Consider the following 288358-nt stretch of genomic DNA (forward strand, 5'->3'; position numbering starts at 1 on the left):
TTGGGTATTGATTGCGCTATTGTACCTGATTAATGGTGTCCCCTTCCCGTTCAATTATCTTTCACCCCTGCGCCTTGGCCTCCCAGCACCACCTCTATGATTAAAACACAAAAGATTTGCAGTGCCGCTTTTATTAACTGAGCCAAAGTGCTGAGAATGGAAAAAAAAACAAAACAAACAAAAAAAAAACAGAGTCCTAATAACGCAAGCAAGTCCATGCACTGGAGTATTCTTTTTTTAATGGATGTTTAGTAGAAAAACCATACAGGATATTGTTATTTGAGAGAAACAAGGTTATTAATCACTGTTTCTACACTCAGGTTACTACTTGACCAGGTTTTGTTTTCTTAGTAAACGGATTCACAAAAATGGAAAAACTAGCAAGGCAATTTATAATAATGATATGCAAGCGGTGCTTTTTTGCAGGAGGTAAAGCTGGTGTGTGGATAATATTCCTGCACTCACACTCTCTCTCTCTCTCAGGACTTCTGCGCTCGCTTCATCCTTGTGACTGCATCAGCCTGGGAAATTACCAACCCTGCTTTACAATCAGAGCAGAGTTTTCTAGCTTGGAGCCTCACCGGGACAGTCCTGCAGGCTCTAGCAAACCCCCAGTGACACCAGCAAGCTTAATGCAGCCCTTCTTGTTGACACAGCAATGCTTCTCAATGCGAATCAATCAGATGTGCAATTATAGCCCCCTCAGTGCAGCCCACAAGCTAATTATTCGGTGGAAGCTTGTTTAATATAAAATGCTGCTTCTCCCTCAGCCCCCCAACTCGCAGAGACACTCTTTCTAATGTGTACTATAGATGGTGATTATCTTGGATTACTTCGCACAGCAAGATTTTAATTTAATTGATCTGACTTCATGGACAGCTCTCTCCCTATCATTTTTCATGCAACAAGGTCTCTTGACATGTTATCAGTGAATTTAAAAGAGAAAGAGCTGCATGATGAGGATTCAGTTGCTAAGCCCTAGACATAGACACGCTCACGCACAGAGACAAACATACACACACACTGGAAACAGTGTATTTCAGTGAGATGGAGAAAAAAATTATTAGTATTCACAGTACTACAGTAAGACACACAGAACCCACCCCCAAGAGGCAGATGTGGGGTACAGCCAGGTTACTAGATGCCAGGGATGTTCGATTCAGTTTACATTTTAAGTGAACGTTGAAAAGACTTAAATATGAAAAATTACACAGCACACATCCTACAGTATAAAACACTCCGACTGGACTACAGATGGCATGCATGTCTTTGCCAATAGTTAATTTTCTGAAGCCTTGTTTACAACTACTTCAATCCCTGCTGGAAATCCCTTCTGTGGAGATGGACGCAGGTATAGATTGCATTAAGTGATGAGCTCCTCAAATCTATCCTCCCAGGACCCCGAGGCGCACAGTTTTTTTGTTCCTACCAGCATCCAACAGTTTTTCATTTTAACCCTTCATATAAAAAGCAAAACGCATCACTCCCAGCCTCGCAGAGCTGCAGCCGGCTGTAGCGACACTGACAGTTTTATGCACATCAAAACAAAACAAGAGAGACAGACAGGCCTATTGGACCTGAGAAAATCTGAGGTTGACCAGAGGGCTCCTGTACAGTACAGCAACATATACAATATTTCAACAAAGAGCACATCATGGCTGGCAGCTGGGTTTCCATGCAATGTTTGAGTCACTTCTTTCATCTCTCAGTGGCGTGAGTGAGGTCTCGATGCAGTGGTGGGGGAGGTGGTAGGGGAGGTGGTGGGGGAGGGGGGCTGCAGGCTCTGTGCTCTGGAGAGCTGCGAGGGCCGGGACTGTGGCGAGCAGACAGACAGGTCCTGGCCAGGCTCTCCGGGACTGCCCTCCTTCACCTCGCAGTCCAGCTGGGCTGGGCACTCGAAGTGAACGCAGTGGAACACCTGCAGGGACGACACACAACAAAGTCATGTTACAACCTGCAACAGAGAGCTGGAACGAGAATCTTTACCACAGAGCTGGAATGAAAGTCTTTATAAGAGCAGATTGGTATTACTGTTCCCTTTTATAATGCTGTTTTCAACAGCCATAGGTAAGAGACAATTTGTGATCCACCTTATAACGCTATTATGGGGCAAATGAGTCAAGACCATACAGCAGTATAAAGAGCCACCTTATAATCAGGAAGCAATGTTTCTGGCTGGGATAAGAAACTAATAAGAGAGCTGTAATCACAAAAAAAAAAAAAAAAAAAAAAGAATAAATCACCCTGGCCTTTATGAGCCACTTCAGGTTTCAATAACTGGGACAGTTTAACAGGTAAATCTGTTATTTTGGGAGAATGTTCTGAAGTTGAAATCAGACAGGGAGATGAAATCCCCTAGAAATCCTTGCATGCATGCAGGAAGTGTGCATTAACATGGTTCTAGTAAGTATTTATATTTCCAAAGCCCTATTTTTTTTTTTTTTAAGGCAGCTCAAGGCACTGTTAAAATAATAACGCGCAAGAACCAGGTCCTATATTTATAACATGTTCATGAATAAATTACTAGATTTATTCATACGCATAAAGTTTAGAATTGTGGCACGCATAATTAAGTTGGTTTATCAATCTTGCTTACAAAAAATGGAGCTGTGCATTTAAAACGCCCCTATATAGCCATATATGGTAAACGTAGCCATTTGTCATTGCTCTTCTTTTTAGGCGAGTGCCCACACTGCTGTTTTGAAGCATAAATTAAATTGTGGGGTCTGCCTTGACGCATTACAGTATGTGAATTTATAGGAAAAATAATTCTTAATAGCCTACACACCTGCTACAGTCTATCATATTAATGTCTTCTGTAATTACCAGGGCTCAACCGAAACAGTCACAAAAACATTACCTTCTGCTTAAGTAATAATATGGTAACATTCAGATCATATTACTGCCTAAATATTATCAATATTAATAGCAGCATATTTTATATATAACAGCAATAATTTCTGAAAGAGTTATTTGTGACAAACATTGCAATTTCAGCAATTCTTGCATCAATAACATAAACCTAATGGGAGTTATTTCACTGATTGCGATTGCTGATGCGGAAATGATCGTATGCATGTTCGATCGTGTGCGACTCTACGAACACTCTCATGCAAGCTTTTGGTGATGAATCACATGCTTTCTGCTTGAACGGTATTCTCCTGTTGTAGATAAACAGTGGCTTAACAATAAACACATCAGCTGTGCATTTGTTGGTCCTTTTTCCAAATCTATTGTCTTTGCTTTTACTATTGGAAATGTGTATAAACAGACCACAAGAGGTGGCTGAGCTGGAATGTGTGTAAAAGGACCAGCAGCTCTGAACCAGGCTCACAAGATCCTGGTCACAAAAGAAAAACGCACATTGTGAAAAAGCTGTACAAAAAAAAAAAAAAAAAAAAAAAACCACATTAAAACTGCCATTCCCGTGCTCACGTCTGGTAGATTAACCTGACAGTTTTGTGATCAAGCATGGAGAGATGAGTTTACTGCAGCTTTTTAATGGCACCTAATGCCTCAGGTTTCCCAGCAGTAAAACTCAGTGTCATCAATCTGCAGGAATCACTAAAACATGTGGAGAGTTTATGAATGAAGGGTCCTGGGAGAGACAAAGCAATATAAATGCAACAAGAGCTGAATAACAAATTAACAGGTCCAGTTAGTGGCAGCTATTTTATTATTGAAAAGCTCGTTTGACTATATTGTAGGGGTAGGTATCTAAGCATGAAACTTGGCTGCAAAATTAAAAAAGTAAACTTCCACATTGCTTAGTGGACCTTGATGCTGAAATGACATCATTTAGCTCTACCAATATTGTTTTTATTTTCCTACTTTGACTATTAGCTTGTGTCAAATTATACCTAGAAATCTAATATTTAAAACTCTCATTGGAGAAGCGATGGGCATTTTTATATATTTTAATAATCAAATGCACGTAATTTACTAAAATTATTGCACTACTATACTTTACATCAATCTGTTACTGACTAAAAATAGTGCATAATACCAACATTGAATTAATAAATAAATTAGTCTTCATTGGACAGCTATAAAATATAAATACATGTTTACATTAACCATTCAAGGATCAGGATCGTGTTAACATGATCATACTGAAGTGGGCTTCTAGAAACCGCGATAAAAAAAAAGCACTTAGTATTTTACTTACAGGGCCACCGTACTTTGCAGTACAGGCTTGAAACATACATCAGTGAATAGGGGAGGGACGGATGTTCACTTCCTGATAGATTTTTTTTTTTTTTTTGTGTGATGTCACTGAGAGGGGCATTTAGTGTTTAAAGGGTAGAGACAGTTTACAGCAGCCATGCAGAAACAAAACATCACAGAAACTGGTTTAGAGCTAATAAAAAGAGGAACACTAAATCAGATGTATTTGTCTTATAATTATACAGTATTAGAACATTTACTCTGTCTCATTTGTTTTAATGTATGTTTTTACAACATTTATAAAATATCAAGAAACAAGTGGATATATGCATATACTACTTCATGAACTAAATGTATCATGTACGTTTTTTTTGTCCTTATTATTGACATTAATGCGTAACTAGCATTTTATTTATAAATATTTATTTTGAGAAAATAAATCAAGAGCAGTGTCCACTATTGCTTATAAAAAACTATATTATGTAAATAATATTAAAAACGTATACTATGTCATTGCAATCACCCAGGTGAAACAATATCTTGTAATCTGCTCAAATAACTGTAAAACCAACGGGGGCCAAAAGATGTCTAGCTCAGATTGTGTTTTTCATGCGTTTGATCTGCTTTTATTGTGCCTGAAAAACACAAGCCAAGTCGTTTTACAGTTGTGCCTATTTGCTTTGTGCCCCAATGGTTTCTTGAAACTTGCCTTGTGTTTTTGATATCACTACTTTAAATCGCAAGGCACTTTTGATAATGTTTTTTCACATTTCCAATGTGTCGTTTCAGATATCACTTCTTTTTTCACTTTATAACACACATATTACGGAAAAAGCAAAAAAATAAAAATAAAAAAAAAGTTAAGTTCAAATCCTGCCTTATTTATATATCTATCTAACAATATACTGATGCACAATGAAAACACATTGGAATAGCTCATTGGGCACATACATAATGTTATTTACATTTTAAATACTGAGCAGATAGGTTTGTTGATTGTTTGAGTAGTATTGTTCCTTGGGATAACAAAATACTGAGCTCAAGTCATGCTCAAGTGATTTCATAAAAATGCCAGGTGCTCAGTGTTTGTTATTCGAGTTGTTAAAATTCCCCAAATTAGTTGATTAAGAATCTGTATAAATAGCCATTCGAAAAGTTATTATTTGAATTAATGCAAGAACAGCGAAAGATACAACCATGCCCCACTTGAGTAATGAAGATTGCCTGGTTGCTATGGACATGATTGAAGGCGGCCTGTCTGTGAGAGAAGTTGCCTGGAGAATGAGATGTTCTGCTTCAACAATCAGCAGACTAGTCCAGAGAAACCAGTAAACCGGTGCTGTGAGGGACAGACCACATCCTGGAAGGCAGAGGGTCACCACACCGGCCCAGGACCGTTACGCTGACTGTTGCGTTGTTCAAGCCAACCAGTGGGGAAAACACGACCAGCCAACTTTAGCCAGCTGGCTGCAGCTGCACAGGAAGAGCGGCAGAACATCCCACAGCAGTCTATCCAGAGGCTGCCAGGATTGTGTTAATGCTCAAGGAGGTCATACCCGATACTAACTTGGTAATGTTTTCATTTTGGCAGTGTGTCACGTTTCATACTGAAAACTTATGATTCTGTGATCTTTATTTTTGTTCACATTATCTTTGATTTTGTTTCATAATTCCGTTTAAAATATTTGATTAAATCTATTAGACCTGAGTGTTGCGTTTTTTATAAAGATGTTTAAGTCCATTTAATCAGACACAAGGTGCTTTGTCCCAGGAAATGTTAAATAGGAAACACTTCTTAGGTATATCGCTGCCAGTGAAAAGACAGCAACTCCAGCTAAATAAGTCATCAATTATTCATACTTTATTCATTAAAACAGGTACGCTGATGTGTTTTGACACGATGTCTTCATCAGAGCGTACTGAAAGCAGGACTCATTACATCTATTAAAATGCACCCCGTACTCATTGTCATTCAACACCTTATCCAATTACTAGAAATAGTAATCTAGCAATCAATGCATTCAAGTCACATTCCAGATATGTAATCTGCTATATACTGTAGCAGCAGCATATCTGTTCTGCAGCAGGAAGAAATGGTGACGGCACAGGATGCAGTTTAAAGCAGTGAAAACTGCTATTTTTATTGAAGCGTTTGAACAGCAGGGAAATGGACGCTCTCTTATTAAATGGTACATTCAGCCACATGAAAACCACAACACAACCCCGAGCAGCATGCCCCAGAGCCCTATTGGCTCACACACTTTGTCCAATGGCTCAGACCCTCAGTCCCGTGCAAACAGTTGGTTGGTGGAACCGACCACAAATCACAGTGCAGCAAACATAGACCTCATCTACATACAGCTGCACTGTGCACGTGACACCCCAGGCAGCGCAACAGCACTGCAGAGACACAAAACGCACTTCTACTCACAGCAATACACTAACACTAACACTCCTGCACCCTCCCCCAGCATCCAGTCACAGGCAGTCCCAAACTGACCCGCCGTTACACTGCCAAAAACTCAAATGCTCCGGGAAGCACTGAACTGGTCCTGGTGTGGCAGCCTGTGTAGCTATCAGGGTGGAGGACAGCAATGAACAGGTCCTAGCGGCATGACCACTTCAGGGGCTAGGCCGCATCACGGTGCTCCAGGGCAGCCACCAGTCCCAGATCCCCACGCCAGTCCTGGATGGCAATTTCTCCTGGGTCCGGGCTTCCTGGGACCGCTGCCCCCCTCACCTCCACACAGCGGGGCAGAGGCTAGCTTGCATAGCCCCAACAGCAACCTCAGAATCCGGCTTGGCGAGGACTGGGTGCTGCAGCCACGGCGCGGGGCACTCTCTCTGGGGCTCTGGCGGCGCTGGGCTTCCTCTCTGGGGCTCTGATGGCACAAAGTACTCTCTCTCTGGTAGCGCAGGACAGTCACTTCCGGGCGGTGGGAGGTACTCTTTTGTTGACGTCACTGTGCAGTCTTCATTGGTGGCAGCGCGGCGTGCTCTCGCTGACATTGTGGGGCACTTTCACTCTCTCCAGCAGCAACTTGACGACCATTTGGATGACCTCATCCCACTCCCTCTCTGAGCGCCACGGCTTCTCCTGGCACCAAACCCCCAGCTGTGCTCTGAGCTGCCGAATTTAAACATGTATCCCAGTGCGTGGGCCCCAACTCTGTGTAGGTATTGAGCCGCACAGCCCTTTAGTTTGAAATTGTAATTCTGTGTTTAGTTTTTGTTTTAATTAACAGGCAGTGCAAACCGCTTGCCGTGATTGTGTATTCTAGATCTGCCCTGTTTGTTAAGTACAGTTTACCACTTGTATTTAATAAAACAACGTTCATTGCCCGACATAGTAGTGTGGTCTAGTTTATATTTTCTTTCTGGTATTCTGTCTGGCTGATCCCACCCTGATCTGAAAGAACGAGTGCCCCTCCCAGGCGCTACATATGTTCAATGTCAATCTGCCACATAAAGTGATTTTTTAAAATAAATATAACAATTGATTCAGCATAATGCAATTGACACATCCAAATTCAATCATGATTTCATATTATTTCATCACAGTATAAAACATGAATAGAAACTATCAACAATGTATATGCATGTTAAAGTTCTGTGCAAAAGTATGTATGTTCAATGAAACTCATTCATATGACATATATATATATATATATATATTTTAAGTTTGCAACATAACCCAGTGTGGGACTCGAACCCAAGACATGCGTCTGATGCAGATTGCAGTGCAGACACCTTAGCTTTCACGCCACAAAGTTTACATTTTCATTTCACAACATGTGCAAGTAGTATAGCAGTAAAGTTTTAATAAGTAATGAGAGGAACACGATTTTGTAAATAATGATTAGCTTTGTATTGTATTGAAAGTTTTCATCTAATTTTGCATACCATCATAAGCAGCTTGATCTGTTCATTGAGTATACTGTAACATGTTCATGTTTAGGAAGTAGTACTCTGTAGGTCTGCAGCCTTTTCCACAGACCAAACCCGGACATATTTCTCAGTCAGCCTTGATCTATCAAAACTGCAGTGTACTGTTATACAGTTTAACACAATTAAGCAGGTTGACAATTCCCAGTCCTTGCATAAATATGCCTTTACAGTTAACAGAATGCATTATGCTACATTTATTATTTTATTTCTTATACTAATATGAAATCATGGAAACATCACCATTTATAACATATTTAAAAGTACAATAATTGCAAACAGCATCCATCTACCTGTAATTTTAGGCAACTTGAAAACTGAACAGAAGTCTCCTTAAACGTTTATATACGAACAACATAGAAATACTGAATATAATTCATATTAGTGCTGTTTTGTAACAAACTATTGAAAATGTACTTTTTTCTTAATAACATGTACCAGTAAGTATGTTTTCCTAAAAGGAAAAAAGAGTCTTGGTTTAATCACATCAAAGTGTGCTCGCTCACCGGAGGTGCACAACATGGGTCAAAAAATGTCAAGTACCTGGCACATCATAAATGGTATCTTTCTAATTCCTGTGACTGAGGGTATAAGAAGTATGCTCTGTGGTTGCAAAATACCACCAGTATGCAGCCTGCTGGGATCCTGTGACTGCAACCTCTTACTTGGATTGTTTACATCACGTGGATAAGTTTGTTGTCTTTAGCATTATTCAAATGCTGGGGACAAAGTAGAATGTACAGATCAGCACTAAACAGTAAATTTGTTTAATAAGGTAGTGGAAATCGTTTAAGCAACTAATGGATGTCAAAGAAAATATTCTAGCAAGGTTGGTGTTTCTTATGCATTTCACTTAAAAAACCAGACATCAGGGCATCCGGGCTTGTTAATTCCTGCCACCAGGACACAGGTGCCAATTCCCAGACTGTCTGGTCAAACCCAGACAGGTGGCAACCCTAACTCAGGGAGATGGTACTGAATTCTCAAATGCTCTGCAACACCTGTATAAACAACACACATTCACATGTAACACATATAAAATACAGACGAGACAAACTGAACAGACAAGTCTTGCAACAAAGCAACTGATCGCAGACGTTACAATATATTTTTTTTATTTGAGAGTAAACCAGAACTGTTGAATATTTATTTTCGTTTCATACAGTATTAAATGACATTGTTTATATGATAGTGAAAAATAAATATCAAGATAGATAAATAAATAAATACATAAATGTCTATGCATTCATTTATGTATTAATTTATTTCAATATTTATCTTAAATGTATTTATTTATGTTTAACTTTTAACAAATATATAGGCTATCCTTCAGCATAGCTATTTCTCACAAATTTTGTAGTCTCTTGTAATAATTACATTTAATACTTAAATATAGTTTTAATTATGTGCAATGGTGCATTCCCAATACCTCCGTTACCCATAGCTACAGTATTGGTTTCACCTTGAACCTTTAAGAACGCCTGTTTTTTTTTTTTTATTTATCTATCAGGAGCTTGAGTAATTTAGTGCCAAAGAAAGAAATAATGATTAATTTAATATTTATTTATAGTAATACGTTATGTTGCAGCGGCAGGCATAGGGCAGTTAATGGGTCTGTTCAGACGATTTATATTTGTTGCAATACATAAATAATATAAAAAGTCTTGTATAGTGCTAAATAGCAAAAACGAGAAAGAAAATAAGCTCCAGCTGGAACTATGCAGCCTGGGGGGAGAGCACAAAGTCAGCCGACTTATGACGCTGGGTCCCTGGGAAGGAGCGACTCGAGCCGCTGGCTTCACATGGGGCACAAGGTCGCCGCAGGACATAATTAGCAACAGGCTGCAGTCCACACAAATATGTATACATAAAAAAACTATTACAGCGATTCGCTTAATATCACATACATGATGTATAAAACAACATACAAAATGCAAAAAAATATACAGATATAAGCAACAATGTACTTATTCAGATCAGTCTTGAAAAAAAAATGGCGCTGAGATCTGTGAGCACAGTCCTTTTGATACCTCGGAGGCAGGGTCACAACTGTGTCACAAACTCAAAGAGCAGCTTTGGTATAAAGTATTCAGGATTCAGGTCTTTAGGAGGTAAATACCCATTTGGTAAAGGTTACATTTCCTACTTGAAAAGGGGCCCACTAAACACTTGATAGTGCTTAATTTAGAAATAATAAAAGAAACTTAATAAATTCACTGACTAGCATTCCAACCAGGAGTCTTTCTCAATGTCGTAAAGTTGAAAACACAGAGACAGAAATGCTTCTTTTAGTATTTGTAAAGGTGTCCAGACAGCGATATAGAAACAAATCCTGTCTTTTTAATTAGGTGCTGAATGAAAGCATTCAGCAACCCAACCCACAGGGCTTGCTGCTAATTGCAATCACTAATAATGTATCCCCTCCACCACCCCACCCACTATGCATGTAAAATTCATAAATTCATGACATAATTTCAGGATAAATGTATCTGATAATTAGACGCTGATTTACAATTATATATTTAAAAAAAAAATTCAAAAGGGGGTGGCTTTGATTAGCAGAATCAGTGGGTGTGACGTGCATTACACTGAACACAGCTGCCTTTGCTGAACAATATTCAAATTAATCCATTCAAATTCATGGGCTCTATATTTTTCACTTCTACATGGTGTTTTGCATGATGTAATTATTGTAGGAATGCATTAGAACATGATTGATTTTTTAGATTTTTTTTTGGTACTACTGTACTGTATGTTGTTTTTGCTGCAGTGCCTTCTTGGACAGGACTTCTTGTAAATGAGAACGTGTTCTCAACTGGTTTTCACCTGGCTAAACAAGTATGTCAGTAACACACATCCTCCTTTACCACGACTGTAAACTCAAAATTAGAGCTATTAGTATGTTCAAAAAGTGCAGCATACAAGTGCACAAACAGACAGACCCTTACAGCTACAGCTGATATTCTCATAACTTATGCTAAACAATGTTAATATTAAGTTTCATAATAATTAGGTAAGTGGTTCTCCAGATATATGGAAAAAATGTTAAGTGAGACGCATGTGTGTATGCCTGCCTCTACTATATACCCTTCACTGGGGTTTTCCTCACCAGCGGGGGGCAATAAAGCCTCCAATGCTGAGCGCTGGCATTGCCCTTGCCTTAGCAATCTCACCTCGTTGGCGGTATTGTGTGTCCCCACGATCCTGATGAAGGAAGCAGGATGCCTCTCGAAGGTAAGTGTCTGCCATGACCTGCAACACAAACATGACCACACCATGAGTCCCTGTTAAGAAAGCAGCAGCATGTTGAGTCCACATGCGCAGTGCCCTTGACTTCACCATGCGCAGTACCCTGACTTCACCAGTAGAGGGCTGTAGGTAGTAGACTGTGCAATGGGGTAGCAGCGAGGTTGAAAGCAGCATGTCTATTGCCTCTTGCTTTATTATTCTAAAAGTGCCAAAATCATTTCCCAGCTCCTGGATGTTTTCAGGGCTAAAGGAATAAAGTAGTTGGCTAGTGAAAAAAATAGGTCTTATTTCATTTTAAACAAGACTCGACTAGGTTATTAATCTCTGGGAAACGTGTGACAAACAGGCTCAGGTTAACACTGGCTCTAAATAACAGATCTAAATGATGATTGACACAGAAACATCAATAGAAAATTATACACAACACCCCCCTTTAAAAGTTTACCATGGTATTTATGCGATTTTTCTATGGTTGCACTAAACATGTACCATAGTTTACCCTGGTTTTCCATATTTATTAATATGCTTTACTATACAGTAAATTTATTTATACATGTGCCATTGGGAAGAACAATTTATTAATGACACTCTCCAATCCACATTCACAGGATATTCTATTTTGGAAAAGATATATAGACAATATACAACTTCTATGGACTGGGTCTGAGACAAATGTGATGTTATTTAAATATTACATTAACAATACATATCCAAATTTTACAATGGAATATAGCTTAACGGAATTACATTTTTTGGATTTGTCTATTATAAAATGCAGAAAGTGACCATCCTAGACATACAGTATAAGTAACAATATAGCTTATGGTCAATACCTGCGATTAAAGAGAAATTGTAGTAATACAACTAACTACGAAATGAAAGCGAAAGACATGCAAGATCGCTTTCTAACTCGAGGGTATAATACAAGCTGCGTATACTAAAACTACAACAATTGAACGGAAAGATTTGATAGGCAAAACCAAAAATGTAGAACCAACAGAAGATAGAATAACGTTTATCACAGACCACAGTAGCACACCCAATACCATCAAAAAATATCATTAAAATGGCAAGTATTGACATGTGATCCTCAACTTCATTTTATCTCATCCACTTTACCAAGGTATTGCTTCAGACAGCATAGGAACATTAAAGACTCTTTAGTCTCGTCAATGTATAAAGCACCATCGCCAACTGATAACTGGCTGTCTGATCCGATATATGGTAATTACCGGTGAGGTAGATGCACACATTGCTCTAACACATAATACAAAATGTTTTAAATCACCAATATACAGGATAGAAATATGCCATTAAGGGATTCATTCATTGTAACAGCACACATGTAATTTAAATGCTTAAATGTCCCTGTGGTCTAATTTATGTCGGTAACACAAAACGCCACCTTAAAATACTTCTCGCTGAACCCAAAGCTGCGATAAGAAACTAAAATATGGATCATGCAATAGCCAGACATTATAAAACTACGAACCATGGATCAGCCTCTAGTTTAAAATTTTTTGGATTAGAAAAAAATTGTAGTTCCTGAAAGAGGGGGTAACATTACAAATCTATTGTTAAAGGGAATCCTACTGGATATTCACATTGAAAAGCATGGAACCACATGGTCTAAATAAAACCCTTGACCTCTGTCCATATTTTTCAGAAAGTTTAAAATGTGGACAAATAGTTGCCATGGTCCACTTAGTGAAAAAAAAAATATATAATAGTGCTTTTTTTAGTCAAACTGACAATTGCTGTTAGAGAGGAAATCATGTTTTGAGATGTTGCGGCGATCGAAGTTTCTTTATTGTAGTGACCTGGTTGATTGTAAAAAAAAATTATAAAAAATTATAAAGTATTAGGACTGTGAATTTAATATTTACATGATTAGATAAGCATACTTTGCTGTATAATAAATGTTTTTAATTCAATTTGCATGAGTGATTATTTGTAATACTGGAAGTTTACTGGGTTTTGTGCTGTTAATGTATACAACTTTAAGATTGTGTAATTAAATCTACTAGTTGAATAATCATTTAATTAAGAAAGATGATGCATATAAGTGGGGGTTGTTTCTAAACAGCAAACCCTATCCACCCAACGAAGACACGAGGGTGTCGAAACACGTTGTGGTGTATAGATACCTGTTTGTGTACTGCTTTTGTTTTTAACAATAAAATAAAGTTTTAAGTAATTTGCAGTGGTCATGTTCTTATAAAAAATAATCTACAAGCCTTTGAGCCTCTTGCCACGGAAAAGCACTTGTTATTTTTCGTATTGATGCTTTTCATTTTACGAAAATAAAAATATATATAAAGCGCATCATAATATATATATATATATATATGATATATATATTATATATATCACTAAGAGCAACAATTACAACATTTAAAAGACACTGAAAAAGGAAAACGGGGAAACGATCTGTCTCTGTCAATTTTAATTTTTTTTAAGTATTTCTTTACCACAGGTGCACAGAAAATTGACATGCCTTATACTAATTAGCGCAACATCTTTAAAACATAATGTATTATTTACTGACAGAGGGACAATGCTGAAAGAAAGAGTCAGGGTAAAAATGTCCTTCTACTTTTTTTTTTGCAGAGCCACAGGTACTTTTAGCCACGCAAACGAATATTACACGCTATCCAAGTTTAATGACAATTAACTTGTTTTGTTAACATGGAAATATACTAGGGAACGCACTTATTGTGATATATATATATATATATATATATATATATATATATATATATATATATATAATATATATATATATATATATATTTCTGAATATTTGCATGCAGAAAAAATATCTTGCATGCTTGGAATTTAAAACAAAAATTTGCAAACGTGCTGTTACTGTCAGTGTTACACGATTAGTTAGTTGAGAAAACAAGCAGCATTTTGAAATATGAAGTCAGCCAGTTGAGAATTCTCGGGACTTTGTTATATTTTGGAGTCAGTTTCTTGTCAGTGTGACGCTCATTGTGGTCCCTATTGGCGCAAGGAAGTATGGTTCCTCTAGATATACTGTTTCTCTAGTAACTCTATTTGTGGTCCCCACTGGACAAAAAGAAACGTTCATTTCTGAGAATTAGCTATGCTGAAGGATAGCCTATACATCTGGTAAAAGTCAAACATAAATAAATAAATACATTAATAAATATTTTAATAAATACATAAATCAATACATAGATATTTATTTTTCTATCCTAATATTTATTTATTTTTCACTATCAAACACTGCCATTTAATACTGTATGAAATGAAAATAAACAGTTATTGATCAATTGTATATTAGTGAAGATTTCTGTACATAAAGGTCATCATGCTTTCATGTATTTTTTCTTTCAAATTAAAAAATATTGTAATGACAATTGCTTTGTTGCAGGACTTGTTGTCTGTTCAGTTTGTCTCGTCTGTCTTTTATGTTACATGTATTGTAAGGGGTATGGGTCACACCTTTACTTAGCATGGGAAAGGGAGTGAGTGACTGAGTGGGGAGAATGTGTGTTGTTGTTTTCGGGGGTTGCAGAGCATGGATGTGACTGGTTGATGAGCTGGACAGTGGCAAGAAACGACGGGAGGTTATATAATAAGGGGGTGCATGAGCCTGGGGACTGGAGACAGTCCAGCGTTGAACTTGAATGAGTGCATGATTTGCTATATTACTTGCAAATGTTATAAAACGGAAGGACACAATCTGTGACATAAGAAGCTACGGCATCTGCATTGGATGCATGTCTTGGGCTCGATTTCCACACTTTTAAAGAAATGAAATGTATTTTATTTGTGTGTAACAAACACATTTATGTGAAAAAATGTAGTGGATATGAATGGCACGTTCATTGAACTTACATACTTTTGCGCACATAACTAACATGCATATATAATGTGAATCTGTGCAGTGTAGTGGTTATGTAGTTGAAGTGAAGTATGACTAGTTAGGGTTCAAATCCTGCCTTACGTGCATGCATGCATGCATTATATATACACACACACACACACCAATAAGTCTTAAAACAATATTTCAGAAAATTACTGCATAATCTTGCATCTTAGCAGGTGTTAAAAGATCAAGGTAAACATGCTTTATTTGAGGAGGTGGAAAATCAGCTGAAAGGTTTGACCTGAGCAGGCCAGTGTGTTTTCAAAGCACTGGAAACCTTTGACTGAGCGCGTGGGGGTTTGTCATTATAAATCAGGATGCAGTTTGGCGATGAGTGGCTGATTTGAAAGACTCCCTAACCCAGAAGCAGCTGTGTAAGTGCCGTTAGAGAGGCTGTGCATGACAATGATTCAGGGAATGTTTCATCCCAGTAAGAAAGAGGAAGAGAACACAATGTATGTTTTACAGCACTTACTGTTGTGGCTTCTGGTGCCCCACATATAGCTGCATATACAATTATTTTTTAAAACACAATCATTACTCAACCAGGACACTCCTTCCGACTGCATTTCCCTTTCTATTATCCAAAGCTTTCACTGTCTCCTGGATAGGCAATTCTCTGTCCTATTACTCTGAATCATCTGTTCTATTAGGACTACAGTCATTGTATTTTGTAGCTTGCTCTTAATTGTACAGTAATTATTGATATGTATTTTTTTGTATACAACTAAGTTGCCCTGGGTAAGGGCGTCTGCTAAGAAATAAATAGTAAGAATAAAACTCTGAATCCTCTATTCTATTACACTGAATCTTCTCACAAATAGAAAAGGCATCACCTTGATTCCAGGGGCTGTAAACAGCTCTCAGTTATTCAGCATTTGCCAAATAGGTATGTAACACCTGTGTTTTTGTGAGAGACAACTAAATGATTCAGTCAGTGGGACTTCGTTAAGTTATTATACAGACAGGAGATCTGGAAATTTGATGTTCAGAATATATTAGGCTCCCATCCTTGCAATGCAATCAGTAGTTTATGGACAAACGGACACGAATACCAATGGTGAGCTGTAAAAGGTGTCCCATAAGGGTGTGGGAACTACTTGCCAAATCAGACTACTTAAAAAATACTTTTTTTAAGTAGCAGCTCCCTTATAAAAGTTTACCACAGTAAATCTTTTCTCATGGTTATACTATACATTTACTATAGTTTACCATGAATGGCTTTTTTAACATGCTTTACCGTACCTCCCTGGACATAACATACAACATAACATGCAAGTGTCTCAAGATGTACCTGCTCTGTCCGTAACATACAACATGCAATAAACCCAACCCTTTTCCTTAGAGGAATTGGTAACGGTAGACATTTGTACAGATGGATGTTTGTTTAGCAGAGTAGAGTCCTGCATCGGGTCAGGTATGTGTTGTTAACATTGCTCCATGGGTTTGGGTCTGGGTCAGAAGCAAGTCATAAAAATTGGACCCACACAGGACTCTGGTCCAGTGTGCAGAGTATTGGAAACGGAAGATTCCTGATGTGGAGACACACTTCACAGATGGTTCCACATATCCTCATAAAGCACTAATGTTGGACAATCTCAGGTTATCTTAGTTAAATTAAGGTAATCCAACACATGTCCACCTGGTGGCGAGGAGGTCATTTCAGGGGTGTCTACCTCGGTTTAAATCCTTAACCATCAAGGGACAGAAGTGCCTAGGGTTAGACATCCCACACATGAGGATACGGTACACCGATTACTGAGGTGAAGCAAGTTTGACTGCAGCTAAATTCACAAGGATGTTGTGCCAGACCTGGTTCACTCAGGGCACTGGTAGCTGTATAGCCCACTACCACCAGTCCAGTAGCCAGTGTAGTGTGGATGTAACTCACTGCTCAATGGCTACCTGCCAGCCTACGCTACTCTCTCTGTGATCTTCTCTTCCTTGCTCTGTGCTGCCAGCCCCCCAGGCACTACTATAATTAATGATTAGTATCCAACAGTCATGCCTGAATCCTTTGAGCCTGTCATATGTAACTAATTACATAACATTTACAGCACCAAACTAATTTAGATAATTACTGCTCACTCTCGTGGCTTCTACTCCACCAAAATGTGAATCCCAAATTCCCAGCCAGGCAAAAACAGTCAGAACTACATAAGATCACTAATCAACAGACTGTCCTGTAGTGCTGTCTCTCTGCAAGTTAACAGAAGGTGGGTTCCTTTGTTAAAGGCGAAAGTCTATCTGCCAACAGTATATACAGTAATAGGTACAGCATAGAGACAAACTCCTTTGCTTATCCTGGCCGGTAAAGCACAGAGGGACAGGAAGAGCTACAGCACAGCTGTGTGCAACGGGAGATCAACCAATATTTATTTTACATAGCGCCTTTCATAGTGGACCACCATCACAAAGTGCTTTACAAGACAGCGAGGAACAATGCATAACACATTAAATACAGTGACATACAGGTCATAGTACATTAAATACAAAACAGTAAAAACTATGCAAATACATTAAATACATGCATAACACATTAAATACAAGACTAGGATGTGAAATCTAAACATTGTGGATGTGTGTGTAATACAGAATCATGCGAATAAGATCGAGTGAAAAACCTGAATTAGCAACAGACATCAGAAGAAACAGCATTGAACTCAAGAGAGAGCAAGTGGGTCTTGAGAGTTGATTTGAAGCAAGCGACTGTGGGAGCTACACGAACTGAAGCTGGGAGAGAGTTCCAGAGAGTCAGGGCCATGAAGCTCAAAGAGCACTCTCCAAGTGTGGTGCACTTTTGCTTGGGTATAACAAGCAAGCCAGAGTCTGAGGACCTCAGCTTGCTTGCAGGTACATAGCGGGTCAGCAGGTTGGGGAGATACTCTGGACCTGTGTGATAAAGGGCCTTGTAGGCAAGCAGGAGAATTTTGAAAGTAATCCTGAAGTTTACAGGTAGCCACTGCAGCTGTGCAAGACAGGGGGTGAGGTGATCATGTTTTTGACATCTGGTAAGGAACCCTAGCAGCTGCATATTGAACCATCTGCAATCGGTTTATGTTGTGTGACCGAAGACCACAATACAAAGAGTTGCAGTAATCGTGTTGAGAGGAGATAAATGCATGACAAAGTATTATCTGCATCTGCGAGGGAAAGGTAGGAACAGACCTTTGAGGTGTTTCGGAGGTGGTAGAAAGAAGATTTGACTACAGAGATTTTGGCATCAAAGGAGAGGTTACTATCTAGAAGTACACCAAGGCTTCACACAGGGGGGGAAGGCAGCAGCAGACAGTTTCCGAGGTTCAGTGCCGCAGTATTGAGATTCTTGAGTTTTTGATCCAATAAGAAGCAGCTAAGATTTGTTAGTGTTGAGCTGATGAAAACTGGCAGACATCCAGGCCTCGATGTCTTGGATGAAAGCTGTGAGCCGGACCATGGGAGTGGGACATCCAGGGTCGAGTTTCAGTTAGAGCTGGGTGTCATCTGCATAGGAGTGAAACATGAGGCTATGTTGGCAAATGAGGTGACCAAAGGTAAACATGTAGATGTTGAAGACAAGCAGCCCAAGAACAGACCCTTGAGGGGACACAGCAGGTGAAAACAGACTGCATGTGTTCAGATAAGTAAGAGGACAGCCAGGAGAGACAGGTTGCAGAGATCCCAGCATACTTCTGAAGGAGGTCAAGAAGAATGCTATGATCAATGGTGTCAAAAGCAGAAGTTAGGTCCAGGAGGACAAAGACAGACAGAGGAGCAGCTGCAGCATTAACCAGAAGATAATTTACAATCTGAAGTAGAGCAGTTTCGGTACTGAATGCGGAGACTGCAGAGATTCAAGCAGACTGTTTTTTGTGAGCGCAGAGCTCAGAGTGAGTGACGGGTTCTCACGTTTTCTTTCCTTTTCTATGTAATTATTTATTTTCTTACGTTATAATTTTATATAAAAAATCTGATTAAAAGAGTAGGGTATTTTTATAAGATGATGGCCGCCATGGCCAAAATCAGAAGGGGGGGGGGGGGGCTATGTGGTATGTCCCTAGGGGATCAAGTCCAGAAATGGCAAAGATTGCAGTGGAGGTAGTGGGTCCCTGTATGATCGAACTTAAAAGTAATTGGGTGTGAGACTATCAAGTCAGCCTCATTCATGAATAAGTCTGTTGTAGTGTTTCTGTGTGGCGAGAAAATAGTTCTGTTTTTCTAAATGTACTATTCACCCCACAGGTCTATCTGACCATAGTTTGGTCAGTTTGAATATGGTTATTCTTACCTCATGTGTATATTCTTACTATTGCCATTTTATTACTAAACTTTTTAAAGACAGTCATTTTTTAAAATGTTTTCAATTCTTTTGGGAGTAATGGAGGAAGCAGAAAGGGGCATTTTTATCAGTAAGGCAACGGTGGGATGCGAGTAAAGTTTGCTTTGGGAAAAAAATGCAACTCAGAGTAAAGTAATACATTGCCTTCAAACAGCAGCCGGTCAGTTGTGTGAGCCTGAGGCCTTCAGGGGGTATGTAGAGGGGTTCTATGCAGAGTGGTACACAACAGAGGCTGTGCACAGGTCTGAGGGGGCCCTATAGTTTCTCTAGGGGCTGACACGAACAAGGCACCTGGAATTCATGAACTACCTGCTGAGTTTTACACAACTTTCTGCTCTGAGTTGGGGAGTGACCTGCTGGGCGTGATGGAGGAATGCATTGTGGAAAATAAACTGCCTCTGAGCTGCCAGTGAGCAGTACTGACTTTGCTGCCCAAGAAAGGGGACTTGTGTAATATCAAGAACTGAAGACCTGCTAGTCTCTGTTCCAACTACAAGATCCTGTCAAAGGCGTTGGCGAACAACGGAGCAAAATATAAGTATTGTGCATTCATATTAAAATGTACTGTGTACCAAGCAGATCAATATTTGATAAAACATTTAATACAGGATTTAAGATCAGCCGCCAAGCTCTTCAGTTTTAAAGCTGGTCTGCTCTCTCTTGATCAAGAGAAAGCGTTTGACTGAGTAGACCATGGGTATTTATTTGATGTAGTTAGGGCATTTGGCTTTGGTCCTAATTCTTTGGGAAAAATTATATTGCTCTATAGTACCGTTTTCAGTGTACTTAAAATCAATGGTGGGCTGTGCTTTCTGAGGGGAATTCGGCAGGGATGTGCTCTATTGGGAATGCTCCACTTCTTTCATTTGACCCCTTAAATGTTAACATTGAGAACGATATTGACTGGGCTGTCCATCCCGAATGTGACTATGGAGTCTGTTACGGTGTTGGTCTATGCCGATTATTATCATTATTTATTTGGCAGAAGCCTTTCTCCAAGGTGACTTAGAGACTAGGGTGTGTTTACAACAACGTCACCTGAAAGACAGAGTACAAGGAGGTCAAGTGACTTGCTCTGGGTCACACAGCGAGTCAGTGAGTGAGCTAGGATTTGAACCAGGGACCTCCTGGATACAAGCCCTTTTCTTTAACCACTGGACCCACACAGCCTAGTCTCAGAATTGTGGCGAAATGTACAAAAATGCCTACACACAAAAACCCCAGAAGAATGTCCCCCTGACCATAGGGATTTAGTTGTGGAAGTCAGCAAAGATAAGAAGGAACAACTTAAGTATGCAAGTACTGTCGAGTTACTACTACACATATTTTGAAAGAAAAAAACACTCAAGCATTTTGGAAAGTAATCAAATACACCCATTTCATACAGTAAAACAAAAGCCCCGAAAAAAAACAATTTGCATAAAACTCAAACAGTTAAAAATAAGCACTGAAAAATACAATTAATAAAACCCGAAAAACAGAAGCCCTAATTACATGTTATGGTGGCGTTAATACAGCAGCTCTGGACTTCAAGTTGTTTGTATTCAATCAGACTGTTACCATTCCTTCTTGCACTTCAATGTGAAACACGCGATATGCTGACTTCATATATATCAATTTTTGTATTCTTTTTTTTTTTTTTTTTTATTTACAGACCGACATCATGGAGCACTGATAAACAGACACGTTTACAAAGGGAGAGGCAAAACATTTTTTTGTCGCAGTCTGTAGCCCTGCCCTGCCCTGCCCCTCCCTCCCTCCTTCCCTCTTGTCATCTTTTCCCCCAGCTGAGGAGGCAGTGTATGCTGCAGACCTGACTATAAACTCACTGAGCAGTGACAGGGCTACACATCTGCAGAGCTGCACAGCCTGACAATTACACACAGTGAAGTGGAGAGGTGCACTCGCCATGTAATCTGCCACCTGCACCACAGAAAACACACTCAACCACCAGAGCGAGAGAACGCATGACAAGCTCCAGCACCACAGGGGCATCAGCAGAGACCAGAGAGAAGCTAAATCTCCCTGAATTCAATCACACTTGGGTATCTACAGGCAAAAACGGACAGTGAAGGAGGGCTCTACATTATACTATCAGAGACCTATATAGCTGCGAACTGCATTGTAATACATGTGTATTTAACTGCATTCAGCCAGCCTCCTTCCTAGTCTCTCTGCTCCCTCCTAATCCTTCAGTCACAGTGCAACACACTGCCTCTAACACTCCAGTCACGCAGAGCTTAACCCGAGGTTGCCTTGTCCCATTTCTCAGTTTCTCTTTCGAGGTGAACCAGAAAGATAGGTTTGTCTGATCAACAGGTAGTACTAATGCCAGAGCCATGCTCTCTGGTTAATCAATTAAGGAAATTCGCCTCAATCTGTGCCCTTGACTGCAGCCATTTCAATTCCCTTATCAAGTGCTCACCAGAATGAGCACGAATTAGCTGCAGACGAGAAATGTCAGCTAGAAAAACACATCTGTCCAGATGGCTCTGTAAGACAATTAGCACAACCCAATCTGCCCAGTGTAGCGCCAGCCAGTCAGTGCATCCGCCACTGTGGGTGAAAGACACTGCAGCATTCTCGACACTGAACTTGTTAGCTCAAAATGCAAATAAACCTGCTCAGTTGACACAGAAGTGATACTGCTGTTGTTTGCATTTTAAGTTGAATTAGTATTTTACGCTTCGACATTGCTTAACCTTTACCCATGCTGGGGCTTGTGTTTCGGTATCTCCAGGGCGCCACACAGGTTAGCAATGGGAGGGACTACTAAAGCTCTAACTGTTCTCTACAGTGATATCTGGATTTTTGAAGACAGGAAGTTAATGTCACGACAGGAACTCCTCATCTTCTTGTTTTCTGTTTCACCCTCCTGAGGTTGCCGGTCAGGAACTTTATATAAAATGACACATGACCTCAGCATGGCAGCCATACTGGTCAAGGTCAAGCTCACCAGGATCTTGCAGACCATCAAGCAAAATAAAAAATAAAATCCAGCTGTGAGTTATCAATGATGCTGTGGAGAGGAGATCAGGAAAGGAGCTAGACTGAAGCCTCTTACACAAACACTGGCAGAGCATATGACCCACAGGCAGGTGATAGACAGAAACAACAAGCTGGCTACAAGGAGCAATCACCTGGCTGTAACAGCCCCTGTGGAGGGTCTTATTGATGCAGATAACAAAACCGAGGGCACTGACCTGCAGCCACCCTTTGTGCGGTCGATAACCTTTGTCCACTGCTGCTGGTTGGTGGAGACCTCTATGTAGTAGCTGTAGCTCCGGTCATCACAGTCCCACAGCAACAACCTGCACATCAGACACAGCCCAGCAACGGAAAAGATCATTGTCATTATAAAATCACACAAACACAGTCTAGCAATGCAACACATCACTTTCATTACAATCACATCTCTAATCCAAACATGCCTTCCTTTTCTCCACTCAACTTGTCTGGCTAATTTTCTACTGGGTCAGGAAAAAATGCCACCACCCACGCATCCTTCCTGTAGCCAATTTGATACTGTTACGTTTTGCTTTTTTATTTTTTTTATTTCTGTAGTTCACGTCTGTTTTTACTCAATAACTGGCTGTAAAGGGATGCATTTTCTAACACTTTAGTAGCATGCTGCTTGCTGTCAGTAGCGTATCGCATGTGTCTTTGCTAAGCTGATTGCTCATTTCATACACCTGCATAAGGATGACAGTGTTTTTATTTAGTACATTATATAGGGGGCATTACAGCTATGGTCAAATGTCTTGCATCAAGCACTATACAATCAATAATGTTACTTTGACATATTGAAATTACATACCACTATGTCACATTTTTCAATCTTTGGAAAACTAACATGAAATACTGTACTACTATTGTAGTTTACGGTAAACTTTTGAGATACCATTTTGTAGTTTCTAGATTGCATGCTGTCAATAAAATATAAAAATGACGTTAATATAGTTTTTTTTTTTTCTGTTTGTTTTTTTTAATTATGGCTGAATCCTAATATTCTACTAGGTGATGTGAAACTTTTGGCCATATATGTAAATTATATTCCAGTGCATAGCCTACAAGTTGTTATTAACAACTACTGTACTGTACCATTCAATGTTTCTATATTGTAAGAAGTCAGTCACAGTGCATCCCGCTCCTGTGTGTCCAGGTGCAGACTAGAGTTATCGCACTGTGAACAGCTGTGCCTGTCTGTCCTGAGCTTAACAGGAGGGAATTGCCAAGGCCAGAGCTCTCATCCAAATGAAAAGCTGAGGTTGGCTCATCTTGTTTGTTTAAAATAAATTATAGCTGTCCCTGTTGCAAAAATCCTTCCACACTGTAGCCCAGCACTATACACTGAGTTACTCAAACCCACCACCTTCCTCACTGCAACCTAGCTCTTTCTCTATTCACCGAGCTACTCACACCCACTGCCTTCCATGCAGGAGAACCATACAGTACTACCATATACACACTGTCAGACACAGACAGATACAACAGGAGGTATATGGACATGCAGTATTGCAAGGGCAAAGACATACAATAAAACTGTAAACAAACTAAAATAGGGCTGTGGCCTCTCTGCTCCTACTTTCACCTCACTCATCCAATCACATACAGCTATGCCTACTCTGTCCATCTCCTTACCTAACTGATCCAATTACGTACGTCTGCCCCCTCTCTGCCCATACCCTCACCTTAATGATCCAATCATGTAGGGTTGTGCGAGCTGCACCACGATTGCCCCACTGCCCAGCTGGTGGCAGGTGTACCCCGAGTCCCAGTCGTAGTTCTTGGTGTCTCCGTTCAGCAGTGCGTTTCGGCTCCGGCTCACCCCCTCAATCACGCTGGCACAGGCCGCAATCGTCGCCACATTCTCAGAGGTCACTGCGAGGGAGTGGGAGAGGGGAGAGTTAGCAATACCATAGATGGGCAAAATTAAACAACAAAACAGTGCAGGCACCTACAGAGGGTCCTCATAATCCCAGAGCAAGAGCAAAGTTAAAGGAAATGTATTCTGAAATTTATGCTAGGATTATAAAATAAAATAAAGGTTTGTTGTTGATTGGTGCAAAATTAGTACAATTATTTTCACAATATACAGTGTGACCGATAGACATGTGGGTCAGTGAAATAGGTAAAGGAAATGTATAATTTAAATTGTACTCAAATTTACAGTAACGTATTAAATACTCTACTTTATGGAACACATTCTACCCGTGTAACATTTCAAATGTAGATTCATTTTATTGGTAGGATTGGACTACATGGGTATTTCAGTATAAATTAAGTGGAACAATAATCTTTTCGACTAAAGACGTTGGCAATAATGAAAAGAAATGGTTTAAATATGTATGCAGAGCAAAGAAATAAATATCCCACTGCATTGTCACTCAGCAGTGTTGCATACTTGCTATGACACCATTTGTTCTCAATGTGACAAACATATTGCAAAAAAATGAATTCAATATAAATAAAGTCAACCACAGTTAAATCACATTCCACTTACCACTACAAGGCTTGAATTTAATTTCATTTGTGTGTGCTGGGAGGATTTCCCCCTTATGCTGCAGCCAATGGGAGGGGGGATTCCAAAATTATTGCAGATAAAAAACTATCTATCTATCTATCTATCTATCTATCTATCTATCTATCTATCTATATATATATATATATATATATATATATATATATATATATAATTTATTTATTTTATTTTTTAATTTTTTTTACTGCATCATCTGGTTTTGCTTTAAAATAAGCTGCGTTCAGGAGACCAGCTGTTCATCTCTGTGAGACGGAGCTTTCTCCATTGCCTTTGCCATTGCCCGACGTGAAGTTTTTGAATGCAGAAGAAAAAGGTCCTTTTCTTTATAATAAGCACGCCATTTTTTTTTTTTTTTTTTTTTTAACTCTTTACACCCAGCCCTATTTCCGCCTGTTTTTCAGTTCTCATTTATGTATGTTTAACTATTGGATAGTTTGTACTGCGTGCATATAACATATCAAATGAAAGACCACAACATTTCCTTTCATACTATGTAAGTTGCAACAGGATCAGGAATACTATATGTGGTAGAGATGAGAAGATATGTATATTTAAAAAAAAATATATATATATATATATATATTTTTTCCAAAATAATCACGTTTGGCCACTGCTATATGTATTATTGTAACCATACATGGCTATAAAAAAAAAGTTACCATTGAACCTCTGAGCTTCTAAGCTTTCCAACGATACTGTCCCTTTTAGTCTAGCTGCTTCAATGACTACAATAGACTCATGGAGTCAAGAAATATAAGAATATATATACATTCAACATATGGGTCAAAAGTATTACTATCACAAATATATACAGTACTGTGCAAAAGTTTTAGGCAGGTGTGAAAAAATGCTGTAAAGTAAGAATGCTTTCAAAAAAACACACGTTAATTGTTTATATTTATCAATTAACAAAATGCAAAGTGAGTGAACAGAAGAAAAATATACATCAAATCCATACTGGTGTGACCACCCTTTGCCTTCAACACAGCATCAATTCTTCAAGGTACAATTGCACACAGTTTTTGAAGGAACTCGGCAGGTACAGTGGCATGCGAAAGTATTGACCCCCCTTGGCATTTTTCCTATTTTGTTGCCTTACAACCTGGAATTAAAATGGATTTTTATTTGGATTTCATGTAATGGACATACACAAAATAGTCCAAATTGGTGAAGTGAAATGAAAAAAATAACTTGTTTAAAAAAATTCTAAAAAAGAAATAACGGAAAAGTGGTGCGTGCATATGTATTCACCCCTTTTGCTATTAAGCCTCTAAATAAGATCTGGTGCAACCAATTACCTTCAGAAGTCACATAATTAGTTAATTAAAGTCCACCTGTGTGCAATCTAAGTGTCATATGAACTGTCACATGATCTCAGTATATATACACCTGTTCTGAAAGGCCTGCAACACCACTAAGCAAGGGGCACCACCAAGCAAGAGGCACCATGAAGACCAAGGAGCTCTCCAAACAGGTCAGGGACAAAGTTGTGGAGAAGTACAGATCAGGGTTGGGTAATAAAAAAAAAATCTGAAACTTTGAACATCCCACGGAGCACCATTAAAGCCGTTATTAAAAAATAGAAAGAATATGGCACCACAACAAACCTGGCAAGAGAGGGCCGCCCACCAAAACTCATGGACCAGGCAAGGAGGGCATTAATCAGAGAGGCAACAAAGAGACCAAAGATAACCCTGAAGGAGATGCAAAGCTCCACAGCGGAGATTGGAGTATCTGTCCATAGGACCACTTTAAGCCGTACACTCCACAGAGCTGGGCTTTACGGAAGAGTGGCCAGAAAAAAGCCATTGCTTAAAGAAAAAAAAATAAGCAAACACGTTTGGTGTTCACCAAAAGGCATGTGGGAGACTGCCCAAACATATGGAAGAAGGTACTCTGGTCAGATGAGACTAAAATTGAGCTTTTTGGCCATCAAGAAAAACGCTATGTTTGGCGCAAACCCAACACCTCTCATCACCCCGAGAACACCATCCCCACAGTGAAGCATGGTGGTGGCAGCATCATGCTGTGGGGATGTTTTTCATCGGCAGGGACTGGGAAACTGGTCAGAATTGAAGGAATGATGGATGGCGCTAAATACAGGGAAATTCTTGAGGGAAACCTGTTTCAGTCTTCCAGAGATTTGAGACTGGGACGGAGGTTCACCTTCCAGCAGGACAATGACCCTAAGCATACTGCTAAAGCAACACTCGAGTGGTTAAGGTGAAACATTTAAATGTCTTGGAATGGCCTAGTCAAAGCCCAGACCTCAATCCAATTGAGAATCTGTGGTATGACTTAAAGATTGCTGTACACCAGCGGAACCCATCCAACTTGAAGTAGCTGGAGCAGTTTTGCCTTGAAGAATGGGCAAAAATCACAGTGGCTAGATGTGCCAAGCTTATAGATACATACCCCAAGAGACTTGCAGCTGTAATTGCTGCAAAAGGTGGCTCTACAAAGTATTGACTTTGGGGGGGGTGAATACTTATGCACGCTCAAGTTTTCTGTTTTTTTGTATTATTTCTTGTTTGTTTCACAATAAAAAATATTTTGCATCTTCAAAGCGGTAGGCATGTCGTGTAAATCAAATGATACAAACCCCCAAAAAATCAATTTTAATTCCAGGTTGTAAGGCAACAAAATAGGAAAAATGCCAAGGGGGGTCAATACTTTCGCAAGCCACTGTAGGTTGGCCCAAACATCTTGGAGAACTAACCACAGTTCTTCTGTGGATTTAGGCAGCCTCAGTTGCTTCTCTCTTCATGTAATCCCAGACAGACTCAATGATGTTGAGATCAGGGCTCTGTGGGGGCCATACCATCACTTCCAGGACTCCTTGTTCTTCTTTACGCTAAGATAGTTCTTAATGACTTTTGCTGTATGTTTGGGGTCATTGTCATGCTGCAGAATAAATTTGGGGCCAATCAGATGCCTCCCTGATGGTACTGCATGATGGATAAGCATCTGCCTGTACTTCTCAGCATTGAGGAGACCATTAATTCTGACCAAATCCTCAACTCCATTTGCAGAAATGCAGCCCCAAACTTGCAAGGAACCTCCACCATGCTTCACTGTTGCCTGCAGACACTCATTCGTGTACCACTCTCCAGCCCTTCGGCGAACAAACTGCCTTCTGCTACAGCCAAATATTTCAAATTTTGACTCATCAGTCCAGAGCACCTGCTGTCATTTTTCTGCACCCCAGTTCCTGTGTTTTCGTGCATAGTTGAGTCGCTTGGCCTTGTTTCTGCGTCGGAGGTATGGCTTTTTGGCCGCAAGTCTTCCATGAAGGCCACTTCTGACCAGACTTCTCTGGACAGTAGATGGGTGTACCAGGGTCCCACTGTTTTCTGCCAATTTTGATGCTGATGGCATTGCTGGACATCTTCCGATTGTGAAGGGAAGTAAGCATGATGTGTCTTTCATCTGCTGCAGTAAGTTTCCTTGGCCGACCACTGCGTCTACGGTCCTCAACGTTGCTCGTTTCTTTGCGCTTCTTCAAAAGCTTGGACAGCACATCTAGAAACCCCTGTCTGCCTTGAAATTTCTGCCTGGGAGAGACCTTGCTGATGCAGTATAACTACCTTGTGTCTTGTTGCTGTGCTCAGTCTAGCCATGGTGTATGACTTTGGACAGTAAACTGTCTTCAGCAACCTCACCTTGTTAGCCGAGTTTGGCTGTTCCTCACCCAGTTTTATTCCTCCTACACAGCTGTTTCTGTTTCAGTTAATGATTGTGTTTCAACCTACATATTGAATTGATGATCATTAGCACCTGTTTGGTATAACTGTTTAATCATACACCTGACTATATGCCTACAAAATCCCTGACTTTGTGCAAGTGTACCTAGAAGAATTGATGCTGTTTTGAAGGCAAAGGGTGGTCACATCAAATATGGATTTGATTTAGATTTTTCTTCTGTTCACTCACTTTGCATTTTGCTAATTGATAAATATAATCTATTAACATGTCTATTTTTGAAAGCATTCTCACTTTACAGCATTTTTTCACACCTGCCTAAAACTTTTGCACACAGTACTGTATGTGTCGATGGTGTTGGCCTGGTAATCACTGCTCAAAACCAACTTGAGACCCATTTTATTGTGTAGTGTACTAGTCTCTTTGTAAACCAACCCCACCCCAAAAGGTGGTCTCTTACCTAATAGGCCTCTCTCCAGCGTGAAGGTCCGGTTTGTGAACATGCACTCAAACGCCACCAGGTGGAACACCTTGTTCACAGTGTTATGAGTGCCTACGATGCGGATATACCTGAAAACACACAGCAACAACAAGTTAGACCTCTCAGACACACACTCACTTTGCAGAATCTATTCATTTATTTAACAAGAATATTTCCCCACTGAGGCCAAGGCCTCATTTACTGTATGGTTCAAACTTCAGACAGCAACTTAATAAACAGATCAAAAGGTCAGAATATAACAGGCTGGCACATCTATTTATTAATGGGATTTGAATACGACGCACTGGCAGGAGGTTTTTAAAAACCACAGAAAGAAAGAATGTTAAATTCCATCTAGACTGATGGAAATAGTACCACTATGCACTTGCCAAAAATCACCTTCGCACTAATAATGATAAAACTCATCATTGATTTTTCAAAACAAAAATATGAGATCATTAAAAATGTCCATGGTAACCTACACTCAAATAGTGTAAAATCCACAGAAAACATAATAAAATTACTGCCATTAACAACAGGTAAATGTGTAAGGTTTTAATGCATTGTTTTCAGTAAACCAAGTTGTACGGTGATAAACAATGCACTGGTGTAAAGGAAATGTCCAGTACCTTCCCTGCAATGGCCTGCAGCAGAAGACTCATTACAAAGCTATTTAGTACGGCTCATTTCATGAGCGCAATCTGTCCGAGTTTCTGCACAGCTCGTTAAGCAGTGTGTAACCACAGCAGCATGCAGCTGAATGCCTCGGCACTCATTAATCTTCTCACGGCACTGCTTCAATGGAAGAAGACCTTGCTACACCTCTCCATACTCAGACTATTATCAATAATCATCATCATGAGAGTTCATTGTTTGTTTTTCGAGGGCACAGAGAAGGTGGCACCAATGGTTAGTTTTCTCTCAATTGCAGAGATCATTTTCATGTGTGGTAAAGACAGTCAACAGGATGGAGCAGCTTGATTTAATATGATATCATATTGCCTGTGATGGCTGACTTACAGTACACTGTGTACATTACTTTCTGATCTTCTGCTCATAAGAGCACATCAGGTCAATGCCCCTGCAAGCTCTATGCAAGTTATTTTTAGGGTTAAGGATTGAAGCTTGTTTGAACAGCAAGACATTGTTGACAAACACAATCACCAACAGACAACATTCACGTCAGGACACTTTTGTTAAAACAGATGGTCAGTTGTTTAAAGCGCATTCATTTTCTCACATCCCGAGAGGTAAGTGACTGCAAGTTATCAATCATCACAATGCCATTACTATCGTCTTTTGTCTTTACCATCACATCATCAGCAATACTGATGGAAAGCCATTCTATACCCCCACTTCCTGTGAGCATTACAAGCAGTGATAAAAGAGGCACGACACTGGGTGTTTAACAGTACAACCCCCTCAGCTGATCAGTGATGGTGCATTTCATTACTATTCTTTGAACACAATGCTTTATGCTTTGTTTTTTCACAATCTGGTACTAGTGTCTAACCCAGCAAAATAGCAGGTGTTGCCTTGTCTGGCCTCTGACCAGTATGGGTCACTGTGCCACAGTGAGGCAAAGCAAAACCACTTGAATTTTCCTGCCACAGCCTGTGAGAGTGCCAAGACTAATGTCTTTCTCATTCTGTTTTTCTACCACTCTGTTTCTTTCTCCTTTTCCCTGTCTATCTCATTGTCTCTCATTCTTCTCTAAACACCAAATCGAGCAGGGCACCAGGGAAGAGGTCAGCACGATAACAAGTCCATGAATAATTGAGTCTGATTTGTCTTTTGTCTGACTTGTTATGGAGATAAAGCTGTGTTTACAACAGATCTTTTTCCCTCTCTCTGTCAAAGAAAGGAGTCGTTAGCTTTCAGCTGTGACAGGCTGCAGCATGGGGACCGATCAGACATGCTCAGCTTCACACCACGAAGACTTACTGCCAATTCAACCGCCCTGATGCTACTACAGGGACCAAACAGCCACATATGACTGACCAGGAGCTGCATTTATGTGGAGAAATAAACACGCAACAGTGAAGCAAATCCATTGGGAGTGCATGCCTCGAACACACAAACCAGGAGTCCATAAACAAGCATTGGGAAGAATGCACAAAACTGCACTGCAGTGGACAGTGCTGTAGATCAAAATCATCTCATGCCACCCCTAAACCCCCTGCAGATACATACCAGAAGGAAAACGCTGTAAACTTCCTGTTGCGGGTTGCTCTGCCTGATCTGTGGCTTGTGTAACCAAATGCAAGGAGGGGGTGACGGAATGTGTGATGTAAACAAACCAAAAACCCTAACCTCGATGCAACATTACTCTGATATCACACTTATTATTACAAAGTAATCCCTGTAACATCACTCTGTGAGCATCATAGTCAATACTTCCAGCAGGGAGGTGTTAAACCAAAGTATCAACCTTAGAGATGTAGGACATTAAAAATGACAACCGGTTCCCAAACCAGATCTCTAGCCTTGTCTTCTACTCTGTGGAGATCATTGTCAGAGTAGATTAATCACCAACTACAGACCTGCCCGGTCCCTTCTTACAATACTGCACAGTATAAATACCAACTGACAATTACACCACCTGCCCACAGCTCAGGTACACACACCAGCAGTGTATAAAAATACACATCAATAAATAAATGCAATAATCACATCTGTGCTGATAACACGACTGGCTTGCAGCCAAATCTCAGTCAGGTACAAAGATAAAGGTCTGCTGGTAAAAAGAAAGAAACACGATGCACAGTAAATGTCCTTCTCTATGTCAGTGGGTAGTCTACTGTGCACGAGCCATCATTTAAGGTAAAATAGGATATGCGGGAATGCTCCTAAATCTGGGGACTGGCTGAGAGTGGATTCGTGATTTATAACACCAGAATCACCAAATGAAACTGGTCTTACCTTGCATCAAGTCGTACTGAATTTTAGAGGGTAGTATAATGACCAGAATGAACACGTTCTACAGTAATGTGCAGTTTGGAAAGTCTTACCAGTATCAATACTGCACATTAATCTGTAATCCGTGCACATACTGTAAAGCCATAAATACCTGCAACCACAATATTTGATGAATCACAGCCATAAAACCTATTTTGTTCCAGAAATGTTGATGACCTATTGCAATATACAAAGTATGTATTGTTAGTGGAAATTGATATTCGTGCCAAAAATGTTTGTGTATTTTTTTCATAAGCAAAAAACACACAACAAAAGGCTCACAAATATTTATGGCTTTACAGTACTTAAAGCATCCTATGAAACAGACTGATGCATCTCAACGTAGTTGTTTCTTCTGACTGAAAATACAGTAAAGTTTTGATTAATCTCTTTTAGCGCATATTGTCATTTTCTATCAATTAAATCAGCAAATTGAAGGATTTAATAAACTTTCCTGTGGCTATTTCTGCCAATTGACCACTAAATTAAAATATAGCTTTGGGGTGAAACCTACAAATAAATGGTGAGCGGAGCCTGGCAATGATAATATACTGTGCAGAATACAATATTATTGGCTGCTGAGGGGATTTCAGCAAATCAGAGCACCAGACACATCAGAAGCACAGCCCCACTGTAGCGTACGGAGTTTCTACTGAAAAATTATATCCAAGGCAGCTCTCAGAATTCACGTCCAAACTGTGACATCACAATCAGTCATGTACCTCAGCCACTTAGCAGAATTCTCATTAAATTATAAACCAAACTAAAAATGGTGGACCAATTTACACATTGATGGACTACATTAGTCTGCTATGATCAGAAACACTTGAGGATTTTGTAAGGCAGTAAATCAGTATTCAATCGTTCTAGGACAGCAGCATCTATCTGCGAGATTACATCATAAACACACCAAGACAGTAGTCCTGCAATCCTATAACTCATGAAGACAAAAGTCATAAAAGCTTTTATAATGGAAGTTATGCACTTCCACCTGGAAAAGGATAAGTGGAAATGAGATGCAGTTTAGGCAATTTTGTTGTTGAAAGTTTTATCTACTAGCTGGTAGTTCACAAAAAAAGGTGCCTGTCTAAATGCTGCTAATGATCAGAATTCTGCAATAGGACCTATGTAATGTCCTGCTGAACAAACTTTCACACTGAAGCCAGTACAATCCTTTCTTCAATAGTGGTCTCTCGTCTAAACTTGGTGCTTACAGAAATGTCAGTTATCAAACAGCCCAATATCTTGGGAGCCCCCTGGTCTTTGTTGAGTTCTAGCCCCAGGTGTAAACTGACTGCTGTGCTGCAATGCTCCGTTGTGAATTTATTCTGTCCTTGAGGGAAACAGGGCCTATTGGAGATGAACAGTCACCATGCAAGGAACAGCAATTACCAGGCCTGAGATAAACAATGCACAGAGACAGGTCCTGCACCATCTGGGAGATGGCTGCTAAGAGACAGCCTCGATTCACAGCCAACCAATTAGACAGCTGAACAGGACCAGGAGCACCAGCACTGGGGCGAGGCTTCCTTGCAGCATGTCAAGTAAAAAAGACAAGAACAAGCTCAGCTGCCTGTATCCCACCAATATTCCCTGTGATGGATACCCCAATACACAAAAGCGACAAATACCCTCCTCTATCAAAAACAGTATCAAGTTGAGTATGTGGGGTACAACTTGTGAGACATATTGATAAATAAAATAATAAATCTGCATGTATTTGAACAGCAAGAAGATTTATTGTCAGTGATACCAGGTTATTTAGCAAGCAAGGGATCAGAGTAGTGGGGTCAAACAGGACCCAAATTATAAAGTGTGTTCATGACAACGCAACCTGGGACTGTTAGAGTAGGATTGGGAACTAGTAATACAGGATCTCCAGTCTCTCTCCAAGCTCTAACCAAAGCCCCACACTGCTTCCAGTGGCTTTCTCTACAGCATCAGAGACAGAATCACTGTCTTCATCTCGACTCAAATTCCTGAGTGGATTAGCAGATCCGGTCAGACTCCCCCTCCTTGAAGGCATCCATGCTTACTAATTGGCTGGAGTGAAGGCAGGCCTGTCTGTTAAAAGCCACGCTTGTTAAAAGTTGGAGCTCGTCAACATGCAGATCAGAGCAACGGATTACCAGCACAGGAATCCAGGAACACTCGTCCTGCCAGGTACAACTCCAGAAAAAACTACATTAAAGTGAGCCTGAGGCAATGGGGGTGTGGGAGGAGAGCCCAGACCCAGATACATCACACACAATAACACAACATCAGAACAACAAAATGAGTCACACACATCAAAATAACACTGTGAAAGGCAAACCCACAATACCAGAGACATTCACAATAACAGAGAGAGGGGCACACATATACAATAACAACACAAAGACACTACACTACAATACAGACACACACACACCTTTGCTTTCAGAGGACAGGATCATTCCATGGTAAAGCAATAGACTAAAGCAATAGCACTTTGGCAGGCTGGGTCATTTTTTTGGAAATGTTATGAATTACAGGTGATGTATTACCAATGTATTTTAAATCACTTGTAGTCAGGTCTCCTCTTTTATATTACCATGTGGTGGATGTTTGCATATTTCTTGTTTTGTAAAACCTATTATTTTGTGCACAGAAAAAGCAAGCAGGATTTTTGTTCCTATATGAAAAACTAAGCACAGCTAAAGTTAATGAAAACAGGGCACAGCATCAAGAGAGGCTTGTGTGCTTAAAATATCTGAAATGATCCAGGCTTCATTCCAAATGCACTGTACCAATATGGAGATCATCAGAGAGCCAAAGATACTGTGGTCTCTGCTCAGTTCACCTTCAAAGCAGCAGCTTCTCAAACAGACTGCAGCAGCGGCACAGCGCCACCACACAGCACGCCAGGGTCCTGATCAGGGATCTCAATTGTTCACAGTTTAAATGTTTAAGTGTTTCCAAAAACTACAATATTTGCTAAAAGTTTAGCAAAAATAACAGCACTCTAATGGACGGCTTCTTGTGATGGCTTTTTGGATTGGTTACAAACTTTACCAACTTAACAAAGTTCAGACATATTTTATCCTATAGCTTAAATGTTTAGGAACTGAAAAAATCATGCTGATGTATGGGGCAGGTATAGCTATGAGTAAAGGCAAGGAGGTCAGGGTGTTAACATAGTAACCTCCAAGCCCAGCTGTGCCACACATCACTTACGCGGTGGTGCTGTCATGGGTGTCCTGAGATTTGTTTAGTGCTTTCTGCTCTGCATGTTAAGAGATCAGGACCTGCAGCTCTGCTCATCTGCTCAGAACATGCAGCTCTGTCATGGCTGCTAGCTCCTCAAGCTCCTCGCAGAAAGGACTGCAGCAGAATAATGCTTGTATAAATTCAGTCTTTACAAATAGTGTTAAAGGCCACTTCACTTTACACCACACCATCATTTAAGTAAATTTACACAAGACATAAATTTACTCAGGTCAGTGCTGCTGTTGACCTGCATTAGGAATTATCCACTCCCACTGGAGCCATGTCGGTGTGCAGGTCCAGTTAGAAGACTGACTAGGGACAGGTTTTTTTTCTGATGCACAAGTCAGATAGTGAACTAGAGGCAGCACTTTATACCACAGGTGTTGATGTGTGGGTGATGGTAATGGTATGGGTTTAGAGGTCAATCCTGAGCCCCTCACAGACCACATGCTGTACAGTTTTTATGCAGCTCTGAGTCAATGCAGCTTGAACAGTCCTCGGATATACTCTTCCTTCGTTAGAAACACTGGCTTAACAAAGTCGTACCTCACTCCTGCATACTTCACAAATCTGTTCAGCGCCTTGGGTGTGTTTTTTTTTTTGGTTTTTGTAAACTAATTAGCGTGTATTCCATATGAAAACGGTTCACATCAAGTATCAATCAAACTTGACAAGATCCAAACAAATGAGGGCTCTTCGAGAGAAACAGAAAATGCAAAAAAATAACTTTAAAATGTAAGCATTTGGCCAAAAAGCCTTTCTGTGTAAACAGCTGGCTGTTGCTTGTACACGTCGGATTTCTACACCCCAGGGTATTCTCCGGAAGAAAACACAGTTCCAGTTCATTATTAATGATAGACTAATGAGACATGAAGAGTATGTATCCATACCAACAATAAAACACACATATTCTTCAATCAAAAACCACTTGGTTACAATGAGCGATATTGTGGTTTTGGATCTGTAGCATGTTACATACCTCTACTACGATACATCATGTAGAGAAAGATTCACAGTAAACCATTACACCCCTAATCTACAAGCAGGTTTTTCTGCTTCAGCCTTTATTAACATTTTTAAAGTATTAAAAACATCTTCTACCAATAAAGCTTAAAAACACTTACTTTATATGAAAAAAAAAACTAAAACTGGTTTCTAAATACGTCCTTTTAAGCACCAATCCTCTCCCTCCTGGAATTTCTATCCAAATAGCAGAATAGCTTGTTCTTTGGCACCAAAAACTCCTTCTTACACCACCATTCACCAGCAACATTTACTTTCCATCTGTCTAATTAAAATAAAATTGTAGTTCATATGTTTATTTAAAAAGGACACAATGGTTATCCCATATCAGCCCCTAGGTACTCTCACTTTGCTTACAGTTACCTGTAGCACCTGGTCAGCAAAACTGGCAAAATCTTCATTTAGATTGAGTTCAAGTCTGTTTCCTTTCAAACACAGTATTTACAAAAGGGGCCAATTTATGTAAAAGAAAGGGCCAGGCCTGTATAGATATAATCATGCAGAGGTGGCTAAATTAAACAAGACACAACCTGGGCAAACTAGCATGCGTGCGTGCGCACCCCCTGCCCCCGCCCAAGTTCTTATTACAGTAGGAACTAGTAGCAACATGAATTGAAAAAAGTGAGGTTCTTGTTTATAAGATCTATGTGCATACTGATAAAACACCCCTCTTTGTACCGAAGCAATCCGCTTCATTTCTTCTAAATCTGCAATTCTGGGTCCTTTGTGTCCCGTCTGCACCGCTTCCCATAATAAACATCTCCGGCAGTGGGAGCTCTTACTCAGTAAGGTTCTTCACAGGCGTTCACAGCATCTACTGGCACTTCTCCTACACACGGTAATAGATGTATGTGTTTAATCACAGCGATGTTTAATGTTGTGTTTGATTTATTATATACATTAATATCAAACCTTAACTAAAGCTTTGGTCCTGGGAGTGTGAGTATCTTTTTACCTGCTGGTACAAAGCCAAAGTGTTTTTTTCTGGCTGACTCCTTAAAATCCAGCTCAACTGAGAAACTAATCAAATAAATAAATGGACAGCAATTTATGGAATATAGGGTGAGTAATCTAACTATCCATCTGCAGTATCACAGAACCATTAGAATAGTTATGATTTTAAAATCAACAAATATATCTACATTATTTCCCTAAATTATACAACGTGAACATTTCCATTAATTATTATTATGAAGAAGAAGAAGAAGAACTGAAACAAACACTGCTTGAAATGTATTTTGTAAAACTATTACAGAATTTCTAAAAGCAACTGTACCAAAAAGTGATCATGGAAACCAATGCATCAGCGATATCTGACACAGAGATATCACATTGTATTGTAGAGAACAGTGTTTAACTTTGAAAGGTAACCTGATTGGGTGCCAGGTTTACTTTTATCCTGTGAGAGAGAAGGCAAGTGGGAGAGGTGCTACAAGGAGGTAGTAAAAGTGAGGGACAGTAATCCTGTTACCAACAACCACGCTCCACTCTTCAGTAAGATCAAAGCAGGGGTTAATCCCACAAAATCTTACCGCTCTGTGATCTAAATCGATCACCTTTATCAGGGCCGAGCTGGTACACAGAAGGAGGTGACAAATCACTACAACACACGGTTTCTACCCTCACACTCCACAGCGCTGTGCTAGCACATATAAAAACAAACAAGGGAAGAGGATTCATTCAAAGAGTCAAATAAGTCACGAAACAAGACTTAATTACTTAAGTATTATTCCTGCAACATGCCATCCAGTCTACTAACGCAGGACATGGTTTTAAATGTCAATTAAGGGTGTGTTACTACACATGAACTCAGCCTGCCTGCACTGTTTAGAAAACAACCAGAAAGATGGGTATCTGCTGCCATCTAGTGTCTGTTTAAAACAGAAGTCATTCACAGGACATTCATAAAGCATTTGCCACCTGGCAAAACTAAAAACAAACCGCTGATGCTGAAGAACTAGCGAGAAAGAACTGAGGTGCGTGAACTGTAGGCACTCCACAATAAAGATATTTATTGAAGCTTTTTAACATCACTGCTTTTCATTAAAGACAAACCCTGGTGTTAATTTAGCACACTGCATATGCTTAGTGAAAATGCTTTGAGAAAATCGCCCATGAGATGTACTAAAGTGAACAAGGGGGGATTTTGCACTGGAACTAAATAACATTTTCTCAGTTGTTTTGTGCAATGTGCTTTGTGAATTAGAACTAAGATGCAGGTGTTTTCCTGCTGCCCCTGGCAGACAAGGCATTTTGTATTAGTCAATGGCATAGTACATTAGGGCTGTTAAAACATGACTGACAATATAATGAAAAACCATTTCAGTGTTATTTTACTTGGGTCCATTCAAACTTCTATTATGCGGTTACGAGGACATGTATGTGCATGATGTGGTTTTTATGTGTGGTAAGAAAAAGTCCTAAACACATTATCTTCTACTAGACAACAAGATTCCGATCTTAAGAATTGTATAACTTTGTGTTCTTATTTCCTTGAGCTAAATAAGGCAAATCTAGAAAACCTAAAGGCACAAGGGTCTAGCAATGAAGTTGCTAAACATAAGCCTTTTATATTAACACTGATTTACACAGCTAAATCTGGCTTCACTTATATTAAAATAAAAAATAAAACACTGATAGATGGAACAGAGTGCATAAGGAAGTAAATCATTGGTTGCTTTGGTTTAGAGAAACTAATACAAAGGCAATATTTGTACAGCCTGTATCAGGAATAGGGGAGGCGCAGTGTTAAGTGCGGGTGTATTCAGTGTGAATTCCTCAACTCCTGCAGCAGAGTGTGGCGGAGGGCTGAGTGAGTCTGCCAGCCATGACAGAGACCTCTGGTGGCAGAGCCGCTGCACTGCAGGCAGAATCATCCTTATTTTGTTTGATAATTAATTGATGGTGAAAATAGAATGTCTTTAAAAAGGTGCACATAAAATTAATTCTACAATTTAGTACTTACTGTTTTTCAGGTAAGCATTTAAACATTTAGGCACATTTGTTGTATAATAACAAAAAAATATCCATTTTGAATGTGGCAAAGATATTTTTTCCTGCTTTAATAAATAATATATTTTACAATTTAAATATAATGAAAATACCCATTTTTAGACCGTGAAATCCTGTGAAATAAGCAATTGTTTACTGTGAAAAAAATAGCCCCAGCAATGCGGTTCTACTTCCTCAGTTAAAATACACATTTAAAAAACGTACAAACTTGAATTCACGATTTAAAAATTATTGGAGAATGCACTGAATGTGCCAAACAAGTGCAACAATTCAATGTTTAGCAATACGTTCTTTACATGACACATTAGGGTAGATGCTAAGTATAGACGCAGTGCAAATAACTGCTTATGGAAAATTCAAACTGCATTCCGGCCAGGTAATTATTTTGCACTGTGCCCATACAAATAATGATCTGCAATTATGATAATGAGGGTCTTAATGATTGCATCGGTAAATTTGCCGGCCGCACTTGCAGCACAGAGGTGAGGTGAGTTAGGACTACAGAGAGCAGTAGGCGCTGCATCAAAAATAAAAACACACAAGAAATGTCAGAGGAAGGGCAGCAAAGTCTTTATGGCACACGGAAATGAAGTTTTCCGAGAAGGAGTTGAGAGTCCTTACAGCTGAGGTCACTCGGCATGAAACAGAGTTGTTTGGAAAAGCCTCAGCCAACATCAGTAAAAGTAAATACATACTGTCCTTGCCTCATTAAATTTTTTGTCTTTTATCAAAACAGTCCATGATAAAATGATCAAAAGAAAACTCACAAATGACGAGGCGGCAATTTAGCCCATTTATGTCACGATCAAATCAGCTACTAAGAACTGGACAATCTTATCAATGATCACACAAGTAGCCCATTAGGACCATCGTATATATCAGGATACATATCATATTGTGACATCAGTGTACATAAATATAACCTTTTGCAGATAGGGAGATGTTAATTTCTAGAACACTTTGTTCTCAGCTCCTAAAAGGCAGGGTGTTTTAGAGCCGAACCTTGGCTCTGAAGATCCATTCCAGTCCAGATATCTGCTTCCAACCAGGCCCTTACATTAGTTAATGGATGGCAGCTGTAATTGAAAATATGTCCTAATGGTGAGTCAGCTGGCTGAAAAGAGGGAGTCTGGTGCACGTTAACCTCCTAGAAAGCCCCTTGCACTGAGTCTAGTCCACTGCCTCTAAACTGTCTGCCTGCTCTGGTTATGTGGGGTGGGGGGCACAAGCGTTATAAATAGTGCTGCTCTTCAGTGAGAGGATCAGACCTGACAGAGCCAGCAACCAACTGATAGCGCGCACGAGAGAGGTAGCAAGATTCTTTAATGAGGTCTTAGGAGCCAAAGGCAAACCAATAATAAAATTGCACTTCTGCAAAAGGCTTAAGTTTAAAACACAAAACATACACATGCACACACAGAAAGAGCTAAGGAAGTTCAAATTAATTGAACTTTTCTTGCAGAAAAAGGGGGGAAAAAAACTGGGAATAAACTATCTAAATTATGGCAGTACTTTCAGAAGCGTGTATTTTTCCTTGATCTGTGAGCCGTGTTGGCAGAGTAGCGTCCCGATGGAGACAGGAAGAGAAAATTACACAGCTGAGTTAACCAGCACACAGCTAGAGAGAAATTACACAAAGTCCTCAACCCAGCAGAGTTAACCAGTGCCCTTCCAGTCAGACTAAAGCGCATTGTAACTACCACTTTGCTACACAATTCATTAGGACTTGCTCAAGCAGCTGTTTATTTATAGAAATCTCTCAGTAACATGCCTCCCCACAATGGCTAGTGGTATAAAAGAGCAATCAATACCTACATCTGACGTACCACGAATGGACAGACATTCAGGTTCCGTAATTTTTCCCTGGGTCTTGATACACTCAATAATGAAATATCATAATCACAATTGGATAAGATGCTCTCAGATACAAGTGAAAATAGAAGAGTGACATCTGAATCTCATTACACGGCCAGATTCACAATCCATTGCACCAAAAGAGAGGCTGCACAATGGTTCCAAGTGGGTACTGCAAAACTAATCAATGAGTTAGGGAAGACACGAACACTGAGGAGGTACAGTTAGCTTCTCGTGATTTAATTGTTTGACAAACTACAGGAACACTCTCCTTACATAACCAGATACACTGTCAACTGGATCAATCTGTACAGTACTAATATGAAGCCCCACAACAAAGATGACACTCTACACAAAACCAACACTAGACAAGGCCCTGAGGCGCCCTTTTATTTTCAGGTCCTGCAAATTCAAGTCCCAGTCTGGCTCAAACACCAGGACTTCTGACCTGGGCTAAACTTTTATTGACCGGCTGGACTTGAAACTTGTCATAGCTTTAAAGCACATACAAATTAGGATCAAACACTTTTGCACTTTGAAAGAAAACTCCATATACACAAAACAACTTGTACATCCATTGTAGAAGTTTGCAGCTTCAATTTTACTGCATGCTTTTCACATGGTTATACTATGCATTTACCAGAGTTTACAATTTGTATTATGGCTTACACTATGTCTCTGTGCTTTACAATGTTGATCCATGCTTTCACTATGCCTTACTTCACTTTGCTATGCTTTTACTAAGGGAAACATGTATGCAGTACAAGAACACAAGCTTTCTACTCTGTCCAAGAATACAATGACAGCTTTCTACTCTGTCCAAGAATACAATGATGATTTAAGAATGCAATATTCCAGAGGTGCAACCCTAGAGGTACCCAGATACGTTTGATTATCTCAGTAAATCAGACCACTCTGAAGGGTAGTTATTTCTGTTATCTAAGGATACTGCAAAACTGAATAAAGTATTCGCAGTGCTGAAGTACACCTATTAATCAAAACACTCACAGCTTCCAGACAGTACACAAAGAGACGTAGACATACATAATGCAGAACTGGCGCTTTTCATAGGCAGAAATTAAATAAAAAGGTCCTACAGGCCCATGTGCTTATCTCATGTAATTCAGGGATGGAAATAAGGCTCCTTGTGCACAGCAGTTTCACCCATTCCAGATTTTACTAGGACTTGTCAGTGTGTATAGGTAACACGCTCAGGTGTGTTTTATCAGCACAGTAAAACCAGGAATGGATCAAACTGCTAAGCAATGGGAGTCTAATTTCCATTCCTGTATTTAACGTTAGTTATTCTTGCACCTGAATCCACTACAAGACTGCCTTGCTCCCCTGAGATTCATGGCTCCCTGCAGCATCTCTTCATCACATGCAGCTATTAACTCAGGTGCCTTTGAGTGGAACTTCTCTCAACAGCTGAGCAAATATCCAGCAAGTCACACTAAAAACACAATGCTGATGGCATGTAAGCTTTCTCTCTGACTACTTACCCATCTATACTTATCACTCAATAAATCTTGATCTGTGCATCCCTGCATTTACCATAGTAATCTGCAAGAGTGTGTGTGTGTGTGTCAGTGTCCATGGATGGAAATAAGACTGCCATTGCATAGCAGTTTGATCGATTCCGGATTTCAGCGATTAATAAGACACATCTGAGCTTGTTACCTATACACTGGGACTAACCAAGCACATAGTAAAACATGGAATGGGTGAAACTGCTATGCAGGAGGAGTCTTATTTCCTTACCTGATGTGTGTCAGTCTATATGTATGCTTGTCTGTGTGTGCATTTGTGTGTGTCTCTGTGTTCCAGAGTGTGTGTTTATGACTATTGCTATGCAGATTATTTGGCCTTAAAAAATCTGGTAACTAATGCGCATACAAAAACAACTTTGTTAGTTTACAATTAAGTATCAGTGGACCTTTAAAAAGAAATCTCTAATATTCAGCCAGGATATCAGCAGGAGGCCTTCATTCCTCCCCTTTAATTTAACTGGAGTACTCATTACTGCCAGCTGTGCTGGAGGTGTTTTGGGATTGTGCACACCCCTGGGAAACTCCAATATAAGAAAACTGATGGAAAGTGAGGGCCTGAGCTTCCCAAAGCATCTCCGCACTGAAAATCACTTATTAGGAGAGAGCAGGCAGAGGAAAAAACAGAGTCAGCCTGTGTGAGCATTATTGTGGGTTGTGAAGAGGACATTAGCACTGCTATAAAAACAAAAAAATATGTTCTTTTTGTTTATTGGCAAAATGTGAAATATGCTTCTCGTTTTGAGTGATGCAATTTTTTGTTTGTTTCATTAAATAGTTTAACTAACTTAAAGTAAAAAAAGGACATGTAGAATACACACGGTCGAATTAGGGACTGTAGCACACGCAAGTGTGTGCTGGGAGCGAGTCACTTAACCCTTTAAGGGGTGTAAACCCAATTATACTGAAGTGTCATTCTGGTCCCGTGATCGGGTAAAAACATCACAGGAACTTGTTTACAGCTAAAGAAGGAAAAAAATATATCTAAAAAACAGGAAAACACTGTAAATCCGGTGTATTGGACTTAGTTATATTAGAACATGTATTCCGTCTCATGTGTTTTAATCTATATGTTTTTACAACATTCATAATTATCAAGAAATGAGTGGATAGAAGCAGATAATGTTTCATGAACTAAATTCATCTAGGCTTTTTATTTTTTTATTACTGATAATAAAAATGAACTTTTATTTAGAAATATTTATTTTTGAGAAAATGAATCTAGTCTCAGTCCATCTAGTGGCACTGCAGCTGCACTGTAACTAAAAACAGCTGTCAGTTCAACTTCCCCCACACCCCCACCCACAAATTATGTAATAAACATTATTCCCCAAAGTTATTAATGAATATTTTAAAATACATTAACAATAGTACTAAACCACACAATGACAGAGTGCAGGAATGTAGAGGTACAATGCACTGCCTTTGAATCTGGGGGGATCCAAACAAATTTTACTGTGTCAGCCAGATTACTGATGCAGAAACAAAGTTAAACAGTATTTCACACAACAGAGTAAACAAGAAAAACAAACCAAAAGAAATGGTACTTATATGAGTGTGCCCAGTTTTGTGTGTGTGTGTGTGTGTGTGTGTGTGAGTGTGCATGCAGGTGGACAGGTGTGTATAGAAGATTGTTACCTGCATACGCGGGGAGGGAAGTAGAGGTTCTGCCAGGAGCGGCACAGGTACTTGGAGTGATTAACTACGCTCACCCAGTCCATCTCATCCATCGACACTTCAATGTAGTACGAATACGACCTGCGGGGGGAGGGAGAAATCAGGGCAGCCTGCATTAGCAACAGAGGCTGCAAAAACATGGGTAACATTACCAAGGATCAGAATCACTGACCGATATTTATTTAAGAGAGTCCTCATGTCTCTTCTATACTGACCGCAAGTCCCCATGGGTCAATTGCAACGTACTTTTGAATTTAGTACGGATCAGCGTACTAGCTAGTATGGTACCATCTGAGGATCATCTCCAGGTAATCCCAAACTATAACTTAATACCAATTGCAATGCAAAAAGGCACAGTGCTGACTTCGGAATCAACTGATCCCAAACTTTAGGACAGACCTCGGGGATCATTCCCTTCCTGTTTTGGAAATTGTCAGTGAGTGGGGGAGGTGGGCAGAATTAATAAATCCGTATTTCATCGATGTTCCCTACTGCTTGTAAATAACCATCCTCAGCATTGTCCTTAAACTATTTGCTTTATTTTAATAAACTTCATTTTAATAAACTTTGCCTTGGATAAAGGCATCTGCCAAATAAATACAAATAAAAAAAATCTAAATTGTGTACTAGTGCTGAAATTCATCTAAAATTGAAGAAATCAACATTTAAATTAACTAAATTGAACAAAATGACCGGCGGTTCATTTTTTCCAGACCTCACCAGATCATATTCGATACGTTTGTCTTGCGGTGTTATTATCCACACACCCAATGCAATTATAAAATTAACCCCTGAATTACACGATATACATAAAAGGTTTTCTTTAAAAAGTTATACAAAATATATACTGTAAATACCTCGCAAGAAATTCAATGTAACCATGTGTATGTGAAAGTGACCCTTTACACTTTGGCAACTGTGAGATAGATAACAAGGTGCCAATAACTCCAGAAAGCCAGTTAATCCAGCAATATTTAAACACCCACAAGGATTACATCTCCATACAATTATTTCAGGTGTGGCGATTATAGTATTGTCACACATTTTATCCATCGGTGAGCCACTGTGTTCAATAGAACTAACTAATAAACACAGACATCTCAAGTTCTGAAGACTGCCATACATGAGATTATCAGCGCAGGCTATTAAATAAGTGACGTCATATTTAATATAAACCACCCAACTAAACAATGACCGCTAGCAAATTTGATTGTTAGTAAATGAATCACAAATACTCAAAAATAGCAGCAAGAACAAGGCACTGTAACTTTTCATCACCACCTTCCTATTAATTTACCAAAGAAGTAACAGTAGCTATTACCTATCGTATCGATCAAGAGAAATGCAGTAAGCACACACCAATGCAGATAACCAAAAAGTCTATATTGCTAAGATGCTACAGACATTTGTATTATTTGTTTTATTTTAAACAGTACTGTAAAGATGTTGTTGTCTCCTGGAGTTGATAGTGTAGTAGGGATTTTGGTTTTATGTATTCAAAAAGGATTTCAATTGTATTCCATTAAAAAAAGTCCCCTAGTTGCTGCTTAACTTTGCAACAGTGCCAAAACGACCTGAACCTTTCTTCTTTCCTTTGTTGCTGTTAAAATGCAGTCCAAAAAAGCCTTCTTCTCATCATTAAGTTTTGCACTCTGCTGAGAGATCAGTGGGTGGGCACTGCATGTCTTAAAACGCACTCGATTGGCTATTGCTAGGCAACACTTTGCTTCTCTTAACTCGGGGGTCTTCAACCTTTTTTGAAACTGTAACCCCTTCTGTCGGGAGGTTTCAACTAAAGTACCCTTTACAATTTTCAATGAAATGGTACCACAGTTGCAATAAAAAGGCAGAATAATCTGGTTAACACGTTTCTTTTTTCTCCCTTTTATTTAACATATAATTTTACACAACAGTTTGGGACTGAAAAATTGTAGAGACAGAAAACCAAACAGTAGGCTTCATTCTGAAAACTTGGATGCAAAGAATTAAAAGGTAGTATTTAGAAATCTTTCGCTTTCTATTGGTAAAAGTCATTATAAATACAAAATAGTTTGCACTGTAAATATTTATCACTATACTGTTTACTTCCCCACCTGTGCATAATTGTGTGTGCCTGTGGCAGGAAATTGCATTGTGGTGACGTCAGACCAGAAGATGGAACTGAACGCACAATGCACTAGCCGACAACCACACATTAACACAAGGTTTTTAAATAAAACATACACCAAAACAATACCGCACGGCTACAGCGTCATTTATAGAAATACAAAACAAAACACACGGCGCTCGCCATCATCTATATATATACAAAATAAACACAATAAACAAATACAAAATAACACAGGGGCGGATGGAGAGACCCCGTTCTAAAAATAAATACAATGCATTCAACAGCAGGGCTTTCCTATCGCCCTGCTACAGTGCTATTTAAAATGTTTACAATATCAAAAACATTAATCAAGAACAAAATAGCATTAATTATTAACTAAAAATAATCCAAAGCGGCTCTGTATAGCTTTGTTGCTTTGCACTTTCTGACTTGTGTCCTTTGTTTTTCTATTGCAAGTAAGAAATGTATCAAACACCGAACACACATTCAACCAGCTGCTATTGCTGTTAATAAAATGCAGCCGCGGTAATAAACAAAAAACATCAAAGTATGATGACTATTTATGTTTACCAGAGCATTTATACTTCTAAAAAATGCAGAAACACTGTGCTTCACTGATAGGACAACTTGAAAACAGCAAAGATCATGAGCAGCACAGACCTCTCTCTAGGCACAATCGCCAGACACCTGGTTCACCTACAGTGGCGCTCAAAAGTATTCACCCCCCTTGGACTTTTCCACATTTTATAGTGTTACAACATGGAATCAAAATTAATTTAATTAGGAGTTTTTGCCACTGATCAACATAAAAAAAAGTTCGTAATGTCAAAGTGAAAAATAAAATCTACAAATTGTTCTAAATTAATTACAAATACAAAACAGAAAATAATTGATTGCATAAGTATTCACCCCCTTGAGTCAATATTTGGTACAGGCACCTTTGGCAGCAATTACAGCCATGAGTCTATTTGGATAAGTCTTTACTAGCTTTGCACATCTGGACCCTGCAATTTTTGCCCATTCTTCTTTGCAAAATTGCTCAAACTCAGTCAAGTTGGATGGGGACCTTTGGTGAACAGCAATTTTCAACTCTTTCCACATATTCTCAATTGGATTGAGGTCTAGGCTGTGACTGGGCCACTCCAGGACATTGACCTTTTTGTTTTCAAGCCACTCCAGTGTGGCTTTGGCTGTATGTTTGGGGTCATTCTCCTGCTGGAAGATCAATCTTCACCCAAGTCCCAGGTCTCTTGCAGACTTCAGCAGGTTTTCCTTAAGGATTTCTCTGTACTTTGCTGCATCCATTTTGCCCTCTATCTTCACAAGCTTTCCAGGCCCTGACCATTTCTTAATAATGGACTTTACTGTGCTCCAGGGGAAACTCAATGCCTTGGAAATGTTCTTATATCCTACCTGATTGGTGCTTTGCTATTCCGGATCTGCTTTGAATGTTCCTTCGTCTTCATGATGTAGTTTTTGTTAGGAAATGTACTATACTTATGCAATCAATCATTTTCTGTTTTATATTTATAATTAATTTAGAACAATTTGTAGATTTTATTTATCACTTTGACATTATGGACTTTTTTGTTGATCAATGGCAAAAACTCCTTATTAAATCCATTTTGATTCCATGTTGTAACACAATAAAATGTGGAAAAGTCCAAGGGGATACATAATTACATAATACCGATAACCATGGTATATTTTCTGACAGTTATCATACCGTCAAAATTTGATACCGTGACATCCCTAATCTAAAGAATTGGTGGACTAACTTTATACCTGTTTTACACATCAGTATGAGGCATAAGGCTGTTACACTGTGTTCACTGCAATTGAGATCATCTTTAACACCCACCTGCAGACTATCTGGAGAGGTTTAGTTAATTGCCATTGGTACTACCTTGCAGACTATTCTTAGCTCTGTCCACAGTACTAACTACGATATGATCTTTAATTAGCACACTAATGTAAGTGCACAGACCACATGTCTCTTCTATGGTGACCTAGAGTCCTGGTGTGCCTATAGTGACCACAAATCCCTACGTGGTGTCAATACTGACCGTGAGTCCCTGTCCCACAGCAGGAGGCGGATGTGGTTGATGATGGAGGGCTGGCCAAGCTTCACCTCAATGCCAGAGCGGCAGTCGTCCTCGATGGGGTGGCGCGAGAACCCGTGGTCCAGGTCATAGTTCTGTGTGTCTCCATCCAGCAGGGCTGACTTCAGCTCCCCCTTCACCACCTGAGCACCATGCTTCATAGTGGCAATGTTCTCCTCCGGGACTGAGTTTCGGAGTGGGGGAGAGAGAGAGAGAGAGAATCACAATACACTGAACACTAGCACAACACAGCTCCACTACCTGGGCACCGTGCTTCATTGTGGCAATGTTTTCCACCGGGACTGAGGTGGGGAGAATGGAGAGAGGGAGAGAGAACTCTTAACACCTTCCTCAGAACTGACTCCCCCTTTCAAAATCGGAGCACTGCGTTTCATGTGTATCGGATTGTACTGTACTGTTCTGTGTGACGGGCCAACACTCACTCAGCATGCCTCTGTAGTTGAGGTCCATGTCCCTACTCTCAGACCGAGTCTTGATGGCGTCGAGCAGGGCGTCGGGGGACAGCAGCCCAGACGGTCTCACCACATTCAGCATTTCTGCCAGGCTCATCAATGGCAGCCGCACTGTGCCCATCACCTCCTCTGGCTTCTCTGCAGAGTTGTGGCGGCACCAGCGACACAGCGCCTGGAAGATCTCCTTTTCCGGGGCTGCAAATGAGTCCCGTTGCACCACCGTGAGCAGGGCCAGCTAGAGAGAGAAGAAGGGGGAGAGACGGTAAGCTTACTGCACAGCCAAAAGGCTGCACTTGTGCAAGGATTAGAGGTAAATACACAGAGACACCACACAGAGACACCACACACAGAGAGACAGACACACATGCACATAGTGAGGACAGAAAGCTTCACCTTGGACAAGGACAGGAAGCCCTCGCTGGCCAGCACGTCAGGAGCGTTGCGGTCTATGTAGGTGCAGCAGGTGGTGCTGAGCTTGCGCAGGGAGTAGAGGCTGGCCACGTCGAAGATGAGGCACACATTATGCGTGTTGAGGATGGTGCGCAGGTACTCCGAGGTGGAGTCCTCCAGCTGCTCGAACCCGTAGCGGTGTGCCAGGCTCAGGAAGTCGAGCAGCACTTCCTCTCGCTCGCTGCTCAGAGACACACGCCCCGTGTAGATGTACTGAAGCAGCATGCTGAACGCTTCCGCTGTGGTGTCCTCTAGAGGGATCTCTGCCTGGGGCTGTGACTCCTTCATCCCTCCATATAGCAGAGCTCTGAGAGAGTGAGAGAGAGGAGTGAGAGGGATAGAGAGGGTGTCCCCTTGAGGGATCTCTGTTCGGGGCTGCAACTCCATCCCGCCACACAGCTACGCTCAGAGAGGGAGTGGCAAAGAGAGAGGCTGGGTCTTCCTTCAAACCACTGTATAGCATAAACAGAGCATGAGAGACAATATCACTGTTACCGTCTCCTTGCAAATATCACCATTTTTAATATTAGAAATGTGAAGTAATGAAAAGCTTCCCACACTTAAGAGTTTCCACTGATATGTCGCTGTACCTGAAGTAGTGGCAGCGTGCAGCCAGGATGACCCTGTGGGCGGGGAAGCGCTTCTTCTCCACAATGAAGGTGACGTCGCTGTACTCCTCTCCCTGGATCAGCGCGCCAACATGCTCCGACAGGATGTGCACATGGTCGATCTCTGCCACCGAGGTGAAGGGGCGCAGAGGGTGGCTGTTACTCATGGCAACGAGGGCGGTCGGACAGTGCTCAGTGCATCTGTAGTGGGAGAAAGAGAGAACACATGATTTACGATAATCGTGATTATTGTGACAATTTTAAACCAATAACAGATATCCACACTTATCCATTCGTAGTTTCACTATGTTTACTAAAACACACCTGAACTTGTTACCCACACATTGTGGTTAATCAAGCACATTTCAAAACCTGTAGTAATACTGGTAAGCTTAAGGTTCTACTGGTTGAGTGTTAATTCTTGGCAGAATTATGATGTTGGGTACCGGTGCAGGGCCAGAAAGCTTTGTTCGGCTGGGGTGTCCTCGGCTCACCGCGCACCAGCGACCCCTGTGGACTGGCCAGGCACCTGTGGGCTTGCCTGTAAGCTGCCCACAGCTGCGTTGTCCTCCTACGCTGTAGCTCTGGGTTGGCTGCATGGCGGGCCACAGTGAAAAGAAGTGGTCGGCCAATGGCACACGTTTCGATGACAGCGTGTATTCATCTTCGCCAATCCCGAGTTAGCCCGGGGTTGTAACAGTTGTAGCTAAAATACAATTGGCTATTTTAAATTGGGAGAAAAACAGCGTAAAATCAATTGACGACTACTAATTTTTTATTTTTTTTTAAAAAAGAAAAAAGAGGTATATTGTCAGATTGCAAATTTTGTCATATTCGCATAGCCTACTATTTTCTTAATGGTGGAAAAGTGTGATAAATTACATTTAAAATGTTGAAAAGACTGGAAAATATAAAACTAGTCCAAAAACAACATAATGTACCGGCTGCGGCTCTGAATGGGCGTTTTCTTAGCACAGTGCATTGAGTACCACGTTTTAACACGCACCTCAAAAAAACACTACAACGTCAGTTTATTTTTCAAATTACCATAGCTAGCTATATATATATAAAAACGCAGCGATTTAAATCTCCCTACTACTAACTGACTGTATTAAATATGTTTAAAAAAGAGCTACCCCCGATTTAAGTTTGATATTAATATGCTGATGCAGTTTTATGAAATGCAGCGACAGCAGGACTTACCTTCCTACTTTTCAAGTTTAGTGTCTTCTGGAACCGAGAAGATTAAGACCTTGTACTTTATTGGGACCCCCAAAATTTCCTCTGGGACCTTCAGTTTTTTTTTTTAGTTGAGAGTCCTGGACCCTCAATGGAAAATGGTTTCGGAGAGCCCTGGACATCAGACATGTCTGCAGTGTTTTTGCAGTAGTTGGGTTCTCACAGTTGCAGATAAAAATTGTACAACCTCACAATACTTTGTATTTGTATTGAGATAACTGCAGTTTTAAAAATAGAACAAACACATTTGTTTCAAAGTGTCTTTTACTTAACCATTGAAATGCTTCACAGATATACTTCTTTTGGTGAAGAGTTGCCAATAACTCAAAATATAATGACTTGCATATTAAATCCATGATGAAGCTTTTCTAAACATGAACTAAACATACAGATTTTAAAAATACTGTATATCAAAACTGGACAAAATCTATGCCAGCCCGCATTCTCTCTCTCCTTATAAATGTAGAGTAGGTGGGGCCAACAGAGGTGCTTAGATTTAGCCAATCGCAGTAGTTGTTCAAAGGCAGATTTGGAGAAAAAGAGTAACTCAATATTCGGAGCAACAGACCACCCAGAATGATAGCAAACGTCACACAATAGTAAGGGAAATGATCTATACAGCAGCATACACAAGGGAAACAAGACCATGGACAACAAGAAAAAACTGTGCAAAACTTTGCAAAATCCAAAAAGTCAAGGTAATCCCTGTACAAACTCCTGAAGCATATCCTTCAAAACAGACCAACTCATCCATTAGAGGTGCTACAAGTTCAGAGCCTGGAGTTAAATGTTGTTAAATGTTTCAAATTTTGTCTATGTTTCACAGACCCTGATTAGCACTAATCCTGCACTGCTCTCTGCCAATGGATTTCTGAACTTTTCAATCGTTTCCAACAGACAGAGGAAGGAATGCTATGATTTGTTTTGACAAACCGCTTGTTCAATTGCCTACTAGCAGGTAGAGTACAAATACACCGTATGTATGTGAGTGCGTTTCCTTCCATATGCGTCTATTGTATGAGTGTGTGTATGTGTGCGCTTGTGTGCTGTTTGTATTCTGTGTGTGTCTGTCTGTGGTCAGCCCTCTTCTAGTTAATGAAAAGTCAGCTGACCTCCACTCTTTACTCACATGCTAACTGCCTGCTGACTCATCGCACACAAAGTGTCTCCAAGTCCCTTCCTACTTTTAGGATTATACCACCGGAATGTCATTGGGGTCCCAGCTGAAAATCTGTTCGCTGCGATTGGCTTATCTCCGTCAGTAACAAAGCTCTCTGGGATTTTTTTTTCTTGTTTCTATACTTCTCAGTCATTATAACTCAAGGGTGCTCAGTGGGTAACTTAAGCTGTATGCTGCCTGAGGGACCTGACAAGTCTATCACAAATGTTATGGTGACATCACTATAGCATGTCATAGCAGTTAATTACTTCAAAAGGAAATCAAACCTCCACAGTGAATCCAGTCCACTCAAAGCCAGTCATTTTCTGTGTTTAACAAACGAAATTGAGGCACAGTCAGACGATAGTGAAAGTTGGTCATCAAACCTTGTAAAGTGCTCCCTTGATATTTTAGCATTTGATAATTAACTAATTTGTCTAGTTTACTGTTAGACCACATTGACAGTAAATTGTAAAACTATTATAATTTCCTAATAAGGGTCCCGTCACTGTTACTGCCGTTTTTTGATGTGTGTGTCAGAGAACGCAATAAGGTTAGCGCTGTATATAGCAGCAGTATCAAAACCAGACAGCTATTCTGTGCAAATCCAAACTTAAATCCACACTCCTCCTCATCCTCTTCCATTAGCAGCTAGCTAATGGAAGAGGATGAGGAGGAGTGTGGATTTAAGTTTGGATTTGCACAGAATAGCTGTCTGGTTTTGATACTGCTGCTATATACAGCGCTAACCTTATATATATAAATTAAACATTTAAAAAAAAATCCTACTTATAGTCCAGAAAATTATAAAAACAGCACAGTAATTCAATGTAAATTGTAAATAAATAAATAAATAAAAATAAAAAAATATTGAAAAAATAGAGATTGCTTAAGATAATTAGACCAAAATATTATTTAACAAATTCAGACAGGAACGATTTATATTTTAAAAAGGCACCTTTCACAAAATTCATACCATGATTTACTGTGATTTGTAAATACAACAGGCAACTTAACTTTCAATCAGATTTGAGACAACTATATTTATATTTGAGATAAATATTTCAAATATTTTGTCCGCACTCAATTATGAATTTGAAATTATTTAAATATTGGGCAAACTTTTCAAATAATTTTCTAATGGTATACTGCCAACACTTTAAAAGGTTAAGTAAATCTCTTTGGAACCCTATAATCGAACAAGTAATGTATCTTTGATCAATCACCTGGTTTAACGCCTCACTTTACAGCTCTTGTCTCTTCACCTGGGTAACTGGTTTACATTGAAGTTGTAAAAACTAACAGTCTCTTCATTTGAAAACCTTCTCAAATATCTCTACTAGAAGTCAATCAAGGTGACTTGGTATTTATAAGCTGCCTGTCTTCAGTTCAAGTTCAGGTCACTCACACAGTACTTGCTTATGTTACCAACATGTTTTTTTCCTAGATCTAAGGCTGCTTTGCATTTGATTATTCCAGACAATGCCTCGGATAAATTCCAAGGCACTTTTATTGTAAATATTGTAAATAACAAGATGGCACCTCAATGAAATCTACCTCAAACCTTGTGCATCTCTGGGTGTGTGTTACGCAATCACATAAACATTCTTGAGGGTCTCTAAAACACAGTGGAAAACAATAGGCCGAGGTGAACACAGCAGATATAGTGTAGTTATATCTTGTTACGATCGAAGTTATTCATGTTTTCAAAATGTAAATATGCATGCTGCACAACTTGACAATATTTAGTATTAGTATGACTGTGATAAAACCATATACTTTTTCATATAAAAACTTAAATGCGTTATGTTTCACATTACTATAAAACATGTATAAATATATTTAAAACAGAAATCGAAATATTTGAATATTTATACATTTTAAACATTATTTGAAATATTTATATTTAGAATCGCATCAAATTATTTGAATTAAATATTCCAAATTAAACTGTATCCCAGTCTTTTGGGTTTTTTTTTTTTTTTTTTTGGTGGGTTTGTTTTTGTAATACTCAACATTATTCATTGTTGTAATATGAATCTGGTAAGACCGGACCGCTAACTCACAGCATTTACAAAATTACGCTTTTAAAAAAAAGTATTAACACATGCTGCCTCAATTATGCTTTCATACAAAATCATTAATGACGATGAAAACAAATGTCTCCAAGATGTTCTTGCTGATATACAGAGCCTGCGGTACAGCGAAGTGCACAGTTGTTCGTGTAATTTTACGTTCACACAGTGCAATTCAGGAACATAAACTATGTAAAATACACTCCACACAAATAACATGTCTCCATATGTATTATTACAGCTATTATTAAGATTATATTGGGAACCCATTTGCAGTGTTTGCAATTGAAAAACGCATTCACTGTTGATTTTTACTGCTTACTACCAGTTACCCTGTAATGATGGTGATAATGATAAATGATTCACAAAATGCACAATTAATAGCCCCCTATGATATCGCCTAAATATTATTTATTATTATTATTATTTATTATTATTATATTATTATTATTATAATAATAATAATAATATAATAATAATAATAATAAATAATAATAATAATAACTGCACCACTGGTTATACTAACCATTAGCTAAAGCTTTATTAATGCCATGATGCTATCTACTGCCGACACAGTTCTGCCTGTCCATTTCGTGTCTTAATACCACCACCCCCCCGAAATAGACGCCTCAGCACTCACCTGACAGCGGAGATACGATATAGTCTTAATTTATGAATTTGATTTTCTAATCAAGTCTTATCAGATGTTTAAATTTATCTACAGCGACAACAACCAAGACCTGAACGAGGTCTCAATTGGGCTCCGCCTATACGCAAATAAACCGTCATCGCTCAACCCCGGACATGGCTTTGTGAACAAGACAGAAACACCACCAGGAACTGGAGCGCCACATGTGCTCAGGAGGGCAAATGCCGCATTAGGTACAGCTGCTCACTTTTTTTTCAGCAGATGAATTTGGTATACCTGTCAATACGGGAGGCTGGGGAGGGGGACTTTTGAAAAATATAGCCAGGTTTGATCCATGTGTGTATCCATACATTTCAAATCTGTTATCTGTTCACCATTAAAACCAAAATACCATATGCTGCCAAAATGCAAAAAATCTCTCTCTCTCTCTCTCTCTCTCTCTCTCTCTCTCTCTCTCTCTCTCTCTCTCTCTCTCTCTCTCTCTCTCTCTCAATTTAGTACAGCTATATATACTTTGACAGTTTGTTATTATTAGTGCAAGTGGAAAATGCAGAGGTACCACGGTCAGAACATCCAAATGATTGAAATTTGGGGATCCTCCACTAAAATAAATGAGTGTTGTTTCCTTTCTTTTTGGAGTGGGACAGTTAAAAAGTTCTGAACATAATCTGATTTTGAGTTCTGGAATCACTAATAATAGGGTGTGTATCTGACTCCAAAGCATCACAATCAGTGTTATTGTACTCTGACAACTTAACTGTGTCAAGGTGCCTTCTGCTGCAGCATTTACCCATAGCCCCCCAGCCCAACCAAACCAGACACAGTCCAACTAATCACAGACAGTCACGCACGAGGCATATTCACACAGATACATTCACGCACACAGACACAGAGACACAAACACTAAGCTTTAACAAAAAGATATATATTGCAAGAAGCATTCTGAACAAACTACCATGAGAACACAAAGCAGACATGTTTGTTCTCCAGCAGCCACTGGCTGAAGGTGCAGTCTCCTCCATCACTGTAGCGTGCAGATTTTCGAGAGGCACAATTCTGCTGTTTCTTTCTTTGTTTAAAATAAAATAAAGCTTTAAGACTTAGTAAACTAAACGGGTGAGTTCAGAGACACAAGATCAAGCATGGCTACAGTAAAACCTCAATTATTTGGTAAACTGATTTGTTGCGTTCTGTTCTCTTCTGCCTTGTCATACAAAATGCACTAACCAGCCTTCAACCTGTGGTAATTACAGAACAGTGCAGTAAAATGATATGTATATAAAATGAAAAAGGGGTTCTATTATATATTTTTAGGAGGTTTCTTGTTTGAGAAAGCCATGTCAAACAAGTTTAGTATGAATATCCAAACAGTTCAATTATACAAACACCCCCCCAATGTCAATTAGTTTGGATAATAGAGGTTCCACTGTATATCTATGGCAACACTGTAGTTTTGGGTTCAATCCTGACCACAGATGTGTGGGGTCAGGGGTCAATGCTGTCAGTGTCACAGGTGTAGCTGTGTTCAAGTTTCAAAGTTGTGTGTTTCCTGCCATCGCTACTTCTGATCCAACCAGTTTATCAGTTTTGGTGCTGAAGATGATGCTCAAAGACACAGTCAAAATGTAAACTGTCGTCTAGTGAGTCCATGGCATTCATCCATCCTTAGCGGTTCTATTCTGATCCTTTCACTCCTTGAACCACGGAAAGGAAAGTACAGTCATTAGTCCACTTTAGTTAACAGTTGACACTGATGCAATGATTTACAGACGCGTGCAAGTGCCCTTTGTATTGCGGTGGCAAATGGCTAGGGCTACAGTGTCCATTCCTCTGAGATTGTGCCCTTTGTTCCTCTTTCTCCGTCCTGCCCTTTCCTCCTCCCTTCTGTGATTGAGACCATGTTGTTGGGACTCAGAATATCAATCCAGTAGCCGTCCAGGTACTGGATGAAAGCCAGCCCCTTCATATTACCTGCGAGACACAAAACAAGAGACACTTGAACCCTTTAGGAACAATTGCCTTGAATTAATAACTATTTTTGATAGAATGGTATTTCTGAACTAATCTCTTGGATTAATTTGTTGAGCAACCAGCTCACGAGGAAGAGTGCTGAACCAGTGACTGAAGTAGTTTCTGTACACGCAGCACAAAGGAGAGAGCATTGAACATACTTGAACTGAGCCTGGCACAAAGGGGCCCCCCCACAGTACTGCAAATAGATCGAAGCAGTCCGACAGTATTGATGAAGAAAAAGGAAACTGGAAAGCACAGAAAGAAGGATCATTTAGTCATCCCAGGCAGGATAAGGAAATCCATTGTCCAACACAATGGAAGACAGTTGTAGGGGAATGTATAAGTCCTATAAAAACTAGAAGCTTGCAACCAGGATTCTGATTAACGTGAATGCATATTCAGATTATTTACTGAGGGCGAAACCCGGTGGTCTAGTTTTGCCAAGGGCTTCTCAGTGAATCCCAAAGTTACCACTTTTTTTCGGCACTTATCCACGTCCAATTGGGCGAATCTAGATTTTTTCCAACAGTTTTCACTGAATTTCAGGACTAGCCCAAGTGAGTCTAGTTTTGTCCAACGCTTCAAGATCGATGCTGGGCAAATCTGGTTTGCCCGTGCCATTAAGGCCTCTTGGTAGCCTCTCTAATCAGTCTCCTTCTTGCTCGATCATCCAGTTTGGAGGTGACGGCCTGATCTAGGCAGGGTCTTGGTGGTTCCATACACCTTCTACTTCTTAATAATCGTCTTGACCGTGCTCCAAGGGATATTCAAGGCCTCTGATCTGTGCCTTTCAACAACTTTGTCCCGGAGTTCTTTTGAAAGTGCCTTGGTGCTCATGGTCGAGTCTTTGCTTTGAAATGCACTAGCCAGCAGAGGGAACCTACAGGAAAATTTATCCTGAAATCATGTGAATCACTACAATTTAACACAGGTGGAGGCCACTTAACTTGGTGTGTGATTTTGAAGGCGATTGGTTACATCTGAGCTAATTTAGGATTGCTATTACAAGGGGGGTGGACACTTATCCAACCAAGTTATTTCAGTTTTTATTTTTAATTAATTTTCTGCAGATTTCTAGAATATTTTTTTCACTTGGAAGTTGTGAGGTAGGATGTGTAGATAAATAATTAAAAAATAACTATTTTAATGCATTTTAATTCCAGGCTATAAGGCAACAAAAGGTGAAAAATTTGAAAGAGGGCGTAGACTTTCTATAGGCACTGTATGTGGAGATTGAAGTGATTCTCCTAGAAATCTATTGGAAATTGTCAGTCTCCTGGGAGGACTACCTTGGTGATGGTAGTGCTCCTGAATTTCCCCCAAACAGATGCATTAGAGGATGGGGTGTTCTATTCCGACGACATGCTGAGACAAGACTGCTCCCAGACCAACATCCGAAGCGACAGTTTGGAGGATGAATTCCTTATCAAAATCTGGTGTGATAAGGGTGGGGCTTGGCAGAGACTGCAGGATGACCGTGACCCTAGACAAATGATCTCACCAGGTGGAGCTGTAAATAATCACATCATCAATGTATGCTGCTACATATTCATGATGTGGGCGTAAGACCTGGTCCATCGGTCTCTGAAAGGCAGCCGGGCACCATGTAGCCCAAAAAAATGGCTTGTATGGCCCAGTAACCTCGCCCTCTCGGTCACACTGCATACCAACTCCTTTTGAGTGGCGTTTGATACCATCCACGTTCTTTCCAACCAGCCCCCAGCCTCGTTTCAGTGATGTACCTTCCCATTTTTCAATCTGTCTCTCTTTGTTTTTCTACGATGAAAAAGGGAAGAAAACAAGGCAGCTTACAGGGGGAAATTCTCACCAATCGTTTCCCCTGCTGTGTCTGCCACATTTATGTGTGGCAGCCTTTCCACCACCCCCACTATGAGGTGGTGCTGTACCAGTCCTACCAATATGTATGTTTTTAGTGTGGGGTATGTTGCCGTGACTCGATAGATACTGAAGATCGCCTCCTTGCCTTGTGGCTGCCACAACACTCCACCTAAGCTGTCCGAATTAAGGTCCGTTCACATCCTGAGTTCACTAATGCATGGGTACTCACTTTACCGACAACCACATCAATAATACAAGGCTCCTCCCGACCATTTCCCCATCTCTTAACTGCTGCCGATGCCAAATAAAATGCAGCTACGTTGCACTTTATTTCTGGGGAACACAGCCGGGCAGTATGTCCTGTGACATGGCACCTGGAATAGATAGGAGGGGCAGAAGGCACTGGGGTTACTGGTTCTGTAATTCCCACCACCTTTCTAAAAGCAAGCTGACATATTATACTTTCAGTTCAAGCAGTCAAACAGAGTTGAAGACTTAATACTGGAAAGACATTTGTTGGGATATCTGCCATTATGAATTAAAACTGATCATATCAGTTCCAGTGAATCCATATATTCTACCCATATTACTGGTTAAAATATATACTTAAAATCACCTAAATGTGTAAACCTCCTAAATGTGATCATGTTTGTATTCATTGTATATTGGGTTGAATAACAATCGGAATGCATTTCTTGATTGCAATACACAGTTATTTCAATTAACGAGAGATGGTAATGGCTTAATGGTAAGGTCTGATTTATGTTGTGCTATAAATAGTTCCTGACTTTATGTATCTAATGTTTTAATGATTAATGTGTGAGAGATTGCTGAGGTACTGGACATGGGTGGCCTGAGTAACTCAAGGAGAACCATAATTCCTCCTTTACGTCATTCCAAAAACAACTAATGTTGAAATATGTGATTTGTGACTGTTGCTGTATGATCGTGTCTACTGTACCTGGGAGCATACAGAAGTCCCACCTAGTTTCCTCACTCAGGTTGTCAGGTTTGTTGTCCCTATTTATGGTCTTTGTTTGGCAGGGTGCCCCTGCCGATGGTTTTTGGGTTCTGGCTGTGGTGGGAGATGCTCCAGGTCTAGTTTTCTGCTGAACAAATTCAGTTATTTATTTATTTATTTATTTATTTATTGCAATGTGTTTCCACACATCTCCCCAGGATCTTTATAGTTTTGAGCAATCATTTAAATAATACATTTTATAACAAAAAGTGTGTAGATTGACTATCGCACGTTAGCACTCTTGAAGGCATAAGTCCAAACTGCCTACATTTCTTACAATGTGTTACAGTTTTAATAAGAAAGGTCTCCAAAGATTGATCTCCTGTCCACACTGTTAATTCTGAGCATTTTCAGTAAAACAAGGTCTCTGTTTTTATGTTCCACACAGCTGCTCATCTAAACACCATTGTCCTGAAACTCTGTATTAGTTTCTCTCTGTATTTTTTTTGTTTTTTCTGAATTACCGACTCTCAGTAATATCAAGAAGTAATAGAGATGCCTTAGGTAGATCGAGTTTACAAGTTTGGAGCAAGGTAGCAGAATGTCCAAAGTCTTCAGGGCACAGACTAGAAACCTTTCAGACATTATTGTGGGTTGTATGGACTAGACTAGGATATTTTAGGCACAACGCTATTTTAAAACAAACATTTATTTCTTTATTTATTGGGGAAATGTTAAATATGGTTTTTGTTTTCAGTGATGTGTTTATTTGTATTTATTTATTTTCTAAGTCTTTAGCATTAGTAATGTGACTTACCAAAACAAATGAGGCGTAGAACACATACACAGACACACACACACACACACACACACACACGGTGGAGCTGGGTGCTGTAGCACACGCGAGTGTGTCCTCGGAGGGAGTTCACGTAAATGTAACCGTAAACGAAATTCATTTTCCTATTATCGCGTTTCTCAGTTGTGAATGAGATACACAAATAGCTTACCATGTATCAACTGAATTATTAACCCTATAAAAGTTATCCACTTGTATAAATAAGCCGGAGATATGCTATATCTATATTAAATTTGACTTGTTACCCAGCTAACACACAACGTTCTGGCGACGTTGTTTAGGTAGTATTTTGGTTGTGCCAATGTGACCTGCATCGTTCTATAGACGTTGCTGGAAAGTCATATATTGGTCGTATTATATAAAGGTTTCATATAAGTTACCTAAAAGTCATCCCTGAACGTTGCTGAATAACGCTGTGTGCACGTTTAATTTATCCGTTTCTGGAACTTTCATTTAAAAAAGATGAATCAGTTTATAATGCATAGTAAGAATTAGGAGGTTTTCTTTCACATTTTATTTGTATTTAGTTTAGTTAATTTTGAAATACATCCAGTTATTTATATATGTTACCTTTCAAATATTTTTTAAAACTTAAGTAAAAAGTTATATACTGTATGTTTTATATATTTTTTTCAATAATGGCATACACAAAAAGGACAAATCAGAAATAAAAAGGAGACCAGGTGTAAAGATTGATGATTGATATTAGCTACAAAAGAAAGAACAAACTCAGTTTAACGGTTTTATTTGGGGCACATATACATTTCACCATTTGGACCCTGTCGTTTCATTATTGTTACTATGGTTTTTAATAGAACCATAGTAACGACAATGGTTTAAAATCTAATAAATGCACACGCTCTCACAGGTCTCCATCCCAACTCTGCGCACGCAAGCCCCAGGACCGTGTCACGTGGCGGCAGTTACATTTCAATCTCTCGCTTGGTCAAATCACATTAGGGGAATTTACACTGTCGAGACAGTTGGAAATTGTCTATTTGTTATTAAAAAAAAAAAAAAAAAAACACCACACACACATCCAATAACACTTTATTTATCATATCTTACTTTACTAATTGATTTACACTGTCCCAAAACGCAGAGGAGAAACCTGGTTTTGTCGAGAGGGGACGTAAAGAGAATCAGTACACCAGTAAGTAAACCAGATTTGATAAAATTGAATATAAATTATGAAGATCGAAAATATAAGTAATGATTTGTTTCTGGGCGTATTTGAACATTGTTTGAAACAGTAAACGCACTTCTGTCTGTCTGTCTGTCTATATATATATATATATATATATATATATATATATATATATATATATATATATATATATATATTAATAATGGGTTGTAGGGAAATATGCAAATAAATCATTACAAAAGCCAATCAAAAACGTGAAAGTTGCCTAAAGGCTTCTAGTCACAGCGTTGATTGGCTCTTGTAATGCTTTCTTTGCATACTTCCCTTCAACCCATTGTTTTTAAATCTATTGCTTTCATTCACTTTAATTAGAAATATACTCGTTTTTACTTAAGCCGGGTTTACATTGCACGACTTTTGCAATCGGGAGACTCTTCGCCACTTACAGTTACCGACTGAGCTACGATTTCTTACTGTAGATCGGCGATTGCAAACTTCACACACTACACGAGATAGCTTGTCGCGGACTGCGCCTATTTTCATTGCAGAATCGTAGACATAATTCGGGAGAATCGTGGATTCAAGCGAGGAAGCGATCGCTGTTTGTGCATTGTTTTGCACAGAAAAAAAAGAAAACGCAGAGAAGATCCATTTGGACGCGCAATTAATAGGACCGTGGATATTGCTAATTTCATACTCTGCAAATTCCAGCACGAAAGCTTATACTTCAGGGCCATAGACTGCAGAAATATTCAATATTGCGATAAAAAAAAAAAAAAAAAAAAAAAAAAGAAAAAAGTGTATAACAGTTATAACTATGGATCTACTCAATTCGTGATTTGGCGGAAATCGTGAAATACAAGACTGTCCGCGAAACTAATCTTCAAAATATTATTCAAAATAAAATGTGAATTACTGATAAAATAGTTTGTTTTAAAACTTCTCCGCGGTCACTGCGGTGCAAAAGTAGCTCAGTGTGATGCAAAAACACTTTACTTCCTTCTTTATATGGCCATGTGATAATTAAATCCAATTACTGGCTTGCTGAATAAGTCCGTCTACTTTGTGTATGACGTATCGTTACAGTACATTTGACATCATTTAGGTTGAACTAAAACATCGAAGGTGGCATTACTTAAAATAACCGGAATATGACGGACAGATCCAAAAAATCTAAATACATTTCAGCTCAGGAGCGTGTGAAGCACTTCCTGACAGGAACCTTACATGCAGACGGTGGTAAATTGTTTCGTTCACCTTGCAATGCGACTAGATTTTTCAAGAAAAACACGATCGATCGCCATATTGCTTCAGAATCGCATATCAAATGTAAATCTACTACAAAAGCTACTGCCCAAAATAAAAAGCAAGGGACTGTTACATCGATGTTTTAAAGAGCAACTGAAAGCAGTTCAGCAAGAAGAGAAGCCACGTTCGAGCTAGCAGAGGCCTTCACTGCTGCCAACATACCTTTGGAAAAAATTGATAATCGAAAACTAAGGGAGTACTTCAACAAACACGTAGAAACCACTGGAAGCTCTCCGTGTGCATACAAACTTCGCTAGGATTATTTACCAGAATTAATTGCTTCGCACGTTGAGTCTGTTAAATCTGCACTGTCGGAATGCGATTCAGTTTTAATTGTAGCCGACGAAGCAACAGACGCACAGGATAACTATGTACGCCACAATTTATTTGTACCTGGCAGCTGGAACGACAACGACCTGATCGTGTTTTTAACAGAGCTGTTAAGCTTGAGTCTGTACATTTCTCAACTGTAGCGCAAGCCACAGTAAAGGCTGTTGTAAACTATGGCTTAGAATTCAACAAGGTCTCTACATTTATCTCTGACAATGCGATGTACATGAATAAAGCTTTTTCTGATGTGTTGCATGGAATGATGCCGAATGCAATTCACCGTACCAGCAATGCACATATTCTTTCCTTGGCTAGTGGTGTCTGGCGTACAAGTTTCCCTGATGTGGATATCCTGATTTCTTCTTAATAAAATGAGAGAGAAAAAAAAAAAAAACACATTTAAGCATTACGCTACCGGGAGCAAATTGCCAGGCAAAGTTACAAAGGTCCTGCAGCAGTGTCTTCCACCAGAACCTGTGATTACGAGGTGGAATTCGTGGTTTAATGCAGTGAGTTACCATGCAAAGAATATACAGGACTACCAGCAATTTGTTGTGACAAGCTTGAAATGACACGAGGCACACAGGTTTTGCTTAAAATCTGTGATCTTTTAAAACAGAGTGATATTGCTGACCAAGTGAAATTTGTGGGGATGTCGTAAGAGCGTCGAGAGAACGCAGAAGCTATTAACGGGACATCGTAGACCCTCTCACACTTATCGAACATGATTTTAAGAAATTAGTCGCTGACTCCTCAGCTCGTCGGCAATCAGCAAAAATCGTGCAGTGTAAGCCCGGCATTACTCTCCTGAGCTTTTCTGAAGTCAAAATACAGTTGTGCTGTACTGATGAACCCCAAAAAGCGCGAAATATGTATGCAGCTACTGTATTTTGACTTTTAAAACGCTATGACTAGAAGCCTTTAGGCAACTTTCACGTGATTTGATTGGCTGTTGTAATGCTTTATTTGCATATTTCTCTACAACCCGTTGTTTTGAAATGTATTGCTTTCATTCACCTTAACTCGAAAGCTACTTGTTTCAATTGTATATGTATATACTGGACTGTCAGCAAATCAGGTGTTCTGATGAAGTGTATGCAGGAAAAAGCCTTTAAGAAAAAAACAATAAACAACTATTATATTTTATAGTAACACACATGGATTGGGTGTAACTGTGTACTTTAAGATTTAATTATGTGCGTAGTTTGTTTTAAAATAGTTTTGAACATAACATAGTTAATTAACAGATTATTGCAGTGTGAACCTCCTGCTGAATAGAAAGTTATCCACTGTACTGCAGACTATAAAAGCTCTTACAGTATGTCAAGGTACCAGTACTTTGACACAGTGCCAACCTGCTCCAATCCAAGCTTTGTTTCTTGTCTTGGACTTTATAATACCACTTGATCATACCCTGCAGAGTGAAGGATGCAGCAGCAGAGCGGACAGAATGATGGCCCAAGCCTGAGCGAGGCTGCCAGTGCTGCTGACAAGGGCAGAAGGGCTAGCAAGTTCCGTCGGAGCTTAAGCTGCATGCAGACTGTTCAGGAAACCCTTAAAGAAAAACAGGTATGTCACCTGCTTCTCTTCTAGTAGTCTACAAAGTGATGCTTATAAACAGGTGTAAGATCTACAACTGCTCACATGTGTGTTCTACTTAGGCTCATAATCTGTGTTCCTCAGTGGTAAGAAGAATATGTTTCCCTTACACCACAGAACAGAAAGCCTGCTAACTATCAAGCTCTGCAGTTTACTATTGTTATGAGTGCACTCAATAAGCAGTGCATTACGTTTCTTTTCTTGAACTATGAGCAAGCCGCGAGTGCATCCTGACAGTAGCGAGTCAAGATCTGAGCTGCTGCGCTAGAGGTGCAAAACGGTCGACTTGTATTATCAGTGCGGTGGTAATTTCCAAATATGAACTTTTTTGACCAACACATGTGTTGAAGTAATGTAGTTGTTGTCATTTTGGCTTTTTAAAATTGATGTGCTATTTTTTAAGTGAAGCATTAGAAAAGAAAAATTGACTATTTATAACTTGACAAATCTGACTCACGTCCCAAGATGCTAAATAAAAAAAAAGTGTCAATAACTTTACAAAATTACAAAAATACAGTAGTAGTAATAAAGTAAGAAAAAAAATAATGAAAAAAATGTTGATATCTTGCTTGCCATTTTGAAACCGCTCATTTCTAACAGACTGTTCTCTAAAGGGATAGCAGTAGCAGTTGTCCTAAACGCCAACATTCCAGTGCATAGCAGATTGGCCAATTCAAGATTGCTGATTATAAATAGATGGGCATGTAATAAATATAAATACCGGTACATAATACTTGTGTGTCACTGTCCCTAGTGGTTAACATCTAATAAGAATAGCTGATGTGTCATTTTGCAGGCCAGATATAAGGAAGCCCGAGAGAATCGGAAGGCAAAGATCAGTCCTACATATAAATACATTTTTGAAATTCTAGCTGATAGACTTGGGATGGAACAAGCTATGGTTGAAGAATTTGTACTGGATGCTCCATCTGTGAGTTTTTATTATTTTGCATGGGAAGCACTGCTGTATATGTATTTAATTTGTAAACTTCATTAGTTTACTTAATATTGCTGCAATATGAAGTCAGTTATATAAACATGACTAACAAGTTCAGGGGGGGAGGGCAATATCAAAGTGTTAAACTATCAGATTACAGATTTACTGTTTATTTACAGCTTCAACCATTTGAAAATTTCTTTGCAAAGGGAGGATGTAAAACGCTATCATTTTTTTACCAGGAAGCAGAGCCACCAGGAATAGGTACAACAACAAATTTTTCTCATTAACAGTCATGATCCTGCTTTTAAATTAGTTAAATTATTTCTTATAGAGTATTCACGCCAGCACAAATAAATACATTTTCCCATAACATAACCATTTCATTAAAAAAACACTGGGTAAAAACTAAAGTTTATGTAAAGATTAACTCGATTAAATCCAGGAACAGTATCCATATAAAGTACAAAGAATGTATATGTACAATAGACACAGCAGTACACTATAAGCAAGCTTCTTGTTAAAGGATCCGTGTAATTAACATTAATAGTTTGATTGCTATCTGAAATAATTAGAAGAGTTGCATTTTATATAGCAATATTTATTTTTGCAAAGTTAAAAAAAGGTATCAACAGAACAATGCAGAGTTGCAATTTTTACCTTGACACAGGTAGCTTTTCTATTTTCTAATGTTAATGAATAACTTGTCATCTGTCTTGCACCAATATTCTAATTTTCAGGACTCATGAAGTGTGTAGAAAGCTGTTACTTATAATGTTTTTCTTTTAGTTCAGAAAATAAAATGTGACCAATACTACCAGAGACATTAACTAAAAAAGTTGATATAAATACAAATATGACATGTGCAGAACAGGTAGACTGATGAAAAACTATTTATCATTTTTGATAGATCAGTGTTTTAAATTATAGTATAAATATAATTTCAGAGAGTGGCCGCACTATCATAGGATCTGTAAAAGGGACGAAAATAACAAGACTGTTTCTGGCCATTTTATCGGAGTCCAATCTGAAGGGACAGTGCCTATTCTTTGTGCGTTGCAAAAATGATATTGCCATCACACTGAAAAATATTCATGAGGTATGCTTTCTTTTAAAATAGTAGAAAATTATAACTTCTCTTTTTGTGAGTAGAAATGTGTAGTCTAACTGCCTACACACATATCTTGAGATATCAGAGAAATAATGCTCCCATTCCTCTTGCACACAAAAGGGTTACATTTATTATTTACAATAATTAATTTAGGCTAACTTTCATCCTAGATTAATTGAAAAATTTATTCAATATTTTTGTTTGCAGGAAACCTATTTTTCTATGCTGGATGCCTCTGAGGGGTTGCTGACAGGAACAAGAAACATTTTGGCAAACATTTTCTTTCCAGCTGTCTGTGCAACTGAGAACTGGGGCGCACTAAACCTGTCCAAGCATGGAGAGAAGGAGAAACAGAATTTCAAAGATGGAATCAGACGATACATTGCTTTCTTAGATGGTAAGTAGGATTTGTAGTGAACAGAATATTGTACATCAGGATTCCCATTGAGGCCAATAAACTTTGAGTCAGGTATGGAGAGAGACACACTTTTTACTGGACACCTGTTTAAAGAGTGACACTCACTAATTACAATGTGTAATAGGTTTTTAAAGTATATGCAAAATCCTGCCTTGGTGGCAGTGCGTACCATAATAAAGTACTGTATTTACCCTGTCTATCTCCTGTAGGCACTAGAGTAAGCATTGAGGGGGCTGTGAAGCTGAAGAAGGCTACTCTCATTGATCTCTCCAAACTGCAGTCCTTCGAGGATCTGATGACAGCAGCCTCAGATGTGGATATGATTGGTCAGCTAGAGGAAGTGCTTATGATGTGGTACAAACAGATAGAACAGGTGAGTGCACAGCCCTCACTGTAATACAACAATATCTACAAAAAGGGACAACTTAAACAAGACACAGTTGGGACTAGCTTGGTCCCTTGTTTTTCATGTCAGTGAAGAAGTTTACAGCCGCATATTTCCAAATGAGTCCCAGTTGTGTTTAACCATTTTTATGTCACTTCTTTATTGAGCTAATACATCCGTCCCTCTAGATGTCACATCACATTTTACGTATATATTATTCCACATACTGTACAGTCATCAGTCATTATAATGTGCTTTATCATGATAATAATACCTCATTTGCTTATCTAATGACACAGGTATTAAATACCATGTGTCCAATTTTAATTACACTATTGTTCATTAATTCAATACTATTCTATACATACGGTTGATATGCTTCATGGTAATCAACTGGTCATATTTCTAATTTTGAATTTACAGCCATGGCGGGGGATTAATACTTTTTTGAGGAGGTGGCCAGTAGAGATTTTGGTGGCCCTAATTTTTTCTTAGTGAACTTAAAAATAATCGCAATAAATGTGTTACTGACATACTTTAAGAATGGGGTCTATAAATAATCTCTTGTGGAGAACCACAGCTGGATTCATATATTGTATTTGTTAATTTTTTTTAAAAAAAATTGAAATTTAGTAGTTGACAATTGTTTTTATCATTTTTTCTCCCAATTTGGAATAGCCAATTATTTTTAGGCTCAGCTCACCGCTACCATCCCCACGCTGACTCGGGAGCGGCGAAGACGGACACACACTGTCCTCCGAAGTGTGTGTCGTCAGCCGACCACTTCTTTTTCACACTGCAGGCCTACCATGCAGCCACCTCAGAGTTACATTACCAGTTATAGGCATTTTTAACTTCTGAAGCTGTTTGTTGATTGTATAATACTGAATACAGTATATAGTCTGTATAACATAATATCTCAGTGATTGTGGACTGGCTTACAATTGAAGTTACCTGCCAGATACAGCAAGGCTAAGCTGAGAGGTCAAAGGTCTCATTTTTGACACCCCTGTTCTGAAGCTATCCCATTCAGAAAACAAATGGAATTGAAATAATTCCACTAAAGACAGACACACACATGCACACACAACAAAGAGACATACTGAACCTGGCAACTCTGCTGTTACGTGTGTAGTATTTTCTATTTATTCAAGTGGACATACGCTAATGGTTCTTATTCTTTATAGGTTCTTACAGAAAGTGACCAGATGAGAAAAGAGGCTGATGCTTCAGGCCCCTTAACTGAGCTGGATCACTGGAAACGAATGTCTGCTAAATTCAGTTCCATCATTGAGCACATCAAAGGGCATGACTGCAAGACTGTCATCCATGCTTTAAATATCAGTCGCTCCAAAACACTTAAAGTAAGTAAAAATTGAATTAGGGCTAAATAATTCAAAATAAGTTGGAAGTGTTTGTGGAAAAAAATCAGAGCTGATCACATTTTAGTAATGTTTACCCCTTTAGCGTCTCATTTTGTTTGTCCCACAGTCCACTTTTCTCCACCTGAATTTAGGGGACAATTCATTCATTCATAGAAAGATCCCTGTCTGTCATGTTTTGACTGGAGGGAGCTGCATTGTAAGCTCAGAAAGGCAACCATGATATTATGGTGTTTACATCTTACCTCATGTCAACCAGCATAAATCTTAAATCCTATTCTTGTTTTCTTATTTAAAATATAGTATGTATATTGAAAAAAAAAGCTGCTACTAAATAAAATGTTGTGACTGCAGCATTGTTATCTAAGCAGCATTACTTGTACATTTTGAATTAAAGTTAATTAAAGGCGTCACATGTTTTTGTCTTTGTTTAGGCATGGAGAGAGCTGGATGCAAGAATTACTGATTCTGCCAATGAAGCAAAGGATAATGTAAAATTTTTATATACACTGGAGAAGGTCTGTCAGCCTCTGTATAACTGTGACCCGGTGAGTCCAATCAATTTAGACATGAATGTTTGTAGCTATCACCTAGCAACTTCGCTGGTGTTTTCCACAAGCAGTGATTTAGTGACCCTTTGTGGGTTTTATGATTTAAAAAATTAAAATAAACTCAAAGTTCTTCAGATTATTTTAGTCAAAGATGCATGTGCTGTCCAAGATTCAGTGAAAGTATTTTTTTCCAGGTAACAATGATCAAAGGCATCCCAAATTTGATTAATGCCATAAGAATGATTCACAGTGTTTCAAGGTACTATAACACTTCAGAACGAATGACATCTCTCTTTATAAAGGTAGGCTTCTTGATTGCAATTGCCACAATAATATGCTATTTATTAGAAATGTTTGGTTTTATAAAAAGACTTGAAGACTTCTTGTTCAAGTATTATGTGTACGCTGACTGTAAGCATGTATTTGTAATAGAGGTGTGCAGAAATGCGTTACTCATACTCAAAATTGCCTTTAAGAAGGACCGGTATTTATTAGCAGGTATTCAATAAATCCATGCATTAATGTGTGATTTCAAAAGAAGAAAAACTGCCCTCCCTCTCATTTACATTTGAGTACCAATCAATGGCCATTAACTTCATAACTGAGTATTTTAAAAGCTGATTGGAAGAATAATTTCCTCTCATCTGGTGCATTGACATTTTTACTGCCTTCTGTATGCCAGTATGGCAGTGTGAAAGTGATGTGAGTGTTGTTCAGTTTTATAAAGCACCCGGACACAGAAATTGCACTTAAAATGCTGGACAGGAGCGCAGATTTTATTGAGACAAAGCAGGGAACCACGTGACGGTACCGGCAACAGTAAGGTCACAGGCACATACACACAAACGAGAGTATAAACAAGGTACAAAAGCAGTGCAAAAATAAAACAAAAATAAGGTTTGCACACAGGCGGCTGAGCGCTACCTCAATGAAAAAGAGGGTCCCGCTGTCAGAGTACACTAAGCTACACACCCTCGCTATACTGGTTGGGGATCCCCCCCCCCCCCCCCCCCCCCCCCCCCCCCCCCCCCCCCCCCCCCCCGAACCCTGGCTAAGCCTCACTGTTCAATTAGTTGACTGACAGCACTGACGCATGCTCTGAGAAGCCAGTGACAGAGCTTGCCTCTGTTTGTTGTCCCTGGAAAATATTCTTTGCAATTGATTGGTACTCAGTTGTAAATGTGAGGGAGGACAGCTTTCCGTTGTTTTGAAATCAACATGTTAATGAATGTATATATTGAATACCTGCAATTCTGAGTACAAGTAACACGTTTTTGTACACCACTTATTTAAGAAACTACTGATTTCACTGTAAGTCTGGGTGATAAGTTGCAATGTGTTTAGTGATGACTGGTACTTGAAATCTTTTTTTATTAAGAACCCAACACTTGTTTAATCAGAAAGACTGGTTCATACTTCAGTCGTGTCTGGCAATAAAAGGTTAACTGGTCACCAGAGTTACTTTTTCTCAAATGTAGTTGATCACTTCTCACAACCGTCTACCAGTGGCCGCAAGACTGAAGTATGAACCAGCTTTAAGGGGTCCTGGAAGACAAGAACAGCAGGGAATCACACTAACAACAATTTAAAAAATAAAGTGGCAGATCAATCAAAGACTGGCAATTGTGTAAAGTTGAGTGGTTGTTTTTGTGGTGTGGACTAATGTCCACTGGGTGTAAAGTCATTTCACTTGTTACTTGAGCTAGATTTAAACCTTATTCTCCAGAGTGGGAAAGCATGAAAGGCTAGGGAGTCTCAGTAAAGTGTAACAGAAAGATACATTATAATATATAACAAACGGCATGTTTCATGTCAAACATCACCAGATGTCCTACTAATATCAACACCTAATATTTGCTTTCTTTTCTATTGCCAGGTCACAAACCAAATGGTCACAGCATCCAAAGCATATATTACTGACAATGGTGCATCTCGTGTGTGGGACCAGGAAACTCCGGTTGTTATTAAAAAGATAGAGGTTGGTAATTAGGATAAGAAAAATTGTGCCTATGTATTAAATTATATTTCTGTGTGGGGTGAACCTGATGTCTACAAGCAAATTTTAAATTCAGTTTCCATTCATCTTTTTCCTCTATTATGTGTATGATTTATGTGTTTAAATACCGACAGAGAAGACACTCATAATTTCCATGTCATGTTAACGAATATGTACCAGTCTTGATCATAGTTTTGTCAAAAGCAATTTTGAACAGTTGTATAGATCTGGCAGTTTTCAAACCTGTCACATCACTACTGTGTTGCTTCTGGTGGGTATGGTCATGTCGCTGCGAAAATGTCTCGTCACATTGAGTCTTCAGCCACTCTCTTCAGCCACTCGAGAGCTGTATTAACATAAGAATTATTTGTTGACAGGATTGCATTTTCCTGTTTCGAGAGTATCAGGCATGTTTTCATAAAACAAAGAAGCACACCCTGGAGACCCCAGGAGAGAAACCTTTTGAGGTATCCGAGATGTACATATTTGGGAAGTTTGAAGCATTCTGCCGTAGACTGGAACAGGTGAGTAGCTCTACTGACTGTTGAGTCACCCAAGAAACCCCTTTTCACCAATAAAATGAAAACAAATCATAGAGTCCTTCTTTGAAAGCTGTTAATCTGCATTGATGGTTATACCAGATGTTTTAGGATTGCTGCCTGGTTGTATCAAGGGATGCAACAAAAATACTATATGTTGATAACTGTGATATCAGTGAAATATCAGAATATTTTTTTCTACTGTACATTTTAATATTTCAGTTCTTACCCCATTAAGTGTGTTCTCTAATATTTAACATCCTGGTGAGCTGCCAGAGGCTCACTATGGGACATTGTTATTTTGGCTTGACTTCTTAGCTCTCTAGTGGGTTGTTTTTTCATTTTTCCTAAATTCCTTCATGCCTTCACTGGTAGAAAGTCCATTATTTTATAAAAAACTTAAAGCAAGTATTGATTGTGCATGATAACAATGATTGCATATATTTTATTATAAAAATATTATTAAATGGTCAAGCATGATGAGCAATATGTAAATATGCATTTTGGTGGTATGTGGTTGTGTCAGGAAATGGCGTTGCGGTGACGACAGACCAGAAGAAAGCACACACAGGTCAGGTAGCTGCAGTTTATAAAATACGCGGCGTGCACCGTTTTTATTTAATAACAGAAATAAATAAAAAATGTTTAAACAAAAATAAACACTTGCTCCCAGAGCAAAATAAAAGGTTTGAAATAAAACAAATCCCGAACACAAAATACAAACAGACCTAAGGTCAGGCTGGGCAACTGCCTTCACTGATCCTTATTTATTTTAAATATCTCTCCTCTCGCTGTTCCGTTTTCCGTACACCCACCCGGAGTGTCAAGAGCTGCAGGTATTTATTTAGGTGACCATCTCCCAAATTAAGTGATTAATTTGTTACTAATCGGGAGATGGTTTTCTAATGTGGATGGGGCTTCCCATCCACGCTGCAAAACAATAACAAAACTAAACACAGCTACGCCGTCATACAATAAATAATAAACAAACAAAACACACAACGGTTCGCTGTCATCTATAAACAAATTAAAACACAATAAACAAATACAATAAATAAGTCGTAATACATAAATAACACAGGGACGGAGGGGGAGACCCCGTTCTAAAAATAAACAAACAAACAAAATATATTTAAGCAGGGATTTCCTAGCACCCTGCTACATATCCCTCTCCTTGTGCGAAGCACACATGGCCCCAACGGCCACCTCCCCCCTTAGTCTCAAAGTCCTGGAAGAGGGGGAGCAAGGTGTCGATGGTGGCAGCCACAGTGGGAGGTCCTTCTCCCACCACTCCTTCGTAGCTGGCAGCTCCCTCTTCCGGGGCTTCAGCCACTGTTCCTTCTGCGGCAAAAGTGCGGCTGGGGGAGCTGGTTTCCTGACCTCACCCCCATTCTTCATGGCCAGCAGCTCCCCTCTGTGGGGCTCCGGCCACCGTACTTTCTACCGCGAAAGTGCGGCTGGGGGAGCTGGTCTCCTGACCTCCCCCCACTTCTTTGTAACCGGCAGCCCCCTTTTCCAAGGCGCCGGCCCTGGTGCGTCCTGTGGTCCTGCAGGACTAGTACCGACTCCAGGCGGTGCGGAGCGACAGGAAGCCCCAGGCGATGCGGACATAGCATCCTTGGTCAGTGCGAGGCAGTCATCCTTGGGCAGTGCGAGGCAGTCATCCTTGGGCAGTGCGAGGCAGGCATCCTTGGACGGTGAGAGGCAGGGCAGCAGCGGACCCTCTGGAGGCGACGGCGGGAGGAGAGCCAGGCCTAGCTGTGGTGCGGGATTTGGCCCTCTTCGCAGCCACTATGGCCGGGCGTTTTTCCTTCGTGCTGCCCTCAGCAACCTATGCGGAGGTCCGACAGCATCCTGCCCTGGTCTCTTCAATGCTGAAGGGAGAAGCAGCTCCTGTTTCTCTCCCTTTAGCGGGGTTGGAGACAGAGGCAGCTCCTGCTGCTCTTCTCCTGGCGAAGGCAGCAGGGGCTCCTCCCCTTCTGGCAGCGAAGGCGGCCGGGGCTCCTCCCCTTCTGGCAGCGAAGGCGGCCGGGGCTCCTCCCCTTCTGACAGCGAAGGCGGCAGGGGCTCAACCCCTTCTGGCTGCAGTGGGGAAACCAGCAGGCACACTCCCTCCGCTGGTGGAGGTGGGAGCAGCGTGTATCCCCCCACGGTGGTGGAGGTGCCACCAGCAAGTACTCTCCCTCTGCTGGTGGAGGTGGAAGTGACAAGCAGTCCTCCCACTGAGGTGGAGGCGGAACCAGCAGGAATTCTCCCTCTGCTGGTGGGTTCTTGGGCTGTGGATGCTCGGGGTCCTCCCACTCAGCCGCAGGACGCTCGGGCTCCTCCCCTCTTGGTAGAGGTGGCAGAACCAGCAGGTATTCTTCTAGTGGGAGGAGGCAGTTGAGTGGAAAGTGCCCCCTCTCCCCACAGAGGTAGCACTCCTGTGTCACTACAGGAGTGCCCCTCTCCTCCAGTGGCTGTTGTGGGACCAGCAGGCACTCCTCTTCCGCTGGGGCAAGCTTGGGCTGTGGCTGTTCGGGATCCTCCCTCTTGGGCGTTGGCGGAGTCTGTTCTCTCGCCCAGAACCACTTTGCCTGATCCCCAACAAGGTCCTGGTTCCAGGCCTCCTCATATTGGGGGTCGCCATAGGAGCAGTCCTCCCGAACGTGTCCAAACTTACCACAGGCTTCGCACATGGGGGCCCCTTCAGCCTTCCATTCTTCCTGCTCGGCTGCCCAGTCCAGAGGTCCAAACCAAGTTGGAGCCCGGGTCCACCAACTCTTCGGCTGCTGCGGTTAAAAAAAACCATACTACAGTACCCTTCTGCAATACCTCTTCTGGCCTGAGTCCAGGAGGCGCTGGTGATCCCACATTGCAAACCACGTGTGGCAGGGAATGGCGTTGCGGTGACGTCAGACCAGAAGAAAGCACACACAGGTCAGGTAGCAGCAGTTTACAAAATGCACTATTTTTATTTAATAACAAAAAGAAATAAAAATGTTTAAACAAAAATAAACACTTGCTCACTGAGCAAAATAAAAGTTTGAAATAAAACAAATCACGAACACAAAATACAAACAAACCTAAGGTCAGGCTGGGCAACTGCCTTCATTGATCCTTATTTATTTTAAATATTTCTCTCCTCTAGCTCTCCCGTTCTCCTCAGTGTACCCACCCGGAGTACCGAGAGCTGCAGGTATTTATGCAGGTGACCATCTCCCGATTAGCAACAAATGAATCACTTAATTAATTCGGGAGATGGCCACCTTCTGCACAAGTTTTATAATGTGGATGGGGCTTCCCATCCACGCTGCAAAACAATAACAAAACTAAACACAGCTACGCCGTCATACAATAAATAATAAACAAACAAAACACACAGCGGTTTGCCATCATCTATAAAAAAAATAAAACACAATTAACAAATACAATAAATAAATCATAATACATAAATAACACAGGGACGGAGGGGGGGACTCCGTTCTAAAAATAAACAAACAAAATATATTTAAGCAGGGCTTTCCTACCGCCCTGCTACAGTGGTACAGTATCTACTTTAGTTTTTATCGTACTTAAAAGGAGGGATTTCCCACTCCAGTTCTTTTTATTTTACAGATCACAGAGATGATTACAGCAGTGAAAGTATTGTCTGCTCTTAATAAGTCCACAATTGAAGGGATAGATCCCTTGGCTGGAAAATTTCAAAATATCTACCTGAATATGAAGAAGAAGCAGTATGATATTTTGGATCCAAGAAAAACAGAATTTGAAACAGACTTTTCAGAGTTTATGGTCCAGGTCCAAAATGTAGAGGTAAGTGTTATTCCAGGGAACCTGTATTAGATTATAAGTTAGATATACATTTGTAACATACAAAATAATAAAGAAAATATAGCTGAAAATGGCACCTATACTGTTTGGAAGGTAAATAATGACATACAGTACATTCCCAGATGGAACTGAGTGGAGAATCAAGTTTGAGTCAAAATGGTTGAGCCCAGCTTGAAATGTTCATTCTAATTCTTCAACCCTTGGGTCTATTAAATAGCTGAATTATACTGTACATCACTAACAATAAACAACATTGTACTTGAGTCACTAATTATTCCTCCAGCAACTACTGTCACCATTCCTTATGTCCTATAGACTTCTACTAGTGGATCCTAGTGTTTGCCATCATGTGATTTTTAATGGCATTGGCCAAAGAACATGTCTTTTTAAGAGTGCTGGACCTTTGGTATGTAACAAAAGAAGAAAAGATGACTGAATGAACAATCTAATTCGGTTTAATAAATGTATTTGTTATTTGTACAATTTAGACTCAGCTGCAGGTGTTCATGAATTCCTGTTTTATTAAGATTCTGTCTTGCCAGCATGCTGTGCTTTTGTTGCAAAGGTAGGTGATGTTGAATTACAAATTCTAAATATTGTTAAGCTGGTATTGGTTTTGATATACCAATATATAGAGGATATGTCATGAAAAACCATGACGTATACGGTGTTTGTGTAATGGGCAGACACTGCGATAATAAACAAGCCTTTGATCCCTGGTTATGCAGGTGAGAAAATAGTGGGGATGCGTAAGGGGCATTGTCCAGGTAAAATAATTATACGTGCATGGGTACAAGCTGAAGAAACTACCGTAAAAACGTTGTGTAAGTCGATTTTCTAGGCATTTTTGTGGGGTCCTTAAAAGGGGATAGTGACTAATACACCGGTGAGACATATGCACCAGTGTGTCCAATATTAAACTATTGTACCAGTGCCACAATGGGATTACTACAGCCATGGTTATAATGGCTCACACAAACTTAACTGTCAACAACCCGATTATTTTTTCAGGATCTACGACTTTCAGGTCATGTTACATGTAGAAACACAAAACCACTGTTGTTCTAATTACAAGTTCCCTTTCAAGTATGAAATGTATGAAATTTCTGTTTCAGGGATCCAGGGTTATGATAAAAACTTAATGTTTTAATTAGTTACTCTTAGTCATTTTGAATGATAAATGCAAGTGTGACAGGGTGCAGCCTGTCTTTGTGTGTTTTTTGTGGTGTTTAGAGTGGATGTGAGTCTGCTGCATGGATCTTAGTGAGTGAGTTTGTGTGAGGAATGTGGGAGAGGTGCTGCAGCTGATGAGGTACGAATTGCCCAATTATTGCAACACCTGTATAAAAGGGAGTGTTTGTGAGAGTAAGAAGACCTGTCTGAGAAAGTGAGTGGTTTATTGGTGTATATTTTGTGTTTAGAACTTGTTTTTAATAGTGTTTTGTGTCTGTTCTTTTTATTTGGCCATTGTGCCTTTTTGTTTTCTGTATTTTGTTTAATTAAAGTCTTTTATTTTCACTGCAGTTCATGACTATGAGTCTCCTTACCCCGACCAGCCTGTCATAGTTGGTGTCAGTGGGACAGCGTAGGAGTGCAGAATTTTTTTTGTTTGTTTTGTTTAAAAAACACACTGGCTACACCCTGTCACAGCAAGCTTTCAGACTCTTGACTGACCTCATCTCGACCCAGACGCGTGTACGTGGAGAAAATGAAAATAGTGGTTAAAGTTATCTATCTTTGGAATATGAAAACAAGGAAATTCATAGAGATGGACAGCTATACTGCTTCACTGTTTACAGACTAGCTGTCCATCTCTATGAATTTCCTTGTTCCCACGTTTCCGAGCCATTGGTTTTTCAACATTCAGACTGAATCCACCCATGGAATTCATAACAAACAGCTACTGGTTAGAAAGCCTAGTAAACTAGCAAGTCTTCTGAAAACATTTTGTTTGAATTGAGTACTTTTAATGACTTTAATACACACTGTAACATGTTCTACATGACAGTATAACGTAGTGGTACGTTGAAGCAGTGGTCCCAATGTGTTTAACAGATCGTCAAACCTTTCACCTGTCATTCTGAAAATAATTATGTCTCATACTGGCTGCATCTCTCTAATTAATGCATGCAATTCTACCTTTTGAATTCTCTGTTGGTTGAGAGGACAGATGTACCAACAACATTGCTAATGTTTTTTTTAAACTCTTGTATAAGAGCTACAAACTCAGTACATCTCCTTAAATGTCAATTCTTCCAATTACAGGAATGCATTCTATTTAAAGTATGAAACACAGCTACATAGTCAAAAGGGCTGCAACACAATGCATCCTTCATACAGAGAATAGTGAAGCTCCACAGCTTTTATAGCTGTCTGCACCTGACGTATCGCATTCATCTGTGATAGAAAACAAACCAGCAGCCCAAATACTGTATATAATGGTTTTTCATGACATATCTTGTTTATGCAACAAATGCCTACATTTTCTATAAATAATCAGTAAGAGTAATGTGGCTACACTTACTAATTTGAAGCTACTGTACAGTTTTCTATAACTTTTTACAAGTTAGTACAGTCAGCACAGCGTTCATCCCTTCAGACAGGTGAGCTGTATATAGAGATTTGCATTATTCATACCCATTCTTTTCTCAAATGTTTTTGAAATTCCTTTATTAAAATATCCTTGTCAAAATAAAAAATGTGTATCAAAATTTACTTCCATCTTAAAATGTTTCCTATTTTGTAAAATGTTATTGTTTTATAAATGGAGTTTGTTTTTAATGATATGCATTATTCTTAACTACCTTTTCATGACATAACATAAAAATAACTGATGGACATTTAGCCACCTGAGCGGTATAAATTGTAATTACACTGTGCAGTGTTTAGCACATTACTTGCACTACTGCTGCTGCCTTGAATTGTGCATTACTGCAACTCAAAGTGGGCCGGTTGTACGAACGAGTTAAAAAAATGGGATCACTGGAGCCGGCTCATGAGAAGGTGTTTTGCTAAGTGGCTCCACTAATCCGTTATCTTGATCCTATCCTGGAGCTGCGTGCACCGTAACTGGGGAACTAACCAATGAGAAGCGAACATATGAGGGGCATAGTTTAAAGACCTCAGCTGTCAAATTTGTATACAGCCTGAGAGCATAGTAATGTTACAAAAAAATGGCAAATGGATGGACAGAGATAAGCAGCCTTGCATTCATTAAACAAACTCAATCCAGGTTACTCTATATAAAACTCGTTGGGGTAGATGTACTAAAGTGTTGCATCTATCGCAATCGTTGCTGCACATGCAAGCCAGTTAGAAGTGTAGCGTGAAATGTACTAAACAAACACAACGCTGTTAGCATCATTTTAACAGATGTTTTGCAGCCGCAGTTGTTATTTGCGCTTTAGCCTTAAATGAATATGTAATTCAGGGCATTCCTGCAGAAATTTGCAAAAACAGGGTGGAGACGGTGCAAATGAGGGATCAAAAATATTGTAATGAGATGTACTAACACTGCAGGCACTTACAATCGCATCAATTTGTTAAGAACGTTGAAAAGCATGTTTTATACAGTCGCAATTGCAGTTGGCATTTCCCAGTCCACTTCTGTGTACTTAGAAGCCTTGAAAACAAATTTCTATGACATTTCTGGTTTTCCCAACGTGTTGGGAGTAATAGAGTGCTGCTAACCCCTCCAGCTCATTCTGAGCATCTCTGTAGGACCATAATCTATTGTGTGTTAATTGCCCAGACTACTAAGTGGACCAAGTTAAAAATAATAATAATAATAAAAAAAGTTTGGTTTCAATTTAAAATAATTATTTATTTGCATTGTACACCAATGTGTGCAATGCAGCAGCATGATTTATTTAGTGTTACCAGTAAGCTAAAGTACAAAAAAAAGTCTGCTAGATATTCATTTTACTTCTCTACTGTACACTGTATAGGCCTACTGTACAGACTTATATTTTTACATAATGTAATGTGTAGCCTACACATTAGTGTTATTCCAGCGCAATGATTTATACTTAAAATTCATCAAGAACTGTAAATGCATGTGTGTGCGATTTTATTGCATTGTTTTTAAACCCAACACCTCCTTATGTCGGACAAACATGTCTGGTTTAGCGAGGGGATACTGTGTGATTATGAAAAGCTTTTTGGGGGTGAAGGTTGGGGCCCCAGTATAAAATCTGATGGGATTAAACTGCCTTTCATTTTTTTATATGTATAACACTATTAAAATAGGTAAAATGAAGACGGAACAAAATGCATTGTGCAGATGACGTTTACATTTAACAAAAACAATCTTATTTTGATTCTTGCACCCTTGCATGTATAGACGTTATCCTTCGGTCACCCTCTGCTGCAGCAAATCACAACTCAACTGCCGCTGTTTTATTTGAAAAAATGTCACACTACTCTCGCTAGAAATCTTGCTAAGATGACGCGAATAATATTTAAATGACTATATTGCGTCTCTCTTCATTAACATCTTTTTCTTAGCACATAACGACAAAATGTGCACTTTGCGAATTGTTGTAACAAAAATGCAAACTGCAGTATGTTTGCACTGCGACTGGCCCATTATAGTACATCTACCCCTTTATTTTATGTAAATAGCAGTAAAATGTTTTTGGAACTCATCGTAGCTCATTGTTATTTACTAATGTCATTACACTGACATTAGTAAATAACTACGTGCAGTTTAACTTTTCATATTAAACTGAAATAGTACTTTAAACAGTACAGCAAAATTACTTACGTGCTTTTTGTGTGTGTATGTATGCGTGTACATAAACATACACACACACACAAAAGCAATGGTACTATGTACAAATATAGACATCAGTAAAAACTAAATGCATGCTTTACACAAGCAAGCATTACACAATTATCATACCAAATTATTTATTTAATTATTTTGAGTGTTTAAATACATCGCACAGACTTTCTGTTTGTATTTCATTACTGAAAGTTTATCAATCAGTGTGTTTACGTGAGCATAAACTAATTCCTATATCAAAAGTCGGAAAATGTATCGGAATATTCCGAAAGTCAATTTTCGGGAAACAGCACCTAGAAATTTCAGAATAAATTCCGCAAACAAAATGTAAATTATGTAAACACACTTTTTGGAAAACTCATTGAAATAGCGTACTGTGCATGTGCACACTTTGACCCTTTTCTCTTGCACATGGTTTTAGAAAACTGAGAAAATAATAATAACGTGCAGTCAGTCTGCATGCATCTATTTGTCTAGTGAGGGATAAAATAATACATTTGTTGAAGTTCGTATGTATTTGTTAATAGCACATAGTGAAGCAGCAAATGTTTTCCAGCTTTAAAATGACGTGAGAATTTAAAATAATGTCTGCAAAAGAAACTGGTAATATAGAATAGGATGAGCTGTTGGAAAGGCTGATTGCACATTGTGGGGAACCTGAATAGAGGTACAGGATAGTAATTTATGAATTTAAGACACTTCAAAAAAGCACTTGAGTTATTGGATTGGACTCCGTTCTATCGCTTAAATGTCCAGTCTTCAAATCGTACGTAGGCCGCTACAGTACTTTGCATGCAAAAATATCCTGCGTTTTCCGAAAACTTCAATCCATGTATACAGTTGAATTCTAATTAGATTTGCTATCATTAGTTTTCGGAAAACGCTTTGTCATGTAAAAGTGCTGAATGTTCCAAAAACTTAAGGCCATGTTTTACTTAACATTTTTTAACTTAACAAATAAACAATTACCATAAAAAACATTGTTGAGATATGATACCTAAAACACAATAACACAATATATTCCTAATAAAGTTGATTTCTTAACTTGTTTACATTATTGTCCATATACTGCAGTTTGAGGTAGAAGCTACATCTGCTGAAAGTACTTTTTAGAAACACCCTTTTCTTATATCAACATAGTACTAGTATAATTTTAATAGCAAACTATTTATCTTACATATTTAAATTGTTGGAAAACATAAACGTTTCTAGAAATATACATTTAAGGGCAATTCTCATACCTCATTAAATTTGCATTATGCCACACTCACTCAAGATCACATTTTAACATGAAAATTGGAAGGTCTCAAACCTCCGTTGGTAAAAGTAGAGTTTGTGATAAAGTTGTTGTAGCTCTTCTTCATATGCACACCAATTGAATGATACTTTTAGAATGACTTTTAGATTTATGTAAGCAATTAGCCATTCCTTAAAATCAGTAAAAGGATAACACATGCTGTAATAAGTTCTGGTTAGTAATTGTTATGTACATCTCTGTCTGTGATTTATTTGTGTATTATGGACAACTGAATGACATAATTCCAGTATATATTTTTGCTGACAAAAAAAAATTATAATAATTAAAACCAAGCTTTAAAAAATATGGAGTCAATTGTTTCTTTAGAATTGGTTACATATTTTGACACATAGATATTTGCCTCATTTAGCAATGTATGTTCAAATTGTACCAAACTGGTGTTTTTTCATTTTTATTACATATAACAATAGTCCTAATCTGCTGCAGGACTTGATGCAAACATAATGCAGTAAACCTGATTTTATCAATCACGAAACACACACTCGTATTACAATCTAAAAATAATTACTCAATTTTAAAACATTAGCTCAAGCTCTGATCTGTCTATCTGATCCGACTCTGATCCTGCTCGGATCAAGATCAAAGTAGGATCAGATTAAGCTCGGGACAAGCACTGATCCTTTTAGTACAATCCAATTTGTCACAGGAGCAAGAACAGAGCCTGGATCCAGGATTGGATCCCTTTAGTACAACCGGTCCCAGGGTAAAAACATCTGATCTTTTTTGTAAGATGCCAAAGGGATCTTTAATGTCCACAAGACACAGGATCTCACAAACATCACAACACACATGGCGCCAATGCAGTTTCCAGTTCCTAACAGTAAATGTACAATTTAGAACAACTATTTGTTGAAAACTACTAACATAATGTTACCTTTATTAGGTTTGAGAAATTGAACATACCCTGTCTTCAATCAGAAATATCAAGCACTGTTGGTCTCATTCTTCAGCACTATGTTTCGGAATTGGAACATGCTAAGAAGGTAGTAATTTATTTCTGTTATTTTTCTTATATTTTGCTAAATAGATTTCTAAACAGTACCTGGGAATTATTAGCATGCAAAATGTATGTTTTAATAGCATATTGAACTGATACAAGTTCTAATGATAGTGGGCCAGATTTTGAAAGGTTTTTATTTGTTTACTCCTTTTTGAAAAGAGAAAAACTGTTGTTCAAACCCCAATTCTAATCAAATAAACTGAAGATGACAGCTACAAGAGGGATATAAATGTATCAAGAGTTGTTGTGTGTTTTGACAAGGGTCAAATAGCCCTGAGAGAGGGACACTGCACCTTTAGAAAATCCTTGTTTATTTCATACACATTTCCCCAAACAGCTCTATCAAGCTAACAGAGAAGACCCACCTCTAGCCCGAAATATGCCTCCCGTTGCTGGGAAGATACTATGGGTGCGGCAGCTCTTTCGAAGAATACAAGAACCCATTGACTACATACATGTAAGTCTTTATCAACTTTTGTTTAGTTTCTAAGTCTCTGGACACATGCATCTTTGAAAGTGCTTGGCTTTTTGTTGCAAATGCAAAGCTTAAACAATGTACTTTTTGTACTGTGGTGAACTGATTAGGTGGTTTTACTCTTGAATGGATGCTTTTAATGAATATACTAAAATGATTTAAAATGTGCCCTCCACCAAATCAGTTTTTTGAAGTGACGTTTGTTTTTCCTTTATTGCGTTTTTTTCTTCTCTAGATTACTTGTTTTCTACTTATTTTTATCCATGCTGTAGCTGTATTAATACAGAATCAAATTGGAGACATTTTACATTTACAAAAATAAAGTTTTGACATAAGGACTTGGTAATTATAAACATGTGCAAGCATGCTATTTTCAATCCTTATAACTGAAAAAAAAAAGTATTTATAGGCTTCTGTTGGTGTCTTAAACAACTGTCTAGAAAGGCTTTTATGCATATAAAACATGATCTGTCAAAAGATACTTAAAAACATAACTGGTGTTAAAACTTTGTGAATAATTTATGTTTCCATATATTCATTTTAACAGCTGAAATGTGTAAAAGGGGTCTGGATTAATATTACTTGTACCTAAACAGAACCTTTTATGATTTACAGAAACATTCTGACATCTTGTCAAGTGCAGAGGGCAAGGATGTAGTAAAAATGTACAACAAGGTTGCCTACGTGTTTGTGGAGTTTGAGGTTCTGTACTACAGAGCATGGATGAAAGAGATCTCACAGATACAGTATGGCAAGTAACAAATAAAACTGCATTTTTTCAAGTCAGGAAACATTTGCCTTTCTTTTGCTCTCATTGACATAAAAAAGTAAAAACTTTAGTATTTCAATCACTGTAAATGTAATGCTAGTCCAATGATGCAGAGTAAAATGTGTAAAATATTGATCTTTTGCGATTTGTATTTAAGCTAAATCCCTTATTTTGAGCTTTTTTGACAAAAGATGTTTACCATTTACTATTCATGCAGCTTTACAAGCTACACTGTTGGTCCGTCACCCAGAAACAGGGAAAATGTTGGTTAATTTTGACCCTAAAATCATTGAACTTGTGAGAGAGACAAAATGCATGATGACGATGGGCCTAGAAGTACCTGAGCAAGCAAAGCGTCTGGTGAAAACGGAGAGCACTGTGAAAGCCAACCGATTCCGTCTGGAGGTAAATTAACTTGAAACTGAAGATGAAACATCACAATTGATGTTTGCCATTTGATTAGTAAGCTTCACAAGCATATAAAATGCTTGTGTCAGAGTTTTTGAAATATTTAAATGTTTCCCTACCTTGTTCAGCGACTGACAAAATTAGCATTAGTTTCCATATTTTACTTCTATGCATGTTTACTTAAATTTAGCTAAATATATTTTTCACAAACAGGGCACAGTTTATCAAGTTATAAGGTTCATATTGTCTGCTTGAGCTTACGTATATTGTTGATGATTATATTAAAATTTTAATTTTTTTGCATTTCAGTCTCTTCTCTACAATTATGACATGACCTGTCAAGGAATTCCCACAATGTTTGTTAACCTGATGGCTTCAAAGATTAAGAAAGTGGGTTATATCAATTCAGTTTCACCAGTAGTAGATTTTTTGAGTGAACTTCTTTCCCCCATACCTTAATAACTGTATTGATTATAAATTCTTGAAAATTCAAATTTTTAACTGATTAATTAAATGAAAATGGTCTCTTCATAAATAGTGGATTTTTTCACTTTCCTTTTTCACACAACCTAAATAATGTAAACTTAACATGTACTGGAACCATGTGATAGTCATTTACATAATTCAGAATGACACTTTAACAAGTGATCATCGTTCATAGGTAATTCGAGTAAGCTAAAAGAAACCACAGTCAATGAATACACATTAGTCAATTGCTATTTTTCTATCTGAGAGTCAATAAAATAATATCCCATGCTTTATAAGCTAAGATATGTTGGATAATCAATGGCATTTAGCATGTCAAATCTCTTATATGTAAAGAAATATACTTTGTCCAGGGTTGTTGTGGTGGTTCTTCACAGTTGGTTTCATATTGAACTTAAACCATAACTAAAACAAACAAAAAAAAAAAAGCTTAAAATATAACATTGCATACACTCAGATGCTTTTTTTCTGTAGGTTGAGTCAGTGCTGCGACATGGACTAACTATATTGAACTGGTCATCACTCATCCTGGACAGCTTCTTCCACAAAGTGGATATGGCCATGTCTGATTTGAACCAGCTTTTAAAGAAGGTATACAAGTTTTTTTCTCGGGAACCTCAGATCTTTTGAATAAAATATAAATGGCAGTTGTTATTTCACATAATAGAGATTATGTGTGTGTGAAGAAGTAAACTAAGATGACAGCCCCCTAAAGATTATGGGCCCTTGTGGCAAAGTGGTTTGCAGTGAGTAGGTGTAGTAGTGATGTGATTATGAAACAGAAGACAGACAACAGAGTTCACAATCCAAACAGATTTTCATTTTATAATCCTGGTCTGGTGACCACAAAATATAATCCTAGGCAATACACAGCAATGTGTATAGCAGTGTTCCAAAACAACGGGTTGCAGTCCCGAAAATAATAAGACACAGTTAGTAAATAATAAACACAGTAGAACACACACAAAGACCCACACGTTCACAAGTCCAGAGTGAGTGCTGCAGTACTTATAGTGTAATACAATTTATCCGTGTACAATGGTGCATTGTTGTCCGGGTTTAGTGCTGGCCTAAAGCGACAGCTCCGGATCGTATTAGCCATCTAACAATAACAAACAAGTAGATTTTTATACTTGACAAAACAAACAAAACACTCACGCTAATTCACAGTATTCCTTCCGGTTCAGTTTAACCATAAAAAAAGGAACAGATCACCTTGCTACATCGTCAGTCACTTGGTTAATGAGTGTAACCGTTTCTCCTCCAATCCAAGGTTGCCACATCACTTCCCTTCTGGGGCGATGACTTGGTGTACCGTAGCTCTGCCCCCTTTCTAGATGGCCAACTTCCACCTAACCCTGGGAATGAAATGTTAGGCCATCCAGTCCAGGGGACTCTGTTCCCTTTACACAGTGCCCTCACAGGTACGAAGGGAGATTTATAACCAAGATTAGTTCTTTCTCTGTCACAGCTAGTTAGTTAGCGGCTGATTATGGTACACTACGTGGGCAAAAACTGTTGCAATCCAACTTTGACCTGTGAAGTGATTTTGGTACCATGCTTGCGCTGAGATTAAAGTGCTGGGACGAACATGGAATTTGGAATTCTAGTGTTCGGATGTCATTCTAAATTCAGTATTCAAATATCTTATAATTTCCAAAACTGTATGTAACTGTCACGTTCATGCACTTCTTTTATTCTCTAGTAGAATCAGGAGAGGCTAAATAGGAGGACATAAGATTAAATAAACTCCTACAGTGATTTGTTTGTGCCCTGGCTACAGATTTTCACATACCCAGACAACAGTTAATCAGGAATAATCACACAAACTCAGGTATTCAAATTTTAGCAAATCAGAGTATATATTTACTTGTGTGGTTTAATAACACTTAAATGGATTGTGTGATCAGAGATCTACTTTGAATCCTAGCTCATAGACAGTCCAGGCGGTCTGGTGTCTGCAAACTATCAGCATTAATACGTAAAGAAATATGGTTACATCGCACACCTCAGGCAGTCGAAGGCACTCATTTACATTAATGCATACAATATAACATAATCTCTAAAAATAATAATAATAATAATAATAATAATAATAATAATAATAATAATAATAGGCTTTAACCTAATAACATCATACTTCAGTATAGGTGAGATATAATATTCAAGATTATGCTTACCCCCTTAGAGAAGTATGGGCTCTATGTGTCATTTATTTTTTTTCGTATCTTGACTTTTGTAGGTTTTTGTGACTTCGTAGACCTACCCGCGATGTACTAAAGTCATTTTCACTCCCGTAAATTAGTTTCATCCCTGCTGTGGTAGTTTAGTTATGACAGTTCGTTTCAAACCACTTTTGTATGCAAATGTACGAATCTCATTATAAACATGAAGTTTCGCGCTTACCCTTGATGTGTGATTATTTTTTCTTGATTTACGACTTCGGTTTGTGCCTGTTATTTTACGCATGCCTGTCACTGGCGTAGATTCAACTAGTTGTTCGTATGTGAAACTTTCTGTTTAAACATTTCTGGGTTTATAGTTACTTTAAAATAAAACACCTTCAAATATAAACGAAAACACAATATATATTACACACACACACACACACACACACACACACACACACACACACACACACACACACACACACACACACACACACACACACACTGCTGTGCAAAAGTATTAGACGTTGCATTTTTCCACTCTGGTGCATTATTACCATCAACAATTTACTCAAAGCCTCCAGTAGTGTTTTCTACTTTATAACAACCATGACAAGCATAAAGAAGGAAAAACATTGAGTGAAATAGCTTGCATCACTTGATTTTCAAGGTGTGGTATCCAAAGCATAATCAGCAAGTACAGAGAAACATCATCTGTAATTGACAAACTGAGCAATGCTTGAAGATAATATCCTTAAGTAATAGAAAAAAAACAAGAGTTGAATTGACTACAGAACTGGCAGAAGGCACAGGTGTTGTTGTCCATCCATCAGCAGTCCAAAGCACTTTTGACCATTGTTCCTTAGTCCAGTTTCTGTTTTTGTGCATATTTTAGCCTTTTAGCCTTTCTTAACAGAGGTACCGCAACACATCCTTTAAATCCTGATTTTAAGAGTGACCTTCATACTGTTGATTTGACCACGTTTTTTTCTTTAATTTTTTGTTGGGGGGTGGGGGGGGGTGGGTTTACTTCACAGTAAATATTAGCGCCAGTGTCACAGTTGGAAAATAAGTTAGCTTTTGCCTTCTGAGCCTTTCTACGCATGAGCGAATCTTAGACCTTAAAGGCAAGTTTCTCTGGCGATTCATCCAAAGTGACAGGATGCCATTTGTAATTTTTTGAGAAACGAAAACAGGTATTGCAGTGCAGACAGTATTTTCTGTTTAAATATGTTGTCATCTTATTTGTCGAAGTGTATTGCAGACAGTATTTTTTGTTTAAAAAGGTGACATTTATCATAATGTATATTTACGTTTAATTTGTAATATAAATACATTTTTTTATCTTTAGGAAATTGCTCGCTGTATTTGTGACAGGTCATATACTGCTGTCCAGCAAATGAGTGTTTATGTAGGCTCACTTTAACAAATTTAACAAAGATTATTTGAATCTTTTCAATAAATTGAGTGGGAAAGTGGGTACAAACACTTTTCTTCATGTAGAGAATAATGTTTTTGATGTTGTAATCAAGTCTACGTCTCTAAACCTGTTAATATAGAAAATGTACGCGTTTTTAGTGGAAGATGGTGTTTTTAAGGTCTATTTTTAAGGTGATTGGCTTCCAATATATACCGTCCTAAAGTGCAGTTACATTATTTATATGAACATCTGTAATCCTAGTTGACATGGTGGATGTACTCCCACAGCACCGAATACTGTAATAATTCAGATAGCTCTCCAATTTAATGTAGTAGCTACCCTGTGCAAGTCTCACATCCTCACTTCTACAGTGAAAGTCCCCATTCACCAGACGTTATATTTCAGGAAAGATAAAATGGCACATCACAGGTTATACTTTTTACTTGTAGATTATTATATAAAACTCCGAATGAGAATATATATACTGGTACGCTGATACAGACATGTTTGGTCATATACTGTACATTTTAATAGTAAGCAGCAAAAACGTCTGTTCTCAATAATTTAAACAACATGGAATCGTCCTTTGACTGTATTACAATAAGCTATTAGTGAGATTTCTTTCATACTTATTAAATATTACATTTTTCATTATTTTTGAAAATGTATGAAAGTGTATTTCATTGCTCGTTTTATTCCAGTGCAGTTCTAAATTTCTCGGAGTGAAGAATTTTACTGCTTGCAACAAGCTTAAGTGTGCGATAGCTTGACCGGCATTTCAAAACTGCCTGATAGCTTGACCGCAGTATATAATTGCACATCAAAGTAAATCGTAAGACAAATGCATAATGGTTTCTGATACAGTATGTCAACACATACAAATTATACACATATATTTCTCTTTTGCTGTATTATTTGTACAACAAAAACCTAATATAAATATCCACGGCGATTACAAGTGTTAAATGACAACTGATGAGAGGTTGTCGCATCTTTGTAAATTGGGAATTACACTTAACACCTATTATTAAATAGTAGATAATATGTCGTATTAGAAATTGTTATTACATTTTAAACACAAACATAATTGCACATAAAAATAAATCGCACGACAAATGGTAAATTACTACTGCTTATGTCATAACCAATATACCAAATAATACATGTATTGTATTTATTTGTCTTTCGCTAATACTTCAAAATATACTGCAAGTACGAAGAAAACCTATAATGTAAAGTAGCCAGCGATTAAATGTCATTTTTGTAAACTATGTAGCCTAATGTTAACCTATTATTAAATAATAATATGAAAAACATTTATTAATATTACAACGATGTGTTTTCAGTTTTTTACCACATATAATATAGCTTTTAATAAAGAGCCTGACCATTTTTTAAAGAGTAAAACAATTAACTAGACACATTGGAAAGATCGCAATAACAGTCTTCTTAATTAAAGTTCACAGACAGAAAAACTCGACAACTTAACCATGCCTTTAAGTTCTAAGATTTGCGCATGCATAGAAATGCTCAAAAAGGCAAATGCTAACTTTCCCAGCTAACTTATTTCTTGTGACACCAGCACTGGTCTCAGTGAATTTATTTTGTTAGTTATTTCTTTCCATGTTTCGTTTCTGGTATTGTTTTTGGCACTGCAAAGTGCTGAAAAATATTTCCTGATTTTTTTTCCATTTCACTAACTAACAGGTAAATGTCTTTGTGGAAATTTGTTTTCTTTTTCTTTTTGGCCAGTGCCATAGTTGCATCAAGGTCGAAATCTGCAGAAGCCATAGCTCGATCTTATTATATTTGCCTACTACTTATTTCTGTTCACTATACTACTCATTTATCTTTGCCAGAGGGAAGTTCTACATCTTGACTTTTCGCCATTGCAAATCTATTTATAATGAGATTCAAATTCCGATCTGTCCTATACTATAATGAGTAGTATTTTATGCTGTTCAACTTGCGGTGATATTACGGTAGTTGTTCACTAAAAAGAGCTGTTTAGTACATTGCACACAAAAATTGCATGAAGAAAGGAGGTTAAGAATTCGAAGCATTTACGAACACGTAATACTGACAATCTTGTTCACACTGTTCAACAGTTGTCATAACTAATGTTGTTTGAAATATTAGATTATTTCACTTTACAATCACAATTACAATCCTTTTTGTTGGTCCTGTAGATTATTTTATCTAGGTTTATACCACTGGCTTTAGATATTCAAACACTGTACTATGCAGGTGAAAAGGATAAATGCATGCAACAAGGTACAATACAGTTCTTTGTTGATCTACAGGTGAAGGATATGTGTGAAATGCATATTGAAGCTTCACTCCAGGATATTTCAACCACAGTACTTATAGACTTGCCTGAGGATGGTCCTTCCACACTAGAAGATATGCTTTCTAAAACTGAGGTAAAACAATAAAAATTATGTTTAAATTGGTTAAATTACATTTAGGCTTAGTTATCGGATTTATTGATGTGAACAACTATTTGTATTGTATTTTGGTTTTAACCGTTAATAACTGAAAAAACGCCCCCAAAGACGTATTTAGAAGATAAAGATTTTATTTTTTTAAACCAATAAATGTGGATTTTGGCAATGTATTTTAAATAATGTCAATCATTCACTACTCTATTTCTACATAAAGAACATGGCTTTCAGAAGGCGGGCAGTGTGCAAAGATATTGCAACTGAGCAATCATCAAGTTTGTGCACTGCGTAATGCATGTAATTTGCATCCATATGTAATTGGCTTAGCAACGGGCTTAATGACCACAAACACAAACAAACCAGCAAAACGGCGTTGCGGTTTTACTCAGTGATGAACGACAAAGTTATTGTAAATATAAAACTGCTGTACAGTTAAGCTTCTGCATATTAAAGTTTTTCTTGTGTACGACTGCCTAATTATTATTATTAGTATTATTATTATAGCTACAAAAATATCAAACCTTAGAGTACCATGATGATTGTTTAATTTTCGGAAAAAAGGAAATAACTGATTGTGTGCTAAGATTAATTACTACAGTACGCTATAGTGACACGATACGGTGGTCAGAAAAAACAAAACATGAACTGCAGTGTGATAGATACGCTGGCGGTAATGGGTATAACATTGTTACTTCTCACAATTCTTGGATTCAAAATGCAGCCACAGTTCTACATTGCCGGAATCCTAATGTGGACATCCTCACTTCAGCACAGTCAGTTAATGTTTGATATATTAGATAAACTGAAATTGAGTGGTTATTTTTAATAACAGAAAATAACTGATTTTGCTAAATAATAACAAAAAACGATAAACACCTCCCCAACTGAACAAAAACTAAAAGCCAAAAAATTCAAGCCCTATGTATGCAAAACTTTGTATTTTTTAATTGTCACATTGTAATATTTTTAGTGCTTTATTTTTATGATTTTTAAAACATTTAATGTGTTTTATCTGTGGGCTGAACCAAGAGAAATGACCAAAGAGGGGATTTTTATTTGCAGCTCTGTATATTATCACACAGGGTGACATGAGTGTGTAGAATGTCCTCATTCTGTGAATATTTTTTTTCTAGAGTGCTCGTTTTCGCTCTGGTCACATAACCTGGCATTCCATGCAGGCTTGGCCGAGAACCAGCTACTGTACTACTGATCACTATTCTCGATTAGTGCCCAGTGAATGTGAAAAACCCTGTTACCGACACAAAAATGTAGCAAAGGTAGGGTTTTGAGTAAGTAAAGAGAGCAAATTATTCTTTTATTCTGCATTAATTCGTATTTGTCTTCTTCAGATTCATTCAAAGGAGTGGGCAGAAAATCTGGATCACAAAAGTAGACATATAGAGGCAGCTGTGAAGGTGTTGATAGACATCTTTGAAAAAATCTATGAACCAAAGGAAAAAAAGAAAATTCCACATGACATTATTATAGCAGGTGAAAACAATGAGTTGTGAGACTCGTTCTTTTAGGCTCCAGGTGTGCAGTGAAAAAATAACCAAGTCCAAACAAATTACTTCAGGGGGAAAAAAAATGTGGGTACCCTGAGTGCTCACTTGGTAAAGGTACAGCTGTGTGGTGTGTAGGGTGAGGAGACCACAGTTTGTGTCTTTCGCTGTATGAATTTGAGGTGAAAGTAATTAGGCAGTCTAAATTATTTAAAAATAAACATATCACCAGGTCAGCCTGTATCTGAGCTGAAGGAGGTTCAGAATGGTGACAACGACGGGTCAAACAGTTTGGACAGCACCAGTTCGCGTCCAGGCTGTACAAAGAGGCCGAACCTTGCTGGGAACCCCGAGGGGGGCGTCACATTGGCTTTGATGCTACTATGGTGGGGGGTGGGAAACTCCTAGGCTTGATGGCAGCAGCTTCTCAGACCCTACCTTTGAGTCTCCTGTGCATGCCCTCTGCTGACTTGGTTCAACAGCAGGGATTTTCAGCCCAAGTTGAACCGCAACCACCTATTGACACTGCTTTTGGTGGAAACAGCCTGCCCATCTACGCCTCGGCGTAGCGCTGGGCATTGTCACCAGAAGGGAGGTCACCACCACACATGCAACCGGTGCGCAGGGGGTTTAGAACCCCTCTTGGCAGGGTCTCCACATAAATGTTTTTGACCTGCATGCAGTTTACCTGCCTTGCAACATATTTTTCAGAAAGTTTGATGGACAGATGTGCTTGGCTCTACAGACAACACAACAGTGGTGGCTTACATCAACCACCAGGACGGCCTCAGGTCGTCCAGTCTCCATCGCGTGGCACACGAGAACCTCTTCTCACTGCGGACAGTACATCAGCCTCGAGTGACAAACTGGGCGGCGGGTCCCAGCACTTCAGAGTGGAGGCTAACCCCGAGGTCGTGAGCCTCATTTGGGAGAAGTTCGGGAGAGCAGAGATAGATCTCCCTGCCTCCCAGGAATCAATCCACTGTCCTCTCTGGCTCTCCTTAATAAGAGGCAGGGACCTGCTGGTGGTAGATGCCTTGGCACACCAGTGGACAAGGCCTTCCCACCCCTCGTCTAGTTCCTGCTGTGTCTGGAGAAAATCAGACAGGACCAGGTCAAGGTGCTCCTAGTAGTACCTTATTGGCCTAGGAGGCTCTGCTTTTAAACCCTGATGCAGCTCCTGAGCAGTCAGCCGTGGAGACTGCCCAAGCACAGTAACCTGCTCAGTCAGGCACAAGGAACCTTATGGCATACCAGCCTATCAAGCATGTAGCTCTGGGTTTGACCCCTGAACGGCTTCATTTGAGCCATCTGGGTCTGTCTAATAGAGTTATAGACACCTTACAAAATGCCAGAGTAGCGTCCACACGTTCCCACTATGGGTACAAGTTAAGCATCTTTCAGACATGGTGTCTGCCTCGTGGGTTTGACCCCATGACTTTTTCCATGGCAGTAATGCTGCAATCTTTGCAGGACCTGTTTGATGAGGGGAAATCCCCCTCTACATTAATGGTATATTTGGCAGTCAGTTCAGCTTGCCATGTCAAAATTGACTCGGTGTCCCCAGAAGCTCAGCTTCCTGGCGGGGCAATTTTTTAAAGGGGTTTGGCGACTTCGGCCACCTATGGAGGACATTGTTCCTCACTGGAGGTTAAACATGGTGCTCAATGCGCTCTTGAAACCTCCATTTGAGGCTATGCATTCAGCTGAGCTGAAATATTTATTGCTGAAGCGACTGTTTGCTTGCTGTCAAAAGAAGGTGAGAGAGATGTAGGCATTCTCTATAGCGAAAGCCTGCTCCGTTACAATCCTGCCTTTTACCAAAGACTCAGCATTCCATGTCAACCAGTCTGTGGAATTGGATGCTTACGTCCACCTCCTTTCCAATCTGACAGGAAGCTGCAGCTCCATATGCTCTGCCCAGTGCAGGCCCTGGCGTACCACGTTGGCAGGACAAAAAGTTTGAGGCAATCTTCGTGGGCTTTATTCCAGGGTGCAGATGTCAAGGACATTTGCAATGCAGTGGTGTGGGCTACTCCTCATACCTTTACTAGGTTCTACAGACTTAAGGTCGTGGCTCCTCAAAACCCTGGTTTTGGAACTAGAGTGTTAAGGGGAGATTCTCAGTCAACCCTTACAACACAGGCATAGAGGTGAGTTTTTCCCTCGTATTTGAGCCCTAGCTACTTGTTACTGGGGTTCCAAATGATAATGCACAAGGCAGCCTCTGCTTAGCCTTCCGGTCATGGAGCAATCTTGCCCTTGTGACGGCTTGGGTATATTGACCCGTTCGGTAATGGTTACGTTTCGTACTTGAAAGGGAATGTTACGGTAGTGTCATAACCCTGCTTCCCTGAAATAGAAATGTAACCACTAACCTTCAAGGTCGCTGCATCCATGATTGCTGCATACTCAAAGGAAAATGACTTTGAGGTCTGTGACTGCAGTGCTTTTACGGGGATTGGCGATGACTGCCTCACAGGCTCGTCGAGCAGCTTTGATATATCTTATTTAGGTTTCAGTCTTTAGGAGGTAAATACCCATTCGGTAAAGGTTACATTCCTATTTCAGGGAACCAGGGTTATGTTAATAACCTAATGTTTTCATTTCTTAGCATTTTTATTACCTAGTATGTACAGCACAGAAGTCGGGGCTTAATTTCAGTAGTATTTCCAACCTTAAGTAACTAGTTTGATACAGAATTTTGAATTCAGATCCTTATGCAAACAACTGTTCTATATTCTTTATTATTTTGGGTAAATCTTAACTTACATATACATGTTTTATGTACTGAATTGTTAAACCAATTATTCTTTTTTTAATAGGAACTAAACATTTAGCATTTATAGAGGACATTGACATATCAAATGATGAAGAGATTTATGTTGATGAACATCATGAGGTTGAGAAGGAGGATGAATTTGAAAAGGTGAAGTACCTGGTGTAACCTTAATATATTCCCATCCTCCCAACCCCTAAGTTTGTGTTTTAGTTAGCTGTATTTCCCCATGATCTATTCTTATGGTCACCATCACATCTGCACTAAACTCATTATATCTGCCACATTTCCAAATCCAAAGAGTTTGATTACGGTGGTATATTCATATTGGAATAAGCACAGTGAGCACAGTTGGATCAATAATCAGGAAGTGGAAGCTGCATCACACCATTCAGGCACTGCCAAGAAAAGGCCTTCCCTCAAAAGTCAGCACTCAAACAAGAAGGAGACTTGTGAGAGAAACCACAGAAAGGCCAACAATCACTTTGAAGGAGCTACAGAGTTCAGTGGCTGGGAGTGATGGTGCACAAGTCAACCATATCAAGAGCTCTGCATAACACTGGCCTGTATGGGAGGGTGGCAAGAAAGAAGCCGTTACTCAAAAAGTACCATCTGAAAGCACGTCTGGAGTTTGCCAGAAAGCATGAGTGTGACCCAGCTGCGATGTGGGAAAAGGTTTTGTGGTCAGATGAGACCAAGATAGAGCTTTTTGGCCAAAACTCAAAGCGCTATGTGTGGCGCAAACCTAACACTGCCCATGTCTCAAGACACACCATCCCTACAGTGAAGTATGGTGGTGGCAGCATCATGCTGTGGGGATGCTTCTCATCAGCAGGGACTGGGCATGGATGGAGCAAAATACAGGAAAATACTGCAAGAGAATCTGCTTCAGTCCACTAAAAAATTGAAGCTTGGGAGGAAATTCACCTTTCAGCAGGACAATGATCCCAAGCACAAGGCCAAAGCAACATTGGAGTGGCTCAAGAACAAAAAGGTAAATCTCAATCTCAATCCCATTGAGAATCTGGCACTATTTTAAAATTGTGGTCCACAAGCGTCGTTCAATCAACCTGAACACCCTGGAGCAAATCTGCCAAGAAGAATGGGCCAAAATTACTCCAGCAATGTGTGCAAAGCTGGTACATACTTACCCCAAAAGACTTAAAGCTGTTATTGCAGCGAAAGGTGGCTCTAACAAATATTAATGTGTGGGGGTTTAATACTTATGCAAGCAAGATATTGCAGTTTTTTTTATTTTTCTTAAAAATATTTCCCAACATAAAACCAATGTCACCTTACAATAATTGATTTTGAGTTTAAGTGTTTTAAAATAAAATATCGAACAGAACGAAATTTCAATGTACCATTTGTAATTCAGTAATATGAGAGAATTGGTCAGGGGTCTGAATACTTTTGCAGGGCACTGTGTGTGTGTGTGTGTGTGTGTGTGTGTGTGTGTGTGTGTGTGTGTGTGTGTGTGTGTGTGTATATATATATATATATATATATATATATATATATATATATATATATATATATATATATATATATATATATAATGTGTGTAAAATGGATTATTAATTCATTTTTTATTCCTGTTACTGTATTGCTTTGTATGTTTTAGAGCTCCCTCAAGTCGTTTGTATCCATCTGTTCTTGTATTACTTTATTTTCTGAAAAACTAATAAAAAAAAATTGTTCAAAATAAAAATGTATTTCTTAGGTTGCTAGCAATTGGATTTTCACAAATTACGAGAATGAATACTTGAAATTAAATCAAGCATTATATTATACATCTGATTTTCTTCCAGGAATGCAAGGAGGTTTATGCATACTTTAGTCATCAGTTATTAGATGCATTACTGAAAGCCAGCCGCCTGTCTCTGGATTCTCTGAAAAGAAGGGTTTTTGTCTCTGTGTAAGTCAACTCCATTAATGTGTTCTGTGCATGAGATGGAAACACATTAAGGACCATATTTGAGTTTATTTACGATTATACTGTAAATTTACAGTATAATCGTAAATCTCGAAAAACTACTCACTTCAAAATCTTTTGTAATCATTTTTGTATTACTTTAGTATAAATACATGTTAATTTGGATTCATATGTTGTTTATTTCTGACTTTATGTGAACGAAAAGACACACATTTGCCCGTTTTCCTATTGGAAAACCGTTTTCCCAAATAGAACAGATTTGTGTTAGCCAACCAACTCTATAATTGTATCAATTTATTCTTTGGAAAAAATGTTTTTTCTTTGCTCCCGTGCCATTGTGTAATTACCTAATCGGTCACTGAGCTTTAAAGTGGATTACCGAGTTACTGATTGCTAAGAATGATCACAAGCTATTATGAAATGCACGCAGCTACAACCTCTGCGTCATCGCAACCATATCACAATCTCAGGACTTTTATGAAACAGGCCCGTGGTCCACAAAGTTGTAATATAGCACTATATCTAATAAATGCTATTATTTCTAAGATTTATCTGAGCTGTTGCCTCGTTCATTTAATTATAAATACAAATCTGCACCCTCTTGTAATTGCTTTTTCCATTTTCTTGTTTTGGCAACAAAATGTGTCTCTTTCTATTGCCAATAATATGATATTGCAATGTTGCCTTATCCAGATTGTTGTGCTTATCATAGTTCAGCCCTGTTTTAGAATTTGGAAAGAGCTTCAAATGATGCAGAATGAACTTTCTCTTCCACTCAGAACAAAATTTATTAATGGCAGTTCTCTATTATAGATATTCTCATTCTTATTACCTAAGTGCAACAGGGATATGGATCAATTTATAAATACAATCAACGTGTGACATTTCAACCCTGTGTTGAATTCCTACAAAATGACACAGTCCTCAAAAGCACTACATTAAATATTCTGTTCTTGATTTTAATGGTACATTTGATCATTTTTAGATTATTTTTTCACTATTTTTATTTTCAGCTTGTCTGGAAGAAAGGGCTTTTTTGGCCATGCAAGTAAACCAGAGGAATTGATTACTTTTTTAAAATCAGAAATACACTTGGCTATTCCTAATGTGGTAAGAATTTGTAACTACCAATAGCTACCCTAGCTACCTATCAATCAAATGTACAGTGTTTGTGTAGACTTTGTTTGCACCCTATAGAGTGAGTAGGGGCTGACTGAATTATGGACCACTTTTAAAAGGGCAAGTGACTGAGATTTAAATTTAAGTGGTAGACTCATAACTGGTTTGTGTGAATATGGTACATATGATACTAAATAGTAAGCTACTTTTACAACTGGTACATTACTGATTTATTTTTTATATTTTAATAAACAGAATTAAACTAAAAATGGATAAAAGAGCAAAAGTTTAAATAGATCATTTTTAAGAGAAGTAACATCAATCCTATTGACACAGCACTCACAGTGCTATTTCTTATAAGGCGACAGGACAACATAATCATTCACAGTAGAGGCGATGTTATATGAATATACTGTATTTTATGAGTAGCCACTGACATATTTCCTGATGTTCTCCTTCATAATTTTTTCATTCCGTTTTTAAAATTTTAACAAAAAAAATGACATTGTAATTTGAATGGCTGTTGCCATATAGATCAGAGTTACTTGACATGAAATGATGATGTCATCTGGGATGAAATGAAATTGTGCTGCTGCAGGTGATGTTGCCCAGTCTGGACGATATCCAGCAAGTGATCAATCGATTTGTCCACCTAATTCTGGAGGTGACCCGTGGTGTGGCACAGTGGGGACAAGAGCGAGTTATCAAGATAACTATACCGGAGGAGAATCTTAACACAGCCAAGACAAGTAAGGAAATTTCACTTGTATAAAACTGTTTACACCACCCAGTGACTTTAACAGCACACTCACATCACTGTCAATGGCTGGGGTAACATCTATGGTTGCTGTGCTATTAATTCTGTCATTCTCAGGTCAAGCGATAACTGACATATTGCCACCATTATGAACTGCAGCAAAAGTAATCAATAATGATGGATAATTGCAAGGTTCACCATTCAGCATGGCACAACTGCCCATGGTTGGTTTGGAGTAACTATGTGACATGCCAGTTACATTTTTAACTTGTACAATAAAAAATGTTAACATGGAACCCTGTATTGTTTAACTTAATGAAATTAATATACAAAGTGACTGCAACATATTTTTGGAGTAGAGTGATGTACAGCCAAATGTGTTTATATATACCCTGTGTACATTGACTATTCTGTCATATCTGTTTCTTTAGAATTGGCGGAGGAAAATATCCCTAAAAGGAAGTTAAAGAATTTCTATCATAGTGTAGCTGAGCATAAAGACATTTCCAAATTGGTGATGCTACTCACCTCCTCTGTCAATTCCTTGAGAAAACCTGCCAGTGATGTTCTACAAGAATTCCATAAATTCAAGGTTGTCTGGGGGGAGGACAGAGATGACAAGGTCAAGGTATGTAAACATAATTTTGTTTTAAGGAATAACACCCTCACTGATACGCAAGTAGAGATATGGGGTCCTATTCTATGCCACAGTAACTATTTAAAGTAGCTATGTCACGTTGTCCATTAATATCTTTGTTAAAGCGTTTTACAAGCAAACAACATTACATTATTGATATAATCTAAAAGAAAAGATCCATATAGAGTCATAGTCAAAGGATTAAGAATCCAGTAGCCTATATGCTAAAAATATACCAGAAGTATGCATGACATGAGCAACCTGCAGTCAGCCATTAGGAATGTTTTTTTTTGTTTGTTTTTTTTACTGTAAAAAATGTTTTATATCATATCATTTCATGGTCTCAAAATAGGTAGTTCAAGATACCTCACAATTAAACATAATATTTATTAAAGCAGAAAAAATATCATTGTCACATTCAAAATTGATAATTTTTATCAATTATTATACACCACATGTTCCTAAATATGTAAATGTTTACCTGAAAAACAGTAAATGCTAAATTGTAGAATATTTAGTTTTTTATGTCCACCTTTTAAAGACATTCTATTTTCACCATTAGTGAATTATCAAACAAAATACTGCGCAAAAACATAAATAAATGTAAAAAATAACAACAGACGTGTGAAATGTCCCCTTCTTGTACAGGACAGGGTGATCTTTAGCAGAAATATTTACAATGTTTGATGCAGCAGCAGGCATTTTTATGAAAGCGTGGAGCTCTTTACTGAATGTAAACTAACTAAACCAGCTGCCTAAATGCAGCATAACAGTTAGTGCATCAATAAGGCAAACGTTTGCTGTATTTATTATAAGTGATACAAAAAATAAGTATATTTACAGTTTTCCTTCAGAAATGGGAATTTTCATGGGGAACTACATATTATACGCCAATGTCTTAATTCCATGGAAACTGTAAAATCTATGATAGCCATGAAAAGAATACAGCCTTAGACAAAAGGTACTCATTCAAAAAAAGTATTTTGAACAATATCTGGAAACATGGGGTCCAATAGTTAAAAGAATTATGCGCCTAAAGTGGCAATGTACCCGTCTAAGGGGTAGGTATACTAAGATGGGCCAGTGCAAACACACCACAATTTGCATTTTCGTTGCGACCCTTAGCAAAGTATACATTTTGTTGTATGTACTAATAGAAAAAATGTTAATGAAAAGAGCCACAATATACTAATTTAAATATTTGTTGGGTCTTCTTAGCGAGGTCACTACTGCGAGAGTCGTGCAACATTCTTCAAATAAATAGCAGGAGCTGAGTTGTGGTTTGCTGCAGTAGAGGGTGCCCGAAGGATAACGTCTTACATGCAAGGGTGCAAGAATCAAAATAAAGGGGTAATCACCCTACAGCGTTTATTCGCTGCATTTTTTACACCCAACTGTTCGCTTTGATTTTTGTATTCAGACTTAATGTCAAACACAAAGTTTTTCACAACTCTCTTCATGCCCATTTGCGCTCCAAATATCACAGGCAAGACTGGGGAATGTCTAATTATAGCTGTGCAGCAATATCCTGTTTATGATAAGCAGCACAAGAAATATCTCAATAAAGAATACAAAACAGAAATTATAGGAAAATATAAGTGAGGAAATCGGAATTCCAGATAAGCACTATTGGTATGTTAAAACAAGCACACTGTTTTGACAACAGGTTTTTGTTAAATGTCCTGATGTAGCTTCTAGAAAGTGCATGCCATGAGTCGCTGCGGCCAATTATTAAATATAGAGTGAACTACAAAACAAATCGCGTATCTAATTATATCCAGTACAGCATACACGGGTACATGGTATTGTATTTACGGCAAATTAAACTAAAACGGTTTTATGTCAATCATATGTGTTAGATTGTTAGTATACATGTAGTTCTCCCCAATAATGTAAAACTGTCTTTGCTGTCTGACATTGCAGCTGTGTTGACAGTACAATCTACCTGCGTTTACTATTATGTTAATTAAAGCAAAACCAAAAAACATCAGAATACATCGAAATGATTGCATTTGGTAGTCCTATTTGTACTTCTAATTTTGTTTAAACAATGTTTTTGTTGCCAATAGGGCATTGGGCCACTATGGTATCCTGCTCTCTGGAGTTCTTGGCAGACCGTTTTTGACTGCTTGCGCCCCAGGTTGAAATTTGCAGTCAATTGATCTGCAGGTGCTCGCCTGTTTTGCCTTGTACTTTGAATTAATGCATGGATATCACGATCCTGCAGTATGCGTTTCCGCCCACTGTTGCCCTTTGTTGATGATGTCTTTCCCTCTGAGTTCCATGCTCTGACACCACCTTAGACACCGTTGCTCGTGAAACATCAGCAAGTTGAGCTGTCTTGGTCACTGAAGCGCCTGCCAAACGCGCCCCAACAGTCACCTTTCAAAGTCATTGATGTCTCCTCTTGCAGCCATGCTAGCCATAATTATAGGCAACCAGGCATGTCCAGCATATTTATACATGATCCTAAGTATGCTGGGATATTATTTGCTTAATTAACACATGAGCCACCCCTGTGTGGAAGCCCTTGCTTTCAGTATACTTGGTGTCTCTCATTTACCCAAGTGTTTCCATTTTTTTGTCCACTACCTGTGTGTGTGTGTGTGTGTGTGTGTGTGTGTGTGTGTGTGTGTTATATATATATATATATATATATATGACTCTTGGTTGAATGAATCTTGGTTATAAATCTCTCTCCCAACCTGTGAGGGCGCTGTGTAAAGGGAAGAGAGTGCCCTGGACTGGATGGTTTGACAGTTCATTCCAGGGAAAGTTGGAAGTCGACCATCTAGAAAGGGAGCGAGGCTACTGGAGGAGAAACAGTTGCACGCAGTAACCAAGGGGGCGTGGCTAGGCAATCTGTTCCTTTGTTATGGTTAAGAATGAACCGCTAAAAGACCCATTATATATGTACCGTGAGTGTTTTGTTTGTTTTGTCGTGTCTAATTATACTTGCATGTTTTTGTCAGGTGGCTAACACGATCCAGAGCTGTCGCTTAAGGCCTTCACCAAACTCGGACAACACTTCACCTCTGTTTGTAGTAACAAAGCTACACATAATAGTTGCTGCTTTTGCAGCGTCCCTCACCAGCGCTACTCGTACGGCTTGGGTCTTCAGCCTAGGCTTTGCTATTCCCTCGCGATAGTCGTGGGATTGCCCAGGTCACCCCCCCCACCAACTAAACATGTCAACTACACTAAATAAATCATGCTGCTGCATTGTACAAATTGGTGCATAATGCAAATAAAAGATTATTTTAAATTGAAACTAAATGATTTTTATTATTATTATTATTATTATTATTATTATTATTATTATTATTATTATTATTATTAACTTGGCAGCCTAGACAAAAACACAAAATAGATTGTGGTGCCGCATTGACAAGTTATAATACTTATAGGACAGTCAGTTCTCGATAATAGAAATTTCAAAGGACCAGCAGCAAGTTTGGCATTATACCACGAATTCGTACTATCATGAGTAGCCTATAAGCTGCATGCTGCCTGTTTTTATTTAAGTTGGTCAGTGGTGCAGTGCCAAATTGTGTACAATTACAAACCACGTGCACATTAATAGAATAGGTGTGTTTCCAATTCCTATACAGATGTTCAGAATGAGCTGGAGAGGTTAGCGCTACATGTGTGCAGTCTATTGCTGCCAACACGTCGGTGAAATCAGAAATGTCATAGAAATGTTTTTTTAGGCCTGTAAGTAATCCTGCTTTTAGGGAAATATATGTATTTGGCTGTTCACCTCACAGCGGACAGGGAAATGCCAGCAACAATTATGACTGTTTACAAAATTCTTAACAAATTGGTGAATTTTAAGTGTTGCAATTGCATGCAGCTTTCATGCATCTCATTATAATATTTGAGGACCGTCATTTGCACTATCTGCCCTCTCCCCCCTTTTTTGCAAATTTATGCAGGAACGCCCTTAATTTCATCTATGCTTGAACCGCAAACAGAAACTGCTGCTGCAAAACATTCCCTAAAAAGTTGCAGATATCATCACGCTTGTTTAGTACATTTCACTAAAGACTCAGACTGGTTTGCGACTATTGTGGCAGCCGCAACACTTTAGCACACCTACCCATAGTGCCTTTAGTACAGCCGTCATTGGTACAACATTAAAACACTAAACTGAACAATTTAAAACCCATTTTAAATTAACAAAACAACATGCCTGTTTCAATTGGTGAGACGTTTTAAGACGTATTATTTTACTGAACTAGGCTATACTTTGGGCTTTAATAGAAAAAAAAATTATTTCAACATAAGTGGTGGATTTGTATTGTCTTGCAAGTTTTATATTTTTTTTTTAACAGTTTGAGAATATAAACAGAAGTCAAAAGGACTATTTATGAATGATACAAAGCATAGGGTTGCCACCAAATGTGCTAGTACTTTGAAAAAAAAAAGAACCCTAAACCATTTAACATTTATACACAAAAACACATAGCATTAGCAGGTGAAAAACAGGCACTCCCCCCTCCTTTGTTACAGTAGCTTTTAGGAGAGTGATAAACCAAGTTTAATTGATTAATTGATCAATCAACTGCACTGTGACTTGATTAATAGGAAATACATTTATAATATTTTTTTTTGTTAGTAGTCTGTTTTATATTTTTTAAAATAATAAAATCAGATACTTTCTACTGTTTGGATGTCATTCCAAACACAAATATTTATAATCTCAAAACACATAGGCAGCAGTTGTGTTAGTGCTATTTTACACATGGTCATCTTGTGTTCCAGATGTTGTCAAGAAGTAGCCAAACATAGTATGGATTTGTAAGCAGCATTATTGTTGTTAAGATACACTTTTCTACGTGTTAGCTCAGGATTATTGTATTTATATTTAAAAAACCTTACTTCCTTTAAATATAATTATAATCTTTGTAGAACACTATTTGCCAACATTACTGTCATATGCCAATTGCTGACATTTGTGCAAGTTTAAAAAATATTAGATGACACAGGGAGTGTTGCAGGGAGTGTTGTTTAATCAATGTGTCAGATACAGTGACTTCCAATACACATTTACAGGTAAATGCTTTAAAACAGTAATATAACATATTAAACAATTCTCTGAATGTTTTTTTTTTTCAGCAATTTATGGCAAGCAACCCCAGTCTGACAGAAATAAAGTCAGAAATTTTGCATTATGTCAGATTTGAACAAGAGATTGAAGAAATCAAACCCACCATAATTTTAGGATCAATAGAGCTGTTTACAGGTAAATACAGAAAAATGATATTCAACTACTAAATTAATAAAAAAATAAATTATAACAGGGCTAGTATCTTACGTCTATATCATTACAGCTCAGGTTTGATAAATCCTTCATAATAAACCTACAACACAGTCATATTCTGTTGTGAATGTACTGGTATAGAGTTTACTTTATTTATTAGCACAGTATGAGAACACATAACCTGCTCTTGAATTTGGTAATGTAAGTTTTTATCACTTAAAAGTTACATAAGGACCTTTTATTGTGTTACATGTTCCCATGTGTTGCTACAACTGTTTACGTAAGGTGTGTGTATTGTTTAATTCTTTAAAAAAAAATTGGTACATTTTGACCACTTTTTAAATTTTTTACATTACATTCCCTTTCTCAAGATGGCTTCCCATGTACCTGCATGGATCTTTCAGAACTACATTTCCCTCCTGCTCACTGGTAAATCCACTGCTCCCCCAAGTTTGGTATCATCTACAAATTTGACAATCTTGTAATGTGTGTCTTGGTCCAAGTCATTTATATAAATGAGGAACAGTAAGGGTCCAAGTACAGACACTTGTGGTACCCCACTAAGTACCCCCCCCCCAATCTGATTTTACACCTCTCACATTTACTCTTTGCTTTCTGTTTTTTTAACAAGTTCTATATTGAATTACTCGTCCTCCCCTGTATTCCTGCAGATTTTAATGTACTTGTAAATCTTGGGAGTTTGTCAAAGGCTTCTTGCCATGATCTACATTATCTGTAACATCCTTTAAAAAAGTGATGCATGACTTCCCCATTCTGAACCCATGCTGGCTATCCCCTATAATATTGTTGCTGTATAAATATTATGCTGTCTACACGCTTACCTCTTAATATTGCTGCCATCATTTTGCAAGTTACGGAAGTTAAATTAATAGGTCTATATTTACCGAGGTCTGTCTTATTCCCGTTTAAATAATGCAAGTACATTTGCAAGCTTCCGGTTTTTACAGACCTCATCTGTTTCTGGAAAACTATTAATTAAAGCAGCCAGTGGTCTACTTATTTCTACTCTTGTTTCCTTAAGCAGCCTTGGATAAATCATATCTTGGCCTGGTGATTTGTTATTTTCTAGCTCCTGTAGCTGATTTAAATACCTCTGCTTTACTGTAGCTCATATGGTGAAGAAATCAACCTGTGTGTGCAAAACCGGGCGGTACTAGCGACATATGATTTGTATACTGTTGTGAAAACATTCCAAAAATACTTGTTTAATACATCAGATGTTTTTCAATCCTCATAAACCTTGTTATCATATTCATCCCTTAATACATTAACCTCCTCTTTCACAGTTATTTTATTTTTATAATGTTTGAAGATTTTTTTTAGGATTATGTTTAGCATCACTGCCAGTATTTCATCTCTTTTTAGTTATATTAAGCATTCTTCTATATTCCCAATTTTTTGCTCTTCCATCTTTTCCTGTAAATAATTTTGTGTTGATCTGTTTAACCATCTTGCTGATTAATTGTTAAACTTGGTCCTTTTCATTTTAGGTATATACTTGTCCTGCGTGTCTTGCATTTTAACCTTCATAATTCATAACAAAAGCAGCGCCGAGTCAAAGATAGCAAACTAATAACTTGCGTAGCGTAACTACAGTAAATGTGATTTCCCAACATCACTACACCCTACACCCTCATTGCATTACATTAAATGCAAGTGTGTACTGTATCTTGCTTAGAAATCAGCTTTAAGCACTGACAACTGCAAAAAGCTACCGCTACAATAATTGTTTTAACAGGACCATTGAAGATGTCATTGGCAGTAGAAGCCAAAGCCTGGAAGATGTTGCTTTGCAGGTACTTGAATGAGGAGTACAAGAAGAAAATGTCAGATATGATATCCTTCATTGGGGAGCACCTGAAAATGCTGTCTCGACCTCTCCAAGACCTAGATGATGTCAGATTTGCAATGCAGGCTTTGTTAGAAATACGAGACACAGAAATTCAGATAGATATGACCTTGGGGCCTATTGAAGTAAGTTGTGTTAATCCTGATTCTGACATATTTCAGCTATTTCTGCTTTGCACAGATCCATAATGAAGCAGGTACAGCTTGCAATGGCAGGTTGCATTGAACAAAAGTGTTAATTGAAGGGCATCTGTATGAGAAAAAGAGTTACATGCACAATGCATATATATATATATATATCTATATATATATATATATATAATATATATATATATATATATAATTACAAGACAATACATATATAAAACAAACATAAAACTTTTTAAATGTGGTACAGTGTTAGGGAAAAAGTCATAACAGATCCAGTAATATCATAGGTGTACTATAAATAAAAAAATATTTTTAAGTTAAAATGTAAAGGCAGATTTATAATTAGTAAATTACTGAAAACAAATAACTATGTTTTTAGTTTTTTGTGTCTGATTTGTTTTCATTGACTGTACCGTGGCAGGAAGCCTATTCCATTCTGAACAAGTTTGAAGTAGAGGTGACTAAAGAGGAAGCTGAAGGAGTTGATACCCTTAGATACTCCTTTATCAAGTTACAGTCAAAAGCAGTAAGTCCCTAGTAGGTCTAGGTTATTAAAAATGGATAGTGTTACATCAGCATATCTAAAACACTTCATCTTTGTTGTTTATTAAAAACAATGGACCTAATTTGCGTTCACTTATTTTCCTGTTAGTTTAAATAATTAATAATAATGCATTTTTGCAATTAATCATTATTTTACTCACTGTGGAGGTGCTTATGCCTATATATCTTAAAAGTATCACCTAATTGTGATGAAAACTGTTATTGACATTTTGGGGCAGATGTAAGGATAAGCATAGTGCAAACAATTGCGGCTGCAAAATCCAAATTGCCTAGCGGCCAGACAATTATTTTGCACTGCGGTCTATGTAAGCTTAAGAGTGATGCAAATTACTCAACACACACAAATAATGCAATCGTGATAATGAGGGTCGCAATGAGGGCCGCCTGTGCATTAGTCTGTTTAGCGGCCGCACTTACAGCCCAGAGGTGGGGTGAGTTAGGAGTACAGAGAGCAGCAGGCACTGTAGGAGCACAAAAAATCAAACCAAACTAAAACATTTATAAGTCGAACTTGAAAGGGCAGCAAAGTCCTCTTGGCGCACGGAAAAAAAATAAAAAGTTTTCTGAGGAGGAGCTGAGTTTTTTTACAGCTGAGTACAGAATTGAGTTATTGGGGAAAAGCCTCAGCCAACATCAGTTATGCTACAAAAGAGGCCATATGGTCCTCTATCGAGAAAGTCAATGCTGTCAGTGTTACCAGGAGGACAGCCAACCAGATGATGCAAAAGGGAAATTCAGCTATTAGGTCTAGGTCAGGATGACCTGCAGAGTGAGACGATAACACCTTACCACCACATCCTCCGGCATCCCAAACAAAGTGACCCAGGGTTTGAATGTGCAGGGTCTTCTCCTTCTTGCCCTTCTTCTCTGAAGGTTTAACTGCTTATCCTCAACAAGAACCAAGCATCGCCGCATCAGGAAGCGTACAACAGCAGCCATCCTGAGGCCAGTGGCAGGTCTCTGAAGGGGTGTGAGTTTTTATACAGCTCTTAATTACTCGCCTCTACAATGGTTTGCACCTTGTAAGAGGAGGTACAAATTTTTTGGAAGGTCAGCAATTGCTCAAACGCAAGGCAAAATCCTTACATTTCTTATAATGCATGCGTCTGCTTAGTATTCCAGATCCCTGCCCAATTCTGTGCTTTTTTCTTCATTTTAATGCATTTCAATATCATTTAAATTGATTAATAATGGCAAAGAGCAAATTTGATAGCGAGTGCAGAACGCCTAGTGGAAACCATTCTTTACACATGCCGCATTTTAAGTGGCTGCTAAACATGGTTTGTGCTCACAAAATGCCGATTTTGGCCGCAATATGGGTGTTTTGCAGACACAAATCACTTTGCATGTATCCTTACATCAGCCCCTATATATCACAAGTTTTTGGGGATATCATAATTTAAGTCATCGCAATATACTTTGTGTTAGTTTTAGACTGTTGTATCTTCAGAACCACTTTCCATGGTAATTGGTATATTTTCTCTCAACAGAGATCTGTGCAAGATGAGTTAGTTCAAGTGCAGCCCAAATTTAAGAGTAACTTGTTGGAGTCAGTTACAATTTTCCAGAAAGATGTATTTACATTTATTGATGAGTATGATCGGGTAAGGCTTTTATCTGATCTGTCAAGGCATAGTGATCCTCTGTAAATTTAGTGTAGGGTGGTGCACATGAATTACATTTTAAAGCAATCATTTATTTAGACTGTCATGTTTAAATTTTTTTATAAACAAATTTGAAGTATAAAAGGAGGCCATTTGGCCCATCAAAGCTCATCCAGTTCCTAGTAACTGGTTGTCCTCAAAACTTTTGTCACCTGTATTTGCTTATCTAAATTACTGTTCTAGATTGGTGGATAGTTAGCTAGCTTATAAAATGTACAGGCTATTAGGATATGTGTTGGTGCACAGTACCATTCTAGCACTTGTCTTGATTATATTATATAATTTTAACCTACTCAAGGTGTATGCAGTGACAATAGACATGTGGGGCCCTATTTCTGTGTGTGACTAAGGGGTTTCAGATGTGATTTTAGTCGTTTAGACAGGTGACTTGTGTATGTACGATTTTCAAACATGTAAGTTTAGGTGCTTCCAGGCATTTACTTTTTAAAGTAAAACGGTTAAAGTCGTCCGTCTGTTTTAAGTTATTCACGGCTAGTTAAATTAGCTGACATACCCCCACTTGTGATTTCCGAAGCATTTACATGTCTATTATTAGCTTTTAGGAATTTCCAAATTACAGCTGCTTCTACTTGGTGTAACCGAGAATGGCAGATTTTTTTTCAAAGTGGTTGCGGTGCAGGCAGAGGAGAATAAGGAAGAGGAGGAGGTTCCTTTTGCTAGATTGTACAGACCCCATATTAGTTTTTTGGACCTAACAGATGATCAAATTATTAGTGGTTTTCGACTAACTACACAAGCAATATTGGATTTATGTGGTGAGCTATCTATATGAGTTATGTGTATGTATGTGTATATGTGTATATATATATATATATATATATATATATATATATATATAATATATATATATATATATATATATAGATGATTATGTAGTGATATAGAGCTATGTATATGCACTGCATGAACCACATGCAAAAGATTATCTAGATTGATTTTTCTTTTAAATAATTGACAATTTGACTATAATACCATCTGCAGCGAATTCACGTCTTCACATTTAAGTATTTCTGGGGAAATTCGGTAGTATTTCTTGCCCAACTCACATCACCTTTTCACCAACTCGAGTTATCCATCAACTCGAGTTCTGGGAGAATTCAGGCCAATTTGCGCACGCTCCATGGAAACGAGGTTTAAGAACTTAATCCTGATTATATATGGTTACAGAACTGGCCTTCATTCAAACCTATAAATACTGATGTTTGTTTGGTTAACTATAGGAGGGTCCAATGGTCCCTGGAATAGCACCTCAGGAAGCCAGCACTAGACTGCAGATTTCTCAGGTAAGGCATGAAAGCAGTCTTGAACAGTCCGTTGTAACACAGTTTCTTACACTAAAATTATTTTTAGAAACTGAATTACATGTAGTACAAAGCACTACAGGAATTACCTACGTCCTGATCAAGGTACTGTCGGGATGCATTTCTCCCTATTTTTTGTGTAAACGTTGAAAACCCAGACATAAAATGTGACATTTTTATTTTCTCGTTAGGGTACTGTCTCGAGGTGCAACAGCATACTCTGCTGGTTTAGGGCATGTGTTTGAGTGAGTTATTTGCATTGCATCTATGCCGCTATCCAATCACGTTAACCTGCAGTCATATGATGCAGCATGCGTCGTATTTTTCTTGGTACGTGCGCCTATGCGCTTGGTTTTACTGGCGAAGTGTCGTGATGGTGTTGTTGACTAGCTTGTCACTAAAAAGCAAAAAATACAGTGCAAGTACCGAACTCAGTGGGGAAAAAAATTGATTCAATCATATGCCCATGGTCAAGTCATCCATTTAGGATTAGGGTTATAATTAGGGTTTCACGGACATTTCGCTGACCTGTTTAAACATTAAATACACCTAATATTTTCCATTGTATTGCACTTTCCACTGTATTTAATGTACTATTTCATGTATTAGGTTACTATCATGTATTATGCACTTTCCACTGTATTTAATGTATTATGTTTTTTTTTTTTTTTTTTTTTTTTTTTTTACTATATGTATTGTGCATTTCTCTGTATTTAAAGTATTATGAAATTTCTTGTTGTTACTGCATCTTATAAAGCGCTTTGTGATGGTCGTCCACTATGAAAGGAGCTATATAAAATAAAGATTGATTGATTGATTGATTGATTGATAATATTTCAGAGCACTATAAAAGCCTAGAAATAGTGGTACCTGCTTCCTTACTAAAACATAGTGTTGTCATTTGTTAAAAGGCAAGCGTGCAACATCTCCCAACAGTTGCTCCCGACATTCTCTGTCTGGTGTGGATTTGATCATACATTGAGACTGCACGTCTGCATCCACTGAATTGGTTGGAAGTGTAAGGCAAAGCTTTGCCAAGTTACAGATGTGGACATCAATTAGACAGTCCCAAAACTCGTTTACCCAAAGTTATCTGGCATTCTTTAATAGTCCATGTATGCAGGGTGTTCGTTGTCATGTTATTTGTCCCATCCAGGAATTTCTTTATCAGTACCGAGTCAAAACAAAGAAAATGTGCCTATTCGGGTCTAAATTCTAACTGCATTTAAAAAGTAAACAGAAGGTTGTTTGAACTGAGGTACAGTGCCGTGAAAAAGTATTTGCCCCAGGTCTGATTTTCTGCATTTTGCACATTTTTCACATTGAATTTGGTCAGATCTTTTTGTGGGTTGTAGTAGTATATAGAGGGAGTCTGATAGAAAAAGCTTGTTTCAATTTATTTTGTGTGCAAGATAATCAAACATGCAATCTTCAGGTGTGAAAAAGTTATTGCCCCCCTAGTTAACTCAACCCAGTTAAAAGGATAATTAGGGTCAGCTGTTTGAATACTTTGGTTAACACTCAGGCCTAATTTGGGCCAGCCCTGCCCAATATAAATCTGACTAACTTTGGCCCTTACCATCAGAGTGAAGTTGTCAGCACACAGGTTCTAGAGGCACATCATGCCACGATCAAAAGAAATTCCTAAAGACCTCCGGAAAAAAGTTTTTGACGCCTATCAGTCTGGAAAGGGTTAGAAAGCCATATCTAAGGCTCTGGGGCTCCACCAAACCACAGTCAGAGCCATATTGTCCAAATGGAGAAAGTTTGGGAAAGTAGTGAATCTTCCCATGGGTGGCCGTCCTGCTAAAATCTGTCCAAGAGCAAGGTGTAAAATCATCCAGGAAGTCTGCAGGCCTCTCTCACCTCTGCTTAGGTCAGTGTTCATGACTCCACCATCAGAAAGACACTGGGCAAAAATGGGATTAATGGCAGAGTAGCAAGGCAGAAACCACTGCTCACTAAGAAGAACATGAATGCTTGTTTCAAGTTTGCCAAAAAGCATATGGATGATCCTCAAGAGTGCTGGAACAATGTTCTATGGACAGATGAGTCAAAAGTGGAATTTTTTGGCCAACAAGGGCCCCATTATGTCTGGCGAAAACCAAACACTGCATTCCACAGTAAGAATCTCATACCAACGGTCAAGCACGGTGGTGGTAGTGTCATGATTTGGGGATGCTTTGCTGCATTGGGACCTGGACAACTTGCCATCATTGAAGGAACCATGAATTCTGCTCTGTATAAGAAAATTCTAGTCATCAGGCCATCCGTCCGTGAGCTGAAGGTGAAGCGCAGCTGGGTCATGCAGCAAGACAATGATCCGAAACACACAAGGAAGTCTACATCAGAATGGTTGAAGAACAAGAAATTCTAAGTTTTGGAATGGCCTAGTCAAAGTCCAGACCTAAACCCCATTGAGATGATGTAGCAGGACTTGAAACAAGCAGTTTATGCTCGAAAACCCATAAATGTCACTGAGTTGAAGCAGTTTTGCATGAAGGAGTGGGCCAAAATTCCTCCACGGCACTGTAAGAGACAGATCAATAACTACAGGAAGTGTTTGGTTGTAGTTATTGCTGCTAAAGGTGGCATAACCAGTTATTGAGTCTAAGGGGGAGATTACTTTTTCACAAGGGGCATTGGGTGTTGCATAACCCAGGAATACTTTTTTGTCTGCGCTGACTTTCTAGCTTGTTTTCTGAAAGCTGTTGTGTGTTTTTTTGTTCTGTTCAGCAGCCTCTGTAGTAGCCTTTTGTTTAATGTGTGATTCTGAAGTTATAGCGATTGATCGTATTTTCTTTAAGTCACATTACAAGATGTGCAAAACAATTACCTCCATCTGCATGTACAGTTTCTTTGGGAAATGTCTTGACACGATCCTCAGCCGAAATATACTTTGCTTGTGTAGCCTGTTGTCCATTTTTGGTATTTTACATCTAAGGCTGAAAACTAGATTTTAGCAACCTAAATCAAAACAATGCAGCACTGACTTTGTCCCACCTACTACGTAAGTACGAGCAGTCACAGACAGCCAGTACAGACAGGTCACCTGAAATGTGGGCTGATGATCTAAACAGCATTGGTCATCTGAACAGTAAACAAGAAAGTTAACTGTTTTGGAGTAAATATATATAGTATTATATATATATATATATATATATATATATATATATATATATATATATATATATATATATATATATATGTGTGTGTGTGTGTGTGTGTATATATATATATATATATATATATATATATATATATATATATATGTGTGTGTGTGTATATATATATATACAGTACTGTGCAAAAGTTTTAGGCAGGTGTGAAAAAATGCTGTAAAGTAAGAATGCTTTCAAAAATAGACATGTTAATAGTTTATATTTATCAATTAACTAAATGCAAAGTGAGTGAACAGAAGAAAAATCTACATCAAATCCATATTTGGTGTGACCAGCCTTTGCCTTCAAAACAGCATCAATTCTTCTAGGTACACTTGCACAAAGTCAGGGATTTTGTAGGCATATAGTCAGGTGTATGATTAAATAATTATACCAAACAGGTGCTAATGATTATCAATTCAGTATGTAGGTTGGAACACAATCATTAACTGAAACAGAAACAGCTGTGTAGGGAAATAAAACTGGGTGAGGAACAGCCAAACTCAGCTAACAAGGTGAGGTTGCTGAAGACAGTTTACTGTCCAAAGTCATACACCATGGCTAGACTGAGCACAGCAACAAGACACAAGGTAGTTATACTGCATCAGCAAGGTCTCTCCCAGGCAGAAATTTCAAGGCAGACAGGGGTTTCCAGATGTGCTGTTCAAGCTCTTTTAAAGAAGCACAAAGAAACGAGCAACGTTGAGGACCGTAGACGCAGTGGTCGGCCAAGGAAACTTACTGCAGCAGATGAAAGACACATCATGCTTACTTCCCTTCGCAATCGGAAGATGTCCAGCAGTGCTTTCAGCTCAGAATTGGCAGAAAACAGTGGGACCCTGGTACACCCATCTACTGTCCGGAGAAGTCTGGTCAGAAGTGGCCTTGATGGAAGACTTGAGGCCAAGCGACTCAACTATGCATGAAAACACAGGAACTGGGGTGCAGAAAAATGGCAGCAGGTGCTCTGGACTTATTAGTCAAAATTTGAAATATTTGGCTGTAGCAGAAGGCAGTTTGTTTGCCGAAGGGCTGGAGAGCAGTACACGAATGAATGTCTGCAGTCAACAGTGATGCATGGTGGAGGTTCCTTGCAAGTTTGGGGCTGCATTTCTGCAAATGGAGTTGGGGATTTGGTCAGAATTAATGGTCTCCTCAATGCTGAGAAGTACAGGCAGATACTTATCCATCATGCAGTACCATCAGGGAGGCATCTGATTGGCCCCAAATTTATTCTGCAGCATGACAAATACCCCAAACATACAGCAAAAGTCATTAAGAACTATCTTTAGCGTAAAGAAGAACAAGGAGTCCTGGAAGTGATGGTATGGCCCCCACAGAGCCCTGATCTCAACATCATCGAGTCTGTCTGGGATTACATGAAGAGAGAGAAGCAACTGAGGCTGCCTAAATCCACAAAAGAACTGTGGTTAGTTCTCCAAGATGTTCGGGCCAACCTACCTGCTGCGTTCCGTCAAAAACTGTGTGCAAGTGTACCTAGAAGAATTGATGCTGTTTTGAAGGCAAAGGGTGGTCACATCAAATATGGATTTGATGTAGATTTTTCTTCTGTTCACTCACTTTGCATTTTGTTAATTGATAAATATAAACTATTAACATGTCTATTTTTGAAAGCATTCTTACTTTACAGCATTTTTTCACACCTGCCTAAAACTTTTGCACAGTACTGTGTGTGTGTGTATATATATATATATATATATATATATATATATATATATATATATATATATATATATATATATATATATATCTTTTAAGTTTTTGTTTTTTCCTAAGTGCAATGCACACCAGAAGGCAAAGGAATAAAAAAAAGCCTATCTACAAAATAAAGATACATAGTTTGCGTCGCTTGCGTTGTGCAGTAGTTCACAAGGTTTCTTTCCTACCCTCACCAACTAAAAGTGTCCCAGTTTTTCACCCTTGCTATCTGGTCACCCTATTCCCACCCCATGTAGTCATTTCTAAAATCACAGCACTTCAGAAATTCTGTTTTTTTTTGTGGTTGAAAAAGGCATTTGTAAGTAAGTTTGGTAATAATAACCTAAAAAGCAAAAATACAGAATGATAGCGAAAATATATACTGTGATATGAAACAAGTGAGAAGGTAAAGATTAAGAAAACTAGATGGTATAAAGTATCCTTTAATGCTAGAGCTGTGCTTCCATAATGAGTGCTAGTTGTATGTGTTCAATCCAGGCTAGGTTTGATGACCTATGGAGGAAATTTATAACATATTCTTCTGGAGAACAGCTCTTTGGGCTACCAGTCACAGACTATGAATCTCTTCACAGAAGCAGGTAGATGAATGTATTTATCTAAATCATTGCAGATGACTGCATTTGGGAAACTGGTGTGGGTTTATTCTAATGTACAGTATGAGGTCAGGTACTAGTTAAGATATAGTGCCCATCGATGAAAGCTGTCCTGTCAGTAGATGGTAACAACAGATGTTATGCATCCTGAACTGAAGCTAATGAAAGTCAAGTTCATATATCAGACAGTCCATCCGTCATTGCGAGCTCTTGAAAAAACAACATTTAAAACCTGGATTTACCTTTCGTGATTAGTCAGTACTCAAAAATGTAAATAGTATAAAAAAACATTCATATTACGAAAAATGGTAAATACAAAAAAAGTTTTTTCTTTGTTATGGTACCATTAGGTTGTGTGGGCAATGTCAGTGAATAGAGGCAAGTCAGTTGAGCATTGAGGGGTTTGTGGAGTCTGAGTTGTTGGTTGTTGAAAGATGGGTTGAAGAGACAATAGTGACACAGCATTTAGAACTGCAGCAGCAAATCGGGTGCAGACCTTTCCTGAGGAGTACAGGCGATCCTCGACTTATGACGCTTCGACTTACGACGCACGGCACTTACGTCTCTTTTGCATTATTGCCTAGCTTCAAGTTTACGTCTTCGATACAGCATTTACAACACGGCGAGACCTGAGCCATGTATCATGTGCTCATGCTCGGTGTCCGAACCGCAGTACTTGCCATGGTCGCTCTGACTTAGTCTAATGTTTTTTTTTTTGTTTTTAATGCATGTAATGTTTTTTTTTTTTTTTTTTTTTTTTTTTTAAATTTATTTGCCATTAACAGTGTCTGATAAGAGCAATTGACTCAAAACGAAACCTAAGCTGTGAACTGCTGTCACATGATGAGGGGCTTAACTTCAGGCGATCGTATTTCCTGCTAGGAGTTCTGCATACACGCACTTAATATATCATTGGAAGGCCCAGAGTCTGTACTTTTAAACAAGCCAGGTAGGCTCATTAATATGTGTGTAACCACCGGGCTGAGTGTAAAGAGATAAATAAATATTTGCATGGGTACAATATAACTGGCCATTTTTGTAAAACTAGATTATCTGGCTGAAGAGTCAGGAATGTAACCCCAATTTATAACATTGTTCTTATGGGAAAATGTGCTTCGACTTACGACGCTTCAACTTATAACGCGACTTTCAGGAACCCATTGTGTCGTAAGTGCAAGGACTGCCTGTACTTCAATCGCCGCTGATTTCATCACACAATGTTAGAAGCTTGCTAGAGCTGAAAGTTGATTGGATGACTGCACTGAATCATTTGCTATTATTAGTTTAATAGCCCCTGCTACGGTGTCCATATTTGGACATTTTCGTTTCGCAAAAATAAGTCATTATGTGCTCTCTCCCTCCTCGCTCCTCTGGGGCATAGCTAACTAAACACATACACCGTTTGAGAGCTGAAAAAAGTAATTATAATACAATAATAATAATAATGATAATTAATTCATATTTCTGAAGCCGAATAATTTTTGTTTTCATGAGGTAATGATTGTAAATGTACATTTCAATGCAAGCAAACCAAGCCCAAAAAAGCTAATTAAAAAATATGCTCCTTAAAAGTACACATTCTTGTAATGTTATTTTGCACGAAAGCATATATTTTTTTTTACTTAAACACAGTAAAAAAATTGTTTTTAATTCTAAGTGAACGTACTACAAATATAGGGTGGATGGAGTTTCAGAGGAGGGAGGAGAAACTGTTTTTTTGCCTGATGTACTAATATGGACACCGTACCCTGCTATTACTCTCTTTCTGTCCTCCAGGGAGTTTGTTTTCCATTTATCAGGAAGTCCTCACTTAAACCCCTGATTTTCTTTAAAATATAATTTTTACACCACATTTAATTTAAACTTATAATAATAATAAAGTTAAAAAAAAAAAAAGAAGAATGATAAATTCAGTGCATTTCATTTTCTTGTTCTGTTCCTCAGGAAGGAACTGGGTCTCCTGCAGAAGCTTTATGGCTTGTATGACGCAGTCATGAACAAAATTAGTGGCTACTATGATCTTCTCTGGACAGAAGTAGACATTGAAAAGATTAATGCAGAGCTTCTTGACTTTCAGAACAGGTAAAAAAAAATATAAAGATTAGGTAAGTTACACCTATTGAGAAACTTTAATGAAGACATACAGTGGTAGCCATACAAAAGTTGGCACAACGACACCTTCTAGATTTATGTTACTGGTATCCTGGTGCTTGCCTATTCTCTTTACTCTTACTAGTGTCTCCCTTTTGCCTAGCAACCTCCCAAAGGCCTAGTTTAAATAGTTGATGGGCACGATCTTTGGAAGGTTTGCGCACCGCGCAGAGGGGTATGTACGTCGCAAATGGCCATTGTACTGAAACTGTGCCAAGTTGCCATATTCGAAACGTCCTTTTGTGTGGCCAACAATATTCGTGATCCTGGTATATTCAAAGGTACGCGCCAAGCACAAAACCAGGTTTGTGATGCGCAGAATAAGGATTGTAAAAGGACTGTGTTAACAATGAAACTGTGAAACATGGGTAGCATGCACCATGACCATCGACATTTGGATGTGAATGATGCAAGCCAGACCCAGCAACAGCAACCCAGACAGGCGAAGATATGCTGAAAGGGTGTACTGGCCTCGGCACACATATGAGGAGCTCAGCAATGAGCAAGTCATGTCCAAATATCGTCTCGACTGAGACATATGGACTCATCTATTTCAGATGCTGCATGATGACCTGGCCAGAACAAACCTGCGCAGTCATGCCTTGTCTGAGCAATTGGTAGTGTGTGTCTGTATGTGTATCCTGGCTACCGGGACCTTCCAGAAGGTAGCAGGTGATACAGTGGGGATCACCCAGTCATCTGTGTCCCGCCACCTCGACAGGTTCATAACTGTGTTGCTGCGACATGCTGAGGAACATATTAAATTCCCCAGTACCAGACCAAACAGGGAGGAGATAATGCAGGGTTTTTATGAGGTCGCGCTCCTGCCGTGCGTGGTAGGCGCAATTGATTTTACCCATATTGCTGTCCGGGCATCTGTTCTGGTTGTCCTGTTCTATCAGGATTCCAGTTGTATTCGGAATACTGGGAAATTTGAATATCTATTCCATGCCATTTAAACAGGGTATTATGAATGAATCTGTATTCTGTTTACCAGTATTCCGAAAACGTGATTCCAAACACCCACTTAGTATTAGGATACTATTGGAATACTAGCCCTTGTAGACACCTTATTCAGAAAACCAGTTTTTTTTTTCTAGACACGAGTCGTCGTTTTATAATCTATAATATATAAGACGACGGCTTGTGTGCCCAACAAAGCCATTTGCAAAAACTGTGCACAAATATATTAGTAATTGTATGACCCCAAACTGGTTGCTGACTATGCAGTATCTTCCTATTTATTTATTTTTAAAGTTTTTTTAGTAGATCAATATAGTCAATATGTATATTTATTATCGTTTGTTTAACTAGGTAGTCACATTGAGATTAAAATTTCTTTTACGAGTGAGACCTAGCCAAGCAGGTAGCAGCAACTCAATCGGACAACAAGAACAAATACACAATTAAATACAATTAAGACACAGGCAAATCACATTTAAAATAATAATCAAAATATACAAAAGTAGTTAACTGTTTAAAACAATTACAACTCTCAGTCATGAAATCATGCAGTTTACTCTTAAATTGCATTAAAGATATCTGGGTCTGCAGCTTTAGTTTGGGCTGGAACTCATTCCAGGACATTGGGGCATAATAAGCAAAGGATCTTTTACCAGCCTCCGTACGCACATTTGGGATTTTAAAATGGAAAAAAGAAAGATCTGAGGCTATGGTTACTGTGGGAAGCTATAAGGTATTCATTTAAATAAGAAGGTCATTCACATTGAATAGCCTTATATACCAGAATATACCAGTGCTTCAACCTGCGTAAAGCCAAAGAAGTCCAGCCCACCAAATCATATAATATACAATGATGAGTATTAAATCTTGTATTTGTAATGTACATCAGTGCTGTATGATATAGCAAGTCCAGTTTACCTAAAGTTGATGGTGATGCAAACCTATATACTGCATCAACGAAAAAACAACTTGTGCAATCACCATAGTCAATTTGTGGCAAAAACATACAAGCAATAAGCCTCTTTTTTTGTTTCCGTAATAACATATATAATATGTTTACATCATAGTGATGTTTATAGCATATTCTCATGCCCAACCTCTGTCCAGCACACTGCCTTCCTTGTTGTGCAGATGCTTGTTCTGTTCACACGGTCTGCAATGGGAGACCTGCGCTGACTCTCCAGGCGCATTCATAGTGCTGCAGGAAGAGGGCAGCAGCCCTACAATATCCGCCTGTCAGTCACAGCATTGACATGGAGAGGTGGGAAAGAGGGTATGAGGGCTTTCCCCCTCTCTGAGGGGCGGGCTTTGGGGGGTTGCTGCACCAATAAAATGACGCTCTGGGGTTCCCTCGGGTCTGCCCCCTCTCAGACGAAATGAGCCAGCCAGAATGAGCGAAATGGAAAAGAACGAGCTAAATAAATAATTGATTAAAGAAAAAAGAAAGAAAATATTATTTTTGCAGCGGGGAAAAACTTGGGCAGACCCTGATTATTGTTTAGGGTAGTGAGGGAACGCATGAGCGTAGAACGGAGACCCGGGCCATACGAGTAGCGGCGGTCGGGGTGAACGCTGCAGAGTGCAGCACCTTTGTTTTGTAGTTTTATTACTGTGTTTTATTTTCCTTTTTTCTTTCGCCTTATATCCTTTGTGATTATTATTCCCAGAGCACCTGCGAGTACACCTACATCACTGTTTGTAATTTAGATTAGTGGGTGTTTTATCTAGCCTTTTTAGGACTGTTTTTTTCAGTCCTTGGCAGCTGCATCAAGTTAAAACTCCTTTATTTGCTTGGTACTTTGCCCAGGTGCCGAAAGCTTCCAAAAGGCCTGAAAGACTGGAAGGCGTTTTTGGACCTGAAAAAGAGGATTGATGATTTCAGTGAGTCATGTCCTATCTTAGAAATGATGGCTAACAAATCAATGAAACAAAGACACTGGGATCGAATGGCAGACCTGACAGGACATAAATTTGATGTGGAGTCTGATACTTTCTGCTTACAAAACATAATGGAAGCACCGCTGCTTAAGTACAAGGAAGACATTGAGGTTAGTGAAAACTTTTTAACATTACAAGAAACTCCTAGTTTCCTAGGTCTTTCAGACCTTTTATAAGACCATGGGAGCAAGCCAGTCTCTCACTCACATTAACATAAAATCATTGCTGTAATTTGCTATAAATATATAGAACCTTAGGAAGAAGTGCACTTTCATCCTTACACATGCTATAGAAGTCATATGATGAACGCAGAGACAGTAGTGATTACTGAGGACTCCAATTGCCAGGAGCTAACTCCTCCACATGTTGTCTCTCTTAGGTAACCAATCGCTGCTTTTCCAATAATGATAATGTTTTCAATGTCTCTGCATTCATTGTGACTTCTGTAAGTGCAAAACCTACCAATTCCCTTTTAAGTACGAAACGTAACCATTACCATATGGGTATTTACCTCCTAAAGACCCCAGAACGTGAATAAAATATATAACAGCTGCTCGCAGAGCTTGTGATGCAATCATGGCCCACCCACAAGGGCATAAAAATACTGCGCTCATAGACCTCTGCTCCATTTTTCCTTTCTAGAGTGACCTAACGGATGAGCTTTGTTCAGATAAGTACTTGTTACCTATGTCTGCTATATATTTCACATTTACTGTGTTTTTACACAAAATGTATGTGATATTAAAATAATTACTGTAATAGTTTTCACTAATTACACGTAATTTGTGCACTACAGCGTGTTGCTTGTTACGTCCCACTACGGCCTTGTGCCCCACATGAAGCTAGTGCCTAAGTCGCTTCTTCCCAGGGACCAGCACAGCCGGCTGCACCTGCCATCAAAGTTGTCATTCAGAACTGGCTTGCGGAGGCTATAATAAGTTCCACCGCTCGGCGCAGAGCCTCAGACCAAGCCGCAAGGTGAGCAGCGGCCCTAGGGTTCTGCCACAGGCACAGGGCCCCTTCTTAGGGAGCCATCTGGAGTATTGGCATCAGTGAACCACAGACATATGGGTGCTTATAACTGTTCAGACCGGCTACTCATTGCACTTCAAGCTCAGTCCCCCTGCCTTTCGTGGCATGACTGCAGCATTAGTCACGCACCCACAGGATACTGCTGTGATGTCTCAGGAAGTAGCAGCTCTGCTGCAAATACGGGCTATTTGTATGGTTCACACGCTCCAGTTGGAGGATGGGTTCTACTCCATGCCCAAACGGGAAAGGCATCAGGCAGTTGCTCACACGTAACTGGCCACTGGCCACCTTCAACTGTTGGGTCTTACGGTGAATAATGCGAAGAACCAACACACGCCTGCTCAGATAACCTCCAATCTAGAAGAGACCATGCTGTCCATGCTGTCCACTCTGTCGGCGGCACAGTGCAGAGAATAGCCATCTGTTTAGAGCTATTTCAGCTCAACAGAGCGCTCACGGTAAAGCATACAAAGCACTGAAAGATGCCACTGGAGAACTACAAGAATATAAGAGACTAAAGAAGGTAGCAAAAAGAAGTGTAGCAAGAGCAAAGGAAAGAGCCTGGAAAGAATGGTATGAGAAACTTGAAACAAAGGAAGGAGAGGACCAAATCTACAAGATTGCTAAACATAGAGCGAGACAGAAAAAAGATATTATCCGGGTGGCAGTACTCAAGGATGGAGAAGGCAAAGTCTTGATTAAAGAAGAGCAGATCAAGCAAAGATGGCTGGAGTACTTCAAAAACCTGTTAAATGTAGAAAATGAGAGGGAGAACCTAATGGAGGCAGAAGTAGTGTGTGGACCAATCCAATAAATCTCAGTAAAGGAAGTGACAGAAGCTATCAAAGAGATGAAAGTGGGCAAAGCAACTGGACCATCAGGAATAGCAGCAGAACACTTTAAGAACCTCGATGAAGAGGGGATTCAGTGGCTGACGAGATTGCTAAACAATATTGCAAAGGAAGAGAGAATTCCAGAAGAACGGACAAAAAGCAGTATGGTTACCGTCTACAAGGAGAAAGGAGACCCAATGGAGTGTAAAAACTATAGAGGAATAAAACTTCTGGAACAAGGATTGAAAATCCTGGAAAAAATTCTGGACAAGAGACTCAGGAAGATAGTCAGGATTCACAACTCACAATTTGGATTCTCAGCGGGGAAAAGCACAACAGATGCTATTTTTGTGATGAGACAGTTACAGGAGAACACACTAGAGAAAGGGAAAAAGATGTATGTGGCCTTTTTGGACTTGGAGAAGGCATATGACCGTGTGCCCAGAGAGGTGGTGTATTGGTGCTTGAGGAAGAAAGGAGTACCAGAAAGCATGGTGAAGTTAGTTCAAGCAACCTATAGATATGCAACTACGAAGGTGATCACACAACGGGGAGAGACAAAAGAGTTTGAAATCACAGTTGGAGTACACCAAGGATCAGCACTAAGTCCTTTCCTTTTTATAAACATTATTGACACACTGACAGAGGAGGCAAGAACAGAAGTGCCTTGGGAACTCATCTTTGCTGATGATGTGGCACTGATGGCAGATTCAGAAGTAGAACTACAGGAGAAAGTGTTCAAATGGCAGAGGAGTCTGGAAAAGGGTGGACTGAAAATGAATGCAGAAAAATCTGAAATAATGGTAATGGAGAGAAGAGGAGATACTATGACCAATGTTGAGGAGACAAATGGAGGAAAACTGAAACAGGTTGATGGCTTTAAATACCTTGGATCAGAACTGGTAAAGGGAGGAGAAACACTGGAGGCAGTAAAACAAAGAGTGAAAGCTGGATGGAACAAGTAGAGAGAAATAACTGGAATAATCTGTGACAGGAAAACTCTTAGAAAGTTAAAGTGCAAAATGTACAAGACTGTGATTAGACCTGTACTACTATATGGAGCTGAATGCTGGGTAGTTGGAAAGAGGGAAGAGAACCTGATGAGAAGAACTGAAATGAGGATGTTGAGATGGATTCTGCAGATTTCAATGAAGGATAAGATCAGAAATGAAGAAATCCGTAGACGATGTAGGGTGGTGGATGTGGTTGAGAAGATGCGAGAGGCGAGGTTATGGTGGTATGGACATATCATGAGGAGGGACGTTGAGGAAGTAACAAAGAGGGTAATGGAATTTGAGGTGGAAGGTAACAGGGGAAGAGGCAGGCCTAGAAAGAGATGGATAGATTGTGTGAGAAAAGATATGGAGGTATGTGAAGTGAGTGAGGAAGATGTGCTCGACAGAGACAAGTGGAGAAGAGCAACCAAAGCAGCTGACCCCAGGACAGTCTGGGACTAAGGCTGTGAAAAAGAAGAAGAAGAAGAGAGCGCTCACAGTAGTGACGTTCCAGAACGTCTGCACTTGATAGCGGCAGCTTATCAAACCCTACCTTGGGTCTCCTGCGCATGCACCCTCTGCAAGCCTGGTTCAACAGCAGTGCTTTTTCAGTCCGCCTTGAACCACGACCACCTATTGACGGTGTTCGTCACTGTCTAAAGGCACTTTCTTGGTGCAGACAGCCTGCCCATCTGTGCCTGGGCATAGTGTTGGGCAGTGTCACCAGAAGGGAGGTCGTCACCATAGATGCGCTGTGTAGAATGGCACGGGGGTGTAATCCCCCTTGCACGGTCTCCACATAAAAGTTTTGGAACTGCAGGCAGTATAACTAGCCTTGCAGCATTTGTTGAAGAAGGCTGATGCAAGGTATGTTCTTGTCCATGCAGACAACACAACAGTGGTGGCTTACATCAGCCACAAAGGTGGCCTCAGGTCACCCAGTCTCCAAACGTGGCCCGTAAGATTTGCTCTGCACACGTGAGAACAACCCTTACAAATAGACATAGAGGTGAGTTTCTCCCTCAATTTTTTAACTCTAGCTACCGGTTGTTGGGGTTCCATATGGTAGTGCAGAACATAGCCTTCAACTTAGTCTTGTAGCATTCCAGTCGTTATTCGATCTTCCCTTGCAATTTCTTACTTGATAGGGAATGTTAGGTTATTTTCATAACCGTGTTTCCCTGAAATAGAAATGTAACCATTAACCATCAGAGTCGCTGCATCCATGATTGCAGCAGGCTTGAAGGAAAAATGAAGCGGAGGTCTGTGAATGCAGTACTTTTATGCCCTCGGAGGCGGGCCGTGACTGCGTCAAAGGCTCTGCGAGCAGCTTTGATATATCTTATTCAGGTTTTGGGTTCTTTAGGAGATAAATACCCATACGGTAATGGTTACATTTGTATTTCAGGGTACCAGGGTTATGATAAAAAAATGTTTTCAGTTGACGTTATTTATAAAACTATCTGTGAACCTTTTCCCAGGATATCTGTATTTCTGCTGTGAAGGAGAAGGATATTGAAGCCAAGCTTTCTCAGGTGGTGGATATCTGGTCCAGCATGACACTTAGTTTTGCAGCCTTTAAAGGTAGAGGAGAGCTAATGCTCAAAGGAACAGAGACTTCAGAGATTGTGGCAGCAATGGAGGACAGTTTAATGGTCTTGGGCTCTTTACTTAGTAATAGGTACGGACAACTGATTACAAAAAATGAGAGATTATAGGATGAAGAATTGTATATCACTATTTTTTCCCAACTTTGTATTAAAAACATAAATAAATGTTTACCTTAAAAAGAAATTCCTCTGAAGCATCAATTGACAAACTGTTTGAATAGCTATTTATCTCATTTAAAATTAATGTTACTTAAATTCAGATAACTAAAGTGCAACCTTTAAACAGAAATGTAATGTATTTTACAAATCTCAAAGAGAAAAAAAATAACTTGAATGAATTGTCCAATTTAAACACATTTTCAATTAATAATTGTACATTTAGAAGTAAGCTCTACATCATAAATATCCCCCATAACAACACTGAACTAAACACCATTCAATATGTGTCAAGTTTGGTAGGCTAGCTTTGCAGTACAGCAATCCTAGAATCATTATCTGTTAATTATAGATATGTTATTTGAATTTATTGCTAAACATTGAAGTGGTAGTTCATGAATCAATATGAGTAACATCTAACCCAGTGCACTGCAAATTGGTAATATAATAATATAGGGGCTACAATAATTTTTTTTTGCCCTGGTTTGCAGGTACAATGCACCCTTCAAGAAGGATATCCAGAACTGGGTTTCCAAGCTTTCCTCTTCCACAGATATCATCGAACAGTGGCTTATAGTACAGAATCTGTGGGTGTACCTGGAGGCAGTCTTTGTTGGTGGAGATATTGCAAAGCAACTTCCACAGGTAACATAACACTAAATTACTTACTAGGGCTAAATTAGACAATAATCATATTAATATTATCTTGGTCAATGTAATATGAAAAATCTATTTGTTTCTGAACTTATCCAAATGGCGTTCCTGTCGTTGAACTTAAATGTAGCACCTGTGTTTTGTCTTCAACATCAACAAGTTAATGAAGCCACAATCTTAATTCTTTTCAGACCTATGTTGTGCAGTTGTCAACAAAGATATTGCTTCAGAATTATGGTATTCAGAAGTGGTTGTTTTTCTTTATTTGCACTGACTGCTCTCAAAATTATGTGACAAACTAATCTGCCATGTTGTGTTCTTTTTAATTGTGTACAATTTATAGATTTATTGTTTTACATGAATTGCTGCAATTTTTAATTATTATTAAAGGAAAGGTTCATGAAAGCCTTCCAGAGCCACACATTTCAAAGCATACCATGAGTTGTTTTATGTAAGAAATTTGTGGGGGTGAAATAACATGCAGTACAGCTTACGATGTGCTTTGAATTATGTGGCTCTGATAGGCTATTGTAAACTTCTCCTTTAACTGTATACCAGGTATTGCAAATGTGTATGAAGTTAAAAACATGTTTCTTTTAATGTATGTTCATTGTACCCTCCTAACGCATGATTTAAGATTTGGAGACAATATAATATCAGTGAACCAAAGACTTAATGTCTTTATTTTTTTTAAATAAAATTTTTTCAGGAAGCAAAACGATTCCAGAACATTGACAAGTCCTGGATAAAAATAATGCAGCGTGCACATGAAATACCTAATGCTGTCCATTGCTGTGTTGGTGACGAGACGATGGGACAGCTTTTACCTCATTTGCAGGAGCAGCTTGACCTCTGCCAGAAATCTCTAACTGGGTAAGCAATATTTTATTGATACTGCTGTTGCATCTATACTAGACTGCAAGTGCACTTTCAGAATTAGTTTAGTTGGTAAGAAACTATGCATATTACTATCTACAGATGTTTTCTGGTTGACAAAGACCTAATGCTTTGAGATATTGGCTTCATAATTGGTATACTATGCTCTGTGATTCCCCAGGTCAAATTAATTACATTGTGGCAGTATTTTTACAAAGCTGTTGCCAACAGTCTCCAAGCTTCATATTTCAGAGACCTTTCGAGGCAGTGACTTGATACTGGCAGATTTATACAAATATTGCCTGGTAAATGTGTTGGTGACCATGACATACACCACTGACTTTTGAGGGTTTTTTTTGTATTCTAGTATAACAGCAATTTGATTACATGATTACAAATGTGAATAAGCCTTTTATACTCAAATCATCAGTGACTGGTCTTGCTTAAACTTCCCCAGCTGTGTCAAAAGTCAATCAGTCAATCAATCAATATTTATTTTATATAGAGCCTTTCATAGTGGACCACCATCACAAAGAACTTTACAAGATAGTGAGGCACTATGCATAATACATTAAATACATGGAATAGTATATTAAGTACAAACAGTAAAAAACAAATGCAAATACATTAAGTACAGGCATAATACATTAAATACAAGGCTAGGATGTGAATTCTAAACATTGTGGATGCTTGTGTAATACAGAATCATACGAATAAGATGGAGTGAAATAGCCATTTAGACAACAGCTAATAACAGATATCGGGCATTGAAAGCAAGAGAGAAAAAGTGTGTCTTGAGAATTGATTTGAAGTTGCCGATTGTGGGAGCTACATGCAGTAAATCTGGGAGAGAGTTCCAGGGCCAGAGTCGGGGCCATGAAACTAAAAGAGTGCTCTCTGAGCGTGTGCACTTTTGCCTGGGTATAACAAGCAAGCCAGAGTGAGAGGACCTCAGCTTGCTTGCAGAGACATAGCGTGTCTGCAGGTTTGAGAGATACCTGGATCTGTGTGATGAAGGACAGGTTCCAGAGATCCCAGTATACTTCTGAAGGCAGTTGAGAAGAATGCTATGATCTATGGTATCAAAAGCAACAGTTAGGTCAAGGAGGACAAGTCAACAGTGACATGGTAAAGTGTTAACCAATGCTTTGTTTGATGATCTGTACAGGTACCTTGAGCGAAAGAGGCTGCTGTTTCCTAGATTTTTTTTTGTATCTGACCCAGCACTTTTGGAAATCCTTGGACAAGCCAGTGATTCACACACCATTCAGGTAAGTTTACTACTTTACTTTTCTGTAGCTAATGCTATGAGTGCTGATAGAATGGCACATGGTGCATATTTTAAGGCACATATGCTTATCACATGCCAGTCTGAGAGCTTGAATTATTTAGCTTATTTTGTTATAACCAACAGTAACAATACTCTTCTTGTTCTTGTGATACCTGCTTCTTTTTTTGTGTTAAATTTAGAGTGACCAGTTATTATTTTTATTTATTTTTCCCCCAGTTTGGACTGTCCAATAATGTTTTCCCAACACAGCACGGTCGTTCTGAGGGTGTGTAAGTGTCCTCCGATCTCATAAGCCTAAAGCCAGAATCGCTTTCCCGAGCAGAAGTGGACGGGCTACTGATCCCAGAGAACAGAGATCATTCTTTGTGCTCATATCTCGCCAGTAGGGTTAGCTGTTGGGCGATGAGGAGAAGCAATCCATGCCAGTTTCCTATCCCCCACCCCGGGAGCGTCAAAGCCAATGTGACGGCCCTTTCGTAGTCCCCACCAAAGTTCGGCCTCTTTGTACAGCCCGGGCGCGAACTGGTACCGTCCAAGCTATGTGACTCATCCTGCACGCCCAGTGGCAACGTTTTAACTGGATGAGCCACTCTGGGACCCCCGATACTTTTTTGATCATCACACTGACTAATAAAATCCTGTCATACTCCCTGTTAAAAACTACGACGTGCAACTGAATAGCGTTGTAATCTTTCTACATGTTATTTGTATTTTTCACTTAGCATTCTGTTCCTTTTTTTTTATATGGAAATAGTTCAATCAATCATGTGCAATATTACAGCCATGCATGCTGGAAAATAAAATTAATATGTTGTGGCATACATTTCTATTCAATAGTTACAACAACGACAATAAACATACCCCAAACTAATAAAGAGACAATAAATGTTTCCTTTATTATGCTGTTGAGTTCTAAAGTACCTGAATTGGGAAGCTATTTTTTCAGTAGTTTATACAGTCATTATACAGTATCCTTCATCAGCATCACCTGCACTAGTATTCTTGAATTTTGGGCTGGTATTTTTTGAAGCTCAGGATGGGGTGCTAAATCTTAGAAACTTAGAAACTTAGAAACCTAGAAACCAGCCCCCCGCCCTCCCCCTTTAATCTTTTGAAATCTTGCTTGCAGGCGCATCTTCTTGGAGTATTCGACAATGTGAATGAAGCAGAGTTCCATCCGAAGGATTATGACCGGATTATCTCCGTCATTTCGAGGGAAGGAGAAAAAATACCAGTAATTTGACTTTTTTTTATTTGGGTGGGATTTAAAACAGGTTCCCCAGGTTTTTTACACCAGCAATTCTGTTAAAATATCTTCCTAACCACCTTCTGGTGAAACACTGTATTTCCGTACCCTATGTAGTGACCTCAATTTTAATGTACTTTATAAAGCCATTTTTTTGCCATAGAAATAGCTGGCCATAGCTGTATTTTATAAAGGGATCCTCAGTTTTTTCACTGGTGAATCACATTTCATGCATAGTTCCCTTTCAAGTACAAAATGTAACCATTACCTAATGGATGTTTACCTCCTAAAGACCTTGAAACCTGAATATTATATATCAAAGCTGCTTGGCCAAGCCTGTGATGCAATCAATCTGTAATTGTGTTATTACTGTTTTCTGTGGAGAAATATTTTTCTCTTGTATTTTCTGTGTTTTTTTGTTTTTTTTACAGAAATACGTACACAGCTGCACTGGACCGAGATACGCACTTCGGATTGAGATTGCTTTCAGTCTCATTCCACAGTATCTCGTTGCTTCAAAATTATGAGGGCTGTTACTACCTCTAAGAAGCACACTTCCCTCAGTCTTATGTGGGTACTGTGTGGTTTTGCCAGTAGCTTGTACAGGTGCTAAAGTCACCGAAGCGGTAACAAACCGAACTGGTACCATCACGGTTCCCACCCGCTACTGACCAGTGCTTACATCCCTGGTCCGGTACCAAGCCAGTCTTGTTCGGGACTTGACCCACCCCGTTGCAGACTTTGGTAGCACCTGAACATTGTTTACTGCACACTGCATTGCTACTTTTATCATGCCTGGGTTTTATCCCTGCAACACATGCAAGGCCAGTCTGCCTGTTGAAGACAAGCATGGCAGATGCTCTTCCTGCCTAGGGCCAGAGCATGCCAAGGAGGCACTGACTAACTGCAGTTTCTGTGAGTTTTGTGCATCTTTCCCCAAGCGCATACTTGGGAAACATCTCTCCCATGGCTCTACAGAGCACTCTATGTCCCTTACATCTGCACAGCACTCTTCCCCATCACCCTCTGGTAGAGAGGTGGCTGCATTCTCACCCCATAGCTTTGTGCCAAGGGAGATCACCCAGGAAAGTAGCAAATGCAGGAAGCCATCTTCATGGTTTTCCTGATCCTCTGCCTCTACTTCTCCCCCAAGGAAAGAGAAGAAAAGTCACTGTTCCAAGCAATTGGCAGACACAGAGCAGATGGAAAAGCTCTGGGCAGCAGTTTCCCATCAAGGAACGGTGCTCACAGAGTTACTGCTTGAAAGGGCAGGCGGCGCTGAACGGTCTGTCCCCTTGAGGCCCCAGGGGGCTATGAGCCCAAATTGGCAACAGGATGATGTGCTGTCCATCGCTGCCTCTGCGGAGGTAGGCGAACCAGAGCTGACATTCACATCTGAGAATGTGGAGTCAGACAGCACATCCCCTGCGGTTAAGCTCTCCTTTTTGGCAGAGCTTCTGCCGCTGATCAGGAGGGCCACTGCAGTCTTGCAAGTGTCCTGCCTACTTTGGGCTTCAGTTGCCGCTTTGGTACAGGTGCCTAATTTAGTGTCCCAACAAGCAGGGCCAGGTCTCGGAGGTGATCCTCAAGCATGCCTATTCAGGCAATGCATTCGCCGCATGACTGGGCAACTGTAATAATATTCTGGTAGCCTACCAAGGGTACATAAGGACCTTTTTATTTGATTGTGTTACATGTTCCCATGTGTTCCCATGTGTTGCTCTCGCCGCATGCTGCAATCCACAAAGGAGTTGGTTCCCAAATATGCAAAAAGCCAGCTCACACCTTCGCAGACAGCTTCCTATTTATCAGTGAAAGCGGCTTTCTTGCTCACTATTACACCTGCTAAGTGGGTGAGTGAGATGCAAGCCTTTTCAGTTGCAAAAGCCTGCTTAATTTTTCCAGAAGCCAGGGCGAACTTCGCACTTATCCTGCTTTTTTGCCAAAAACCATCTCAACATTCCACATAAACATAAACAAATTTTTTAACCCTAGCTACTTGCTACTACGATTCCTAATGGTAATGCATAAGGCAGCCTCTCGGCTTAACCTTGTAGCATTCCAGTTGTTCTGCAATGTTGCCCTTGCGACGGCTTGGGTATACTCACCCATTAGGTAATGGTTACATTTTGTACTTGAAAGGGAGTGTTACTGCATCACAGGCTTGGCCAAGCAGCTTTGTATATGATATTCAGGTTTCGGGGTCTTTAGGAGGTAAGCACCCAAAAGGTAATGGTTACATTTCTATTTCAGGGAACCAGGGTTATGATAATAACCTTTTTATTTTCAGTGGTTCATGGGTACTGTAAATGACTAATTAATGTATTTTGGTTCTTTTTTTTTTTTTTTACACAAATTGGAGTAACAAAAAATGTATGTATTTTTTAAATTGTTAACTAGATCACTTTGCAACTTACAAGATGTGCTGTTGGTCTGTTTGCAGAAATACACAGTAGGGGTGTGCTTTAAAAAAAATTGAAGTTGTTACGTATTAATAGAATAGAACTCAACACAAAACAATGCCGTCCCTTGCTTTCCCTTGTTTACACAATTATTGAGTATCAGTCAATAAAAATTTAGTAAGAGCCTGTCATGATCAAATTAACAAAAACTAATTTATATTTTATAAATGATTATTTGTCTTACCTATCTTTTATCCTTTTGATAAGAAATTAAAAAAATGGCACGTTCCTTAGAAATGCGTCATATCTCTGCAGTTAATTGTTGGATTGTAGTCCTGGGCAAACTCGACAAACAAAAACTTGCTACACTAGTACAGCAGTAAAAAGTGCCTCCAATCGGCTTTTAAAACACACAGGAGCAGATGTACTAAGATGGGTCAGTTGCAGAGCAAACATACCACAATTTGCATTTCTGTTGCAACAAATCGCAAACTATACATTTTGTCGTATGTACAGTAGTCCCTGCATATAGGAACACCTTTTAAGAGAACACTTCACCTAAGGGAACACCCTTGTAGTGAAACAGATTTTTACCATTGTAAATGCTCCGGCTAAAGGAACAGGAATTTTGCCTAAAAGAACACCTTCTTGGCACCAATAGCGATTTGTTCACAATGGATACAGTACTGTTTTGTAAAAGTGACTTGTCATCACGAGAGTGTCTTGAGGGACACTGATTGTTTTATTAAATCTTTCCAGAACTGACATCATACCATTTAATTATTTTGTATTCTGATTTCCACAAGTGCACCTCATCGCTACAAAACAAACGTCAAAATGTGCCACTGTTTCTCTTGCTAATCAAAGTTGGAAATTGTTCAAGCTCTTCAAAAAAACTTAAATCAGACACAAGTCTCTGAGCAATTTGCTGTTTCCTGTTCTGGTGAGTTGCTTTACCATTCTGTTTAAAAAATGTCACATTTTTCAATTTTTGGTAAGTACATGGAAAACTACAAAGCGGTATGCACTCGCTAACCAAGGGGGCATGACTTAAGGTACAAATAGGGGACGTGGCTAGGTGATCTGCTCCTTTGTGTGGTTAAATGCTGAACCGGAAGGAGAAACGTATTGGTATCGTGAGTGTTTTGTTTGCTTTGTCTTGTCTAAAATCTACTTGTTTGCTGTTATTAGATGGCTAACACGATCCGGAGCTGTTACAGGCCAGCACAAAACCTGGACAACACTGCACCTTGTTCACGATAAATTGTATTTTCACCACGAGCACTATAGCACTCACTTTGGACTTGTGACTGTGTTTGTGTATATTGTGTGTATTTAAATACTGTGTGTGTTGTTTCGGGACTGAACCCCGTGGATTTAACTGAGCAATACACATCGTTGTGTATTGCCAGTTCTTATTATTATTTACTGTTGTCAAGTGACGTTGGATTACAAATAAAACCATCATTTCACCAGTAACTTTGTTGTTTGTCATTATCTGAAGTACTGCATCAGCTCTACACCTGCACACTGCAAACCACTTTGCCAGTGATGTATAACTTGTGGCCATAGCTGTATAGTATTAACCTTAGGCATTAACAAAAGCATATAAAATAACATTAAAAGTGCCTTTTGTAAATGTAAACATCGTCATGTTTTTGCTACAGAAAATTGTACTCTGCAGAAGGCACTAGATGCAACACTTTTGTTGGTTTAGTTTCATATACAATTTTTACTTTTTTGAAGTTATGGATGGGTGATAAGTTATGGCCAATTACAACAGATCTTTTCTGTATGATGAAAGTAAAATTTAAATATTTACAATTTCTTCAGCTAATCATTGTGAGTATGTAGAACTAATTATTATTTTTCTTTCTAGCTAGACAGTCCAGTAATTGCTAGGGGGCCTGTAGAACTCTGGCTGGCAGAGCTTTTACAGCAGCAGCAAATCTCATTGCATTCGGTCATTAAATCAGCCTATATGCAGATCAATGACTCTGGATTCCAGCTACTCAGCTTCCTTTATCAGTTCCCGTCACAGGTAGGTGACCTCAGTGTGTTTCACGCTACACATGGGTTTGAGACATGGAATGGGTGTCCTCACATTGGGCCTTGTTTTCTATTGTGTGGTAGTTATGAAGGCATGACTTTCTTAGTTAAGTGAATTTTAAAATTGAAGTTATTTCCAGATTAGAAGCTGATTCTAGATTATTTTGCATATTCTCTAAATTAACCTAATTATATTAATTGAAGAGATATTTTTTGTATTTAATTTTGTGTTCAGCTTTCAACAATTTAATAGCAATCTACAGTAAGTGGAAATATTTTTAAGGAGAGCTGGTACCTTACGAGAGTGTGTTCAAAATTCAAAGACTGCCCTGTTCCAACCAGGTGTTCTATCATTGACTTAGAAAACACAGTAAAATTCAAAGACCAAGCGGGATGGATCAGAATTCACTAAAGATCAGAACAGGGTAATTTTGGCTTGTGGTATTGAGGTATACTGTAGAAAGGGTTTCTGTTTGTTTTAATTTGTATTAGCATTTTTTACAACTTGTATGTTGCTTGGACAGGTTGGATTACTAGGAATTCAGATGTTGTGGACAAGAGATTCAGAAGAAGCCCTAAACAATGCAAAAGATGATAAGAAAATAATGCCACTAGCAAACCAGAAGTTCCTGGACCTGCTCAACACACTTATCAGCCAAACAACACACGATTTAACCAAATTTGATAGAGTGAAGTTTGAAACCCTCGTTACAATCCACGTGCACCAAAGGGATATCTTTGATGACCTGGTACAATAACATATCTTATTTATATTTCTAACAAATAGTTTAAAAGTGATCAGTCAAGGTGTATTTATTGAAGTAAGGCCCAATGATATGTAGTGAATAGGTATTAAGAATCACATTTCTTTCTGTATTGCTAGCAATAAACAGTGGTGCACTAGATTGTGCAGACTGTTAAAGCCTGGGTTATGTCAGACAACAAGAACAGCACTTTAACACACACATGTAATTTGAAGTTACTTTGTCAGTAATACATGTATACTGAAGCTTTTAGAAACAAATACTGCAGAACAAAATGTCAAAATAGGTCCCAAAAGTTAGTGCCAAGTGATCTTAATAGACAGACCAATGCATTTGTGGTTATTGTATCATTAATGTAATCACATTAAATTACGAACATAACCCTATTTAAACATGTTTCTTTTAGGTGAAAATGCACATCCGGTCTGTGACAGATTTTGAATGGCTGAAACAAAGCAGATTTTATTTCAAAGATGACGTGGACCAGGTCATAGTGTCTATTACTGATGTGGATTTTGTGTATCAGAATGAGTTTCTGGGCTGCACTGACCGCCTGGTTATCACCCCTTTAACAGACAGGTAAGAGACACCCATCACAGTGCTTTTACATCTTCATTCTCAAACAGAAAGGGTCATTTAAGAAAGGGATATTTTGAAGAGCTTTAAATGTAACTTCCTTGTAAAACACAGATCTAGACATATTACATAAAGTCAGCCTAAATCATTAAAAAAAAAAAATCTTTTGCTAGCATTTTTACATTCCGAAATAGGTATCTCTAACAAGGTTGGAGAGCAAGAGAGCTAGTGCTTCTTGCAAAGGCAAACACAAGAATTGTGAGGATTACCACATTAGGAGACAATTCAAATGTAGTTCCGTCTTGTTTTTCCTACTGACACTCATCAAACACAATATGATATCCTATTTAGCTCCTTGCACTCATTTATCTGTGTTTAGGTGCTATATAACCCTATCCCAGGCTTTAGGAATGAGTATGGGAGGTGCTCCAGCAGGGCCAGCTGGAACTGGAAAGACTGAAACAACCAAAGACATGGGAAAGGCCCTGGGGAAATATGTGGTGGTGTTCAACTGCTCAGATCAGATGGACTTTAGAGGACTTGGCAGGATTTACAAAGGTTGTAATTTATTGCAAAGTTACACCCAAGCAGTGTTTGTGTGGGTTTTTATGTGATCAGTACTAGATGATCAGTATAGATGTCAAAAATATTTATTGCCATTTTGTGTTTCTCTGCCTTAGGCCTTGCTCAGTCAGGCTCCTGGGGCTGCTTTGATGAGTTTAACCGAATTGATCTGGCTGTGCTGTCTGTAGCAGCTCAGCAAATTTACATTGTCTTGGTAGCACGAAAGGAGCGTAAAAAACAGTTTATATTCACAGACGGAGACTGTGTAGACCTGAATCCAGAGTTTGGATTATTCATTACTATGGTAAACTATACAGAAGTTCCCTTTCAAGTACGAAGTGTAACCATTACTGAATGGGTATTTTCCTCCTAAAGACCCGAATCATGAAAACAACTAGGACTACTTGACACATTTCAAAAAGGACAGCGAGACTCCTCAGGCTTTTAAATGTTGTGTGAACACATTTAGTAATAGACGTTGGGGATACCAAAAAATAAAGCAGAATGGCTCCCAACACTGGTTCCCTGAAATAGAAATGTAACCATTACTGAATGGGTATTAACCTCCTAAAGAACTGAATCCTGAATACTTTATACCAAAGCTGCTCTTTGAGCCTGTGACACAGTCATGACCCTGCCTCCGAGGGATCAAAAGGACTGCACACAGATCTAAGCGCCATTTTTCCTTTCAAAACTGACCCGATGAGAGAGACTTGTTCATATAAGTAGATTACTGCTTATATATGTTATATTTCACATTTTATGTGTATTTACACATTTTGTATGTGATAATTAAACCAATCGCTTTAATATTTTTCCTATGTGTGCACTACAACCTGCTGCCAGCAGCTGGAGTCGCTCCTTCCCAGGGACCCAGCAACATAAATCGGCTGACATTGTTCTCTCAACCCAGGCTGCATAGCTCCGGTTGCAGCTTATTTTCGTTTTTTGTAAAGAAAAAATGTATCATTGTGTTATTTCTGTGTTTTACAGATACCACACGCAGGCCTGTGTGTAACGTGATGCTTAGCACCGACCCAGTGTTAAATACACCGAACTGATGCTGAACTGACCCGGTCCTGTCCTGTTACCGACCCAGTTTTAACCTGGTGCTGAATCACCGAACCTGTACCAAAGTAACTGATCCAGTGCCGAACCAACCAGGTTCCAAACTGGTACCGAACCGTTGTCAAAGCCACCTCATCATTACCAAACCGAACCTATGCCTACCAGGTTCTGAACCTGTACTGAACCAGAACGGACCCAGTTCCAACCCGGTGCCGCGGTCACCAAACCGGTACTGAAAAAGTCCTGCTCGGGTCTTGATATATAAGCAGAATGAGGCAGTAGCTGTACCACACATATACTGTACACTGCATTGCTTGCTCCTTGCATCATGCCTGGTTTCTATCCCTGTAAGACATGTAAGGCCAGTCTACCTATGGAGGACAAACACGGCAGGTGCTCTTCCTGCCTATGGACAGAGCATGCCAAGGAGGCACTGGTTAATCGCAGCTTCTGTGAATTGTGTGCCCCTTTCTCCAAATGCATGCTTGAGAAGTGATTGTCGTGCAACTCTAAGGACCGTTCTGCAATCCTATCTCCTGCTCAGCACTCTCCCCCATCACACACTTATTGGAGAGGTTGCTGCATCCTTGCCCCATGGCTTTGCACCAAGGGAGAGCGGACGATGCACCTGGGAAAGTAGCCCAGGCAGGAAACCGTCTTCACAGTCTTCCTCATCCTCCTCAACCTTCCTTTCCCCGTGGAAGAGGAAGAAGAGTCGCACATTCCATGCAATTGGCAGACTCGGAGCAGATGGAGAAAATTTCCACTAGGGAACTGTTCTTTCTGAATTGCTGCAGGAGCCTGCTCAGCCCATGGGGCTGTGAGCACAGATTGGCCACAGGAGGATATACTGTTCCATAGCTGCCTGTGAGGAGGTGGGAGAACAGAAGCTGGCCTTCCCGTCTGAGGACGTGGAGTCGGATGGCACATCCACAGTGGTAAAACACTCCCTGTCAGCAGAACTCATACCACTAATCAAGAGGGCCACAGGGGAAACAAGTCATTCCATTTTTGATGATGAGCCTACTACCTCTCCCATATTCCCCCGTTCACCTGGATTGTCTGTATGAAAATCCAGTCTCCCTAGGACCATCCGGCAACAGCTCCTGCTGTTTCCTGTACTATGGACACCCTATATAGGGTGCATGATATGGAAAAGCTGGCCGTGGACCATTTTCCACTGGTTGAGGCTTCCATTGCTGCCTTGGTCCATGCACCTATTTTGGCACTGCTATCCAAGGACGCCGCCTGCCCTAACAAGCAGTACCAGGTTTCTGAGGTGATCCTCAAAAGGGTTTATTCAGCCGGGGTGTTTGCCGCATTGCTAGGGAACTATACCAGCGTCCCGGTAGCTTACCAGTCGCATTTGCTGCCATTCTGCTTTATTTTTTGGTATCCCCAACGTCTATTACTAAATGTGTTCACACATTTAAAAGCCTGAGGTGTCTCACTGTCCTTCTTGAAGTCTATCTAGTATTCCTAGATATTTAGCACGTTTTTATTTTAAATGGTATACTGCAGAGTAGACAAACAGCATCAGTAATATACACGTTTGGTACCTTTTATATGACACTTCAATCAATCCAAAAACAAATCTTTATATGTTCTGTGTCTACAAACACTTGCACAGCATAGCATATCTGCATGTTTGATGATCATAGTAATCTGTCTTGAGAGCTTCCTGTGTGTGTTATAAACATCTAATTCTAGGACACAAATATGTACAGATTTAAAAAACCTTATGGAACTATCTTCCAGATGCAGATCTTGATATTTGACTGAAGTAAAGTATGTTAAAGATGTAACACATTTAATTTCTCTATTTACAGAACCCTGGATATGCTGGGCGTCAAGAACTGCCAGAAAATCTTAAAGTTCAGTTTAGGACAGTATCTATGATGGTTCCTGACAGACAGGTGGGCTGCTGAAAAATGAATAGATGTCATTCTGATTGTGGCTCTGTCTGTGTGGTATATATTTTTAATATATGGAAGAAATACTTTTATATTGTCGTGACATGGTGTGTTTCAGATTATCATGAGGGTGAAGCTGGCTAGCTGTGGATTTATAGAGAATGTTATACTGGCCCAGAAATTCTATGTCCTGTACAAACTATGTGAGGAACAGCTAACTAAACAGGTACAGTAGAGTAGGGTTGATCTAAAAGTTGATAGGATGATTTGAAAGTTGCTTAAATAGCCCCACAAATGAACCCTTCCTCTGAAGTTCTGTTTGCTTGTTAATCATTGTTCAGCCTAGGTCCCTACTTAAGAATATAAGAAAATTTACAAATGAGAAGAGACCATTCAGCCTATCTTGCTCATTTGGTTGTTAGTAGCTTATTGATCCCAGAATCTCATCAAGCAGCTTCTTGAAGGATCCCAGGGTGTCAGCTTCAATAACATTACTGGGGAGTTGGTTCTAGACTCCGATGATTCTCTGTGTAAAAAATGTGCCTCCTATTTTCTGTTCTGAATGCCCCTTTATCTAATCTCCATTTGTGACCTCTGGTCCTTATTTCTTTTCTCAGGTTGAAAAAGTCCCTTGGGTTGACATTGTCAATACCTTTTAGAATTTTGAATGCTTGAATCAGATCGCTGTATAGTCTTCTTTGTTCAATACTGAATAGATTCAATTATTTTAGCCTGTCTGCATATGACATGCCTTTAAAACCTGGAATAATTCTGGACACTCTTCTTTGCACTCTTTCAAAAGCAACAATATCCTTTTTGTAGTGAGGTGACCAGTACTGAACACAATATTCTAGATGAGGTCTTATTAATGCATTATAAAGTTTTAACATTACTTTCCTTGATTTAAATTCAACACTTTTCATTATATATCTGAGCATCTTGTTGGCCTTTTTATAGCTTCCCCACGTTGCCTAGATGAAGACATTTCTGAGTCAACATAAACTCCTAGGTCTTTTTCATAGATTCTTCTTCAATTTCAGTGTCTCCCATATGGTATTTATAATACACATTTTTATTGCCTGCGTCCAGTGCCTTACACTTTTCTCTATTAAATGTCATTTGCCATGTGTCTGCCCAGTTCTGAATGCTGTCTAGATCATTTTGAATGACCTTTGCTGCTGCAACGCTGTTTGCCACTCCTCTTATTTTTGTGTTGTCTGCAAAGTCATTAATGTAGATTTAAGAATAGCAAAGGATCTAATACTGATCCCTGTAATATTCCACTGGTTACCTTGCTCCATTTTGAAGTTTCTCCGCTAATCAGTACTTTCTGTTTTCTACATGTTAACCACTCCCTAATCCATGTGCATGCATTTCCTTGAATCCCAACTGCGTTCAATTTGAGAATTAATCTTTTATGCAGGACTCTGTCAAAAGCTTTCTGGAAATCTAAATAAACCATGTTGTATGCTTTGCAAATATCCATTGCCTGGAGGTCGCCGGTTCAAGTCCAGGTTATTCCACTGCCGAACGTGGACGAGAGTTCCCAGGGGCGGCGCACAATTGGCTGAGCGCCACCCGGTGAGGGGCCTTAGGTCGGCCAGAGTGTCCTTGGCTCACCGCGCACCAGCAACTCCTGTAGACTGGCTGGGAGCCTGCAGGCTTGCCTGTAAGCTGCCCAGATCTACGTTGTCCTCTGACGCTGTAGGTCTGGGTTGGCTGCATGGTGGGCCTGCAGTGAAAAGAAGCAGTTGGCTGACGGCACACGCTTTGGAGGAGTGTGTGTTCGTCTTCACCGCTCCTTAGTCAACACGGGGATGGTAGCGGTGAGCCGAGACTAAAAAATACAATTGGATATTACAAATTGGGAGAAAAACGGGTAAAAAAATAAAAAATAAAAATCAAGCAGATTAGTTAGACACGATCTCCCTTTCCTAAAACCATGCTGACTGTCTCCCAGGATACTGTTACCATAAATGTAATTTTCCATTTTGAATCTTATTATAGTTTCCATAAGTTTACATATAATAGAAGTCAGGCTTATTGGTCTGTAGTTACCTGGTTCGGTTTTGTCTCTTTTTTGTGGATTGGTATTACGTTTGCAATTCTCTAGTCTGTACAACCCCTGTGTCAAGAGATTGTTACATGATCTTGGTTAGCAGTTTGTAAATAACTGCTTTAATTTCTTTGAGTACTATTGGGAGGATCTCATCCTGCCAATGGGGATTTTTTTATTTTAAGAGCTCCTAGTCCCTTTGACACTTTTGCCGCTGTTATGTTAAAGTTATTTAAAACTGGATAGGAACAGGTCAGCATGTGGGTCATGTTGTCCATATTCTCCTTTGTAAAAACTATATTTGCTATCTTTTTCTCTTCGTCTATGATTTTGCTATTTGGATTTCTTAGACATTTTACCTCCTGTTTGAATGTTCTCTTGCTGTTATAATTTTGGAAAAACTTTTTGGAATTAGTTTTTATCCCTTTTAGCAATGCTTATTTCTATCTCTCTCTTGGCCTTTCTAACTTCCTTTTTGACTTGTGTTTGCTTCCAGCTGTTAACCAACCTCAACATCAGTTATGTATAAAATCTGAATGAAAACAATGTTCTTAAGTCTGATTTTATGATGTAGAAGAAGATATAATTGAATCTTTTAGTTTTCATGTCTCAGCATTTTATAGTGTTCATCTTTTTTTTTTAATTCTTCTTCTGGTTCCGTGGTGTCCCACTTGAATCTTGTTTGGAAATTTTAATGTTCTGAGATTTTGTAGCAAATCAAGTTAAATGGAGGCAGGTTCCAAATTATTTCCTATCCAAAATCTCTATAAAATACTTCTATCACTGGATATGAAGAGTTACCTAAAACACACAAGTTCCTGATGGTATTGGTTTTGCTCTAGCTAAATTAAACACCATGGTTTATTCTTTTATTTTCCTGCTTCCCTACAGGTCCATTATGACTTTGGTTTGAGAAACATCTTGTCAGTGCTGAGGACACTTGGAGCACAGAAAAGGGCTCGTCCTTCAGACTCTGAGTCCAGTATTGTAATGAGAGTTCTGCGAGACATGAACCTGTCCAAACTGGTAATTGAGAAACTAACCAACCTTCAATTGTAATTAGAACATAACAATGCACTACATGTGGATGTATTCAAGGATGTGTTCTGTATATCCCATTCAGTCCTGATTAAACTTCAGATTGTAGTTCTTTAGAATGGAGTTTAGCACCTTGTTGGGTCGCATTATGTCACCATGGCCGTGTCTGGTGTGAATGAGCCTGTATGCAGTACATGTTCTAAAGTGAAATTGCAGTGCCTTGGTTAAAATCTGCAAGCAAATACACCAGTTGGAGTGCTTTGACACCTTTATTCTCAAGCAGAAAGGGTAGTTCAACACAGATGTAGTGATATTACATAAATTCAGTCTAAATTCTTCGCTGAAAAATATATTTAATAGATGTATTATTTTATAAAATTATTTCCATATGGTTCTATCTGTGTGTTATATATTATAAATAATATATACGGTTCTCTGGAGAATACTTTTATACAGTCATGTCATGTTGGTAGGCTTCAGATTATGAGGAAGGTGAAGTTGGCTTTATTAAAATTAAAAGCAATCCATAAACAAAGATGTCTAAGAAATGTCAGAATCTGAATGGGAAGTTGCATCAATCCATTGCAGCTTGCACTCAATGTATTCCTTTGTATTTGTATTCTCTTGTATACAAACTTCTACTAATTGTGATTGTTCTTGTTTTTATCAACACCCAGCAGTTATTAAACAGTAACCAAAGTTCCTAGAAATAGAGTAGGTCTCTGTTTTTCAGGAGCTTCTTGACTTGTCCTGCTCTGCTTAGCAACTGAGAACTGATCAAAATCTAAATATGGATATGGCTATAAGAAAAATAAGATACAAAACACTCAAAACAGATATTAACAAAGTACCAAAGCACTTTAGTATAACAGTAGTATTTAATAAACCTTTTGCTTGGTTAACAGGTGGATGAAGATGAGCCCTTGTTCCTAAGTCTCATTAGCGATCTCTTCCCAGGAATACAGCTTGATGGAAGCACCTATGCAGAATTACAGGCTGCTGTGGCAAATCAAGTAGAGGCTGCTGGCTTGGTGAACCACCCCCCTTGGAACCTGAAACTTGTGCAGGTACTTCCTCTCTAAAACAAAGATTATATTTATACATCAATACATAGTTTCATTCATGTGGGTAAGCTACCTATCTGCCTTTAAAAAAAAATGTAGTTGAAGTTAAGTTTATCCAAGATGCCTGCTTAATCTTAACTATGGTAATTAGCTGTTTTGGACTTTAGCAGTAATATTTATGCAATATATGGAACAAATAGTCCATAAAGATTTGTAGTTGTTCAAGTTACTTTTTCGAAAGTATTTTTTAACTTAAGACATCGGAACAGGTTAATCATTTGGAAAAAAGCCTGTTTATTTTCAAACAGCTGTTTGAGACTGCCAGGGTGCGCCATGGCTTGATGACCCTGGGCCCCAGTGGCTCCGGGAAGACAGCGGTGACAAACATCTTGATGAGGGCAATGACGGAGTGTGTCAGTTTACACAGGGAGATGCGCATGAACCCCAAGGCCATCACTGCCCCTCAGATGTTTGGCCGACTCGACCCCGCCACCAATGACTGGACTGATGGTATTTTCTCAACACTCTGGAGGAAGACGCTGAAGACAAAGAAAGGTGCTGCTTTTAGATACGCTAGTTTAATGGTGGGCTTGTATCTGAAGGATACTATGACATCAATAAGTATCCATACAGTCGTAATTTCAAACCAAGTAAACTAGAAATGGTGCTGACCAAAGAAATTTAAATATTTTCAACAGGAACATTCACTGTATTCCTGAAAATCATGTTTTTTACTTGAGCTATCGATATTTTCAACATTTTTTTTTTTGGCAATTTACAAAGTACAGAGAGAAAAATAATGTATTAACTACAGAAGGAATGAGAAAGGGAGAAGTTAAACGGCATGCAGAAAAGATGTCAAACATTCTCAGAAATGTATAATATGCAATAACTGAAAGTAAGATCACAGTATTCAAATACATTCTAAACTGTGTTTATATAAATTTGTTGTACTATATATCTTCCAACAGGTAAAACTAGGAAATGTATTTCTTACATTTGTATAAACCTCATAGGTTCAGTAGCTGTAGTCCTATAACTTTGCAGAGCCTTGCTGTAATGTTCACCTGGCATGATATAACCCAATAGAACCAACAGCTAGTACAATACAGGTATTGTATAAAAATGTATTTATGCAATGTTGTACTAGCTTTTGGTTTCAATATAAAAAAAGGTTTTACCTGGAGTTTTAAGTTTTGCATTACTGTTGATTTCTATTCCAGTAAGTTGTACACTTACATCCTAGAAAATGTATAAGTAGGTACCGACAGATCAGTAGCCTTACATTGGTGAAATCTTTTATTGACATAATATCCCCCTGGTTTGAAACCTCAGGTGAAAATGTCTGGATAATTTTGGATGGCCCAGTAGATGCAATCTGGATTGAAAACTTAAACTCTGTCTTGGATGACAACAAGACTCTAACTCTGGCTAATGGTGACAGGATCTGCATGTCTCCATCCTGTAAGCTGCTTTTCGAAGTCCACAACATTGAGAACGCATCTCCCGCTACAGTGTCCAGAGTGGGCATGGTCTACATCAGCTCTTCAGCACTGAGCTGGAAGCCAATACTCAAGGTAACACTTCACATTTGCTTGTATTCAGAAACAACATTATCAAATATAGTTGGGTAGACATTCTCAGGTTTTTTTTTTGCTCCACTGTAACTTATACAAGTAATTTTTCAAATAAGAAAAAAACACTTTTAGAGGTGTGTGTGATATAGCAACCACCCTAATCAGCATATACACCAGTCTATGTGTCTCTGAGATGCCCTTTAAAGAAGATGGCAAACAGAATGGTTTCAGGTGTAGTATCCTACGATACATTTGTCAAAATCGAAACTGAAAATCATATCTCCATTTTGGAGAACTAACTAAACACAAATATTTTATTTTCCTGTCTATGGATCATGAGAAGGTGTTTTACCAAGCGGATCTGGATCTGGCTCCACTGATCCGTAATCTTGATCAGATCCTGGAGCTGCATGTGTTGTAACTAGGGAAGCTAACCAGTGAGAAGCGTACATACGTTCCGCACAGATTAAAGACTGGCTGTAAAATTTGTATGCAACCCGAGAGCACAGTAATGTTATGGAGAAATGGAAAATGGATGGACAGAGATAGAGCAGCAATGTATTTATTAAATAATGTAAATACAAGTTACTGTATCTAAAACACTATGTTTTATGTAAACAACAAGAAAACGGTCTATGTTTGTGTGTCAGTATGGCAGGGTGAAAGCCCTGCAAGTGCACGTGTGTATTTGTTGGTGTGGGTTACACATGTACAAGTAGGATGATCACAGGTGTTAGGGAAAGGATAGAATTAATGTTGGTAGTAAAGGTATCTGTTCTGTGCTGTGTTGTATTTCCGTCCGGGTCCATGTTTGTGTACATTTGTGAGTTTTGTGTAAACCTTGTGTTTTGGCCCTTGTGCCTTTTATTTTGTTAAACGATTTTTTTTTGTTAGTGTTTGTACGACTTTGTTTTGTTTATTTGTGTTTTTAAAAGAATGCATTTGCGCTTTGAACTTCACAGCCAACTATATGCGTTCCCAGAAATTATAACTAGTTACTGTGCCAAATATAAGAATGTCTAAAATAATTAAGTACAGATGGATTGATTGACAGTGAAAAAAACACATAACTTGCTCTATTTCCTTAACACAAGAAAAACTATTTGCACTCCAATAAGGACAAGCTTCCAAAAAAACAAAAAAAACAAACGTATCACTTGCACAGGTAAGCGCACGCAATTCAATTCAACAACCACAACAAACAATTAATTCAGAATTAATAATATTAACTGGAGAGCTTACATTGAAACTTCATCCCCCATGAATTAATTCCCTGTAAGGTCGCAATGTTTTATTTGTTTAAAGCAATCATCCAGTACAACAAAAACAAACAAAAAAATACAAGACATGGGCTACAAGCTCAGTGGCAAAAAATATGCGTATTTAAAAAATAATATCCAAGTTAGCCGTCCTGCAAGAAAATAATTATTAAACTGTGTTCATCTCACCAATTTGAGAGAAATGTAGCAATGAGATCTTCTGAGTTTTAGCATCAAAATTAAATCTTCATTCTTCATTAGTTTGTAATCCACAAGGGAAAGATAGGCACGGCAATGCAGGTACACAGCAGCAGTGTAGTGAATCATAAAAGCACGTTCAGTGAAACGGAGCTACATCTGCACCTTTAAGTGGATGGAAGCTGAAAGTACTTATTAAAAACACACTTTTCTTATACCAACACTACTAGTATCATTTAAAACAGTACTAGTATTCTTATACCAACACTATAGTATCATTATATTAGCAAAGCTGTATTATCTTACATATTTAAATTGTGGGAAAACCTCAATGTTTGTAAAAATATATATAATGAAAGTTAAAAATATGGAGTCAGTTATTTTTTTAGAATTGGTTACATATTTCGACACGTAGATATTTGGCTCCTTTAGCAATGTGTACTTATATTGTACCAGACTGGTGTTTCTTCTTTTTTTAATGAAAATTAATATTGCAGTAGACCTGTCACCACTACGATGGCTTGTGTGGTGACGTCAGACCAGGAACTGAATCGACACAGGTTGTTTAGTGAATGTGAATGAATGTGTAAATGAATGGCAATTTATTGTAAATTAACACATAAAAAGGTTTAACAAAACAGCAACACAGAACAAACAAAACAGCATGGTGACCAAAACAAATAAATGGCAAACAGGCCTCCCCAGGCGATGGCGAACAGGCGTCCCCAGGGAATGGCGAGCCAACCTCCCCAGGCGATGGCGAACACACTTCCCCAGGCGATGGTGAGCCGGCCTCCCCAGGCGATGGCGAACACACTTCCCCAGGCGATGGCAAGCCGGCTTCCCCAGGCTATGGTGAACAGGCTTCCCCAGGCGATGGCGAGCCCTCTCACGCTGGAGACACTGGTACCCGGACTGCTGTTCTCTTCATGTCTGCCTCTAGGTAGCAGAGGACCAACTCCACAACCTTCTCCAGTGATCTTGGGCTGTGTCCTCGCTGCCAGGCCTTCCATTGTTCCCCATCCCTCTGCCACAGGGCATTAATTACCATGGGCATGGACTGGTCCTCGAATTCTCCTTAATCCAGTCCCATAGTTGGCCTGACCCTTCCATTTTTATTTTATATTTAAAAAAACACTCTTCTTGAAAAAAAAAGAAAAATTAATTGCACCCGCAGTATCCCTGGTCTGACATGTGGAAGGGCTGTTATCCCACTTCTTGGCACCAGGTGTGACACGATGACTCGTGTGGTGACGTCAGACTAGGAACTGAATGGACATATGCTGTTTAGTGAATGTGAATGAATGTGCTGATGCACCAGTTTATTGTAAATTAACAAATAAAAATGTTTAACAAAACAGCAACACAGAACAAACAAAACGGCGCAGTGGCAAAAACAAATAGCCAGACAAACAAATGGTGGACAAACCCAAACAACAAGCATCGTGCTGGTCCTCCAGCATGAGTTGCAATTGTTATTATAATTTATCTCCTCTCTCTGCTCCCGTAACTCCTCACTGTACACCCAACCCTGAGTGAGTGCTCCGTGCATCTATATATGCAGCTGTGCTGGGATTCAGTTGCTAATTAATCACTCACTTGAACCCCAGCACATTAACTAATTTGTGCAATCTCCGTGCCTAAATACAACTATATATTTTAAATCACTTGTGCTACATAACCCAGTTTATATCCCATGCACCAATATATACATATACCAACAATAACACACTACATACAACATAAAACACAAAATACGCACAGGGGCGGGGCACCCCGCCACAAGGTCTAATCTGCAACAGGACGTGATGCAAACATATAGCAGTAAACCTGATTTTGCCGATCACGAAACACAGACTCTCGTTTTACAGTCTACAAATAATTCCTCCATTTTAAAACATTAGATCAAGCTCTGATCCTGCTCTGAAGCAAGGTCGAAGTAGGATCAGATTTTGAACCGAAATTGAGCTCAGGATCAGTGCTGATCCTTTTTTAAGCATCCCAAGGACAAAATGTGTAGGTTTTCCATTCAGGGATGTGAACTCTGTCAGTGTAATATAATACTAGTGGAAGGCAATAGCCTAGTCTTGGCTTTTTCATCCTCTCTGGGGATCAGTGTCCACCATCTGGCCTTGGACAAATTTAGGGGTCCCACCTCTTAGAGAGATCCTAGTTACTCAAAATCTAATGTCAGAGTTTGACTACTTGGCTGTTGTCTCATTTTTTGAGTATTGGCTTGAAACAGCTGATCATGTTTTAATATACACACCTTACAAATAATACAGTACCTGAAAGATTGAATAAAACATTTGCTCAAAGTCAACAATGTCACATTACATGTGCTGAATTTAGTAAAGGTTAGTTAACTCTTTCATTTTCCCTTCAGGCATGGCTTAATAAACGTAATCCTCAAGAGGCTGATATACTACAGACCCTATATGACAAAGTGTTTGAAGATGCATACACCAACATGAGGATAAATTTAAATCCCAAAATGCAGCTTCTGGAATGTAATTATATCATTCAGGTACGGATTTGTCATCATATATATTTCATAAAATATCCAGCTTGTTAATATTAATAATAAAGTTATGTTAAAGATCATAGTGATTATTGCTAGATATGTCTGATTGCTTGGATGATCAGGACCCTTGGCAAACTGCTGGCCTCATCTTTGGTGTACAATAGGCACTGTCTGGTGACTTCACTGCCTTTGTCATAAGAGTAATTAAGAGTAACTTGCAGGGCAAAAAACACATACATTTAAATTCCCTTTCAAGTAGGGAATATTACCCATTACAAAATGGGTGTTACCCTTTAAGACACACAAACTGAAAAACTCTGTACCAAAGATTCCTGCCAGAGTAGGGAGGCGCTGCTGAGGCTCTGCCCCACAACCATAAGCAGCAGCGAGCCCTACAGTTATCGCCATTTCCTTTTTTCAGCCATGCTGATTACTCCCGAGACAGATAAGTGTATCTTTCTTCTCTATATACCTATTGTTAGCACTCTTTATCTTGCTACAGTAGTACTTGCTGAAGTAAAATATTATTTCAAGCTATTTTTCTGTTATTAGCTTGTTCTGGTTTCGTCCCACCGCTGCCTTGTGTGCCGTGGGAAGCCTGCGGCTCGATTAGCCATTCCTTCCCGGGATCCTAGTGCATTAGACTGACTCGCTGCAGTTGGAATATATAAAAAATTATTTTTCTGTACATTTTATTGTGTATTTATTACATGTAAATAAATAGAAGAATATTTTGTGGACCATGTGGTTTCGCTTTTGTTTCGAATGGTGTGTAAATATGTTTTTCTTATTATACAGAGGTAAGTATTGAAAATTTCCAAGCACCTATTGTAGGCATTCCTACTAGCAGCTCGACACTGCTTTAGTACTGCTTCTGCAGTACTATTACAAAGGCTTTTTGAAGCAGGCTTTTTCTATATTTTCATAAGCGAATTTGGAATTAGTCAGTCACAGGTGGGCATCCCTGTTGATTCACCACATAAAGTAACTGCGACTCGTCGTCCCCAATCCTCTGGGACCAAGGCTACTGTTTTGGTGCAGGCTGCTGCTGGTTTGGTGTTCGCACTGACTACTCAGTTTAGCCATTTTAGCCACTTGCAGTAACTGTGATTTATCGCCCCCAGTCTCGCTTGCGAGCTTGAGGTTACTGCTTTGGTACTGAGCGTCTGTACCGAGTGCAGTGAGTTGGCAATGAGTGTGATGACTGAGTACACTTGTAGATACCGAGTGGTGGTACCAAGTGCAGTGTGCATGTACTAATATACAGTACCAAAAAAAAAAAATAATTCCACGTTTTATAGTATTCAACACTATTGCACAGCATTGTTAACATGTCTGGGTCCCATGCATGTACCACTTGCAAGGCCAAGCTGCCTGCACAGGACTGTCACATGGACTGTCACAAGTGTGCCTCGGATCCAAACATGTGCAGAAGGCTGACAGACATCACTTTGTGTGATATCTGCATTGTTCAAGAAAAGTACTCTCAAGAACCTAGAAGCACATCACTCTAGGGAACGATCCCTCACTCCTGCGCAGTGCTCAGAATCGCCGTGCTCCACCAGTGAAGCTGGCCCCCCTTCTTGTGGTCCTGTCCAGAGAGAGGATAGGAGTTGAGCTAGGAAGAGCCCTATATCTAGCTCTACCTCTTGTTCCTTACCGTCTTCTTATAGTTCCCCCTCAACTCCCCCTTCCAAAGCAGAAGAGGAAGAAAGCCAACCGATCACGTTCGGCAGACGAGGCAGATTGACAAGATCTGGGATGCAGTTTCGAGCCAGCAAGCATTATTTTTGGAACTGCTGAGAGAGTGCTCAGCTCCACCATCACTGCCAGTAGTCTCCCTTGCAGACAGTGACTGATGAGATAGATGACATGCTCTCTATCACAGCGTGCAATGAAGTCCACCAGGGAGTTGGTGCACCTTCTTCCAAAGCGCCCCTCCCCCTCCACTGTGTAGGCCTGCACCACTTCTAAGTGTCCTGTCCCTAGACAACAAAAACAGGCTGTGCCACAGGCAAAGGACCTTTGTTACTGTTACTGCCCTAGGACATTGCTGCCACAAGCCCACAGCTCTTTCTGCAGGAACCATATGGACTAATGGAACCAGTACAAGCGCAGGAGCACACAGAACTCATCACCAACCACCTACATCGCTTAGGCCTGAAAGTGAACGAAGCAAAGAGTCAACTAGTGCCTGCCCAGGTAGTCTCCTATCTCGGGGTGCGCTTGGACTCGGAGCTCATGTTGGCCACCATGTCAGAGGACAGAGTGGAGAGAGTAACCACCTGCCTAGAGGTGTTTTAGCTCGGGTGGTTTGCAGTCGCCTAGTCTCCACCATGTGGCCCACAAGCTTCTACTGTGGGCACAAGTGAGCCTCCTCTCGCTACGGGCAGTCCTCCTGCCAGGTTGACCAGCTGGGCTGCGGACTTCCTTTTGAGGGGGGTCACCAGCGTTACAGAGTGGAGACTTTATCCCGAGGTTGTGAGCCTCATTTGGGAGAGGTTCAAGAGGGCAGAGGTGAATCTCTTTGCCTCTCAGGAGTTAACACACTGTCCCCTGTGGTTCTCCATAAAGGGAGATGGGGGACCTCTGGGAGTAGATGCAGTGGCACACCTTTGGCCAGCAGGTCTGCTGTATGCTTTTCCACCGCTTGCCCTACTCCCTCTGTGTCTGGAGAAAATCAGACAGGACCAGGCCAGGGTGCTCCTAATAGTGACTTACTGGCCCAGGAGAGTCTGATTCTCCTTCCTGATGCAGCTCCTGAGCAGCCAGCCATGGGAACTGCCAATGCGTTGTGCCCTGCTTAATCAGAGGCAGGGCACTTTGTGGCATCCCAACCTATCAAGCCTGCAGCTCTGGGTTTGGGCCCTGAATGGCTCCACTTGAGCCATCTTGGACTATCAAACATGGTGATTGACACCCTGCAAAATGCTAGGGTGGCCTCTACTCGTTCACTATATTGGGTACAAGTGGGGCATATTCCAGATGTGATGTTTGGCTCGTGGGTTCGAACCCACAGCATGCCATAAAGCAGTTATACTGCAATTTTTACAAGACCTTTTTAACGAGGGGAAATCCCCCTCTACTATAAAGGTCTATCTGGCAGCCATTTCTGTGTGCCATGTGAAAATCGGCTCACTCTCCCCAGGAGCTCACTTCCTGGCATGGCAATTTTTGAAGGGCACCTGATGGCTTTGGCCACCAGTGAAGAATTTAGTTCCTCGCAGGAGGTTTAAATGTCGTGTTTAATGCACTGACAAAACCTCCATTTGTGCCTGTGCATTCTGTTGAGAAGAAATTTTTGTCCTTCCAGATAGCTTTCTTGCTTGCCATCACCTCCGCTAAGCGGGTGAGTGAAATGCAAGCATTTTCTATTTCGAAAGCTTGTCTAATTTTTTCAAAGGCCAGAACGAAGGTGACCCTTCATACTAACCCAGCTGTCCTACCCAAGACCACCTGAGCTTTCCACATTTAATTAGTCGGTGGAATTGGAGGCTTTCCGTCCCCCTCCTTTCCAATCTGACAAGGAGCGCCAACTCCATATACTTTACCCACTGCGGGCATTAGCATATTATGTGGAAAAGATTAAAAGCTGGAGGCAGTTGGAACAACTGTTCATTTGTTACGGGGCTAAGTCGTAGGGACAGGCTCTGTCTAAACTGTGTCTGTCCAAATGTTTTAACAGGCACAGTACAGACTGCATACTAACTGGCCAATCTGCCCCTGCCCGAGAAGCTCACCGGCCATTCCACCTGGGGTCAGTCGACTTCATGGGCGTTGTTCCATGGTGCTTCTATCCAGGACATATGCAGTGCAGCGGTGTGGGCCTCTTCCCACACGTTTGCTAGGTTTTACCGGCTGAATGTCATGGACCCGCAGAATCCTGGATTTGGTATAGGAATACTGAGGGCGGCGTCCCAGTCTACCCTCACGATATAATGTTAGAGGTGAGTCCATCTTAATGTTCTGGGAGCATTTGTTACACAAGCGGTTACTAGCTTGTATTGGGTTGTATGCCATGTCCTTGCGACAGCTTAGGCATACTGACCCATTTTGTAATGGTTAGTATTCCCTACTTGAAAGGAAACATTGGGTTATTCCCTGAAAATGACGATGATTGTAGGGCTCGCTGCTGCTTATGGTTGTGAGGCAGAGACTTAGCAGCGCCTCCCTACTTTGGCGGGAATCTGATATAAAGTTTTTTAGTTCGGGTATCTTAAAGGGAAACACCCATTTTGTAATGGTTACTATTCTTATTTCAGGGAACCAGGGTTATGATAATAACCCAACGTTTTAAACCTACTGTGTCATCTACTGTTTTTGCATTTTTTTTTTACGAGAAGTACACAGAACTTTTTTTAAAATTTAAACTACGGTGTGATATCCTTTGTTTTGTAGTTAATTCGGTGGGATACAGTAAGGCCTTCGCAACCTATTCTTTCTTCTGGGATATTTTTTTCCTTTACATATAATGACTTTCATTAAGTTTCATCTGAATTTTGAACAAATATCCGACATGAAAATACCATGTTAGTCCCAGTACTACTGCAAACCAATAAGAAGTGGAGGAGGGTGGGGTTGTGAGAGACTTCCCAATACAGAACAGGATGTAAGCAACTAAAACGGGCTGATAGTGTAGGCAGGTAGGCGCTGTGATCCATGTTGTACACTGTATCCTACAAAGATTAAAAATTCATAATTTGTAAATCACTGTTTTTTATAATCTTTCAGTCCATTAACTTGTTAGAAGGACTGATCCCAACCAAAGAAGCAGGTGGAATTCTGAACCCGCGGCAGGTGGAGCGCCTCTTTATCTTCTCTCTGATGTGGAGTGTGGGAGCCCTGCTGGAGCTGGATAGCCGAAATAAATTGGAGGCATTCTTGAGGAAGCACGAGAGCAAGATAGAACTACCTGCAGTCAGTCCTGGGGAGACCATGTTCGAGTTCTTTGTCAATCAGAACGGTGAAGAACAAAACATGGCTTACAGTGCTTTGAAACATTGTATTTATTTGCTTTCTTGTTAAAAAATCTACAACGACAAAAACTTTTCTCCTGAATACACACTGCACTGGTAATAGTTTTGTGTTGTATTCAGATATTATGATTGAGTGAGAGTCTCCTTTATCATGCCAGTAATAGTGATAAAATCCATTTACCGTCAAAAAAAAACACTCATCACAATATTAGAATAACGTGCCTTGGAGACGAATTTTCTCATTGACCTATTGTTCTTCTTATTCATAAAGCTGTATTGTGAAGTTAATTGATCCTTACTTGCATCACAGTTACCATGCGTCTTAGACCAGGCGAAGAATGAGATGTGTCTTAATGGCCTAATTTCCTAGCATAATTTCTTTGTTTAAGAGCATGTATTTAGGCCAATAGTATATTCATTGCTCTAAGTGGAGAAAATGACAGGCTTTGTTGTGCTTGAGTGGGCTGTAAATTAAGAGGAGGGAGAAATCTTAGAAGTTGATCCTTCCAGAAGAGCTGTGTTGACCCTCTGGATTACTCTTGATTATGCGATTCGTAACTAGTATACGTTTAACAGGAGAACAGTTATTCACTCTTGCGGAGAACTATATGAACTGAAGAGTTGAACTGCTAGAAAGAAGGTTGTTCCTAAATTAATGAGTTATAAACTCACTGAATGATTTTGATTGTGATGTGAGTGAGTTTTTGCATGTAAAAAAAAAAAAAAAAAAATTTTGTTCCTATATTAATCACTGTCTGGGCACAGAAAGCAGGTAGTACTTAGCTATACATATTTTTTTATATATCGTCCATCTACCGATATAAGTCATTTTCAAGTAAATTATGTTTTATTACCCAAGTCCCCCAAGACGTATGTGTGTTTACTATTTATATTGAAAAATACATGTCAAACAGGATTGTATTATTGTCTAATTAGTTCAACAACTTGTATTTTAGTAACTACAAATATATTGCAAGAAATGTGAAACTGAGTAGTATTGCGTGACAGACAGGCTATTTCAATCTAACTGTATTTATTTATTTTAGTTTAAAAGAAGCTTTTTGATTGGTAAGGTGAACTATATGAGAAACATATTTTAGATGTATTATTATTGTATATACTGTATGAATGAACGGATTGTGCAGGTATTTGCAAACTGTGGGACTACAGTAACAAATAAAAACATTTTTCTGCCATTTCATACTAGAACTGCCGGATTTTCAAACTACCTAGAACCGCCATGTGGGTCATTTTGACCCATACATTTTGAAACTGCTTTGTTATGAAAATGAAAGGCATACTATTGGATACAACTCAAAAGTTTTATTCATGAACATCATATCTAACATTTGCATAGCAGAAACATTGTATTTAAATGAAAAATTAAACATAAAATGCTTTATTTTCAAAATGAGCACATATACAGCATGACTACAAACAGTGAAAAAATACAGTCAAATATAGATTTCAAAAGAAACGGGTGTATACTGTACATATACCCATTTACAGGTGTAAACAGGTACATTCACAACTATAAAACTGAAATCATTGTTTCTAATACTACATGAAAAGAAAATATAACACTACTTCCGATATCACGGCTGCATTGTACTCTGGAACGTACGCATCTGCCTGCTGGCTCTGTCAGCATACAGGAGCTGTGTTGTAAACACAGACGCAGTTCTATTGAATACTATTGCGTGAACACGTGTAAACTGTTACATGAAAAAAACTGTAAAACTGAAATATTTTTTTCTAAAAGTAATATAAAAAAAGAATATATAACATACATTTCATATTAGGTACATATTGTTATCCTACCTGTCATTTCGGTTTGCCTTGTGCATCTGAGTTCAGCTTGCCATATTCCAATCAAAATGAATACTTTCAAGATTAAATATTTCCTTCTGATATATTCTCAGTTGCATTTCTGGAACAAAACGAAGGATTGATGTCTCCCCGGTACATTGAGAAATAAAGCATAGGCTTTCACAGAGTTGGCATCTTAGTGCAATTGTATAAATCCACAGTCATAGCAATCTCTGTGTCATAGTCAGTCTACAAACAAAGAAAGGCTTAAAATAAAATTAAAAAAACATGTGCTAGAGGAAGAGGAGTGTGTCTTGTTTGCTGCATTTACAGAATAGAATATCTTAGGTTAAATTTAAAAAAAAAACATGTAATGCTTGGGTCAAATTGACCCACGTGGCGGTTCTAGTAGAACTGTTTATAACTTTATAATTTTTGCGATTCTAGCTATTAAACACATTATGATATTTAGTTCATATATTTAGGAAAAGTCAAAAACGGATATACACATACGTTTACAGCGGAAGAGTAATTAACATTTTAAATCCAAAATCGGTCAAATTGACCCGCATGGCAGTTCTACTGTGTTAACAATTAATTGTATTTTAATGTAACTGTGCATTGCTGTCTTTCTGTGCCACTTGTCATTCAACCTAAAGTTTTAACACTAGAAGGACTGGAGATATACTTAACCTTGAAGCCCCGCAGCAGTCTTTCTGATGGCTGTATTCAAAACACTGTAAATAGTGTGTGTGGGTGTGTGTGTGTGTGTATATATATATATATATATATATATATATATATATATATATATATATATATATATATATTACAAATCAAAACAAGATAATGTAAATAAACATCTGAACAGACATCAGTTTACAACATACATATTTGAAACTGAAACGATAGCAATATGTTTTTTACTTTTCAACAGCAATCGGTTTATTGATAGATGAGCAAAAGCAACTGAACAACGTAGATAAAGAAAACATTTTACAAAAGCGCACAGCACAAGAAGTGCACAGCACAAAAAGTCTAATTTATTTTTCTTTTTTTTGACAAAAGGGTATTCCTTTACCTTGAGTCAAAGGCTGTTCACAATCAACAAAGATAAGGTGCTTCTCCATTCCACCCTTGTGCACAGGGCACAGCTCTCAGAAGTTTTATTTTTATTGCACTTGCCAACCTGGCATTGGCGTCTCTTGCAGCTCTCAGTGGGGTTGCCGGCTTCAGCATTGGGTAGACGCTTGGCAGTTTCCCCCTGTTCCAAATGCTTCTTGCGAAGTTCCTGTGCTAACTGTAAAATATATTCCTTGGTAAATTCTTCTCTGTGTATTCTTTGTAAACTACCCAGGAGTTGATGGCTGCTAGGTCCAACACATTGTAAAACACCTGAACAGGCCAACGTCGTGAGCCAGCTTTCACGGAATACTTTCATGCCATCTAATCCAAGATTGATTGCCATTACATGAGAGTAGATGTTAAAACTTCATGCTGATTTAAACTCTGCTCTCACCAAGATAAGCACCAATTAAGATGTAGCTTTACAGTAAACTAATGTAATCCATCTGCATCTCCATCATTTTGCGTTTCTTTCCATCTGATGTTGTAGATATCTTTCTGCCTGGTGTTGATGGCTGAAGTGTAATGCTGTTTCCAGGTGTCAGCTTATTTTGCCTCCCCAGCGCATCAGCACACACAACGGCTTTGTTGCTGGCTCCGGGGATCAACCACAGTGAGGTCTCCCCAGCACATTAGTATGACAAACGTCTGGATTGAGCTAAGTAGGGTACATCTCTGGGGTCTTCAAGTGGGCTTCTCCCATCCTCGGTGTTTCGTCGAATAGGTGCTTGTCTTGTTATGCTTATTATGCTTATAAGTTAAGCATAATAAGCATATTATTATACTTATTATGCTTGTCTTCCAATGCTAAGGTCAAACATCGCAGCACCTGGTCATGGCGCCAAGTAAACCGTCCTTGGCTAAGACCCACCTTGCATCCTGTCAAAATATGGCTTAATGTTGCAGGTGATGAACACGAAGGACATGAGGGATCCTCACCCACCCAGAGGTTTAGGTTCTGTGGTGATGGGAGAACATCGTATGTTGATCTGATGATGAAACTGATCCTGCTCTGTTCCGTTGTCCATAGGTCTTGCCAGCCAATCTACCGTTGTTCCACACTCTCCCATCTCATCCATTTTCAATGCTTGGCCTGGGAAACGGCCTTTACACACCTCATCCTTTCCTCCTGCTTTTGCTCCTCGTTGACTACCAGCTTCCTCCGTTGAGCTGGAGTTGCCTTGTGCCATGTAGGAGGAGCTGAACTGAGATCAAGACCCCCTGTTCTATGCAGAACTTGCCCTGATTCGAAGGGCAGCATTAGCATCTTCCACAGCTTTCTTTGCACCCACTTTCTTCCAGTTTTCAGCGCAGGTGCTGCCTTCCACATTTGTCACGTGAATTTACTAGTGTCATTTCTAGTCTGACCTTGGCGCACTTAAACTCTTTGGTTAGAGCAGAGACTGGCAGCTGCAGTATTCCTTTACCTTAAAGTCCCATTTCCTGACGTATGGACTGATTAAAACTTCTAGCTTCTCTACTGTTGTCAAGGAAACCTCGTACACAGTCAGTGGCCACAGCAGCCTTGGCAGTAGACCAAACTGAAAGCACCAGAGTTTCAGTTTGCCCTTAAAGCGCTGCTGTCTATGCTCTTCAACCCTTCCACTGCTTGTTGTCTAATTTCTCCCACACAAACTGTGTCCTTTAGATCCCCATCGTACCATCTCCCAAGACTTTTCACTGGCTTCTCAGACCCTGTTAGTATTTCTTCACTATTAATGTAGAAACTTTTATCTACTACTTTACCTCACCAATCACTACCCATTTTGATGCAGTAATAATTACTATGAAAATGTTGCCTTCTAGGTTTAATAGGGGAATAGGGCGAAACTGACTGATGCTTGTAGAATCTTTTTCTTTTGGTATAAAGATTCCACCTGCTCGGCGCCATGCTCTTCGTACAATCTGTTTTTCCTATGCCACTTTCATCAATTTTCATAGGTTTTGTAGCACTCCAGAAGCACGCTTGTATATTCTGTACGGAACTCCATTAGGCCCTGGAGATGATGATGCCCTTGCTTTTTTCACAGCTTGCTCTACTACTTTCAACTTAGGTGCACAGTCCTCCATTTGGTATTCTGGTGGATTGATAGGTGGGATGTCTGAAGGAATTGACACAGGCTCCTGCCTTTTTGAATCTGTATGTGTTTCCTTCAAATATCTCTCCAGCTCAAACTTAGATGATTTTAATGTGCCATTTTTTTCAATTCCATATTTTTGTGCATATTGGAGATTTTGATTTAAAGCTCTCTGGTATTTATTTTCACTAGTCCCGATGCTAATTGACTGACCAAAGCAGCGCAGCTGGCAAGCAGACGTCAGCCTTTCAAAAGTCTGATTGAAAAACAGAGAGTAGAGACTAATCTAATTACTGCTAAATACATTGCGGACTGGTAAATAAAAATAATAAAGTTGAGTACTGTTCTTTATAATCAAAATACAATTGTTTTCTGTGTAGCCATCAATGGGACTGCACCCGGAACTTTTAGATATAATGTAATATATCTCTTATTTCTGCACTCCCGTTTAATTTTTCGTGAGAATATTTAATACATACTGATAGAAAGGTACACGAACGCACAGCCCCATATCTGTTACATGTTGGGAGAAAATTACATTTTAAAACCAAAAACCGCCAAAATGACTGCCGCGGGGGTTTTAGTGTTAAACATGAAAAAAATAGCTGGAGCTTGTTGAAGCTCCAATGCATTCTATGCTTTCTTGTGCACTGGAATAAAAATGTATGCTATGAGGATATTTTTTTTCAACCAAAAGTAAAATATGAACTGTGACAAAAGTTATGTTATATTATATTTTATATAATTCTATTGGTTACAATTATTTTTCAGGAATGCATTTGCATATAAGTTACATAAAAATGTAATCATTTTTTTTTTTAATCAAAAAGCATACACTGCCCCTAACTTAACCTCTCACTCACGTCCAGCACCTTTTTAGTAACCAAAAATTGACGATGTAAACAGACAGAGTATGATGCTGATGTCTTAAGTAAGGGACACAGCTCATTTGCATACCTCTGGCAGTTGGTTAGATACAATCTCTCGGTAACAATCCGTGACAGTAAATCACATCTAAAAACAATACTGGCTGGTAAAATAACCATGCCGTAGTTTTATAAGTCGCGTGTTAAATACAGCTGAGTAATTTACAGCCATCTTTTATGCATATGGACCATTGTATTGGCCCTGGCAGCATTTTTTAACCAATCTCTTTTTGTATTTAAAATTCTTGAAAAAAACTAACTGCAGCATTTTTTAAAGATTAGAGGTAAAAAGAAACACATAATTAGTAGATAATATAAAGATCCTCTGGTTTGCTTTCTACAAATTATTAGAAACTAAAATTATTTTTATGTTTTTCTCTTGGAATTTTTTCCTGTTTTCAGTCTTTAAGTTGTGTAAATATACATTAAGAAACATTATGATGGTGATATAAAGAGGATTTCTATTTTTAGACTGTCAACAGTCATGAGAATCTGCCTTGGGAGACACAAATAAGGTCATAACGAGATTGTGTTTTATTTACTTACAGCTGATGTTGAGGGCCAAAACTTTATAGAAAGGCGGAAAATCCATAGTTACCTCAATTTGTATTATGGTTAGAATGTGATTGATGGTTTTATTTTATGTGTGTCAGGTGACTGGGAACACTGGAGTAAGCGGGTTGTGGAGTATGTTTACCCAGAAGATTGTGTGCCAGATTATTCCTCAATCCTTGTGCCCAATGTCGATAATATCAGGACCAATTTCTTGATGGAAACGATTGCTAAACAGAACAAGGTATGGATAAACCTGATACCTCTGAACAACCCTTGTCATGTGTCTCAAGCAGATTATATTACAAAACATTTTTTATCTAATCATCTTAACATTTTCCAACCATTAAAATTAAAACAAAATAAAATCCAAAACCTCTTTAATTGGAGGTTTTGATTTAACAACCTTCAAGATTACAGCTATTTACACACAATTTCTCCAGTCTGTTTACTCTCTGTTTTGTATAGGCAGTGCTTCTGACTGGGGAACAAGGGACAGCAAAGACTGTGATGATTAAAGGTTACATGAAGAAGTTTGACCCTGAAACAGACTTATCGAAGTCCTTGAACTTCTCATCTGCCACTGAGCCCCTCATGTTCCAGGTAACACATTTACACTGCAAATTAGATAAAGCAATGCTGCCCTGATTGTAACCCTTGACTGCCCTGTGTATGAAACATTCAGCGCGGGAACCTATTTCCAACAGACGAAATAATAATAATAATAATAATAATAATAATAATAATAATTAATTTGTCAGACTGACCCTGAAAAGAAGACCACCATTCCTTCAAAACACCTTTTTACAAATGTTTATTTTGTGTAATTGAAGAGAACAATTAAACATTAATTTCTTCGAACTGGTTGTTGTCTCCAGTTATCCCCACACCACCCACTGACACATGGTGGGAGGAGTGGGATAAATAACAGCCCTGAGACACCCAAGGGTAACAGTTAACCAGAACTGTGACTGAGCACTGGAGAGAAGACTGGAAGAAATGTCTGTTGGTGAGCGTGTGTGACAGACCATCCTGGAGCTGCAACAGCAGTAGAGTCAGGCTTTGGCTATCATGAGGGCCTCCCAGGTCAAAGATCAGGAGGTCCTCAAGCAACTTGCAGCAAGCGCCAGGGGGTAGTACCTCAACACACCCTGGACCAACATTAAGATGCCTAAGATGATCACTGAGGATGACACAAAGGCGTTCCTGACAATCTTTGAACGGACCACCCAGAGTTGTAACTGGCCGGGGAGTCAGTAGGCAGTGTGGCTCGCGCCTTACTAACTGTCAGGCTCTCAGCAATTAAGACGCCTTGGATGACCATGAGAACCTGTTGATCTCACCAGTTTCAGGGGAGTGTGTCCTGGGCCTAGAACTCCCCAAGGGGGAGAGAAAGGTCCAATTTGGTGAATCCTTGTCCACCAGGCAGGCAACAGGTTGAGAGGTTGGTGCAGGTATTTGCTGATGTGGTCTTTTCTTGTCCTGGATGTACAACAGTAATTCAGCACCATATCTACACCAAGCCAAAGGTGCGTTTTCACCAAAGGCCGTATCATCTACCTGAACACAAAAAGAGGGTAGTGCGAGATGAAAGTAGGCAAATGTGTTTTTTAGCGATTGATGTAGTCCCATCGTCCTTGTCCCCAAGCCAAATGACTCAATTCGGTTCTGTGTTGATTTTCGGAAGCTCAATGCAGTCTCCAAATTCAATGCTTACCCCATGCCTTGGGTGGACGAATTGCTGGATCAACATGGCAAAGCAACATTGTTTTTGACACTGGACCTAACAAAAAGGCTACTGGCAGATTCCCCACATGCAGGTCTAAGGAAAAGTAAGAAAGCTTTCTCTACCCCCTTTGGGTTATATCAGTTTTGCACTATGCCTTTTGGGTTGTATGGGGCCCCTGCCACATTCAAAAGAATGGTGGATAAAATCCTTTGGCTTCATGAAGAATAAGCAGTTGCTTACCTGTATGATGTGATCTTCAGCTCTGATTGGGATTCCCATCTTGATAGAGTAGCTGCTGTTACATCTCTGAGGGCTGCAGGGCTTACTGCTAACCCAGACAAATGTGCCATTGGAAAGGGGGAGACAAAAAATGTGGGGTACCTCTTGGGGAAGGGACAAGTGCGACCTTTGATAAACAAGGTCACGGCTTTGTAAAATTATTCCATCCCCAAGTCTAAAACGCAAGCGAGGTCCTTTTGGGGTTAACTGTGTACTACCGAAAATTCATACCTTGGTTGGCGACCCTGGATGCTCCATTAACAGACCTCACTAAAACAATTAAGCAAACTCATTCATTTCATTTCTTCAAACTGGTTGTTTTCTCCATTTGTCCCCACACCGCCCTGTGACAACATGCTTTTGGCAGTAACTGCATTTCGCTGGTAATAATATTGGAATCTCTTTGTTTTACTATTTATAGAGGACCATTGAGAGCTATGTTGACAAGCGGATGGGTAGCACTTACGGGCCTCCAGGGGGCAGGAGGATGACAGTATTCATTGATGATATCAACATGCCAGTGATTAATGAATGGGGAGACCAGGTAATAGAAGTCATATCAGCAATGTTTTTATAGCTGTAATCATGAAGTCACTGTATAGAATATTTAAAGATAAGAATTGAGGTGCATATTTGAATTAGGCTCCACAAAATTAGAGCACATCATTTGCTATACATATTAGTAGTGGTTGGAAGAAAAGGCCAAGAATAAATCCAAGGCATGGTTTTGTTTATTTGAAAACAGAACTTATATAAAAAAAGTTCCTCTACTGTTTATATCAATTGAAAAGACCCCTCTATCTAATGGTTAAAAATGTTTTGTGAATATGTTTCCCATTATTTTCATGTACAGGTGACCAATGAAATAGTGCGACAGATGATGGAAATGACAGGAATGTACAGCTTGGATAAACCAGGAGACTTCACTACCATTGTGGATGTTCAGTTAATGGCTGCCATGATTCACCCAGGAGGAGGACGAAATGATATCCCACAGCGACTGAAGAGACAGTTTACTGTGTTTAACTGCACACTCCCTTCCAACGCATCTATTGACAAGATCTTCGGTAACTACCTTTAGTTTCTCAGGTCAGGGGGCTTAAAGGCTGTAACAATCATGAGAAAGAGTTAGGGATTTGCAACCCCTGTGCCAGCCTTTCCAAATCACAAAATTTGGGGATCAGCGCAATACCATGTTCTTTAGCTTGGTGTATAACTGCATTTCTTTCTAACCTGCCACACAAATAAAATGTTTGTGTTCCTGCTATATAAAAGTAAAAATTGCACTTTAATTGTTCTATTAAAATCTTTATTAAAGCATTTTCCAAACACACAGCATGAACTTGTTAGTGACCTAAGAGAAAATACATACAGATTCTGATAGAAACTGACAGCGCTAAGAAAACAGTGATGACTTACAGATATGTGTATAACAAATTACATTGTAAAAAAGATATTTTCTAATGTGTGTTTTATACATTTATAAAGGTTATACTTCCTTTTTTTGGTAGTTTCTAAAGTATATTGTTGTAAAATAATCCTCAGAAGAGACATTGCAGTTATGCACTTATGCAAATTTGTATTTTAAATGTGCCTCCAATAAACCTGTATCTCAAAAGATTTTTGCTTTCCTGCGAGTTCAAACAGGACTCCACATGGCCAGAAAAAAGGCAAGTTTTTTTAACCCTTTCCTGCCTAAATAGAATGACCACATAAAGGCATGAATATGATCACTTTGTGTTTTAGCGCTTGTAGTTAGGCAACCTTAATTCAGAAATTAAAACCCAATATACCAACAGAAAGGCCTTAAGTAGCTGTTGTGGAATGTTTATATTGTTTTATATATAAGCCCCGCCCCCACAAAATCATAAAACAATTATAATAATAAATAATATTCTTAACAACTGCCAATTTTGACCCCTTTCTAGATGTTGCGAAATTTTATGAGGATTTTAATTAAAATCAGATTTCAAATATATTCTACTGTTAAGGAGCTACAGTAGTTTGTCCAAGCAATGGCCTGTATGCTAAAATGCACGAAAACAGACCCATTTTCAACACTGTCAGCTATCTTATGGAAATAGTCCAGACTGAACAAAATATCAGAAAGTACATTGCCAAATCTGATGTAAAACCTAATTTTGCATTATGAAGAGAAAATCATATTTATACACAAAACTTATAACACAATATAACAATATTACCACAAATAGCAAATCAACAATAATAAAAACTTTTTAGAAAAACAAACTATAAATTGTGATAAAGCAGTAAAGCGAACTATATTGCGATACTGCAATAAATGTGGCCACCACTGTAATTAAACAAACAAATACAGTAGTTCAGAACAAACTCAACGCAGCTATTGATTAGGTAAAAACAAAGTATTTTATTGATGCAGTATGCGAGGAATGAAACAAAACAAATTTGGCATTTCACCTATCTGGATTGAAGATCTCGTGCCTGGCCGTCGGATGAGTCAGGGACCCCCCCCCCATAGCTTTGAGAATAAGAGTAATGGAAGAGGGTGACAGGGGATGGGAGGTGGGTTTGTGAAAATTAATCAAAAGCAAAGTGTGGGGTGAGTACATTGGGTATTTATAATAGTGATTATTAATCAGTAGGGAATGAATAGGTGATAATTGAATGATGTAGCGAATGAGGGTTTGTCCATCCCCCCCAAACCTAAGTTATAAACGTCATTAAATACATTTCATTTTTGGCATATAAACATAATGTACTGTAATTTTGCATTATGAAGAGAAAATCATATTTATATACAAATGTTGTAGAATTCAATATAACCACGATAGCAAATCAACAATAAAAAAAAAAAAAGTATAGAAAAACAAACCATATGATGATAAAGCAGTAATCGTAAAAATAATGGGCTGATACAATACTTGTGATCACCACTGTAAACAAATAAACAAATAAATAAATACATACATACATACATATATATACACAGTACACAAATAAAGGCAATGTAGTGTGGTGTACGTACAGTCACGTCTCCTCTCGATCTTGTCCTGTTATACTCCAAAATACGCACTGGTATATGATGTTTTTAAGTCTATCATGAAAATTGGAATGTAGGGATAACATTTGTTTGTTCTTAGTGCCTAGCGTTATTCAATGACAAGGTTCAGAAAGACTAATTTGATTGCCCCATGGCTTATTGTTGCCATGAGACATCCTGGAAAAGAGATTGCATCATCAGTGACTAGGCACCAAAATTAGAGCAGTCCGGCACGTCAGGGTTAAAGAGACCATAATTATGTTTTTGGTGCAAGTTTACTTTTATGGTTGATGAATTGATTTTTTTTCCATTAATATTGATGTAGAAAGTTGTGTTCTTTTAAATAGGAATCATGGGACGTGGCTATTTCCATGCTTGCAGAGACTTCACACCTGAAATCAGCAGCATGATAAACCTGCTGGTACCAGCAAGCAGGATCCTCTGGCAGTGGACCAAGGTAACCAGAAAAATAACATTTCAGTATCGAATGTGGTCTAACTATGCTGCTCTTTCCACACATCCCTTCTTTGATACTATTGGGACACAGACTTCATACTCCTTGAAGGAAATGTGTTATTGACCTTAACCCTTGACTGGTATAAAGCTGTCATGTGAGTTACTAGTTGCAAAGCTTTGTGATATTGGCTTTACATGTGGTCGTATGTGCGATTTGGGTTCAAAATGTGTGTGTGATGAGTGCCACACACAAAGTGAACTCCCGGTCTCCATTTTGCTTGGTCAGGAGGAACAAAGTGATCTCTTACCCAAAGATCATTGTATTATAATTAGGGATTTTGATTTTCAATGTTTTTTTATATTCTCTGTGGCAGAGCAAAGCTCTGCCCTTTTTAAATTGGCAGGGATGGGGTTAATTTCCCCTACCTGCCTGGGTTTATTATGTTCAGGTGGCTGGGGTTGATTAGTTGATTATATGATTAACTTAATTAACGATCACTCAGCGCCCAGCCACCTGACATAAAAGGAGGCCTCTGAATCTGGGCTGTTACTGTGTGCCCAGGTCTGGATAGGGAAACACTGTTTATTGGAAATGAATTCTAGTGGGAGGTTTGAATTCTGTTCTGTTGTTTGAACTGTAGATTATATATTTTTTAACAGTAAATTAATAATAGAAACTGAAGGAATGCATCACACTCAATGACATTCAGATGACATTTGCATTTACTATTAAAAAAACGGCAAGTAAGTACATTCAACAGTGATGTATGTGAGGAAGAAAGGCAAAAAGGAATGGCAGTAAGCATTTAAATTAAAAGCTTTACAAATTACATTTAAAGTACTAACTGACCTGGACTATAGTGACCCCTGGGCTTGAGCATTGCGACACAGCCCATCAAAGTTTGGTTCTGTGGTAGAGATGGCACCATATCTCTGAAATAATGTCCAATGTACAGCGATAGTGAGTCTTGATGGAAACTAGGGCTCTGAACCCGGTTTCACAGAAGTAACTTTTCAAGTTGTTGGAGATGGGCAGCCATGACATGTATAGGAGGCTCAGTGCTATTGTCAGTAAGGAATGTGTAGAGCTGAGTTAATTATTCGTACTTCTCCTTCATGAGGTTTTGTCCCCAGAAGGGGAGTTTTTTCATGAATCCATTGATGCAGTCGTTGAGCATGAAGATGTTTGTATTTTTGGCCTGCAAACTGGCATTCAGTTTCTTTTGTATACGCACATATCTTGTCTCTGAGTTCAAGGAATCATTCAAGGGTTTTTCCTCTAGAAAGCCACAAACTTCAGTGTGAAACAGCAGAACATCATGCTCAGATCCCATTTTGTCACAGAACTGTGCAAAGAGACGAGTACGAAGTGGCCGAGCCCTGATGAAGTCCACAATTTAAGTGACTTCAACACATTGTTTAATTCCTTACTCGGTTCCCTTGCTGCCAGCTGTTCTCTGTGAATTAGGCAGTGTGTCCACACCTTATGATGTTCAAAGAATGACTTTGGCTTCCCCTCATGCTCCTTGTGTTGTAAACTGAGATGCCGCTCAAGTTTATTGGGCTTCATGCTCTCAGCAGACAACACTGCCTGACACAAAACAGATTTTGTCCTTTCTTCATCGTTCACTTCAATACTAGTAAATCCAAATTCAATGAAGTCTTTGTCAAATTTCCACTTTCATATCTTGCACTCCTTTTGTTTTTGTTTCCTTTCAAGTACAAAATGTAATCATTACCAAATGGGTGTTTACGACCTTAATGCAAATCCTGAATACTGTATACCAAAGTTGCTCTTTGCGTCTGTGATGCAGTTGTGACCCCGTCCAGCGGGTTCAAAAGAACTGCGCTCACAGAACTCCGTGCCATTTTTCCTTTCAAGACTGACCTGATCAGAGAGCCATATTCAGATAATTACTTTGTTGCTTCTGTCTGTATATATTTGATATTTAAACTAATTGCTGTAATAATTTCTTTTACGTGTATTGTGTGCACTACAGCCTGTTGCTAGTTATGTCCACTTGCTAGAGTGGAAGCGACAGCGAGTGGGAGAAGTACAGGCTTGGAGAAGTACAGAGCAGTTTAGAAGCAGAAAGGAGAAATTGCATCTTTAATTGCTTTAATCAGAAAACAGAGGACATTGGGGAAACACAGCAGCAGCTCAAAGTCAAACAGCCGCGTGTGTTTTTCTGATAACAAACAAGCTGAAACTCGGAGCAGCTGATTCAAATTCAGCGCCGTTCTGAGACACGGGCGAGGGGAGGAGCCAACAGCACAGCAGAACAACGCAGTTAAACGAGGCAGTCTTCCCAGCGACAGCGAGTGGAAGCGACAGCGAGTGGGAGAAGTACAGGCGTGGAAAAGTACAGAGCAGTTTAGAAGCAGAAAGGATAAATTGCATCTTTAATTGCTTTAATCAAAAAACAGAGCACATTGGGGAAACACAGCAGCAGCTCAAAGTCAAACAGCCGCGTGTGTTTTTCTGATAACAAACAAGCTGAAACTCGGAGCAGCTGATTCAAATTCAGCGCCGTTCTGAGACACGGGCGAGGGGAGGAGCCAACAGCACAGCAGAACAACGCAGTTAAACGAGGCAGTCTTCCCAGCGACAGCGAGTGGAAGTGACAGCGAGTGGGAGAAGTACAGGCGTGGAAAAGTACAGAGCAGTTTAGAAGCAGTTTGAAAGCAGGTTGATGGCTGCAGAAGAAACTAAACTTAAAAAAAAACACCTCAAAATGGTCTTCAAGCCAGTAATCTGTGACACCTGCTTGATGTGGGAAATCCGAGAAAACGCAGCGGAGCTAAACCAAGTGTGCGTGAAGTGCCGCGCGATCCAGGATTTGTATAAACTAGTAAGTATGCTAGAAATGGAGCTGGAAGAAGTGAGACAGCAACAGGATCTTGAGGAACTGGCACACCCACAATTCATGGAAGTCTGCATCACCCCTAACAGACTGAAAGCCACCAGGGAGATAGAAGGTCAGAACAGCTGGGTTCAGGTAGGCAGAAGCAGGGAAAAAAAGAAACTTTGTCAAACACAACCACCAGCAATCAAAACAACCAACAGATTTGAGTCACTTCAGAATTTTGATGAGCAGAACCAACAACAAGAGAATGAAAGGACCAACATCCAAGATCCCATTGACAGTGGTGACCAGACAACAAAAAGAAGGGAGGTCATGATTGTTGGGGACTCCATATTGAGAAACACAGCAAGTTCAATTCGCAGTTTGGACCCCCTTACTACAACAGTGTGCTGCCTTCCGGGAGCCTCGGTCAAGCACATCACTGAGAATGTGGACAGGCTCCTAGAACGAACAGGAGATGACCCGGTAGTAGTCGTCCACATCGGTACAAACAACATTGGAAGAGACAGACCAAAATCCCTGCAAAACAAATTCAGAGAGCTAGGAAGGAAATTAAAAGAGAAAACCAAAACTGTGGTATTTTCTGGTATACTACCAGCACCTTGCAAAGGACCATATGGACAGCTGGAAATAATTAATCAAAACGCATGGCTGAAGACGTGGTGCACACGGGAAGGCTTCACCTATCTTGATCATTGGACCACATTCTACAACGAGGACTATCTGTATAGACGGGATGGACTGCATTTAAATAACAAGGGAACCAGTCTACTCGGAGAAAAGATCCTCGAGCAGGTTCAGAAGCATTTAAACTAGAAAGGAAGGGGGGAGAAATCAACAAAAAAACAGAAGGGAGACCACATCAAAACAAGAACAACAACTCAGGTAAGACAACCATTAAATGTATTTATCTAAATGCTAGAAGTATCAGAAACAAAATTCTAGAACTTGAAGCTACTGCACTAACAGGTAACTATGATGTGATAGGTGTTACAGAAACTTGGTTGTCTGAGAGTGATGGGGACGAATATAATATTTGTGGGTATACACTGTATAGGAAAGACAGGCAGGACAGAAGAGGAGGAGGGGTAGCGCTATACATAAGAAACAGTCTTGAAGCCCAGGTGTTAAACCTGGACAAAGAAAATAAAACCGAATCAATATGGGTCAGAATAACAGACAAAAATTCAAAGGGCATAATAATAGGAGCATGCTATAGACCGCCAGATTCAGACGGTGAGCAAAATAATCTGTTATACAATGACATTAGAAATGCGTGTAGCAAAGGAGAAGCCATACTAATGGGGGATTTCAACTTCCCCCAAATAAAATGGGAAAACCCGGTGGGTAGCGCGAAGGATGAAATAGAAATGGTGGAAATGACAAATGACTGCTTCCTAACACAATTTGTCAAGGCACCGACTAGAGGGGAGGCATGCCTTGATTTAGTCTTTTCAAATAACGAAGACAGAATAACTAAAACAGAGGTCAGAGAACCACTGGCAAACTCAGACCACAACATGGTCTCATTTGAAGTGTTTTTTAAATCCCCAAAAGTAATGACTAAAGCTAAGGTTTACAATTTTAGAAAAGCAAACTATGAAGGTATGAAACAGAGACTAACAGAAGTAGATTGGAGTAAAATAGAGAAAACACCCACAGAAGAAGGATGGTTGTTCTTCAAAAATGTAGTACTAGAGGCGCAAAACAATTATATCCCTAAAGTAGACAAATCTAAATGTAAAACTAAATTGCCAAAATGGTTTAATAGATCAATTAAAAAAAAATATTCAGCGAAAAAAGGCACTTTACAGAGCATTAAAAAAGGACCAAAAAGAAAGTACACAGAAAGAGTACACAGAACTGCAAACGCAAGTCAAAAAAGGAAGTTAGAAAGGCCAAGAGAGAAATAGAAATGAACATTGCTAAGGGAGCTAAAACCAATTCCAAAATGTTTTTCCAATATTACAACAGCAAGAGAACATTCAAAGAGGAGATTAAATGTTTAAGAGATACAAATGGCAAAATCGTAGATGAAGAAAAAAAATAGCAAATATATTAAATGATTACTTTTCACAAGTTTTTACAAAGGAAGATACTGACAACATGCCCCACATGTCATCCAGTTCCTATCCAGTTTTAAATAACTTTAGCATAACTGAGGCAGAAGTGTTAAAGGGACTAGGAGCTCTTAAAATAAACAAATCCCCTGGGCCGGATGAGATCCTCCCAGTAGTACTCAAAGAAATGAAAGAAGTAATTTACAAACCGCTAACCAAGATCATGCAGCAGTCTCTTGACACAGGGGTGGTACCGACAGACTGGAAAATTGCAAACGTAATACCGATCCACAAAAAGGGAAACAAAACTGAACCAGGTAACTACAGACCAGTAAGCCTGACTTCTATTATATGCAAACTTATGGAAACTATAATAAGATCCAAAATGGAAAATTACCTATATGGTAACAGGGTCCTGGGAGACAGTCAACATGGTTTTAGGAAAGGGAGATCGTGTCTAACTAACTTGCTTGATTTTTTTGAGGATGCAACATCGATAATGGATAATTGCAAAGCATATGACATGGTTTATTTAGATTTCCAGAAAGCTTTTGACAAAGTCCCGCACAAAAGATTAATTCTCAAACTGAACGCAGTTGGGATTCAAGGAAACGCATGTACATGGATTAGGGAGTGGTTAACATGTAGAAAACAGAAAGTACTGATTAGAGGAAAAACCTCAGAATGGAGTGTGGTAACCAGCGGTGTACCACAGGGATCAGTATTAGGTCCTCTGCTATTCCTAATCTACATTAATGATTTAGATTCTGGTATAGTAAGCAAACTTGTTAAATTTGCAGACAACACAAAAGTAGGAGGAGTGGCAAACACTGTTGCAGCAGCAAAGGTCATTCAAAATGATCTAGACAAGATTCAGAACTGGGCAGACACATGGCAAATGACATTTAATAGAGAAAAGTGTAAGGTACTGCACGCAGGAAATAAAAATGTACATTATAAATATCATATGGGAGATACTGAAATTGGAGAAGGAATCTATGAAAAAGACCTAGGAGTTTTTGTTGACTCAGAAATGTCTTCATCTAGACAATGTGGGGAAGCTATAAAAAAGGCTAACAAGATGCTCGGATACATTGTGAAAAGTGTTGAATTTAAATCAAGGGAAGTAATGTTAAAACTGTACAATGCACTAGTAAGACCTCATCTTGAATATTGTGTTCAGTTCTGGTCACCTCACTATAAAAAAGATATTGCTGCTCTAGAAAGAGTGCAAAGAAGAGCGACCAGAATTATTCCGGGCTTCAAAGGCATGTCATATGCAGACAGGCTAAAAGAATTGAATCTGTTCAGTCTTGAACAAAGAAGACTACGTGGCGACCTAATTCAAGCATTCAAAATTCTAAAAGGTATTGACAGTGTCGACCCAAGGGACTTTTTCAGCCTGAAAAAAGAAACAAGGACCAGGCGTCACCAGTGGAGTTTAGACAAAGGGGCATTCAGAACAGAAAATAGGAGGCACTTTTTTACACAGAGAATTGTGAGGGTCTGGAATCAACTCCCCAGTAATGTTGTTGAAGCTGACACCCTGGGATCCTTCAAGAAGCTGCTTGATGAGATTTTGGGATCAATAAGCTACTAACAACCAAACGAGCAAGATGGGCCGAATGGCCTCCTCTCGTTTGTAAACTTTCTTATGTTCTTACGTCCTGCTGCGGCCTTGTGCCCTGCGTGAAGCCAATGGCTCGAGCCGCTCCTTCCCAGGGACCCAGCATCATAAGTCGGCTGACTTTGTGCTCTCCCCCCAGGCTGCATAGTTCCAGCTGGAGCTTTTTTTTTCTCTCATTTTTGTTGCTTTTGCCAATATGAGACAGTTATAGTTATATATATTATATATATATATATATATATATATATATATATATATATATTTTTTTTTTTTATTTTTTTATTGTTAATGTAATTGTTTAAATTACTGTTTTTTGAAACAGGGAACATTTTTGCCAGCAACAATTGCGACTGTTTAAAATGTGCTTTCAACAAATTGATGGAATTGTAAGTGTTGCGATTGCTGGCAGTTTTAGTATGTCTCATAATAATATTTAACACCAGAAAAAAAGTGTATTACAATTATCAATTCTAGATGAAACACAGTCATGCAATATTCTCTCGACATCAGATACAGAAATAATTGGTCTAGGTTTGGCTGTATTTCTCAAAGGGTAAAAAGATACTTTAGTAACTTCCCTAATATTGGTAGATAGATCAGGATCAAAGACAACCCCCAAAACTCTTAATTTCCAATTTAAGTTTTGATGAGAGACTGCAAGGATCAAGCTCATGTATCCCACATTTCCTTTTAGTTGTTTCTGTGAGCCCAGTAGAATAACCTCTGTTTTATCTGAATTCAACATTAGAAAATTCTGTGACATCCAATGCTTGATGTATGTAAGGCAAGTAGCTAGTAACACCCAGACAGAAGAAATGCCTGACTTTAGGGACAAATATACTCTGTGTCTGTGGATAATGTCACCCAACAGTAGCATATATAATGGAAACAGCCTTCTCGAAGTGCATGAAAGCTGTCCTGGCTCCATTGAGACTCAAAGGCATCAGAGTCCTCCATTATCTGGACTGCTGGCTAATTTGTGCCCAGTCTCTAGCAATTGTAGAGGCCCACACAGGACTTGTCACTGGCCATCTTCAACGGTTGGGCCTTACGGTGAATCATGTAAAGAGCCAGCTCACACCTTCTCAGACAGCCTCCTGTCTAGGAGTGTGCTTGGACTCCAGGGCCATGCTGTCCACACTGTCGGATGTCAAAGTGCAGAGAATCGCCACCTGTTTGGATCTATTTCAGATCAACAGAGCATTCACAGTAGTAACATTCCAGAAACTTCTGGACTTGATGGCAGCAGCTTCCCAGACCCTTCCATTGGGTATCCTCCTCTCCAGGCCTGATTGAGCAGCCCACACTGAACCGTGAGCACCTATTGACAGTGTCTCATCACTGTCTAAAGGCACTCTCTTGGTGGAAACAACTGGCCCATCTTTGCCTCGGCATACCACTGGGCAGTGTCACCAGAAGAGAGGTCGTCACCACGGATGTGTCCAGCCTGGGCTTGGGGCGCTGTGTGACCATGCAGTGGTGTGGGCTACTCCCCATACCTTCACTAGGTTCTACAGACTAAATGTAGCGGATCTTCAAAACCCTGGCTTTGGAACTACAGTGTTAAGGGTGGGCATTTTATAGCCCTAGCTACTTGTTACTGGGGTTCCTAATGATAACGCACAATGCAGCCTCTCAGCTTAGCCTTGTAGCATTCCAGTCGTTCTACAATATTGCCCTTGCAACGACTTGGGTATACTGACCCATTAGGTAATGGTTACATTGAAAGGGAATGTTAGGTTATTATCATAACCCTGGTTCCCTGAAATAGAACTTTAACCATTAAGCTTCAAGGTCACTGCATCCATGATTGCAGCAGGCTTGAAGGAAAAATTGCACTGAAGTCTGTGAGCACAGTGTCTTTGTGCCCTCAGGGGTGGGCCATGACTGTGTCATAGGCTCACAGAGCAGCTTTCTTAGATCTTATTCAGGTTTCCGGTCTCTACAAGGTAAATACCCATATGGTAATGGTTACATTTCTGTTTCAGGGAGCCAGGGTTATGATAATAACCAAACATTTTCTTACAAGTTTATTGAATTAATTCAGGTGTTTTCTGGATATTTGCAGCTGGCAGTTCCAGTTGTTGTCTGCTACTCTTCATTTTTCTGACTAACTAGTCAAAATTCAGAACAAAGAGAAGCACTTTTCCTTGAAATCTTGACTCATTTTTTGAAGTTTACAATAACCAAATTAAAGCACCAGCACCTGCGGATTCAGGTGGTCAGTCTTGGTTGAGCAGTGGGCTTTGGTTCTATCACTTGTTGCTATAGTTACAGAGCTAGGCTAACACTTTTTCTCATCTTCTTGTTACAATTTATAGACGCTGTGCAATTCTACCTAAGTTTAACCCTTTATCATTCTTATTGTCCTACAGTATCTAAATATTAAAATAAACAGTGTAAGTAAGAAGTTGTATTTTTATTCCACTGTATGTAAGGAAGATTTCTAGAAAGACAGCAAGTTTTATCAACAGTTGTGTTATAGTGGAAATCCTTTATTGTAGTTCCGTTGTCCTGTGAACAGTTTTTTTTTTTTTTTTTTTTTTTCTTTTAGGTAAAAATGCTGCCAACACCTTCTAAATTCCACTACATTTTCAATCTGAGGGACCTGTCCAGGATCTGGCAAGGCATGTTGACCATAAAACCTCCAGAATGTGAAAGTCCCACATTGGTACTGGCTTTGTTCAAGAGTGAATGTACCAGGGTGATAGCTGACAGGTAAATTGTCTAGTAGTGGTTGTCTGCATCCCTTTCCTTGAAAAACTCTGGAAGAAACTAATCAAACGACATGTCATGCATGTCACGTCTGCATGTCATTATCCTAAATGCCACATGTGTGGCTACAGTTTCCAAATGTGATTAGTAGTAATACAAGTACAATCTCTTTGGCAAACAACCATCTTCACAGAAGTGAAGTGCAAAGATAAATGATTAAAAAGATGATTCACCCATTGTAAAAGGGTATCGGGATATGCTTACAATGATGTTGAGAAACACATAGGATTTTCTTTGAAACACAGGTAGAAGTCCAGATTTATTTATATGTTACAAATTTCAGCACAGCCATTGCTAGGGTACCAACAGTGGAATCTCCTAGCTCTGTATCTTCACACACGATACAGAGCAGAACTTTCCAAAAAATTCTAAAACATAAGAACATTTTGAAAAAAGTTTGGGAATGAGAAAAGGCCATTTGGCCCTTGAAGGCTCGTCCGTTGTTAGCACACCGTAATCCCTTACTGGTGGAAATAATTTAAAAGCATGGATTCTAGTCATTTTAAATGTTTAGATCATACTACTTCATCTGGTAGGCTACTCCATTAATTTATAACTCTCTTTATTAAAAAAGTGCTTCCTAAATCTGTTCTAAACTTACTTTTACTCAGCTTCCAGCTATGCCTTTTTGTTCTTCTCTCTGTGCTAAATTTGAAGTAGTGTCTTGGGTTAACTTTATCTATACCATTCATGATTTTAAAGACTTTAACTTAACTTCTTTTTTCTTGGCTGAAGAGATTTAATTATTTTAACCTGACTTCATAGCTCATGTCATTAAGTCATGTGATCAGCCTATTTGCCCTTCTCTGTACCCTCTCAAGTGCAATAATGTATATTTTGTAGTGAGTTGACCAAAACTGCACACAGTATTATAGATGATGACTAACTAGGGCGTAACACCGTGTAACAATTTTTTTTTTTTTTTTTTTTTTTTTGTTCCTGGGTAATAAGTGTTATTTCCTAATTGCTTATGCCTCAAAAGTATAGAAAATGGCTATTATTCCCCACAAACTTTGCTTTTGTGACCAGGACAGTGATATTTTGAAATATCACTATTTCCAATGAGAAAACGGGAGCTTTTGTGTCTTTTCGTTCACATAAAGTCAGAAAAAAACAACATATGAATCCAAATTAACATGTATTTATACTAAAGTAATACAAAAATGACTACAGAAGATTTAGAAGTGAGTAGTTTTTCGAGATTTACGATTATACTGTAAATTTTAGCATAACCTGTCTAGACTTGTTCTCCACGCTTTTTGCAATGTAGCCTAACATTCTTTTTGACTTTTTAATTGCCTCACAACATTGTGTGACAAGTGTGAGTGGTGTGGTACACAAAGTGAAGACAGTAGTATACTTTCAAAACATCCGTGTTTTATTTAAAGAACAGAAAAGAGCCACCCCTCTACTACTGATGGTATTGGGGGTTGCATGGCTGGCTTGCAAGCCAAAACAAAAACAATAACAAATACAAGCAATCCCCAGTCCACGAAATTGTGCTCTCCAAACAATACAGTCGTGGTGAATGCTGGTGTCGTGAGGTGAGTGCAGTGAGGTGGTGTTTTAGCTTGCTCCATGGCTGCAGCACCTGGCTCCTTACTCTTCCTCTAGAAGACAAGGACAATATGTAACAAAACAAACAAACAAACAAGGTTCCGACCGTAAGTTACGTTTCAGCGCAAGGGGCCGTACTCACGTAGCTGTGTCCCCTTTGTACTGCCCAACTCCTCCCTGCAATCATCTCGGCGCCCCTGTTAATTAATCGCTACCAACCTTACATAGCGCCCTTTCTCATTGGGAGGGTGATTTACAGCATCGATTATTTCTCTCTTTATCACAATTGGCAAAATACTTTTAATGATGACCACTGTAACCCTGAGATCCTTTTCAAAGTCCTCTATTTCCATCCCATTCATTTTATACCTATAATGGGATTATTACGCCTCATATGCAATATTTTACATTTCTTAACATTAAAATGAATTTGCCACAAGTTCGCCCTGTTAGAGAAGGTCCAAATTCCTTTGAATTAGCTGTGCTGCAGTTTCAGAGTCCACCACTACTCCAAGTTTACAATGTGTATCTTGGTCCAAATCATTTATATAAATGAGGAACAGTAGTCAGTAGAGTCCAAGTACAGACCTTTGTGGTACCCCGCTAAGTAACCCCCCCCCCTCCAAACTGATTTTACACCTACCACAGTTACTCTCTGCTTTATGATTAACCAGTTCTGTATCCAAATACATGTCCTCCCAAAACAAAACAAAACAAAAAGCTGCCTATCACAGCTAACGTTTGAAGTGAATCAGATAATCAGATTCATAACTAAATAACAAAGCTTTAGCCCAGAAAGGTAACTCTTTTTCACCAATCTTGGTGGCTTGAATTTAAGTCCTCCTCTTCCGGTTTCATTTTAACTTATTTTTTTATTTATCTACACAGCCCTAGTACTGAGTTTGTAAATAGCTCCCCAACGGACCAGGTGTGAACACATCATAAGCTGCTATTTCTTCATAAATACTTTACTGTGGGTCATATTTTGTGCTGCAGGTTTGTGTCCGAAGAAGATAAGGTCTGGTTTGAGAAGTCAATTATCCGTGTGGTCCAGGAGCATGTGGACCCACAACTCGTGGATCATCTCCACCCAGAGCCCTACTTTGTGGATTTCCTGAAGGACACTCCGGAGGCAACAGGAGAAGAGCCTGAAGATTCATCCTTCGAAGCTCCAAAAGTTTATGAGCTGGTACAATACAATTAGAAATCACTTATACCTTTTTATTTAAGCGTCTTAAAGGATGTTGGTCTTGTTTGTTTTTGTTTTTAAATCATGAGTTTTCAAACAGTGTTCAGACTGTTTCCAAAAATGTTAATGTACATACCATTTTATTATATAAGGTCTCTGTGATATCTTCTAATTATGTTCTTTCCTTGTGTTAAATTAACTAAAATACTGATACCAGTAGCATCTTTTTTACCTTTTATAATCCAGTCTACATTGACTGTTCACTCATTTGTAATTAAAATTGTGGTGTTCACTATATGTTTAATAGGACACCTGTTCAGTGTATAATATTGAGATTCATCCTTCTTAGATCCCAAGCTTTGAGTTCCTGTGTGAGAAGCTCCAGTTCTATCAGGCACAGTACAATGAAGCTGTCAGAGGATCACGCCTTGACCTGGTTTTCTTTAAAGATGCAATGACACATCTCATCAAGGTCAGATTGATAGTTCAGTTGCCTCACACTTTTATTAAACTAGAACAATTTACAAAATGGAGTGCTTATAAATGGTTAAATACACAAAAAAATGCTTTCTGTTAAAATAAAATTAAAAATTAAAAAAGGGGTATGTAAAGTTACCCTGCCATTCAAAAGCTAATGTCCAAAATTTAATGCATTATTTTAGTACATTTCATATATATATATCCAAGGTCCTGAAATCATCAACAAATGATTTGCTATTACATTCCTTACAATATGGTTAATAGGCTACATCCTGTACTGTAATTTTTAACATGTTTGGGTATGTAACTTTCACTAGTAACTAAACCTTGTCTATATAAATCTAGCTAGCTTTTGGGAAAATAAATTAGTGACATACAGAATATTATATATACACAAAGACTGACAAAAAAAGATGGAGAATAGATTAATAGTTCACAATGATAGAGCAGAAACTGTTGAGGGTTTATGTGTTTTTAGGCCACTGCAACACCTCTGCTGATTGGCACAATATGTTGTAGATACCTGCTTGCCCTGCTTGCAACCAGAGTTGTGGTTTTAGGTGGTGGTTTCCTTTCAAGTATGAAATGTAACCATTACCTCATGGCTATTAATCCTTTGACACAGTCTAAACTGAATTTTAGTAGTACCAGTGACATAGTCGCGCCCCACCCCCAAGGGCATAAAAGAGACTGTTGACACTCAAAACATCATCATTTTTGCTTTCTCAGAGAGAGAGATCTACGAACAGATAAGTGACACATAGTGTTATGTCTGATTGTATTATTATTGTTCACTTGTGTTTATCACTTATTACAAATGGTTGTTTTTACGTGTTTTAGTAAAAATTACTTCACGTATTGTGTACTCAGCCATGGTTGTGCGTTAGTCCTTCAGCGTCCCTGTGCTCCGCGCAAAGCCAGTAGCTCCGCTACCCCTTCCCCGGGATCAAATGCCTTAAACTGGCTACTGATGCCCTCTCGTAAGCTGCTAGCTTCAGTTGAAGCATAAAATTAAGTTTTAATTTTTTATTAGAAAAAATATATTAAAATATCGGTAATTGATTGATTACTGTTTTGCGTGAGAACAAATTGTTTTCTTTGTTGTATTTTCTGTTTTGTTTTTTTACAGAAATACTAACGCGGCTACTGGGCTCAGCTGTCCTGCATTGAGCAGAGACACGCACGTCGGGTCAATCTGCTTGCAGCTTTAGTGTGAAGACTGTTAGGGCTCTAGCAGTAGGCTTTCCTTGGGTTTTGTACAACGAACAAGGTTACCCTTCCAATTCACTAGCAGTTGCTGGGCTCAGCTCTGCTTCAGGTCTGATTGCTTGCAATCCTTCCAGCAGTGTTTCATTGCTGCTCTTGTCTCTGCTTGCAGTACCATTGCAAGGGCTGTCATGTGTTGTGTTAACCCAGAAGCTATACAGATGGGCATCGCTTCATATTGCTTCTTCGGTAACTGTAGGTCAGTGATCTACCACAAGCTTACCGTATCGTATACTGTACCGTGCACCTTACCATACACCATACCAGGGTACTGTGCGCTATATACTATCTGTATATACTGTACATTGGACATTATAATATTATTAGCACTATACCGTACCGTTTGTACTGTACTGTGTATACTGTTCATTTCCCACCATATTATGCTGCACTGTACGTGCACTGTATCTGTGCACTGTAAAAAAAAAATAAAAATAAAAAAAATACTGTTTCACTGTACTGTGTATACTGGGCTTGTGCACTGTAGAAGATGTTGGTGTTAAGCATTCGATACGTTGATACTAGTAATTTAGGCTATACTGATAGCAATTACAGTTCAAGGTCGTTTGCATTACACACCACTGCAGTTGCATTATGCCGTGGTTTCATTTGTGCAACATATGCAAGAAAAGTTTCCCCACGGAGGACAGGCATGGCCGATGCACTGCCTGTCTGGGTATGGAGCATGCTAAGGAGGCACTTGCCGACCGTAGCTTGTGAACTGTGCGAGTGGTGTGATGAATAAAACAATGTCCAAACAGTCTTTTCCCCAAAAAATGTCTGTGTTTTTAATGACAGAACAGAAAAGAACCAGCAATGGTATCGGGGGGGAACACGGCTGGTTTGCAGACCAAAACAAAAACAATACGTCACACTAGTCCCCACTCCAAAAGTCCCGTGCACGAAAGTGTGCTTTAATCCGCAGGGTGGTGCTGGTGTCGTGTGGTGAGGGTAGTGCTCTGGTGATGTGGGCTGGTTCCGTGGCTGCAGCCGCTGGCTCCGTACTCCTCCTCTGCAACAAAAAGACAAACAACACATAACAAAAAGAAACCACAATACTCCGGCCAGTGGTTACGTTCTAAGCGCAAGGCAGTGTACCGACGTAGCTGCTTCCGCTTTCTACCCATACACTCCTCCCTGCAAACAACCCATCACCATGGTTTTTCCAATAGAGGGCCGTCCTGCAGCTGCTTGCAATGGAGTCATTCCGGGTACTTGCAACTACGCGCCCCTCGTAATATGGTTACTTTCACCTACCATCAAGGCGGTCCATCTGGGAGGCAGCGTACCGCTGTCCTTACAACACGGCGTCCTTTCTGGTTGGGAGGGAGATTTGCAACATTGATTCTTTCTCTCTCTATCGCATAGCTATTGCGAGTTTTGTGCATCCTTTTCTACTTGTACATTAGAGAAACAAGTGTGGTGCTGCTCTGTAGAGCACTTGCTGTCTGTTCCATCTGGACAAGGCTCCCTTCCCTCTTCAGCTCAAAAGGGAGCTGTATCCTCTCTAGAGAGCTCTGTGCCTTCGGAAAGTAGGAGAACACTTAGGAGACCGACTTCATAAAAATCTGCTCCGTATATCTAAATTCAACGGACAGGCAGTGGGTAGGAATCTGGCTGTGCTAGTAGCTGCAAGACGTCAGCTCTGGCTGTCTCAGGCATGCATAGCGGATGGTGACCAGGCACAATTGCTGGATGCTGCTATTACTCCAGGACACTGTTTTGGTCCTGCAGTAGATGACATGCTGCAGTGCTCTCATCGGGCACATGAGTCTACAAAGGAATTGGTGTGCCTGATGCCAAAGGTGCTGCATCCAGTACACAAATCTGGAAACCTAGGTTCCAGCAGTCTCAAGGACCAGCACAGCCGGCACTTGCTAAAGCCATAGGGGGGATTCACAACCAACCCATGGTTGCACAAAGGGGGAACTTCAATAATTTCCGCTGTGCAAAGGCAAAAGCCTCAGGCTAAGCCTCAGATAAAAGCTGCAGCCCTAGCAATTTGCTGCCACAGGCCCAGGGCCCCTTTTCAGGGAGTCACCTGGAGTACTGCCATCAATGCACCTCAGACACCTGGGTGCTCAATACTGTACAGACTGGCTATTCTCTACAATTCAGACACGGTCCATCTAGATATCGGGGTGTGACTACAACGGTAGTCACAGATGCAAGAGACGCATTGGTGTTTGTCTCAGAGGTGACAGCTCTTCTGCAGAAACGGGCTATTTACACAGTTCATCCTCTTCACTTTGAAGAAGGGTTTTACTCCAGGCACTTCCAGGTGCCCAAGCGGGATGGTGGCCTTAGACCAATCCTCAATGTCAAACAGGTCAATCCATATTTGAGTTGACTGAGGTTCAAAATGTTAACCATGCAGCAGCTGTTACAGTCAGTAAGGCCAGGCGATTGGTTCACTACGGTGGATTTAAAAGACGCCTATTTTCACATCCACATAAGAGCAGGGCACAGGAAGTATCTCAGGTTCACTTTCTAGGTGTTGCCGTTCAGCCTCTCTTTAGCCCCCTTCCTTTTCAAAGTGAAAAATGGTGACATTTTGAGAGTGGGGGCGTTAGACAGTATCAAAGGATTAATATCCTTGAGGTAATGGTTACATTTATATTTCTTTTCTGCAAACATTGCCATTCCAAGAACACCCTGGAGGCTGAGACTGTATCGATGGACATGTTGGTCAATGCAACCACTGTGTTGAGGAAAAAGCTGGTTGCACTGGCACCCCACAATCATGCCCCTTGTCAAATCATGATTGATGCTGAAGAACTCTCACACAAGTCATGTGACCTTATACATTTGTATACATTTGCATATATTGCAGTATAGGGGTTTTTCTAAAATTGTTAGGTCTACTTGGGTTTACTGTAAAGTGTATTATGAGCATTGGATTCATGTTTAACACTTCCCCTGTAGAGACACACATACCTGATCTGCAGTGCACAGCTTCCATAGCTGTGCTCAATCATTGTGTATCCCTGTGGTTCAAGATACCACAAAGAATCTCAGAATTCCATTACTCTGTAACTGTTCATGTTCCTTCTTTCAGATATCCCGTATCATTCGAACAGACTGTGGGAATGCTCTGCTTGTTGGGGTTGGTGGATCTGGAAAGCAGAGCCTCACCCGACTTGCATCATTTATAGCAGGATATAAAATATTTCAAATCACTTTAACCAGGTGAGTGCACTTACTCCAAGATAAGGTTTTAGTTAGCCGATTTCTTTGAGCATTGAAACTCAACTACATCCTGCACACATTCAGTATGTGTTTAATTTGAATACTAGTAGTACAGTCCATCTGTAAGTTCTGCTGATGATTTCAGTAGGTCAGTAATGTCAAATGTTACCAGGCTCAAGTACAGCCTGCGGAGTATTTACTGGTATGTGTTTTATTTCCTTCCATAGAACATATAGCATAACTAACCTAATGGATGACCTAAAGCTCATGTATAGAGTGGCTGGAGCCGATGGGAAAGGCATCACCTTCGTGTTCACAGATAACGAGGTTAAGGAGGAGGCCTTTTTGGAGTACCTGAACAACGTTTTGTCTTCTGGGGAGGTAAAGCAGATGGCCAGTGACTGGAAATACAATTATTTTTTTATAAGATATTTTAGTAATCAATGAATGGACACTCACTGTGTGCTCTTGCTACTCCACCTAAACCCCTCTGACACACAAGTGCTGCTGCAGAGACGTTTAAAAAAATATTTAAAATACCCATTCACACAGCAAATACCCTTTCACACACCCAACTTTCAAATCTGTCAGTCAACAGATCATTTTCATGGCAATGGCGATTCGCTCTTAAATTACAGCATCACGCACCGTCCCTTCTATTTGTGAATTCTCCTTGTCACACCTTAAAGTTAGCAATTTACTCCAGAACTTAACTTATTCTGGACTTATTTGAAAAGAATTAAAGCATGTAACACCAACGACAAAAATACCCAAAACGTCCGGTATACATGCTTAGCAAATCTTTGGTTCTTTGTTTTATTTAATAAAGCTTACCCAAGGATTTGATTTGATTGGTGTTAGTTAACTGCACCTTACTGAGGTGTGAATTATTAAGGTTAATGTGATTGTTGGGTGTTACTTTCCCCAGGTTTCCAACTTGTTTGCCCGTGATGAGCTGGATGAAATCACCCAGGGGCTGATCTCAGTGATGAAGAAGGAGCTTCCTCGCCACCCCCCCACTTTTGACAACCTCTACGAATACTTCATCTCGCGAGCCAGGAAGAACTTGCATGTGGTGCTCTGCTTCTCCCCTGTGCGTATCTCACTTTCCATCCACATGGCAAACTCCAACACCACTAGAAACAGAATTTCTCACTACTTAGACACAAATTAGTATGCTGCAACACTCTTAAAGAAGTGAGCTAATGTTTTGTGAATGAAGTCTATTTCATGTTACTTTTAGTAATCATTTGAATCATTTCAATAAGTCTTTTGAAGAATGTCGCTCATTCTAGTTTATTTGGAACCAAAATATGCAATCATTCGACTGCTACAGAGTCAGATCTGAGCCTTTTGATAAAACACCAAAAATCCTGCTCAGTTACTTTTGAGATGATGATAACTTGAGAGGGCACATATTTGACCTGATGGCTTCAATTACTTTCTGTTCCCAGGTTGGGGAGAAGTTTCGTAGTCGATCGTTGAAGTTCCCTGGCCTGATTTCCGGCTGTACCATGGACTGGTTCAGTCGCTGGCCCACTGAGGCCCTGGTAGCAGTGTCTCACTACTTCCTTTCTGAGTTTCACATTGTCTGCTCTGCTGAAGTCAAAGTACAGGTGGAGCAGACTATGGGGAGCTTCCACGACAAAGTCACTGTGACCTGTGAGACATACTTCCAAAGGTACTGATTTTTTAGTTCACACTGATGTATCTTTTGTTTGGATAACATTATGTTTGTTGACATACATTACGCAAGTTCAATATTAAGCAGGGCAACCACTAATTAGTGTAGGGTCTTTTTTCTCATACCCTTACCGTTAGAATACAATGATATTTAGGTCTTAATGTCAAGGTGGATGATTCGAACTGAAGATCTTAAAACTTTTTCATTCTTATTATTCTTGGTTTCAGGTATCGGCGAAGAGCACATGTGACACCGAAGTCCTACCTGTCTTTCATCAATGGTTACAAAACAGTTTATGCTGAAAAGCATGAGTATATAAATGATCTAGCTGTGCGCATGAACACTGGTAAGTGCACTGGAGCTGTGTCAAACCTCACTGCTTTTATTTTTTATAAAAAATAGTAAATAAAATATATAGTTATTTTAATATGACAGGCAGGGGAAATAAAAAGGGTCTCGCTGGGGAAAAACGTGGTAAATTCCATGAAGGCAGTGGTTGCTATTTTCTATCTTACCCAGCCTTCAGCTTTTTTTTTTTTCATTTACGGTGGTAAACTTTCATAAAGAGGAAACTGAGTTACATAATTAATTGATCCTGGGGGTCAAATCCTTTATGGTCAAATCTGGGATATGTAGGTTGTGACTGGCAGAAACACAATTGTTAACAATAATACAATGATCAGTATGTTTTCAGTACAATAAAGATAATATTGATAATATGCATGAATTTATCTGCCACTCTCTTAAACCCAATACCCAGTCTATTAATGCTACAAAACCAGGAAGAAACAACTTGTGTTTACTGTAAATTCTCACGCCAACAGGTCTGTCCAAGCTGATGGAGGCCAGCGAGTCTGTAGTTCAACTTTCTAAGGACCTGGCTGTGAAGGAGAAAGAACTTGCTGTGGCTTCTATAAAGGCTGAAAAGGTTGGTCAAATTGTCAGTTTGTAAACATACCAAATCTCCTTTGAGCTTTTTTTTTTTTTTTTTTTTTTTTTTATAGTCCAATGTGTTTTTATGTGATTCCCTTGCAGGTGCTAGCTGAGGTAACACTAAGTGCAGAGGCTGCATCTATAGTGAAAAATGAGGTCCAACAGGTGAAAGATAAAGCTCAAAAAATTGTAGATGGTATTGGAAAAGAGAAGGCTTACGCAGAGGTGAAACTGGAAGCTGCTAAGCCTGCCTTGGAGGAGGCAGAGGCTGCTTTAAATGTGAGTCATTTCAATATATAGTAGGCCTTCCAACGAGTATCTGTTTGTAAACATGCACAATTTACCATAAAGGTTTCACTATAAATTTACTTAAAATTAATTGTCTTCCAGACCATTAAACCAGCAGATATTTCAACAGTGCGTAAACTGGCCAAACCACCACATCTGATTATGAGAATAATGGACTGCTGCCTTTTACTGTTCCAAAGGAAGCTGGAAACCATCACTATGGACCCTGAGAGACCCTGCCACAAGCCATCCTGGGGAGAGGCACAGAAGGTTATACAGTTTTATAAAGTCTCCAACTGTCCACTCTGGTCTAGTATAAGTGAGATACCGTTGACATTATTTTTTCGATTCCTCAATATAGAAACTTTAATAATAAAAATCAATTGGGTAATACATGAGCCTGAAGCAAAGAAGCAGTTAAAAAATTGTTTCCTCAAAACAAGCTTAATTTATATTCTAATCTCTAGCTAAGTGTTTTTCAAGTTATGGTTAGAACTTTATATGTTGTGTTACAGTTGTTGAGTGCTAGCGGTTTCCTGCAGAATCTTCAGCAATTCCCAAAGGACTCTATCAATGAGGAGACAGTAGAGCTACTGCAGCCTTACTTCCAGGTGGAGGACTACACCCTGGAGAATGCCAAAAAGGTCTGCGGGAATGTGGCAGGCCTGCTCTCCTGGACTCAAGCCATGGCCACATTCTTTGGGATTAACAAAGAGGTCCTCCCGCTTAAGGTAAGGGCTTTTTACAAAAACATTGAAATAGCACAGAGGAACAAATTGGTTACACTAGTGTACATTTTGATAAGTGAAGTTTTCCAGAGATAAGTTGTGTGGAGGAAATCAATCCTATGGTGAGAGTACTGTAGCATGAAGTAAACCCAGAAAGAACAATTACAACGTTTACATGCACTGGCTACTTGATTTGTACATGAATACTTGCTGTGCTTGATTTGTATCCAGAGTACGACCTCCATCAGTAGTAATAGCAAATTATAATTTTGAATATGAAAACACTATTTACTTTACTTGAAGAAATGTATTTAAAGAAATGTATATATTTGTTTTATTTAAAACAAGTGCACGTGTTACGGGTCGTCATGTAGGCTGTCGAGTCCCGCAGCAGATTTATTATCTGGATACAAAATAAGAAAGACGGCAATGCTGCTTTCACTTCAGTGCTCAGGGAAGTTCTGATTTATTTCTGCCATTAAATAAAATTCACACAATTACAGGAAGGATATGTTGTTTTGGTTAAGATATACTTCAGAAATATCGAATTGGCATTCTGTTTTAATAACTATGCAATAACATTTATGCAATAACACAGATTTTTTCACTCATATTAAACATGTGGCCCTGTAGTCCTCAGAAATATCCATGTGGTTATGCACTACTTAGCATTTATTTTTATGAGCTTCTTAAGGAATAATTAGACAATAACACAAGTTTTATATTCTTGAAGCAACATAAAGGTATTACTTAAGTCTACTAAACCTTCAGCGATCAGTGAAGTTCTGAAGAGAAAGTACCAATGCCAGTCTATATCTGTCTCTCAGACAGTGCAACGAGCAGGACACCTCTCAGACTACAAGATTATAGCATAAACCAAAAAATATGCATGTGGAAGGGTGGTGGGTAATTCACTGGCACAGGAGACAGACAAGTGAATTTGGCAACACCGCACAGGTGCCCAGTTTTATTTCAGGGTGCTGTTTTTTCTTTAATCCCGCAGATGGCGCTGTGGGTCCGTGGTCTGATTTACCAACGATGGTAAACAGAACCACGGGCATACCAAGCGATGGTACACAATACCGGCGCCCTTGCAGGTGCTTCAAAACAATAATTCAAAACAGAAGGCACAAAGAAAGAGGGAAAATAAAACAGTAACAAAAACTGCAAAGAAAAGGTGCTGCACTTTGCAGCGATATCCCGGTCGCCGCTGCCCATGCGACCCGGATCACCATCCTACACTGCCGGCTCACTAGCCTGCTCTGATATACTAATCAGGGGTCTGCCCAAGGGTTCCCCGCCCTCAATGTCTCGCTCTGAACCTCCGTTTCTTTCTCTCCCACTGATTCTCGGTCGTTGACCAGCGCTTCCGCACTCTCGGCGCGTTTAACAGGACAGAGCTGAGGAAACAACAGAGCGTTAATTTATAGGGCTAACAATCTCCCAAGACACGTCTCTCAGCCATTCAGAGAGGGGGAAAGTCCACACACCCACTTTCCCACCTCCCCGTGTCACTGCCATGAGTCTCAGGTGGTTGTTGGACGACTGCCACCCTCTTCCTGCAGCCCGTGAACACGCCAGCAGAGTCAGCACAGATCTCTCCCTGTTACAGTGCATTATACAGACATTTCACAGGTAAGTACTTTAGTTTTTAATCTTGTGGGTGCTACACATGTGTGAAACTCTCATTGTACCCTGTGTGTCCATGTAGGCTAACCTGGTAATTCAGGAAGGACGTCTGATTGTAGCAAATGCCGAACTCTCCAGTGCTCAGGCACAGCTGGATGAGAAACAGTCCGAGCTGGACAGAGTACAAGCCAAGTTTGATGCCGCCATGAAGGAGAAGTTGGTGAGTAGTCACAGGGGTTTAGGATTCTCAGGAAAGTGGGAGACAAGGTTGGGTGTGGTCTAGTGGTTAGATTTTACTTTGTGCTTGTGGGATTGTTATCCCTACTCAAAAGTAAATGCAGTATACAAACAGAAAGGATGGAAAAGAAAATGTATTTAGAATTATAGACATTTAAATTAAAACAATATTCCACTTTTACAATCAAAACTACTTTTTTGTGCGATCTCATTTTCCAAAGTATCTTGTATTGTTTGTGTGAAGTTGAATTGCTGTGTGTTTGTAAAATACATTATAGTAATCTGTTGTGTATCCGCCCGTCACATATCCGCCCTAACTGTTTATCCACCATGATCATCCTCTTCAGCAACGTTAGTTTATTATTGAACAGAGTAGATTAGTTCAGATATTGTAGATCCAACTCAAGTTTTGTACACTGTGTTGTATGTGCTGTGTGTGCTACCATTGCTGGTAGTGTCACATGAACTGTTCAGTGTGTTGATATGTAAATAAATACTGTTCACTTGTGAAGTGTATCAGCTTCAACCTCCGTATCGATCTCCTGCCTGTCACTCAGCAGCGAATGCACACACCCACACAACAGACGGCTACTCTGTCAAAACCATTAATACCCTGTAGCTTTCTAAACAAGGGATTTAGAAGAGCTCCCAAATAAAAACTGAATATTGTGTGAATATAGTAATTGTTACAGGTGTGTATACTGGTATTTAAAACAGGATTCATTCATCCGACTTTTTACATATCTGCCCTTATTCTGGTCACACCGCAGTCGGCAATGCGATGGATTACTTGTATTTTTAATTGTTGAGGCAGCAAAGGGTTTTTTTTTTTTTTTTTTTAATAAAGCTGAATACAATCAATTATTGTACTATCAAGTTTAGTTTTTGGCCAATTTTGGAAGGTAGGAAGTTTATACATTTTCTAAATGAAATATATCCTTCTGGAAAATCCGCCACAACATAGTTTGTATGTTTTTAATATAAACTAAATGATTTGGAGAGTTGTATAACTTGTTGTATAACTCATGATTTGGAGTATTTTGTTACAATACATAATAAAATTACTCTGTTAAGACTGGCCATAACCAGCTTTACTCAAAAACACTGTGTGTAACTTTGAACCTGCCAAGACCTTTTTTTAATTAAATAATTAACAAGTTTCTTTTGCATGTTATATGTTATCCTAACTATTGAGCAGAGTGGAGTTTCTGATAACATTAGAATGTGGGAGCAGAGTTATACCTCTGAATTAGACTATTTTAAGGTAATGGGCATTCAATTTATCAAAGGGATATTTAAAATACAGTTTTATTGTATTATGCAGGACTTGCTGAATGATGCAGAAGTATGTAGAAGAAAAATGCAAGCTGCATCAAAACTAATAGATGGTCTAAGTGGAGAGAAAGTACGATGGACCCAGCAAAGCAAAGAATTTAAATCACAGATTAACAGGCAAGTGAGAACAGGCTAACAGGGTGCTTTAGAGGGTTACTGTTAGTACTCTTTCAAATTGTAGAAATTCACATTCAGTCATCCCGCATAACAACATGACATGCCACAGTCTCATAGCTAAGAAACATATTGAGGTAGGGGCCTCATATTTGCAGAACTATAAACCCGGCATGTTAAATGTGTTGGTGATCTTATTATATTTAACTCCTAATTTGGCTTCCATATTGAGGTCATGTGATTCCCTTTCAAGTATGAAATGTAGCCATTACCTGATGGGATATAATCTTTTATAGCCCGAATTACCTGAGCACTTATATTAAAGCTGCTCCTTTGTGAGCCCCGTATGTGTCAGCGTCGTCTCCTTCCCCAGGAGATAAATACTAGTGATGTATTTTTGTTCAGCCTTTGCCTGAGGAAGGAGTGAGCTCTGACTTTAAATCATAACTATAGAGGTAAGTTGATTTAATTCCCTTTTTCTTTATATTTTGAAATAACTTTTTTTTTTAAGCGATAATTCTTCTTAGCTTTAGGTTCTAATTAAGTCCCCTCCTCGGCTTTGTGCCCTCTGTGGGCTGACCATGACAGGGTCTTGATCTGGTGGTCCTCCATCCACACCTTGATTGACCTGGCCGTGTGGCATGGAGCATTGTCCTGCTGGAAAAACCAATCCTCAGAGTTGGGGAACATTGTCAGAGCAGAAGGAAGCAAGTTTTCTTCCAGGACAACCTTGTACTTGGCTTGATTCATGCGTCCTTCACAAAGACAAATCTGTCTGATTCCAGCCTTGCTGAAGCACCCCCAGATCATCACCGATCCTCCACCACATTTCACAGTAGGTGCGAGACACTGTGGCTTGTAGGCCTCTCCAGGTCTCTGTCTAACCATTAGACGACCGGGTGTTGGGCAAAGCTGAAAATTGGACTCATCTGGGGGTGCTTCAGCAAGGCTGGAATCAGACAGATTTGTCTTTGTGAAGGACGCATGAATCAAGCCAAGTACAAGGTTGTCCTGGAAGAAAACTTGCTTCCTTCTGCTCTGACAATGTTCCCCAACTCTGAGGATTGTTTTTTTTCCAGCAGGACAATGCTCCATGCCACACGGCCAGGTCAATCAAGGTGTGGATGGAGGACCACCAGATCAAGACCCTGTCATGGCCAGCCCAGTCTCCAGACCTGAACCCCATTGAAAACCTCTGGAATGTGATCAAAAGGGAGAAAAATGGTCACTAGCCATCAAACAAAGCCGAGCTGCTTGAATTTTTGCGCCAGGAGTCGCATAAAGTCACCCAACATCAATGTGAGAGACTGGTGGAGAGCATGCCAAGACGCATGAAAGCTGTGCTTGAAAATCAGGGTTATTCCACCAAATATTGATTTCTGAACTCTTCCTAAGTTAAAACATTAGTATTGTGTTGTTTAAAAATGAATATGAACTTATTTTCTTTGCATTATTCGAGGTCTGATAACGCTGCATCTTTTTGGTTATTTTTGACCAGTTGTCATTTTCTGCAAATAAATGCTCTAAATGACAATATTTTTATTTGGAATTTGGGAGAAATGTTGTGAGTAGTTTATAGAATAAAACAAAGATGTTCATTTTACCCAAACACATACCTATAAATAGAAAAACCAGAGAAACTAATAATTTTGCAGTGGTCTCTTAATTTTTTCCAGAGCTGTATATGTATATATATATATATATATATATATATATGTAATATATATATAAATAGTAGCAAGTTTCTAATTATTTTCTGTTTGTCTTTCAGAAACCCAGCACGCGCATAATATGTCTCTCTGTGCTAGATTCTGTATCCGTACACAGATAGTATACTACGTTAGCCGCCTGTTTTTTTTCGAGACACTCCCAAACCCAAGAATTAATCTTTCTGTCAGAGGACCACAGTTCATAATAGCGACTTCGCCCAGAGGTTGTGAACTTTATATGTGAAAGGTTCGGGTGCGCAGAGATAAATCTCTTTGTGACCCAGGAATCCACCCATATTGTCCCCGCTGTTATTCCCTAGTGGAGAGCAGTCACCTTCTCGGCATAGACCCACTGCCCACAGATGGCCCAGGACTACTGCTCTGCGCTTTTCCACCATTGCCACTGCTTCCGCCATGTTAAAATTGAGCATACTTCCTGATGGCCCTGGTTAAATAGCGGCTGTCAATGTGGTTTGCTGACACGGTCAGGATTGCATACGATGTAGACAACCTGCCCCCACCAGAAAAGGTCACTAGTCACTCCACGAGAGGCCTTGCAACCTCTGGGCGTTATTCCATGGTGCATCTGTCGCAGACATCTCCAGCGCTGCAACACTGCCACTCATTCTGCTCTTTAACATACTCTTTAATTATTGTTCCACTTTAAGTTCTGGGGTAGTTAGCCACACACCTCTTGAACTTCTGCTGCTAAATGCTCAGGTTACTCCATGTAACCTTGCAGCATATACACTGATGGGTGTCCTCATCAGTCCTCGGCCAGAATGCTAACGGCAGTTATCTTCTATTTTAGTATATCTGCCGGATCTGCAAGTCCTTCACTTGCGACGACTTGGGTATTGTATCCCATCAGTAATGGTTACATTCTTTGATTTGAAAGGAAACGGTTATTATCATAAACCTGGTTCCCTGAAATAGAAATGTAACCATTTCCCTTTAAGGTTGCTACGTTCACTCCAACGCTCACGTCTGAAAAGAAAATGGTGCTGAGCCTTATGCGTCACTTGTATACATTTCCTGGGAACTGAGCAAAGGAGCAGCTTTGATATAAGTGCTCAGGTAATTCAGGCTATATGAAATTATATCCCATCAGGTAATGGTTACATTTCTATATCAGGGAAACAGGGTTATGATAATAGCCTAATGTTTTTAAGATTCCGGGGAATAGTGACACTGTACATTGAGTTATTAGACCTTACTTGTAAAACTTTAAGGACTGTTTAAAATTATATTTTTTTAAGGATTGTTGTTTGAACAGTGTTTTTAATTGTCTATGTTTTCGTTATACTTTTCTGCACATTGTTGTATTTATAGACGTTTTTATTGTTTATTAGTTTGCTGCTGTTACTCTACCCTCTGTTTGTAGGCTGGTTGGTGATGTGCTGCTGGCCACTGGGTTCCTGTCCTACTGTGGCCCCTTCAATCAGACCTTCCGCAACATCCTTCTCAAGGAGACTTGGGAAGGGGAGATGCGCTCACGCAAAATCCCCTTCACTGACAACCTTAATCTCATCTCCATGCTGGTAGATCCACCCACGGTGCGAAAACTTGTGATATATAAAGTCTTGTTTATGTACCTGCTGCTGGAAGTAGTTGCAAATACATACTAATTATATACAGTATGGAGGCTTGTTATACAGCATGTCAGTTTATTAGCAAACATTAAGGTGTAAGGATCACAATGGCATGTGATCCCTTGCATAAAGGAATGTGATTCCACTGTTGTTTAATTTGCTCGAACTAACAATGTGCATTTGCCAAAATAAAAATATTCTTTATTTGTTTTTATTAACATATGAATATGCTATGTGTTAAAAAGCTTCCTAAACATCTAAATAAAAAAAAAATTGAAACTATTTGATGTTAAATGTGTAGCTTGTGTCCAACAGCAATGTGGGCTAGTGGTTAGAACTGAGGGACTGTGAGGCAGTGTTGCCAAGTGGTTAGAGCTGAAGGACTGGGAGGTAGTGTGTAGTGGTTAAAGATGAGGCACTAGGAGGGTGGCAGTGTGGTCTGGTGGTTGAAGATGAGAGACAGGGAGGGAGGCAGTGTGAGGTGGTGGTGTGTTCTAGTATCTTATCGGCAACTAAATTGCTAGAATGTGTCATTTCATCTGATGCCTTTTTAATTTGCTTCTATCCCTAGATCAGTGAATGGAACCTGCAGGGGCTGCCAGGGGATGATCTCTCTGTGCAGAACGGCATAATTGTAACAAAGGCAACCCGCTTCCCACTACTGATAGACCCGCAGACTCAGGGCAAAAACTGGATCAAGAAAAAAGAGAAAAACAACGAGCTGCAGGTGAAGGAGTGCTGGGGCCCTAAATGGTTTTGAAGCTTTTAATCCACTGGTTTGCTGTGTAACCCTTGCAGGACCTCATAAGTCTTAAGCAGTGGTGAGAGTGGTTCCCTTTCAAGTATGAAATGTAACCATTACATAATGGGTGTTTACCTCCTAAAGACCCAAAACCTGAATATTCTATACCAAAGCTGCTCAGCCGAAATACAATTCCTTTAATTTTTTTTTATGGGTAATTGACGAACTATACCAAAGCTGCTCAGCCGAAATACAATTCCTTTAATTTTTTTTAATGGGTAGATTGCTGTATTTGCAATTATTATGACAGCCCCACAATAGTATGGCAGTGTGTGTGTGTGTGTGTGTGTGTGTGTGTGTGTGTGTGTGTGTGTGTGTGTGTAGTATGTATATTATAATATATATATATATATATTATATATATAATAATATATAATTATTATATATATATATATGATAGCGATATATATATAGTTCCGAATCTACCTGGTACCGTCATGGTTCCCAACGAATCTACCTGGTACCGTCATGGTTCCAACAGGGCTGTTAGTTTATTTTAACAAGCAGACTTCCTTCAGTCTTGTGTGAGTACTGACTGATTGGCTTTGCCAGTAGCTTGCACAGGTGGGAAACCCTGTACAGTGCTACCTGCGGTAACTGCTAACTGGTGGACCCACACCATACCGGTAACGAGGTCACCAACCCACTCCATTCCTGCTTAAAGAACTGGGACTGAGGTTACCGCACCGGTGCCGTACCATAGCGACCCAGTACCACCGATCCGCTATCAACTAGTGCTTACATCTGCGGTCCAGTACCAAGCCAGTCTTGTCAGGTCTTGAACAGACCCATTGCTGTCTTTAAGCAGACCGAGGCAGCACCTGTGCAGTGTTACTGTACACTACATTGCTACTTGCATAATGCCTGGGTTTTATCCCTGCGAGACATGCAAGGCCAGTCTGCCTGTTGAGGACAAGCACGAAAGATGCTCTTTCTGTTGGGGGCCAGATCACGCAAAGGAGGCACTGGTGAACTGCAGTTTCTGTGAGTTTTGTACCAGCAGAGCTTCTACCACTGATCAAGAGGGCCATGGCAGTCTTGCAATTACCCTGGCCTACAGCAGATAAGACAAGGCATTCCATCTTTGATGACGAGCCTACCACCTCTCTAATACTCCACCTAATCCAGACTTTCTTTTTGGGATCCAGTCGTCCTGGGGTCACCCAGCTACAGCTCCTGCTATTTCCCGGCATGTAGACGCGACATGGTGGTGTCGCAGAACGTAGCAGCTCTACTGCAAAAATTGACTATTCGCATGATAGACCCCCTACTCTCATGGGTTCTACTCCAGGTACACCCTAGTGCCCAAACGTGATGGTGGCCTCAGAACGAACCCCGACCTCAGACAGGTCAACCTGTCTCTGAGCCGAAGGATGTTGCAGTCAATCTGGCGGGGCGACTGGTTTACCACGATGGACCTCAAAGATTCCTAATTCCACATCCCCATAAAAGCAACGCACAGGAAGTACCTACTGTTTGCCTTTCAGGAAACAGCATATGAGTTCCGGGTCTTGCCATTTGGTCCCTCTCTCTAGCTCCCTGTGCTTTTATAAAGTGCATGGAAGCTATCCTGGCCCCATTGAGACTCAAAGCATCAGAGTGCTCAGTTATTTGGATGACTGGCTCAATTGTTATATTTCTTAGTTATTTTACCTCTTGTCTCCAACCTTGTTCACCACTCTCCGAACACCCCTTCACGTGCAGCCAAAGCTGCAAGTCTTTTATAATTTGTGACCGAGGGACTAACTAACTATCAGTTATTATATTATCCCATTCTGCACGGGTTTACAAAGTCTGCGTGACTGTCAGCTTGTTAAACAAGCAGTAGCTGACAGTCACGCATTCTCACAAGGAATTTAAAACAGTACAAAATAACCTGGCGGATGGCGCCTCACTTGCTGTCACCTTCACAAAGTGAGTGAGCGAGATGCATGCATTTTCCATAGAGAAAGCCTGCTTAATTTTTACAGGACAAAGGTTATGCCCCTTACCAATCTTGGCTTTTCCTGTAGACAATCTCGGCATTCCATGTCAACCAATCAATGGAATCTGAGGCTTCCTTCCACCGCCTTTCCAGTCTGACAAGGAGCTGCAGCTCCATGCTCTTTGCCCAGCAGGCATGGCAATTTCGTAGGCTTTATTCCAGGGTGCATCTGTCAAGGAAATTTGCATTGCAGCAGCGTGGGCTACTCCCCATGCTCTTACTAGGTTCTACAGACTTAGGTTGTGGATCCTCAAAACTCTGATTTTGGAACTAGTGTTAAGGACAGCTTCCAAGTCGATACTTACAACACAGGGATAGAGGAGAGTTTCTCCCTCTGTTCTTTAGCCCTAGCTACTTGCTACTGGGGTTCGTAATGGTAATGCACAAGGCATCCTCAGCTTAGCCTTGTAGCATTCCAGTGGTTCTGCAATATTGCCCTTGTGACAGCTTGGGTATACTCACCCATTAGGTAATGGCTGCTTGAAAGAGAATGTTTTTATCATAACCCTGGTTCCCTGAAATAGAAATGTAGCCATTAACCTTCAAGGTCGCTGCGTCTATGATAGCAGCAGGATTTAAGGAAAAATGACTGATGTCTGTGAGTGCTTTCATTTTATGCCCTTGGTGGTGGGCCATGACTGCATCACAGGCTTAGCTGAGCAGCTTTGATATAGAATATTCAGTTTTTGGGTCTTTAGGAGGTAAACAGCCATTCATGGTTACATTTCTATTATATTGAAGCAGGGTTATGATAATAACCTAATGATATGCTCTCAAGAAAATTTACCACAGTAAATCTGCTCAGTAATTTGGGATTTTACAATGCCTTGTCATGTATTTACCATGTTTTACTATGGCTATACATAACTCTTGTTATGCTTTACCTAACTTACCAGTGATTTATCATGCTTTTACAGGCTTTCACAATGCTTTAAATAAACTGAAATGGGTTGCCATAGTATACCACAGTAAACTTCCATATTTCACAGAGGAATACAAAATAAAATAAAACTAAATAAGTAGAAAAAGGTTTTGAGAAGAGTAACACCCTTTTCCCTGAAGGCAACCTCTCTGAATCACAAGTACTTCCGCACGTACCTGGAGGACTGTCTGTCCCTAGGACGGCCGATGCTCATCGAGGATGTGCGGGAGGAGCTGGATCCAGCACTAGATAACGTCTTAGAGAAGAACTATATCAAATCAGGGTCAACTTACAAGGTAAAAATTTAGCGTCAATGGTATTCTAACTGATACAGTGTACTGTAGAGGAAACATAAGTCAGTTTAGCAATCTCACTTTTTATTTTGGTTGAAGGGGTGTTATCAATACTTCAAGTGTAGACCACACCAAATTAACATTTTCTTGACAAAAAGTAAAACAATTAAGAGGATTTTCTAGGTAACATAATAGATAATACATAATAATTAGAAAAATACAATTACAGTGCTACAGTTCCAATGTCATTGCTTTTGATTTGCAACAAATGTTCTGACTGAGGGGTAGATATATTAAGATAGGCCAGATGCAGCACAAACATACCGCAATTTGCATTTTCATTGTGACAGTTCACAAATTATACATTTTGTCGTATGTACTAAGAGAAAGTTAATGAAAAGAGCCGCAAAATATACTAATTTAAATATTTTTTGCATCTTCTTAGTGAGATCTCTAGCATTACATATGCGAGAGTCAAGCAGCATTGTTCAAATAAATAGTGGGAGTTGAGTTGTGGTTTGCTGTAGCAGTGTGTGTCCGAAAAATAACGTCTATACATGCAAGGGTGCAAGAATCAAAACAACATTGTTTCCCTTTCAAGTATGAAATTCACTGACCTGAGAGAGAGATAGATCTAAGAACAGATAAGTACATATAGGGTTATGTCTGATTGTTCACTTCTGTCATATCACTTATTGTGATTATTTTACTTGTTTTAGTAAAAATGTTCTTCATGTACTGTGCACTCAGCCATGGTTGTTTGTTAGTCCCTCAGCGTTCTTGTGCTCTGCGCGAAGCTGACTGCTCTGCTGCCCCTTCCTCGGGATCAAATGCCTAAGCTGGCTACTGGTGCTGTCATAAACTGCTAGCTTCAGTTGAAGTGAAAAATAAAAATTGTGTTTTTTTATTGTAAAAAATATATTAAAATAACGATAACTCTTTGTTTACTGTTTTGTGTGAAAACAAATTGTTTTCTCTGTTGTACTGTTTGCTTTTTTTCACAGAAATATTAACGCGGTTTGCAGCTTTTCCCACAGTGTCTCTGTATTGCAGAATTAGTGTGAAGACTATTAGGGCTCTAGCAATGGGCTTTCCTTGGGTTCAATGTGTGGTTAGCCAAAAAGCGATATAGGTGAACATCCCTATCTCGCTCCTGCTTCCGTTCCCACCGGTACTTTGTACAATGAACAAGGTTACCTTTCAGATTCACTAGCAGTTGCTGGGGTCAGATCTACTTCGGGTCTGATTGCTTGCAGTTCTTCCTGCAGTGTTTCATTGACGCTGTGGTCTCTGCTTGCAGTACCATTGCAAAGACTGTCACGGCAGGGTTTTTCAACCGACATTGAACCACGGCGGTCTGCTGACAGTGTCTCGGCACTGTCTGCAGGCTCTATTTTAGTGGACACATTCAGCTCACCTACGCTTAGGCATAGCGCAGGGCAGTGTTACCAAGACAGAAGTTGTCACCACAGATGTGTCCAGACTCGGCTGGGGCGCTGTGTGGAATGACAGGAGAGCACAAGGAATATGTAGACCCTTGTGGCAGGGTCTCCTAAATATTCTGGAACTGCAGATGGTGTTTCTAGCTTTGCAGAATCTTTTACAGGAGGTGCAGGGGAGACCAGTATCCGAGACAGCTTCTGTATGGCATTCCTCCACTCGCCATGCTCCAGTTCTGTTTCGAAAAGATCAGGTAAGACCGGGCCAGGGTGTTATTATTGGCCCAGGAGACTGTGGTTTTCAACACTGATACATCTCCTGAGAGGCCAGCCGTGGAATCTACTGAAACGATGCGACCTGCTCAGTCAGGCACGGGGGACGTTGTGGCATCCCGACCCATTGAGCCTGCAGAACGACACTCTACAGAATACGAGAGCGCAATCCACACGTTCCCAGTATAAGTACAAGTGGGGCATTTTTCAAATGTGGTACCTGCCTAAGGGATTAGACCCTACAACCTGTCCCACAGGAGTTATACTGCAGTTTTTACTGTTTGATGAGGGGAAATGATGAGCTTATTTCCTGGCGGGGCAATTTTTAAAGGGTGCTTGGCCCTTCGGCCACCCATGAAGGACATTGTCCCTCGTTGGAGGCTTAATGTGGTGCTGGAAGCCCTTATGAAATCTCCGTTTGAGCCCATGCATTCAGCGGAGCTGAAATATTTATCAATGAAAGCGGCTTTCTTGCTTGCTATGATGAAAGTAGCAAAAGCCTGCTTAATTTTTGCAGAAGCCAGGGCCAAAGTCACACTTCGCACTAATCCTACTTTTTTGTCAAAAACCATCTCAGCATTCCACATGAACCAGACGGTGGAGCTTGAGGCTTTTCATCTGTCTCCTTTCCAGTCTGATAGAGAGCTGCAGCTCTATACGATTAAACTCAGCAGGGCTTTTCCCGCCCCACTCTGTTAGTGTGCAGGGCTCTCTCCTGCTGCCCTGCCACAGACGGCCTGTTACAGCATAAAATTAGAGGTGAGTTCTCCCTCAATTTTTTTAGCTCTAGCTACTTGTACTGAGGTTCCTCATGGTAATGCACAAGGTGGCCTTGGCTGAGCCTTGTAGCTTTTCACTTGGTCTGCAATATTCCTTGCTACAGCTTTGGTATGTCTATCCATGAGGTAATGGTTACATTTCGTACTTGAAAGGGAATGTTAGGTTATTACCATAACCGTGGTTCATTGAAATAGAAATGTAACCATTAACCTTCAAGGTTGTTGCGTCTTTTGCAGCAGTCTTGAGGGAAAAGGATGTTTTGAGTTACTGCAGTCTCTTTTATGCCCTCGGGGGTGGGCACGACTGCATCATGGGCACTACTTGCGGCTTTGGAATATCGATTCAGGTTAGATGGTATCAGAAGATTAATACCCATGAGGTAATGGTTACATTTCTATTTCAGAGAACCAGGGTTATGATAATAACCTAACGTTTTGTTCAATGTAAACGTCATCTGTACAATGCATTCTGTTCCGTCTTCATTTTACCTATTTTAATAGTGTTATATATAAAAAAAAGAAAGGCAGTTTAATCCCATCAGATTCTATAGTGGGGCCCCCACCTTCACCCCCAAAAAGCTTTTCATAATCTTACAGTATCCCCTCCCCCGGTCTGGGCGGTAGACTCTCGCGATCCCCCCACCTGGGCGCTGGAGATCCTGCTACCTGGGCTGTTGTTCTGTTTATAGCTGCCTCCAGGTAGCAGAGCAAAGTCTTAGATATAGCTCCAGCCGATTCGGAATGTTTGTAGAATGGACTCGTATCAAATAAACTAGCTAATGAGATTTGGGAAATATATTTCCTTTCGAAATTAGGTCTTAAGGATGACCTTATGGCGACGAGGACGAAGTCTTTCAAGAAGGGAAACCGGAGTTCGGATATGGAATTATTAAAAAAAAAAAAAAAAAAAAAAAACAAGCAAACAAACAACTGTGGCCGGCATAATATTCTCGGTGGTGGCATTTGATTCACAAAGTCAGTCATTGGAAAAATATTGTGAAGTATTATTGCATTTCTTTGCGGCAAATGACATTGAAGAAGTGGGAAAAAAAGAAATCTATATTAATTAGCGTTGTGGGAGCTCAAACATATAGTTTGATAAGGAACTTGTTAAACCCTGAAAATCCTGGGGATAAATCGTTTCAAGAATTGGTGGATTTGTTAAAAAAAACATTTTAACCCAAAGCCCAGTGAAATTGTACAAAGGTTTAAGTTTGTCTCAAGATTGCAACTATGGAGATACACTAACGCAGATGTTACAAGATTGTTTAGTATGTGGCATTAATGAGGATCGAATCTAGAGAACATTACATTGGCGGATTTAACTTTCGAACAGGCACTGAAAATAGCTCAAGCTATGGAATCAGCGAATAAAAATGTACAAGATTTGCAAGTCAGGGCGGCAGTATCCTGTAATAGGGTGCAAGGGGAACAAGCTGCCGGGCGTATGGGTTTTAGGCTAGAGGAACGTGGCTCTCTTTTTTTTTTTTTTAAATTTAGTCGTTGCCAATTATTTTTGTTATTTTCTCCCAATTTGAAATGCCCAATTATTATTTAGGCTCAGCTCACCGTTACCACCCCTGCACTGACCCGGGAGCGGCGAAGACGAACACATGCTGTCCTCCGAAGCGTATGCCATCAGCTGACCGCTTCTTTACACACTGTGGATTCACCATGCAGCCACCCAGGAGCTGCACCGTCGGAGGACAGCGCAGCTCCCAGGAAGCCAACAGTCAAGCCCGCAGGCGCCCAGCCAGATTACAGGAGTCGCTGGTACTCAGTGAGTTGAGGACACCCTGGCCGACATAAACCCTCCACTCCCCCAGCGACCCTCAGCCAATTGAGCGCCGCCTCCTGGGAACTCCCATCCACTTTCGGCTGTGGAATAGCCGAGACTTGAACTGGCAACGTCCACGCTTTAGAGCGCATCCTGCACTCATGTAGAGCGCCTTGGCTGGATGTGCCACTCAGGAGCCCCCAGGAATGTGGCTCTGTGAGGGGAAATAAAGACTGTTACCGTTGTGGAGGATTGCATTTATCGTCAGAGTGTAGATTTCAGCAAGGAAAGTGTTATTGTTGTGGTTTGAAAGGCCACATTGCTAAAGTTTGTAGAAATAAAAATAAAGTAAATGTGAGTAGGCCAACACCAGAAAGAAAAACCAAGGAAAATGCTGGGAATTTTCAAAGTTCTTACCGTTCGTATAATCTTGAAGGAGCTGCAGAGGAGGAAGAAAACATGTTCACAATGTTTAGAGTAAAATACACTATTGTGTTCAAGGCAGGGAAATATCATGGAAACGCGGATGCTTTGAGCCATCTACCTGTAACAGAGGAAGTAACAGACGAAGGAATCAAGAGACAAGTGTTAATGATGCACCATTTGGACACCCTGCCTGTGAATACTATGCAAATCTGCCTATGGACTGGAAGAGATCCTGTATTGGCTCGAGTTAGAGAGTACGTAATGAGAGGGTGGCCGGAGCTGGAGGAGGCATCAGAGTTAAAGCTGTACTGCACCCGAAAATTAGAAGTGTACAAGACAGATGTGTATTGTGGGGGCCTTGAGTAGTTATTCCTAGACAGGGCAAGGGTAATGGAAGCTGTTTTACTAGTATAGCGTTCCAAACTTTCATGAAGAAAAATGGCATCCATCATGTGACTTCTGCTCCTTTTCACCCTTCGTCTAATAGATTGGCAGAGAGGGCAGTTCAGACTTTAAAAGACGGAATTAAGAAGATGCAAGGAGGTACTATTGAAGCTAAAGGCTCAAGATTCTTGTTTAGTTGTCGAATTACACCGCATCCCTAGTGTGAAGACCAGAGTGCAAAACAAACAAATTAAGCAAAAAGAAATCCATGATAAGGGGTCAAAACTGAGAAGTTTCTTATCAGGGGATAATGAATTTTAGTGGTGGACCAAAGATAAGTGGACAATCTCCCTTGCCCCAGGGGGAACTCTGACGCTCTACCGGAGAAGGGAAAGTGCCAAGTTATCTGAAGGATTATATTAGATAATGTTAGATCTGTTGTTAGTATAGAGGGCAAAAATGCACCCTGATCTCACAAGGAAGGGATGGCAGTCTACCGTGACCTTCCCATGCACACACGCAAGCACACACAACACACAAAAAAAAAAAAAAAAAAAAATAATATATATATATATAAGATATATCTATATATATATATAATAATATATATATATATATATATATATATATATATATTATATATATATATAGGCCAAGAAAGAGCGGGCAAATATATATATAGATTATGATATATTAATATTAGATATATATTATATATATATATATATATATATATATCCTTCTAGACAACATTTGTAAACCACCACCACCAGGTGTTTGGGGTTATGTTAAGTTAAGAGCGGTGGGTTGTAAAAAAAAAAAAAAAAACATAGTTACAATGGCAAGCAGTGTTGCCAAGTCTCACGAGAAAAAAAAGCGGCACTGCCTTTCAAAACAAGACCGACACAAGCCCAACCCATTTCTGAGGGAAGGGAGTGGGGGTATTCATACCAATTCTATATATTTTTTAGTAGTTCTAGTTTTTCTTAGTTGAACTGGTGGGGATAGGATGATTGTAAAATTCTAATGACGTGCATATATACTGACACCAGTCACGCAACCCGCGACTCTTAAAAAATTAAAGCGACATTTTAAAAATACAAGCCCAATTCTGCGTATTGTAAGCGGACTTGGCAACTGTGATGGCAAGCAAAAATCTACAGATGGAAAGAAAATCATTCTGTTCCACTGCCATATCAAGTTGTGTCATTAACAGTTTAAATTCAAATTGAAAACCAAATACGTAGGATGAAAAGAGGAGGATTTTTTTTAGGTCATCCTCAAAGACCTCATTCTGAAATGAAATACATTGTTTCTGAATCTCATTTGCTAGTTTATTTGATACGTATCCATTCTGCAAACGTTCCGAATCAGCGGGAGCTATATCTAAGACTTTGGGGGCATGTGTTGAAACAGCACAGTGCTGCTATAATTGTGGATAGGTCCCTTCATTAGTTGGAAATGAGAACAACTCTATCTTGGTTTCCTTTTTCCGCAACCACTTGCACAGCACAGATGTTTTTTTGTTTGTTTGTTTTTATTGAATGCAACATTAATCATAATAATACATCAAAACACAACATGCGAAGGAAACATGTACATGGAAAATTAGACGAACCATGTTTGTCACACAGACTAGTGTGTTTCCACACGGTGGTAATGTGGCTTATACAATGCTTCACTGGGCAAGCGCCAGTACGTTTCAAAGCACATGTGAGGGTACATTCGGAAGTCATGTTTTTTGGCTCAGAGAGATGTTTGAGAACGGTGATTTTGGACATCATGCATTATGCAGATGTTTGGGCACAGAGAGATTATTATACAATGACCAAATACATTCAGAACAGCAAGGTGGGATAGTTTATGTTTTATCTTTCATGTAGTGCTGATGTACCCTTTAACAAATTGATGCAATTGTGTCGCAGTTGTCGGCAGTTTTAGTACATCTCATTATAATATTTTACAAATTTATGTAGGAATGTCCATAATTACATATTCATCTAAAGTTGAACTGCAAAGAAAAACTGCTGCCCAAAGCATTACCTAAAAAGCTGCTAACAGCATTGCGCATGTTTAGTACATTTCACACTGGACTTCTGACTCATTTGCAGCTGGTTTGTGACTATTGTGACAGGCACAACACTATAGTACATCTACCCCTAAATGTTTTGAATACTTACACGTTGTGTTGGTTTTCAAAATCCTCCATTTTCTTAATCACAGTTGTATGCATGGGGATCAATTTACACTTTTTCTGTAAACTCATTCAGACTTATCAGTATCTTCTTTGTTGTTCCCAGGTGAAAGTGGGAGACAAAGAAGTAGACATTATGGATAACTTCAGGCTTTACATTACCACAAAGTTACCAAATCCTGCCTACACCCCAGAGATCAGTGCCAAAACCTCCATTATAGACTTCACTGTGACCATGAAGGGCTTGGAGAATCAGCTGCTGGGCAGAGTCATTCTCACTGAGAAATATGTAAGCTGCATCAATGAATCTCCCCTCCCAGCACCCAGCCATTTCCATTCTTATCTCTGAAGTATCCAGGATTAGAGATGGGGAGTTGTCACTTTGTGACAATTTTTGTAGTGACATCAAGGTACCAGTAATTAAGCATCTCTTTCAGGGGAGCTTATACATTTTTTTGTAAATCTATGCTTCATTTCTCATAAACTGTTTCAGATGCTGACTTCATATTTTTTGTCTTCTTGAAACTCCTTGGGCAAATCCTAATGGTTTGTTTGAATGTTAAATGTTTTGACCGGTCAGCTAATATATGGCTGCATTGTTGTGGTCATGTGACTTTTTGATTTCTCGATGCTGAAGACCAAATGTTTTGAGATACTGGCTTCATTTATACTCATCTCTATTCTATGATTCTCTGTCTAAGTCAAGTTTGGGTAGCATTCAATAAAAAAATATTTCACACATCAATAATAATATAGTAAAAAGTGGTAAAATTGCATAAGGCATAAAGAAAATGAATTCCTTTTCCTACATGCCTGACAAGGGTTTCTAGTCAACGAATATCCCTGTGCCTGAGAGCTTCTGTGTTTGTGTTAGGAACTGGAGGCAGAGCGGGTAACGCTGATAGAGGATGTCACTGCAAACAAGCGCAAGATGAAGGAGCTGGAAGATAACCTGCTGTACAAGCTCAGTACCACTAAGGGTACCCTCCTAACCCAGTTTTATCACAATCACCTACCGTATATTTATATTGCTCACTGAATGCAGTAAAACTTATTTAACTTCAATCTGAAGAGGACAGCAAAAATAAAAATTGAAAAAAAAAATTGAGTAAATGAAAAAAATAACACAACACCTCAGTACAATGTGTTTTTTTTGTGATATAGCTTAGAACTTAACCCAAGTTGATATGTGTGAAATCCAGGTATAGACAAATAATTTGAGATATAGACACTGGACTTATATATGAATTAAACCCCATAGAGAGAGTGTTAAAGAAGTTGCTTATTTTCATTGCAATAATGTGTGTGTGTGTGTGTGTTTAAGGTTCCCTGGTGGATGACGAGTCTATGATCGGGATCCTGAGCACTACAAAGCAGACCGCAGCAGAGGTGAGTGAGAAGCTGCATGTTGCCGCAGAGACTGAGGTGAAGATTAACAACGCACAGGAGGAGTACCGGCCTGCCGCCTCCCGCGGGAGTATCCTCTACTTCCTCATCACTGAGATGAGCATGGTCAACATCATGTACCAGACCTCCCTCTCGCAGTTCCTCAAGATCTTCGACCTCTCCATGGCCAAGTACGCACAATAGAAATGCAGTATTTTACATTTCATTACTGTTAGTTTGTAACAAATGTTAGAACGACATGTTGTCAATACCAAGATAAATTACTTGCCTAAAAGATAGGTTTAAAATATTGCTACTACCAATGTTAATTCAATAGATCTACTGTACAATAATCCAAACCTGCTATCCAAACAGGTAGCAAATTCAGACAGAAGATTTATTAGTATTCAGGCAGTGTCTGGCCTATTATTCCTAGTGAGCAATAGGCATTGCAGACACTCATCCTTTGTTAATGAAGAGATTCACCTACAGCGATGGCTGTTGCAGGTCAGAGAAGTCCCCGCTTGCTCAGAAGCGCATCGGTAACATCATCGAGTTCCTGACCTTCGAGGTGTTCAAGTACAGTGTTAGAGGCTTCTATGAGAACCACAAGTTCCTCTTCACACTGTTGCTGGCCCTCAAGATTGACCTGCAGAAAGGATACGTCAAGCACAATGAGTTTCAGATTCTTATAAAAGGTGAAACAAACCCCAGCAGAAAGTCACTGCACTCACAGCACATACATAACAAACATTTGTCCAGCATTAAAAATAAAACTACACCAAGAAAAGCATTTCGTCTAATACCTTCTTCAGTGTACAATTTTCAGTAGCAAAAGCGTGACGATGTTTACATTTAAAAGGCACATTTTATGTTAACTTGTATAATTGGCCGAAAGTTGCTTTATAAAGTCGAATTAACCCTGCTGAATAATGATATGTTAACATATTGAATGACATACTGTTTTGTAGTTTTATATGTACTTGCAAAAGGCACATGTGTCATTGTGCACAAGATATTATGGAACTATGATCAAAAGTGCTTGGGCTGTTGAAGGATGGACAATGACACCTGTGCCTTCTGCCAGTTCTGTTGTCAATTCAACTCTTGTCTTCTTTCTATTCCTTAAGGATATTATCTTCAAGTATTGTTCATCCTTGTTAGACAGCTTTTTGGGTCTTCCAGTTCGGAGTTTGTCAATTACAGATGATGTTTATCTATACTTGTTGATTATGCTTCGGGTGCCACACCTTGAAAAACAAGTGATGAATGCAATTTAACTCAATGTTTTTCCTGCTTATGCATGTCAAGGTTGTTATAATAGTAGAAAACACTAGTGGAGGCTTTGAGTAAATTGTTGATGCTTATAATGCATCAGAGTAGAAAAGTGCAACATGCCTAAGATTTCGCACAGTGTGTGTGTGTGTGTGTGTGTTTGTGTGTGTGTATGTCCATATATAATATATATATATATAATATATATATATATATATATATAACATTTAAAAAGTTTCTATTAGCAACTGAAAATATTATACCTGCCTTATCTTTGGGTCTGGTTCATAATGAGTTGCTGAACTTGTTTGTCCCTGTGTGTTCTCATTCTGCAGGTGGAGCTGCCCTTGACCTGAAGGCCTGTCCTCACAAACCATTCCGCTGGATCCTAGACATGACCTGGCTGAACTTGGTGGAGCTCAGTAAACTGACCCAGTTTTCAGAGATCATGAACCAGGTGATGTAATCTGTGAGCCTCCCAAGGTAAACATGTCTTCTTAAGAAAATACTGTCTCTCACAAAAGACTGATGTTCAGGAAGTTGTATTCCAGTACTTACATTCTTTTTCTTTTGGAATCAGTTTTTCTCACAAATTCAGCTAATCTCTTGACCACTCTTACTCCAGACGTATACACCCCTTTTCGTCAAGTAAAAAATGTTGATTGCAACAACACCAGCTTTCTGGCATTGTGTTAAGGATCATTTTCTCAAAACAGTTGACTGCTCATAAGGAGGGTTTTGCTCCATGCAGAAAGTAGCTGTACTAAAATGTTTCTTTCCATGTGTTCAAACGTGTGTATAGGTATCTCGCAATGAGAAGGGTTGGAAGTTGTGGTTTGACTCAGATGCGCCTGAAGAGGAGGTGATCCCTGATGGATACAGTGACTCTCTAGATACGTTTCGGAAATTGCTGCTCATCAGGTCAGAGTCCACAAAGATTTCATCTTGTAGACAAACTGTACACTGCTTTTGATCTATTACTGTGCCAGTTCATTACCTGTATGTGTTATTGTTGCTTATGAATAAGCTGTACTGTTAGGGGGTTGATGCTTCTCTCATGTCTCCAATGCTAGGTCTTGGTGTCCTGACTGCACTCTCACCCAGGCCAGAAAGTACATAGGCGACTCAATGGGAGCAAAGTTTGCAGAATCCGTGATCCTGAACTTGGAGAAGACATGGGAGGAGAGTGATACGCGCACACCTCTCATCTGCTTCCTGTCCATGGGCTCTGATCCTACCAATCAGATTGATGCCTTAGCGAAGAGGCTGCGGCTGGGTGGGTGGGGCACCGCACGCATCATAGTACAAACACTACAGCAGCTTCTAAAACTTCTGAATCTAAGGACCAAGATTGCTAGTTCTGATTACCTCCCTCTCTTTCTGACATAAAGTAAACTACCTGATTTCATTCACACCAATAAAGATATTCCAATAGGATGTGATCTGCTATTATAGTTTTATTTCCTCTTCAACCCAAATAATCTTTACCAGACATAAATATATTTCTAATATTAGTTCCCAAGGAAATATTACATTATTAGTACTGTTAAACTAAAAATATTGTCTTAGCTCCTAAATATTTTCAAGTTAGAAATTACCCTCTGTCTTCTGTCTCTCTGTCTCTCTGTCTACAGAATGTAGAGCTATCTCTATGGGACAGGGACAGGAGGTGCATGCAAGGAGGCTTATACAGATGTCAATGCAACAGGTGAGAATGTCTCTGCTATTCATTTTGAGCGACTGTGACTACAGTAGGTTCCCAGGAATGTCCTGACTGACTGAGCAACTTTGTGACTGGTGCTCCAGGACTGTCCTGACTGACTGAGCAGCTTTGTGACTGGTGCTCCAGGATTGTCCTGACTGACTCTGAGCAGCTCTGTGACTGGTATTCCAGGACTGTCCTGACTGACTGAGCAGCTTTGTGACTGGCGCTCCAGGACTGTCCTGACTGACTCTGAGCAGCTTTGTGACTAGTGCTTCAGGGCTGTCCTGACTGACTCTGAGCAGCTTTGTGACTGGTGTTTCAGGATTGTCTTGACTGACTGACAGCAGTTTTTTGACTGGGTTTCCAGGACTGTCCTGACTGACTGTGTCTCCTCAGGGCGGCTGGGTCCTGCTGCAGAACTGCCACCTAGGTCTGGAGTTCATGGACGAACTGCTGGAGACCATCACCACTACAGAGACCATGAACGAGACCTTCCGTGTGTGGATTACCACCGAGGCACACGAAAAGTTTCCAATCACATTGCTGCAGGTTAAGCTCCCTCACAACCATATGATACCTGATACCCAGAGGGGGCTCTTACTTTAGCCCTGCCATCCATTCACTTTATAGCTGTCAAATGTGTTGTGGTTGAGTAAGGCATTTGTCATTTAATTTCTTAAGTTTCCTTTAGTATTTATAAATGTAGTACTTCAGGTGTTTAATACTTATGGATGGTAGTCTTGATTAAAATATCTGATTGCAGGCCTTGCTGTCAGGTAGTCTTGCACTTTCAAGGTCATTCACCTGGAGAGTGAAATTGGCCCCACCCATTTCAGGTCCGCTTTTCCCGTTAGTAACCAACAAGCTACTCCCCTTAATGACTTTACAGCCAGTAGGATGCTTTGATGCTTTGACCTAGCAAATGAAGCAGTACAATATTTCCTGGAAGGCAAGGCAAACAAACTAGAACTTTATTTTACCTTGATAAATACTTGCAATATTTAACATTTCTTATGTGTTTTTTGTTGTAGTCATGCTCACATTAAAAACTTTGAATCTATACTTTTCATGTGAGTATTATGTGTGGCAGTGATTGAAACGAATAGGAATAGTCTGGAAATTTCTTGTGCAGTCAGTTATCTGTATTGTTTTTTTCAATACAATATTTTGTGTTTTTTTTTTATTGTTTACATTTTTATTATTTATTTTGCTTAGAGATGCATTCTATGACCCAAGGGACCTTACAAAACTTCATGAAAGTTTTGTTGAAAAATATTGATGTTTGGGCAGATTACAAGACATTGTTTCACCTGAGTGATTGCAAAGACATAATACATGTTTATTCTCATGGTCTTTATAAACAATAATGGACACTGCTCTTGATTTATTTTCTCAAAATAAATATTTAAAAATAAAATACTAGTTACACATTTCATTATTATCAGTCATAAGGAAAAAAAAAATGTACCTGATACATTTAGTTCACGAAATAGTATATGCTTATATCCACCTGTTCTTGATATTTATAAATGTTGTAAAAACATATATATTAAAACACGAGACAGAATACATGTTCTAATATAATTATAAGTCAAATATATCAGATTTACAATGTTTCCTCTTTTTTTATTCGCTTTAAACAAATGTCTGTGATGTTTTGTTTCTGCCTGGCTGCTGTAAACTTTAGACTGTAAACTGCACTTTAGACACTAAATGCCTCTCTCAGTGACCACATGAAAAAAAAAAAACTATCAGGAAGTGAATATCATTCCCTCCCCTTTCCATTGGTGTATGTTTCAAGCCTGTACTGCAAAGTACAGTGGCCTGGTAAGTCTAAAAAACAAAGTGCTTTTTTTATCGGGTGTACATGATCATCGTTCTAGAAGCCCACTTCAGCTTAATCGTGTTAGCAAGATCTCAGTCCTTAAAGGGTTAACTGGAGGAAGGTGTTTTTAAACTTCAATAAAACAATCAATAGAAATTGCATGCTTAATAGTTGGTTAAATAAGGCATACATTACAGTCAGATGCCTCTTCTGTTCTAGTCTTCCATAAAGTTCACCAACGAGCCTCCTCAAGGAGTACGTGCAGGCCTGAAACGAACATTCATAGGGATCAGTCAGGACCAACTGGATGTCACTAACCTGCCCATGTGGAAACCAATGCTCTATTCTGTGGCTTTTCTGCACACTTGTGTACAGGTAACTTGGTTATACAGAGCTAAAGAGGGGGCAGGTAACTTGTGTAATACACAGAGATAAAGAGGGGGCCGGTAACCTGACTACACAGCAATAGAGAAGGGATTAGTCAAGATGCCCAATAAGAATATTTCAATAAACAAGTTACCAAATAAAGAAAGAAGATTTTAATGCTTTATTTAATGTACAGGAGCGAAGGAAATTTGGTCCCCTGGGCTGGAATATTCCCTACGAGTTTAATTCCGCAGATTTTACAGCAAGTGTCCAGTTTGTACAAAACCATCTGGATGAATGTAGCACCAAGACGGTAAGTGTTAATGTGCACTGAAACATACTGTATCTGTTTATTTAACTGAGCTGACTGAAATAACCAAACGTGTTAATGGGCTGGATTTTCCTCTTCTTTCAATAAGTTATGTTGAAAAAAACACTTGATTTCTTCTGTTTTGAGAATTCCATTTAGGAAGTATCTGAGAAGTTCTTAAATATCCTATTTAGGACATTTTGTGAAAAATAGAACGTTGCACATATTTAGCATATTGCACAACTTTGGACAGTGACAGAACAAAGTGTAACTCAATTTATCCCCCCTTCTGTGTCTCCAGGGAGTTTCCTGGGTTACAGTGCGCTACATGCTGGGAGAGGTGCAGTATGGGGGCAGGGTCACAGATGACTATGATAAGCGACTTCTCAACTGCTTTTCCAGGGTAAACTGCCTTTTACAGTACTTTTACTGTTCATTACACATTGCCTATATGTTGAAACGCTATGCTGCCTGAAGCCACCATCTACTGTCTCTCACACAGCTGGTACACTGATAATATTGTGAAATCTGGTATTTCCCGTCTTGGTCTATTACAACTGGAGTGTTTCTCATGTTTTCAGTCTTAATCCTTCTGTGTACTCATCATGCAGGTGTGGTTCAGTGAGAAGATGTTTGAGCCGACCTTCTGTTTCTACACCAACTACAAGATCCCTGTGTGTAAAACGGTGGAGCAGTATCTGGAGTTCATCCAGTCTCTGCCAGCAGTGGACACCCCCCAGGTGTTTGGCCTGCACCCCAACGCTGACATCACGTAATACTGCAAGCTCTCCTTTATCTAAACATTTAATAAGATTTTAGTTTTATCTGCACCGTTAAATCAAAACAACTTCAGTCTGTATGTTAAAGGGTTTTTAGTTGGTTTAAACTGCTAACTTGCATCATTTAACTTGTTAAAATTGTGTTTTTTAAATCAACCTTAAAACAGTTCTGTGACATCACCCATTGATCTTTTGACTAATTAATTATACAAATCTTTCAGCTAAAAGTGGTTGTGAAGAGAAGGGGAGTGCGGGGCAGATATATTGTTGAGTAACAACACAGAAAACTGTTAATTCGTCAGCTAAACCACGGGTGCTTTTGTGTCTTTTCGTTCACATAAAGTCAGAAAAAAACAACATATGAATCCAAATTAACATGTATTTATACTAAAGTAATACAAAAATGACTACAAAAGATTTAGAAGTGAGTAGTTTTTCGAGATTTACGATTATACTGTAAATTTATACTTTTGAGGCATAAGCAATTAGGAAATAACACTTACAACCCAGGAACAAAAATTGTGTTACATAGTGTAATTATTCACAAATGTAATATACTTTGTTTTAACATACACCATATTCAGGTCTATACGCAATTGCTTACCTTCCCGCATACAGCTATTGTCTTTTAAAACCTGTCCTTTTATAGCTGCCTAGCTTATTAAATTACGAACGGGTGGATTAATTTAACTGATTGTCATGACATTTTGGCAAATGCAGTTTTTCATTCCTCATTTAAACAGCAATAACTGCATTTGTTATTTTCAGGAACAAAAGCAATTATAGACTTAAACTTACTTTCCTGGCTTTAACCACTGTTCAAACAACCTTACAGACCATTTACATACTTCTCAAAAACCCAGTGCTGGCAATGACATTAGGTCTTCATCTGTTTTAGGTTTGGCAAAACTATCAATTACTTTACTCTACGTTCCCTTTCAGATTCCTTAGTTTTTTTGCATTTTTATTTTTCTAATGTCACTTTCATGTTCTACACTTTTGTCTCAAAGTGGAATTTCAAAACTCAGAGCAACTCATATTAACAACATTCTTGCAATGTTTAAGAAACATTGTAACTGTTTGAAGTAAGCGCAACAAAGGAGCAAAAACCAAATCCAATTACTGAATTAATAATCAATTGAATCTCATTATCGAACAAGTGTCAATTAGGAAGAAATGTTTTAAGTGGCATAAACAACTCAAAAAGTGTTGAATCGGATTCAACACTCAGCGCTGTTTGTCCTGTACTTTTAATGCATACCTAAATAATCCCCTAAATACCTTTTATTTATTAAAATCAAAAACAGGCTTAGTGTTTTATAGAAAGTGAGTGCCATTGCTACTCTGTGATGAAGGAAATCAAGAGACTGTTCTCCAGTGGGGCCAGGGTGTGCCAGTAGAATAAAGTCCTGTTTGCTTGTTCATTTGATTTTCATAATGGATTCAATAAGATGATGAATGGGGTTCTTAGCTGGCATGCATGATTCTCTGATTCCAGCCTTGATCCCTGTGTGTGCAGGTATCAGAGTAACACCTCCTCAGAGGTGTTGAACACCATCACCAACATCCAGCCTAAGGAAAGCGGAGGGGGTGCTGGGGAGACCAGGGAGACCATTGTGTACAGAATGGCACAAGACATGCTGGAGAAGCTGCCTCCTAACTACCTACCACATGAGGTGAGGCAGTGCTGGAATTAACTAACCAACTGTTATTACTACCTTCATTACAACGTTGTATCATAGGAAATGCTGCCACATCCTTTGCCTGACTCTGCCTCTTTCAGCATGTTCTTTGTGTAGCTAATTGAAAAAATGGAGCTGTAAGAAAACAGGATCTTTAACCTGGACCGCAATAACAATTGCTTATAAAAGAAATGCTAGAATACACATTTTCAAAGAAAATGTCTAAACTTAAAAAAATGGTTGTGTATGTGAACTTACTTATACATTTGTGAAAATCTACAAGAGTTTGCGAATCAAACCCTAACTCTTTGAAGTCATCTGTTAGGTCATTTTTTTTCTTACATGGCCTCAGCTTTGACTTTTGCAGAGCTGCACGCCCAGTTACTTTCTATCCCACGCACTGCTCAGATGCTCTAACACACACTGCCTGGCTAACCCTCTGTGTTTCCCAGGTAAAAGCCCGTCTGATAAAAATGGGAGCCCTGAGCTCCATGAACATTTTCCTGCGGCAGGAGATAGACCGTATGCAGAAGGTGATCTCCCTGGTGAGGTCAAGCCTGAGCGACCTGAAACTGGCCATCGAGGGCACCATCATCATGAGTGAGGTGAGGGACAGGAGACAGACTGACACCCTCAGAGGAACATTAGAACAGAAGAAAAGCCATTGGCACTATTCCAACTACTCTTGTCCGATTGCCATGAATCTGTGTCTACACAATTTCCTAATGTGTCCTCTGGTCTTGTTCCTTTTGCTAAGTTTGAAATAGTGTCTGGTGTTGACCTTGTTGATCCTTTTCAAGATGTTACACTAGAGCCACAGTCTGTGCCTGTCTGCTCATATTCCTGTGCTTATCCCTGGCTTTCTATACAGAACCTGCGAGACGCTCTGGACAATATGTACGACGCCCGCATCCCCAAGCTGTGGAAAAAGCTGTCCTGGGACTCAGCCACACTGGGCTTCTGGTTCACTGAGCTCCTGGAGAGGAACACCCAGTTCAGCACCTGGATATTCGAGGGTCGTCCCAATGTCTTCTGGATGACAGGATTCTTCAATCCGCAGGGTGGGTAAAAACAATGGTTCTACTGTACAGTAACAAAAGGGAATGAAAGGGGAAATGAAAGTGTTCAAATGTGGTGAAGTTAACAGAATAAACAGACACAGCATTGTTCTTATGTGCAATCTGCAGTTCCTTTTGTATGATATAAATAAGGTATTGTGGTTTCAAAAGAAACATGTTTAAAAAAATGTAGTATTCCAGAGAAGTGTAAAAAGATCCAGTTACTGCATCTCTTGAAAGTTGAGCTGTTTCTCTCGTTTGGATTTTAAGGGTTTTTGACTGCAATGAGACAAGAAGTAACAAGAGCCCACAAAGGCTGGGCTCTGGATACTGTCACTCTGCACAACGAGGTGCTGAAGCAAGTAAAGGAGGAGATCACATCATCTCCTGCTGTAAGTTCACAGCATAACAACTTCTAATGCAGACTAGTGCCATCCGGACGGTACCACCCACAGCCAAATATTTTTATATTGTTAACATACACTTCAGTCCACCCTTTTCATGAGTGCAAACACATCGGAAGATTTAATTTACCTATGAATATTAACTGTGTTTCAGTTGAGGAAAGAGATATATTAATTTTAACTATAGCTCAATCTGCTTTTGTGTTTTAACCCCCAGTAATTAGATCAAATGATTTCTGTAAGCTGTTTCTATCCCTACGAGTCTCAGTATTGTAAGCTAAGTGAAAGCTGGGATTCAGCTTTTCTTGCGTGTTGTGTCTTTAGGAAGGAGTGTATGTGTATGGGCTGTACCTGGACGGGGCTGGCTGGGACCGGAGGAATGGCAAGCTGACAGAGTCCACCTCAAAGGTGCTCTTCACCTCCCTGCCTGTGGTGCACATTTTCGCCATCAACTCCACGGCTCCCAAGGACCCCAAGCTATACATATGTCCAGTCTACAAGAAACCGCGTCGCACTGACCTCACCTACATCACTGCAGTGTGCCTGCGTACCAGCCAGCCCCCCGATCACTGGATCCTGCGTGGAGTTGCCCTTCTGTGTGACATCAAGTAAGCTGCTACTTTGCTGTTTGTACTCAGTACCATGCAGTCTTCTCAGAGCATTGTTGTCGTTAAAAAAAAAAATGTTAATGAATAAATACATTATTGCTACATTACTGAGCTTGTGATATTTGGATGCACAAAATCCACAATACAGGAAACCACCTAGAGCTCAGCTTAGATATTCATAGTTTTGGGAGCTTGTTAATAATGCAACTTAAAGTGATACAGCTAAACACACACACACACCCAAACAGCTCTACTTGTGTAACCAACAAGGTGTTGCAATGCATTGGCACCTGTACAGCCATTTACATGGCACATAAATAGAAACAATTCTAGTCTATATACTGTAAACAGAACCTAGAATGACAAGTAAAGGAAACAGATAATCAACTAAAAACATTTAATAGCAGTTTACCAGATATTAGAGCCCTCTTATCAGGTCATTTTGCTTCGTCTCCCACACCCCATACACTTTAAAATACAAGAACAAAAACAAATTGAACTAAAACTAAAAACTACATGTATTTGACAGCAATGATGCACTCAGATTGCTTTACTGAATTTTAATTAGCCAAATGCTATACAGATTTGACAGAAATGGAACAGGCTAAAGAATGGATAACTGTAATAAATAAAATACATGTTAAAATCTTATTTGAAAATTACAAGGATGTCAGATAAACGCAATTCATAAGCAGGGTCTGAATTCAATCAGAAATGACAACAGACATACAATCCGAGCTCAGGGAAGAATACAATCCTTGTCCACTGTGTTCACAGTCAGTGCTCCAACAGTCACTGAACGTTACGAGTCTTAACACACGACTGGCCCAGGCACTGTGATATAATGTACTGATCACACAGAAACAATGAGCTGAATAGCAGGTATGGATGGTTTAATGTAAAAAAACCAAGTATTGTACTGTATCATCATCATCTTGAGACCTGTGCACCTGATTTACACAGAGTGAAATACAGTTAATTGTGGTTCCACAAGACAGTCACATTTTACTTACTTTACTACAGAAAGGGGAAATGTCATGATAATTAAAAAAAAAAAAAAAAAAAAAAAAAAAAAACATTTCATATTTAAACCATGTAAAAATAAGATACACATTAAGAGTAGTGTATTGCCATCTGTTGGTATGAATAAACTACTGCAAGATTTAACAAATGCATTCTGACAAATCAATAGAACTTATTAAAGCAATTATAATTTTTTGATGGTGCAGATTTAATTAACATCTTATGTCTAAAAATAAATAAAGCTCCTTCATAGAATCTCAGTTTACACTTTTCTACACTCAGTTGAGTTGTACCACAGTTTGCACCATACTACTTACTGCTGCCTTTTGAAAGTTTTGCCCCCAGTCCAGCAGTTTCACGAACTCTAGTTACGCCATACTTACTGCTGTCTTTTGAAACAAGTATTTTTGGCCCTTTGTGTTAGTTTTTTTTTTTTTTTTTGGGGGGGGGGGGTGGGGGTGGTTGGTTAAATGTCCATTAATGCATACAAAAGCCTAATGTTTAACATTAGGTGGTGGTGGTTATCTGTTGGCAAGAGGTCTGTAGCCAAGCTCGCCCTCGAACTGCTCTGCGGTCAGTGTGCCCTGGATGGCTTGGCATCCTGGGTTAAATACGGAGTAGGCACTGGGCTCCCCACTGCGTCTCTGTGAAGAGTCACGCGTGCCCTCATACAGCCAGTAGAACAATGACAGCACGAAGAATGCCAGGCCGAACTCCAGCTCCACAAACAGACCCAGCAGCACCAACCACAGCAGCACCTTCAGGAAGGTCAGGTTTGTTACGGCCAGGCGCTCCGAGCCCAGGAACTGCCCCAGAACACTGTCTTGCAACCAGCGCCACTGAGTGCCATTCTCCTGATTAGCGAGAGAGAGAGAGAGAGAGAGAGAGAGAGAGAGAGAGAGAGAGAGAGAGATCATTTCCAGACGAGAGACTAGGAGACAATGTGAATTTGGGGTAAGAGCTGAGGGACTGGGAGGGAGAGTGGCAATGTGAGCTAGGGGTCAGAGCTAAGGTACACAGTAAGGTGTAATGGTTAGAACTGAGGGACTGGGTGGGACAGGGGCAGCATAAGCTAGTGGGCAGAGCTCAGGGACTGGGTGGCAGTGTGGCCTTGAGGTTATAGTTACAAACAAGCATGCCGCAGCATGTTTTCTTCCAGATCTATATCTTCCACTTACAAATACGATCACAGTAAATAACTGGAATGTCTGAAAGTAAACTTATGCAATGAGAGGCTTGTTTTAAATTTCAGTAAATTGTATAACTGATGTTCATCATCCTTCCCACCCTGAATTACCTTAGTCAAGTTCAGTCTGACTTGAAACGAGCTATTCGGACAGAATTTTATACTTCACTGCTTTTACGTAAATCACAATTTTGAATGTGGTGTATAACTGTTCTGTTTTATTAATGACAATATACACAAACTGCATTCTCAGGACAGTTTAAAACGCGTATTGGTAGCGTCCATGACAACAAGTGCTTACGACAAACTCCATTTTCAAATACCAACTGTTTGCAGAGCTGGAATTAGTGAAACCTGCAGCAGCGCATTCTGTCCCGACTGCACACTTAATCAAATACAAACCTTCCTACCTCACAACCAACAAGTCTGTCAATAATATAGATGCGAGATATAGTGCCGTTTATGCTGTGCAACACAAGGTATTATCACCTGTGCAGCAGCATTTTCTTTGTAGCTTGTCACAGCAATGTTTCCTGTCTCGCTCCACTCTTCGGGTGGGTCAGACACAGCATTCGTTTGTGACGTTTCCTTTTTTCCCTTTACGGCTTGATCTTTCCCCGTCGTCCCAGCTCCCTGACCGGTCTGTTGCTGAATTCTCCTCTGGGCTCGGAACTCGGCCAGTCTATGCTCCATCACGTTTAGTACAGCTGGGCAATCGCAGAAATAGGTTGCGGGAAGGAAAAGTACGGTAAGTTCCGTGGCAGATGTAGTTCCGGACGGAATGGGCTATATGGGGGACAGTACGGCACTAAATGGACTTGATTTGTGTTACGGAACGGAAGCTCGACACGAAGTTTAATGTAGATAGCGCCCTCTGCAGAAACAATGGTAACTCAGGTTTACAGGTTGTCAAAGAAAAACGTCCAGACGCACTATAATTTTCAACATGTTATGTTATCCAAGAGGGCATTTAGCTAAATTTGACTAACTGATGATTAAGTTGTAGCTTGCAAAGATTGATGTAGAACAATGAAATATATAAATATAGCATTTCGTTAATTAGAGGATAGCTACAAACATTTACTTTAAAGTGATGGGTTACATTACATTTGGTATAAAGTGTTCATGTTCACGTTTCAAAACCATGTAAACATCAACAAATTATTAATCTAGCATAGGCAAACTGCCCTGCTTTGTAGTGCCCCTCCCGTCCGCTAGCTAGAAGTAATAAAACAAGCATGTTGCAGAAACTGAACTGCGTTCTGAGCGATTCTTTATAGCTGGTACTGTGACAGTTCAACATTTTTACTGAAAACAGGAGCAACATTCCCTTAGAACGACACAAATACAGAACCAGATACAAAGAGAGATAGCGTTACCCATTGCTTTCAAGCACACACTGCAGAGAGATAGCTCTGCTTCCCTTTTGCCTCCAGAGTCCAGCAGTTTCATACTAGACCTGCTGTATATACACTTGCTTGTCCGTCTGTATCGGGACTCTTGTACAATGTCCTGCTGTCTGCTCGAGTTCTGCCGGATCCTGGACCTGAAATCCGTTAGGGACTTTCTCTTCCCAAACATCTGAACCGCTGCCGCTACCGCTGTCGAGCAGAATTAGAACAACATTGGTGAGTAGCTACAAAAGAGTAGCTTCTATTTCTATTATTATTATTATTATTTATTATTATTATTATTATTATTATTATTATTATTATTATTATTATTATTATTATTATTATTAACAACTGTTTTACTATTGTAATTCTGCGACAGCTACTGTGTGTGTTTACTTTATTTATTATTAATGCAGTCGTCTTTCCTAGGCGTTGTAGTCTGTTATTCTCTTATATTTATCGCTATACACTACATACATGTCCAGTCGTTGTTACAGTTCTTTATATTTTGACCAAGCGTAAGTGTTGATTGTTCTGTAGTTTAAACCCCACCTCACTGCACAAACCTGCACGCCTATCGTTTTCACAGTTTGTATTCCACTTGTACAATGGCATTAGAAACACAGGCACTGTCTTGATACCAAAATGCATTTGGGAAATGGTTAATGGTCTCATAATAATAATAATAATAATAATAATAATAATAATAATAATAATAACAATAATAATAACCACAACTAACTATAATGTACTGCTTTTTAGTACCCTATATTGATACTAAGTCAAGGCTGTAGGATAATGTGGGGCCATGCTTTCCTACATTTTTAAAATCACTTTTTCAATTGCACCTGGTAATCAAGTGCTTCTTTGCAGGGATGGAAATAATTTGCATTCATAGTTTCTAGAATATTTCAGGTAGGTTCATTTAGTGATGGAATGTGTGTAGTTTGAGCAGAGGTGGAGATAAGACTCCATTGCATAGCAGTTTCACATTCCAGGTTTTACTATGAGCTTAGCCACAATGTATAGGTAATAAGCTCAGGTGTGTTTTATTAAACGTATAGTAAAATCAGGAATTGATCAAACTGCAAGTCTTATCTCCACCTTTGCTTTGCCATCAAACTACACAGACATCCCATTTATAAATGCACTCACCTGAAATATTCCAGAAACTTGGAATGTGAATTAATGTACGGAGCTTCTCTGGTTCCTAATACCAGACATTTCCAATTGCCCCATAGCAATATGCAGTCAGCACTCGGATATTATACGACACTCAGGTACACTTCTGTTGCGTTTTACCATTATTGACAATTTACATTTTTGTAAATACTTGAAAATGAAAACGCATGTTACAATATACAAAACAAAACCTAAGGAGTATCAAAGCAATGTTCAAGAAAATTGAAAATTGTCTCTAAATCTTGGATTCTTCAAACTAGCCACCCTTTGCCTTAATAACAACCTCACAAACACAAGGCATTCGGTTAACAAGTTTCAGCAGGAAATCACCCGACATGTCTTCCCAGCTCTTCTGCAGCAATTCCCAGAGATGTAGTACACTTGTGGGTAGCTTTGCTTTGACTCTTCTGTCCAGTTCGTCCCATACAAGTTCTATGGGATTGAGGTCTGGAGACTGGGCAAGCCAGGTCATTAGATTGAGTTGTCCTTCACTTTCCTTCTGCACCAAATAGTTCTTACACAACTTTGAGGTGTGTTTCGGGTCATTATCTTGCTGAAGAATGAAGGACTGCCCAACTAGCCGTAATCCTGATGGAATGGCATGCCTCTGAAGTATGCTATGATAGCCATGCTAGTTGAGCTTGCCGTGTACTTGGTAAAGATCATCAACTCTGTCACCAGCAAAGCAACCCCAGACCATGACACTGCCTCCTCCATGCTTGACAGTGGGAACCACACATGCAGAACTCATGCGCTCACCCTCTCTTCGTCTTACAAATACTTGGCGGTTGGACCCAAATATTTCAAATTTTGACTCATCTGTCCATAAGACCGACTTTCACTCCTCAAAAGTCCAGTTTCTGTGTTTTTTGGCCCAGGCAAGTGCTTTCCTCTTATTCTGCACTCTTAACAATGGTTTCTTTGCAGCAATTCTTCCAGTTAGGGCAGCTTCACACAATCTCCTCTGAACAGTTGCTGTTGAAACATCTGTACTTCTAGTAGCATTTAGCTGAGCTTGTATTTCAGGGGCAGTTAATCGCTGGTTTCGCAGACTCGAATTAACTTGTTCTCGTCTGAGGTCACCCTTGGCCTGCCTGACCTTGTTCGGTCCTCATGAATGCCAGTTTCTTCAGATCATTTGATGGTCTTGGCCACAGCAGTTACAGACACTTGCAAAGTTCTTGCGATTTGTCTTAAAGATTGACCTTCATTTCTTAAAGTAATTACATACTTTTTTCTTTGCTTTACTGAGCGTATTTTGCCCTTACATTCAGGAATGACAAACTTGTGCCTATGCTACCTATATTTATAGTAATCATGGACTCTCACCTGTTAACAATAATTGGTGACAAAAGGTTAATTAGGTAACATGCTAGTTAACTCAGAGAACATCTAACAAAGACATTTTTATACTTAGGCCAGTGTTCTAACACCGTATTATACACATTTCAGACTTTTAAGTAACTTGGACTTCAGACTGAAATCCCCTTGCTTTGGGTGACCATTTCATTGAAATTGACAAGATTTACATTTTCATTTAAAAATTTAATTTTTGAATGCAATTCACTTATGATTTTCAGCTTATATAAGTACATGTATCATATAATGAAATATTAAGTGTTTATAGACAAGTTTATACAGTTAAAAGCATACATAATCATGAAAAACCTGGTTTCAAGCAGGTGTACTCAAACTTTTGACTGGAACTGTATATAAGGTCACATCTGAATACGCTTACCTTGTGATCTTATGTTGCTTTTCTGCATTTTCATTTGCATGTCAACTGTAACATTTGGGCCCTATCGAGCACTATATTTTGCAATTTTGAATACGGACTTTGGATGCTGTTTTCATTCTGGAAACTTTTTTTTTTTTTTAATCTTTTGCAAAATTGCGTTGCCTTTTCCGTTTCATGCAGTTCTGTGCATGGGTAACATTTTGATTTAGTTTTGCTGTTGGTTCGTTAATGGAGAATTTTACATACTGCTGCAATATGTACCAGATTTAAAAGTATGTACTGCATTACAGTCCATGTGTTGTCCCTTTTGGCAAATGATATTTTTAGAACCACATTAAAATACTACTTCTGTTGAAAATATAGTACTTTACCAACAAAAACAACTATAGTACATGTAAATGGAAGCTTACTTATTTTAAAACACAGTCCTTTCAGCTATGCATTTTTGACATTGTATCTTTTTTGTGTTCCCTGAAAAACAGACAAGGGTTACAATGGGCTAAAATGAATTAATCGGATATGCGTCACACTCTTAACCATCACTGTAGTCAAAATTTTATAGGGTCGTATATGTAAGTGCTGACTGTATTATATTTTTTATAACAAGTTGGTATTGCAGAGTCCCACAAGATGCACAACACGGTAAATCACAGTGTTTAATATGGGTATAATTTCTCTTTCTCAACACAATTCAGAATTGCAGTAAGTGAATTATCAGCTTTTTATTAGGGATGCCACTGATTTACCCTGGAAATTACAAGGCAGCTTAATACATAGCTCTATGTGCTCCAAACCCTTTGGTGAAGAATGAATGAATCACATCCTGGAGTTGATACAACAGGCCAGTTAACCAGTCCTTATCTGCTCTATTGGAAACCTTCTACAGTGTCTTATGAAATGGAAAAGCATCTACAATAAAACCTGCCTACCGTAAGCACCATACTTTTCATACACGTTAAATTAGCTACGATATAAAAAAATTTAAATAAGATACATTGACAAACGTTTCGACTGGAAGTTTTTTCATTGTCTTCAATTTTTAGTATTTCTTAATTCAATGTAACAGAGGGGGCAGAGCGAACCAGTGACCTTGCACACTGCAAGCAAGCTTCTTAACCACTGTGCAAAGGAGCCGGACTCACCTGCAGTCATTTGTTTTAGAGCTTTTAACCAACTCTCTAACGGGAAAGAATCGGTAACATCATTGCATCACACAACACTGCCTGATACACTCACACTATTGAGTGTTTATTAGTTATCGATGTTAAATGAACTGCATATTGTGAGTTCTATATACTTTATCACCATGATGTCTGCTGCTGAGGTGTGGCCACCAATAAGCTCAGTTAATAAATCCTCAGTCCCAACATGTCAGTTTTCTAAGAGCTGGCAGGTGTAGCACAGTCAAGCCGCAGCAGTGGAACCAAATAAGTGAATTCAAAACATCAATACACCCCTAAAATCATTGTACCAAACTGAAAGTGCTTCTCCCCTGCAAGGCGCGATCAAAGGATGTCAAGCTAAGAAGCAGAACTCTGTGGTTCAGTTAAAACATTTAAAACATTGGACGATTAAGTTATTATTGATCAACCTACAAAAAGGTTCCAAAACAGTCTCAAGTGTAAACTATTGGCTGTGGGATTTACAGTCTATATTTATTGAAGAAAAAAACAACAACTATTAAGCAGTTTTTAATATACACGTTTTTAAAAATCTGCTTTATTTGTTCTGTTCATGACTAACCTTTACTTAGTTCATTGTCAGTTTCATTGAAAAGAGGGAAAAGGTTGGTGAAGAGAAGACCGTTAGGAGGCTGAGGCATGTGGCCAATTGTGTTGTCAATGATCTGAATCGACTTTGCCGTTGAAGTGAATTCCGAGAGGGTCCTCAGGTATGATTCTTAAAGCAAGTGACGTCAACTGTACCGATATCGAGAATACAGCTCAGTTGAAACTCAATGTGGTAGTGGGTTAAATGCAAGTGACCATTTGGGATGTTCATATGGAATGAGTGGATGCAAAATAAAACTCCTATTGCTTAGCAGTTTCACTCATTCCATGTTTTAAAATCAATCAGCATCTAGGAACCGGACCAGCATTGATGGGCTGAAATGCCCTCTCCCTTGTTCGTATTTTCTTAAAGTATATTTGATAAATGGTAAAAATCATCTCTTTCTTTCAAAGGCAAAATAAGTTACTCAGTGTTTGCTGGTAAACACATTCCTGAACACCAGAGTTAACCCCCTCCCACCCAAGTGAGATGACCTACAAAACCAGCTTTGATATAATTACATCCCCTTCAGAATGTAGGCAGGGGGTGGGACACAGCCATTGTCAACTTTTTCCCCACTCCCAAAACCCACTCAATTTTGCTTAATTCCCTGCATGGAAAGGATTTTGATTGAATCCTCTCCCAGGTCTACTGGACACATCGCCCCTAAAAAATTTAACAGTAAAAACCGCTTTTTACAGCAGTCTACCCCAGACAGTGGAGATTGGTTTTAATGATATACAGACAAAATTCTAGACTAATCTAATATATTTATATATTATTTTTCTTTCATTGACAAAATATTTAGGTGTAGTATCACTAAAATAATGTTTTTTTATGCAATTGTTTCACCAAGAAGTCGTTCTCAATGTTCTTGTAATAATGAAGCCAGTTCCAAAATGAAATAACTGTACAGGTGAGTTTGATTACCTTTTTAAATGCATTACAGCCATCGAGTACTAATGAGATCCAGAACCACTGAAACACGTGCTGCTCTAGTGGAGCTTTCAAGGGGGTTCCTTAACAGTGTCGTTCTGCTTTCGCTAGATAAAGATCTGAACTGGGAGGATTCAAACTGGAGATCCTGGTATGAGAAGGAGAGCAATGAAGCAGTGAGTGTCCTCTTTTCATACGGGACATGCAGTTTGTGGTGTCGGAATTGCAAAATAGAGCCTTGCTGTACAGTACTGTGCTACTCTACTGTACAGTACTGTGCTACTCAGCTGTACAGTACGGTACTGTGCTGTGGTGTGCTATACCCTACTGTACTGGTTAAACATCTGGAATATCTTCCTTTGTACTAAAATGTGTGACACATTTTTTTCCTGAATCTGTAATCGTCTAGCTTCTAACTTCTGGTTGACTGGAACTCTTGTACCCCTACAGGTTCAGGAGGAGAGTGTCAGTGCAGAACTGTGTGTCTCTCTCTGTCCCTGCTTCCTCTCGCTGTCTCTATCCCTGCAGGTTGAGGAGGGGAGTGTCAGTGCAGAACTGTGTGTCTCTCTCTGTCCCTGCTTCCTCTCGCTGTCTCTATTCCTGCAGGTTGAGGAGGGGAGTGTCAGTGCAGGACTGTGTGTCTCTCTCTGTCCCTGCTTCCTCTCGCTGTCTCTATGTATCCCTGCAGGGTCAGGAGGAGAGTCAGTACAGGACTGTGTCTCTCTGTCCCTGCTTCTACCCAGTAGAGACATGGACCCCAACCTGGTGTCACTGAGACAGCAGGTAACCCTTCACTCCACTCCACTGTGCTACTGGGACTGGGACTGGGTTAATGGGACTCGATTAATGGGGCCGGAGATGTACTGGTTTTTACCAGGACTGGGTGACTCGAGCCTGGAATGGAGTATAGAGTCCAAGAGCAACCAGACTAATCCCAGGGCTTAAAGTACTAAGCAACAAAGATAGGCTGAAAGAACTGAACCTATTTAGCCTAGAACAAAGAAGAATTAGGGGTACATGATTGATGTCTTTAAAATCTTAAAGAGTTTACATGATTAACCCAAACCAATACTTTAGGCACATTACAGAATCCAGGACCAGAAGACAGATGGAAATTAAGTGGAGATAGACTTAGAACAGTGGGAAAGAGTCACTTCTTCACACAGAGAGTGGTGTGGGTGTGGAATGTGTTACCTAATCATGTTATTGATGCTGAATCACTTTAAGACTTAACTTGATAAAGTTCTGAAATGAATCAGCTCCTAGGAACTGGACAACAATTGATTTGCCGAATGGCCTCCTCTCATTCAGGAATTTCCTTATGTTCTTATCTCTAATTCTCTTGCTTCTACCCTGCTATAATGCTGCACTTGTGCTGTTGTTATTGGTGCTTGTATTGTGCATGCTGCTCCCTGACCCCTGTGCTCTGTCTCTCTCCTCAGTTCTTGTTGAAGGTGCTGAGTGGCTGGGTGCAGTCTGTCCCTCATGATGACTCAGGACCAGGTCTGGCCCGCACTGGCTGTGGAGCTGGCCCCCATGCTGCTGCTCAGTGCTGATGTAATGAGGCGCCACCTAGTGTGTGAGCTGTACAACTACGGCTGGACCTGCTTGCTGAAGAGGCAAGAGTCACAGAGCACCCCCTGAACAAACACTGGACCATCAGAGACTCCCTGCTTTCTTCTCTCAGGAGATGCTGCAGGTTGAGGATCAGGAGGTCCTGGCCTCTCAGCTGCTCATCCTGACAGGTCAGAGACTGGCCTTCATCCTTCTGCACATCCAAACCAAGGAGGGCATGGAGCTGCTGGCCAGGACGCCCCCCACTTTGTGCACCTGGCTCAAAGCAGTGGTAATACAGCATCCCTTTAAGCCTCTGCTGTTGCCTCAAGGCAACAAAATATAACTTTGTCACTATCACCCCCCTGTATAAAAATATTTAACTTTCAATGCATGGTGTTGCTAGTAGGCAACATATTTAGCAATCCAATAAAAACCTGGGATCGGTATGATGCAATTTGAGGAGGTGGGACATCTTTTCAGGAAGCTGGACCCCAGACTTTAACAATTTAATGTCATTTTTTGATAGCTTGATACATACAAAGTTTATTTTTTATTTTTATGAAACACCAAAGACACATATGGGTGTGTTTTGGGGTATTTTTAATTTCTGCCTCTATTTTAATTTTTTTAATTAGATTTTGTTGCCTCAAAAGCACATTGTGCAATGGGAATAAACTTAAAACCAATGTAAATCATTATATAGATACATATTTTCAGTCAATTATGTCAATGATGTCAATTATATTCACAGGTAAGATGGATACAGGAACATTTTATGGAAGAAAACAAACTTCTATTGCTGTTAGAAGTATCCCTTCAGATAGCGAGGACAGTGAGCTTGAGTTTAGTGGTAGTGATTTCGTTCAGGTACAAGTAAAAATGTAGATAAAATATTTGCAGTTAGTTTTTATTTATATTGAAAATGAAGTATAATAATAATCTATTTTTTTTTCTTTTCAGCCAGTGAACTGCAATCCAAATCGGAAGATGAAAATACAGAATTGGAGCCACAAGATACCCAAAGAACAACAGGGAACCCTACATAGAGAATACCTCGTGATTCCAATATTGCAGCTATTCCCCCATAGCTAGACAAACTTCCTGAGTCAGATCATGTACTCTCTCCATTGTAGTATTTTCAGTTGTTTTTTGCACTGTGGAGGACTGGGGCTCATTGACCTGTAGGGGGCCTTCTTCCTGAAGGCCACGCTGGTGAGCAGTGAGGACTGGAACCAGCCGTCCAGACAGGAAGAGATAATGTGTCAATATTACACAGAGACAGACTGGCACAGCTACTGTGAGCAGTCCTTTCCAGATACATATATATGGTCTAGTGACAGTCCATATGTGATTTATTCTCTAAATATACCAAGTTGCTTCATGCTTGCATTCGGAAAGCACACTTACCGTGAGCAGTAACACTAAAGTGTTGGTTAGTTGTGAAGGAAATTAGATTATTTAATTAGATAATTTGCATTATTTAGGGTGCCAGACTGTCAGGGAACAAAACACTGATCTTTGATCTCCAGGTGCCACAATTACAGCAAACAGATATGGAATTGTTGCAATCAGTGTGATATGTAGTTAAACATTATCCAACACAAGCACAGGGAATTACAGCCCGCATGTCAGGATCACAGGTTTATTGCCCCCAATTCTCCTATACTCTTGAGGTCAGGGCAGATATACTGTGACACAGTGCACAAGCCACTCTCAGACAACCAAAAACAGCAGAACATTCCAGTATTTATTTTGCCATTAGCGTTGTCTCTTGCACAGCAGACAACCAACTGATAAAATTATAACAACGTTATAATGTATTTAATATAGATGATATATATATATATATATAATATATGATATATATTATATATTATATATATATATTATAGTATATATATATCATATATATAGTTAATTAAAACATTATTTATATATTAAGTTAAAGTTAATAAGTATTGTCTCATTTCACTTGGCAGTCCTCTTGCTCATCCTAAGTGCTCAGGAGAAGACACTCTTATAGTATAAAAGATATGGTAAACTGCACATATTAACTTATACAAGAGACGGTGCCACATTTTCACTAAGAGACATGGTCAACTGGACATATAAATGTTTACAGTAACACAAAAACACGTTAACTTCAGCAAATTACAAGCATGTAATATATAATGTCTATTAAGGGGAGATCACTTCCAGGATTTCTTGTAAGGCCAGTGTAACTCCTCAAAACATTCTGGCAACTCATTGTTGGAGATCTTTCCAGCACGGCTGCCCAAGAGAGGTCCTGCTGTCAAACCAGATGTCCAGCATGTCCTCTCCTTTCGCATAGTCTTGCACCTCACCCCCTTGCTCTGTCAGGAGACAGACAGACAGGCCGGGTCACACAGGAGCCTCAAGTGCAAAAAAGATCACTACCAGGAACCTGGGTTACGCACTCGCAGCCCTGCACCCAATCCCAAAGTTTTATTATGTGCCCATTTCAAGCAGCCAGAGCAGATAAAACATAAACAAATCTTATTTTAAATTATTTGATTTAATTAGAATTTAAAAAATTATTTTAATTATTTTACCCCTGATTTTGTCCCCAATTTAGAATGTCCAATTATGTTCCCTGACCACAGCAATTCTCCACACAGCTCAGGAGAACTGAAGGTCAGCAGGCATCCTCCAATCCCCAAACCAATTGTCTCTGCACCCATGAACTACTTGACAGCGGATGACCGCGAGCTAACGGCCTCTGGAGGACAATCCCTGCATGTGTCCATGACGGGAGGAGAAACAGTGCTTGTTGGTTTATTCTCTTCAGCCCGCGGGAGAGTCAGCAAACGCTGGCTCCGCACAGCCAGGAGATGAACATGTGCTTTGTATGACACACACTACCTATCATAAGCTGGATGAGTGGAAGTTGTTATCAAGGTGTCTCTCTCGTACTGTATAGAAAGCTTGCCCCACTCCACTCTTAAGAGAAGATCTTCACCTTCTTGAGAACATCCGCAGGCAGTAGCTGCTCCAAAAGCAGGTCCCACCAGCAGTCACTGCCATGCTTCTCAAACAGCATGGACAAGTGTTCCACTGTGTGCCTGCAACACACATAACAAGAAAAGATTAGGAACAAGAAGAGGCTGATTGGCCTATCATGGCTCATCCCTTGTTGGCACACCATTCGCCCTGACAATTGGGATCTAATATAACAGGACATAATCTAGTATTTTTGTAATGTTTCCAGTGTTTTAGATCCTACTACGGCACTGACAGTCTATTCCATGCATTTATAACTTGATGTGCAAAAAAGTGCTTCCTACCTTCCATTCTACACATACTTTTACTCAGTTTCCATTCAAGCCCTCACTCTCGTTCTACTCTGCTAAATTTGAAGCAGTGCCTTGGGGAAACACAAAGACAAGACTCTTAGCTGCCAGCAGTATCTTCAGCTGGTGAAGCAGGTCAGTGTACCTACTGTAAGGGCGTTTGTGTCAAACCAGAGTTTACAGGCTTTAGGGCCCTGGGTTTGAGGAACATAGACTACATCTAGTAGAAGCTGTTAAAGTGGGCGATTAAAAGGTTAATGATTATAATGGAGTGGTTCATTGTTTAAATCAGCAGTTTTCAAAGGGGGGTACTCGACCGCTCCTCAGGGGGTACACGAGAAAAATTCTGTAATGGTGGACAACGGATTTTTATTTATTTATTTATTTACCACATTGTAGTACTTTGCGACTTAGCAATCGAATTAACAACGTTGAATCTCCTTTCAAATAAAACTACAACCGTACTGGTGTACGTTTCTTTTCTGTTGGGCGAGGTTAACTATAAACACCCAACCGGCTGCTGACAGCGAGTGAGCGTTGAGCGCACACCTGGCTAAATTACATATTTAAATACAGTAGCAGGGCGGTGATTCTGTAGGGTCTGTAGGCTGAAAAGGAAAACAATTGTGTAGTATTTACTAGGTATGTTTGCTTTCTGGAGTTTAAATGTTCAGTGTTTGTAGTTTAGTTTAATCAGTTCAGTGTGTTTTATCTAAGTTTATGTTTTTTAAATAACAGTATTATTGAGTTTAGCAGGCAGCTGTACCGCCCTACTGTGCTGGAGCTGGAGCGTACACAACTGTGTTATCTTTTATGTTTTTTGACTAATTCGTTGAAGAACTCCTTTGTCGAGTAATTGCATTATCCTATGCATGTACGCCGCTAATTATTAGGCTAATAAAAGCAAAAGCATGGTATTATTATTATTACAAAAATGGAATCGCGGATTTAACAACAACAACAACAACAACAACAACAACAACAATAATAATAATCAATCCCTAACTCCTGGATTGGGAAGTGTCTGAAATTGGATTCCCTACTCCAGACCTATTGAGTGCGTTCGTATCACATCGTGATTGCCCATCAACAAGCTGACTGGCAGCTGATTAACATGAACAGACGACTGCACTAAACACTAACATGTAAGCATTTTGCTAAAAGTCATTTTTGACTGCATGATGTAAATGTCACCTTTCTACTTTAATCCAGTTTAGTTTTTGGAAATATTCACTTCAAAACAATGTGCTTATTCTGGCTGGATTCGATACTGCACAAGACACACATAGCATTTTAAATGTCCAGCTCAAGCGTTAAACCCTAACATTCGAGTTAAAAAATAAATTAAAAAAACAAAACAAAACAAAAAAACATATTTAATGTGTTATTCAATATTCACATAGTTCTGCATGCTACCAGATTGTTTTAAAAGATACCTGTATTTGTACATTTTAAATAGTTTTTATGCAAAATGCCCTGTCTGTTTTCTCTCTACACTTCTGCATTTGTTGGAAGAAATGCACGACTTTTGTTAAGAATTGTTTTCTGATTTTGTTTTAAATTAGAACCCTAGTTTTGTTTTCAAAAGCATAACCTGTTTTTGGACTCATTTTGTCAGTTATTGGCCTGGATTTTGTAATAAAAGTTTTAATTGTATTTTATTTAAATTAGTTTAACAGCAGTTTTTGGCTGGACTCTATCTCCTCCTCCTTAACTGTGCCTTCTGAGCCAGCAAATAAGAGTCCTGTTTATTTTTATTTTTTTAATGACTCAATTAAATTTTGTTGTAACTTGAAGTCCTATTCGTTCATTTTAAAATACCGATTAACATACCCTTGTCTAGGGGCTGCATTGTTTCCTAATCAGGGTGTAGTTTTACTGAAATCTGTGATAAAAAGCAGGCGCATCCATCACATTGGCAGGTACAGTGGCTCGCAAAAGTATTCACCCCCCCCTTGGACTTTTCCACATTTATTGTGTTTTTGCCACTGTGAAACACAAAAAAAGTCCATAATGTCAAAGTGAAAAATAAAATTTACAAATTGTTCTAAATGAATTACAAATATAAAACAGAAATTAATTGATTGCATAAGTATTCACCCCCTTGAGTCAATATTTGGTAGACCTTTGGCAGCAATTACAGCCATGAGTCTATTTGGATAAGTCTTTACCAGCTTTGCACATCTGAACACTACAATTATTGCCCATTCTTCTTTACAAAATTGCTTAAGCTTCATCAAGTTGGATGGGAACATATTCTCAATTGGATTGAGGTCCGGGCTTTGACTGGGCCACTCCAGGACATTGACCTTTTTGTTTTCAAGCCACTCAAGTGTGGCTTTGGCTGTATGTTTGGAGTCATTGTCCTGCTGGAAGATGAATCTTCTCCCAAATCCCAGGTCTCTTGCAGACTTCAGCAGGTTTTCCTCCAGGATTTCTCTGTATTTTGTTGCATCCATTTTGCACTATCTTCACGAGCTTTCCAGGCCCTGACGCAGAGAAGCATACCCATAGCATGATGCTGCCACCACCATGCTTCACGGTAGGGATTGTGTTCTCAGGATGATGTGTGGTGTTAGGCTTGCGCCAAACATATCGCTTAGCATTGAGGCCAAAAAGCTCTATTATGGCCATTTTTTAATAAAACTAGTTAAGCCTTTTAACCGTGTCCCAATTTTTTTTCATACATTAAACCCTGTATAGAATGTCCCTCCAGGACAGGCGTTTCCCATTATTGTTCTGAAGAGTTAATGTTATCCAAATATTTGCATCATGTATAAGAACCATGTTGCATCATGTTTTTCCATGGTCAAAACATTACCTATTAACAAATACACCATTGTCAAGCCATACACTTTCAGAACATGGTCATACATCACAACCAGTCGTTGTTTTTCCACCATGAAACAATCAACAATGGTCCCATGGTTAACCAAATGTCTGGGCATCAGTCATGGTTGAATGAGGATTATTCTTGCACTGGCTCACACCCTCTGTCTCCCATACGGGGCCGACACCCTGCACTGGTGGGTCATCGAGTCCAACGTCTTCTCCGAGGTGACAATTGGCCCCAGCGTGCTCAACACAGCCTACGAGAGCATAGAGGTCAGTCTGCACAACCAGAGGGGTCCGTCTGTCCACCTGCCTGTGCGTCTGCATCCATTTCTGTGTGTCTGAATATTTGTGTCTGCCTGTGTCTTTGTTTGTGTGTCTCCTTTAAGACACCCGAACCTGAAAACTTTTATACCAAAGACTTGTCAGAGCAGGGAGACAGTTGCTGTTCTGCCCCGGCAGCAATAAAGCAGCTACGCTCCCTGGTAACATCGCTATTTTCCTATGAGAACTGCGACCATAAACGCAGCGACCCCGAAGTTAATGGTTAATATTCCTATTTCAGCGAACCAGGCTTATGATAATAACCTAATGTTCTCTTTCAAGTAGGGAATATTAATCATTACCGTTGTTGCAATTACATGGTATACAACACTGAGCTACAGAGCTAACAAGCTTGCTTTGAGCCGAACAGTATTCCAACAGTCTGAAAAAAAAAAAAAAAACATTAGAATGGACTCCCCTCTAATGTTCTGACGTGGGGATGGACGCCACCCTCAGTACTCCTGTGCCAAATCCAGGATTCTGCAGGTGCATGACATTCAGTCACGTACACTGCCTGCAGTTCCAAAATATTGACGTGGTGACCCTCCCATGGGGGTTGTCACACACCTTGCACTCCTCTGCCTTCCCACACTCTGATTTGGATGCGTCCTTGGTGATGACCTCTCTCCTGGTGATGCTGCCCAGTGGATGTCTCCACCAAGAGAGTGCCTGAAGACAGCGATTGGACACTGTCAATAGGATATCAAGGTTTAACACCAGTTTTTCGAGATTTATGATTATACTGTAAATTTACAGTATAATCGTAAATCTCGAAAAACTACTCACTTCTAAATCTTTTGTAATCATTTTTGTATTACTTTAGTATAAATACATGTTAATTTGGATTCATATGTTGTTTTTTTCTGACTTTATGTGAACGAAAAGACACACATTTGCCCGTTTTCCCATTGAAAATAGTGATATTTTGAAATATCACTGTCCTGGTCACAAAAGCAAAGTTTGTGGGGAATAATGGCCATTTTCTATACTTTTGAGGCATAAGCAATTAGGAAATAACACTTACTACCCAGGAACAAAAATTGTGTTACATAGTGTAATATAACCTCTCCTCATATCTATGGCATGATCTATTGTGGTCGGAACCTACCCAGACAGGACTCGGTATCACGTGGGTCGGGTATGCGATTTCACACTGCTTTTGATAAAGTTGGGTTGACCTGGATGACATACACAAGCGCACAATACACGTATCAATGTGCTGGAAGTAGCTTGACACTGACGCTTCCATCCAAGCTACTCTGGATTTAACTGTCGGCCCAAATGTTGTTAGAGCAAATGCTTCTACATCAGTGCTGCAATCTGGCTCCTGGTGTGACTCAAGCAGCAAAAATATGGCTAAACAGAAACGTTCCTTGCAGAAGTGAAACCTTCACACAGGTGTCGCTGTTTGTTATTGCGTCGGCTCATAAACAGTTGTCAAGGTGTGAATCATTTTGGGAATGCTTCTCATCATTTAAACATGGATTCTTATATTGTGCCGCTTCCTCAAAGTTTCAATTAACACACAGCTAATTGGGACACCCAGAATTACAGTTTTTCTCGATTGCTTGAGCACATCTGTTCAAACAGAATTCACTTTTTCAAAACAATTAACATGCAGCGGTAAACTGAAACATATTGGCCAAAATGACACATCTCATTTGCAAAATGCACTAAGACTCTCAAAACATTAAATACATGACACAAAATCAGCTACCTCCATCAAAAGCATACAACTCGTTATCTAATGAAAAGTTATTTCAATCAATCGTTACACAATGGCCCAATAAATACTAACTACAACTATCAATATACCCTAACATAGTTAACCCTCTTTTATATGGCTGTGCCATTTGTTGATACTATAATTTTATAGTATGTACCATAAAAGGCAAGTAAATATATTATCACAGCATGGGCTGTATTATTTTTTCCTAAAATGATTTTACCAAAGATGATCAATGCAGGAAGAAAGTCACTCAAGAGCATGAATATCCAGAAACAAAGGGCTTTATTTTACCTTTTTCCATTTTGTCCTTTACAAATTCTATGATGCTGTATATACAGAGAATAAAAATAAAATACACCAAGCTGACAAATCACTGCAAAAACAAAGAAATGTCAAAAAAGGCAACACAAATACAGTATACACCACATTCAGTCCATTCGTTCTTGTCGATCAGGCCACATGTTTTCATCAACATCACACTGGATGTTTTCCCTTGCATGGCGCATCCACACTTGGCAGTCCTCTGCAGTGATTGCCAGACAACTGGCATTCATTGCGTCTAGGAGGGACATCTGGTCATGTGGAAGGTAATCATACACTTTCGACCTCCACGCAGAGAAGAATTCCTTGATTGGATTGAGAAAAGGAGAGTATGGCGAGAGAAATTGCATTGTCATTCGTGGGTGGGCTGCAAACCATTCAATAACCAGACAGGAGTGTTGAAAAGCAACATTGTCCCATATGAAGAAGAAGCAGGACATGTCAGGCCTCACCAGTCCTCTATCTTTTGGTGGTACCACTCTCTGGTGCAATGCATCAAGAAATGTGGGGAGATGTTCTGTATTGTATGGGCCAATTGTAAGGATGTGGCAAAGAGCACCATCGCTGGAGATAGCGGCACACATGGTGATGTTTGCACCCCTTTGCCCTGGCACATTTAACGTGGCCCTCTTACCAATGAGGTTCCTCCCTCATCTCCTTACTTTTGAAAGGTTGAAGCCGGCTTCATCCACATAAATGAATGTATGGGGTGTTGCATTTGCTTCAAGCTCCATTATTCTCCAAGATAGAAACACAATAGAAACACAGTATTTATGTATACATAAAGCATGTACATTGTAAAATATTCCAGCTGCATGCAATGCAAAGTTTTACTGTAAGAAAAGGCATTACGGTGACAAACCCTTACCTGTACATACTGGTGTTTAGTCTCCTTCACACTGTCAGTTTCTTTGGAATGGGACCTTGCAAAGTTGTTTCATTCCCTCTTTGTGTCTTTTAAGACACGATCAATTGTGGCCAAACTCACACTGTTGACATTTCTGAACATGTGCTCTTTGATGACTGATGTCTGGATCTCTAGGTCTTATGGAATTGTTGGCAACAACCATATCCACTCCTGTGGCACAGTGAAGGCTTTACCTCTGCGTACCTGACTTTACCTATCATGTGGTTGTGTTTGAATTCTATAAGTACAGTAAATATGTACAAACTGTGACATTTTGATGGTCACATGAAGGGCATTGACAGAACTGTTTTATACATATATTGTACTGTATATAGTAGAGTAATACTGAAATACAGTGTGGTATAGCATTGTAACTTACCTATTCTCATTCTTGAATATTCTTACTATTGATGCCACAGTTGACCTACCAACACTGAGTTGGAACCGCTGCCCAGCTTCAATCATGTAAAGGCCATGATTGACAACATGGTCAATAATTGTGGCACGAATTGTGGCACGAATGTCATCTGAAACATTAGCTCTTTGCACCCCCTTTGAGTTACTCCACCACCACACACCTGAACCCCTCTTCCTCTATGGGCCCTCTACCTCTCCTAACCCCTCTTCCTCTATGGGCCCTCTACCTCTCCACCGTCTTACTTAGTCCATTCTTGCAAACAGCAGCTCAGAGGTGACCTCTTTTATGCATGAATAAGGTCTGATTGCTGATTGAACAATTGTGCAAAGAATTGCACACGTGCAGAAGAAGTTCACATTCATGGGAGTAATTTGTATCAGCTTTGACCAAATGTTTTAATTTTGTTTGACACGATTTACTCAACTGAGTTTTGCATCTTTTGTGTTTACTGTTTTGCAAAAATGTGGTTAGCATTTGCATTGTATGTGAAAGTAATGGGAAATGACTTACTGTTTTGCAAAAAAGAATACTGTTGTGCTCATTAGGTTATGAGATAAAGTGAACCCGTTTCATTAAAAGTGTCTTAGCAATCGAGAAAAACTGTAATAGAAACTGAAATATTGCCACATTGTATGTGTGAAACTTCTTTTTTTTTTGTTTTGCAATGCTGAACCAAAGTCCCTGTACCATAAGGAAGTTTAATGTATATATATTTTTTTTCATCCAGCAGCTTTTCAGCAGAATGTCTTTCTGATTAACTGCACTGAATTATTGGACAATTATTAACTCACTCCCACGAAAAGAGATTACCATTATAAAGTTTTATTTCAAAGTTCTGTCTAATGAGGCTGAAAGTCATACCACTAAACAACACTGATTTAGTGCTTTAAACACCCTGATGGTATGTAGGATTTTTCATGAAAAATAAAGTGTCCAGAAAACTGTCTTTATCCTTTAATAATGAACAGCAGTAACACATCTTGGACCCCAGGTGGAACTGTGTCCTATGAGACCAGAGAGCCGTGTATAAGGATTCAACAGTAGCACCACAGAAACACATTTAATTTCACATGACTATTTATTTCAGAGCGTTTTGTGTTTGGGTTATTCAGAGATGTGTCTCTGAATAATCCACCAAATCCTGTACTGAAACTGTACTACACTGAGACCAATGAAAACTGGCATCTGCGGTGTCGATTGAGTGCATCATACAGAGATACAGTACAGTAACTCAGTCCTCGCAACGAGCAAGGTTTGTTATAAGCAGCCTGCCTGACCATGAAATACAATTGTTTAAAGCCACATTTCCATCTGCCACTGGGATTAACTTGAAAGCTATTTGAAATTGTTCATTTCCATCAATCGGTAAGCTAAACATGAAGCCTGTGGATATATTATACTATCTGGGTACTACTGGGAGGATGGTGAATGAATTAATAAATAGCAATTATACAAAAACATGATCCATACAGGTGATCTTTGACTGCCTTGCAGATTGGATTGTGAACAGTAGACCTCAGGTGGAAATGGCTGCATTCCCAGTTAGACACTGGGAATGAGATGAGGTTGACAGACTGGTTTCATAGAACAGATGGCAATGTGGCAAAGGTACAGTAGTTATTTCTGTGTCTGGCAGTGAGATCCCCTACCCTCAGCACAGTCTCTCCCTAACCCTCTTGTAGATTGCTTGAGCAATGTGAGTATAATAGTTATGATGGTTACAACATAGTTCAAATAGAGAAGGATGGGAACTGTTTCTTTAGATGTTTAAATGTGGTTTTATATGGTTCACAAAATGACCATCAAACAATTAGACATAATGTAACAGAACTAATGGAAAGCAATATAAAACAATATGAAATGTACATCGACTCAGGGACCCATATTGAAAAAATGAAATTAAGTGACGGGAGTATAGATTCTTGGGCCACAGAGGCAGAAGTTCTGGCAGCTGTAGACCTACTAAATAGGCCCATACACGTATACACAGACTTAAAGAATAAGGATTGTTAAATACAAAGGCACAATAGAAACTATTAAAAATAAGAACGATCCAATTAATCTTTTATACAACAATAACCATTTCTCAGTTATTGTATTTAAAGACACTTAAACCAGAATAACATCCGAATACTGTGGCATCATTAAGAAAGACAATCAAAATACATCTAAAGCAGTAAAAATAAACCAGTTTAAATAAGAAATAAAATGCAAAATAGAGAATTAAAACAGCACTAGGACAGAGAATTCAAAACAGAGAGATAGGATACCCAGAAATGGAAAAGGTACTGAATACACTAAAGATAAGACAGAAGACACAGTACTTAATTTATCAAGTAAAACTTTAACCACATCCCAAAAAGCAGCATTGAGTAAAGGACTTAAGTAATTCTCAGTTATTGTATTTAAAGACACTGAAACATACGGCAACTCTAAAGGAGTTACAGTCTTCCACGGCTGAGCTGGGAGACACTGTGCATATGGGAACAATAGCCTAGGTGCTTCACAAAACTGGTCTTTATGGGAGAGTGGCAAAAAGAAAGCCATTGTTGAAAAAAACTCACATCAGATCTCGGCTAGAGTTTGCCAGAAGGCATGTGGGAGACTCTGAGACCAAGTGGAAGAAGATTCTATGGTCTGATGAGACCATAATAGAGCTTTTTGGCCTCGACGCTAAGCGCTGTGTTTGGTGCAAGCCTACCTCCACACATCATCCTGAGAACACGGTGGTGGCAGCATCATGCTATGGGGATGCTTCTCTGCATCAGGGCCTGGAAAGTTTGTGAAGATAGAGGGCAAAATGGATGCAGCAAAGTACAGAGAAATCCTGGAGGAAAACCTGCTGAAGTCTGCAAGAGACCTGAGACTTGGGAGAAGATTCATCTTCCAGCAGGACAATGACCACAAACATACAGCCAAAGCCACATTGGAGTGGCTTAAAAACAAAAAGGTCAATGTCCTGGAGTGGCCCAGTCAAAGCCCGGAACTCAATCCAATTTGTGTTGATCAGTGGCAAAAACTAATTAATTATCAACTAATTATTTTGATTTCATGTTAACATCAGTAAGTACTTAAGCCTAGTAATTATAAAATACTATTTTTTTTCTGTTTTCATAGGTATATTATGACCCTATCTAAGATAGGGGTATGCGGTAGACTAGATTTTTTGGAAAGGGGAACGGGGCCTGAAAAGTTTGAAAACCACTGGTTTAAATGATTGGTTGATCACTGAATTTGAAGATAACTGAGTGACAAAGCCCTGTTTTTAGTTAAAAGAAGAAGTGTGTGTTTAGTTTAGGGCTCAACACGGTTTAGATTTTCATTGTTTACTTGTATTTTTCCTGTTTAATAAAAGTACATGACAGCACGAATCACTTGACTTTCTGGTCAGCTGCTTTATTATTAAAGAACGTCTTCGTAAGTATGTAACCTGGTAAACCACGCTGAGATAGACTGATGTCATTACAGTACCTGCAGTATATGTCTAACTTATATTTTCTATATACATCTACAGCAAAGACCACTACAACGTTGGAAACCTTTTGCTGCTAATTTTTAAGCACTATATCCCAGTGCAAGGTTAGCAAAAATGCTCATTTTGAAAAAATAGAAATAAGACAGACAAGAAGAATAATTTAAGTGCACCCAAGTTGTTCTTTTGGCTTTGTAATTTGTATTTTCTGATGCTTGCAAATACAAACCGAGGGAAAATAAATGAAAATAATAATTGGTCTCTCTAAATAAAAAAATAAAAAATTATAGAAGCTGTTAAATATTTGCAGGCTTGGTAATCATTAACATGTCTCTATTGCATGTAACAAAGCTATAAGCTTCTTTTCAAGCTTTCAACCAGATTCGAGATTAGCTGAACTAACACACTGGATAAACAAAACAGCCGAACTTTCACCTCAAACTTTCACTTTCACTGAGACTTTGAACCCCTGAACCAAGAAGGACCTGTCACTTGACTTCAGCAAGGAAAACGTAACCCTTTGAAAAACCCACATCACCCCTGCTTCCACAGACTGCACGCACACCAGGTGAAAGCTAACAAATAATACACAGAAATAAAACACCTGATACAATAAAAACTTTAAAAGGTCAAATGATTTGAGCCACTTTTATTTTTAAATAAATACATGTATAACCAGGCCTCTGGATGTTGGGCGTGTTACACCAGAGACATAGATGATGTCATAAAACAAGGATTGAAAAACACTGTAAAACTGCTGTGCAAATTTACTCTGGTGAACTTTGTAAATACACCTCAAAGCCCTATTTCCACCTGATTCTAAACAGGGTTGGGACAACAAACTATTAAAATGATTTTATTTCACTTTCATGTATGTATTGACATTGTAAATCTATCTCCTATTAGTGTAACGTGTTGTACTGAGAGTAGACTGAAGTTGTATCTTTAACAGAATTTATTGTAAGTCAGTGTTTAAAGATCACCAGCTAAAAAAAAAAAGTACTTATTGTTCTTTGGGATCATTAATAAAAAAGCATGATTAGTTGTGACCTAGAATTTTTTTTCCTGCTGTTTCCACCACCTAAAAGCCACTTCTCCAGCCCCTCCTCCAAAGCAGCACAGGGTGTGGAGGGGAGACTTTGCCTTTACATACTGTGCAAGTCAAACAGCTTTGTCAGGTGGCTGTTCTGTTATTTTATTGATATTTTATCTTTCAAGATATCTTAGTTTGCAAGGACTTTGCAACAGAACTTCGATCGAGGGGACAGAAATTTTTTTGTCAAACAGGCTAGTTTTGATTTGCAAGTGTAATAAGCTCTTACTTATTGTACAACTTCCTGCTATTCAATTGTCCTGGAAGGTTAATGAGCTGCTTGAATTTGTTAAAACATGCTGAAATACGAGTTGAAATACGAAACATCCATGAATAGTTTCAAATTATTTTCTCAGGCCAGCTGCGTTGATACAGCATCTGTTCTGAGAACACTCCTATATTCTATATTCAGGTGGTTTACTAGTAATGCTTGCTTGGGGACTGATTTCCAAGGATTGGGAACTTATGGTATATTAAGCAAATCTCTGATACTAAAACAAAAAAACATGTTTCAGGTGTGGGCCGAATAAAATATATCCTGGAGGAAAAAGAGTAATATTAAAACCAAACTGTTCTAAGAGGCTCTCTTCCTTGTAAACACCCAAGCTCAGCCCAGCATAGCCTAGCATTTCCCAGCATAAGCCTAGTCTATCCCAGCCTAGTCTACTCTATTTTATCCCAGCAATGTTCAGCTTATAGCCTATTTTGGCATAGCCCAGCCTAGCCCTGCCTAGCCCAGTGCAGCCTAACCCAGCACAGCACAGCCTAGCTCAGCATTGCCTAACCCAGCATGGCCCGGCCCAGCAAAGGACAAGCTGTCTGTCCCAGCCTAACCTAGCAAAGCATGCCTAACCCAGCATAGTATAGTCTAGTCTAGCCCGCAAAGCCTGCCTAGCCTAGTGTAATGTAGTACAGTCTATCCTAGCCTAGCCCAGCTGTGTGTAGTTCTGAACCACACCCTCACTCCACAAAGCATTGGGGCAGCACAACTCCAGCTATGAGCTCATCACCAGGACTTCCATGGCACCAGCCAATCAGGAGTGATATTTACAGGACTGGGCAGGGCGCGTATCGTTGCCCTTATCAGAGAGCAAAGGAGGGAGAGGAGAGAGACTCAGCACAACTCTGCACACTACAAACAGACCAGAAGAGACTGCTGCTTCTACGACACCACACGCAAGACAGCACGCCTGCTGCTGCTGATGCTTTAAACCTTTTTATTTTTTTTTCATTAATTGCAAATTGTATCATTGTAGAGGAGCGATTAAGAAGCCAATTGATAATGTGCAGATTTGAGGACTGTGCTTTCTTTCACAGGGTTTCTGGAAGCCGGAACGCAAAAAAAAAAAAGTGCTCAGTATTGGGCATATCTTCTTGAGTTTCACTGCTGGCTGGTGCTAAATGGGTAAGACTGTACTGTCTAGAAATTGAAGAGTATTTAACAATTTCTGATTTCTGATAAAATTTAACTTTTAAAACCCATGTAAGTATATAAATTGGTATGTAACTTGTTATATGGCAGGGCAGCATGAACCACGTTTAAAAACGATTCCCTCTTGTGTTTGTTCTGATAGCCACTCCTTAAATCGGTTCTTAGGAATCAAAATTCTGGAGTCGATCCAGGGTATGGGTTAGGAACATACCTCCTTATTGCAGGAGTGGGGAAATGGAGAAGGGAAACAGCCTATGAGAGATAAGGGACTCACAGTGTGGTATAATGGTTATCTGATGAAGTTTTCCCACCTGCAGTGAAGCGGTGCTCATCAGCTGTAACAGCAACTCCATGAGGATGACTGGCTTCCAGTGGAGCTGCTGTTACTTTCGATGGGCACTCACAGACTGAGAGACAGACAGACAGATAGGAGGACCAGAGAGACACCTTCACTCCAGACAACATTCACCACCTCCGGCTTTAGTAAAAACCTACTTAGAAATACCCCCCAAAAAACTCATAATTACAATGACAAACGTTTGGACTAGAAGTCTTTTTCAATATATTCACTGTCAGGAAAGGCATTAGAGCTGTGCAACTGGGGGGGAGGCAGAGTGGTCAAAGCTGACGGATTGGGAGAGGTGGAGACAGTGTGGTCTAGTGGGTAGAGTGGAGGGACTGGGAGGGAGGGATCGAGGGACTGGGAGGAATGCAGTATGTTTCTAGACATTGTAGAAGACTTCTAGTCAAAATGTTTGTCATTGAAGGTATGTTCTATTAAGTATTTAACAGCAATGGATGATTTCAGCGAGCATGTGAAGACAGTGCAGGTAAATCAATCTGGGTAGGCAGGGTGATGACCTATGAACTGACAGTCAGTCCCAGATCTGAACCTGCCTGGCAGTTCTGTAGGCCACAGTCCTGCCTGCCGCTCACAATACAGTGGAGCTGCAACTCCACGAGTACCAGGAGCGCCTGCTGCAATTCTGAGACAGGAAACAGCCTGTGAGAGATAAGGGACTCACAGTGACTAATGGTTAGTGCGGAGGGACTGGGAGGCAGTGTGGTGTAGAACTTAGACCTGAGGGACTGGAGGGAGGCAGTGTGGTCTAGAACTTAGACCCGTGGGACTGGAGGGAGGCAGTGTGGTCCAATGGTTAGAAATAAACGACGGAGGGAGGCCGAGTGTTCCAGTGGTTAGAGCTGAACTAACTAGAGGGTTTCGTACAGAGACACCAGAAAGCTGCCGAGCCTAATCAGCGACACACACATGGTTTGCTAGGACTTAGACTCTACTGGAAGGCTTCATTATCTCCTGCTGACGATGAAAAAAGGTGGTACGTACATATGTCAAACTTCACATTTTCCACATACCTGGCGAACCACTTAAACAGTTGTTTATTTTAACATTTTTAGCACGTTAAAAATATGTGATTCTGAGGATATAAGGGCGGACTAAGCAATTATATTCTACAAACACAGCAGAAAACTTGACAAGTGCCTCTTGAAGGCATAGTCTGTACTCCAATAGCACTGTAATATTATGCTGCTTAGTATTGATTTTTTTTATTATCCTAAAAAATGATTCTAGATAATACTATTATGTACAATATGAATGTAAACGGTCTCCAAAATGTCAATTTTCCAGTAAACAACAGAATTCCATAAAGAGATGCTGGGGGTGGGATGGTGTTAAGTGCCATGTAAGTGATACAGGCATCAGAAAAAATGCAGGAATTCAGTCCCTTCTCTATAGTTAGAGTGAACAGTGGTATGGCTTCATTTTAAAAAGTCAACAAGCAAAAAACAGACAAAGAAAAAGACAGGGTGTGTGGAAGATAGCAAGCACTACTAATAAAGTCACAATTAACAGGAAATAAAACATCATGAAACATAATTGTACTATTATTATTAATAATAATAAAATTATAATAAAATAATAATAATTGTAGCCAATAATTGAAAATTGATCAAATGTAATTATCACCCAACTCTGCTGCTTGTGAAAGTAACAGGGGCACAGTTCAGCTGGGGCCCTTAACAGATTTAAAAGAAAGAAGGGCTGTAAGGTGAAATGCTGCAAACACCTTTCGAGTCAAGGGGAGCGTTTTATAATCCGAATCTCCTACTGCAGGTTTTTTTCCCACAGCATTAACAAGGAAGTGTCTAAAGTGACTTGGTATTATACCAACACACCCATAATAATCTAAATGAGCCAGTAGGGGTCAGTGACTGGAAGCATTGACAGTGTAAGTGAAGGGCTAAGCTGCAGAACTACACTGCATAGCTATAGTTACTATTTAAACAGACCACTCAGCTCTGGGTCCTGCTTATCCCAGAACACACGCCTAGCCTGTTATTTGGATGATTAATGACAAGGTTATGTGAATGTTGATATTGAAGAGTTATTTGACTTTACGGGCATGTGCTGGTATGTTCTACACATAGCAGAAAGCCTGACCCCTTGAGAACACAGATACCGGACCAAATAACACTAATATTATGCTTGCAAAGTCAAACTATATAAAGAAGCTGCCTTATTCCACATAGTTAGAAATGTATTAGTTAGAAAATCGCTTAAAAGAACCAACTGCAGGGAACAACTTCTGACTCTTATTGCACATCAATTTGAGCCATTCCAGGTTTTCCTGTGAGCCTTACTTATAGGTTACCTATACAAAGAGTGAGTGGTGTAACTAAAAAAGCTCACACTAAAAGCTGGAATGGCTCAAACCACTATACAATGGGAGTCTTATTAAAATTTTACCATGAGCTGTATTAAAAATCTCTCACCTCAATGTCTGTTTTCTGTATTCTGAAGTGCCTCCTGTACACAACTATGTATATTTGCACATCTCTTGGCACCGAATGCACGGCTCCCTCTAGTGGACTCTGCAGGGGTCTGCGCTAAGCTATGTGTACCTGTTGATCACGGGCTCCCCACTCTCTACGTAGTAGAAGACAGGGATGCGGGGACTACCGAGAGATGCACCATAGGTGCGCTTGCCAAGCATGGCCAGCAAGCTGCCCCGGGCCGACTCTGGGATCACACGCACCTACTTCAGCACCTCCTGGGGAGGTGAGCAAACAGTACACAAACTCAGGAACAATTACCCATTCACTGAAATAACATCACTGTATCACATGTCTTCGTTTGATCACTGGGGAGTGATGGCGGACTACATGCATTAAATTTTAAATTAAATATATCAATCCTTTATTGCATTAATGAAAATAAAAATGAATAAAGTCAATTCTATATATGAGAATTTAGTTAGGTCTAAATAGGACTTCTCAAAAGCTTTGAACCACAATTACAGTACTGCAGGGTTTGTCCAAAAAGTTATCAACACATCCCATAGTTTAAAGTTTAATCTATACTGTCAGCTCTCCGTCGATCTGTTGTCTTAATCATTGTGACTGTGACTGGAACTGAACTCACTCCGGGAAATGCCGCTTTTACATGAAACAACAGTTAACAAACTGTCAAAAATATAAATTATAACACACACACTTACCTTCTGTATCTCCCGTTCCTTATCTAGTAATTTCTGACCGGTCAGTTATTTCTGACTCGGTCTTGGGAAGCAGGACGGTGTCCCGGTACTTGCTGTCACTCGGCGCATTCTTTGCGTTGACAGCGTTGTTGTTGAATGTATAGCCGCTGTGCAGAGCGCTGCTTAGATCCGAGTAGCCGGACTCGACTCCACCTCACAGAGCCTTGTCTCAACACCAGAGGACCAACACATCATGGTGCTCGCCTAACCAGCTAACTTCTTGTGTACTGCTATTATTATCAAATGTGTAGCATTAATGTTCTTAAACAACTATAAACTGTCCGCAAGTCCTCTGCCTGCTCTTGTTATGGTCGGCTCTCTGTGGAGACAACTACAGAGACCGGCTTGGAACAGGTTGCAAAGGAGAAGAAAACGCATTTTTCAATAAGCCGTGATTTACAACAGGTATTCATTATACCAACCTGTATATTTGCCAAATACTGTATACTTTTCCTTAGTCAACCGTCCATCCTCCTATTATCTGCCATGTAAACGTTTTTTTTGTTTGTTTGTTTTTGACAATATATAGTACATTATATATTGTTTGACGTCTATGTTTCATTTCAAGTGGTAAGCAAAAAGGCTAAATAATATACTTTTCGGTACAGTATTTGGGCCTGGGTCACAAAACTTGACATGACAAAACAGCAAGACATTTCAAATAGTATACTTCTCATAAAAGTTCTTCACATACATGATATGTGACGTTAGCTATCTTACCCTTCATGTTACATACACCCCCATGTACTGCAATGGTTCAATCTGCCGTGTTAGTGAACTCCTCGAAAATCCTATTTTCAGGACCTCAAAAGGAATACAAGAGGAATCCCGTCCCTTTACATTATATAACTAACTGAAAATAGATCTGGTGCATCTATTGATAATCCGGCGAAATCATACACCTGCTACACATGCAGAGTCGTTATCTGCATGAGATGGGATGTCGGTGTGGTTCAGTTGTGCGAACCATGTGAAAGATTCCTGGAGCGCGCCTGGATATATACATACAGTACTTTTTATTGTTTTAACTGGCGAGTGAGCGAGTGTCTGGCTTTGCAAAATAATGCGACAGGGGCGGTGCTATGATCCGCTAATAAACAGGTATGTTATGGTTTGACTGTGGCTCTAAACTGTAAAATTGCACTGTGTCTATGAATTCGGGACAAATGTAGCCCCGGAGGCATGAAGCCCAGGACCGGGACTTGATCTTTACATTTCAGAACTCTCCCGCCCAATTAGGGACAGGTGGTCACCCTACTTCACATGTACCTGTATGGACCTCACAGAACTACATTTCCCATCATCCTCCTGTTCACTGGCAAATCCATCTCTGTTACATATGTGAGAAATAGGAGTTAGATAAATCAACTGACAGACATGCAGGAAATACACTAGCATTGGTAAATAAAACAGGATTACACATACAGCTATATATATAATATTGCAATACCTTAATTCTTTCCACATATCTCCTCTCACCTTCCTATATCTAACACATTCAACCATCACATGCGCCACTGTTTCCTTTACACTACATCCCATGCATAACCCATTCTCATGGTGCTCCTTTAATGTTGAATGCCCTATAACAGTGATAGTCAGACCGGCTCTTTAACTTAGCACATGCGGCTCTTCGGCAGATTCATTTTTTTAAAACTCCCTGTTATATGTGTCTTCAATCAGAAAGCACCCACAGACTCTATCCGCACCATTTGCATTGTTTATTGGAAAATGTAGTTTTATAAATAGCCCCAAACGCTCAAAATGTAACCGGTATATTCTATTTCACGCATATTGGGCTATTTATAAGACTACATTCTACTTGCAATATTGACCAATCATGATTCTTCACTTTGTTAAATGTTTCGTGAGTTGCTTCTGAGAGCTGTGAAGTGAAAGAATGCTGACTCTTAAAAAACGACGATATGAGAACGAATAGATGTTTTTGTGAAGAATGGGGAATGGAGTTTTTCTTTGTCGAGGCTGGCGGAGGTAAATGTGTCTGTTTATTATGTGATGCCACTGGCTCAATAAAAAAAAAAAATCGAACTTGAAGAGACATTATTGCACAACGCACCCTACATTTGACAGCGCTTTCCCATCTGGTAGCGCTGAGAGAAGCTTAAGAAACCCAGACAATAAATGGAGCCATGAAGGGCTCAGTGTATGTTTAGCAAGGTTTGTAACGTAGGCCAGTAAGTTACAAAATTACACACAAACTTATAAAGCGAAAGAAGCCGTATGTAGACGGCGAGATGATTAAATATTGCATGCTCAACACTGTTCAGGGATAAAAACGATCTAGAAAGTTACATTTTTCTCACTTTTCTGATGCTACCGTAGCTAGGAGGGCTACTGATATTTCAGAGAACATTGAAAATGTGTTGAAAGAGAAATTGTCAGGGGCTGAGTTTGTTAGCATCGTGACGGATGAAAGCCTGGATATTAACGATATCTCTCAGTTACTGATATTTGTCAGAGCAACTTCCCGGGAACTCGATGTGATAGAAGACTGGATATTGTACTGTTGCAAAACGGTACAAAAAACCAGGAGAGGACATGAAACTCGCTGCTATGGGTCCTGAAAGCAGTGCATACAAAGGTACCACGAAATGTACCTGCCAGGACAACTGAGGAAGTCAGCACCTCCGGTCACTTTTGTTGAAGTAACAAAAACGATTATTCACTGCCAAACATGAGCTACTTTAGATGTCTAATGGCTGCAGTACAGGATACTGACCTTAGGTTTAGGGTTTCAGTGTTGGGAGAGGAGTATTCATTATTTTATTAACAATAATATGATAACTAATCAGAGTGCAGTTTCCTGACAGGAGCATTTTGCTGAACATTTGACAGCGTCCTGAAAAGGTTTGAGTGGCACCAGAAAATTACAGTCATCACAACAAATGGAGCACTGACTATGCAAGATAAGATAATCAGTGCTGTTTCTTTGCTTAAAGAAGAGCTGAAGTCTGAAAAATCAATGCATCAAATTCTGACTTACCACTGCATTATACATCAGCAAGCATTCTTTGCAAAGTTCACTTCTCTTTGCAAAGTTTTGAAAGCTATCAGCCAGTTTTGAAATGCTGGTCAAGCTATCAGACACCGTTCCTTGGTGGGAAACTGCTGCCAGACTTTTTCCATCTGCTCCGAGTCCAACGATCGCTTGAAACGGTGGCTCTTCTTCCTCGGGGGGAGGAGAGGCAGAGGAGGATGAGGAAGTCCGTAAAGACTGCTTCCTGCATGGGCTACTTTCCTTGGCAGAGCAATGGGGTGAGAATGCAGCTACCTCCCTACCCGATGATGATGGGAAGAGTGTGTGCAGGAGTGAGGGATGCAGAGAGCTCTGTAGAGCTGCAGTAGACTAGGAGAAATGTGCACAAAACTCACAGGAACTGCAGTGTCCCAAGCAGGAAGTGCATCTGTCGTGTTTGCCTTCAACAGGCAGAATGGCCTTGCATGTCTCGCCAGGATTAAAAGTAGCAATTGCCGTGTACTGTAACACTGCACAGGTAGGTGCTGCCTCAGTCTGCTTAAAGACAGCAGTCGGGCTGTTCAAGACCTGAACAAGACCAAACTGGTACCAGACTGGAGATGTAAGCACTGGTCGGAACCGGTATGGTACTGGATCCATTCGATATCGGTTCAGTGACTTTTAGCACCGGGTCATTACCGGGTTGGTCATAACCTCGGTCCCGGTTCGGTATGGTACAGTACCGGGTTGGCAGCAGAGCGGATCAGTGACCTCAGTACTGGTATGGTACGAGTCCACCAGTTTGCAGTTACTGCAGGTAGCACTGTACAGGGATGCCCACCTGTGCAAGCTACTGGCAAATACTCTCAGTCAGTACTCACACAAGACTGAGGGAAGTCTGCTTGTTAGAATTAACTAACGGCTTAATGGGGATGCAAAAGCTGTGACAAACAACAGACTGTAGTGCACAAATATGAGTAAATAGTAAAACTATATAGCGTATTATTTTTAATGTCACATAATTTGTGTAAAAACACAATAAATATGAAAAATCTGTAGCAGAAAAAAGTAAGAAGTACTTATCTGAATAGGCTCTTCTGTCAGGTGAGTTCTCGGGTCTTAAGGAGGTAAACACCTTGAAAGGGAAACTTCTTTATACAAACTCTAGATGTGTAATAATCATTTTTAACAATGGAAGCTTACTTGTGCGATAAGTCGATAAAGATCACAGATTTTCACAGGGTACTCCAGGGTACCGTGTTCAGTCTCATACTTCTCTGTTCTCAGTACCATTCTTTCCCTGTGCTTTATTACACTCAAGTAACTCTCCACCCAGAATACGATGTCTTGATACCTGTGCTCTCTCCCTCTCTCCTCTACCAGGCCTCCTGGATCATGTGATTGTGCTGATCGGGATTGCGTACGAAGGGAAAGCCATCGCCAGTCATCAACCAGCCTTTCCAAAACTACGAGGTGCAGACACCCCTTCATATACATCCCACTCCTTTCCTCTCCATCACCCTATATACACCCCCCCCTCCTCCTCCTCACTGCCATCAACCACCTGCTATGCATACATGCCAACAGTCCCTATTTGGTCGAGACAGTCCTGATTTCCTAGCAAATGTCCCACGTTCCGATGCATAGGAAGAAAGTCCTGATATTTACACATTCAAAAAAGTTAATTTATACTGCACAGTAGAATTGGTGAAAACCACACGCTGTGCTCTTCGTGCGGCTGACACATCTGCTGATCACTAACTTACCTGTATTCACACGACTGTACACCAGCCCTCAACACACTTCCAGCACTGTCTTCCAACATCAACCATCGTGTCAGCCCTTCCACAGCTGTATGGTACAGCCTACCCCCTCCATTCCTACCTCCCTAATTCCAACCTGAACGCCATGAAGCTGCACCAGGTGATTGCGTGGGCAGGGCCAGGAACAAGGTCAGACTGTAAGCACTGAACACATACTCTGCATAGATACACACTGCAGACAATCACACAGACACTCACACACTGCACACACACCAGGCACAAAGATGTGACTGGGATAGACGCAGCCTGGCATTTTGACTAGAAATCTTTCTCAATGTCTTACAAGGTTTAAATTAACTTTGATTCTCATACACATCATACAGTGATACAAGTTTGTGACTCTGAACACTGAGAAAGATCAATAGTAAAAAATTTTATAATTGAAAATATTATGTTTTTCTTGTATTTCTAAATTTAGCACTATTGAGTGTTTGATAGTTACGGATGAGACAGCCATTCACACAAATGGCTGATAATCTGTGAGTCTTGTAAAGACGTACCGAGAGAAGCCTGGTCAAGAATACAGGGTCTGATTCCTACCAATTGTAAACAAAAAAAACAGGACAGACTATGTGTGAGTGTCCCCTCTCCCCCTCTGATCTCTCGTGTTTCTACAGATCATCCAGCTGATTGAGGGGAACGCCTCTGCCTACGTGCTCGCCAGCATGCGAGCCTGGGTTATTCGTTAAGACACGATCACAGGGTGCTGGATGGTGGCTTGACCTCCAGCCTCCCCCTGAAAAAAGTCCTGGGATGAAAGTTAACAGATGTTGCCTGTAGAATTGGACCTGTGGCTCTACTCATGACAGCCTATTTGCTTGCACCTCCAGGGAGCCGGATATTGTGAATAACAATTGAATGGAACGTTACCGTTCAAATGCGGTGCTGCAGAATTGCATACTCCAGCTTGTGCGAGATCCTGCCCCCAACATGTAAATAAATAAATGCAAGCCCCTTAGAAATCTTGAGGATGGATTTACCAAAACTTAAATTTACATTTAGAAAAAAAAGGCAGAACAACTTTACACCAGTTTGTCGAAAGCGGCACGAAACGTTTATTTACTTGACATAGTTTCTTAATAGTTTTACCTTGTGACTACTAAATCTAGCTCCCATGTTTCCATGTTGTGGGGGAGGCTGATTCATGTTTTACACACAGACTGCACATTGGGTCCCAAAATTGCTATTGATGGATTGGAACAGTCATGTCTGAAACTGAGGAGAAGTAAGTTAGAATGTACATGGAATAGATTAATCTGGGCAAAAAGAAATAAAATCCCAACACTTCACTAGTATGTGATAAAAATGACGAGAAACTAGTTATCAGAGAGGGGCTTTTTTATTCCAGTTATTGCAGATTATTAAAATAACTGAACAAATGGACAATGAGTGATCATTTTGCCCCCATTACATCTGTTAACCCTGGTACATGACACAGTCAATTATCTAGGTCTGCCTGCAGCGAGTCCCACATTTCTGAGAATCAGTTTAATTTCTTGTGTACTAGTGTCAGGGACCTGTCCCACCAATTCATTGCTGTATGAATGCACTTGCACTCAGGCAGGGCAGTATTCACAAAGCTCTTACTAGCGAGACAGAATAATCAATGAGTGAAGGGAGACATGAAGTTAAAGGGACAAACTCTATCTTTGTTTTTTAGTTACCCACTACGAACCAGCAAGTTTTCTGTTGATCCCAAGTGTAATGAACCATTTACTTATGATAGAATTATTAGGCTTTTTATTTATTTATTTTTTTAATGATTTAAACATTGCAGTTGCTTTGAGGAACGTTAAATGCATAAAGAAATAATGATGACGCGGTTCTTACTAAGATAATAATGATGACACCCCCTCATGATGATGCAGATATAAATTGACCAACTGTGTAAGAGAAACTGAATAAACTTGGAAAGGAGCTTTAATAGGATGGCACATTTCTGTGCGGTGTGGAATATCAGCACAAGTGAACAGACCGAGGCTGAAATGCTGACATAACCCACAGACACTCACCGTTCTAGAAATCTATTATATGTTTCTTAATTACTAATATACAAGTAAAAAATACAGCTGTATTTGTTTTCTAATCATTACCAACCTTTATTTAATCCACTGTTGTATTTCACTGAAGAAGGGGGAGGTTGATGAAGACTACTGTTAAGTGGGGGTACATTACTGATTGTGATGTCACTGTTTTGAATGGAATTTGGAGAGGAGTCTCTAAGGTGACGTCAGCCGTGCTGTTACCGGTAACACAGCACAGTAAAAACTGGAAGTAGCACGGTTAATGTCAGAAACACAGCTTCTCCCTGATGCTAGGTGGAATATAGAAGGCAAAACATACACCCCTATTGGCTGAAATTTGAAGAACAGCCATTTCTGCGATAGAACAGAGATCAATCCAACAACTCAAATGCTTTATTGAAGTGTCAGGTCTTAAATTCAAAGATTACTATACTATACCTCTATTCAGATTCCCCACAATGTGCAATCAGCCTTTCCAACAACTCATCCTGTTCTAGATAACCAGTTTTTTTTGCAGACAAAATTCCAAATTATCACGTCATTTTAAAAAAGGAAAACATTTGTTGCTTCAGTATGGGCTATTAACAAATACAAACTTCAACAAATGTATTACTTTATCCCTAACTAGACAAACAGATAAATGCAGACTGACTACTGATGATTATTTTCTGTTTTCTAAAACTGCATGCAGGAGAAGGGTCAAAGTGTGCAGATGCGCAATACACTATTTCAATGAGTTTTCCCAAAAGTGTGTTTATATGATATACATTTTGTTAGTTTTCGGAATTTAATTGGAAATTTCTAGGTGTTTTGCGAAAACTGTCTTGCTGAATATTCCAGTACATTTTCAGAAAACTGTGTATAAGTTAGTTTTCAGAAAAATATCGTAATTCTTATGCTCATGTAAAACGCACTCTCACTGCGTGACCTCAAATAAGTCTTAACCTTGTACATTTTGTAAGTGACTCTGCAGCTGATTCACAGTTCACACACCCTAGTCTCTGTAAGTCAACCTTGGATAAAGGCATCTGCTAAATAAAATAATAATAATAATAATAATAAATAATAATAATAATAATAATAATAATAATAATAATAATAATAATAATAATAGAGTTACTGCAGTGTCTAAATAATATTTTATTTAAATTCCAAGAGTCACCACGAGGTGGCAGTGTATATTCAGAAAAGAGAAGTATGGTTCTCAGAAGCAGGGCTCCAAGTAGGCGCTTTTTTTCTGAACTACTCACCCAGTTAATTTACCTAAAGCAAACTTAGCCATGCCAGTTTGTCACCTTGTGTCTTTAGCAAAGGAGACCACTGGAGCAGTTTTGAATGCCCATTAGTGAATTAATAAGGTTGGAATAGATTACATAGGCCATGGTGTTGATGCAGAAACAATGGGATTCTACAAGACCCAACATGATACATGTGGAAGTGGACAAGCACCAATGGACCGAATGGCCTGTTCTAGTTTGTAAACTTTATATTCTTAAACACTTCTTTGACCTTTTCATGTTGTATCTGTTTCAGACACCACTGACAGAAAACACTATTGCAGTTTTATTTTCTTCTAAAAGACATAACAGGCAAACATTTGTTTTAGGCCAACATTAACATCCCTCCACATGCTGTCACTTGCAATGGCACAAATCACTCGGCTCTCCCATTCAAGCAGTAACAATCTGGCAATTTGTTATTTCTGCTGGAAAGCACTTCTCTCCTGTAGGAAGCCTGTGGTCTTGGAGCCCTGTCACGGCGAGATCCAGGAAAAACCCAACTCATGGATAATTAAAAACAAACCACTCAAATCAAAGAGCCAATTACTAAATGGGTGAAATTCAACAGTGAAAGTAGTAAAAGCAACCCCATCCCCAGTATTACTCAGCTTTCTTTAACCTCCAAAAAATCAAGACTTCAATTCTGAAACATTAAAACACAATTAAATAATAATAATAATAATAATAATAATAATAATAATAATAAATAATAATAAAACACATTTTTAAATAAACCATACCGTTGTTAAGTGTGACCTACACAGGCTCAAGATGGACATCTCTTCACAGTATAGCTAGCAGAGCCTGCAAACTTCCACAACTGCACTGATGATGTCTAACCTCTGGGAAGGTCTGCACTGGGGGGCACACACACACACAAGCTAACCCACCTGTGGCAGCAGGCCACTTTCCTACTTGCAGAATCATTGTAAAACGTTTAATTGTACCGAATTAGAAACAAACGGAGGGAAGGAGGAAAAAGGAGAAGAGCAGGGGCTGCTTCCTTTCTGGGTAGGGGGATGGAGTCTGGAGCTGAAATCCGAGGGGTGAAAGAGTTTGATGGTTTGGATTGGTTCCCCAGGCAATGTGCACACACGGATTAAAAAAAACATGTTATTTATTAAAGAAGAATGGGTTCTTCTTTGAGGCTGCAGCTCAGCGGGCAGAGGCGCCTCCTGGCGGCTCCAGCGCTCACCTTTTCTTGGGCGCATTGGCAGTGCGAGGGGGGGTGACAGGGCGCCCTGAGTTCACACCCCCGTACTGGTACTTGGCCTTCTTCTCAGATGGCTTCAGGATCTGCAAAAGACAGATAATTAAAAAAAAAAAAAAAAAAAGGGGGGAGAGAGAGAGGAGAGGTCCCTGCATGTCTGCAGTGTCCTCACCTGGAAGGAGCACATGAGTGACTCGTCAACGCTCATCATTCCCCCTGCATTGTCGAACTCTCCGCAGTAGTTGGGTGCTGAGAAGAGCGTCACCAGCTGACGCTTTGCAAAGAACTCGTATCCGTCCTCCACCACCTGTCAGAGCACAGGGAAAAGAGCAGTGGAAGTTAACACCAGCTACACAGACCCTCCACCCACCCAGATACACAGTCCCCTCTGTCACCTATCAGAGCAGTAGGGGAGTGTTAACACAGAGCAGCCACTATCCTGCACCGACCCAGATACATAGAGTGTTTCCTGCAGATGAGTGTGTGATTGTCAGGGTCTCTAGTACCTGATGCGCTCTGCAGATGAGGTCCAGGTCGTGGCGGTTCAGGAACTTGCTGACCACGTCGGCCCCAAAGGTGAAGGAGACACCGCGGTCATTCTCCCCCCAGCCCTGCACATCCTTGTCTGGGTCCGACCACAGCAAGTCACACAGCAGCCCTGCAAGGACAGACCGAGAGAGAGATACTATCACTGCACTCCATTAACACACACACACAGAGCTAAGTACCGTCACTGCACTGTCACATATATATATATATATACACACAGTACCAGTCAAAAGTTTGAGTACACCTGCTTGAAATCAGGTTTTTCATGATTATCTATGTTTTAACTGTATAAACTTGTCTATAAACACTTAATATTTCATTATATGATATGTGTACTTATATAAGCTGATAATCATAAGTGAATTGCATTCAAAAACTGAATTTTTAAATGACAATGTAAATCTTGTCAATTTCAATGAAATAGTCACCCAAAGCAAGGGGATTTCAGCCTGAAGCCCAAGTCAGTTAAAAGTCTGAAATGTGTATAACACAGTGTTAGAACACTGGCCTAAGTATAAAAGTGTCTTTGTTAGATGTTCTCTGAGTTAACTAGCATATTACCTAATAACCTTCTGCTACCAATTATTGTTAACAGGTGAGGGTCCAAGATTACTATAAATATAGGTAGCACAGGCACAAGTTTGTCATTCCTGAATGTAAGGGAGCAGAAAATGGCTAAATACGCTCAGTAAAGCAAAGAAAAAAGTCTGTAATTACTTTAAGAAATGAAGGTCAATCTTTAAGACAAATCGCAAGAACTTTGCAAGTGTCTGTAACTGACCATCAAACGATTTGAAGAAACTGGCACTCGCGAGGACCGAACAAGGTCAGGCAGGTCAAGGGTGACCTCAGAATCAGAGAACAAGTTCATTCGAGTCACAAGTCTGCGAAATCGACGATTAACTGCCCCTGAAATACAAGCTCAGCTAAATGCTACTAGAAGTACAGATGTTTCAACATCAACTGTTCAAAGGAGATTGCGTGAAGCTGGCCTAACTGGAAGAATTGTCTCAAAGAAACCATTGTTAAGAGGAAGACACTTGCCTGGGCCAAAAAACACAGAAACTGGACGTTTGAGAAGTGGAAGTCGGTCTTATGGACCGATGAGTCAAAATTTGAAATATTTGGGTCCAACTGCCGAGTATTTGTAAGACGCAGAGAGGGCGAGTGCATGAGTTCTGCATGTGTGGTTCCCACTGTCAAGCATGGAGGAGGCAGTGTCATGGTCTGGGGTTGCTTTGCTGGTGACAGAGTTGGTGATCTTTACCAAGTCCACGGCAAGCTCAACCAGCATGGCTATCATATCATACTTCAGAGGCATGCCATTCCATCAGGATTACGGCTAGTTGGGCAGTTCTTCATTCTTCAGCAAGATAATGACCCGAAACACACCTCAAAGTTGTGCAAGAACTATCTGGCGAAGAAGGAAAGTGAAGGACATCTCAATCTAATGACCTGGCCTGCCCAGTATCCAGACCTCAATCCCATAGAACTTGTATGGGACAAACTGGACAGAAGAGTCAAAGCAAAGCTACCCACAAGTGTACTACACTATAAATCTAAAAGTATGCTAAAATAAACAAGGTAAACAGAAGAATACTGAAGTTACTTAATATCTAAGTGCTTTTTAAATCTATTCAAATTGATGCTTCCTTGCTACAAGCATCAACTTAAGCACACAGAAAATGTGGGACATGGAGTCCTGAAGAAAAAGTCCATCTTGTTTTTTCCTTAACCTTGAATGGAGAGGACTACACTTCAGATCTCAAGCTGAGAAAGCTATATACAGTTATTCTTCATTGCAAGACTTTAACACATGAAGATTGTAAACTAAATAACTTATGAATTTCCATGGTGTATAAATCAATTGTATGATTAATTCTGTTTAAATTGTGTATGAAGCAATAGTAACCTATGTTGCATTACAAGATAGAATATGAATGCATTGAATGTTGAATATATATAGAAATCTTAACTACAACTGAATATATGGTTAATTTGTCGTAAACATACTTGGTATAATACTTGATTATACATTGAAAACAAATTACTACAATCTACTCTAACTTCAAATAAAAGGCATTTGCTTTCAACAAGATTTGTGCCAAATGAATCAATTATATTTATAGTCAGAGTTCTATGATTACTGTAAAATATATATTCATATGTTTAAGTCTAACTTGAATGCACTTGGAAATAAATGTAGTTTTGATGGTGATATAGAAGGATATTGTGGTAAAACCCTAGATTATGGCAAGGTATTGTTTATACATGGCTAAAGGCGTGTCTTGAGAAGGTACCCAAATACATGTTTACTTGTCTCAAGACAGCATAAGAATTTGTTACAATTACTTTATCATAACTTTGAGTTTCTGAGACAACTCAGGTTCTTTACTTGAACCTGTTAATTGTGTGTTGGATCATGTTCAATTTGTTCTTTGCTTTTGACCAGCAGCTGACCTAATGGAGCCATGGCGGATATTTCCAAGCAAAGGAAAATCACAGCAAATCGCACCTAACACTTTAGATATCAACACCAGCCCCACTCAACCACAGCAAGTCGTCAGATCAGCTGGTCAAATGTCTTGAACTGAAAGAACCAGTCAAATACAAACTCTAAAATGTGAGTGATTTATTTATGTGATAATGGCATTTCCCAATAAAGCCAGATGGAGTTCCAATATGACCAAGGAACACGCCAGAGAAATGTCATTAGCACTATTATACTAAAATTTTTTAAAGTTATTTATTTATATACCTCTGTTTGTCCGAAATGTAGTCCACTGTAAGAGTTAAATTTATGAGCAGAGCTCCCAGTGAAGCGTTTTGACAGTAAGCAGTCATTTTAGAACAGGTGTCCTTACACAGCGTCATCTTTTCATGACCGTAACTATAATAGAACGGCTTACAGAATACAATGGGAGAGCAGTGTCTGGTTATTGTATACTTTGGTTTATTGTAAGCCCCTGAAAAAAAGGTTAAAAAGGAGGAAGCCTAGTTATTAGAAAAGGGTTATTATGCTGTTCAGTAAATCAATGCCCCAGTAGATTAATTACCTTAAAGATTTAAAAAAAAAAAACAGTCCCACAAGTAGGAGCATTCTCTTCAATAAAAACACATCAACCATGAGGGGGGGGCTTTCTGTAGTGTAGGTGTGACGGAGAGCCTACCTGTGTCAGGTACGTCAGTAGGTCTCATGATGCGTCGGATCTGCTCCATCGACTGCAGGTCAGGGGACAGGCCTGGGGGTGAGAGGTCACAACGAGGTCAGCCCTGTGCCTTGTCGACTAGATAGAATTAACAATACCCCAATAAAAAGGGAGTTACGATATCCAACACACCAATGAATAGAGGTGTAACACCACACTAATGTGATTTGGTATAATTTAATTAAAACACTATTAAAATGAATCATGGTTATAGCAGCAGTTTTTAAGTACAGTGCTTATGGGGCTGTCAGGGCTTGTTTTCAAAAGTTATCAACACAGTTATTGTATACAAACCAATTGAATACTGTGTGTGTGTATTTTTTATATATATATATATATATATATATATATATATATATATATATATATATATATATATATATTTTTTTTTTTTTAATAGAGATAATACATGCATGCCTGTCTTCAGTCATATGACTGAACGCAGTGAACTCATTAGTTGCTGACTTTGAGACTTGCGAGTGGGTATAACACATTAGATGGTGCTAGTGAATTCGCATCACAAAATATTAAAACACGTCTCATCACTAAGCATAACACACTGCCCGATGAAATTAAAAAACTGCTTCGCTATTGATCGTGTCGGGCAGTGTGTCCAGGGCTTTAGTAAGTAATACTAATTACTGCTTCATGAAATTAAAGAAAGCGTAATTCAGTCGAAACATACTTGCCAAAACTGAGCCCATCTAAGTTTTGCGCATGACACATGGCAAAACAAAAATAAATTAACCTAGGGGTCAAAATTAGCACCCGCGGGTTAATTTGGTCTGTGGCGGGTACATTTCTGATACTTGCACATCACAGTGGCGAGTATGTTTTTGTACACTTTAAATCAAGCGATCTGTTGTACACAATACTTCATGTGGAGACATTTGGAAAACAGATGGATGAAGAACAACTGTCTAAAACCACCAAAAAAAAGAGAAAATAGTCCGTAAGTTCAATGATAAGTTGAGAATTGATGACAGCAGACAAACCTGGGAATGTCTCATTTTTGACCAATCAGAACACGTACTGTTCGGAATGCCAGCTGTATACACAAGAAAAAAATTTTAAAAATCAATTTGTGATAGGAACTACTAATTTGAAATTGGAGAGTGTCAAAGATCATGAACTTTCAAAGTATCATCAACATTGCATGGGGATTTCTGCAGCGAAGGCAGTCCCCACAGCAGATACAGAAGCAGGGAAGGCTTTAAGTGTCACTCAATGCAGTTAATTTTGTAAAGCTGCATATAATGTTTAAGACTGTCCATGCAATTGGAAAGAACGGGATGCCTTTCTCAGATTTTGTCTGGATGTGTGAGTAAGTATTGCATTTTTATACATTTGTGTTGTGTACAATGCTGTTGTGTAAAGTTTTTAGTTCCTAATGTGTCATATATTAAAAGTTAATTAAAACACACTTATACTATGCATAAACATTAAGTTCACCCAGCTTTAAAAAATAAAAAACAAAAAAAAAACCTACAAAAAAAACATTATTATTAGGCTTCCAAGCTGGCTTTGGAAGCCTATTGTTATTGTAAAGACTTTTTAAATTTGTATTTATTTATTTTTAATTTGTCATTTTTCCTCCCAAACCTTTAAACTGCACCTGTTTGCACACAGTGTAACCAATCAACATGAAACTTGGGAGGTATCATCCCATGTAGATTACAGTTCAAATGCAAAAAAAATATTGTGCTCCTGCATCAACCAAGATGCCGGCCTGACATGGTGTTTAGAAAAACTTGTCAAACTCTTCTTGGGAACCGGTGAAGAGATTGATCTGAAACTTCGCATGTGTCATCAGCAACCAAACCCGCTTCAACTTTGCGAAGCAAAGTTGCTGCAATAAATTTCACTATCAAAATAGCTGCCGCCAAATTCGCCCAAACATCAAACTGCTTCTGTTTGAAAACCGTTTAACCAACTAACTCCGAACTTGGCAGGCAACATCCTGGGGACAATGGAATTCAAATAGGGAAAAATGGTGTGCTTTTGTAAAAAACAAAATGACCGCTAGACCTACACTTTCTTCTTAAATTTAAAACCGCTTCAGTTGAAACATGGCATATTTTATTAACTCCAAAGTTGACAAGCATCATCCCTTCGGTCAAACGTAAAACTAGCTTATAACTCCTTACAAAGTGCAGATAGGTTAGTGGCTACTATGGAACATTATGTGCTGTATCCAAAAATGACATTTCCTGTGACCTTTGACCTCTCCTTTAGTTAAAATGTAAAACTAGCTTATAACTCCTTACAAAGTGCAGATAGGTTAACAGTTCTACAGAACACAGATAGGAACCCATATATGCTCCATCCAAAAAATCACCCTGTCTGACCTTTGACCTCTAAGGTCAAATGTAAAACTAGCTTGTAACTCCTTACAGTGCATATAGGGTTATGGCTACCATACAACACATCTGCTCTCAAATTACCTTGACTGTGACCTTTGCTATCTCCTTAAGGTTAAAAATAAAATTAGCTTGTAACTCCTTACAGTGTGTGGATGGGTCATGGTTACTATGGTGTTTACAGTTATAAAGCATCATGAGATAATGAACTAATGCAGTATTTTGAATACAAACTGCTCCATAAAACTGTTCTTTTGCTGACACTTGTGCTGCAATGCTACAGCTTGCCAAAATTTCCAACTGGTTCTGAGCTTGGAAGCCGTAAAACTGCCTGGCAGTTCTAGTTATTATTATTACTGTGCTACAAGATATTTTTTTAAATGTAGGTTAGCATGTCAAACATTTTCTGTTGTTATTATTATTTTTCATGCTACAAAAGCGATTCAAATGATTGCTAGTAAACTAATGCAACCACGTTACAAGTTAATGCTTAACAGAGCCTAATCTGATTATCTCAATAGGGTTGATGAACAGAAAGGATTAAAGCTAGGAAGTTCTTACAGGAATGACAAACAAGCAAGATTTCCATGCACTACATTGCTGAGGTAGAAAGAAAGCAGCTGCAAGAAAAAAATATAAGGTGCAAAGTTCCTGTCAGTGATGTCAGATGGTTCAACTAACAGCGCTGCCATAGAAGAGGAGCTAGTTCATGTGAGATTCTGCCAGAAAGGGCTGGTGACTGTGTAGTTTGTGGGCATGCAGTCTGTAGAGAGGGCAGATGCCCAACACATCTCAGAAGCGATATCTTTCCTCATGAGGCAGACCCTGCTGAGACTGCTGGCATTACTGCCTCTTAAGATGCATGGAAGGAAAAGCTTGTTGCTTGTGGTACTGATGGTGCAGCTGTGATGACAGATGCAATGAGTGGTGTTGTTACCAGGGTACGTGGGGACAAAGCCTATGTCTTAGGGATCCACTACATGGCCCAACGGCTTGAACTAGCCTTTGCAGCTGAGATTAATTAAAATATTTTTTTACTTCATGTTGAATATTAACACAGAGTGTGGACGAGGCTTGAACATAATGAAGCAGGTAAAGAGTGACTGGAGATCAAATGTGATACTGTTTCAGACTTGCTGATGGTTCAGCTGGTGTCACCTGCTTCCCATAATCACTGACATGCTTTGACTCAAAAGACACTGCTGAGATGAAATGACCAAGAAAGCAAAGGAGTGACACTTCCTGGTTCTATGCTTTTATTGTGGGAAACTTGTATCAGGGTTCACACAGACTTTAAATTATACATCATCCAGTCAATTGTGTTTTCTTGCAGGTTTGAATATCATGGATTCAGAGTTTGAAAGTCAAAAATGGCTCATCTTTATATAGTTTATTCTTGAGTAAGTAAAAGGAAAGCCTCACCTCCGTGACAGCAGAAGATCTTCTCATCGATGATGGCTGCAATCGGCAGGCAGTTGAAACAGTCTGTGAATGTCTTCCAGAGCTTGATGTTGAACCTGCGCTTGCCTGCCGGGGAGACAGAGAAAACAAACAAAAATTACTGAAATTCCAAAGTATAAGCGACCTCTTGGTTGGAGATGAGTGCCAATGCACGGCGTGGGGGTCAAGATGTTTACTATACACGCTATGTGGTGTTAGTAAAATTGATAAAGAACACATTACAGCATTTGAGTTCTAATATATTTCCACTTTTCTAAAATAGATACAAGCCCATCTTATCTTGCATATAAGCAAACTCCCATTCCATAAGCGCATGGGCCTATTTGCTTGAAATGTATGGTAATTCACTGCCTGGCTACTCACACACATCATAAAAGCTGTAGATCTTATTGACAGAACTCCACTTGTTAAAGGTATTTCTCCCCTGTACCCAGTACCCAGTACCCAGCATATCTGCTTTACAAGTCTCAGCGAATACTGCTACCACTGTCTCCACAGCAGCAATGGTGTTAGGAATTGCCTGTAATTGTCTGGAAACCTGCCCGTCCCCAGTCTCGTACTCACACTCGTCGTAGAAGCCGTAGATGCGGTTGATGGAAGCGCACTCGTGGTTCCCTCGCAGCAGGAAGAAGTTTTCTGGGTATTTGATCTTGTAGGCCAGCAGCAGACAGATGGTCTCCAGGGACTGCTTGCCTCGGTCCACATAGTCTCCCAGGAACAGGTAGTTTGCCTCGGGAGGGAAGCCGCCGTACTCAAAGAGCCGCAGCAGGTCTGTGTACTGGCCGTGGATATCGCCTGCAGAGAACAGAGGGGAAAGAATGAGAAGAGTTAAGAGTTAGGAGGCTGTGTTGTCCAGTGGTTAAAGAATAGGCTTGCAGACAGGAGGTCCCTGGTTCAAATCCCAGCTCAGCCACTGACTCATTGTGTGACCCTGAGCAAGTCACTTAACCTCCTTGTGCTCCATCTTTGGTGAGACATTGTTGTAAGTGACTGCAGCTGATGCATAGCTCACACACCCTAGTCTTGTATCTTGTAAAGTGCTTTGTGATGGTGATCCACTATGAAAGGCACTATATAAAAATAAAGATTATTATTATTACTATTAACAGGCACACAGGGTGGTGTGACAGTGACACTGGATATTACCAGCTGAGACAAGAGAGGAGAGTGAAAAGAGTAACCACACACACACATGCTGTGGATATCACCTGCAAAGGGAAGAGATGACTTACCAGACACAGTGAAAGACACACATTGACAAACACGCCCAAAGACACACTAACTCAAGTGTTTTTAAAAATAAATAAATAAATAAATAAATAAATGAACTACTGTGATCTGAACTGGAAAGGGAAAGAGAATGTGTCATGACTCTTCTAAAGTTTCCCCACAGTAAAACAAGGAGTCAGGGCACAGCACAGACACCATGACTTACTTGGATAAACAGTTCAGAAATCTCAATCCAGTACCTAGCAGCTCTGCTTTACAAGTCTCAACAAATACTGCTGCCAGTGTTTCCACAGCAGCAACTGTGTTGGGAATGACGTGTAACTGGTTGGAAGCCTAGCATTGCCACACCAAGTGACTAGATTCAGATTGATGAAGCAGTCTGTCAGCGCATTGGTTTAGAAGTCCTTTACACTCTTTTCTTGTTTCCATTGCCCAATGACAGTGTGCTCACATTCCTGCTGAGAACTTGTTTCCAACATATCAAATAAAGAGGCTTGGCATAAAAAAGTATAAAAGACAAACACATCTGGGGCAGAGATATCCCAAGCTAAGGAAATTCACAACAAATGAGACAGGTGTCAATCATACCCAAAGCTTTCTACTGTTCACATACCAGTATCTCCACCCCTTTGTCCGTTCAGCAACGACTCAAGCTGAAAGTGGCAAAACCTGTTGTATAATTAACCACAGTCATGTACATACTCTAAAAGGTGATTTATTACAGTATTTTGTCATCCTTTTCCGAGCTTTAAAAACAAACTTCAAGCCTACAGTTGCTATACCCCACTGTAATGTGATGAGGGTGGTGACACACCTCTGCTTTTGATTAATAAAACGTAATAAATCAATCGCAGCTTGTCTGCAGAACACGAAATTTCTTATATGCCCAAACTCCCTGCAAATTTCTTGTTTGTCCTTCCTTATAAGGCAAAGATATGCACAGACCCAGGGCAGTAATCTTTGTGGCCGCTGTGTTTGTTCCACAAAGAGGGAGACTTGCTGTATCTGGCCTGTAGAAGCAGCCAAAAACTGAAGCATGTGTAATTAATATATATTAGGTTTGTCAAGCGATTAAAAAAATTAATCGTGATTAATCCCGCGATTAAAAAAAAAAATCCTAATCTGTTTTAATCGCATATTAAATTGATACAATTACTACATCCATCTAATTTAAATTTGTTTTATTACCCTTAACTGTAAATACAATCGTTTAAAATGTATTTAATTACCCATGAAATTTACCAATTGAGACCGTGACCAAAATTTACTACGGGCAATCATTTAAAAATTACAAATACAACCAACACAATAAAACGTGCAGTTCAAGCTTGATCAGCAGCATACTGAGATCAGAAAACAGAATAAATAGGATAACTATTTTTAATTATGAACTAAAATAAATACAATTATAAATAGATAGCTACAGTAAGCACTTCTATGTAATTATCTGTTAATTGTATAGAGAACATAAAAAAAAAAAAAAAAATCCAAAAACTGCAAACTAACAAGAAAAATTGGTAGGCTTTACACATTATGTGCAAAAAGCAGCAATGCAGCCTACCCCAGTGGCGTAACTAGGCTTGGAAGTTTGGGTGTGCCCCAATTTAGGTTGGACAGGCAATGAACAAACGTCTGACGTCATAGGAAATAGTTTACATTTCAAAAATGATTTAAATCGATTAAAGCCCCGAATACATCAAATATTTCCCCTGTAAATCAATTAAAAATGTTTGAAGTAGACAAAAATAAAATGTACAGATATAAGCAGTGAATGCATTTTAAAAAGCCAAACCAGCAAGACTACAATAATATTACATTAAGCAATTATTAATTAAAATGAGTTAGTAAATGACTTACCATTGCCAAGTTAGTATCCTCTCAGATAAGGGTAAGTGCTTGCTGTTGAATACTGCAATTAGTCATACTCACAGAGGTCTTTCAAACCATAGGATAGACAGCATGTTCTTCAGCAACTTGTCAGCATTAAGGTTTGCAACAGATGTATTAATCCTGTTCACGGTGTACGGATAGATGGTAATGTACAAAAAAAATATTTTTATGTTGTGGTGAGAGAAGCAGGCTTTGTGATACTTAAGACAACATCCACAAGACATCTACGTTCACCGCAGTTCAGTTTTCTCTTTCTAGTTTGAGATTTTCCTATTCTTCAATATTCACCATTTTTAAAAAGCGGGGTCCCCCAAAACAAAAGTGTTGGAGAACCTCTGGTCCAGAGCTGTGACTTGAGCCAAATATAAAGTCGCTTCTGGAACGGTGCCCATGCCGGGGTCACGTCGTTGATAAGAGACAACAGATTTATAAGTGCACTATGTGACAGCTTGGCTTCTAGGAATCTGTTCCAAGAAAAATGACTTGACATTCTGGTATCACCTCCTCCACGTACAAAGAGAACAAACAGTACTATTGTACATTCCAAACTGTGCATGCCACTGGGATTTCACGAGAAGTCTTTTCACTGGTATCAACGTTTAAAACTACCTACTCCACAACTACTGCAAGCTATCCAGTGTGATTTACTTGTTTGTGTCAAAGATAAGAGTAGGGATGTTTACAGATTAGAGTTTAAACATTTTCCAAGTGTTACACGTACAGAATTATTCATGCATGTCAAACACAAATGCCAGTTTTGTTAACTTCTACTGGAAAATATGTTTAACATTTTTATATGTTAACGAATTTGAATAGCCCATCAATCCTGGTCAGAGGGGACACTTGGGGGGGTCACGTGCCCCCCCAGATCTCTGCCAGGCAGTGGCTTAGCCACTGTGTTACAGGAAAAAAAAAGTGCTGAAAAAACTGTTTTGGCGGCCTCAATACGCTTCAATCAGTACCGCTTTCAATTAGTAAACATGAACCGCTAATCACAACTGACCAATGACATGCTTGCTGTCTGCCAAAGCGCGTGTTTCAAATTTCGGTTTGTGATTGGGCTATTTACTGTCATTCGTGAGAGGTTCAACCTTGAACACTTCCGATTGGACAATACACACAGCTTTTACACAAATGGATGCGCAACGTGACAGAACACTGAGTGAGAGACATGAAGTATGGCCTGACAGTGGTAGGGGAAAGGAAAAAATAACAAAATTTGCTATTTGTTTTGGTCTAAACAGCAGAAAACTATTGATGAACCATTTGAAGACAACAAGCTAGCAGCTACCACCAGCAGTCCTACACCATTCAAACGCTAATTAAATTAGTCAGGATTTCTGAGATTAAATAAAATGGTTTGCTTTGCTTTGAACACAAAATGTTAGTTAACAAAAATGAACAACCATAAGTACAAATTAAATTATATATAGTTATTTTTATTTATTATCAATGTGAAATTGAAATCTGATGCACATGTTAAAAGTTCAAGTAATTTGCTTTGTATTTCCTTTTTTGTTTTTAAATCAGAAGTGTTCTAAACGGAATTTTTTTTAACTATTTTGCACAAGGTTGCATTTGGTCTAATATTTAAAAAAAAAGATTGTTTTTTATTTTTAGAAAATAAAACGTCAATGCACAAATACGAAATCAGGATGCCAATTGCACCACTGTGATTACTCACCTTAGTTACCATTTTAATCCCCTCCCAAAATAAAATCCTGGCTACGCCCCTGCTGCCAGGGTTTATTACTTAAAAATAAAAATATATACTTATGTTTTTCGTAAGTGGGTAGAGAATATTTAAGCGCGCAGTTTATTTCAACCCTTCAAACCTTAATAACATAACCAGAGTGTAAGTCAGCGAAAATATGTGCTAAAACGGAGTAAATTTGATGTAGCCCTGTACAATGGTAAAAAGACAGCTACATTTGGAGTTTTTCTACAACAAAAAAGCTAAACGACCAACTCCAGAGACATCAGCAAAAACCGAACCTGACGTCTGTAGTTCAGAATGTTATTAACAGCACAAGAGTGTGACAATACTTCCATTGCCTGTAAAGTGTTGTTTGCAGCTCTCTTGACTGTGACAATCTGGTGTATAACTGTGATGAAAGATCTGGTCAGCTAGCTTAATGTTTACATAACAATTGTTAAAATTGTGCATCAGGTTTAAGCGTAGTTTTGCTGCTTTAGTTCTTTTTTTTGGGGGGGGGGGGGGGGGGGGGGTTTGCGGTGCCCTACCAGTTTTTCAAGCCACGAGTATTTCAACTGATCCTGGTTGTGGGGCTCTGTATAAACTCTCCCTCATTGGCGAATGAGGTCCAGACATCCGTGGAAACAAGATATTGCTTTTCAGTGGATCTAGTTGGTAAGAATATTGTTAAGCAGTAATAATACTGCTCAAATGTCTGCCCTATTAAAAGTTCACAATGGTAAATTTGCATGGTTATACTATGCATTCTACAGTATTTTTGTTATTTATCATTTTTTTTATTTTAAAAGCTTCACCTTCTCGTTCTATTTCAAGAAAACGCCAATCATAAAACATTTAGCAATTGTTTCAAGTCTCTCAACATCTTCCAATCTTGAAATGTCTGCATGTTTCCTATAAGATTGCTTTCCTGTGATTCACTGTTTTAAAATGACTGTTCCTTCATGATCAAAGTATGTGCAGCTTAAGTATTTTTGTTCACAATTGCTATAGTATGAAAAAAAAAACGTAAAGCATGTGTATATTTCACATAAAAATTTATGAAATCTATAAAGTGAATGCAACACACATTAGGTAAGGTTTTATTAGCTCTGCGTCTTTGTGGACCCCTAGCAATGTCCCATTGATTCCAGTGTAACATACTCTATTATATATTGCTGTCAGTCACCCCTATAATAGTTACATAACTGTATGCCTCTTTGTGTATTACTGCTGCCCCTTTTAATAACCGAATCTGGGTAATCTGGAGGGTACAGAGGTCAGTGGATAGAGGTTCTAGGACAGAAGGTAGAAGACACTAACTGCAGATCTTGAATAGTGTACAACCCTACTATTGTGAATATAAGTGGATAGAGCTTAGAGGGTATAAGTTGAGGGTAGGATGGTAGCAGAGTAGATGGTACTGACCGCAGATCTTGAGTGGCGCCTCCAGCTCTAGTAGGATGGGCTGGCTCAGAAAGATCTCTCTGGATTTGATGCAGAGCCCTCGCACCTCTGCCTCCGTCATCTGGACGATCTTCCCGGGCCGGCATCCCCGCACTGCAAATACACACACAGCCAGACAGACACAGACAGACAGAAGGACTTCTAGTCAACTCTGTCATTGAACTTATACTATTGAGTGTTTAAAGGTTACGGATGACAATGATAAATAACATTAACATAGGGTTGGATGACTGTCAGCTAAACATGATCTTAAATCAAAAGTATCTGTTATGTTTTAACTAACTCATCTGCTTTCGCTGGTTGGCTTCTTAAGATACTGTATCACCATACTGTTCTCTCACACAGGACTAAATTAAATAATATTTTTCAGTAAAATAAATACATAATCTACACAAATGTTGATTAGGGTAATCAAATAGTTGTCCAACTCTACATTAATAATACAAATTATAATAATACACATGTATATATGGTGCTCTTTGCACTGGGACTATGCATCCTGAACAGTGGATAATAAAACTTAATATAGATCTGGTAGAACAAAATCTTCTAGTGTGATCCCAGGTAAATGCGCGCCGACACTCAAAAACGGTCCTTCTCCCACCATACATTTTCACTCCTCTCTCAATTTCTCTGTACTGAATTCCCTTGAAATCACACATAGCCCGACTCAATTACACTGTCACACGTTCCATCTGTTGCAGATAGACTACATTTGCAAGTATGTTTTTTAATCAATATTTATTAAGTCTATCACACACAATGGGGTATACAATGGTCTCATCCACATTAACCCATTAAGTACCCAATCATTTTCTATTTGAAAAAATAAATAAATAAAATCAGAATACAAGCTGTATTTATGTTATTTGACACATTATAAAATCAATATTTCTTCACAAAAAAAACCTATGTAAATCCTTTGTTTTGGCTACAAACTACTGTGTTTTATTTTGAGGACAGTCAAGCTGGACGTGCCCGTAAACAGACCAGTGACATTTCACACTGGCTATAAAGCTATCATTTTTAGGCTTCAGTTTTTTTTTTATTTTATATTGAGGCGCCATAAAAACATCTGAAGGGCTATATTTGCAGAACTCGGGTACATTCAGACTTAACCTTTGTGGTTAACAAAATTAGCATAAGTTATCATAACAATATAGCTAAAAGAAAATTAAAATAACTGGTAGATACTGTGCTAGTTAAAACGGCTCCAAAAATTACAAAGTAGTCTGTCCTTAAATGAAGACAATGGCACTTAATGGACTAATGTTGAAGTGCATCATAAAAAAAAAAAAAAGTAACAGCACCAAAATTCCCAGTATGTTAAAAGAAACTACAACAGAATCCAACACCCCTAGTAGAGTACTGCCTTCTGTGTACCAATAGTGTAATGCATGACAAAATGCCACAACTGAATTCAGGACCTACGCATTCCTATCACCTTCATTTCAAGCATGAGCTCTCCAGCATAACCCTTTGCTGATGTAGACACCTGGCATGGGGTGAACGTCTCAAAAAACGTGTAAGCACTCATATGCCTTGTGGAGTAGACCTGTGGTTTATTTATTGTTTCCTACATGTAAACAGAAAAGACAATTTTAGCGCCAATGAAGAATACTTTTAAAAAAGTATAGATAACGGTACACTAACATTTTTTTAAAGAAAATAACTGATAAATTATAACCACAGACAAGGAAGTCGTACCCTCTGCATGTGTCATTCAGTCGCGGACCTAATAAAACACTTAAGTTAAACCTTAAATGACAAGTACGAAGAAATATTACACTATGCAGTAACTGCTGTAGAGAGGGAGTTTTGTTTCAAGATAGTATATATTTAAACAAAAATTGTAATGTTATAAGAAAAAGGTATATAAAAAAAGAAAACTGTGCTATGAACAAATTATACAAAGGACTTGGCCTTTTTAATTTCCTTCTCTGAAATCATCCCTATATTTTCAAGACCCTTCGTTCTCACCTACAACAGGACCTGACCATGTCCGATTGATAGCCTTGGATTAGGACCTAAATCTCTGTTATTTTTTTTTACTGCTTTACAATAACATATTCTGTCTGCTTCTCTATTGTGTTTCTGTTTAGATCTAGACATACACACTTCTATTTTCTGCCATTTATTTCTAGAATGAAACCCAAAGTGTTTCTCATTTAAAAATACATCAGCCCCTCTCACAACAACAGGATCTTAATTCCCAGGCCCTTCTAATAATAAACAGAGACAAAAATCAGATGTTCTTTTTTTATTATTATTGCTCTGACAAACTTAATAGGTTAATCATATAAATTAATACAGTACATAAGCTAAAGTATATTACTAGCGTATTGAAGTTAAATAAATACAAAAACTACTTTCACCTTCCTGTTCCAATCACATGCTGCACAATGCCCAGCTAAATCTTACAAAAGTATATTTTGCAATGCTGTTATATCAAAATATTATAAGTAAAACTAATGTTCCAGAATACTAGGTTGTGAAGGCCTTACTTTGCCTGTCACACAGTAGCTGAAATTATAAATGTTTCTTATGTGCATTTAGGCACAAACAGTACAAAAGTAGATGTCAGGTTTATTTATTTATTTTTAAATATCCCTGCCACTGTAGTTTCTGTGCATAAACAAAATGGTAAGACAAGTTATCACAAATTAATAGTATTACTGGGTTTACTTATGACATTTAGCTGAACACACAGATGAAAAAACTGTCAGATTTAACTTAAATAAACCTCAAAAAATAAATGCGGAGAAGGGGGCGTTGTACAAAAAACAAAAAACAACAAAAAAAACAAAAACAAGAACACACTGCAGTTTATTTCTCTCCTCATACCAGAAGATAGGACCACAAGAAAAACAAAACGTTGATCGTGCTACATAACATATACCTTGCAAGTTGGGCCAGTGTTTGGAAAGCATACCTGCTATGCCCGAATCTGAAGCAGCATGTTGATCTTGTGTTTATGCATCCACGCATCCAAGTTCTGGCAAGGTAGTAAATCAGTGCAAGGCAAAACATGTATTTCTAATATCTATCAGCTATTTATGGCGGACACAGACGTGGATTTTTGCCTTTGAATTCATATGCAGTAATGTTCGTTCACATAACTCATACAGTTTCTAATCCTAAACCTAACTATTTTCATGTCGCTTTGCGCGTTGACCAACCAATAAGCACTGACACAAAGCGAAATGGGTGGAGATTTGTGACGCATGCCAAAACTGCCCGATTGGTTTAATAATGACTGGCACCAAAGTTGCCAAATAACCTCATGATCATGCTAGCGAGAACTAAGGTCTATAGGTCATCCATTGGCTCAATTTGAGAATATTTTAAAAGACTTTAGTTGTGGGGCCAAGACTGCTTTCCAACCAAACGCTTGTGGACTGTGTAAGGCTGGATGGAATGCATGCGTGCTGAATAAAAAGCAGATAAAGGAAGTCCTGGTACATGCATCAAAATAAGTCTTGGTGAAATCAGGAATGTGTGCACAGAGACACAAACAAGTGAATAGGGGCTAATTCAGGACTGTAGTACAGTAACTGTTCATCCCCACTGTATGTAAAACAACATAACAGGGACAGTTGTGTATCTGCCTACAGCAAATTACTAGACTGCATATTTTCCCTGACTTCGGTGTCTGTGAGAGGTGAAAATAACAAAAACTAAATATGCAAACTCATCTATTAACAAAAAACAAATCTATGGACAACAAAATGAGTGTACCTTAAATTGAAATTAAATTTTACGCTATGGTGCACAAGATCTTTATATGAGCTGTGTATTTTTGCTCCAGTTTATTTAAATACATTTTATTTGAACTGTGCAAGCACAAAGCGTCAACCATTCTCCTCAGCCTCGCCCACTTCCATCGAGGAAATCGGCGCTTGCTCTTGCTGTCTGCCGACACGTTCAGCCAATCACAGCTAACTTTAGTTGGAACCCAAAACTGACACTCAAGAGCAGGGTTGCCAGTGACACTTTAAAACTGCGGAATTGGGCTTCTTTTTCCACAGAGTTGCTTACAATTCTACCTTGCCGCTTTTTACTATATTTTGGGCTTCTTTTCATGCTTGGTCGCTTATGTTGAAAATGGTTAACACTGCAAAAGTCTGTTCAATTAAATATTATTCTTGTATACAAAAGCTAAACACATTACCTACCAGGTTTTTGTTTCTGTCACTGACACACAATATTAAGCTATTATACATTTTCTAGGTAGACTATAATGTAGCCCATAATTTAAATATGCTGCACCTTTCTTTTTTCTTCTCATTTATCTCCCTTATTACAAAAGTAGTGTAAGACTGCCGAGACTGTGTGGGTTTATAAATCAAGACCATTCCAGATACTGCCTTCGACAAGGTGATTTTTAATCACAGTCCAACATTGCAGGCATTCCAGATTAAACTCACAGACTGTTCTCTCACTGCATAACATGAGCAGACCACCACAAGCCACATGCTCTTACTCCTCTCCAGTGAAACAGTCCTCCTGTCAAAACATTCCCTCTAGGAAACACTATATCAGAAACTCTTATTGATTTACTTTTAAACATTATAGTGGGTTTCACTTTCAGTTAATTCGAAAGTCTAAACATTTATTGTTATTAATAATTCGACCCCTTGATTAACTATTTAAACATAACCTATAACTGTTACAGTAGTATATTGCAGGTATGACTGGGTCAAAATATTACGGTTTTACTATTACTGCTATACTTCAAGTATACCAATATTTTGATGACGGTTGTAACATACTGCCCAGCAATTATTTTAATTTTTTTTTACATTTTTTTTTTTTTAATTTTCACGGTCGGTTGTGACATAGCCAGGATAGGAACCTGAGATCTCCAGGCCATAGGGCGCATCCTGGACGCCATGCGGATCCCGGTGTTTTTTTTAAAGCCATAGACAAGTTGAATAATGTGCTATGGAATTTTAAAATGACGTTTCAAGTCACGTGATCCTTATCGCGTGTCTCGAGCTGGTTGGGCAAGCAAGCCGTATCTCTGATTCACTTAAAGCGGTTTCAGACCTTAAAAATAGTTTAGTTTGCTTTTATGAAAAAATGGTGAACACTTGTGTAGTCATTGGCTGTTGCAGTAGGCACGGATGAGACAATGTTTCATTTTATAGGTTGCCGAGGGCCATACAATTGCAGGGAGAAAAAACAAAATACATAACGCAACGAAGATTAGCCAAGTGGCTAGCTAATACCAAGGGCAGACCTGAAGGAGTGTAGCTGCTTGTCCTCAAGAGTATGTTCATGACGTTTCATTTTAGGTATGTTACTTTTACCGCAATACTGAATAGTAGCTATTTGAAATGTCCTGTTCCAGAAATATAATAAATAAGTTACAGTATATACAAATATAAATTGACCAACATATATTTTTTAATGATTAAATAGCTCAATATAGTAGGTTTTTTATATAAATACCTCAATATAGTAATTGTTTGATTTTGTAACACACAGAACCCAGTGTTATCGCAAAGATGATTAGAAAAGAGATAATTATATATATATATATATATATATATATATATATATATATATATATATATATATATATATATATATATATATATGAGCGAGAGAGAGAGAGAGATTACTGGTTTCATGTCTTAGAAAAAGGACAAAAGGGAAAAGAAACATTTGTAAACTTGCTATTTGTTTTACTATAACGTTAGGGTCTTTTTAATTTTTGTGTAAATGTAACATGGTATCACAAATAAGATGATAAAAAAAAAAAAAAAAAACACTGGTAAAAGTTTTAATGACACAGCGCTTGTTTATGATGCATGTCCTCACCTCTCTAACCCATCCACAGATAAACTGGTTGTATAATTCCAGTCCTGGAGCATCTCAAATCTTCGAGGGTATATGGGCTAGGTGTACCAACCATATAAATTGTTATGTCCAGAAAACACACGCTTGGCAGTAACTGCACATCCTGGCTCCATTTTTGCTCAGAAATAACACACAGATCTTGATTACCAATTATATGTATCTTTTCACTGTATCTTTTCTTAGATCTAATTTCCTAAAATTGTGAGAAAATGCTGCCGTTTCCGACATTGCTCAATGATGTGTATCGGTAAAATTCACACATGAGCCCACCACCATGCCCGCCGCCTCTGTTAAGAACGGTTGCCAGGTGATTTATGACATAATGTGACCGGAAATGACACACCGTGGTGGTTGGGCTTGTTTTTCAAGTCCAGTTGGCTTTTTATCTCACAGAGCTTTGGCAACCCTGCTCAACAGACGAGTCTGGATGGGGGCTCCAAGCTTGACAGAAGGACCGGGCTGAACTTAGTTACTTTTTCCCCCCGATGTTAGGCTGAAGTTAGTTACTTATTCCCGATTCAAGGGCTGAAGTTAGTTACTTATTCATACAGTTACATATTGAATACCAGCTCACATTCTAAATCACACAGATAGTCTGGATGTGGCACCTCAATTAGTGTATCATTTTAAAGCTTGAACAATACTCTTCAACTTAAAGCAGATTGCAGAGTGGCACAAGTCAGCATTCACAGGCTATGCCATGAAATACACTAACACCCTTCTTTTCCTTTTTTAACTTTAGCCCTCGAATTAGGAATAAGTAACTAACTTCAGCCTGGTCCCTCTGTCAAGCTCTGAGCCCCCTTCCAGAACTTGTCTGTTGAGTGTCAGTTTTGGGTTCCAACTAAAGTTAGCTGTCATTGGCTGCACGTGTCTGCAGACAACAAGAGCATCGGCAGATTTCCTCCATGGAAGTGGACCAGACCGGGAATGATTGACACTGTGTGCTTGCACAGTTCAAATAAAACGTATTCAAATAAACTGTGGGGCAAATGTACACAGCTCATATAAATATGTTGCACGCCCTAGCGTAAACTTAATTTTAATTTAAGAGAAGCTGTTTTTTTGTTTTGTTTTTGTACACAGCTCAAATAAAAAACTTCCGCACCTAGGGTAAATTTAATTTAAATTTAAGATATGCTGTTTTTGTCCTTGAGTAAATTGAATTTCGATTTAAGGTATGCTGTTCAGATGAGTTTTTTTGTTACTAGATGAGTTTGCATTATGTCATTTACTTTTTGTTACTTTCACCTCTCATAACAAACACCCTGCCTCCCAGACAACAATTAATTATGCACATCTCCGCTGCTCGCGCTATAATAAAAATAGAAAATGACTGGAGGAGCGCTGTCATTTTCATCACTGGCATTTCAAAAGCAGCTCGACGAAACAAACTTTGACATTAATAATATATTACTTATATATATATATATATATATATATATATACACACACACACACACACAATATGTTTGAGTTAAAACGTAAAAATATACTATTAATGCTATTATTAGTAGTGGTATATTATTACAATTATTACTAAAGGTTTAATACTATTTAGCATAATTCATATCTTAACAATAAAGCGTATTTCATTTTAGGCCAGCAAAAGGCTAAATATTTATTGTTGTAATACACACAATACCAAAGCAAAAAAGATAATGGCCTGTGAGCCATTCGTTTCAAACAAGTTTTTTTTGTTGTTGTTGTTTTTCCCCACAGAAGCACGTATTCGTGTCAACTTAGTTACTATTTATTCAGGATACAGAGGTCTAACCAAATCTGTATTTCACGTGAAATACGTATCAAGTTTTTAAAAAGTAGATACTTTAAATGACTACGATCGGACACATTCCACCCAACAGTTCAAAACAGATCAGACAGTACAGTAAACTCTTAGTCTTAGTCTGACCTATAAACACGGTAAAATGTATGTTATGATATATCACAACAACAGTTGTTTTATCTGAAAGCTAGGCGTGGGATATTTTTGAATAACAATTGATTCAATAGCAAAATGTGATTTTTTTCAGTAACTGCAAAAACAAAAACACTACACTGGCTTTTCCTACGCATCCCAATTTTTCCATAACAACACAGACGCCCACTCGCTGCTTTTGCTTATTTTAACAAATACAGCTGTCCCTTTACACCAGGTTGTAAAGGAATACGATGTTTATTTTTTTGTTTGTTTGTTTTGTTTTTTGCTTTGATTTTATCTTAATGTTAAAAACAAATTTCTTCTCCCCTACCTTCAAGTAGCCGGGAAATCAGGCTATCCACATTCAGTTCCCCTTCCGCCATTTTCTAACTGTAAAAAAACGCAACTTCCACAGTTTTACCGACAGAGGCAGCAGAAGCGAAAAAAAAAAATCAAGAGCACCTTTTTAAAAACACCAGCCACATTTTCAAGCCCAAACAACTGTACAAGCAAGACAAACTCTGGCTGAATAATATGCTCAGCTGAAAAAACAAACACAAAATGAAAACTGGGAAAAGCACTTTATGCAATATAGATAACATTGGGCTTGATCATTTAAATTGCTCAAATAACAATTGTGAATCAATATCTATGACAAACATAAAAAGCTCAATAAGAAAATGTAATTGAACTGAAAAGTCTATCTCCTAATAATGAGTAGGAAATGGGTTACAAAACCTGAGGCACTCCACCTTTAACTGTGCAATGATACAGGGAGTGGTGAAGCAGGCTATGGATGATATAAAGGGGAGGAAGGGAAAATATGTTGCTCCTGAATATTCATTCCCCCCTAGAAACCAATATTCAGGAATATTTGCCCCCTTATTTTTTTTAAACAAAGTAATATTTCTTTGCATACAAGTCTTTATCCATGTACTTACAACTCAACCCTTAATTTTAAGATCACTTTCCAAACTTCTTTGTGGAACAGTTGCTCGGTTTTGCTTCAATATAGTTAGCATTTCCATGCCATTTGTTTGGTCTTAACTTATTAATATCCTTTGGGAAGATTTTCTACAGATTTTGTTGTTAATGAAAACACATTTATAATTGATTTTATATGTGAAATATATTATGTGTTATTTCATGTACCAAACTTCCAGTCCCCTCTGATAGGTCCAGTCTCTCCTACATATTGACGCTTTTTATGCAATTACGCTTATTGCAGATAATTTATGAATAATTAATGCTACTCTTTAAATAGAAATGTGTGATTATTTCGTTGTATTCAGATAAAAACATTTTTAAAAAACCATCAAGGTAAAATACAGTAAAGTCTATTTTATTTCTACATATTTTCTATGGAAATAGCTCTAAATGTCCACACCATGGGGCAATTTAATTGGTTTAATTCGAACTTTGCACATCTCAAACAATTTGTGTGGTCCCCAGAGATTGGATTTAAGCAGAGTTCACTGCACATACATTCATCTCTTAGTGAAGTGATTAGTTGTACCAGTCAAGATACATTTTGCCTCACTAGTGAAGAATAACCCACAAAATAGTTTAATTGGTATAGTTTGAAGAGTTCCTATTTTGGTATTATCTTCTTTAATTGTTGTGACCAGGACAATGTAAGATGTGACAGCATGATATTGGTGCTCAAACCTAAGCCTGTTGTGGCACCAAGACACAGGATAAAATACAAATACATTTCAAAGCTGCTGGTTTTGCAGTGGTAGTAATATACATTACTAATTTAAATACAAAAATGTATAGGAAATAAAAAAGGTATGATTTGGGACATATTTCGGTTTCATGAGTGGTACATTTTCTTGTGCGGCCCCCCCCATCCCATACAACCTCCGGAAATTGGCCCTCCAGCACCAAAACTTTGGGAACCCCTACTCTACAGGGAGGTAAGCTGGGCTCTGCCCACAGTTCTCCTGTATTACACCTGAGGGCACTGTTTGCAAGGACTCCTGCTTGCCATTTAAACCAGGGATTTTTAATAGTTTTGATTTTAAACGCTTTCCAAGTGCTGCCTCTCTTCCATGTCAAAAACTAACAGCGCTCTTAAAGAATTGGTTTTTATTCGACAGTCCCTTGTATGAGAAAATGTTTAAAGGATAAAGGTTTAACAAATTAAACAGAATTTGGCACCTTTAACTAATTCAAACATATTTCTGGTCCCAGCACCTCCCTAAGCACCCAATTGCATTGTCTTTCTCTCAGGTGCTGCGTGCCTTTGTGAATCTGGTAATGATGCTGCAGATTGAGGGGCTAAGGTGCATTAAGGGCAACAAGCTAGGCTGCACCCTACTGCAAACGTGAGGCTACACGCACACTGCTCCCTCATTACCTCTCCCACTACCTACCTACATCACTCTCTCCCTCACTACCAACCTTCCTCCCTCCTTTTCTCACTCCATACCTCTTTCACTTACTCCCTCACCCCTTCCCTCACTCACTCTCTGCCTACCTCTCTCACTACCTCCCTCTCTCACTCCCTACCATCCTCCCACACACGCTCATTCCCTCACTCTCTCACTACCTCTGTCATTACCTCCCTCATCCCTCATTATCTCACTCCCCAATGTGTCCTGTCTCTCAGGAACCTGTGCCCTTGTTCCCTGGTGCCTGGGGAGGATTCTTTGGAGCTGAGTGAGTTCAAGAAGATCAACCGGAGTACCAGGTGAGAGGGGGGTTTGCACACTTCCACACTGACAATATTTTACTGTATACCAAAGACTTCTAGTTTATCACTGAATGTGTAATTTCTTTAGTTATTTTATTTCCAAAACCAATTTAGCACACCAGTGTAGTACATTCTAGTTTACACTATGCAGCAGTCATGTTTTATAAGGTGGCAGAAGTTGTGTATTGGCTGCTCCCTGTCCCCTTTGACCCCCATCTCTCCTGCAGGAGGTTGTTGGGGCCACAACACAGTAGCTGAGGTCCACAGGGTAAAGATACTATAGAGTTACCGGTGCAGCACAGTTGCAAGGTGCTCACAGGAAAATGTGTTTTGCATTAATTGTGCTGCTCACTCTACAGTATCTCCCCAGGTGATAGTCCAGCTTTCCAATGTGCCCAACCCTCTCCCAATATTCTCATTCTTCCCAATCTGGATGTCTCTGTTCCTCTTTCTTTCAGCTGGAGCCAGTGGGACAGAAGCACACCTTCAATAACTTCACTCATGACCGCAGCAAGCTCAAGTGCCCCAGCCAGGTAATGCATGATCACTGCTGTCATTTATTCATTCATTCATGTGCTTGAAACTAACAAAATACTGGCAGAAATTTTGTCTGTCATGCAGTTCCATTGACTGCTGTGTCTCATATCTGCAGGATATCTCCATTAAGTGCACAAAATAAATAAAAAGGGAAAAACATTCAGGATTTCTAAACCAGTTGCATGTATAGTGACACAAACTACCATCTAAGTGTTTGGTGGCTTCTTCTAATGAAGGCGAAAGTGTATTTCATTCTCTTGCACTCTTCTGTATTACAGACCTCCTGACACAGCAAAGAGTCCTGGAGGAAGCCACCAGACACTTAGAAACACACATTATAACTCTGGCTGTCTCTTTCCTGCTGCAGGAGAGGCCCTATTTCTTCACGCGGATGAACAGCTTCCCGGATGCGAACCCCGCTGCCTTGTCCCTGGCCTCCCAGAACATTGGACCGGCCCACTCTGTGGACACGGTGCCGCAGTGGGTTGCCGCGGTGATGGCGGGGGCAGGGCTGCTAGCCAGCGTTGTGCTGGCCGGGCTCTTGGTGAGCTGGAAGGCTAGGGTCAGCTTGAAGCAGAAGGAGGAGCTAGAGATGAAACAGACCACCTTCTGAGACCCTCTTTTATTACCCCCCCCCCCCCCCCCCCACTCGAACATTATTCAATATTTACAAATACCAACACCTTAACACTTCCAAACTTAATCTGAGACCTTTTCATGGTACAAGAGATTGTAATTGTATTTATAGATTCGGAGATTTGATGCTGTTTATTAGAATAACTACGATATATCACAGCCAAAGAGCCATAATTTCAAAATGTTTACTCAAGTCTTTAAGCCTGCTAAAACATTATCTGCTCCGTTTTTATATGCGGTCACGCACAAATTATCTTTAAATGGTAAAAAGAATTCTCTTGTTATACTTCCAATGGGGTTGATATATATAAAAAAAAAAAAATTCTATGTTGTGGTTAATTAATTATTCATATGTCCTTGTGGCAGGACAGCCGGGTGGTGACGTCAGGCCAGAAGCAGGAAGAATAACACACAAGGTACTGCAGGGCAAAAAGACGGACTTGCGTTGTTTATTTTGAACAAAAATAAATATTTAAACAAAAACACTGCTCACAGAGTGAAAATAAAACAGGTATACAAAAACAAAATAACAAACACAAAATACTGTGATCAGGCTGGGCAGTAGCTTTCCCTGATCGCACTTATATATATATATATATATATATATATATATATATATATATATATATATATATATATATATATATATATATATAATTTTTACACGCCCCTCTCCCTTGCTCCTCCAATCAGCCACCTGGAGTGCAGAGAGCTGCAGGTATTTATGCAGGTGACCATCTCCCGATTAGCAACAAATGAATCACTTAATTAATTCGGGAGCTGGCCACCTTCTACACTGTACTGTCTTGCTTTGACTTATTATGCAGTTACAGACCGTGGGACTTACTTTAATGAAGGAGACCACTAAGTAAGTGTTTCAGTTAACCAAACTGTGTTTATTAATGAACAGAGCCTAACAAGAAGTGAATCACTACTAGCTTAATTTGACCTTCTGTAGCCCCTGCCTACTTTCTTACGTCATCATTATGCATCTGTAGTAACCCATAAACTACATCCCCCTTTTCAATTTTAATCTTCCCCTAACCCAGCTGGGATGCATAACCATTTAACTCGTTGGCCTTTTTTGTTTATTTATCTATTTAACTACCCTTACTGTTTACCAACTGCTAGGACCCATTAACATTTAACATAACAAGTCCATTCATTTAACATTTAACTCCACTTGCATCTGGGTCAGAGGTTATCAGCACTTGACCCGTTGGAGCTCAACCTTTACCGTTGGCTCATGTCAAAATGCTGGAACCTGGAAGGTGAATTACTGCCCTTCCACTTCTGGTGTGCTGAACTGGGCATACATTCTGTAAAACCTCAGGTTCTGTATTTCTTTGTGTCTCAGCCAACATTGGTGCAGACCAATGGTGGCTTGTCACTATAGGGAGGTTAGGCATGCCCTTACCATTAATTTGTCCAGTTATTTTTTTTTCCTAAATGAATACAATGAAACTGCTCTGAATTAATATCATTTTTCAAAACGCCCGACCTCCGCAGCTCTGCTAGCGCTATTCGCTGCCCTGGACGGGGGGCTATCAGTGAGTAGGCTGAGAGCGTTGCAATTCCCTTGAGATTTCATGCAAGCGCAGTGTATCTAGTAAGGCACCGGCAGGGGTCAGCCTTACCCACGCAAGCAACTGTAATGGGCTCCAATGGGACGGTTTCCATGACAACTCTTGGCTTGGTAAGGCACTGACGGAGAGGTGCCTTATGAGGAAGCTGGCTAGCTTGAAAACGAGCAGAGCAGAGGTTGTAAGGCAGTGTTCTGTTTTGTGCATGTGTTTTGTTGTTTGTATTTTGTTCATTGAGTAGCTAATAAATTTTAACTATTTCACTGTTATGTGTGAGCAGTCTTCAATTCATTTTGTTAGGTGACTTGCTGGCTTAGCTAGTTAAACAGAGCTAATTAAAGCTGCTGACAGCAGCTAGCTACATAATCATGATTCGTGATACTGTCACATTTCTCACATTTGTACTCTAGCCTACTATGTGAGTGTGTACGTGCAACTCTCACACACAATATCTGGTATAGAGATTGTGTGTGAGTTGCACGTACATGCTCACGTACACAATAAACAGTGACGAACACACACTCACACATATCAAAAAGATATTAAAAAAACAATTCTCATAGTGGCAGCGATTCAAAGCGACACTTACCTGATAGCTAGCTTGAAAACGACTCCCTTCTCAAGACGATCTGACGAGGACAGACATGAAATAACTAGGAGTGAGCAACCTACCCCTGTGCTGGGTGGTCTGGTGAAGGATGGTAGCAAGAGTAGGAGATTTAGGGCAATGTGGCCAAGTGTCTTACCAGTGAAAAAAGTCACCAGTCGCCACTGGTGCAGATTCTGGGTCAGCATCTTAAACAGTTTGTCGTTCAGATATGTCCTGTAGATCACACTCACCGCTTGAATTCAATCTGAAGTTGACACAGACCTTCATCAGGTGTTGTCTGTTTCGTATTATAAATCGCACATCTGAAATCAACCAATCACAATTAAGTATTTGCCAAAAGTTCAGTACATCGTAATTCTGTGCCTAGAACCCCACACAACTAGTACTATAGTTCCAAAAAAACACACATACTTGGTACCTTTTGCAAAATGAATCCTCATACTTCACTCATTCTTCAACTTTTGATGAACTTTACACTAGTTTCTCCAAAGGCAATATTACTGAAATCACTACAAACCTTTAAAAGCAGACATTTTTCAGCACCACCTAGAGGCCTACATGCAATGTTCCGGTGGGGGGGGTTCATCACAGTTTTTGCCGACCTGGAAGAGCTGTGCAACTTTTGTGACAGCGAGGTAAAGCACAGTGGGCTTACAGCACTTTCAAGTGATCTAAACAGAGCTCCATCTAAACACTGCCACTGGTTTGATCATTACAATAGGGATGGTCATGTCAGGTCATGCAGTTCTCTCTTGTATTTCTGTCTGCAAAAAATACCAGACAGGGACCCCAGTCAACTCACCTGAACTCTTAAGGTGATCTTTCACACAGTAATGAAAAGTATTAAGCCTCACTTGCACACCTTCCCTTTTCAAGCAGACACAAGCAGCGTGACATCCTGGCGTTGATGATTTCACAGCTTTTCAGTACAGCTTCCATTGTTTCTGGTATAATGGATTACATGGTACCATAGAGATATGAAGCTTGAGATGCAACTGTGAAGTAAGTTGCCTCTTACTTCTGTGTCATACAGGCACGGCTCTTAAAGAGGTGCTAATGTTGTTGTGACAGAAATATTCATTTCAATGTGCCAGGGCCAGACAGCTTGCTTTCAGAGCGAGTGTGTGGAAGAAGCACAGGTTTATTAATGAGTCTATTCTAAACTGTGCTAGTCTGCTACTCAAAACGTTCCTGCAAACTGTAAAGACAGTACAATGATTCTGAATTCCTGGAACTGCCATGCTATGCTTTGAAATATGTTTTTGTACCTGCAGTAGCAGCTAATAATGTATTTAATTTACTCTTGCAGAGACTGAAAAACATGTTATGCAGACCAGGTTTAAGAGAGAAATGTATGTAACACAGAAATATTTAGTTTAGCATTTTCTCATGGTACACAATGAGAACTGTACGTTCCTATGTGTGAGTTTTATACACTGTAGCAAGTGTTTTGAGAAAAAAGCAGTGCAGTTTTCTGTTCACAGCTGATAACAGGGTTCTGCAGAGTCACTGTCAATACAAGTGAGGGAGAGAGATGGGTGTTTTACAGGTTTATGACACAGATAAGATGAAGAAAACTAGAACTATTAGAGTACACTACAGTGTAGCAGTGGTAAAACACAAAGCATTATGGTCAGGGTATTAGTTTAGTAAGTACTACTGAAGTTATTATAACGATAAGTACAGGGTGCATCGAGAGTATGAGGAGATAAAATCCCAGCTGAGTCAAGCAAAATCGGCCCATCAGCATGTAATATCATGCAATCAATTGTAAGACGTCAACTCTCGGCCCTCGTTATCACTATCAGTAGCGGTCGCCATCATGCAAAACATTTCTATTCCTTCGTGTAGTTTTGCTTCAGAACTGATGATTGAGTACATGTCATAGAGGTTACTCCACAAAGCTTCATCAGTGCTGTAGTTATTCTGGACCCAGACTTGGCCCTGAATGGGTCAAGTGGGTTGTTTAGAGCCATCTTCATGAGTGATATAAACATAGCACTCCATGAACGTTTGTGGAGTATCCCTGAAGTATTATTAGTTACGGATGTATTTCTGCGCCTCTGCACTGTTCATCACTTCATCAGCCTCAAACCGACGAACACATAAATAGTTCGACAGCAATATCAGTACATCGAATCATACTGTATGTACAAAGCTCAGTTTCGTTTTTCACTTCAAGCTCTACAGCAACGCCTGGTGAACAGTGGGAGTTACAGCAACAGAGAGGATTTCACTGTGGTCCTCTATCCTACTCGAGATGCGTCGCCACAGGTCAGTGACAGACCGTGAAAGGAAACACACTTCAGCATTCAGATAGCAGAAACCACATTGTGGGATTACAAAAAGCTTCATCTAGTTTTAATTTCTGTTATTTGTAGGGAGCTTTACAGCAAAGAAAACAAAAACAAATGCACAAAACAACGAACCACACCTACATAAAATGATTTGACCCGCTCCCTACTACAGCCGCTGCTCAACCCGGTGGTTGCTTTTCCCTTAGCTAGGTCGTACCAAATAAACAATAACAGCTTCATTGTATTTAAAATCACTCCCTATGCTGGCCTACCTGCAGTACACACAACTGCGAGTCTGTTATTCCCAGAGTCCTGGATCTAAAAGTATAGTGCTTTTTGCACACTTTATATTTATATCCCCCGGTGGTCCCCTTTCACCCTTAGAAGGGAGGTGCTTCTGGTAGTCAAGTTTAGCAGCAATATCGTTGCCCTGGTTACACTCTCCCTTGCCTTCAGAAAGGACAGCCTGTCCTTTACTACGAACCGACAATTCCCACTTTTGTTTCATTTTTTTCTCTGGACCCTAACCTGACCAAGTCTTTTGCTCTATGTTGAAGATTCATACAGTTTATCTGTCTCCGCACCATTTGTGACCAGCGTAAGTCTAGTGGGCAGTCTGCTAAATGTTCACGGGTCTGGTCCACGTCTGCTGGGCTCCCTCGGGTCTGGTCCACGTCTGCTGGGCTCCCTCGGGTCTGGTCCAAGTCTGCTGGGCGCCCTTGGGTCTGGTCCACGTCTGCTGGGCTCCCTTGGGTCTGGTCCACGTCTGCTGGCCGCCCTCAGGTCTGGTCCACGTCTGTTGGGATCCCTTGGGTCTGGTCCACGTTTGCTGGTCAGGGTCTGCTGTGACTGGGCTGTGGTGGTTGGGTTTGTGTGTGTGTATCAGTGTAGTGTGTGTCTGACTGCATCCCAATATAATACCCCTCCCACCGAGCACACGCTTTCCCACCCACCCCCTCTCGTGAGCCCAGGTACAGGGCCTTGCTCTTTGATTAGCACGGGTCCGACCTTGGTCCCCAACCCGCCACCTGCGGTCTCCCCTGGAAGCCTTCCTCATCTGTAGTGGAGCTGTTGTATTCTGATCCTAAACTTGTGAAATCTTAAAAGGAGTTGACATTTTTAACCCTAACCAATACTTTAAGAGCAGCACAGAAACCAAGACCAGAGGACACAGTTGGAATTTACGTGGAGATAGACTTAGCACAGAGGCAAGGGGACACTTCTATACAGAGTGGTGAGGGTATAGAATGGGCTACCTACAGTGGCTCCCAAAAGTATTCACCCCCCTTGGACTTTTCCACATTTTATTGTGTTACAACATGGAATCAAAATTGATTTAATTAGGAGTTTTTGCCACTGATCAACACAAAAAGTCCATAATGTCAAAGTGAAAAATAAAATCTGCAAATTGTTCTAAATTAATTACAAATATAAAACAGAAAATAATTGATTGCATAAGTATTCACCCCCTTTGATTTGACACACCTAAATAAGCTCTGGTGCAACCAATTGTCTTTAGAATTCACATCATTAGTTGAATGGAGTCCATCTGTGTGCAATTAAGGTGTTTCACATGATTTCTGGTTAAATACACCTGTCTCTGGGAGGTCCCACAGTTGGTTAGTACATTTCCTAACAAAAACTACATCATGAAGACAAAGGAACATTCAAAGCAAATCCGGAATAAGGTTCTTCAAAAGCACCAATCAGGTAGGATATAAGAACATTTCCAAGGCATTTAATATCCCCCAGAGCACAGTAAAGTCCATTATTAACAAATGGAGAGAATATGGCACAACTGTGAATCTGTCTAGAACAGGCTGTCCTCAAAAACTGAGTATCTGGGCGAGAGGGGCACTAGTCTGGGAGGCCACCAAGAGGCCTATGGCAACTCTAAAGGAGTTACAGTCTTCCACGGCTGAACTGGGAGACATTATGCATATGGCAACAATAGCCCAAGTGCTTCGCAAAACTGGCCTTTATGGAAGAGTGGCAAAAAGAAAGCCATTGTTGAAAAAAACTCACATCAAATCTTGGCTAGAGTTTGCCAGAATGCATGTGGGAGACTCTGAGAACAAGTGGAAGAAGATTCTATGGTCTGATGAGACCAAAATAAAGCTTTTTGGCCTCAATGCTAAGCGCTATGTTTGGCGCAAGCCTAACACTGCACATCATCCTGAGAACATCCCTACCGTG

The 288358-nt window shown here is 39.5% G+C and overlaps 4 protein-coding genes and 1 long non-coding RNA gene across 6 annotated transcripts; 2 read left to right on the forward strand and 3 right to left on the reverse strand.

The window, feature by feature from the left end:
* Nucleotides 1–222: 222 nt before the first annotated feature.
* LOC121317326 (BTB/POZ domain-containing protein 9) lies at nucleotides 223–55598 on the reverse strand. 2 transcript variants are annotated; one of them, XM_041253141.1, is made up of 11 exons: nucleotides 55458–55598; nucleotides 50327–50545; nucleotides 49680–50043; nucleotides 49257–49521; nucleotides 48778–48997; nucleotides 44563–44682; nucleotides 29282–29391; nucleotides 24269–24458; nucleotides 22781–22888; nucleotides 11286–11364; nucleotides 223–1918 (listed from the first exon to the last, which is right to left on the reverse strand). In XM_041253141.1, the coding sequence occupies exons 2-11, from the start codon at nucleotides 50509–50511 to the stop codon at nucleotides 1706–1708; spliced, it is 1854 nt and encodes a 617-aa protein (XP_041109075.1). In that variant the 5' UTR covers nucleotides 50512–50545; nucleotides 55458–55598; the 3' UTR covers nucleotides 223–1705. The 2 variants fall into 2 exon arrangements, with proteins under 2 accessions (XP_041109075.1, XP_041109076.1); XM_041253142.1 differs by lacking the exons at nucleotides 223–1918; nucleotides 11286–11364 and adding an exon at nucleotides 18515–18742.
* Nucleotides 55599–65348: 9750 nt separating this feature from the next.
* LOC121317692 (dynein heavy chain 8, axonemal-like) lies at nucleotides 65349–216730 on the forward strand. The gene is made up of 92 exons (XM_041253848.1): nucleotides 65349–65489; nucleotides 66316–66450; nucleotides 66636–66720; nucleotides 67404–67555; nucleotides 67775–67964; nucleotides 68195–68358; nucleotides 69558–69734; nucleotides 70187–70300; nucleotides 70498–70605; nucleotides 72180–72281; nucleotides 72677–72823; nucleotides 76436–76633; nucleotides 77140–77216; nucleotides 83639–83738; nucleotides 84093–84212; nucleotides 84846–84981; nucleotides 85217–85404; nucleotides 85717–85797; nucleotides 86368–86484; nucleotides 91785–91904; nucleotides 93275–93416; nucleotides 96253–96356; nucleotides 98018–98124; nucleotides 99168–99252; nucleotides 99860–100010; nucleotides 100450–100646; nucleotides 105774–105900; nucleotides 107678–107913; nucleotides 108359–108463; nucleotides 109992–110105; nucleotides 111407–111469; nucleotides 116866–116966; nucleotides 118926–119063; nucleotides 121903–122143; nucleotides 126375–126574; nucleotides 127151–127304; nucleotides 128023–128186; nucleotides 129358–129460; nucleotides 130610–130714; nucleotides 135008–135169; nucleotides 135702–135926; nucleotides 136348–136520; nucleotides 136897–137075; nucleotides 137198–137385; nucleotides 139979–140065; nucleotides 140181–140288; nucleotides 143010–143144; nucleotides 144062–144223; nucleotides 144529–144775; nucleotides 145556–145797; nucleotides 149641–149781; nucleotides 154510–154741; nucleotides 161346–161488; nucleotides 161713–161847; nucleotides 163674–163796; nucleotides 164106–164319; nucleotides 166622–166731; nucleotides 175839–176002; nucleotides 178613–178805; nucleotides 179155–179277; nucleotides 183610–183740; nucleotides 183968–184121; nucleotides 184669–184833; nucleotides 185195–185421; nucleotides 185652–185770; nucleotides 186249–186352; nucleotides 186460–186636; nucleotides 186748–186915; nucleotides 187161–187376; nucleotides 189085–189222; nucleotides 190564–190691; nucleotides 193782–193953; nucleotides 194561–194716; nucleotides 197838–197993; nucleotides 205369–205551; nucleotides 206137–206242; nucleotides 206587–206839; nucleotides 207156–207346; nucleotides 208259–208380; nucleotides 208726–208844; nucleotides 208997–209199; nucleotides 209558–209631; nucleotides 210025–210177; nucleotides 211673–211828; nucleotides 212016–212132; nucleotides 212431–212532; nucleotides 212741–212901; nucleotides 214428–214584; nucleotides 215043–215195; nucleotides 215462–215651; nucleotides 215919–216040; nucleotides 216377–216730. The coding sequence occupies exons 1-92, from the start codon at nucleotides 65349–65351 to the stop codon at nucleotides 216662–216664; spliced, it is 13836 nt and encodes a 4611-aa protein (XP_041109782.1). The 3' UTR covers nucleotides 216665–216730.
* Nucleotides 216731–218129: 1399 nt separating this feature from the next.
* On the reverse strand, nucleotides 218130–219723 carry LOC121317327 (SAYSvFN domain-containing protein 1-like). Its single transcript, XM_041253143.1, has 2 exons — nucleotides 219359–219723; nucleotides 218130–218537 (listed from the first exon to the last, which is right to left on the reverse strand). Exons 1-2 carry the CDS (start codon nucleotides 219560–219562, stop codon nucleotides 218205–218207), a joined length of 537 nt encoding a protein of 178 aa, XP_041109077.1. The 5' UTR covers nucleotides 219563–219723; the 3' UTR covers nucleotides 218130–218204.
* A 6443-nt stretch (nucleotides 219724–226166) lies between these two features.
* LOC121316568 lies at nucleotides 226167–229251 on the forward strand. The gene is made up of 3 exons (XR_005950417.1): nucleotides 226167–226672; nucleotides 227332–227735; nucleotides 228407–229251. It is a non-coding gene; the product is annotated as an uncharacterized LOC121316568 (long non-coding RNA).
* A 25535-nt stretch (nucleotides 229252–254786) lies between these two features.
* Nucleotides 254787–278214, reverse strand: LOC121317328 (serine/threonine-protein phosphatase PP1-beta catalytic subunit). The gene is made up of 8 exons (XM_041253144.1): nucleotides 278133–278214; nucleotides 269977–270108; nucleotides 264300–264530; nucleotides 263697–263801; nucleotides 259876–259947; nucleotides 256663–256814; nucleotides 256329–256463; nucleotides 254787–256242 (listed from the first exon to the last, which is right to left on the reverse strand). The coding sequence occupies exons 1-8, from the start codon at nucleotides 278182–278184 to the stop codon at nucleotides 256138–256140; spliced, it is 984 nt and encodes a 327-aa protein (XP_041109078.1). The 5' UTR covers nucleotides 278185–278214; the 3' UTR covers nucleotides 254787–256137.
* Between the last annotated feature and the right edge of the window lie 10144 nt (nucleotides 278215–288358).

Source organism: Polyodon spathula, chromosome 6, assembly GCF_017654505.1.
Source record: "Polyodon spathula isolate WHYD16114869_AA chromosome 6, ASM1765450v1, whole genome shotgun sequence".
NCBI classification, from domain to species: domain Eukaryota; kingdom Metazoa; phylum Chordata; class Actinopteri; order Acipenseriformes; family Polyodontidae; genus Polyodon; species Polyodon spathula.

What these genes read in the sequence shown, in the direction of transcription:
- LOC121317326 (XM_041253141.1), bottom strand. Translation starts at nt 50,511, where the DNA reads ATGAGTAACAGCCACCCTCTGCGCCCCTTCACCTCGGTGGCAGAGATC. An exon ending in GCTTCCTGTCCTTGTCCAAG is followed by an intron (nt 49,522 to 49,679) that starts GTGAAGCTTTCT and finishes TTCTCTCTCTAG; the next exon opens with CTGGCCCTGCTCACGGTGGT. An exon ending in CTGTGGGACAGGGACTCACG is followed by an intron (nt 44,683 to 48,777) that starts GTCAGTATTGAC and finishes CTCCCCCCGCAG; the next exon opens with GTCGTATTCGTACTACATTG.
- LOC121317692 (XM_041253848.1), top strand. Translation starts at nt 65,349, where the DNA reads ATGCAGCAGCAGAGCGGACAGAATGATGGCCCAAGCCTGAGCGAGGCT. An exon ending in TTGTACTGGATGCTCCATCT is followed by an intron (nt 66,451 to 66,635) that starts GTGAGTTTTTAT and finishes GTTTATTTACAG; the next exon opens with CTTCAACCATTTGAAAATTT. An exon ending in GGCTCTTTACTTAGTAATAG is followed by an intron (nt 126,575 to 127,150) that starts GTACGGACAACT and finishes CCTGGTTTGCAG; the next exon opens with GTACAATGCACCCTTCAAGA.
- LOC121317328 (XM_041253144.1), bottom strand. Translation starts at nt 278,184, where the DNA reads ATGGCGGAAGGGGAACTGAATGTGGATAGCCTGATTTCCCGGCTACTT. An exon ending in GATTTCCCGGCTACTTGAAG is followed by an intron (nt 270,109 to 278,132) that starts GTAGGGGAGAAG and finishes GTGTATTTGCAG; the next exon opens with TGCGGGGATGCCGGCCCGGG. An exon ending in TCATCTGCAGAGCGCATCAG is followed by an intron (nt 256,464 to 256,662) that starts GTACTAGAGACC and finishes GTGCTCTGACAG; the next exon opens with GTGGTGGAGGACGGATACGA.
- LOC121317327 (XM_041253143.1), bottom strand. Translation starts at nt 219,562, where the DNA reads ATGGAGCATAGACTGGCCGAGTTCCGAGCCCAGAGGAGAATTCAGCAA. An exon ending in AAGAAAATGCTGCTGCACAG is followed by an intron (nt 218,538 to 219,358) that starts GTGATAATACCT and finishes CTCGCTAATCAG; the next exon opens with GAGAATGGCACTCAGTGGCG.